General features: G+C 42.3%; 7 protein-coding genes across 14 annotated transcripts in view; 1 reads left to right on the forward strand and 6 right to left on the reverse strand.

Annotated features, from left to right (window-relative positions):
* Positions 1–23,796: 23,796 nt before the first annotated feature.
* PPP4R4 (protein phosphatase 4 regulatory subunit 4) lies at positions 23,797–135,737 on the forward strand. Of its 6 annotated transcripts, none has more exons than XM_065595652.1 (26): positions 24,286–25,233; positions 25,728–25,801; positions 27,710–27,755; positions 60,296–60,398; positions 72,905–73,052; positions 73,778–73,851; positions 75,814–75,920; positions 79,843–79,950; positions 85,431–85,552; positions 97,248–97,370; positions 98,472–98,641; positions 100,422–100,541; positions 102,725–102,802; positions 104,781–104,864; positions 105,708–105,890; positions 108,524–108,629; positions 109,489–109,636; positions 117,686–117,830; positions 120,736–120,777; positions 120,883–120,957; positions 124,418–124,493; positions 124,915–124,995; positions 125,351–125,444; positions 127,193–127,263; positions 129,629–129,779; positions 134,512–135,737. In XM_065595652.1, the coding sequence occupies exons 4-26, from the start codon at positions 60,348–60,350 to the stop codon at positions 134,534–134,536; spliced, it is 2,382 nt and encodes a 793-aa protein (XP_065451724.1). In that variant the 5' UTR covers positions 24,286–25,233; positions 25,728–25,801; positions 27,710–27,755; positions 60,296–60,347; the 3' UTR covers positions 134,537–135,737. The 6 variants fall into 6 exon arrangements, with proteins under 6 accessions (XP_042714599.1, XP_005307548.1, XP_065451724.1 ...); XM_065595653.1 differs by lacking the exon at positions 27,710–27,755 and adding an exon at positions 70,010–70,110 and having other exon boundaries at positions 24,290–25,233; XM_042858665.2 differs by lacking the exons at positions 24,286–25,233; positions 27,710–27,755 and adding an exon at positions 23,797–23,895.
* A 2,637-nt stretch (positions 135,738–138,374) lies between these two features.
* SERPINA10 (serpin family A member 10) lies at positions 138,375–154,850 on the reverse strand. Its single transcript, XM_065595655.1, has 5 exons — positions 154,710–154,850; positions 148,332–149,066; positions 143,581–143,854; positions 142,073–142,220; positions 138,375–138,975 (listed from the first exon to the last, which is right to left on the reverse strand). Exons 2-5 carry the CDS (start codon positions 149,038–149,040, stop codon positions 138,784–138,786), a joined length of 1,323 nt encoding a protein of 440 aa, XP_065451727.1. The 5' UTR covers positions 149,041–149,066; positions 154,710–154,850; the 3' UTR covers positions 138,375–138,783.
* A 25,063-nt stretch (positions 154,851–179,913) lies between these two features.
* Positions 179,914–203,477, reverse strand: LOC103305921 (alpha-1-antitrypsin-like). Of its 2 annotated transcripts, none has more exons than XM_024103169.3 (5): positions 203,330–203,477; positions 186,656–187,328; positions 184,172–184,442; positions 181,628–181,775; positions 179,914–180,157 (listed from the first exon to the last, which is right to left on the reverse strand). In XM_024103169.3, exons 2-5 carry the CDS (start codon positions 187,311–187,313, stop codon positions 179,966–179,968), a joined length of 1,269 nt encoding a protein of 422 aa, XP_023958937.2. In that variant the 5' UTR covers positions 187,314–187,328; positions 203,330–203,477; the 3' UTR covers positions 179,914–179,965. The 2 variants fall into 2 exon arrangements, with proteins under 2 accessions (XP_023958937.2, XP_008163982.2); XM_008165760.4 differs by lacking the exon at positions 203,330–203,477 and adding an exon at positions 193,346–193,549.
* Positions 203,478–211,707: 8,230 nt separating this feature from the next.
* On the reverse strand, positions 211,708–220,919 carry LOC101938951 (alpha-1-antitrypsin-like). Its single transcript, XM_008165759.3, has 5 exons — positions 220,622–220,919; positions 218,322–219,012; positions 217,241–217,511; positions 215,107–215,254; positions 211,708–212,083 (listed from the first exon to the last, which is right to left on the reverse strand). The coding sequence occupies exons 2-5, from the start codon at positions 218,992–218,994 to the stop codon at positions 211,880–211,882; spliced, it is 1,296 nt and encodes a 431-aa protein (XP_008163981.2). The 5' UTR covers positions 218,995–219,012; positions 220,622–220,919; the 3' UTR covers positions 211,708–211,879.
* Positions 220,920–225,253: 4,334 nt separating this feature from the next.
* Positions 225,254–238,754, reverse strand: LOC101931445 (alpha-1-antichymotrypsin-like). Its single transcript, XM_005307496.2, has 5 exons — positions 238,544–238,754; positions 236,078–236,769; positions 230,090–230,360; positions 227,563–227,710; positions 225,254–225,623 (listed from the first exon to the last, which is right to left on the reverse strand). Exons 2-5 carry the CDS (start codon positions 236,748–236,750, stop codon positions 225,420–225,422), a joined length of 1,296 nt encoding a protein of 431 aa, XP_005307553.2. The 5' UTR covers positions 236,751–236,769; positions 238,544–238,754; the 3' UTR covers positions 225,254–225,419.
* A 14,155-nt stretch (positions 238,755–252,909) lies between these two features.
* Positions 252,910–262,599, reverse strand: LOC101933557 (alpha-1-antitrypsin-like). Its single transcript, XM_024103184.3, has 5 exons — positions 262,265–262,599; positions 259,597–260,268; positions 257,417–257,687; positions 254,986–255,133; positions 252,910–253,243 (listed from the first exon to the last, which is right to left on the reverse strand). Exons 2-5 carry the CDS (start codon positions 260,249–260,251, stop codon positions 253,052–253,054), a joined length of 1,266 nt encoding a protein of 421 aa, XP_023958952.2. The 5' UTR covers positions 260,252–260,268; positions 262,265–262,599; the 3' UTR covers positions 252,910–253,051.
* A 7,629-nt stretch (positions 262,600–270,228) lies between these two features.
* The window catches only part of LOC101933271 (alpha-1-antitrypsin-like), a 17,542-nt gene continuing 1,136 nt past the window's right edge, over positions 270,229–286,634 (reverse strand). Inside the window, exons 1-5 of one of the 2 annotated variants that reach the window (XM_024103183.3) lie at positions 281,996–282,153; positions 280,252–280,941; positions 279,458–279,728; positions 277,495–277,642; positions 270,229–274,348 (exon numbers count right to left, since the gene is read on the reverse strand). In XM_024103183.3, the coding sequence (XP_023958951.1) occupies positions 274,145–274,348; positions 277,495–277,642; positions 279,458–279,728; positions 280,252–280,924 (1,296 nt within the window). In that variant the 5' untranslated portion in view covers positions 280,925–280,941; positions 281,996–282,153 and the 3' untranslated portion in view covers positions 270,229–274,144. Of the gene's footprint in view, positions 274,349–277,494; positions 277,643–279,457; positions 279,729–280,251; positions 280,942–281,995; positions 282,154–286,634 lie in introns of those variants that run through there. The other variant, XM_065595656.1, reaches the window with a different exon arrangement.

Genomic DNA, 286,634 nt, shown 5'->3' on the forward strand with positions numbered 1-286,634 from the left:
ACTTAGTGCAGCTGGTTAAATATTTTTTCCACATCATCATAATTCAAACAGTTGATAGTATTTTGTAGAGAGGGATCAGTTGTAAAATTTGGACACATACTTAAAAAAAAAAACCCAGAGAGGAGAAGTGAGGGGAAGTTTGAGATCTGAAGTACTGATTCAGCCTATCGTCAGTTTAAATATAAATATCTTCAGTAAAGAAGTGTGACAAGAAAAAATTATGAAAGTAAAATGATTTTTTTTTAAACTTGCCTGTTATCTTTGAAAGTATTTCCCAGTATGATGGTCTGTGTAGTAGGAGGAGAGCCTGAGACATAAGCCCTTGTAGTAGAAGCCTGATATGAGGCAGGACCTGCTCACAGAATTTTGCAAGAACAGGGCTGATATTGCAGAAATACATATTCCTAAGAAGTGCTAGTCACAGAAACACCATGCAAAAACATCTGGTACCAGATCATCCCAATATCAAGTATGGTACAAAAACATTCCCCAAGGATAACAGAAACACACTGACCCCTCCTAAAAGATAAGGTCAGGATGACACTGCATAGTAGAGATGTTTTCATCGAACCAACATGTACAAAATGATGGGTGATAACTAGCAATGGCAGGGGGCAATAATTAACTATGTCAAAGAGGCAGTACTAACTTGTTTGTATCGGGATATAAAAATGTATTTCAGAGGGAGTATCTTTGTCTGGGCTTAGGGAGGAATGAAAAGTCCCACCATTCACTGAGCTGGTCCATTGTTATGGGAATACATGTATTAGTGGTCTGATAAAGTCTGCAGGATAATAGTACCATGCTTTGTCGACAATAAACCTGCCTGGGTGACTTCATCCCTTAACAGATCTTGTGGTCATTGGGTGGTTTGCTTGAGGTCTGCCATGCCAGCTGTCTGTGCAGGGCTGGGGTGGCACACAGAGGGAACACACATATGCAGCCAAACATCTATCAATATCTAACCACAGTCTAAGAGCGAGGCTATTGTGTAGTCTTGTAGTAACAGGACAAATGGGGAAGAGGGTAGAGAGAAACAAAGACAAACATTTTACCCAGGTTATCATTGAAGTATGGCATACCTGTAAGCCTCTGCACAACACCACATGTAAACTTAAGGCAGTTGTAAGAGGGGTGGTTTGTTTTTTTAGTTGACACCCAAAAGTTGCAATTTTTCCCCTCGGGATTTGAGTTAGTGCATTTGGTGGGAAATTAGAAGGAATGTGGTAGTGTAGGCAAACCATAGGCCCCAATTGAGGGAAGCATGTAGGCCTGTGCTTAACTTTAAGTATGTTCTTAAGCCTTTTCCTGAATCAAGGCCTTACATACTGTGGGGGCAGGTGCTATGTAACTATCTAAAATAACCTGCAGGACACAAGCCACTGTCTTCACTGAAAGTTATCAGTCCATTGGAGAGAATAGGCCAGTGCAACAACAATACAGGTTTTCCCACACCACTTAGCAAAAATGCCTTGATCTAGAGCTGAGAATACCTCTGAGTAGGAAAGGACACTTAGACTCCATGCCTATTCAGTCCTTTGGCTTTTCCACTGAGATTGCCAACATGAGTGCTGGTTAATTTTAGTTGTGATGATGGATTTTGTGATGGAGCACCTGCTTATTGAATTGAGGCCACCAAATTATTTCACATAGTTGGAGAGTAACAGCTGCTGTTCACTATCAATTTAGGCAAAAGTGAAAAAGAAATATACCATTTTAACAGCTTGCAATTCAGTCTGTCTTATTTTTAGTAAGAAAGCTAAACTGGGGGAAGAAAAAGACACCCCTTTTTCTGACCAGGTACAATCTGTATCTTTCACAAGCCTGTGAGCACCTAAGGTGCTGTCTGCATAAATAAGAAGAAACTCTGATGCAGTACTGCAATACAGCGGAGGGAGCAATACACAAATCTGTTTACCTTTGGTATTTTTATTTGTAAGAAGCTTTTCAAAACCCACAGTGTGTGTGTGTATGTATATGTGTATATATATAATTTAAAAAACCTTCCATCCACCATTAAGAAAGCATGCATAAAGGGCTCTTTGGATCTAGTATCTAACATCAGCAATACTATGAGTGTAAATGTCACCAGAACCGCTCCTGCACAACAGCCGTGTTATTTGCGCTTACTTTTCTATTACTCAGTTCTTTTCCTATTGTGCTCCATTTAAAAGAGTGTCATGGACAAAGTAACTTGATTTGAAGAAATAACTGTAGATGAAAAGCATACCACAGAGGTCACAGTGTGCTATTTTCTCCCCTATGTGATCAAGTGCTCTTTGCAGGTTGGCAAGGAAAAAGTACTGTATAAATTCTCTGCTATAATAATAGAAGATTTTTAGTTCTACTTAAAGATTGGCAGATGGTCGGAACAGCTTCTTTTGCTATGAGAAATACAGACAGATAGAAAACAGGAGGTTTCTGGGTGAGAGAGACCAGGGCTAGAAAGTGAAGCACAATTATTGCAACGATTGTGATTATTTCCTCTCAGCGGTGTCTGCAGATGCTTGTTGGCTATGGTGAGAGGACTAGAATACTAGAGGATTATTTTTGAATGCATAGTGGCAGAGGGCAGAAGTAAGAGAGGCAAACTTGGTATCTCAAGGACATTTCCAGTTCCAGAGAATCATTATTGTGTTAGTGGATTTGCAGTTGCACAAGGGGATTGATTTCAACTAGTTTCCTACAGAATAAAAGGATGAAGTGTCAAATTCTGCTTTGCTTGCTCACAGGAGTAGCCTAATTGGGGACAATGGGAATCCTCGTGTGTGCTAGGTGAACAGGATTTGACCTGATGGCTGTAGGGCTTAATCCTGCAAACCTTATACATATGCGACAGTCCTTACTGTGTAGATACACTGAACTGGGAACTTCTTGGTGGCTTACATATAATTGCAAAGGGGTAGCAGGTGTGGAAGCTGGGGCCCAAATGTGATAACCCTCCTCATGAGGAGCTTCATTGACTCCAATGGGACTACAAGCATTTGTAAGGAACACTTACTTTTTTTTTTCTGAAATTATTTTTAGTTTCTTTTCCAACCAAAACAATTCTACAAAACTGACACAAATTCATGAAATGTTAGTATCACCAAAACTTCCAGTTTTTGCTGAAAAAAGTTTGGTTTGAAACATTTTGCCCAGTTTTACCTGGAACCTTTTATTGACACTAAAACTTTGGGTTCAGTCCTTCGCTCACAGAAATGACTTAGTGTGCACAAAGGCTGATTGGTGCCAACTGGCAAAGAGTTCACTGCAACTCCTAACAGGCCTGGCATACTCTCTACACCAGATGTGGGCAAACTTTTTGGCCGGAGGGCCACATCTGGATATGGAAATTGTATAGTGGGCCATGAATGCGCAAGAAATTGGGGTTGGGGTGGAGAAGGGGGTATGTGCTCTGGGGTGAGACCAGAAATGAGCTCAGGATGTTGGTTGGGGTGGGAGGGGGTGAGGGCTCCGGCTGGGGGTGCAGTGGCTGGGGATGAAGGGTTTGGGTGCAAGAGGGTGCTCCGGGCTGGAATCGAGGGGTTCGGACGGTGGGAGGGGTGCAGGCTCCGGGCAGCGCTTACCTCAAGCAACTCCTGGAAGCAGTGGCATGTCCCCCCTCCAGCTTCTACATGGAGGCATGGCCAGGCAGTTCAGCCCATTGCCTCGTCCGCAGGCACTGCCCCTGCAGCTCCCATTGGCTACAGTTCCCAGCCAGTGGGAGCTGTAGGGGCAGCGCTTGGGGTGGGGGCAGCGTGCAAAGCCCCCTGGCTTCCCCTAAGCTTAGGAGCCAGAGCGGGGACATACCACTGCTTCCAGGAGCAGCACAGAGCCGTGGCACGCACATGCGGAGCGGCCCTCCATGCCCCAACCTCGTTCCCTGGCTGGAGCGCAGAAGCGGGACTAGCCCCAGACCCCAGTCCCCAGTGGGAGCTTGAGGGCCGGATTAAATTGGCTGGTGGGCCGGATGTGGCCCGGGGGCTGTAGTTTGCCCACCCCTGCTCTACACCTAGCACACTGCTTTCATTATATTTATCCACAAATGATGTCATGTGAGGTCTCTAATAAAAGTTTATGCCATACTTACTGATCCTTATGATTGTGCAAGTTATATGCATGGATGATATGTAAGGAGTTGTGTATATGTATTGAAAATATGTTTTAAAGTCTGTGTCCAAGGCAGAGCGGATAAGTGAGATTTAGGTAAGACAAAGGATGTTGATTCACATCTCTCTCTCTCAGCCATGTAGATAAGCATTGCAAGCCAACACAATGGAAACTCTATCTACATATATAGTCAACTGGAAAGGAGCACTCAGGAAAAAGCAAGCTTCGGGGGCTAGTGTGGCCATGTGCAAAGACAATGAACTTGGGGGATATAGTTAGAGGGCAAGGAGACACCCCTTTATTTTGCATTGAGGAAAGTAAACAGACAGCATGTTTACATTCATGAAAATGGGAACCCAACCAGCCATGGTTGGAAGCGCTGCAAAGGACATTTGGGGTGAGATAAGCTTCTTTAGACAGATGGTTAGCCTATTAATGTTTACATTTAGTCTCTAGGAATTATGTTATGATTTTGTTTTATTTGCAACCCTTCTGTTTCCATTATCCTTACTCATTGTCTCTCAAATCTTAATCTTTGATATTAAACTTACTGTTGGTTTCACTATAAACATATATCAGTGCTCTAATGTTATGTATGAGCTGACCCTGAGCTGAATCAAACAAGCTGGCTATTCCTTTGGGCACAGCATACTTGGTATTAGGGTGACCAGATGTCCCGATTTTATAGGGACAGTCCCGATTTTGGGGTATTTTTCTTATATAGGCTCCTATTACCCTCCACCCCCGTCCCGATTTTTCACACTTGCTGTCTGGTCACCCTACCTGGTATTACTGTCAGTGTTCAGTGGATAAGGGGCTGCACACTACAGGGGGATGCTTAAAAGAGGCTTGGGGAATGGGGTACACCTACTGCTAATCTGCAAGGCAAAGTAAGAGCTGGCATAGCCCTGAGGAGATTGTTAGGGAGCTGACACCCCATTAACCACCAGCACCCTCTCTTGTGCTGGAAGCTGAGAATAACAAGGTGATTCACAGTCCTGGGCAACTTGAGAGCCATCACACTTAGATAAAATGGAACTTTCATGTGAATCAACCAACCCTGGCTTTGTTTTGGCCTCCTTGGTACATCTCTTGTTTCTTCTCTTTTGTCAGGGAGTTGTATCTATGCTTCTTAGTTTAAACTGAACCACAAGGGGCTAATAAATCATGTCATACACAGTGAAATCCCTTTGTATTAATCTTAAAATTTTCTGGCTTGTTTCAGACAAAAAAGACGTAGGCATCCGCTGGTCGTTGAAGCCCTGCAAGCCTCCTGTGCTCTGCAGGCTGTAAAGGCTGTCCCCCTTGTGAGTTTCTGTGGAATGGCAGATTAGGCCTATGATGGATTCATAGATTCCAAAGCCAGAAGGGACCATTGTGATCATCTAGTCTGGACTCCTGTATAATATAGGCCATAGAACTTCCCCAGAATAATTTCTAGAGCACATCTTTTAGGTAAACACCCAATCTTGATTTAAAAATTGTCAGTAACAGAGAATCCACCATGTCCCTTGGTAAATTGTTCCAATGGCTAATTACCTTCACTGTTAAAAATTTATAGCATATTTCCAGTCTGAATTTGTCTAGCTTCAACTTCCAGCTATTGGATCATATTATATCTTCCTTAGCTAGATTAAAGAGCCTATTATCGACTATTTGTTCCCCTTGTAAGTACTTACATTGTGATCAAATCACCTATTAATCTCCTCTTTAACTTAAATAAATGGAGTTCATTGAATTAATCACTATAAGGCATGTTTTCCAGTCTTCTAATCATTCTCATGTCTCTTTTCTGAACGCTCTCCAATGTATCAACATCCTTCTTGAATTGTGGAAATCATAATTGGACACAGTATTCCAGCAGTGGTTGAACCAGTGCCAAATACAGAGGTAAAATAGCCTCACTACTCCTATGTGTTTATGCATTCAATGATTGTATTAGCTCTTTAGGCCACAGAATTGCACTAGGAGCTCATGTTCAACTGATTATCCATCACGACCCCCAAATCTTTTTCAGAGTCATTGCTTCCCATCCTGCAAGTATGGCTTATATTTGTTGTCCATATATGTACATGTTTACATTTAGCTGCATTAAACCTGTGTGGCACTTCTTGCTGTCTGCCATCTCTGACAGAAGCATGGAACCCACACAGCTCTGCAGTATTGTCATGAGTGTTGCAAACACAGGACGAATGATCTTGTGTTTGCAGAGCTGCAAGAAGAACCCTAGCAGTGGTGGACATGATGATTTTATGGAGGACAGATTGCTGTGGGACATAGCAAAACCCAAGGATGTTTGTGGTGTTCATGGGACAGCTGCAGACAGTGGAGTGCCACCTCAGGCTCCAAGAAACAAGTACTGACTCTTGCGATCGCATCATAACGCAGGTTTGGAATGATGTGAAAGGCCCCATTCCTAGGTCTGTGTACCAAACTCAACTCAGTCCTCCAATGCAAGGACTCTGGAGTGAGAGCTGCACTGACAGTGGAGAAGCAAGTGATGATTGCATTGTAGAAGCTTGCAATGCCAGATTACTACTAGTCAGCAGAAAATCGTCATGGAGTTGGAAAATCCACAGTTGGGGCCATTGTCATGCAAGTATGCAGGGCCATTTAGTCATCTGCTACGCAGGACTGTGACGCTCAGTAACGTGCAGGACTTGGGGATAGATTGGCAGCAATAGAGTTCCCTAACTGCAGTGGGGCAATAGATGGCATGCATTTCCCTGTTTTGGAATTGTGTGGCCCACAGCCTATAAATAGGAAAGGCTACTTTTCTATGGCTTTGCAAGTATTGATGGATCACCGGGGACGCTTCACTGACATCAGTGGTTGGCTGGTCAAGGAAAGTGCATATGACGCTTGCACTATTAAGAACACAGGACTGTTCAGAAAGCTGCAAGCAGGGACATTCTTTCCTGATAGCTGAATTAGCATTGGTGATGTTGAAATGCCACTAGTGATCCTGTGGGACCCAGCCTACTCCTTGCTCCCCTGGCTTGTGAAGCTGAATACCAGCCAGCTCAACAGCACCAAGGAAAGATTTAACTACCAGCTCACCAGGTGCAGAATGACAGCTGAATGTGCTTTTGGTAGATTGAAGAGATGCTGGCGTTGGTAATCACCAGATTGGATCTCTGTGAGAAAAATATGTCAATGGTTATAGCTGCCAGTTGTGTTCTGCATAGTATCTGTGAAGCAAATGTTTCAGCAATGTGGAAAGCTGAGGTTTGAACAGCCAGACCAGACAAAAGGATTATTAGTAGAGCTCAACGCAGAGCTGTGTGGCTGAACGAGACTTTGAAAGAGCATGTCACTGTCTGCATTTAGTCACAGTGATGTGGTGGGCTGTGCTGTACCTGGCCCTAAAGTTTTGGGTGGCTGTTAGGAATTGTGTGGTGCTTGCTGTCTGTTAATGCAGCTATTGATTGTGTGGTGCCTGCAGTATGTGTATAATAATTGCATATTTGTCAGTGATCCTATGAGCTCTGTCGCATGGGACAATAACAAGCAGTGGGCCCTTTCAGTAGCGCTTGGCATTCTGCTAGGATGACCAGACAGCAAGTGTGAAAAATCAGGATAGGTTGTGGGGGGGTAATAGGAGCCTATATAAGAAAAAGACCCAAAAATTGGGACTGTCCCTATAAAATCGGGACATCTGGTCCCCCTACATTCTGCAGCATATGATGTAATAAAGATTAATTATTTTCCCGTAAAAGAAAGATTTTTATTGCATACCAAAATCAGTACTCTTCCATTTGAAGTATCTTTCCACCTCATTTGCTCTCCATCTATTTTTAAGTCTGATCTAAAAACATCTTTTCTCCTTTGCCTGTACCTCTTACTTTCTCTCTCCCTACTTTCGTTCTTTGTTTTATTTTTGCAACTAAGTTATTTATTTAACTTGGCGAAGCATGTTGGGATACAGCTCTCCTTGTTAAAGATTCAACATGCTGCCTCCTTTAGCTAACGGCTGAGAAAGTTCCCAATCTACTTCTCTGTAGGCCTGATCCTGCTCCATCGAACTCATTGGATTTTTACCATTGACTTCAACAGGAGCAGAATCAAACCCCTAGGTTCTGCAAGGGAGAGCTCCAGCAAAAACAAGAAAGACAATATTTGACATTTATATTATACCTAAAGTAAAAATATTCCTAAAACAGGAAACAGCCTTCTTTATGTTGGTACATTTTAAATAGGTAAACAAGGATTTCCCTCCCCTCTTTTGCAGGTGATTTTTAAAGTAAGAGGGAAGAGTTATAATTTAACCCGGACTTTATTCAAGTAATCTGATAATAGATCCTTAGAGATAACATAATCAATCAAGCAAACAAAACCCCCAAATAAATATTTTATGTAAAAACTGAAAAGAAATTGTTTGGCATTTTCTATGCTAGTATAAACAATCTTTTCTTTAACATCTTTCCTTTTTCATGTTATATTAGAGAGTACTAGACTATAGAACAGCAAACAGCAAGCCAATAGTACAGGTGATGAAAATTTAAATTATATGTTCCGTTATTTTCCATTATGTTCATTCTAATTATGCTGTTATAATGAGCTGACACAAAGTGGCAAAGGAACAACCAGAATTCTGCAAATGACAATAAAACTTTGAAGCAGCAGTTTCTTAGCAACAAACTGGAAACTGTGTTAAGTAGTATTTTTATTTTTATCGAGACGTGTGTGTACTAGCTGCCAGGTATTTTTCTAATTTATATGCAGATATTTTTATATGTTGTTTTCTTCTAGTTTAACATCCCTAATATCTATTTTATTCTGTTGTATGGAATGTAATGTGAAAACCCTAAGGGGTCAAATCTGCTCCCATTCATGGTTTCCAAGGTCAGAAGAGACCATTCTGATCATCTAGTCTGGACTCATGTATAATATAGGCCATAGAACTTCCCCAAAATAATTCCTAAAGCATAGTTTTTAGAAAACCATCCAATCTTGATTTAAAAATTGGAGTCAAAGGATAGAGTGAATGGTGATGTGGTGACTGGGAGAGGTGGCTCAGGACAAAAGGTCAAGAAAGAAGACAAGGGGAAGGAGGTGAGGCTTAATGAGAACATTAAAGCAAAAGTCAGACAATGAGGAAGGTGGATTGTGAGAAGACAGAGAGACAGGTGTCAAAATCAGAGGAGAGAGGTGGGGAAAAAGGGAGAGGTAGGTGGCAGAAGACAGCTGTCACAGGCGTGGCTGTGGTTACAGTCACCCTGAGGTTACAATCACAAAGGATATGAACAAAACAAAGGGAATTCATAAATTGACAGACAAATTCCCCAAACTGTCACAGCAGTGTGGAATGGGGAGTCTCATGTAGTGTGTCTTGGAGGAAGAAAATGACTGGAAAGGGTGAGGAGCAGGAAAGAAGTGTGAAGCCTCCCTGCAGTCCTGTGGGGACAATTCAAGGTGAAGGAGTGAGAGGACAGACCATTAAGGGAGAAAGTGACTGAAGAGTGAATATCAGATGGGGAAATGCTGTTTTGTTTTGTTTTTGTTTTTAAATTAGAGTTTGGAACAAAACCTGCAAGCTTCACTGTTATATCTGGCAGGTGTACAGAGTTTTCATACAGAATAACAACATAAGAATGGCCCTACTGTGTCAGACCAAAGGTCCATCTAGCCCAGTATCCTGTCTTCTGACAGTGGCCAATGCCACGTGCCACAGAGGGAATGAACAGAACAGGTAATCATCAAGTGATCCATTCCCTGTCACCCATTCCCAGCTTCTTGCAAATAGAGGCTAGGGATATCATCCTTGCCCATGCTGGCTAATAGCCATTGATGGACCTATCCTCCATGAATTTATCTAGTTCTTTTTTGAACCCTGTTATAGTCTTTGCCTTCACAACATCCTCTGGCAAAGAGTTCCACAGGTTGACTGTGCGTTGTGTGAAGAAATACTTCCTTTTGTTTGTTTTAAACCTGCTGCCTATTAATTTCATTTGGTGATCCTTAGTTTGTGTGTTATGAGAAGGAGTAAATAACACTTCATTATTTACGTTCTCCACACCAGTCATGATTTTATATGACCATCATATCCCCCCTTAGTCGTCTCTTTTCCAAGCTGAAAAGTCCCAGTCTTCTTAATCTCTCCTCATATGGAAGCTGTTCCATACCCCTAATCATTTTTGTTGCTCTTTTCTGAACCTTTTCCAATTCCAATATTTATTTATTTATTTATTTGAGATGGGGCAACCACATTTGCACGCAGTATTCAAGATGTGGGCGTACCATGGATTTATATAGAGGCAATATGATATTTTCTATCTTATTATCTATCCCTTTCTTAATGATTCTCAACATTCTGTTTGCTTTTTTGACTGCCGCTGCACATTGAGTGGATGTTTTCAGAGTACTATCCACAGTGACTCCAAGATCTCTCTCTTGAGTAGTAACAGCTAATTTGGACCCCATCATTTTATATGTATAGTTGGGATTATATTTTCCAATGTGCATTACTTTGCATTTATCAGCATTGAATTTCATCTGCCATTTTGTTGCCCGGTCACCCAATTTTGGGAGATCCTTTTGTAGCTCTTTGCAGTCTGCTTGAGATGTAACTATCTTGAGAATGAGAGATGTGTATCGACTGTGGCCAAGCTAAAGCATTCTTAGATGAGCATTGTGGCTGGTATTTATTTTACTGTGTTATTTTATTATAATAAGTTATATTATACTCTTCTCACCTACTGGATATTCATACAGTCCTGTGAAAAAAAACTATTCATTCTAAAGTTAATGGGAATTATAGTTGCATAAAGTTTACAGGACTTGACCTGTAGGGCCAGATTTTAAGAGGTATTTAGGCACCTAAAGATGCAGATAAGCGCTTTTGCAAATCTCACTAGACTAGACTCTTTGAGACAAGCATCTTTCTGCTTCTTTATTGCCTTAATGCATTTAAACAGCTGTCCCTTAGTGTCTCATAACATTTTATAATAAAAGTAAATTGAAAAGTCAACCACATTATACATTTTAAAACTTTGGTCTTTAATTCAGTCTTGAAAACTGGGTTTTGAAATGCTGAATATTAAAAGGCTGCAAGTTCCAAAAAGGGAATGGTCTTAGTCTCAGAGGAATCTTTACAAGCTGAAATAACTGAAACTTGGCTGTGAAAGAGCATACAAAAGGATTTTCTTAATTAATTAGGACTGGACTCTGAAGATACTTTTCTAATACTTTATCATCAGCAGAAGCCTGGATGTCAGAATCCTGAAAATTTGGGAACAGAACATTTCATGTAATTTATTTTCTTTCAGTGGCTAATTAATGAGCTACACTGCAAAGGGCTTAAATTTGGTGCACCTGTATGATATTTGATGTTATTAATTTTCCTTACTTAAAAGGACACCATCAAGGAATTTTTCAAAACACCATCAACATTTTTTTCAAAATTTTTCAAAAGGAATAAATAATAAATAAATTAATGGAGAGATATCCCATCTCCTAGAACTGGAAGGGACCTTGAAAGGTCATTGAGTCTAACCCCCTGTCTTTGCTAGCAGGACCAATTACTGATTTTGCCCCAGATCCCTAAGTGGCCCCCTCAAGGATTGAACTCACAACCCTGGGTTTAGCAGCCAATGCTCAAACCACTGAGCTATCCCTCCCTGCTCTTTATTATACTGCCCTGTAACCATGACCTTGAAATCTGTATCCCTGTTGAATGTTTTGGTCTTCTGCTGCATCTACACAATAGTTTATTATTTTATTGTTGCTCGTAAGTGCTTGAGATGCGGGCATTGAGCCAGACTCTCATCTCAGTTACCCTGGTGTAACTTTGAAGTCAGTGAATTTATTCTAGATTTTTACTGGAGTAACTGAGAGAAGAATTTATTGGTCCATTTATTTTATACAGAGAGCCAAGAAGCACTATGGGTTTTTTTGTTTATTTGTTTTTAAATGAATACAGAATTACATACAGAAAAACACACAAGATAAAAAGTAGATCAGATTTTGAGCAACACACCTTCACACTTATTTGAACATAAAACGCCAATAGATTCTTGGGAATTATTGTCACATTTTTCTTATATTAAACATAATCTAGCAGATGATACCTTTGTTTTCAAAGTAATAGTAAGGTATTATCATCCATTCAATTGTTGGTAGGTAGAGCTTTGTGCAGTATTTTAAAAAATGTTTTTAATTACTATCGCCATTGGCTGTTTGGATCATATGAATTCTTTATAACTGTGAAGACAGTTACACTGAAGTCAATGGGACTAATCAGGTTAGCAAGTTTTGCACCCAGTAGTAAGTGTATGCAGAATCTTGCCCTCAATACATATCCTATCCCTATCAACTGTATATAAAACACATTTTATCATATGAAAATAATTTTTAAAAGACATTGTGATTGGTGTCGGTCCACCTACCTGCTAGGGGGCGGTGGGGAGCTACGACGTCACTGGCCGGCCTGGGTCACGCCTCTGCCACTGGGGAATTAGTGGCGGGAAGGACGCCAGCCAGTGTCTGTAGCGCGCCCCTCAGGCAGGGGAGCGCCGACAAAGTTCCCAGCGTGGGTCAGCCGGGTAGGGGAACGCAGGCCCACCCTACACCACTGCGTTCCAGCCCAGGGCCCTGACCGTGGCAGGACGAGGGTCCCGCCACTGGATCAGCGGGGTCCTTCCGCTATATAGACTCACCACGGTGCAGCTCTGTCCCTGGGCTACTTCCTACCCAATTGCTCGTCCGAATCCCTCTGGTCCCACCAGTGCGTCGGGGTAGTCCGCTGTTGGCAGCTCCAGCTCCCCCTCGGGCTCAGGCTCCTCCAGCTCCTCCCGGTCCTCAGCTGCTGGCAGCTTCAGCTCCCCCTCCGGCTCCTCCAGTCCCTCTGGGTACTCGGCAGTGGGCAGTCCTGGGAGCCCCAGTCCTTCCTCCAGGTGAGGTTTCCACTGGTCCAGGGCCTCCCCTCGCGTGGCAGCAGGGTCTGAAGGGAGCAACCCGCGGTCTGCGTCTGCCTCCCTCCCTGGTGCTGCCCTGACTGAGATAAGGGCCCCGCCCTTTATACTTCCTGTTCCACCCCTCCCCTTCCAGGGGGTGGAGTGAGCTTGGCCTGGCCCTGCCCACTCAGGCTGAGAGAGCGGCCTTTTACCCTCAGGTTTGGAGGGCAGCCACCCTGGCTCCCTACAGACATTTTTCTGTAACTCAGACAGATAAACTTTAAGGCCAAAAGGGACCATCATGATCATCTTGTCTGACCTGCATATTGCAGGCCACAGAACCTTACCCACCCACACCTGCAATAGGACCACAACCTCCAGCTGAGTTCCTGAAGTCTTCAAATCTTAATGTAAAGACTTTAAGTTACAGCGAATGCAGCATTTACTTTGGTTTAAACCAGCAAGTGACCCATGCCCCATGCAGTAGAGGAAGGCAAAACCCACCCAGGGTCTCTGCCAATTTGACCTGGGAGAAAATTCCTTTCCAATCCCAAACATGGAGATCAATTAGATCCTAAACATGTGGGCAAGACCCACCAGCCAGACATCTGGGAAAGAATTCTCTGTGGTAACTCAGAGCCCTCACCATCTAGTGTCCCATATCAGGTTGTTGGAGATATTTGCGAATAAGCAGGTGCGAAAGGGCCACATACCATTGTAGGCAACCTCTTTGTACCATCCCCTCCATAAACTTATCAAACTCTGTCTTGAAACAAGTTAGGTTTTTGACCTCACTACTCCCCTTGGAAGGCTGTTCCAGAACTTCATTCCTCTGATGGTTAGAAACCTTCATCCAATTTCAAACTTAAACTTGTTGATGGCCAGTTTATATTCATTTGTTCTTGTGCTAACCTTTGCTCTTAATGTAATTAACTCCTTTCTTTCCCTGGTTTTTATCCCTCTGATATATTTATAGAGAGCAATCATATCTCCCCTCAGCTTTCATTTTGTTAGGCTAAACAAGACAAGCTCCTTAAGTCTCCTCTCGTAAGACAGGTTCTCCATTACTCTGATCATCCTAGTAGTCCTTTTCTGCACCTGTTTCAGTTTGAATTAATCTTTCTTGAACATGGGAGACCAGAATTGCACACACTGTTCCAGCTGAGGTCTCAGCAGTGTCTTGTATAATGGTAATAACACTTCCCTATCTCTACTGGAAATAACTCACTTAGTGCTTCCTAGAATTGTATTAGCCTTTTTTCACAGCTGCATCACATTGGTGGCTCATAGTCATCCTGCAATGGACCAATACACCAACGTCTTTCTCCTCCTCTGTGGCTTCCAACTGGTAAATCCACAGCTTATAGCAAAATCTCTTGTTAAGACCCACAATGCATGACTGCACTGTTAAATTCATCCCATTTATATTACTCCAATTTTCAAGGTTGTCCAAATCTTCTTGTATGATATTCTGGTCCTCCTCAGTATTGGCAATATCACCTAACTTCTAGGAAGCACTTACAAATATAGATTTTTTTTTTGTTATGTAACTGCACTCAAAAACAAAACAACGTAAAACTTTAGAGCCTACAAATCCACTCAGTCCTACTTTATATTCTGCCAATCACTAAGACAGACAAGTTTGTTTACATTTATGGGAGATACTGCTGCCCGCTTCTTATTTACAGTGTCACCTGAAAGTGAGAACAGGTGTTTGCATGACACTTTTGTAGCTGGCATTGCAAGGTATTTACGTGCCAGATATGCTAAACATTCGTATGTCCCTTCATGCTTCGACCACCATTCTCACAACCCTGGGTTTAGCAGGCCAATGCTCAGACCACTGAGCTATCCGTCTCCCCTAAGTTCAACTTTCATGATAAAGAGATTGCACTACAGTATTGTATTAGATCAATTGAAAAATACTATTTCTTTTGGTTTTTACAGTGCAAATATTTGTAATAAAAATAAATATAAAGTGAGTGCTGTAAACTTTGTATTCTGTGTTGTAATTGAAATCAATATATTTGAAAATGTAGAAAACATCAAAAATATTCTGTTTTTTCTTCCCTAAGTGTAGCATCTTATAGTTGTCTTTGTTGAATTTAATTGTGTTCTTTATAGACCATGTGATGGATTCCCCCCAGGGTGCCACTTGGAACTGGGGTACCACTGAGCCTGCCTGCCCCACCAGCCTGGGTTCCCATTATACTGTATTGCTGCGGCAAGCCAGCCAAGCCCTCCCTCAGGCTTCAGACTGCACTTTACCAGCACACATACAGGTAGGGACACACCCAGCTGCAGCTATACATACCAATGCTGAGATCAGCTCTGCTGCATGGGAAGGCTCAGCTAAGGAATTTCCCAGCACTCAAGTGCACTCCCCCTGTGGAGTGTAAACCCAAAATTGTACTGTCTTGCACTTCCATAGAACTATACAGAATAAGCTCATGAACTTTGCCCCCTCCCTCAATGTGGAGGAAGATATGCACAGCTTTTGCCCCCCAGTTATGAATTCCACAAACTAGTTTTAGAGAAAACCAAAACAAGTTTATTAACTACAAAAGATAGATTTTAAGTGATTATAAGTGTTAGCAAACAGATCAAAGTAGATTACCTACCAAATGAAACAAACATGCAATCTAAGCTTAAAATACTAAAGAAACGGGTTACAAGTAGTAATTTTTCATCCTAAAAGTTGTTTTAGACAGATTGCAGAGATTTTTGAAGTCCAGCTGTACTTGCTTGCAGCTTAAAACTTCAGATATTTCTTTCACAGGCTAGACAACCTTCCAGCCTGGGCTCAGTCCTTTTCCCCTCGTTCAGTCTTTGTTTCTTAGCTGTTTCCAGCAGTCATCTTGGGCAAGGATTCAGTGACGAATGACCAAAATGATGTCACTCTCCTGCCTTAAATTGTTTTTGCATATGGCGGGAATCCTTTGTCTCTCATTGTGATTCCCACACCTGGTCAGTGGAAAAATACTAGTATTGCCATGGAGTCCAGTACCAGGTGACTCGATCACATGACCCTGCTGTGTCAGAGCAGCCATGAGTCAGAGGCTGGTTGTAAGGTCCACAGAAAGCCTCTCCCGTTGGAGATAAACATCTTCTAAGACCTATTGTTCTCTCTAATGGCCCTTCCCATCCAGTCTTTTGCCTAGTGGGTGTTCTTTTGCCTAGTGGGTGTTCACCAGGTGAAAACACTTTTGTAACACAGATGTATAGTCAATATTTCTAACATCAGATACAAAAATGATGCATGCATACAAATAGGATAATCATATTCAGTAAATCATAACCTTTCCAATGATATCTCATATGACCCATCTTGCATAAAACATATCCTAGTTATGCCATAATCATATCATAATATTTCTATGAAGAATATGGGGTGTAATGTCACAGACCAGTTCTCCAATTTATCAAGATTCCTCTTAATTTTAGCTTTATCCTCCAAGGTTTTGGCAACCCACCTAGCTTTGTGTCTTCTGCAAACTTGATCAGTATGCTTTCCATAACTACATCCAGGTCATTAATAAAGATGTTAAACAACACTGGACCCAGAACAGATCCCTGTGGAACCCCACTCCAATCTGACACCATTCCATTAATACTCTTTGTTTGTGGTTGTTTTACCAATTATGTATCCACTTAATGGTCATTCTGTCGAGCCCACATTTCTCCAGTTCACGTACCAGAATGTCATGTGGGACTGTGTCAAAAGCCTTGCTGAAGTCCAGGTATATTATGTCCACCACCTTCCCCCATCCACCAAATCAGTTACCCTGTCAAAGAAGAAAATCAAGCTGATTTGGCATGATTTCTTCTTGGTAAATCCATGCTGGCTGCTAGTGATTATCCCTTCATCCTCCAGGTATTTGCAAATTGAATGTTTTATACATTGCTCTAGTGGCTAACCAGGAGTCAAAGTCAGTCTGACTGGTCTATAGTTCCCTGACTACTCCTTTCCCCCCTTTTTAAAGATGGGCTCTATGTTAGCCCTTCTCCAGTCTTCCGGGACCTCTCCTGTCATCCATGAGTTGGTAAATATTATTTCCAGTGGCTCCAAGATTTCTTCAGCTAATTCCTTCAGTACTTTCAGGTGAATAGCATCTGGCCCCACTGATTTGAATTCATTCAAATTGGTCAGAAGATCTCTGACGTGTTCTTTACTTACCCTGATCTGCATCCTTTGACCTTTATTGTCTAAGGTAACCTTGCTAGTCGTCTGGTCACATGTTATTTTTTGTGAGAAGACTGAAGTAAAGTAGGCATTGAGCAGCTCTGCCTTTCTGTCATCTGTCATCAGCTCAACTTCTCTATTAAGCAGCGGACCCACGCCATCTTTAATATTTCTTTTTTGTCTGACGTATTTGAAGAATGCCTTCCTGTTGTCTCTAATATTTCTTGCCAGCTGTAACTCATTCTTTGCCTTGGCTTTCCTGATTTTCTCCGTACATGCACGTGCTATTCCCATGTTTACTTCCTTGGTGACATGCCCCTTCTTCCATTTCCTGTATGTATCCCTTTTGGTTTTTAGACAGCTAAAAAGCTCCTTGTGCAGCCACATTGGCCTCCTGTACCTCTTCTTATTTTTCTTCTGCTTCAGAATAGTTTGATGTTGAGCCTCTAGTACAGGGGTAGGCAACCTATGGCACGCATGCCGAAGGCGGCACATGAGCTGATTTTCAGTGGCACTCACACTGCCCGGCTCCTGGCCACTGGTTCAGGGGGCTCTGCATTTTAATTTAATTTTAAATGAAGCTTCTTAAACATTTTAAAAACCTTATTTATTTTACATGCAACAATAGTTTAGTTATATATTATAGACTTCTAGAAAGAGACCTTCTAAAAATGTTAAAATTCATTACTGGCATGCGAAACCTTAACTTAGAGTGAATAAATGAAGACTTGTCACACCACTTCTGAAAGATTGCCGACCCCTGCTCTAGTATTACATCTTTTAAGAACTGCCAGTCCGCTTCGATTCCTTTTCTTCCTAATTGGTCTTTCCATGGGACCTTGCCTACCATTTCTCTGAGTCGGTTGAAATCTGTTTTTCTGAAGTCCAATGTCCTTGTTTTGCTGTTCTCATGTCCTCCTTTCCATAGGATATTGAATTCTATCAGATCATGATCACTTGCTCCCATGTTCCTGACCAACTTCACGTTCGCAACTAATTCATCCCTGTTGGTTAAAACCAAATCCAAAATGGACGACCTCCTACTTGTTTCCTCAACTTTCTGAATCAGCAAGCTGTCCCCTACACACATTAAGAATTTGCAGGATGTATTATATTTTGCTGCACTAGTCTTTCAACAGATATCAGGGAAATTAAAATCCTTTATTAATATACTCTTGGGGGAATTCTGTGCCACTGTGCTTGTGCAGAATTCATGTCCCCCACAGATTTCTTTGTTTCCCTGCAGAAAAATGACTTTCTGATTGGAAAGCAAAAGGAACCCAAAAGAGCAGTTAGACACCCCTGCCCATTAACAGCTGCCAGAGAGGTAAATCAGTGGGGGGCGACAGGACTGGGATGCTCCGGCCAGTGGCTTCTACCCTTCGTCGGGCTCAGCTGCAGTCCTGGCTGGACTGGGGGAGGGGAAGGACAGGACTTCCTTTTTCCTTGCAAGGAGCGGCAGGAGCTGGGTCAGACCAACCCCAGAAACCTCCCCTGGCATCCAGAAATCCCCCACTGAGTCCCCCACACCCAACCCCCCACTGTACCAAGCCCCACCCCCTGCATTCAGAGCCCCCCTGCACCTGGAACCCTCCTGCTGAGCCCCAACCCTCTGCACCCAGGACCCCCCCCCCCCACTGAATGCCCCTCACTCAAACTCCAACCCCAACAAGACTCAACCAGCTGCACCCGGCCCCCCACCAAGCCCCAATGAAGATCCCTCCTGCCAAGCCCCAACCACCTTCACCTGCCCCCCCCTGGCAGAATTCCATTGCCCCTGAACCTGGAACTCTGCAATGAGCCCTCGTGCATCCAGATTCCTCCCATCAGGGCTGGCTCCAGGCACCAGCTGAGCAAGCTGGTGCTTGGGGCGGCAGATTGTTCGAGGCGGCATTCTGCCCAATCCTAGGACAGCACGGCCGCTTTTTTTTTGTTCCGCTCCGGCCGCCCTGTAGGGGGTGGCAGCATGGAGAACCAGAGTGCCCTGCAGGGCAGTCCTCTTCCTTCCCTCCCCGCCGACTGGAGCGGAGCCCTTGCGGCAGGAGGCAGTGCAGCGGGAGGGGCCACGTGGCAGCGCCCCTGCTGTAGCCCTGGCCGCCCCCTTCTCTCTTTCCACCTCCCCCGCCACCAGCCGGTCCCCCTGCACCCGTGCCCCGGCCGTGCCGCAGGTTTTTTGTTTTTTTTTTGCTTTGTCGTTCTGGCCGCCCCATTTTTTTTTTTTTTTTTGCTTGGGGCGGCCAAAAAGCCAGAGCCGGCCCTGCCTCCCATACCCAGACCCCCGTATCAAGCTGCCCACAACCCGATTGCCCCACACAGAACCCTCTCACCCCACATTTGGATCCCCCCACACTAAGCCCCTCTATTCTTGGATCCTGCCAGGCTGAACTTGCCTGTCCACACCTGGTGCACCTGTCGCAGAGGGGCAGGGCCCCAGGGTGTTTCTGGGGCAGGCCTGGCCTTTGTGCTGTGTTAGTGTTGGGTGCAACCTCACCTCTGAGTCTGTGTCCTGGTGGGAGGGCTGCAGGGTGATTTCTCACCTTTGTGCAGCCAGTGGCCTGTGCTCCCCACTGTCATGCTGGAGCCTCCACATTTATTTATTGACAAATAAAATTTGCAGAATTTTGCAGAATTTTAAAATATTGTGTGCAAAATTTTTATTTTTTTGGTGCAGAATTCCCTCGGGAGTAATTCATATTAGCTCATGTATGTTAGCTAATCTTGTTACTTGCTTGTAGAATGGCTATAATAGACCCCCACCATAACATTGTTACTATTCTTTTCCCTTGTTATCCTCACCTAGAGACTCTCAGTAGGTCTGTTGCTCACTACCCCTTGGACCGCGGAGCAAGTGTATACATTCTTGACGTCAGCACAACACCTCCTCCTTTTTTCCCCACACCAATCCTTTCGGAACAAGCTAGATACCTCAGTGCTATACTTCAATTGTGGGAGTTGTGCCACCAAGTCTCTATGATGCCATTTAAGTCATAATTTTCTTCATATATCATGACTTTCAGTTCATCCTGCTTGTTCCTCATACTCCTTGCATTTGTGTACAGGCATCAAAGATATTTTGCAGACTGACCTGACATACCTGTATTCTAGTCATGACTACTATTCCACCATATTTCCATTATCTCTATAATATCTGATTTCATTTCCTGCCCTACAAGTTCTAGTTCCTCCATTTTGTGGCCCAGGCTCCTTGTAGTGGTATACAAACATCTTTGTTGGTTCTGCTTGGCCTCACCCAGATTCCTGGCCTGATTAGGACAGTTATTTTACTGCCAGTATTGCCTACCTGACTGTTTCTGTCATTGGTACTTCTTTCCTCCTATAGTCCATTATGCTACCTTCTGTAGTTCTTTATCCACTTCTGTCTACTCTGATTTGCTTTTCCTTCTGCTCAATATTAGAGTCAGGCATGGCGATTACAAGAGCATCTCCCAGTCATCACCCCCGCCCTCAAATTCCTAGTTTAAAGCTCTTGTATTAAGTTATGCCAACCTGCATCCCGGACGTCTATTATCCTTCCTACTCAATTCAGGTGGAGTCCATCCCATGAGAACAGACTTCTATCATGAATGCCTCCCTATGATCGAACATCCCAAAACCCTCCTTATAGCACCATTGCCTGAGCCATCTGTTGATCATCATAATCTTGTCTTGCCTTTGCTCTCCTTCTCTAGTGATAGGTAGAATCCCACTGATGTTCACCTGGGCCTCTGTTACTTTAAGCATCTTCTCCAGCCTGGTGTAGTCTTCCTTGATGCATCCCAGTGAGAATGTAGCAGTTTCATTTGTTTCCATGTGAAGCACAAACAGTGTTTCTTTTCTGCTCCCATTAGGATCTTCTTCAGCATCAGGTCCCTATCCTGTATCTTAGATACTGGCAGACAACACACCCTTCTGTTCTTCAGCTCAGCTCTGGTGACAGGTCTATCTGCTCTTTTTAGTAGAGAGTCCACAATTAAATCAACTTGTGATTCTCAAGCCTTCCCACTTCTCTTTTTTTTCTTGCTGCAAGTCTTTTTGTCTTCTTTTCTCACTTGCAATCTTCTGTGAGTGTGATGGAGGAGAGAGCCCTGACAGTTTGGCAATTTGCCCATCAGCAATATCTAAAAACAGGATGCTATTATTTCAAAATAATATTGAATATTCTTTCTCTCCACCCAAATATGTATCTGTCAGGCAGAATGATAAATGTTACTGTAAGTTGAGAGTACTTATAAAAATCAAGCAGTACAATAATAAACTCTGCCTTATTATTGTATGATTAAGTATGAACAGTATCTAACCAGAGCCAAGGGAAAAAATTAAATAAGGAGCTGAATAGTACAAGGTATTATTACTGGAGATCCCTTCCATTCTCCATTGCAGACCTGGTGCCAAGTCCCATTTATCTGAAGATAAATTCCTTGAATGGAGATTAATTTTAAGGGAGCTTTTAAAAGCTTCTAGCATAAAAGGAATTTGCTGCATATTTCATGACACGCTTTCACAAACATTTCTGAAAATCTGATCTCACTCATAAAGATCTATTTTGAAATAGACCAGACATTGGGCTTTTTATTGGGACACTCCGGTGTGAGATAGAAGGACAGCCCTGACATAGGAGGAAGAGGGCTTATGAATAAGGCTATGACTTAGTCGGGTATTTTTAGTAAAAGTCATGGACAGATCATGGGCAATAAACAAAAGTTCACGGCCCGTGACCTGTCCATGTCTTACATTAAAAATACCGGTGATTAAATCTGCGGGGGGTGGGGGGATGGCACTGGGCCACTGCTGGGGGATGTCTGTGAGGGGTGCTGCAGGGTGGGGGGGAGCATCTGGGGCCAGTGGCACCAGCTGCCCAGGCCAGTAGACTGCGGCTACTCCAGTCAGCGGGCCAGCTGGCTGGGGATTGCTGCCCGGGCCAGCGGATAGCAGCTGCTCTGGCTGGCCAGCCAGAGACCACTGAAGGGGGTCACCAGAGCAGTAGCTGGTGTGGCTGTCCACTGGGCCACTCCAGCATGGCTGGTGTGACTGTCCCAGGGGCCACCTGAGCAGCTGGCCCCAGAGTCAGCCACACACCCTGCAGAAGTCACGGAGGTCGTGGAAGTGACATATTCTGTGATTTTCATGACCTCTGTGACAGAAAAAGAGCCCTACTTGTGAAGAACACTCTGACGTTGGACATAAGAATGGCCATACTGGATCAGACCAATGGCCTAGCTAGCTCACATCAGCCATACCATCAGGGGCTCGTTCACCTGCACATCTACCAATGTGATATATGCCATCATGTGCCAGCAATGCCCCTCTGCCATGTACATTGGCCAAACCGGTCAGTCTCTACGCAAAAGAATTAATGGACACAAATCTGACATCAGGAATCATAATACTCAAAAACCAGTGGGAGAACACTTTAACCTGTCTGGTCATTCAATGACAGACCTGCGGGTGGCTATATTACAACAGAAAAACTTCAAAAACAGACTCCAACGAGAGACTGCTGAGCTGGAATTGATATGCAAACTAGACACAATCAACTCAGGATTAAATAAGGACTGGGAATGGCTGAGCCATTACAAACATTGAATCTATCTCCCCTTGTAAGTATTCTCACACTTCTTATCAAACTGTCTGTACTGGGCTATCTTGATTATCACTTCAAAAGTTTTTTTTCTCTTACTTAATTGGCCTCTCAGAGTTGGTAAGACAACTCCCACCTGTTTATGCTCTCTGTATGTGTGTATATATATCTCCTCAATAAATGTTCCATTCTATATGCATCCGAAGAAGTGGGCTGTAGTCCACGAAAGCTTATGCTCTAATAAATTTGTTAGTCTCTAAGGTGCCAAAGTACTCCTGTTCTTTTTGCGGATACAGACTAACATGGCTGCTACTCTGAAACCTAGCTAGCTCAGTATCCTGCCTTCCAACAGTGACTGGTGCTAGATGTTTCAGAGGGAATGAACAGAACAGGGAAATTTATTGAGTGACCCAGTCCCTATGGTTCTGCCCCAGCTTCTGGCAGTCCAAGATTTAGGGACACCCAGAGCATGGGACACTAGGTGTGTGATGGAGGAGTACTGACATTGGGGGGAAGAGGGGTATGATGGGTCAGAGCTGTGCCATTGGGGACATGAGTCCTATTCCTGGTGGTGGAGTGATCTATAATATAGGTCAGCCCTGATGCTCTATGTGTGTGCATGTGTTGGAGAAGAGAGCCCTGGTGTGTTGTGTGTGTAAGTGTGTGTGTGGGAAGAGAGCCCTCATACTGGTGTGTGTGTGTGTGTGATGGAAGAGAGAGCTCTCACACTGTGTGTGTGTATATGAAAGAGAGATGGAGGAGAGAGCTTTGACACTGAATATGGGGGGGGGGAGTGACATAGAGGAGAGCCGTGAAATAGGGGTGTATGATGGTGGAGAGCTCTGACGTTATTTGTGTGTGGTTGTGAGGTGTGTGATGGAGGTGAGAGCCCTGACACTGTGTGTGTGTGTGTGTGTGTGTGTGTGTGAGAGAGAGAGAGAGAGAGAGAGAGAGAGAGAGAGGTGGGGGTGGGAGGAGGAAAGAGCCCTGACATTTTTCTTGGAGAGGAGGGGGACTTAGACAATGTGTGGGGGGAAGGAGGATGAGACCGAACGAGGAAAGAGCCCCGACACGGTGCGTGTGTGAATGTGAGATGGCGGAGAGAGCTCTGACACTGGGGTGCGTGAGGGAGAAGAACCCAGACACAGGTGTGTGTGGGTGTGCGATAGAGGAGAGCCCCGTCATCGGGTGTGGGTGATATGGAGGCGAGTCCTGACACAGGGCTGGGGGTGGGTGGGTGTGAGATAGACGAGAGCCCTGCCATCGGGTGTGAGGAGAGCCGTGACACGGGGCTGTGTAAGACAAGCGGGAGCCCCGCTCCTGGCCGGCGGAGGTCGCCTCTCTCCTGGCGATCGAGCCCTGGCATTCCGGGGTGACTTGCGGCGGGGTAGTGCCGCCGGCGCCCCTCCCCGTATCCCCCAGCGCGTTTGGATATTGCCGTGCTCGGGCAACTCTTTTGCCCCGCGAAGGCTGCTGTAGCGGCGCGTTGCCCCGGCGACCAGCTCCGCGGTGCTGGGGGCGGCTCCTGCCCTGCTCTCGGTTGTTGAGCGGCGGCTCTGCGCTTCGCGGGGGCCTCGCCGGAGAAGGGAGCGCAGCCCGGCGCCTGGAAAGCCCCTGTCCTGCCCGAGGGCCGTCCCGGGGCGATGGCACCGCATCCCCCTCACTGATGACCTACCCTGGCGGATAACGACCCGGGGCTCCGGGGATGCGCAAGGGGAGCGGGGCCTAACCGCGCCCGCCAACACCTCCTCTTGGAGGAACTGCTCCCCATCCACCGCTCTTGGGGGGCCTGCGGCAGAAGGACCAACTGCCCCCCAACCTACCCCCTTTCGGGGACTTGCCCCCATTCAACCCGATCCCTTGAGGAGGCGACACCCACGGGCTGCTGCCTACCGGAGGAGAGGGGCCGCCGCCCCCGGCACAGCTTGCCTCCTCCTCCGCCTCCCCCGAGCCTGAATACAAGAGCATCCCTTCTGCGTGGAGGAGAAAGTCGAAGCAACCGCCCCCCTTCAACCTACAGCAGGGCACGCGGAGCAAAGGGTGGGAATATGCTGGTGCCTGCCGCTCCCTGCAGACGCTGGAGGGACTAAGGGAAGTAAAGCTGCTGGAGAAAGTTTCCTTCCAGGAGGTTGTGTTGAGAGTGGAGTGATGCTCACAGAGAAGCAGCAGTAGGTTGTGCTGGTGCCGCATTGTGTTTGCTGAGGCCCCTCCTGGGTGGTGTGGGCTCAGCAGCTTCCTATGAGGAAGAGGCAGTCACTGCTCGACACTCAAGTGCATCGGTGGAAGGGGGTGTTGCGTGGACTCCTCTCCTACTGAATGCAGTGTGAGGCTTGGATGGATCATGGTTTGCCAAAGGCTGTAGTTATTACGTGCATCCTTTAATCATCTCCTCCAAAATGGATTTTAGTCAGAACAATTTATTTGGGTACATAGAAGACCTGCAGGAACTTACTATTATAGAAAGGCCGGTGCGCAGGAGTTTAAAGGTATATACTTTAAAACCAGAATGATGCTTTAAAATCCAGCTGGAATTATTTCAGGCTTGTATTTGTGCATAGCTGGCTGCTCAGGCAGCACCTTATTTTTAAAAATTGCTTTCAGTTGTGGTGAAATTAACATCCTTGAATTCTGTTTAGTAAAGCCTTAATGTTTCTAGGTATAAACAAAAACATAAGTAAGAAAAAATAGAAAAAAGGTAGTTGATGTTTACAGTAACTTTCATATGTCTATGTTAATTATAAATATGCATGAAATATATATTATAAGAATAACTGTTAGAATCTTATTAGAGTCACTAACATATTTCTGGCTAAAGATTTATCTGACTGTATTTTAAGCCTTATTTGAGATTTTAAGGGTTAAATTCCTATTAACCATGTAATTATCTCTGGAGGTTGGGAGAAAGGGTTGTTATAAGACAACTAAAACAGGGAAATAGTAAGGTATTTTAAAATCATATTTTGTATTTCATACTTGATAGACACCAGAAGAAATAGAGAGATTGACAGTTGATGAAGAACTCAACGATATTGAAAGGGCTGTATATCTACTCAGGTATGACCTAAAATATTGTTGTGAAATGTTGCTGTCCATATTGACAACATCCAGTTTTTATTTTAGTCCCCTATTTCTGTTACCTTGTGTTTTCTGTCTCTAATGTTTCTTGGTTTTATTCTTCTTACTGTTTGGATTACAAATAGAGGCAAGATAAAATAGGTGTGTTACCCTATCATTTTGTTAAACTTACACAAACTGGCATTGGATAGTATACCCCTATAGACCTACAAGAGTTTATTTGCTGAGTAAGTTCCTGAGATGGCCCTCTCCATTAATGAGTTATACTTCATATTTTTTTTTCTGAGTGTTGGTATTAAAGAGAGTCATCAGTGACTAACTTCATATTCACTCTATAGCAAGAGCAATGATTATGCAGACATGGAACAGAGCTGTTTGAGTTTATTGCATGCTTCTTGGCAGTATAAAGAAGGGTACTGTTTGAGAGATCAGTCTCACAGTCCTAAGAAAATACTGTGTAACAGATTATTTTAATATTTAACTATGCTCTTGTTTCTCATTTTACTCTCCTCTTCCAGTTCCCTAAAGTGACTAGTTACTGTTGCTTAATTGTTTTAAATTATAATTGTTTCAAACCCAGATCTCTTTTGACTCTACTGCAGATGTCAACTTTGAGGGGATAAGTGTTCTGAAGGATTTTGATTTGAATATATACTTTTATACAATACTCAGTAATTGGAGAGCCAGCTGCTAGCTTCCTCTCAATTTATCTATCAGCTATCTTTAGTGCTCTCTGAATCCATGCTTGTCTTCAAAATTTTCAGTATGTTTTTCAGTTCCCTAATTTTTTTTTTTTGGTCTGATCTGCTTGGCAGTATTGTTAGGCCTGCATTTTTGGCCATCTGCTGTACTTTTGGTAATAAATTTTAGCTATGGCTTATTTTTTTAATTTTGAATGTTCTAATTATTAAAGGTCTGATCTTGCAACGTTTACTAATGCAATTATATGAGTAGTCCTATTGATTCCAATGGAAGTACAAGAGAATAGGGATCAGAGCTCTAGTTTGTAGTTATACAGTGTTTTATGTCATTATCTCATAACAATCAGTAGTTTCTTTTCTGCATGATGGCAAAAATTTTTCTTCCTTTCATGATTAAAGATCATGTTTTCAACAATATGTCATTATTGGAACACTGTCTGGCTAAAGGGTAAGAAAAAGGCTCATTTTCATATCTTTCATTTTACTAGTTGCTTTTCAACCTGGCCTTGGACTCTTCTTGACTTTCTTTTCTCCTTTCTCTGTGACCTGCACAGCTGTTCCAGGGACATACTTTTTTGCCTTGAAAAGATCTTTGTATGTCTATCTAATTGTAGTCCTTATATTGTTGAAAGTAACTTTTATCTATACTTGATAAGCTTTTTTATGAAATGGTTTCTCATTGTAATAAAACTGTCTGGGGTATATATATTTATCCAGTGGAAGCTTTTGTCATTTGATACTATGGAGGAAATTTCCCCTCTCATGCTGGGTGGGCTATAAGTGGGGGGGAAAAGAGCTGGAATGGCACCCAGCCTGTAGCAGAAGTGGCATCCTCTCTATATCACACAATGATGTATTTTTGTCTCCAATATTCTTATCTATTATATCACATTGTCTCTCCCGTCCCCACCTATTCCTCTTTGCCAGTGATGTCAGCTTCTCACCCCGAGGTCTGTGTACCTTCTTCTGTGCTGGTCCTTGCGCATAGGCACTGATACCTATGAAAAATTAATCAATTAGTGAGGACTGGGTTGAGTTCTAGATGGAGATAGTTGATGCTTTGTCTGTTTATAATAATTTAAGAAATTCAATTTTTATGTGTGTGTATATATATGTAAAAGTATATTTTATATTATGATTGTATCCCTCTTGCTCTATCTTTCCTATTGTCAACTTATCTTCTTAGGGCCCTGATCCAGCAAACACATACATGGATGCTTAACTTTACTAAAGTGAGTAGTTCTTGTTTGTACAACACCTAGCACAATAGGGCTTCAATCCTGCCTGAGGCATTTAGATGGCTACAATAATATAAATATTTGATAATAATAAAAAGCACCTGAAAGCGAGAGTCCTGTCTGAATCCTCACATTACAACATACATTAATCTCTTAAAACAAAACAAACAATATTTTTTTATATTATTTCCTACATGCTAATGTAAGTTTTGTTGTGCTCAGAGTTATTTTTCTCAAGTCATTTGCTACTGAATCACTAGTCTGCAGTTAGATGTTGTCACCTTTCTTGTGGAGAACAGTAGTAACATTTTAGTTGTCTGAGATTTTTGATGCATGAATTACTTTATTTTCTGCTATTGAATTTCCCCGCATACTCTATGATGATGTCTTAATTCCTCAGCTTTCTTATCAGTCTCATCAGTCAGTGCCTATTTTTCAGGTCTTGTTATACTTGCTCTCTTCATATTTTAGGCAGAACTGATAGGAGTAACATTAATATGGGTTTGAAGTGCAGAACTGATGGTGGACTGTAAAGGGCAGGATTGATTTTTGGGGTGCAATTGCTAGGCAGGGAGCATGGGTAGATGTGTGGGTAATGAGACACTCCACACACTTTTTTTCAGGTTGCTTTAAGCACTGATTGTGTGTGTGTGTGTATAGTGCATAATATACTGGAGCCCCAATCCTTGATTGGAGCCTCTAGGTGCTACTGCAATTCAAATAACACTGATCTGCTTTTGGTGAGGTATTACTTTCATGAGGATGTTGTTTTATTTTAATTATAGTTTGATCACTGCCTGTGAACAGATTTTTGTTTTGTTGACTCAACAATACTGTTTTTTTTTTTTTTTTTTTTTTTTGGTAACTTTGATTGTCTTGTCTACATTGTTTCTACAAAGGTTGCAGGTAAATCCTCCCTTACCCCAGTGACTTTTGAGAACAGTCAAATTTTGAAGAATGAAATTCTGGTGTTAAGGGGATGTTTTATAATTTCAGATAATCACTGTTTTGGAGAACTAGGTTTGAATAACTGGTATTACTTGTATTTTTAGAGCAATAATTGAAAGGCAGCATGGTCTAGTGCAGCCATGGGCAAACTACTGCCCGCCGGCCACATCCGGCCCATGGGACCGTCTTGCACGGCTCTTGAGCTCCCAGCTAGACTGTCCCTGCCCTAAGGAGTTTACAATCTAAGTTTGATACAAGAGACAACAGATGGACATAGACAGACAAGAGAGCCCAGCTAAACAATGAGACCGTATTGGTCAGCATGATATGCAGTGATGGATTATGACTGTTAAAAGGTACATATTGTTTGTTGCAAAGATATATTGATTTGGTATTGGGATAGTATCTATCACTGGCATGCACACTGTTCTGTGATTATTTTCTGAAGCCTTCTGTGATAAATTTCCCTAGTGGTCTTACTTTACTGCATGTAGAGTATTGTATTCAGCTACTCTGGTTTGTTTCTTTATGCTTGCTTATTTTTGAAAGCTTCCAGGACTTGCCATTTCTGTTGTATTGAAAACAACAGAGGAATAATATATTATCAAGTTAGAAGGTTCAATTATTCACCCTTTTGGGAACATGCTTTGTAGTAGGAGGCATCTTGTCTCACGGTTTTAAAAAAATCACTATATTTTAGCAAAGCATTTAACACAGAAGATTATTGTAGACTAAGTAAAACCTGTTATAGATATGAAAGAATGCAACCCTTAGAATCTTAGCATGTTTATATAAGCACAATAACTGCTGCAGAAACACTACGTTATCACAGATATCTTAGATCAACTGGTGTATTTGCAAATTTTAGTGAACTTTTATAAATTTACATTCTTGCTAACATCAAGCAATTCAAAAATCATGAGATTTTACTAATAATAAATCTTGGGTTTTTTCTTTGCCTTCTGACTTTTCAGCTTTTAGGGCTCCTCTGCAACTGTGAGGGCTAGCACTTTACTTTTTGTTGTAGATGAGAGCTGAGATTTTCATTTAAGTGTACAGCTCCAGGAGCTGAAGATTTTAAGATAATTTCATTGCAAGTCTTGCAGTATTTGAGGTTATGAGAACTGGTAAAACTGCTTCAAAACATAGGACTTCACATTTTGTGGCCATGGTGCCTACACAGGATTTTGAAATATCCAATTGTTGGATTCAGCAGTGTAGCATAATATTCTTTTATCTGCATCATTAAGCTGCAAATATTAACATTACAAACAAGACTTTCTTTCTCTTCACTCTTCCTTTATGTTCTTAGGCTACAATCACAAGCATGCCTAACAGCTTTTTGTTCTTATTTTGTAAACTGCAATTTAAAGTATATTGAAGTTGAGCTATTGATCCATTTATTTGCATAAATTAGTTGTCTGACATTGTTTCTGTTATGCAAATAAATTCACTGATAGGAAGTTAGTGAAGCAAAAAATCCAAAAAGAGAACTTTTTTCTGAGTTAGTGCTAAGTAGCTTTTTATTAAATTCAGTTCTGTGAAAATATTATCTTTGCTTATATTGACTACTTTAAAATATTTTAAATGCAACAAACAAGTCTGTAAAAAGTCAAAGGTAATTAAATATTTGTCATATCTGAACTTTGAAAGGTAGTTGAGAGTGACTCAGCTATACAGAGTGGAGGGTAGCACCGTGCTCCTGAGAAGCCTCTTAACCCTGAGGATAGGGAAGAGGTAAAACTGTTGCAGACTCTCCCTGCTCTCACAGACATTGGATGGCCTTCTGTACAATCAGGAACTGGTGAGATGGAGTGGGGAAGATGGGGCAGCAGCTGTTCTGTACGCCACTATCCCCCTTGAGAGAGAGAAGCTTTCCAGGCTTGAGAGATAAAAGAGCTTCTAATAAAAAAATTAATGCTTTTAGCCAAAGATATGATTATTCCCTCAGAGGAAGACTTGTACAAATACCATATTGAATGGAAGGTAGAAAAAGAACTTGGCATCTAGATACCACTGTGATAAGAGCACTAGAAATGTGTAAAACTCTGCGATGTTATTTCCCAAAGTTAACATTTTAGTGGTATTCTAAATTTAGATTTCAGAGCTCTTTCAAAACATACTTGCTTTTCCATATCAGCCTTTGGATAGAACTTGCCAGTCTGAGACCTAGCCTATGTTCTTCAGTACTTAGTCTTACCAGTCTTTGGAAAGATACATAGAATATCAAGGTTGGAAGGGACCTCAGGAGGTCATCTAGTCCAACCCCCTGCTCAAAGCAGGGCCAATCCCCAGATAGACTTTTTAACCAAGATCCCTAAATGGCCCCCTCAAGGATTGAACTCACAACCCTGGGTTTAGTAGGCCAATGCTCAAACCACTGAGCTATTCCTCCCCCTGAGTCAAATGTCTCAATTTATTAAAACTTGCTTTCTCATGGCTGTCATGTCCACCAGAGTTTATTAAATCACTGCCCTCGCTGTAACTAACTCTGCTGTATCTTCCATAAGAAGATCATTTTAAGAACACTCCTTTATTTGCCATTGAATGCTAGCTGTGGGGTACAAAGAGTAATTTAAATTGTGTTGAATGTCAAGTAATTTTATCTCCTCCCCAAATACTAAAAATATTTAGTCTAGAGAAACAAGAAATGATAGGCCAGCTCTTAGTAAGGGCACGTCTTCACTACCCGCTGGATCGGCGGTTAGCGATCGATCTATCGGGGATCGATTTATTGCGTCTAGTGTAGACGCGATAAAATCGATCCCCGATCGCTCTGCCGTCGACTCCAGAACTCCACCGCAGCAAGAGGTGGAAGCGGAGTCAATGGGGGAGTGGCAGCGGTCGACTCGCCGCCGTCCTCACAGCCAGGTAAGTCGACCTAAAATACGCAACTTCAGCTACGCTATTCGCGTACCTGAAGTTGCATATCTTAGGTCGACCCCCCCCATAGTGTAGACCTAGCCTAATTGTCTCTCTTACTGACAATTTAGGGATGTTACTCCCATTCTTCTAATCACAGGGGGTCTTTTACATATCTTAGACTCATAGACTTTAAGGTCAGAAGGAACCATCATGATCATCTAGTCTGACCTCTTGCACATTGCTGGCCACAGAACCTCACTCACCCACTTCTGAAATAGACTCCTAACGTCTGGCTGAGTTACTGAAGTCCTCAAAATAGAGACTTCAAGTTACAGAGAATTCACCATTTACACTAGTTTAAACCTGCAAGTGACCTGTGCCCCATGCTGCAAAGGAAGGTGAAAACCCCCTAGGGTCTCTGCCAATCTGATCCGGGGGCAATTCTTTCCCGATCCCAAATATATGAATCAGTTAGACCCTGAGCATGTGGGCATGACCCACCAGGCAGATAACTGGCAAAGAATTTTCTGTAGTAACTCAGAGCCTCCCCATCTAGTGTCCCGTCTCCAGCCACTGGGGATTTTTGCTACTGGCAGATGCTGATGGGCCACGTGCCGTCGTAGGCAGTCCCTTCATACCATTCCCTCCATAAACTAATCAAGCTCAGTCTTGAAGCTAGTTAGGTTTTTTGCCCCCACTGATTCCTTTGGAAGGCTGTTCCAGAACTTCACTCCTCTGATAGTTAGAAACTTTCCCTTAGTTTCAAGCCTGAAGTTGTTGGTGGCCAGTTTATAGCCATCTATTTATACATTAGTGCTTAACTTAAATAACTCATCTCTGTGATGGGTTTCTCCCCCCCGCCCCCAGGATGCCACTTGGAACTGGGGTACCACTGAGCCCGCCTGACCCACCAGCCTGGGTTCCCTTTACACTGCACTGCTATGCAGCTTGTCAAGGCTTTTCCCAGGCTTCAGACTGCACTTTAGCAGCACACATACAGGTAGGGACACATCCAGCTACAGCTATACACACAGATGCCGAGATCAGCTCTGCATGGGACAACTCAGCTAAGGAATTGCCTAGTACTCAAGTGCACACATCCCTCTAGAGGGTAAACCCAAAGTTGTACTGTCTTGCATTACACAGAGACTGTACAGCATAAGCTCATGAAATTCGCCCCCTTCCCTCAATGTGAAGAGGGATATACACAGCTTTCTGCTCCAATTTATGATTTCCACACACATTGGTTTTAGAAAAAACAAAACAAGTTTATTAACTACAAGAGATAGTTTTTAAGTGATTGTAAGGGACAGCAAACAGATCAAAGCAGATTACCTAGCAAATAAAACAAACATGCAATCTAAGCTTAGTATACTAAAGAAACAGGTTATAAGTAGCAAATTCTCACCCTAACTGTTGTTTTAGGTAGATTGCAGAGATCCTTGAAGCCGAGCTACACTGGCTTGCAGCTTAAAACTCCAGATATTCCTTTCACAGGCGAGACAACTCTCTCACCTGGGCTCAGCAGTTTTCCCCTAGTCCAGTCTTTTTCTTCTCAGATGTTTCCCTCAGTCCTCTTTCTTGGGTGGTGAGTCAATGAAGAATGAACCACGATGATGTCAATCCCCTGCCTTAAATAGTTTTTACATATGGCAGGAATCCTTTGTCTCCCAGTGTGATTTCCATCCCCAGTCAGTGGAAAAATACTAATATTATCATGGAGTCCAGTACCAGGTGACTTGGTCACATGTCCCTGCAGCCATAACTCAGAGGCTGTTTGTAGCGTCCCCAGGAAGACTTCCTGGTGGGAGATTAGCATCTTCAATGACCTATTGTTTTACCTAATGGCCCTTCCCAACTGTTGTCAGTAGCTACTGGTGTGGTGCTCTGCTCTCGTTCAATGATAACAGTCGGCTGTGTGCGTGTTCCCTCTGTGTGCTGCCCCGGCTCTGCGCAGATAGCTGACATAGCAAACCCCGAGAGAACCCCCAAAGACCACAGACTCTAGTAAGGTATGAAGGAACCCGAGCCAGATTTATTGTCAAACGAAGCACAGTAATAGTTTCCCGTAGACTCTACAAGACATACTACAAATTTGTGCCCCCTGGCAATTGACTGGCTCAGTCAGTGGCGGGACTTTCCACTGCTCCCTAGGCCAGACAAAGATGCGCACTCTGGGACCTACTTTTATACAGTTACAGGACAGATTACTCAACCCTACTGACGTATTGAAGTACAGCCCCTTGACTCATTGGGGGCTGTCTCCTCCTCTGATCATGTTGTTTCAAACAGATCTATCCATCATGCTGTCCTTTTGACCCTGTCTTTAAGATGCACCTGCTTCTAGCAGCCCTCTTCTTGCCAACTTCTGTGAGCGGGGCCTGCCTCTGCCAGACTGGGCCTCTGACACAAGAGGTTATGTTTCAAGGTCTCATCTCACTACACCAACCGGCTATTCAGACTAATTTCATTCGGTCTAGTGCGCGTTCCCTAGGTGTAAACACATTTGTAATAGATGCATAGACAGTATTCCTAACTTGAGATACAAAAATAATACATGCATACAAATAGGTTAATCATATTCAGTAAATTATATCCTTTCCAATGATATCTCATATGACCCATCTTGCATAAAATACATCTTAGTTATGCCATAATCATATCATAACCATATCTCTATGAAGAATATGGGGTGTAGTGTCTCACACTCCTTCCCTGGTATTTATCCCTCTTATGTATTTATAGAGAGCAATCATATTTCACCTCATCCTTCTTTTGGTTAGGCTAAACAAGCCAAGTTCTTTGAGTGTCCTCTCATAAGTTAGTTTTTCCATTCCTTGGATCATCCTAGTAGCCCTTCTCCACACCTTTTCCATTTTGAATTAATCTTTCTTAAACATAGGAGACCAGAATTGTACACGGTATTCCAGATAAGGTCTCACTAGTGCCTTGCATAAGGTTACTAGCACTTCCCTATCTCTACTGAAATACCTTGCCTGATGCATCCTAGGACAGCATTAGGCTTTTTCATGGATCACATTGACGGATAATACACCCAGGTCTTTCTCCTCTCCTGTTGCTTCCAACTGATAAGTTCCTAAATGCATGATCTTGCACTTTGTACTATTAAATTTCATCCCATTTCTATTACTCCAGTTTACAAGGTCATCCAGTTCTTCTTGAATGATATTCTGGTTCTCCTCCTTATTGGCTATACCTCTCAACTTTGTGTCATCCACAAATTTCATTAGCACACTCACACTTTTTGTGCCAAGGTTATTAATGACAATGTTAAATAAGATTGGTCCCAAGAATGGTTCTTGAGGAATTCCAATAGTAACCTCTCTCCAACTTGACAGTTTACCTTTCAGTATGACCCATTGTAGTCTCCCCTTTAACTAATTCCTTATCTACCTTTCAATTCTTATATTAATCCCCATCTTTTCCAATTTAATAATTTCCCATGTGGAACTGTATCAAATACCTTACTGAAATCCAGGTAGATTAGATCTACTGCATTTCCTTTGTCTAAAAAATCAGTTATCTTCTCAAAGAAGGAAATCAGGTTGGTGTGGTGTGATCTATCTTTTGTAAAACCATGTTGTATTTTATCTCGATTACTGTTCACTACTTTCTCTTTCAAAATTTGTTCCAAGACCTTTCATACAACAGAAGTCAAACTAACAGGCCTGTAGTTTCCTAGATCACTTTTTTTCCCTTTCTTAAGCATAGGAACTATATTGGCAATTCTTCAGTCATAGGGTACAACCTCCGAGTTTATAGATTCCTTAAAAATCCTTGCTATTGGGCTTCCAATTTCATGTGCCAGTTCCTTTAATATTCTTGGATGGAGATTATCCAGGTCCCCTGATTTAGTCCCATTAAACTGTTTGAGTTTGACTTTCATCTCGGATGTGGTAATTTTTATCTCCATATCCTTGTTACCATTAGCCACCCTGCCACTACCCCAAGCTCTTCATTAGCCTCATTAAAAACTGAGGGAAAGTATTTGCTTAGGTGTTGGGCCATGCCTAGATAATCTTTAATCTCCACCCCATCCTCAGTATTTAGGGGATACTGTGATTGAAAGCAAATAAAAATCACCGTTTTGGCTATTTTATTAGTATTCTATTAAAGAAAGAAAAATAAACATTAAATAACATAAATAACAGAACACAAATGACTAGTTACTTCAGTTACAATCTCTTTTCTGTGCTTCTCTGAGGAGAGCTTTTCACGTGGATTACACCTTTGAGCGTGGGCCTGCTTTTGGTGAGGCACTCCTTTCTTGGTAAATCGAAACCAAGGTCTTATTTCCCAAAATTATTGAGAGTCCAGTCTTAATATTTCATAGATAATAAAGCTATTTATGGGTAAGCAAAATAATTGTTTAAGGACATGTAGATCATGTTGGTTAATAATAACCAGAGAGTTTATGGGTGGGCAACGTAAGCAATCTTAACTAAATTGTATGAAATTGAAAAAAAATTTCAATCATTTACTTTAGAAGAAGCTATTTAAAGAACTGTCTTAAGAAAGGCCAATTAATGAAGGAATCTTAAATAAATCTCACTATTCTCTGTTTACTAGTGTTTAGTCCCTGTCTCCTTTCATGTTTAGCCCCTCTGTGCTGTCCTCACATACAGGTCTAAACATTTGGTGATTAATAACGGTTAATATTGTTATACTGATTGGAGTGGCTCACAACTGTGAGTTCCTACCTCAGGGCAGACTTTCAGAAACCGAGCACATACCCCAAACTGGTGATGTGTTCTATCATTAGATTTCACCAAGCCAGTACCAAATATGAACTCCTGGATCACTATACCATTCTTACCATGGAGTCACAGACAGTCCCCTTAGACTGTCCATCCTATCTTGCCATCCAGAGAAACTGGACTTTGTGATAAAACAACTTAAGCCAAAAATTACACCACATCATGTTTTTCCCAGTCCCGAGAGACCAGTCACTTACCCCATATCAATTGGTATTCCAGATCTTACACCAGACAACACTAGTAAACTAACTAAAGATTTATCAGCTAAGAGAAGGAAATGAGAGCGATTGAGAGGTTAAAGCAGGTAAAATATATGTACAGGTGAATCACAGTTTGTAATTCCAAATGATGGCAGAGTTGTAATAAACTGCCAGCTTCCCCAAAGTCTTTACAGGGTACCCAGATTGTCTCTGGGGATCTCCGCTTTGCATCTGGTACACCTCCCTGTAAGAGTCTAAACAGTTCAGAGATAAAGGATCTTTCTTTGAATCCCTTCTTATAGCTTCTTCTCACAGAAAACAAGCTGACAATCTTTCTCTAGCCACATGGGCTTTTCCTTTGATAATGGTGAGCGAGGAGTGCACTTTGTGAGTGATAGCCATTTGCTTTGGAATTAGCACTTTATCAGAAAAAGTCCTTCATTAACATTCCACAAGGCTTCTTTGATGTCTGATGGTATTTAGTTACAGGGGTATTTATAATGTAAATATTTGTTATTACATTATGACAGGACACAGATAAGTAAAAACAATGCATATAACATCTGTGACACATCATGTGCCAGCAATGCCCCTCTGCCATGTACATTGGCCAAACCGGACAGTCTCTACATAAAAGAATAAATGGACACAAATCAGACATCAGGAATGGTAACATACAAAAGCCAGTAGGAGAACACTTTAATCTCACTGCACATTCAATGACAGATTTAAAAGTAGCCATCCTGCAACAAAAAAAGTCATAAACAGATTTTAAAGAGAAACTGCAAAGCTACAATTCATTTGCAAATTTAACACCATTAATTTGGGCTTGAATAGGAACTGGGAGTGGCTGGCTCACTACAAAAGCAATTTTCCCTCTCTTGGTATTGACACCTCCTCATCAATTTTGGGAGTAGACCACATCCACCCTGATTGAATTGGCCTTGTCATCACTGGTTCTCGACTTGTAAGGTAACTCCCTTCTCTTCATGCGCCAGTATATTTATGCTTGTATCTGTAATTATCACTCCATGTATCTGAAGAATTGGTTTTTTACCCGCAAAAGCTTATGTCCAAATAAATCTGTTAGTCTTTAAGGTGCTACCGGATTCCTTGTTGTTTTTGTGGATACAGACTAACATGGCTACCCCTCTGATACTTGACAATGAATACTGTTTCTTAGTCATTACATCACTGCAAAAGGATTGGAAAATATGCCTTATGGTGATAGACTCAAGGACTTCAATCTGTTTAGCTTAACAAAGAGAAGATTAAGGGGTAACTTGATCACAATCTATAAGTACCTACGTGGGAAACATATATTTGATAATGGGCTCTTCAGTCTAGCAAATAGAGGTATAACAATGCAATGGCTGGAAGTTGTAGCTAGATAAAATTCAGACTGGAAATAAGGCGTATGTTTTTAACAGTGAGAGTAATCAACCATTGGAACAATTTAACAAAGATCATGATGGGTTCTCCATTACTGACAATTTTTAAATCAAGATTGGATGTTTTTCTAAAAGGTATACTCTAGGAATTATTTTGGGGAAGTTATATGATCTGTGCTCTACAGGAGGTTGGACTAGATGATCACAATGGTCCCTTCTGACCTTAGAATCTGTGAAAGCCACACTGTGAGTGTTCATAGGAACATGGTACAGTGTGGATTTAATACTAAAATTAAAAAGTAATATTGTATAATGCTCTTTGTTCATCTCTAACTTTTACTCTTCTTTCTAGCTAGAGGGCATGGAACATCAAATTCAAGCCTGATGCAAACTAATTCACATGAATGGAGTTGTACCTACTTAGAGGAGGTCTGGGTCCAGAGGATAAAGACTCTTACTAGATATCTTGTAACGAAACTTCCAGTTTTGTTCTTAGTTTAGCTAGGAAAGTGTTTGCACTTGTGCAGACCTTTTCTTTCACTTTCTTTTCTTTGAGTTATGTATTCTTAGGTGCCCATCACTATGGAATCTAAATAACTTGCAAAAACTAGGGAGCATTGACTGCACCCTCAGAAGGCTGTAATCTCATTCTCTCCTTTCCCATCTGATTGTTTTTTTTGGGAGGGATGGGTTCGGGGAAGGAGAGGAGTTATTTATCCATCCTTCTGTCTTCTTCTCTGCCCCACTCTCAGGGATCTGCTAGTTTAGGTAGACCACTTGTTCTCGTTTTGGAAATTGGTCTCTGTAGCCAGTTTTCTTTCAGTGAAGCCTGTTTCTCTTTGACTTTTGGAGGCAAGCCACCCATCTCAGAATGGATATGCTTCCCAGACTATTTCCCACTTCCTCTTTACTCAGAAGCATGTCATAAAGGTTTTTGGGTATTTTTTTTTTTTTTTACTAGAGATGCACTAATTTATTTATTTTTTGTGGGGGAAACTATAGCAGCTGCAAATGTAGTGAGTACTCCTAGTGCAAGTTCAAATTATTGTTCTGTTCCTTTTATGTTGGAAAGAGAGACAGTTAGTGTTAGTTGACCACAGTTGTCTGGCCTGGGTGTGCTTGGACCAATGGTAATGTAATACTTGTTGTGTCTCCTTGGGACACTATAGGACAAGTTCAGAAAACAGGTAACTTATAACCACTCTGGCTAGTGGCTTTAGATCTAATCATTCTATATGTCACCTGAATATTTACTGAGAAACAGCCATGTTTTTTTCCAAAGGAAAATCTTCAAGTAACCATAGATGATACACTTTTACCAACAATAGCTCTGGGATATTGGAAAGTTTTCTTTTGTGGATTTAACTTGGTGAGAAATAACTCCAGCTCAGATTCTTTTTCAGGAAAAAAAAGAGAACTCTGTGGGTGCATCTTAAAAACCCACCTTGTCAAGATAGGAAAAACATATAAAAAATACTTCAAATATTTAAATCTTGAGGATTTACATAGAAAGAGTTCTAGGAATCTGGTTTATGAAAAAAGAACATATCTCCTGGTGTGTCTTCAGCTAACTAAAGCAAACATCCATCCCTTCAAGAGAGGCAGAAGTGCCATGATATGGGAAATATGTGAATGTTTCTATTAATAATCATAAATAATAATACCTTTTCTGTAACTTTATTAAATAGCTCATTTTGGATTAGGGAATGCACCTCCCTACCATATCAGGAGCTGGAAGAGTTATTTAGATTATAAAATCTTCAAGGCAGGGATGTCTGTTTTTTTGTGGTTTTGGTTGAGATTTTTTTTTTTTTTTGGACTAGATCAAGCACAGTCTGTGCTAAATAAATACATAACAGAGAAAAGGAAGATGACAATTTAAATAGGGGTTTTAATCTATTCTGTCTTTAGTATGCACTTTAATGAGTAACTATATGGTATGCATCTCACATTATCTTTATCTCCAGATTAAAAACCTAACTGTAACTGCTTTTTAAAGGTGCACTGCAAGTTTTTAGACCTCACATGTTTATAGTATTCTACAAGAAAACAACATTTATAAAATGATTTCATAATGTATTATCCGGTGGATTTAAGCACGGGACACATTGCTATGGGCAGACATAATATGGTCCTTGCACTTTTATCTCTTAATATTTCAGCCATTTGAAATGAGGTTTTCTAAGAGTAGTTAGTTGTTAGGGCAAGAGAGTGGTAATTAGGATTCCTGGATTTTATTCTTTGCTCTTTCACTGTATCTCTCTCTGATCTTGGGTAAATTACAAAAGTTCTTTGCCTCGATTTACCTGTCTGTAAAATGGGGATGATGATCTTCCTTTTAATGGTATTGGGAGGTTTTCTTCATATTATTAAAATTCTTTCAGATCTTTGATGAATGATATTTTGTAAGTGCAAAGAATCCATTGTTATCCTATTACTCAGGCTCTACAGAGAATATTAATGTTCTTTTCCTGAACTCTGTTCCTTCACTGACTACTGCTTAATTGTTGTTTTTCCTTTCTCTCTGTCACCTGAGCACTTCCCTCTGCTAGTGAGTTTGGTTAAGCTAATGCTGTTCAAAGCAAAATGCTGGTTATAGGACAGTGTGGAGAACCCTTTCTGTCAAGTCTCATGGCTGTAACAGCACAAATAAATATTCTATAAATAAGTGAAGGTCTCTTCAGTGCACACATGGAACTCTGGAGCTCTCTATGCATTGAAGTAAGACTAGACCACTAAGTACAGTATGTCACTTCTAAGTTAAATCTTGCCTCAGAAAGTCCACCGGCAAGCATGCCAAGTCAGATCCCAATACAAGTATTCTGCATTACAGCGTTTCTCAGTCCTGAATATGTATCATTGTGCTGTCTCAGTGGCTGTTTTACTGGATTCTTTCCTTTTTTCAGTGCTGATTTTCCCCCTATAGACAGATGTTGATATTAGCACACTGAATATGTGGGCCAGATCTTCAGGTGTTTTAAACTGGCATAATTCCATTGAAATCAATGGAGTTGCACCCAGCAGAGGATCTGGTCCACTGAACTTAATCATCATGCATCCAAAGGAAAGATGCATTCATTTTAAAGAAGATGTCCATCTAATTTTAGTATATGTGGGTGAGATTACTGTCTATGCTTTATTTATTCTTTCCACTGCAAAATGTCACACTCCTTTTGGGATAATCATACTGTTAGGAATAATTTAAAATAATGGTATGTGAGAGGAAAATAGTTTCACAAAAGACCATTTAAGATCAGTGTAGTTGACATGTGGATCACAATCAAGACCAGGGCCTGAGATCAGGATTGTTTAAACTTGGTTGGTGCTAGACAGATTCCGGCATTGTGTTCATTACCATTGTGGATGGGCTTAATGGCAGAAAAGTTAGATACATTTCTATTTCATATTCTTTTAGGTGAAGTTCCTCAAGGGAGAGATGGGAAGTTAAAGTATATTTGCTTGTTCCACTGAATTTCTATCTGTCATGTTCATTCTGTTACCTGCTTTGCGGCCTGATCCCAAGTCCAGTGAAGTCAATGGGAAGACTCTTGTTAACTTCAATGGGCTTCTGATCAGGCTGTTGCACCATCTGACTTCCAGACTGAATATGTATCAGACACCCCACTCTTTCTTTTTGAGCTGACCATGAATCAGCTGCAGCAGGAAATGGAAGTAATTGTAAGTGATTCACACTTTGCTGAGGAAAAGCTGTCCTTGATCTGTGTGTGTTTCTGACAGATGAGGGAACATAATTGCAATCAGCTGTTTGATACAGTGTATCTGCTATTTCTCACTGCTTGAACCTGACCTGGGTAGCTAAGACTATTGAAACTATTTGAATAACAATTCGAGGATGAGTATCAGAGGGGTAGTCATGTTAGTCTGAATCTGTAAAAAGCAACAGAGGGTCCTGTGGCACCTTTAAGACTAACAGAAGTGTTGGGAGCATAAGCTTTCGTGGGTAAGAACCTCACTTCTTCAGATGCAAGTAGAGGATGAGAGAGTCTTATTACTTACATTCTGCTTAGCAAGTAGTTTATGCAAGGTACAAGTTCACCATTTTTCAAAAATCTGAGCCCTTTTTTGGTTTTGGGATCACTATAGAGACAACACATTGCACCTGTAATCCGGAGGAACTGTTTCTGGGTTTAAAACCCTTGAAAGTCCTATCCAGCCCTCTTTTGGTTTGAATAAAGGTAGTTTCACTCCACCATCTCTAGGGCCAGAGTTTAAAAAACAGCCTTTAAAATGGCAAGGCTCTGTTTTCAATACCCAAGTTTTTGCACCCACAATTTTGGAATTTAGATTGAGATCAGTGTTCCCTCTAATATTTATTTTCTCCTGTGTGGAGGGGGAAAATGGCTGTCCGAGCTCAAGTTTTTAAACCTCTGAGTGCAGTCTCTACCTCTTCCATTCTCTTCCCCTCCTTACTTTAGCCCCCCTTTCATTTAACCTACCTCTTCATTCACTCATTGACCTGCTGTCTCTCTTCATTCATTCCATACACAATATCCATTATTGCTGCCTCTTTACCATTCACTCTCACTTTTTCTTCCCCTTTCTCCCTCTCTTCTGCAGCAGTGAAAACAGGATGTTCAAGTATGTGCAGGCGACATTTGGATAAAATACTCCTCATGTTGTTGTGCACTGCTTCAGCCACCACAACCTATTCTGGATTTAAAAAAATATGTTCTCTATCTTAAACTGTAAAATTTCAAAGCATCTTTCAAAACTCATTCATACTTTTTAAGTCCCAAAAAATAGTGTCAGTATCAAGCTCTGGCTGTTGCCCTTGAGGTTACTGTCATATGTTTTGGAGATATCTTCTATATGCATTGGGTTGTTCATCAGGCCAGTGAAATCTTTGGAAAGACAAGTAACAGTGGAAGCCAGTTGGTCCAATATGTATAATGGCTCACATTTGTGCAGTGCCTTGAATTGAAATGGACCCTAAAATATATTTAGCGAGCTATAGAGATTTTGTTTCATTCATGACCGAAATGGAGCCACCTCTGTGGATAAACTTATTGGTATAACTATTTGGACAACAAGTGAAAACAGATGCTTTATGTAACTCATTCTGCAAGAGGAAATTTAAGTGTGCAGAATATATTCACTGATGCTAGTATTTGTGTACGAGCAGGGATGCAACCAGAATTTTCCTAAGGAGCGGTCCAAGAGCTCTTCCTCCCTGGGCCTGAACCAAGCCTCAAGCTCTCTCCCCCTGCTCCCAGGCCTGCATTCCCTCCACTGTTGCCTCTGTGCCCAGCCCTGCACTCTGCACCCACCATGTTTTTCTGGTGTCCCACACCCAGCCTCACAGTCTTCTCCCCCCCCCCCCATAGTCTTGCACCCAGTTCTGAGCTCTCTTCCCCCTGCAACTAGCTCCATGGTCTCCCTGCCCCACACCCAACCCCAAGCTCTTACCCAGAGAAGTGTTCAGTCTGAAGAGCACTATCCTCACCAAGGGACAGATGGCTCTTGGAGTCCCAGACCTCGTCCTCTGGCATCTCCTCTTCCCCAGGAAGCACCCAAAGCCCAGATCCAATCCTCCTACCATCCTGGGGACTGAGGTTCCTGGTGCCCCCACGCCGCTTCTCTCCAGTGGCTGGGGGTGCTTGGTTCCCAGGGTTGCTGGAAGGACTGTACAGGTGAGGGGAGCAAGCAGGCTCGCAGGGTTGCAGAGCCAATCAGATTTGTTGACAGAGGGGCAGCCACGCCAAATTTGAGTGAGTGGCATTGCGACTTGTCATGTGTGTCATTTTAAACACATTCACATTTATGTTCCTGCAGGTTTTTCTAAAATACAAGTTTTTGAAATGTTACCCCATAGTAATTAATGTTTAAAGTTAGTTATAGAAATTGATGACTCTTAGAAGAATGAGGTTACTGTAGTACATTTGCTTTGGCAGAGTCACAAAATGGTCATTTGTCTGAATTATAATTCCTTTTGGCAATTTTTCAATAAGAAAACAAAATAAGAAAGTTCAATTGAGCAAACTGATCTTGGTAAACATGGTTACTATGAATACATAGCTACAATATTATCCAGTTAAGTATTGTTTTTCTAATCATATTTAAACTCCATTGGATTGTTCATACACCTCTACCCCGATATAACACGAATTCGGATATAACGCGGTAAAGCAGCGCTCTGGAGGGGGTGGGGGGCTGCGCACTCCGGCGGATCAAAGCAAGTTCGATATAACGCGGTTTCACCTATAACACATTAAGAATTTTTTTGGCTCCGGAGGACAGCGTTATATCGGGGTAGAGGTGAATTTAGTAACACAAGTTAAATTAAGCAAGGCACTGAAAGTTAGTTGACTCATTTATTTTTTCATAGTTTAAAGTCTATGTAGATTTTATTGAGATTCACTGTAAAACAACCCAGAGGCACATTTAGTGGAAGAAGTAGAAGAGCAGGAAGGGAAAGTGTTTTTGGAAAACCAGATATTCTATGGAAAACGGGTTGCAAATTCAAATGTAAAAAGGCAGACATGGCTATCATAATTGGGACATCTGTGTTTCTTATAATAGAGCTCAACTATATTTTATAGTTTCAGATTTTTTGTTGTCTCTTATTTACAACACCCTCTTAGAAGCTTAAAAATACAAGTCCAGATTCTTTTGTCCAGTTGAGCTTTTTATGGGAGGACAAGGTGGCTTTACACCATTTTAGTAACATAACAATCTTGGGGCTAGCCAGAGACATGTTTGGGCCCCAACCTTGGAAATATTTGTGTGTTCTTAACATTTGGTAGTTCCAAGTTAATGGGACTACTTGCATGCATAAAGATAAGTGTGTGTAAGTATATGCAGAAATGGGCCCTTGGCTCCTGGAGTAATTTAAAGCAGCTTTAAGGGTGCTTTAAATTATATTTGGCTGTTTATGGCCCCAAAGTTCTAGTTCTGGAAGCTAGGAATTGCTGCAGTGCCAAGGTGATCTGACTCTGCCCTCTGTCTTATGAGCACACTCCTAATGCCAGGGAAGCTGGATCTCAGGGGCCCATACATATAATACAGCAGTATAATATCTCTTAAATTTGATACCAATTTTATATGAAGACAGTCTCTTCTATTTCTTTACTATCATTTGCCATCAGAAAATTCTGCAATTTAATAGATATACTAACATCTTTCTTTTTAATAATTTGCTCCCAAATCTCATGTATAGCCTCAGTTTCAAAATCTATCAAAAATTCTTAGTAAATTCCCTTTTTGTTGGGGTTGTTTTTCTTCTATCCCCAGATGTCTATTTAGTATCACGATACAGCTTGTGACATGGTAGGGCATAACCCACTTACTAGTTTCCTTCAAGAGCTGTATTGTCTGTAGAGTCTCCCTGGTAATGGGTGTGTTTATTTTAGCAACTCAATTTGTAGTTCTGCTTCTTGTCATTCTTTGCGCAACTTGTGGTCTTAAGGTGAAGTGATTGTATCAGAATGATAGTTCCTTCTATGGGATTGGGTCAAGTTTTCATATAGTTATTACAATGTCAGCTAAGTAAATTATTAGATACTTTTATTTCTGTTGTTGTTACATAATAACTTCTATTTATAGCGCTATAATTAAAATGTGAGCATAGTTAACGTTTCCTGACATGAAAGCAAGAACTATTGCATAGCAGATATGGGTTGCAATGGTGGAAGGAACAGATGTCTCGTCTACAGAAAATATCATTTTCTTATGTTAAAGGAACACTAGAAATCTAGTCTTTTTTTAAAAATAGACTAAAGCACCACATCTGTCAATATATCTGCAGGCTGACGACAAGCATATTTTCCTACTTTTTAATAAGTTTTTCTTTCCTCTATTGCCATATTAAAATAAACAATGTCAAAAGTACAAAAAACCCTTCTACTAGTTAAGTAATGTTAGATGTTACTTGTAATAATAATAAGTTTAAAAATTAGACAGAAGTGTAATGATTTTTAAATCATTGTAAATGTTGTATCAAAATCTTAAAATTAAAAGTAAATGAAGACTACATAGAATCATAGATTAATTTTACATAATTAGTAACTAATCTTTGTACTGCATGAGGAAGCTTTGTTGACCATGCGGTTGCTATTATTGACAGTGATATTTATCTGCTTTTGTTGTTTGCCTTGGCAACCAGTGCACTTTACAGGAGGAGAATTGAAAACTTGGAAAGGGAGTTGATGTTCATTAATCCCTATAAAGGCTGAATCCTGCAAGGAACTGAGCCCTCTCAATTTCCCATTTATATAAAAACAGAAGTCAAAGGGGTTCAGCACCTTGCAGGATTAGGCCCTTAAATCCTAACACCTGGAACAGATTAGAAATTATGCCGAAAGGATCATGTATCAGGATACACAGTCATAACGAAAGCTGTATACAGCACCCCTTGAATGCATTGAGGCACTAACCCTGAGGCACGCTAGCTTTCAGTATCCAACAAGATATAAATTTCATAAAGACTAGGAGAGGGATTTTCAACAGCACACTATGTTGGCCTAATTTTGCTCCCATGGAAGTCAATGGTGTTTTACCATTGATTTCTATGGGAGCAGATTTAGGCCAACATGAAACACTTCGGAAAATCTCATTCTACTATTTTAGTGTTATTTGTTACTCTTACAATTCTTTAAAATAATTTTATATGTAAATGTTAGCACTTGAATGGTGGCAGATCAACAGCCGTAGAGACTTAATGTCCTACATGTCTACACAAAACAGACACAGTGTTCCACCCATGTCCTCACCCTTGAACTGGGTTGGCCACTTTTCAGTGTACAAGAATAGTTGAAGTTCATTCTCCATGCCCATTCTATTAAGGATTGCCAGTTGTGATGATGTATGTTTTTTTTTTTTGTTTACTTTCTCTCTTCTTTTTAGTGGACGCTTGTCTACCAGGAATTTGACTGAGACCACCAAACTCATTTCCCATATGCCACTGAGCAGCCATCAGAAAAAAATACAACTTTTGGTTACTACGTGCTGCTTAACAATGTCTTCCTTTACAGGCAAGGAGTCAAAGCGGAGCTCATGCCCTCCTTATATTGAGAACTACAGTCTTGGGCCCTAAACAAACAAGGCAGGCTTCTGGATCATGCCCCATACTCTTTCTACCACCTTCCTCAAGCCTACTTCTGTCATCTCTCTTTCCCGTATAGCCAACCCTGTCCCTAAGTTTACAGGAGTAAAGACACAGTTCCTTAGGGTTTCTTCCCTCTTGGTACAGAGTAAATAAAATACACAATAAAGCTCCCTTTCCTTAAAGTTCAGAGGGATACCAGGTCACAGTCATTCCAAAAGACATCCCTCCAAAGATGACTTTCCTCCCTCCTCATACTGGTCTGGCTGTCTAGCGACATCTATATCCAGGATCTTCCAAGTCTCTGGGCTTGATTTATACAAATAGCCCCCAGCTATCTTCCTATTTCTCTTTTAATATTGTTCAGGCTTGTTCCCTGGAGAGCTCATGAGCTGTAGGCATGTCTGATCTTTACATCTTCACCCTCTTCTTTACACAAAAAGACTGGACCAGGATCTCTGGTCTCCCTGGCAGGCTCTAGATGACACTATGTACCCCTGCTTGGATTTGAACTGGTGTTTTAGAGACAAAAGGTGTGAGTGTTTACAGTTTGACACAATTTTCACAAATTGAGTAGAACTGTCAGTCAGTAGGCATGCTTGCAAATTGCACTATGCTGTCATAATTGGTTGATTTGCCAGTATAAGATTCCTTCACATTCAACGCTTCTTTTGCAGAAGTGCAAATTAAATAACCAGGACACAAAATACACAACACGTGGCTTCAGAGTCTTCCAAACATGATATTCTCTCATCCAAGGCACTGAATCACTATTACAGGCTACACACGCATTCGTTAGAGCCTGTGGGTTTATAAGGGTTACTAAATTTAAGAAATAATAATAGACGTACAGCACAAAGTAATTCATCCGTAACCAGCTGACGAATCTTTTGAGCTAGGTTGCAGTATTTAGCCACAGTCCTAAGTAAGGGGCAGTATGCAGTTGCACTGGCTAAGTATGAGCTTGGAGAGACATTGTGCCTCATCATTCTCTGGTATGCAGCATAAAGCAGAATGCACCACACTCTTCAGGCCAGTGCAGAAGGGAGGTAGGGTCATGGACCTGCCCTCACTTTATCTATCTTTCTGCTTTAGGGTAATATGCACCTCTTGGGGAGCATATGGGTAGCAGTTCTTGGCCTTTGCATGATGCCCAAGAGAGAGAAGATTTTGTACCCTCTCCTCCTTCCAGAGACACATGTACCTGAATGAAGGTCAGGGACTATCAGACTCTTCATTTTTAAAAAAAAAAATTCTGAATGCACTTTAAGAATATTTTAAAAGATTAACAATACAGTTAATATACGACTGATTGCTGCAAACCTTCTCTCATGTGAGAGAGGACTACTCCCCATAGGAAAGATTTGTTGGATCTGGCCCAGATTTCCAAAGATTAATACAATATGCACACTAAATGTCTACAGGGGTTGATGTTTAGTAGTACTGTATTAGTAGATATAAATATTTAATAGTTCTGATGATCATTTTCTAGGTAACAGGTGCATTTAATTTCTCTAAGGACTTTATTTCCTTTAAGTTATGCCCAGGTTTGCTGTTTATTTTTTGTTAAACACCAACAGTGTAAGTGGGGGGAGGGATAGCTCAGTGGTTTGAGCGTTGGCCTGCTAAACCCAGGGTTGTGAGTTCAATCCTTGTGGGGGCCACTTAGGGATCTGGGGCAAAATCAGTACTTGGTCCTGCTAGTGAAGGCAGGGGGCTGGACTCAATGACCTTTCAAGGTCCCTTCCAGTTCTAGGAGATGGGATATCTCCATTAATTAAGACATTAAGACAATTAAAACACCATTCAAGACCACAAAGAAAACATATTTTGTGCCCTGAGGAGCTTCCATAGTAAAGGTCCAAACCTGGAAACACTTAGTTCTGAGTGCAGACTATGATTTCAATGGGACTACTCAAGTTAAAAGCAGTTATTTTTTATGTCCAGTAGAAAGTGTTTGTAGCATCTGGCCTCAAATAGATAATACAGAAAATACATGGAGACCCACAAGAGGTTGTCTTACTTTTTAAAAAGCAATGTATTTGGTGATGGGTGATTACCTTTTTTTTATTATTAACATTCACATTTGGGGGAATCACAGGAGAAGTGTGAGTTGAATCTTGATTTTGTTTTGATTTTTGTGAACTATAAGTATATGAACATTAGATATTCTGGATTCAATTTCTTAGCATTTAGTACAGGACATGGTGAAGGATGTACTGGTCATCTGCAGTATACAGTGGTAATCCACAATTATTAATGAGCTTCCTGTGTAATTTTGCTTTTCTTATTTTCTTTCTTATTTAGGGCCAGATTCTGAAACTGTTACTCATATCAATAGGATGTTCTTGTGTGTGATTAACTACTGTTCAGCATTAGTAAGGGTTATAGATCTGGCCTTCGATAATGTGATTCTTCTAGATGTTTATTTTCTTTAAGGTGCTTCTTTAAAAATTTCATATCACTTGCTGTTCAATGTCAGGAACTTTCTCAACCTTTTCAGTAAAAAAAGAGCCCTATCTCTTAAGTTCTCCCTGTTGACTTCAACTGGAGTTCCATGTAAGGTGGGCTTGCAGGATTGGATTCAAAGTTCTTCTGCACATGTCCGAAGTAGTAACAATACAATAGTTTCAAGTTCTAAACATTTTCTATAATTTTGTTTCTCTAAAATACATGGTGAAACAAAACAGATGATGTGATACAAAGATTTTTATCATTACTTGTGATGTCATTCCAAACTCAGACTAATAATAATAATAATAATAATAATAATATTCACACAGTCACATTATGTTATATACACATAAGGCTGTACAGTTGTGCCAAGTTTAAATTTGGCCATATTTTCTGTCTGCACAATCTGCATGCAGGATTTTTTTATTAATGTTCCCAACATTATATTTTGAAGATGCAATTTTAGAGAGTTTTTTTGAAAATTGGACCCACAATGTTGTGAATATGTCCATGGTTACAAACTGAAGAAAGATGGGAAAAATACCCAAAGATTTAGTTCTGAATTTTTGTACATAAATGATATTGTCTGCATGAAATTTGCTTACAAAAAAGGGTGATCTAAATTGCCTTAAAGTATAGGACTCTGACAGAGCTTTCCTGCAGTTAGTGCTAGTAATAAAGAAACAGTTTCTCTATAACATTGCATTTACTGTGACCTCTGAAGGAAATAACTATGTAGCATTTATATTGGTACATTTTACAGTATTAAAACTGTCATAATCTGAACATTTAGAGATAATTCACTTTAATTCTGGAGACCTGAATAGCTAAAGAAAAGAATCCACAATGCTACTGCTTCAGTAGTAATATAAGAAAAATCTTCCACAGTTGGAAAATTACAGGCTGTGTGGAGGTGTTGAAATGCCTCCAGCTCCAAATTCTGAATTGGCAGTGAGCCACTCACTGTGAGTAGTTCTCATTTAAAGGGGAAGGCACTCCTTTTCTTTGTTTCTTATTCACAAAGCTGATTGTATTTTGTCATAGTATCTGTTGATTAAGATGTACTGTTAAATTCCATTTTGCTGAATTTCAGAAAGCAAATCACTGTCCTTCAGCCAGGTAATGCTTTTGTTTCTCTAAGATTTCGTTGGAATTGTGCAAGTAATGTGATTAGCATGTGAGCCTTCGAAGAAGTATTAAACAAATCACTAACACGCACATAATGAACATTAGACACATTAGTGTTATTGCTTGAAATAAAATAATGAAATATTGATGTTTGATTTAAAAGAAAAACAAAGCAACAAACCACGTCCATCACAAAATAACTCATCATTTAATGTAAACTCATTCATGGTAACTGAGTTAATAACATCCTTTCATTCAGTTTTAAATAGAGGTTTAAAAACATGTTCTGGAAACTTTGTAAAATTGTACTTAAATTGTCTTTTTAAATTTTCTGTTCTCTAATCTAGTTCACCCTAATTTTGAATGGTTTTAAAAAAAAGATTTGGATATAGCTATGAGCTGTTGAAACTGGCTAACATAACTGTGTTTGTGGATAACATTTTTAAACCAGGGAACACTAGTGCAGATAAGACACTTAATGAGACCTCCTGCCTTCTACTGGAGCATTATGTATTTAAAAGTGATATGATAATTAGCTATACAAGTGGGTCATAATATTTTTAAGAATGCCATCCTAATTTCAGTTAGGGAAGTAGCCTAGTTATTTTAATAGATGTATTTAAAAAAAAACCAAAATGTTGATGCACTTCTCAAGTTGGATGTTATTGTAAACTATAGTTGCATTCTTGGTAAAATTACAGTCTACATTCTTGAGATAAGGTAGAAAGAAACAGGGAATGAGAAAAGGAGAAGAGTTGGATAGCCAACATGCAAAATCTTTATCATGAATGTTATTTTTCTATATCTTATTTGTGAAACTATTTCTATTAGCGTTTAGACTAATTTGGCTCCAAAACAGTTTCTAGATATCACTAAAACTGTTTGTTATTCTGAAGATTAATTGTCAACCTTTGATTGGATAACATTTTAGTTAATATTCTAGTATATACTCATGTTGTGGAATTTCAGTGTCCTTTGTATGTATTTCAATGTGGTATTCTGAAAGATCAGAAGATGAAAAAATATATACAACTGAATATTGTAAAATAAAGTTTTAAATTACAATTAACATTCTTAAACCTGCTGCTGTGAGAGGAAAGTGACATGATGGAGTCATAGAATCATAGAATATCAGGGATGGAAGGGACCTCAGGAGATCATCTAGTCCAACCCCCTGCTCAAAACAGGACCAATCCCCAACTAAATCATCCCAGCCAGGGCTTTGTCAAGCCTGACCTTAAAAACCTCTAAAGAAGAGATTCCACCACCTCCCTAGGTAAACCATTCCAGTACGTCACCATCCTCCTAGTGAAAATGTTTTTCCTAATATCCAACCTGAACCTCCCCCACTGCAACTTCAGACCATTACTCCTTGTTCTGTCATCTGCTACCGCTAAGAACAGTCTAGATCCATCCTCTTTGGAACCCCCTTTCAGGTAGTTGAAAGCAGCTATCAAATCCCCCCTCATTCTTCTCTTCTGCAGACTAAACAATCCCAGTTCCCTCAGCCTCTCCTCATAAGTCATGTGCTCCAGCCGCCTAATCATTTTTGTTGCCCTCCGCTGGACACTTTCCAATTTTTCCACATCCTTCCTGTAGTGAGGGGCCCAAAACTGGACACAGTACTCCAGATGAGGCCTCACCAATGTCGAATAGAGGGGAATGATCACATCCCTCGATTTGCTGGCAATGCCCCTACTTATACAGACCAAAATGCCGTTAGCCTTCTTGGCAACAAAGGTACACTGTTGACTCATATCCAGCTTCTTATCCATGGTAACCCCTAGGTCCGTTTCTGCAGAACTGCTTCCTAGCCATTCGGGTCCCTAGTCTGTAGCAGTGCATGGGATTCTTCCGTCCTAAGTGCAGGACTCTGCACTTGTCCTTGTTGAACCTCATCAGATTTCTTTTGGCCCAATCCTCTAATTTGTCTAGTCCCTCTGTATCCTATCCCTACCCTCCAGCATATCTACCACTCCTCTCAGTTGAGTGTCATCTGCAAACTTGCTGAGAGTGCAGTCCACGCCATCCTCCAGATCATTAATGAAGATATTGAACAAAACCGGCCCCAGGACCGACCCTTGGGGCACTCCGCTTGATACCGTCTGCCAATTAGACATGAAGCCATTGATCACTACCCGTTGAGCCAGACGATCTAGCCAGCTTTCTATCCACCTTATAGGCCATTCATCCAGGCCATACGTCTTTAACTTGCCAGCAAGAATACTGTGGGAGACGGTATCAAAAGCTTTGCTAAAGTCAAGGAATAACACATCCACTGCTTTCCCCTCATCCACAAAGTCAGTTATCTCCTCATAGAAGGCAATTAGGTTAGTCAGGCATGACTTGCCCTTGGTGAATCCATGCTGACTGTTCCTGATCACTTTCCTCTCCTCTAAGTGGTTCAGAATTGATTCCTTGAGGACCTGCTTCATGATTTTTCCAGGGACTGAGGTGAAGCTGACTGGCCTGTAGTTCCCCAGATCCTTCTTGTTCCCTTTTTTAAAGATGGGCACTACATTAGCCTTTTTCCAGTCATCCAGGACCTCCCCCGATTGCCATGAGTTTTCAAAGTTAATGGCCAATGGCTCTACAATCACATCCGCCAACTCCTTTAGCACCCTTGGATGCAGCACATCCGGCCCCATGGACTTGTGCTCGTCCAGGTTTTCTAAATAGTCCTGAACGACTTCTTTCTCCACAGAGGGCTGGTCACCTCCACCCCATGCTGTGCTGCCCAATGCAGTAGTCTGGGAGCTGACCTTGTTCATGAAGACAGAGGCAAAAAAAGCATTGAGTATATGAGCTTTATCCACATCCTCGGTCACTAGGTTGCCTCCCTCATTCAGTAAGGGGCCCACACTTTCCTTGACCTTCTTCTTGTTCCTAACATACCTGAAGAAACGCTTCTTGTTACTCTTAACATCTCTTGCTAGCTGCAGCTCCAAGTGTGATTTGGCCTTCCTGATTTCACTCCTGCATGCCTGAGCAATATTTTTATACTCCTCCCTGGTCATTTGTCCAATCTTCCACTTCTAGTAAGCTTCTTTTTTGTGTTTAAGATCAGCAAGGATTTCACTGTTAAGCCAAGCTGGTCGCCTGCCATATTTACTATTCTTTCTACACATTGGGATGGTTAGTTCCTGCAACCTCAATAAGGATTCTTTAAAACACAGCCAGCTCTCCAGGACTCCTTTCCCCCTCATGTTATTCTCCCAGGGGATCCTGCCCATCAGTTCCCCGAGGGAGTCAAAGTCTGCTTTTCTGAAGTCCAGGGTCCGTGTTCTGCTGCTCTTCTTTCTTCCTTGTGTCAGGATCCTGAACTTGACCATCTCATGGTCACTGCCTCCCAGGTTCCTATCCACTTTTGCTTCCCCTACTAATTCTTCCCTGTTTGTGAGCAGCAGGTCAAGAAGAGCTCTGCCCCTAGTTGGTTCCTCCAGCACTTGCACCAGGAAATTGTCCCCTACACTTTCCAAAAACTTCCTCGATTGTCTGTGCACCGCAGTATTGCTCTCCCAGCAGATTTCAGGGTGATTAAAGTCTCCCATGAGAACCAGGGCCTGTGATCTAGTAAGTTCTATCCCCCTGGTCTGGTGGTCTATAGCAGACTCCCACCACGACATCACCCTTATTGCTCACACTTCTAAACTTAATCCAGAGACTCTCAGGTTTTTCTGCAGTCAAGTCAAGTCAAGCTTTATGCTGCTCTGCAATAATAAAAGCAATTGTATAATGTTTTACAAATTCAAAGTGCAGTACATATTAATTCACACCACAGTCTTCTGAGGTAAATAGATAAGTATTATTTTTCCCATTTTACTGATGGGGAAAGTGAAGTGGAGAGGTTAAAGCAATGACTGTTAAGTTTATTGATCTGGATTTAAGACAGCACAGCAAGTATTTTTTAGGGATGGGATTAGAATTTAGGATGTGCTGGACCTCAACCCTGTGATCATTGCTTCAGGTCTTGCTGTCTCTGCCAATCAGAAGAAGAAATTTAAGCAATTTGTTAGAATACGAAATAATCATCTTTAACAGAAAAGGTCACCTATAGATTGTTACTGTTGCAGCCATAACTCAACTTTATTTAATAATTTTGGATCTATATGTATCTCCATCCCCAACCAATCATAAAGTCATAGAAAATGTAGGGCTGTAATCTCCCATAGACTTTTCTATTTCCTCGGTATTACCCTCCCAAGAGTCACAGATCAAATCTAAGCGTCCGCTGACATGCCCCACATACAAGAGATCAAAAGGAGCAAACCCTGTGGATTCTTGGGAGACACTATACGTGAACAATAAATATGGGAGCAACACATCCCAGTTGCCCTCATGCCTGGAAACATGCATTCCAAGCAAGGCTTTTAGAGTTCCATTGAACCATTCTACAAGTCCACTAGTTTCAGGGCGGTATAGTGCAGCTTTCAAATGCTTTACCCCACACAACTCCCATAACGTCTGAAAAACTACAGATATAAAATTATTACCATAGTCTGTTAACATTTCTTTGAGAAAACCCACTTTGCTAAAGATAGTGAACAAAGCTGTGGCCATGGTCTCAGCTTCAAAGTTAGACAATGCTACGCCTTAGGGTACCTAGTAGCAAAATCTACTACCACAAGAATATATTTCTTTGCATTCCTGGGAGATTTAGTGAGAGGTCCAACAATATCTGCAGACACTCTGGCAAATGCCTCCCCTTTAATGGGTAAAGGCTGCAAGGATACTTTTCTAGGTCCCTTAAATCCTTTGCACTTCTGACACAAGTCACAGCTCCTACAGTAGGCCCTCAATGAGTCATACATAAGTGGCCAATAGGAGTTTTGCTTCAACCTGTCACATGTTCTTTGTGTTCCCAAATGACCTCCAAAATGGCCCGTCATGGGCTAACTGGAGCAGATCTCTCCTATATCCTTAGGGTATAACTATTTGCTGACACACTTCATCAGGAAGCCTCTTTTTCCCTAAATAATAGGGCTGTTGATTAATCACAGTTAACTCAAAAAAATTAATTGCGAATAAAAAAATTAATCACAGTTTTAATTGCAACTGAAATGTATTAAATATTTTGACTTTTTTTCTACATTTTCATATATATATATATATATATATATATATAGTATTCTGTGTTGTAATTGAAATCAAAATATATATTATTTTTGATGGTAAATATTTGCACTGTAAAAATGATAAACAAAAGAAATAGTATTTTTCAGTTCACCTCATACAAGTGCTGTAGTGCAATCTCTTTTTCATAAAAGTGCAATTTACAAATGTAGATTTTTTTTGTTACATAACTGCACTCAAAAACAAAACAATCTGAAACCTACAAGTCCACTCAGTCCTACTTCTTGTTCAGCCAATAACTAAGACAAACAAATTTGTTTACATTTACAGGAGATAATGCTGCCCTCTTCTTATTTACAATGTCACCAGAAAGTGAGAACAGGCATTTGCATGGCATATTTGTAGCCACCAGTGCAAGGTGTTTACATGCCAGATATGCTAAACATTCATATATCCCTTCATGCTGTGGCCACCATTCCAGAGGACATGCTTCCATGCTGATAACGCTAGTTTAAAAAAATAATGCGTTGATTAAATTTGTGACTGGACTCCTTGAGGGAGAATTGTATGTTCCCTGCTCTGTTTTACCATCATTCTTCCATAAATTTCATGTTATAGCAGTCTTGGATGATGACCCAGCACATATTGTTCATTTTAAGAACACTTTCGCTACAGATTTGACAAACCGCAAAGAAGGTACCAATGTGAGATTTCTAAAGATAGCAGCAGCACTTGACCCAAGGTTTAAGAATCTGAAGTGCCTTCCAAAAATCTGAGAGGGACGAGGTGTGAAGCGTGCTTTCAGAAGTCTTAAAAGAGCAACACTCCAATGTGGAAACTACAGAACCCAAACCACCAAAGAAGAAAAACAACCTTCTGCTGGTGGCATCTGACTCAGATAATGAAAATGAACATGCGTCAATCTGCACTGCTTTGGATCGTTATCGAGCAGAACCCATCATCAGCATGGACACGTCCTCTGGAATGGTGGTTGAAGCATGAAGGGACATATGAATTTTTAACGCATCTGGCACGTAAATATCTTGTGAAGCCAGCTACAACAGTGTCATGAGAAAGCCTGTTCTCACTTTCAGCTGACGTTGTAAACAAGAAGCGGGCAGCATTATCTCCTGCAAATGTAAACGAACTTGTTTGTCTGAGCAATTGGTTGAACAAGAAGTAGGACTGAGTGGACTTTGCAGGCTCTAAAATTTTACATTGTTTTATTTTTGAAGGCAGTTATTTTTGTACATAATTCTACATTTGTAAGTTCATCTTTCATGATAAAGAGATTGCACTACAGTACTTGTATTAGGTGAATTGAAAAATACTATTTCTTTTTATCATTTTTACAGTGCAAATATTTAATCAAAAATACAGATGCTTCCCGACTTACGCAAGCATTCCATTCTGGAACTTGAATTTTGCGTAAGCCGGAAATATATACCCAACCATTACACAAAAAAACAAAAAAAGAAAACCAAAAAACCCTCCTATTTCTAGCTTATGGAACTTTTTCCGTAAGTGCGGATTCGTGTAAGTCGGGTTTGCGTAATCCGGGGGGCCTCTGTAAGAATATAAAGTGAGCACTGTACACTTTGTATTCTGTGTTGTAATATAATCAATATATTTCAAAATGTAGAAAACATCAAAAATATTTAAATAAATGGTATTCTATTGTTTAACAGTGTGATTAATTGCGTGATTAATCACGATTAATTTTTTTTATTGCTTGACAGCCCTACTAAATAATATTCCCTCTTTCACAAAAGATCTTCCCCGTCCTTCCTCAGTTGGGGGCATTATTCTGCGCATTAACCCTGGCCTGCTTTAATGAAATATCACTCTGTTGAGTGACAATAAATTTCTTCTGAGTTTTACTTAAATCCAGAATTGCCTCTGGTGCATCCATTTGCCTGCGATGAGCCTTTTCCTCAGTAGTGCATCCCGCTGTTACATGCACCTCCTATGCTCCTCCTTTTCCATCTCACCAATCTTTTGCTTCTCCCTTAATTGAAGTTCTATCATTTCTTTTTCATGCTCAAGATGCTGCTTGTCTTTCACTGTTTGCATTCTGACTGCTTCAGCTGTAGCTGCATCTGGGGCAGGTGAAGACTGAGGCCCTGCTTTCTGGTCACTGTCCCTGAGCAAATTTTTCAGTTCTTGATCTGGGGCTTTCTTCTTAAAGGATAACTCCCTTTGTGAGCACAAATCTTCAAGGGCTTTTCTATCAAGATCCTCATATGTTCATGGCTCACTCATTGTAAGTTATCTTTAACCAGGGGTAGGCAACCTATGGCATTTTTGCCGAAGGCGGCACACGAACTGATTTTCAGTGGCACTCACACTGCCCTGGTCCTGGCAAGCGGTCCGGGGGGGCTCTGCATTTTAATTTAATTTTAAATGAAGCTTCTTAAACATTTTAAAAACCTTATTTATTTTACATACAATAATAGTTTAGTTATATATTATAGACTTATAGAAAGAGACCTTCTAAAAATGTTAAAATGTATTACTGGCACATGAAACCTTAAATTAGAGGGAATAAATGAAGATTCGGCACACCACTTCTGAAAGGTTGCCGACCCCTGTCTTTAACCCTTAAAACTCTCAATATCAAAATTAAATTTTGATTAGTATGAGGGTTCTGATCCAAACCCAATTAATCTGTGGTAATATGTGTCCTAACCAGACTACACCAAATGTGTCTGGGTGACGGCATGAGCCACACTGAGAATGCCACACTCAGGGAAGACTACAAGGAATAGGGCAGGCAATCCCCCAAACAGGTGGTTTATTCTATAATTAGATACACCAAGCCAGTAACAAATCTGGAGTACCATACTGGTTAACAAGAAGCCAAACACAGTCCCCTTCAGGCATTCCAGCCTTTGGCTCCCATCTAAACAACCACGTCTAATATAGTGTGGGGTTTCTGAAAACTCTGTTCACCATACTTAAATTTATACCTATCCCAAAGTATTGGACACTTATCCTCAGGTCAATATGAATTTAAAATCTTACCCAAATATCACACTGTCAGCCAATCCTTAGTAAACTAACTAAAAATTATTAATAAAGGAAAAGAAGAGAGTTATTAATGGCCAAGAAATCATATACATACAAGTGATTATCAGTGTTCATATAGCAGTGATGTTATATATGTTGGCTTGCAAAAGTTTCTTTGAAATTATTCCAACGGGTCAAAATCGAAAAGCAGCTTATATGTAAAGTGTATTAAAGTCTTTCCATACTATTTTCCAGGGTATTCAAAATAAATATTTGGAAGATCTCAGATCAAAGCTTAAACTTTCCCTGTTCAAAGTTCAGCAGACTAGAGATTCAGGATGAGGCCCGAGGTTCCTTTTTTTTTTTATAGCTGAAGCTGAACCATGCTGGCAAGCTGACAGGCAACTTCACCATGTAGACTGGGAAGAAAAGCATATGCTGATAATCTGTGATCTTTATTCAATGGGCCATTCAAAGATAATGCCCTTTGCAAGAGCCATAAACTACTAAAATAGTTTACAGATGTTTCACAATCATAAGTTTCAAAGAGACATGAGGACAATGACATTATTACTTCCAAAGTTTCACTTAAATGTTAATATCCCTCTTGATCTAGAGACAATTGAGTATAGTAATAATAGTATTATAAGACTTGGAAAAAGAATTAGCATCTACAAGCTAATTTGGTTTCTTCTAACAGGACATAGGTAAACCACAGACAAATACAATTAGCAAGTATTTTTTGATCCTTATCAATACAAAGTGAACGAGTTGGGGATTGCTAGCCTAATTAAGATTTCTTTGATAACCATACATAAGTGGATTGTCTTGATTACAATTGCAATGCCTCTTGTTAAGCTGTTATAGATCAGACACTGGTTGACTAGTCTGCCAGTATCACAAATGTATTCGAGTTGCTGGGCACTAACAAAATAATTCTGATGATCAGCTAATACCTTCTTGAATGTTTCTACTGATGCACCATACTGTTTTCTATGCACAGAAAAAAGAAAATCTTTCCTGTAACATCAGTGTTCCAATGCAGACATTCTAGACTCCATTGAATGTAACCACAATAATTACATTTGTTTCCAGTTTATTGTAGAAACTTTTACCAGGTAGATATCTGTTTTTTAAAGGCATTGTGGTATTTATTTAACAAAATAGAGTTAAATTGGGTTAGTTGTCTGTAGCTGAATATAGCAACTAATGTATGTTTGTTCCTCAAAAAATGTTAAATGTTGATAGGTGAAATTAGAAATTCTAGTGGAACTCTTGAAGATCTTTTCAGCTCTAACTGCTGTAATAATAGTTTGACTCTTAACTTCAGTACTCTATGGAACTTTTGGTACCACTTAGAAACAAAACTGTAAATTCAAGCCAAAACAAAAAGTTTATTGAGATCATTATATTTGCTAAATGGTTGCTTATTTAATCCAGCTCATTTTTTGTGTGACTTATCTTCAACTATCTTCTTAAAACTAAAAAAAAACCTTCTTCAGGAGATATATATAGTTATAGTTATATATAATAGTTGTTGTATGAATAGTCATTGTCCTCACTACGAAATCTGTGACTTGAGGACAGCTTGTACTATAATACTTAAAATGTGTGTGTTTTTTGTAAGTTCTGGTCAAGACATCCAAGGAACAAGTGTGGTTGCAAATCTTCCAGTCCTGATGCAACAGAATCCTGCAGAGACACTTCGGAGGGTTTTGCCAAAAATCAGAGTAAGTTACTAAATGTGAAGTTATGAATATACCCTTTTTCCTAATAAAATATTGCAATAAAGGCAACAAGAGAAACAACTGCTTTTGTAAGTATGATTTGAAGATCATGTTGTATCAATATTAATTAGAAGGGGATGTTCCTTATTGATCTTCCACACTAATTCACTGTATACATGGAACATGTATTTTAATTGTTAATTATCACAATTAGTATATTTTTTCCAGAAAAATGTTCTGCATTCTTCTGTAAAAATCTCAGTACTATAAAGTTTACCATTCTCTGCCAGCCTATGGAGAAATTTTTGGCCAATCAATCTTAATGGTACAAATTGGCAGGCATCATTTCCTCAGCCTCATTCCATCTTCTGTGAGAGAAGCATTGAGGTTTTTATGCTACCATCCAGAATTATATATTTTGTGTTTAGTTTTCCATGGTGTATGTAATGCCCACAAAAGTTTTATCAGCTATTATTAGTTGTTTGGTGAATTCCCTATGTGCATGGTAGTCAACCAATATGGGTATATCTTAATGGGCAAAAAAGGTGTTTGTTAGTTCAATTGAATTAACTTAACATGATTGAGAAGCCCCATTAAGATGTGGGCTAACACATTTGTAGCCATGTATGGCTACAACACAGCCAGGTGCTATAGCTTCAAATGCATTGGCCTGCATTTTGCCGCTCTTTTCAATCGAGTTGAACTAACACTATTAAACAACACATCATTTTTGTCCATCAAGAGAGGGCCTAAGAATTTATTTTGAATGATGGGATATTTCTGGTGTTTCATTGGTTCAGTGTGTTGTCATTCAGCTGAATGTAGAGCAGGGGTCAGCAACTTTTGGCACGCGGCTCGCCAGGGTAAGCACCCTGGCGGGCCGGGCCAGTTTATTTACCTGCTGACGTGGCAGGTTTGGCCGATCGCGGCCCCCACTGGCTGCGGTTCGCCGTCCCGGGCCAATGGGGGCAGCGAGAAGCTGCGGCCAGCACATCGCTCGCCCGCGCCGCTTCCCGCCACCCCCATTGGCCCGGGACGGCGAACTGCGGCCAGTGGGGGCCACGATCGGCCGAACCTGCCGCATCAGCAGGTAAATAAAACTGGCCCGGCCCGCCAGGGTGCTTACCCTGGCGAGCCACGTGCCGAACGTTGCCGACCCCTGTTGTAGAGTAAGCCAGAACTTTAATTCAATTTCACAAAAAGCAAAGAACAAATCTGTTTTAATAGTCACAGCTTTCAGATTAGCCTCTGGTCTCTTAAATGCTGTTCCTTCAAACACATTTCCATCTATTTTTGTTGCTGCATTTTTCTGCATTATTTGCTTTATTTATTTATTTTTAAAGTCCAACAATAACTAGTGGCTGCTCATCGCTATTTAGACTTTGTGATAAGTAATACTTAAATTGGACTACTGCTGCCTAAGACTCAAAGGAAATACTCAGATCAAAGGGAACTGATTGCTAGCATTAAATAAGTTCTTGCAACAACCTAAGACCAGCAATGCTGATAGTTTTAGTCCTGTAAAGAATGCAATAGATAACAATATTACTGACTCAGCTCTTTCAAAGATCTCAGGCTCTCTCAAGCTCTTGCTGGTGTAACCCTTCTGTCCGACGGAGTTGGCAGCAATAAGGGCCAGGTTCAGTACCTAGGGATTCCGTTTCAATAACACAATGCAAAACCAGCTCGAGCCCCCACCCAGTGACCTGGGACAATTACATACCACCCCCCGGATGCCTCTAGGAACCAATACTTCCCCTCTTGCAAGCAAGGAGTCTGAGTGTAGCAAAATCCTTTTAATAAAGGAGGGAAACAATGCAGCATTATGTTGGGGAAACACCACAAACAAGATTCATAACACAAACCATGAGCAAAAGACCCACCCCCAAGTAAGTTTGGCAGTGTCCTTTTCCCCTCAGGGTCTTAAGTCCAGCACCCCAAAAATCACCCAAAAGTCCAACAGCCCAAAAGCCTCTGTCCCTGGTCAGGGCAGCGCCAGAGTTCAAAAGTTTATCTGCAGAGTTTTACCTCCCAGCCTGGGGAGTCCCGGGGGTGTTAAGGGGCACCTTATGTGGTCCGAGGCCAACTGCCCTGCCTCTCCGTGGGGTTTTGCAGCCTGTAACTAGACTCCTAATGGAATCAAAATTAGCTCTGATATTCCACAGTGGAGAGAGGAGGAGGTGCAATTGGTGTTTCAGGCCCTCAAAAGGGGCCCATACCATCAGGTACAAATGCCTGTCCCCATCCTCTCTCAATTCACTGGGTTTTGGAACCCATATCCCTTGTCTAGAGAGTGCTACTTAGTTAATGGCGAGTCCCTCTGTCATAAAACAGTTCCACTGTCCTTGATTCAGATAATCAGGGTAACAACACTTTATTCTTCCTGCCCCAATAACAGAGAAACTGGGGATCCCTCAGCAGCCAAAGTGACCATTTGGGCTGCTGTGGGCTCATGCTAGGCGGGGTGGGTGTGCCTATGCAAACAAGATCAGCCCCTGAAGTTCTTTTCCACAACTCACCACAATTCACCACCAGATGTGAGGGTAGAGCTCGTTCTGACTCTGCTTACATTGAAATAAAGGTTGGAGGAGTGTCAACTTGCTCAGTCTGAAACTGCATACGTTTTGAACCTGTTTTAACATGGCCTAAACAGTCTCTCCTCAGGTACAGTTTTTTTAATTTAAATAATCTGTTAGTATGCACAGTATTTAGTATCTGTTCTTTAACAGGGGAATTTCAGAGCTCCTTCTAAGAGTCTATTATGACTAAATCCCAGTATAAGTTGTACTCCTATGTCTGTTAAGATAAGGATCCCACTCTAAGAAAACTGAATGTATCAGAAGAGGAAAAAGCTGATCATTCAGCCAGAATTTTCACATCACAAAATGTGTTGTTTCAGTTCATGATGGTTCCAAAATGTTTAAGATCAGTTACGAACCTAGAGGTTGATCTATCCTTCCCTTACCTGTTTCCGGTGTTTACCTAATGGTTAAGCCAGTGAAGAACATTGACAGAATGTGAGAGAAACTAGACTACAGGTCACCTTTGTCTAGGTCCATTGTACAGCCTCTCACTAAAAAGCAATCTGAATTTGTCTATAATTAGTAGGGTGGGTATGTCTGTATTGGACATAAAGAAATGCAACGCTAACTTAAAGACTGCTGCTGGAAAATTTAGTTCTGAAGAGCTAATTTGTGGCATATCTAGTGATTTTGAGGACTGCTTCATTTTCAACATCATTGCAACAGCTCTTTTTCAATGTGTGTAATTTAATGCTTGAGTAAGGTGCCAGACTGAAAGTCGTGGAAACTGAAGTGCTATATCCATGGGGTGCCTTAGTGCCTGAGGATTAGAAATTAAGTTTCTGCCAGTTTCTTTGACAATATGACTCATCCATCCATAGTTTGAAGGGGACCATGTGTAGAAATGAAGTTTCTTCATATCCTTGAAATCTTTGTTTTTAGCTGAATCTGCCAACATATGTGTCATTTTGATGGTGATCTTCATGACATGGTCAACTGTCTTCTAAGAAATGGATTGATATCGCTTATTTCAGACTGTTGGAAACAAATTTGGCTCATTACTGACCTGAGCTGTATTTGAATCACTGTCCTCCAGTAAATATGAAAAGTTTCATGTTCCATTAAGAACATTCTGAGCAATCCAATCCCAGAAACCTTTAGAAATGAGGTGAAAAAAATTATTGTAACAGTTGCAAACTATTTTCTTTCTTGAATTTTTCCTTATATTCTCAGTGACAGGGGTAAGGTGGTGGGTAATATAGGAAGAGTTGCATGGCTGAGGCTCACAGGTTTTCTTATATTTTTATGATAGTTTTTTCTGTACAACAAGATGTATTAAAAAGGGTTGATGTCACAAGTTGACACTGACCCTGTAAGAGGGAGCAGGGCCAGTGCACCTGTGCTTCAACAGCTCACTCCAACTGGGTTTAAAAGAGGGCACCTGGACCCAGTGGGGGGAGATCCAGTGAGAGAGAGACTTGGTGAGTCAGGACTGCCTGAGAGCAGAAACTGGAGAAGCTAGAAAAGGGGTAGGTGAGAGCTTCTTGGGAGAGACAGTTTGTAGAGAGTGGAAATCTCTGTAGGCCTTTCTTGGGAGGATGGAGGAATTGGCTAGGTCGAGAGCAGGGAGGATAGTTTGGTGACTGTTCTGGGCTAGAAGAGCTAATGCTAGGAGGCTGAGAGCTAGGAGTCAGCAAAAGGGACTAGCCTGCTGACCGTCCTTAGTCAGAGAGACAGTGATGGGAGGCTGAAAAGGGCTGAGGGCTAGTAGACCAGCAGAGGGTTAGTTTTAGTACCTTCCTAAGCTGAATAGTCAGTACTGGGAGGTGGAAAAGGGCTGATTTGATAGACTGTGATTTAGGCAGAAGAATCATGGGGTTGGTAACTCTCAGGATGATGGCCTAGAGGTGTGGGACCCTGGAACAAGGGCAGAAGGAAACTGGAAACAGTACTGTGAACTCACTAGCAAGGAGCTTGGAAAATCACTGTACATTTCTATGTTTTACTATGGGAATTGGGAGAATGGTTTTTACTGTGAGGGTTCTATGTATTATTGTATGTGTATCTGAGTAAATTATGCCCAAAGATGGGATTTTGAGTGGAGACTGGGAAAGACTGTTCTTTTTATGGCCGGACGTAGGAGAAACTGAGGCAGGTGCACGTGTCATACCATGGACTACTGTAGAAGGATGCTCCAAACAGGGCTGCCTTCTTACAATTGGTTTCTATTCTAGAACATCTAACCAGTTCAAAATAGGATTTTTTCCCTCTAGAGAAAACTGGATATTAGCAAAATGGTCCTTCATTTCTTTTTTTCAACAATAATTTGTTTTTTGTATTTCACTCCTCTCATTATTTTATTTTTGCAGAGATTAGCTATTTATACCAACATACTATGTTTATAGCCTTCCCTTCAGCTTTATCTGGTTTTCAGTCCACCCATTTTATACTTACTGTGTTAACAAAAGTATTCCAGGAAAACATAGACCAGGGAGCAAGACAGTACTCATAACAAATTACTTATCTTATATTTTATCAAATTGCCTGAGGAAATAGCCTCATAGTGTGCCTTCTTTTTTCCAGTCTACTAAAATAAGAGGCTGTTTGAGAGATAATACAATATTTGTTAGAAATTAAAGCTATTTCATTTTGAATCTGTGATGCACATATTCCATCTAGTTCATTACGAGCTGTTAGATTAAAAGTGCAAGAACAAATATATCAGCAAGCCTCCTGCTCTGTAGTATATGCAATCCAGCAACGTGATTACTTGGCAGGTATTATCCTCTAGAATACTTAAATGCATGCTCCAGTACACCCTTGTCATGAGAAGTGCCTTTGGTTCCATATTGCAGAGATGCATTTATAATATTGAGCATCATAGTTCAGCTTGGTCTTGTCTTCCTGGGCTTTTATAAAAGAACTGTTTTTCTCTTATTCTCTGATCTGAACAAATGGCCACAGAACAAGAGGTGTTCAGAACTGAGGAATAAAATGGACTGACACATTGTTTAAAAAAACAGCTGAGTCAATTCCATTATCAGATTCGGTGGTGTTAAGGCCAGTTCAATAGACCCTTTTCATAAAAATATGCAAATAGGTTTGGGAAAAGAAACAAACAAAGTGACTTGAGGATGCAAAATTATTAAAAATTCATTAACTTTAACTCTAGTTTTTCCACTTAACTGCCACATAAACTTCCAGTCTCTCATTCCAGGCCCCTTTCTAAACTAACTTGCTGACTTGAAGAATTTCTGGAATTTGCTGCTTAAAATACTGAATCCAATTACATCTGAGATGTTCTTGATCTTATGATATGATTTGGTAGAGAGAGACTTCTCGAAATGAAGGTGCACTAAAAATCAGCAACTTAGATTTATTTTTTTTCTTAAATTGTGCGACACTTGAAAGTTGAGATTCTCACTTCCATAAAGGCCATTTTCTACAAAAGTTCATTAAATGTTGCCTGCCTGTTGGTTGCTGGTACTTCTTCTATTGCTTTTATATACTTACTTTCTGGCAATATATAGCAAAAAGGAGATTTTGTTCTTATAAATGTAGGGGTCATAGTGGATAAGCAATTATCGTGAGCTCCCAATGCAGTGCTGTGGCGAAAATGGCTAATGTGATCTTTGGATGTACAAAGGGGAGTAGTGATTGTACCTCTGTATATGGCATTTGGTAAGATTGATAATAGAACACTGCATACAGTTCTGGTGTCCGCATTTTTAGAAGTATGTTTAAAAATTTGGAGAGGGGTCAGAAAAGAGCCGCAACAATGATTCAAGGGCTGGAGAAAATGCCTTTACAGTGAGAGACTTAAAGGACTCAGTCTGTTCAATTTATCAAAAAGAAGTTTGAGAAGTGACTTGGTTACAGTGTATAAATACCTTCACAGGGAGAAAATACTGGGCTCTTTAATCTAGCAGAGAAAGGCATAACAAGAACCAATGACTGGAAGCCAAAACCAGACATATTCAAATTTGAAATTTAGGCTCAGATTATTAATAGTGAGGGTAATTAACCATTAGAAGAAACTGTTAAAGAAAGTGGTGAATTCTCAATCCCTTGACATCTTCAGATCAAGACTGGATGCCTTTCTGGATCATATCTTTTAGTCAAACACAAGTTATTGGGCTCAATGCAGAGGTAACTGGGTGAAATGTTATGGCCTTTGATAAACAGGAGGTAACACTAGATGATCTCATGGTCCCTTCTGGCCTTAAACCCTATTAAACTCTGTGAAATACATGTGAGTTTTGTTAATGTCAATAGCCATTAGTATAAGCAGTTCCTCCAACAGTTGCTTTAGTATCTGTTTACTTTCATTAAGAGCTTGTCTAGATGGAGAAAAAACAACGAGGCGTCATTGTGGCACATTAGAGACTAACAAATTTATTTGGGCATAAGCTTTCGTGGGTTAGAACCCACTTCATCGGATGCATGGAGCTGAAAATACAGTAGCAGGTATAAATACACAGTACACGAAAAAATGGGAGTAGCCTTACCAAGTGGGAGGTCAGAGTTAGTGCATGGCAAGCTGGGGTGTAAATCTACAGTGCATTAGCATGCCACACACTAAGTGGCTGTGTGGACCATGGGCTGCATGCTGGAAGTTCCCTAGTGCGCTTTGACCTACTACTGTTTGAAACAAGAGATGGTCAAAGCACACTAGGAAATTTTTATCGCACAGTAGCAAGGTCCACGCAGCCAGTTAGTGGGCCGCACATTAGTGCGCTGTAGATTTACACCCCAACTTGCCATGCACTAACTCTCCATCTAGACAAGCCCTAACACAAGGATAGTTGTATTTTCCTACTTTTGCTGGGTGGGTTGATAAATGCTCTTATTGGTTTTGATTGCAAATATTTTTTAGCATTGACATGCTTTTGTTATGTTTGATTTTTGTTTATGTCTGTTGAAGAAATATTAGTGCTGATGAACTGACCAGTAACTGGAAATTTTGTATAGCTGTCACTTGATCTAATTCCCATTGAAAACAGTGGGAGTTGTCTCACTTCAAAGGGAATTGAATTGTCTGTTAATCTCTCTGCACCTCTATTTCCCATATGTGAGATGGAATAATGATGTTCACCCACTTTTGTAAATTTGTATCTACAACTGTAAGTGAAAGACATAGTAATTGCTATGTGTTTCTGCAGCTTTTTATCACCCTGAGCTAATTGGGTAGTAAACTCAGCTTCCTCATTTGGTGTTTGAATGTATTCGCAGAACTCACAGGTAAGAACAAATGCTCCTTTTGTCAATGCTGTGGATAAAATAGACTGAGGAAAAGGTAATTGAAAGACATTATGACTGTCTGGATTAAGAATTTTATCTCTACTTGTTGGCAGAAATTGGTAAATCAAACCTGGTAATTTTGCCTCTGCAATTGCAGAAAATATACAGGTAGGAAAAATTTTCCATTGAAATTCTATATTTGTCATTTTAAATATTCAGAACAAAACAACAACTAAATAAACCATCAAACAAAAAACTTTTACCATACAGATTTTAATATTGGGATAAACAAGATTAAATTTATCAGACCCTTTTAATATAACTCAGAGAAAGTATGGTCAAGTTTGAGCATCAGTATTGTGTTCTATTGGTTAAATCAGCTATGATATACATAGTTCAGAAATTAAAATAAAATCATGTATATGAAATTTTTGTACATTCTCTACAGTTGAAAAACACTGATGTCTTGTTATGGTTCTCCTATGTAGATCCCCCACCCTCTGGATATCTGCATGCACCTCCTCATGAACCTTGGTAATCACTGAAATGCAGATTCATAGACAGCTTAGATATATTCCTCAGTGTATGTTCTGTGCACCTAATGACTCCTTTGTATTTGGCATTGACAGCTCCTTTCCTTTTCGATCTCTATGGTTTGGTGGATCTCGGTGCCACCAGAATGAGGTTTTTTGAAGGCCTTTATTTAACTGAATTTTCTTTGAGCTATTTTTCCAAATGTTGCGGTGTCAGAATAAAATTCAATTAATTTTGATCTAGAGCTGCAGTCGGTCACCTAACATAAGTGTCTACATCCTTCTAAGGAAAGAGAGCCCAAATCTTGTCAAGCTTACAATACTCTGGCTTCTCAAAATTGTGAACGTCTTTGTTTCTTACTTCAGTTATATATTATCTGGCTCCTATACACCAGGCCCTTTCCCTGTGCTATCTGATCCATTCTAAAGCCATTTTCAAAACAAATTATTTTATGATCTATGAAACTATTTTTTTAATTTGCTATCCACCAACTTGTCAACTTTGTAAGCTGCAGTTGCTATTGACAAATTCTTCTCTTATTGTTTCCACAAGGTTAGGAAATGATAGTGATGGTGCTCTTAACCCTTGCTTACACTGTAAAGTGACTTTGGGTTCAAATCTAATCAGTCCTTTTGTTCTACTATTCTTCTGTGAATATCTTTCTTTCTTTCTTTCTTTCTTTCTTTCTTTCTTTCTTTCTTTCTTTCTTTCTTTCTTTCTTTCTTTCTTTCTTTCTTTCTTTCTTTTCCTAATTAAAAGGTTATGCCATATTAACACAAATACAAAGTTGATAAACTGCAGCATTCTTTCAAGGAAAATCTATTCCAAAGGGACATAAATCACATTTCACTAGAGATGAAATTTCATCTGTTCCAATTGAAGAAATCTGCAGTGCTTTCTACATTTTGGAGCTATAGCTACCTGAATTTAACTGCTAGACCGTAGTCTTTTTCATTAGGCAGTTCACCAAAACCAGCTAGTTTTTTTGAGGTTGCACTGAATCCCTCTGAGTTTGCTGGTTAGTGCTTTTTTGCCACTGGAGAGTTGCAATCTGTGAAGGAGATCCCATGACTAAAAAAGAAGTTACTTACCCATAATCATAATTCTCCAAATGGGTATCCTCCTCAACAGATCTACACTCACAAACCTGATGTCTTTTGTCATACATTTTTATGTCCAACTTAAGGTCTCTGGAACTGAAGTGGGGATGGGAGCCAGACACATTTTAATAGGTGGAACTCTACAGTTCTCAGTGCAGACATCAATGCAGGCACATGTTTAAGCAATCTAGAAATTTACATTTCAATGTCTCCCGAGGTCCATGAGGAGGCACATCCAGAGAATGTGGCTCTCACACATGGTTATCCAGAGAGTGTGGATCTGTGGAGGAGCTACCCATTTAGAATCTTGAGTTGTTGGTAAGTAACCCTATTTATGTTGTGTATCCAGTGAACATATTTAAAATTGAAATCAGATGCTTTCTGTTCCAACAATATCTATGTTGATTTTTTAACTTCAGCTTAACATTGCAGAAACGTACGTCTCCAAAGTGCCAATTCAGCCCACAATTTAAAAACCTATTAAGTTTGGAAAGTGTGTCAGATAGATAAAATCAACAATCCCACATTCTGTATTGCACTGTTTGCAGATAGCCCTTTTGTAGTTAGAATGTACTAACAATCTTGTCTTTCACCTAAATCTTAGCATAAGGGGCGGGAGGTGAGATGGGAGCTTCTTCATAAATAACTCTAAAAGGGGCCAGAATTATCTGTGCTGTCTTTAAAACTTATCTGTATCTTGGAACTCATGTTTTGATTCATGCTCTTTAGGTCCTGTTTCTTCTGTCCTCTTTCTTAATTGTTTGGTAAAGCCCTCTCTCTCTCTTTTTTTTTTTTTGAATGACTGTAAGAGGTGTAGATCAAGAACCAGATGTTTATATGTTTGCTTATTCTGATCCCCCAATACCATTCTGTTATAAGGCCATATGCTGACCTTGTTCCTTGGCAATACTCCCAGTAGTGTTGATGGAAGTAGTACAAGGGCAGTATATGACCCTTAATGACAAAAAAATGCAACCTATCCTTATTAAGGAATATGAACATTTTATTATACTGGTAGTTGGTAAGCTGCCCAGCACAGCTTAATTTTCCTTGGATAATGGGCATCCTGATAGAAACATCCACAGCCATAAACGCCCACAGCCAGCTCTTGAGATGAATAACAGTTTTCCTTTAGCTCAGCTACTCTGAAAAAGGGTACTTGCACATACAATCTGACTGGTTGACATTTCTGTACTGAGACTTCTTTCTTGTTCACCTCTTATTACGTAAATGATAAATGTACTAATCATCGCATGACAGTTGTAAGCAAATCTTAAACCGGGATCATCTTTTGTCTGTCACATTTATGCCTGTAATTTTTTTTTTAAGGAAGTCTGTTGGAGGCTTGTTTTTGGTTTTTACTAAAGAGTTAGATAATATTCTTTGATCTTTCGTTAAATATAATTTGTCTCCCAATATGTATGTTAAAAAAAGAACCAAAGAAGCATCTGTGAAAAATATCAACTGGCAGGTTGAGCTTGATCAGTCTGGAGAGAAAGCTAAGTGTTACCAAGGTTGGATTCACAAGTAAAACATGCATAATATTGTAATAGCAAATTAGGCAGTAAAACCACTTAAAAATGTCATTCTAGTAATACCCAGCAAAATGTACATATTGGTAGTGAGTAGTGTGACTCATACAGGTTACACATAGCAGATGTTATGAAATGTCTAAATAACTTTGAAAGATGTAGGTAGATATGGCCTTTAATTTTCATTCTGACAGCTGTCTACAAATGAACACCTGTTCACATTTTTGCTACCATATCATCATCATTAGGGCCCTACCAAATTCACGGCCATGAAAAACGCGTCACAGACTGTGAAATCTGGTCTTTTGTGTGCTTTTACCCTCTACTATACAGATTTCACGGGGGAGAGCAGCGTTTCTCAAATTAGGGGTCCTGACCCAAAAGGGAATTGCAGGGGGGGATCACAATGTTATTTTAGGGGGTGTAATGATATTGCCACCCTCACTTCTGCGCTGCCTTCAGAGCTGGGCAGCCGGAGACTGGTGGCAGTTGGCTGGGCACCCAGCTCTGAAAGCAGCACCCTCCCCACCCCCCGAGCAAGAGTGCAGAAGTAAAGATGGCAATACCATACCGTGCCATCCTTACTTTTGCGCTGCTGCTGGCGGTGGCGCTGCTTTCAGAGCTGGGCTCCCAGTCAGCCACCGCTCTCCAGCTGCCCAGCTCTGAAGGTAGTGCCGCCTCCAGCAGCAGTGCAGAAGTAAGGGTAGCAATACTGCAATCCCCCTTACAATAACCTTGCGACTCCCCCCACAACTCCTTTTTGGGTCAGGACTCCTACAATTACAACACCATGAAATTTCAGATTTAAATAGCTGAAATCATGAAATGTGTGATTTTTAAAATCCTCTGACCGTGTAATTGACCAAAATGGACTGTGAATTTGGTAGGGCCCTAATCATCATTATTATTAATATTTGACTTTGGAATAGGCACTAATAAAGAGTTTCTAATAAATGGGATTGGTTCATGAGAAAGTTGAATATCTATAAATAGAAAAGTGTTTAAATAAATAACATAATACATCTTTGGCTGTTTTTATTTAGAGGCTAAACTATACAATTTTATTTATGTTCGGTATCAGTTGGTGATGGAAATTTAAATAACTTTGTGCAATTTGGTATCACTTCCCAGGGGGTACAAAATATTTATCTCTCTAAGCCATGAATAACTGAAATGAATGCTGGCTGGTTTGTTATGACATTTTCTTACTATACATAAAGAAAGCATCTGCGCCTAAACACAGAAATAATTGAACAAGACATACAATTAAAAAGCTTAGTAAAATTGTAATGTGTGCTACATTTTTTCCTTGCTAATCAATGTCAAACATTATGATCCACTTTAATTTCTTTGTCTTGAAAGCTTTATATTATTATGATTTGTAAAACACCTGAATTTGTGAAGATGTAATTTAAAAGAGATTCGAGTATCTAATCTGTTAAGAGGAAGTGGTTGTGTAAGGATAGTTTTGTATCTAACTTCTTATATACTGATTCCTAGGATCTGAATAAACATGGGAATTTTTTTTTAATGTATTTCTGGCTCATCCTTTTAAATAAATACCCTTTCTGATTATACAGGAAGTCCTGCATGTTGCAGGGGTGGAAATGCAGTTAACAGCTGCTGTTGCATTTTTAACTATTCAGCAAGAGGAGTCCGTGTCCATTCATACTTATTCCCACTCCTTTCTACACATCATTCTACAGAATCTGGAACACAGGGATGCAGGTCAGGATCATGATGCTATGCTGATAACTGATTGGTTCTTTGTGATTTATGTTTCCTTAGTGGCTGTACAGTACTATTTAAAACAATACATACAATCTATACCAATTTGTGAGTTTATTAATTGATGGTGGTTTTTTGGAATGGCTTGCTGTATGTAAGGTTTTCTATATATTGACCTTCCTGCAGACTTATTTAGCTGAAAGTTTCCTTCAATTTGACTAAAACAAATACATACATTTCTGTTTGGTGCACGAAATCCTGCGGTCCTTAGTCCAAATTTCCAGTGGATTAATTGGAATCTGTGCCTGAGTAAGCACAAGTACAGATACAGTATTTTCTTCATAATGTTGAGATTTTCTTTTAACTTCTTGAAAATTATTTTCTTAATACAGGAAAAATAAAAAATGACTCTTGCAGCAAAAATAGAAAGTTTTACATAAGTAAATTAAAGAAAATAGCATGTTATTTCTAAGCGGAGGAAACTGTCATCTTCAAACAGTTGTTCCAAAAACAAGTAATAGAATAATTCTCCCCTCCCCAAAATGCAGGCAAAACTTGCTTTTCTAATGAAATATATGCAAACAGATAGAAGTGTGTAACTATTTTTGAATGTTACTGTATGTCATTTAGAAGTATAGTTCATTGAAGAGCTGACTGCACCAAATCAGAAGTTGTTTCATACAACTGACCTATAATATAACATATAGTCTGTTTGTGTCTAACAGGTGTCAGTAATGCGTGGCTAGAAACTCTTCTTGCTGTAATAGAAGTCTTGCCAAAAGAAACCATCAGACATGAGGTAATGTTATTTTTTCCTGGAAACATTAATGGAGAATAGATTAAAGATTTTTATGAATAATGATCTGATTTTCAAAAGCTTGGAGTACCTGCAATTCCTATTTGCTTCAACAGGAGTAACGAGCGGTCAACACCTGTGAAAATCAGGCTATTATGTATTGTAGAACATAGTGTAGTAAAGGAATGTGTTGGGGGTGGATGGTAGGTCATCTTAAAAGGCTTTTGTATACATCAACAAACAATGACTACAGTATTTTTAAATGAGATATCAATAAAGTACTTTGGAGGGTCTGTGTTTTCATTTTCGAAGATGATAGTAAAAGTGGAAGAATGTTCTAACAAAAGAGTTTTTGTTTTAGTAACTTAAACTTCTGGATTGGCACTGAACTTAATTTTATGCTATAGGTTTAGTAGACTTGAGGGTTTAAGTTCCTCTCAGTGGGTTAAAGCCTGAGGTCTTTATTTGGAGGTCAGCCTGCAAACACTGTGTATTTTGTGTCTACATTATGGCTCTGGGGGTAGGAAAAAATTCTGTCACCTGCCCCTTAATGATCATTTGTACTTTATAAAAACATTTTTAAAATGTGCTTGTAAATGAAATCCATCATTGCTTTTAAAATAGCTTTTAAAGGGTAAAAGGCTAACAATAACAAAATAAATTAATTTTGCTAGAACCAATGTGTTTCTGTAATGTAATTTAAAAAATGATCACTTAGGGAAAATGTCAACTTGCTTCCTACTTTTTCCTTAAAACACAATAAAACGATAGGATGGCCTCATAACAACGTACCTTGTGTATAATACAATTGCTGAGGCACTTTTAGGACAGCGGTTAGATAAGACCACATGATATAAGGCTTTTCTTAATTATTTCAGTTTTGTATACTTAGATTCTTCTAATTTTATTTATTGTAATGGAAATTGGAGGACTGTCTTAAATTCAGAGCACTTTAGGGAAAAGACTGTGTCTTGCTAAATATTTGGAAAGTGTCTGACATGTTCTGGGTGCTCTCATTGTTCAGATATTAAATAATAATAATATATGGTACCTACAAAACCTGTATGACTTATTTCCTCACTAAGTGTTATGATGGGTAACACATTCTGTGTACTAATTCTAGCTTGTTCATCTGTTCACATTTTCACAGTAAGATGATGGGAAGGGCTGCTTCTGCAGCACTGCTACCCTTTCTGGCCTGTGTTCAATTCCACTGGGGTTGTGCATGAAAGGTTGGATGAAGAGCTGAGGCAGAGCAGGGGAGGTACCCTTCTTTGCAGCACCCTGTCCTACTCTGCACATGGGTTTCCATGGCGATTTCTAATCAGAAGATAATACAACTAGGCATATTATCTTCCTCTGGCTCCCTTTGACAGCTGATCCTCTGGGATCGTGGAGGAGATCCAGCAAATAGTCGCATAGCTCCAGCAGAAGCAGCAGTGGGTCATGGCTGCACATGGAATCCCTTCCCTATGGATCCCAGAGATATTCAAGGTTGGGAGGGTATATGGCCACCAGAGTTCACATCAAAGGGGGTGTCCCTGGAGAAAAATTGGCAAGAAGAAATTCATACTATTTCCTTTCCCTCCTCCTCTTCTGGATTTTTCCAAGAAGGGGGCCCTTTGTGTGAAAATTCCCCAAATAATATCTATAAATATGCTTATAGAATTTATTCTCTAAATAAAAACACAAGAAGATAGATGTAATGTTGCAAAGGTGTAATGGCTATAACTGTGATGTGAATCATAAACTAGAATTTGGGCCAAGATACATTTGTTATATACTATAGTTGGCACTGAATATTAAAATGCAAGGTTCTTAGTAGTCTTAATGTGTGCATTATTATGATCACAACCTAATTTTGTGGGAAAAGTAATTGACATTTGTATTATGTTCTTCTAGACTTTTTAACAACAGGAATACATTTTTTACTGTTAAATGTTTCCTCCCATTGTTTCCATATAGATCCTGAACCCACTTGTTTCCAAGGCACAGCTTTCCCAAACACTTCAGTCTCGCTTAGTTAGCTGTAAAATATTGGGAAAATTAGCTAACAAGTTTGAAACTCATATGTGAGTAGTTTGTGTGTATGTGTTTCAGATTTAATGTTTATCACAATGTCTTTGCCAGCGGATAATATTACAAGAAGTAGATTTACATAATTTTCTCTATTGTAAAAAAATTGAATGCTTTTGTTCTTACAGATCCATCCATCATAATACTAATTAGCTATAAGCGATGTTCATTAGGTAGGTCACAGTACTCAGCATGTTCACACATTGCTGTTGTCATCAGATTTCAACTTCCCTGTGTACATTCTTCGACCAGTCAAGAGGTTACCTTGGGAGCACCATTTTTCATGTCATTTCTCTAGATTATTGTTCTGTGTAGGAAGGTCCACAGATCTAAACAATGGTTTTTCAGCCTGCTTGCAGCTTTTGGAGGCATAACCATGCCTGCTTATCAAAAACAACAGGAGAGCATCCACACTCCTGATGAGCCTGCCGGATTAATTCTGTCTCCTCATGTGCAGTCAGACTCTTCCAAGCCTTCCGGATGCATTTCATTAAAATCTATTTTAATTAATGAATGGAGATATCCCATCTCCTAGAACTGGAAGGGACCTTGAAAGGTCATTGAGTCCAGCCCCCTGCCTTCACTAGCAGGACCAAGTACTGATTTTGCCCCAGATCCCTAAGTGGCCCCTACAAGGATTGAACTCACAACCCTGGGTTTAGCAGGCCAACGCTCAAACCACTGAGCTATCCCTCCCCTCCTTTAAAATCTCCAGTAAAGGAATTGGTAAACTTAAAACTCTCTTGTCTTAAAGGCAAAATCTTGTTTCTAAATTTTGAGTTGTGTGGCCAGATTTCAGAATTCTTTGCTTGGGATTTTCTTCTTGTCATAACTGCATGGGAGACACAGCAGTAGTCAACTGCTGTTGACCTGATCTCCTCCACCTCCAAGACTGAAAGTCAGTGATTTGGACAGCAGTGCAGAACCTAGAAATACCTATCTGCCCCACAACATCCGTACTGCCTTATTTACCTTCTACCATCAGTTTAATCAGCCCTGTATTAAACAAACCCTTTTCAGCTAGCCTTTCCTGTGCAGACAACATTAATAACCGTGCCTCAGGACTGTCTAGATGAGACATTAGTGTCCTCAGAGCCTTTTCAGGGTCTTATCAGACTCCCAGAGTCTCAAAGTTTAAAAAAAGGGTTTCCTTGAGATTACCTTTCTGGGCCAAGTTTCAGACCCCAGGTCCCTCTACAGCAGGGATCTCAAACTCAAATCACCACGAGGGCCACATGAGGACTAGTACATTGGCCCGAGGGCTGCATCACTAACACCTTTTCATATAAAGGTACAAATGCCTCCAGCCCCGCCCCCACTCCACCCCTTCCATGAGGCCCTGCCCCTGCTCCACCTCTTCCCACGTAAAACTTGCTTAAGTGGGCAGCTGAGTGTTCCCTGTTGTAGGGGAATCTTTAGATGACATAACGTTGGTATAGCTGACTCTATGCGATCCCTCCTGTCATTGGGATGTGGGTGGAATCTTTTCTTGGGGATAGTTGCAGAGTACAGCTCCTGCTTAGGGGTTCTACATTAAGCATAGTTTATGATGACCTGATGATTGTGCAGTTGTTGGGAGGGCTACTTATACTTTGATAATTGGCTGATTTCTGGTCAAAACTTTTATTTTACCAGAGCCAGTTAGGACTGGGTAAAAGAAATGGGAATGATTACCTTTACCAAGCTGTTGTTTTTTCCATGAAAAAGGAAGTCTAAATAGTGTGTGCATTGGCCTTGGCCTTTTTTTGTGAGGCTGCTTTTAATCTAGCCAAGATGCTACAATTTAGCATACCATGAAAGGTATACAAGTGGGCCATGTGGTGGTGTACTTGAAGTGAACTGCTGTAAATTGTTCCCAATTTCGTTCTGTTAAATGAAGTTATTTGGAAGACTAGATGCAACCATAAAGAAGACTTCCAACCTCAAAAGAACCTTCATTTGTACATAGAACAGAATGGGGCTTTCTGTCGTACTGTAAGCTTGCACAGACCATGGCTTACAGAGGTTCTAAATCTGGTTCCTGGAAATCTGAAATTTTAGAAAGATCAAGTAAAGCAGCTCATAACTCCAGCTGCAAGGAAAGAATTGCACATCAGAATCCTTAAGTGAAGGGGAGGGACGCTCCTATGGTTCCAGATTGACCACAATTTTTTATTACCATTTAATAACAGTTGACTTGGTATGGATGCTGGGTCAATCTGCAAATAATCAATTTGCAAGATTGGAGCCTTTTGTAATGTATGTGTTTGTATAGTGCTATGAATATCTATGTTGCTGTTTTAAATAATAATTACAATATTCATGAATAGAGTCTATCTAGAGTTAGACTTATTATTGTCTCCTGGAATCTGACTTTGATTGTAACTTTTCAGAAGACTAAACGGAATTGTTCTATTTCATTTTCTTCCATTTCAAACATCCCTTCTTGGAAATACTTTCTTGGCTAGAAGAGCTTGGATACTAGAAACCCTTGAGCAGGCCTCCTTTTTTATTTTATTTTATTTTATTTTATTTTATTATCTGTATTGTGAGCGTGTCCAAGGTCCCACTCAGGATTGCTGCTCTGTTATGTTAGATGCTGTGCAACCACAGGATGACTTGGACCTCACCTTGCATAAAGACAAGTTCATCTTCAAGATTTTCTTCCCAAAGTGGGCACAAGGTTTCCATATCAGCCTGGAGATTTCCTTTCCTTCTGTATTCTAAGAAGTTTTTCAAGATTCCTTAAATTCTATCTGGACTGAAATAAGGATTTTTTAATATATAAGTTCTGCTGTTTGAAACCTCCTCCAAAGAAGGGCCAAAGAGCATCCAGGACTATGTAGGCCAGGTCTTGCAACAGAGGTCCAGTGTGCACTTATTCCTACTTCATTGGGGCTTCTTTCACCTTAAGGAATGAAAGAGATGGAAGACATAGCAGCACAAACCAGTTGTTCTGATGTTTTGGAAATCCATTCCTTCGACTCTGCATTTGGTAGGGTCTTAGAATATCTTAAAGGCCATGTTTATTATGGACAAGTGGTTGGCAAATGGTTTCCCACTCTACAGTGGGGTGAACTGCTCAATAGTCCCTTCAGATTAGATTGATGGATCTGCAAAAACAAATTAAAAAAAAAAAGAAGCTGTTTATCTTACAAACTAAGCTTCTGTGTTTCGTGCCCACGGTTGGGATAATGCTATCCTGTTGAGTCCATTCACATTGTGTGGATTGTATTTTTTTTAGGACAGAGCTGTCTGTATGCTGTAGCAGAATCTGTTAGAATGTAATAGAGGACTGGCCAACAACAAAGTGTATAAATACTGATTTGGAGGGTCCTGTTTGATTTACTGGATACTGGAACAGATCAGTCTAATGTCCGGATTAGTGGACTTAAGTTATTTCACCCTACTATTTAATTTTAAAAACAGCCATTTACATTAAAATTCCTATTTTGTTATGTTTGCAAGCAGCTGATGATGACAAAAATAACTAGGACTTTCATTTCAATTTATACAATGTATATGTATTCATACAGCAGCTGTCCAAATATTGTACTGAAGTTGGTTATTAAGTATCTTTATTAAAAGTAACACTATACTTAAACAGTATTTTCAAAGGTTTGAAAATCGTTCAAATGAAATACTAACAAACTGCGGTGAATATGGATAATACTCTTCTGTGAAAATTCCATTTTGTATTTTAGTTTAGTTATAAAAATATGCTGTAAAGTTTTATACTATTTATAATTATAAGCTTCAAAATTGTCAGTTGTACTTTATCACCCTGCCCTACAACACCTGCTCATAAAGGTTATAAATGTTGCTGTATGAAGGGTGAAGTTAAGAGTACTGTGAACCATCTAGAATCAGATGTGTTCATTAAATAGAGTTTACAAATACTTAGTTCTTCATATTAATTTAAAATGTTCAAATTTTTAGCATTAAAAGGGAAATTCTTCCACTGGTAAAATCGCTCTGCCAAGATGTAGAATATGAAGTTCGATCCTGCATGTGTCGGCAACTGGAACATATAGCTCAAGGAATAGGGTGAGTATAACTTGCAAAATTTACTACAAAATGTAAAATATAACTCTAAAGTATTTAGTAGTAATCTAAAAACTCTTCAAAATTTAAAACGTGTATCCCTACATGTTAAATTATTTGATATTCAAGGCGTACTGCAGTCTCTCAATTAATTGTCCACAGCTTTCACCCACTTATGCTTTATGTGAACAAAAACCATTTTTCTGAAAAGGGTCTGATTCAAAGCCCCTTGAAATCAATGGGAAGATTCAGCTGATATCAGTTGTTTAATGTGTAGGTACACAAAGATGGAAGACAATCTGGAAGGAGTCCATAGTTCTTAAAACTAACTGCCACTCTTTGCAAAAGGATGATAAACATGTTTTGATTACTTATAGTAAATGTAAATTCTGTGGCAGCTGTTTATATAAGCTTGAAAGCCTCTTCATTTTTTTAAAGTTATAAATATAGCACTAGAGAAGGCTCTGTTAAACTTATAGACAAATTAAAACTTATAGTGTCTTGTCTTGATCATACAACGTATAAGGTGCCACAGAATCAGGGCCACAAAGATTAATTTTTTTACCCTCTGAAATTCCTATCTGAAACGCAGATGTAGCTGTCTACCTCTCTGTTCTTGTCTAGGAGATATGAACAGTACATAACATTATGGGCTTGATGCACAAGTTACTAGGTGAGTTTCGCTGGCTTGTGTTATGCAGAGAGGGGTCATATGAGATCAGGGGAGGGCAAACTACAGCCCACGGGCCGAATCCGGCCCATCAGCGCTTTCAATCCGCCCCACAGGATTGCCAGCCCCATGGTGCAGCAGGGCTAAGGCAGGCTCCCTGCCTGTCCTGGCCCCATGCTGCTCCCGGCCACAGCCAGCACCAAATCCCTTCGGCCTCTGGGGGAGGGCAGAGGGCTCTGTGCACTGCCCTTGCCTGCAGGCACCGCCCCCCGCAGCTCCTATTGGCCAGGAACGGGGAACTGTGGCCAATGGGAACTTCGGGGATGGTACCCACAGGGAAGGGCAGTGTGCAGTGGAGCCGCCTGCCCTACCCCACCCCCAGGAGCCACTGCTGGACATGCTGGCCACTTCCGGAAGCGGTGTGAGGCCATGGCAGGTATGGAGCCTGCCTTTTAGCCCCGCTGTGCACTGCTGCCGCCCCGGAGGTGCTTGAGATAAGTGGTGACAGGACGGAGCCCACACCCCGAACCCCTCCTGCACCTCACACCTCAACTCCCTGCCCTGAGCCCCCTAACCCCCTGCCTTGAGCCCCGTCCCGCACTCTGTACCCCCTCCTGCATCCCAACCCCTTGCCCTGAGCCCCTTCCTGCACACCGCACCCACTCCCACACCATAACCCCCTGTCCCAGCAATACATTGATGGACCTGCATACAATTTCCCCACCCAGATGTGGCCCTCGGGCCAAAAAGTTTGCTCACTCCAGGACTAGATGATCATAAATGGTCCCTTTTGGCATTAAAATCTATGAAGAGCTCTAAGGGAGGGGATGAAATTAAAGCCTATCTTTGAAAGGTACTGTACAAATGCAGTTTGGTTTTTTTTTTTTTTTTTTTTTTTTGGAGTACCAACATGTGTGGAAATGATTCTTCTTTGTGTCTTTAACCCTTTTGAAGTTGTGTGTGATGAACTGGGCTGTATAACTACTAAGCGGTTAGAGTAAAAGATAAGTATTAGTAGCATGGTTAAATTAACACTATTTCAGTAAAACCATGCAGTGCAGGGACTGCCAGATTAATTTGCCAGTTACATTTTATTTGAGATTAGGAAATAAAATTAACTAGAAGTGCTTTGAATAGTTGCTGTGTAAGGGCTTTGTCCTGCAAACATTTAAGCACATGAGTAACTTTAGAAGACATTGAGCTTATTCAAATTACTCACTTGCTTAAGTGATCAGGTCCTGTGTTATTCCCTTACCTCCCTCCACCCCAAAAGACAGTTTAGCATAAGTAAATAGTTACGATGTTTTATATTAAAATACATTTTGTTTTAATATATTTTATTGGACCAGCTTCTGCTGGTGGAAAAGATAAGCTTTTAAGCATTAATTGGTCACTTAATTTTTAAGTGGTTTCTTGCAACAAGCATTAATGCTTTATGCTTAACAATCTATCCCAACTTGTATTTTGCTATGACACTCTACTTACCTTTTCCAGACCTGAAGAAGAGCTCTATGAAGCTTGAACCTTGTCTCTTCCGCCAATAGAAGTTGGGCCAGTAAAAAATATTACCTTACCCACTTTGTCTATCTCAATACAGAATGTAAATTTTAAGATCATTTTATTATAGTCCACTCTGATTATGTTATATATCAATATATGTATATGTATTAAGAGTAAAAATTGCATGGAAAATGTACGGATTGGTACCGCACATTGGTAGCTGCATCATCTTTTGGAAATGACATGCTTTTATCACAAATTTATAAACAACTGATTCTTTTTTCTAGTTGTCATATTTGTTTTAAATCTTTGTCAAAAATTAAGTATATCTTTAATGGTTTCGAAATGGAAATCCACAGAAACACATTTTGGAAATGTCTGTTTCAGCTTTCTTCCTGTTCCCCATCAGCTTGTGATTTCATTTTCTCTCTTTGTCCCTGCCTTCCTGGGTCTCATTTGGATTGCATTTTTACCCCCCACTCCTGACCATATGTTCACTTATTTCCTTCTTAATGCACCCTTCCACCTGTTCGTTGATATTTCTTTCCTTTGGGATTCAATCTATTGTTACCAGTAATTTTCTCGCTGAATTTCTTTGGCTCCATGAGCAGGTACGATGCCATTATGATGCATCTGGTGTTGACAATAATGTATAAGTGACACACACTATTGTAAAATGTTATTTCCTTTGTGGGAGGGTGGATTATAAAATAATATAATCTAATATCAGTAAAACTAATTCTAATTTATGGTATGTGTGGAAAGGTTACACGGCAACATGTAACAAAGTCCATCAAATAATCTGTTTTATTTATTAAAATGTATGACACTACAGTGCTATATCACACTTTCAGAATCTCTCACTTGCTGTGACAACCTATAGAGAGGAGGCAAAAAATAAAGTTGCTAATGCCTTTTTTGTGGAGGCAAAAAGTGGCTCCTATAAAGTGACATAAAAGAAGTATGAGGATATATGGAAAAGTGTAGAAGATTTATTTTCATTCTTTTCTTTTAAATCCAAGTTAGCTATAATAGGTCCCGATGAAAAGGAGAGAAGGAAAATATGGACCTTTACCTTCTCTTCCCCCACAAAAAAAGTTCAAGGCCAGTACGTTAAGTGAGGCTGAAGAAGGAAAAATGCTGTTCTCTTTGGTATCAAAAATGGCTTGCTCTTGTATTACAAAATCATACTCTGAGAAAGGAAATGAAGAAAAGTTCATCATCTTGTGGTTTCATTTTTAGCCCAGGCAGGAACAAATACACTATAAATGGAAAAACTGAAGTTTGCCTAAAGTGATAGATTCTACACCAAAGCCAATTGGTGAGAGATAACAGCGTCACTAGTGGCTAACAATCTCCACAAAGGCGGTTTAATAAAGAAGGAATAACATTTCATAAATAATTATCAACTGGTGAACAGCGGTTTCTTTCTCTCTCCCCCCACCTCCTTTATTGCTTGTGTATGTGTATCTGTAAGCTGTGCTCTATTTCTAAGAGTATCTCTGCCTGGTGCCCTCTCCTGCTTTCTCCATGCCTAAGACTATACTGTAAGCTCTCTAATGTAGCGGCTGTAAGCCGATGGGAGAGAGCTCTCCTGTTCGCTTAACTGCTCCAGCCCCTGCGAACAAGGATAGCACAGTTGCCAACTTTCACACAGTAAATAAGCACCCCGACTTTCACAATAAGCCAAAAATCAAGCTAATCCCATTTCAAAACAAGGCCAAACTAAGCCAATCCCCAAGAACCCCAACACTTTATGTGACTAGATCTCCCCGGTGTGCAGTCTGGGACTGTGGTGGGCCCACTGTGCACCCCGACATGCTCTCTCCTTCTTGCCCCTGCTTGCTTACCCTTGCCACTGCTTGCTGGGAGCCGATCAAAAAAAAAAGAAGCAACAAGCTGCAACAAGCTACAAGCCAAAAACTAGCCAACACGCAACTCTCAAGCCAATTAAGCCAAAAAGAGGCCCAATTTCTGCGGTGTTTTTTTGTTTTGTTTTGTTTTTGTTTTTTGTGGGTTTGGCATATCTGGAGGATAGCTATGTTCGCAGGAGAAGCTCTTCTGCCGACACAGCGCTGACCACACTGATTATGTCAATGTAATTTATGTCGCTCTGGGTGGTTGTTTATTCACACCCCTGAGCAACATAAATGATGCCGACATAAGATGTAGTGTAGACATGCCCTCAGTTGTCCTCTTTAATCTCACAGGATCTAGTTAAGAGTGTGTGTATTTACGGAGAGTAAATTGTAGCAGTGATCTGTATTGAGGATGGCTTAAGAAGTAGTGGAATCAAGGCACTGCTAACAAGATATATCATTGCATTTATGTAAATATTGCAGCCACGCATGACATCATTCCTTTACCATTTATTGATGCTCATTATTTCATAATCATAAACAATTTCCCAGTCATGCCAAATGATGTTGACTACCCCCACTTTAGTGTCATTGCGCAAGGAAATGGATCTCTCTCCCATTTTGCTCACACCACCTCATCTTTCTGTACAGATGATCTCATTCCATGAAATTCCATGCCATGAAAATGTCTCTTCCCCTTCAATCTTCAAATTGATGAAAGATTGAAATCTCATTCCAGCCCTTCATATACCAATCCGTAGCAGATGTTGAGACTCAAGTTGCCGAGACTACCTTCAACAGATATTGTTAGCAATTGGGAAAGAAGGATCCCCTTCCCTCACTTCCCTAGAACTGGCTTTGAAGAATCCAACACTGATATTGGGTCAGCCAGTCAGGCAGCCTCACAACTCCTCCAGATAATGGCAGCAGGCCTTCCATGTAGAAGGGCTTACCTTTGGCCAGTGCCATCTTATGTAGTGAGGACAAGTGATTCCCATGCATCTTCAGTAGTCATGGCTTATATTTTGTCATTTACATTTAAGACCTTGCTCTTTTGTAGCAGTGAGAGTTTCTGAATACTCTTGCAGAGAACTCTTCTGTGTGACCCACATTAAATCATCATAACTCTTTGCTATTTGTACATACAGTGCAATCTGGAAAAATCTGTTATTTGAGATAAGCTAAGTAATTTTCTTTAGTCATGAGAGGGGATGATTTGTATTTTAAACTTTAGTCTGTTTTTTAGCTGGCTACAAAATCTCCGGAGGTTGTTTTGTTTTGTTTTTACTTTATTTTTTGTTTTCCTGCAGTTTTTTTCAGTTTTTCCTAATTAGGAAATTGAAGAGTAACTATACAGCCTTCAGGAGAAAGTTATGTTGGGTGAGATTGGGTTTGATGCTATGTAAACATTGTTCCATTATTTGTCTTCCCTAACCATTTTGCTTGCTTTGCAGGACAGAACTAACAAAAAATGTAGTGCTTCCTGAATTAGTAGAACTAGCGAGAGATGAAGGCAGCAGTGTGCGTCTTGCAGCATTTGAGACTTTAGTTAATCTGCTTGAAATGTTTGATGCAGGTAAGGTCAGTTTATTAGAACTACTGAGCCCAATTCTGCAGCAGTTTTTCTGGATTATAGAATCTGTCTGATTGTATTTCATTGTTATCATTGTGTAGATGATGATAAAATTATGCTTAAATTTCCATGTTCTGTCCATGTCATTAGGATCTGACTTTGTTTTATTTAAAACTTTGTTCCTTTATTTTTGCATGGTCCTTGCCCTGGTTGATTTTGGGCACCTTAACTTTCAAGTAGGAGTGAGCCTGCTGTCGCACCTTATTATCTAATGCTGTGTTGGGGGGATGGTATAAAATGGCTAAATAAAATCTTCAGAGCAGCTGATAGGAATGTTGGATAATTATCGTTATAAATTTAATTCCATAAGTGCGCTCAACACTGTGCAAAATCTGGAGAAATACATAGTCTTTGCCCCAGGAGCTTACGTTGTCAGGGTCAGATTCTGATATCCTTACTCATGTTGGCTAATACCTTATTCTTTGAGTGCTCCCACTAATTCCATTGGAAGCATTTGAGGAATGAGATACTACTCACCATGAGTATCTGGCCCTAAATCAGATAATACAGGTTGGGTATGTAATACAGATAATGGGTTCAAAATGGTGTAGGCATATTGTTTAATTTTTTCCTTAAACTCACTTCTGTTGTTGATGACCTCTCATTCACCAGAAACAGTATGTTTTAGGAGGAACTTCAATGAGGTCAGCGAAGTCATTTGGTACACAATGTAAAGCAGTGAATTCAAGGAATAAAGGCTAGTAAGGAAAGGCAAAAAGATGAAAATAGGGAGATTTAAAAGGGATATTAACTAGAGAGAAGATCAGGCAGAAGGAGTAAAAAAGGGAGGAGGTGAGATGTGTAGACAGTGGCAGAGTTGTGCAGAACTGGAATGTGAAGACAAGACATTTGGTTTTGCTGCATGGGGAAAGTGACACATCAAATGTTGATACAGATGGATTTTTGTACCAAATCACAGTCAAATGTTCCTCTTCAAATATGTGTCAGTGTGGATCCTACTGTAGAGGTGAATGCACCTCATGTGCAATGAGATCAGTCTTTTGACTAGCAGTGTCTGTTGGGGCTATGCCTGTGCCATCTTGTGCTGCTGTAGGAGGGCATAAAAATGGAGCAGGTGCAGCCTTTCCTTAGTTCCCTTTCATCCCCTGTGGCAGCGAGATGGAACCCAACAGTGACAATCTGTTACTCTCTTTTAGTGTTTGCTAACCTTAATGTTTAAAAGAAAACAGTTAATTGAACAATTATTTTTTCTGTCTTCAAAAATATACAATCAAATTATACTTTTCAAAAGAAAAAGGAAGGTTCAATAACCGTATGACTGGAGAATTGCTAACATAGTTCTTATTTTTAAGAAAGGGAAAAAAAAGTGATCCGGGTAACTACAGGCCTGTTAGTTTGACATCTGTAGTATGCAAGGTCTTGGAAAAAATTTTGAAGGAGAAAGTAGTTAAGAACATTGAGGTCAATGGTAATTGGGACAAAATACAACATGGATTTTACAAAAGGTAGATTGTGCCAAACCAACCTGATTTCCTTCTTTGAGAAGGTAACAGATTTCTTAGACAAAGGAAACAAAGTGGATCTAATTTACCTCGATTTCAGTAAGTCATTTGATACAATTCTACATGGGGAATTATTAGCTAAATTGGAAAACATGGGGCTCAATATGAAAATTGAAAGATGGATAAGGAACTGGTTATAGAGGAGACTACAAAGGGTCATAATGAAAGGTAAACTGTCAGGCTGGAAGGAGGTTACTAGTGGAGTTCCTCAGGGATCGGTTTTGGGACCAAGCTTATTTAATCTTTTTATTACTGACCTTGGCACAAAAAGTGGGAATGACACAAAGCTGGGAGGTATTGCCAATACAGAGAAGGACCAGGATATCATACAGGAAGATCTGGATGACCTTGTAAACTGGAATAATAGTAATAGGATGAAACTTAATAGTGAAAAGTGGAAGGTCATGCATTTAGGGATTAATAACAAGAATTTTTGTTATAAGCTGAGGGCGCATCAGTTGGAAGTAACAGAGGAGGAGAAGGACTTCGAAGTATTGGTTGATCACAGGATGACTATGAGCCACTAATGTGATATGACCGTGAAAAAAGCTAATGCGGTCTTAGGATGCATCAGGCGAGGTATTTCCAGTAGAGATAAGGAGGTGTTAGTACCATTATACAAGGCACTGGTGAGACCTCATCTGGAATACTGTGTGCAGTTCTGGTCTCCCATGTTTAAGAAAAATGAATTCAAACCGGAAGAGGTACAGAGAAGGGCTACTAGGATGATCTGAAGAATGGAAAACCTGCCTTATGAAAGGAGACTCAAGGAGCTTGGCTTGTTTAGCCTAACCAAAAGAAGGCTGAGGGGAGATATGATTGCTTTCTATAAATATATCAGAGGGATAAATACCAGGGAGGGAGAGGAATTATTTAAGCTCAGTACCAATGTGGGCATAAGAAAGGCCGTACCGGGTCAGACCAAAGGTCCATCTAGCCCAGTATCCTGTCTACCGACAGTGGCCAATGCCAGGGGCCCCAGAGGGAGTGAACCTAACAGGCAATGATCAAGTGATCTCTCTCCTGCCATCCATCTCCATCCTCTGACATACAGAGGCTAGGGACACCATTCCTTACCCGTCCTGGCTAATAGCCATTAAAGGATTTAACCACCATGAATTTATCCAGTTCTCTTTTAAACTCTGTTATAGTCCTAGCCTTCAGGACTACAGAACCTCCTCAGGTAAGGAGTTCCACAAGTTGACTGTGCACTGCGTGAAGAAGAACTTCCTTTTATTTGTTTTAAACCTGCTGCCTATTAATTTCATTTGATGACCCCTAGTTCTTGTATTATGGGAATAAGTAAATAACTTTTCCTTATCCACTTTCTCCACATCAATCATGATTTTATATACCTCTATCATATCCCCCCTTAGTCTCCTCTTTTCCAAGCTGAAGAGTCCTAGCCTCTTTAATCTCTCCTCATATGGGACCCGTTCCAAACCCTTAATCATTTTAGTTGCCCTTTTCTGAACCTTTTCTAGTGCCAGTATAATGGATATAAACTGGCCATCAGGAAGTTTAGACTTGAAATTAGATGAAGGTTTCTAACCATCAGCGGAGTGAAGTTCTGGAACAGCCTTCCAAGGGGAGCAGTGGGGGCAAAAGACATATCTGGCTTCAAGACTAAGCTTGATAAGTTTATGGAGGGATGGTGTGATGGGATAGCCTAATTTTGGCAATTAATTGATCTTTGACTATTAGTGGTAAATATGCCCAATGGCCTGTGATGGGATGTTAGATGGGGTGGGATCTGAGTTACTACAGTGAATTCTTTCCTGGGTGTCTGGCTGGTAAGTCTTGGCCACATGCTCAGGGTTTAGCTGATCGCCATATTTGGGGTCCTCCAGGGCAGATTGGCAGAGGCCCTGGGGGGTTTTCACCTTCCTCTGCAGCGTGGGACATGGGTCACTTGCTGGAGGATTCACTGCACCTTGAAGTCTTTAAACCACAATTTGATACAGGAGTGGGTGGGTGAGATTCTGTGGCCTGCATTGTGCAGAAGGTCAGACTAGACGATCATAATGGTTCCTTCTGACTTTATAGTCTATGATTCTATGAACTACTCCCTGCCCCCCATACACTGGGGTCAAGCGCTTTGCTCCAACCACCATCATCATGGTGGACTTCGAGGCACCCGGCTTCCCATGATGTGACATTCTTGTTCTGCTTACACGTGGCCACAATCACTGCCTGTGCTGCCTGGTGGGAAGTCACATCCTGGACAGATGTTTGGTTTGCCACTCCTTTTTCTTCAGAACCTGTAAATTCAGACACACTACTCTCAAACTGCATCTATTAGTGCAGTCTATGTGGATTGCTTCCAACTTGTAGGAAGTGGCAGCTACCAAACTGGAACTGAAAAAGTCATTTTGGTTAGTGCCTCCTCAAGCAGGCACCGCACATCAGAGTCTGGCAGCAGGAAAAAGGCAATGAAGAAGGAGGTGAGAATGTCAGGACTGGCATTCTTGGCATCAACCCCGTTACCAACAGACCCGGTGTCCAAACCACCAATGCCAAAGACACATCAAGAGGCACGGCCAGATGTAGCACAGGCAGAAATGGAGCTCTGAACATCCCTTGGGGTCATCTCACAAGGAAGCTCAGAAATACCAGTCTTCCAGAGACAAAACCTCTAAGCCCTCTATGGCTTCAAGAGCTGGACACACAAGCTCAACCACTGGCACAACTCAAAGAAGTAGTGGCTTGGAGCCAACCTCAGTGCTGACATCAAATCATCCACCTTACAAGCATCAGGACTGGCATTGAAGATTGAACCTGTTGCAATCCTGAGATACATACTGGTGGTATTTCCACCTGATGTATTCTCAGTTGCAAGATCATTTTCAGTGCAGTTTCCCCCTGGCACCAAGGTTTCGCTATACCACCAGTTGAGGAAATATTCTGCTTGTCATCTTCTCCAAGCCCATTTGTTCTCACCACCTTCGAGCAGAGACCTGTCTCCCTTGTGATCAGAAGAGGAACCTACAAGAAGTACTATCAGCTGCCTAGTCAGGGCAAATAAAACACGAATATCAGTGGGCTGGCAAACCTCAACCTGGCCATACAACATGCTGCCTTGGCTATTCTGAGGACCACATTTGCATGTTTCTTGCACCAGATCATCCTTTGACCTATCATGTCAAAGAAGGAGAAACATCATTAGCTATAGCTCCCATGCTGGAGCCAGATGTCCCTCTCTGTAAGCAGGTGGACATGGCAAGGGAGAGACCCCAACAATCTCCTTCCACACCAAAGGAATCAAATTGGCACCAGACAATCTCAGACATTGAGGAACTTTTGACCCTCATTGCAGAGACCCTAGACATAGATACATTGGTTATCCAGAAAAAAACAACACTCTTTGATATCCTGAGCTCACCAGTCCCAGCGAGGATTGCTCTCTCCATTAGTGAGGGTATACTCAAACTAGAGAAGAGACTTTGGCAGACCCTGGCCCCTTTCCCTCCTTCATCAAAGAGGGTAGAAAATAGGTACCAAGTATTACAGAAGGGCTACAAATATTTATAAGCCCATCCTAATCCAGGTCACTGATGATATCAGAAGTACAAGAAAAATCGAAAACCACTAAGGACGCACCAAAAGAAAGAGATCCTTAGAAGCTGGATCTCTTTGGGCATTAGGCATATTCCTCTGCCTCAGTACAGTTCAATATCATGAACTGTCAGGCTCTGTTCATGATATATAATTTTCTTTCCTAGGAGGGAGTGACTACCTTCTTAACCAAACTGTGACAGGACAGTAGGGAAGAATTGAAAAATGTTAAAAAGGAAGGCCAGATGGAAGCAAAAACAATTCTGCAAGTTCCTCATGGATGCACGGAGATGGCCACCAGGTCAATAACCACTGCTGTCACCAGGAGACAGGCCTCCTGGGTACAAGCATCCGGCATCCCTAAGGTTAGGAAAATGGTTTAACTTAGGAGTCCTGTACACACATTTCCTTACTTAGGCTTAACCTCTCTATCTCCATGACACAACTGATTTCCTGAGAAAACTACAATGCATTGGTGATCTCCTAGAAAACACCATCCTAGCCACCATGGATATGGAGGCTCTCTACACAAACATCCCACACACAGATGGAATACAAGCTGTCAGGAACAGTATCCGTGATGATGATACAGCACAACTTGTTGCTGAGCTCTGTGACTTTATCCTCACGCACAATTATTTCAAATTTGGTGACAATATATACCTCCAGACCAATGGCACCGCCATGGGCACCCGCATGGCCCCACAATATGCCAACATCTTTATGGCTGACCTGGAACAACGCTTCCTCAGCTCTCGTCTACTCACGCCCCTTCTCTACCTACGCTACATTGATGACATCTTCATCATCTGGACCCATGGGAAGGAGACTCTAGAAGAATTCCACCACGACTTCAACAGCTTCCATCCCACCATCAACCTCAGCCTGGACCAATCTACACGGGAAGTCCACTTCCTAGACACCACATTCACGTTAACACCACCCTATACCGAAAACCCACCGACTGCTATGCTTACCTTCATGCCTCCAGCTTCCACCCCGAACACACCACACGATCCATCGTCTACAGCCAAACGCTGAAGTACAACCGCATCTGCTCCAACACCTCAGACAGAGACCAACACCTACAAGATCTTCACCAAGCATTCTCAAAACTACAATATCCACACAAGGAAATAAGGAAACAAATCAACAGAGCCAGACGTGTACCCAGAAGCCTCCTGCTACAAGACAAGCCCAAGAAATAAACCAACAGAACTCCACTGGCCATCACCTACAGTCCTCAGCTTAAACCTCTCCAACGCATCATCAGTGATCTACAACCCATCCTGGACAATGATCCCTCACTTTCACAGACCTTGGGAGGCAGGCCAGTCCTCGCCCACAGACAACCCGCCAACCTTAAGCATATTCTCACCAGCAACCACACACCGCACCATAACAACTCTAACTCAGGAACCAATCCATGCAACAAACCTCGATGCCAACTCTGCCCACATATATCTACACCAGCAACACCATCACAGGACCTAACCAGATCAGCTGCAACATCACCGGTTCATTCACCTGCACGTCCACCAATGTTATATATGCCATCATGTGCCAGCAATGCCCCTCTGCTATGTACATTGGCCAAACTGGACAGTCACTACACAAAAGGATAAATGGACACAAGTCAGATATCAGGAATAGCAATATACAAAAATCTGTAGGAGAACACTTCAACCTCCCTGGCCACACAATAGCAGATGTAAAGGTAGCCATCTTGCAGCAAAAAAACTTCAGGACCAGACTCCAAAGAGAAACTGCTGAGCTTCAGTTCATTTGCAAATTTGACATCATCAGATCAGGATTAAACGAAGACTGTGAATGGCTTGCTAACTACAAAAGCAGTTTCTCCTCCCTTGGTGTTAACACCTCAGCTGCTAGCAGAGGACCTCACCCTCCCTGATTGAACTAACCTCATTATCTCCAGACTGATTCTTGCCTGCGTATTTATACCTGCCTCTGGAAATTTCCATTACATGCATCTGACGAAGTGGGTATTCACCCACAAAAGCTTCTGCTCCAATACATCTGTTAGTCTTAAAGGTGCCACAGGACTCTCTGTTGCTTCTCTCTATCTGTAGTTCAGGTATGTCCAGCATATTCCCATCTCTGGGTTAGGAGAGCCAATCCGCTTGCTGCAGTCACTGTGTCTCTCATTCAGTTCAGGTGTCTAACTCAGTCTGCCGATAACCCACTCACCCCTCTGCCTCCCTCTTGAGGCCCGCACCTTTAAGGTTTAGGATCCCCTTTTATACTAGGTTTTGGTTTGGGAAGAGTAAACCATTCTAGCCTGGATGGAGCCAGCTAGATACCTGCTTCCCAATTGATGGCCCAGCCATTGCTATCTTATCTCCTTTGAAGCTGTTTACCCCAGGTGTCCTGTCTCTACTACTGTTTCATTTCTTGTTCATTTCATTTCTCCCTTTAACTGCCCCCTTCTATTTAACTCCATAGCAAGTAACTCATAACAAACATACAGGGGCATGCACCATATTCATAAAAAAATACAGATATTTCCCAGTTTGTCACGTTCTTTCCCCTTTCCCATCCATCTTCAGGGACTCTTCTCATGAGGCCCTACAAACAAAAGTGGCCTTTGTTGCTTCATCTCGGAGTTATAAAAGAGGTACCATAGGAGTTCAAGGGAGAGGCTCCTATTCCTAGTATTTCTTTATTCCAGAGAAGAAAGGGGGTCTTCATCCTATCCAGAACCTAAGGAGACTGTAGAAATATATATGCTGTGTGGGAGGAGAGGGGCATTAGGAATATTTTGCCTTTCATCTCCCTCAGGAGTACCAGACACTTTTTTTTTCCAAATGCTTACAGCCTGTACTTGCCTGTAGAAAAGTGATTCCCATAAAATAAAACCGCAATGATAATTAACTACCACACTTCCATTGCAATAAGAGGATCAAAGTCTTTATTTTGTTTCTAGATTTTATTTTTTTTCTCTCTCCCCTGCTTCCTCTCCATTACTCAAAGTACATTCTAAAGCTTGCACTGATGTAACAGTGAGAAAAAATGAGACCATTGACTAGATTCAGTCCAGGGTCTGTGCTGACAGAAAGTCTGATTAAGACTGGGGGGATTGCAGTGGCACAAATACTTGCAATCTTCTGTCTGTCAGGGACCATGCAACAAATCAGTACACTCTAAAAGTAGGCAGTGCTTGCCCGGCAGGCAGGATGTGTCCAGAGTGGCTGATGGACATGCTGAGTCAGCACCATTGTCTCGGCAGCCTCTGCTAATGGCACTCCTACAGAGTGTCTGATGAAAATGAAATCTGACCTTGACTGGTGGACAGGGGTGCTGGAACAATTTTTATAGTGGGAGTGCTGAGAGCCATTGAATCAACTGTAAACCCTGTATTTAATGGAAATCACTTCAAGGTAGAGGGTGCTGCAGCACCCCCCGCACTGTTAGTTCCAGCACCTATGCTGGTGGAATTCTGTCTGGGATGAAGGAGCCAGGTTGGTCCAGGGATGCACCATTTATGTCTGTAGTAATAAAATGAGCATAGCAATTTTTGACATATGATCTTATTCTCATGTATGGCAGATACACTAAGTAAATTATTGAAGCAATACCCAGTCTTGTTCTGTGTTTTATAAAACATGATATAGATACACAGCACTGTATACACTGGCATCGATTTTAAGTGTTGAGGATCAGCAGCGCCTGTTGACATCACTTAGATCTGTAGGTGCTTGGTACCGTGAAAATCTTTTTCTTCTGATTACAGAATTAATGCAGGTGTTTTGTATGGCTCTTTAGCATGTGTTTGTGATAGGTTTCCCCCTGTGGTGCAACCTGTATCTGGGGTACTGAGCCCTCTGTCTCACCAGCCTGGTTTCCTCTAACTCCGCGATGCTGTGACAAGCTACAATCCCCTCCAGGACTTGTACTCACACAGACACTCACACAGGCAGGGAAACACCCAGCTACAGCTACATTGGCCATTCGCTGCATGAAACAACAATAGAGAGACTGCAGCCAATTCTTCACAGCTCCCCAGCCTAGGACCCCAGAGCTGTACTGTCTTGCCCTGGTCAAAAGCCTGACCAGTATAAATTTATTACCCAGTCTGCCCCTTCCTCGATGTGAAGAGGACAATGCTCCAGCCCCTGTTCCTGAGCAGATTCCCTACGCACTTCAAGCAAACCACACTGTTTTAGGTAAAATATAAAACAGATTTATTAACTACAGAAAGATAGATTTTAAGTGATTTATAAGTAATAGCAAACAGATCAAAGTAGATAACCATAAGAAATAAATCAAAAAACAATCTGAGTTCTCTAAATTGGACAGGATTTGAATCAAGCAGTGTCTCATCCTGTTAGACAGTACAAACAGTCCACCAACCTTCCGTACACAGGCAGGCTTCCTTCTTTCCTGCCTGGGACCCTGCTCCCTCAGTTCAGTCTCTGTTCCTTAGGTGTTTCCAGGTGTTGTGTTGTATGGGCAGTGAGGCCCAGCAGTCATGTCAGTTCTCCTTTTTATAGCTTCTTCCATCTTGCTGGAAAGATCTTTTGCTGTGATCTGAGTCAAACAGTTCCCATTGTGTAGTGCTATCTCTGAGAGATTTCCATTGTTCACAATTCCTGGGGTAATCCTTGTGAGTGTTTGTATTGTTTGTATTCTTCTCCATGGGCCATCAACGTTGATTGGCATTTTATGGTTGTACCTGAAAGGCTGCTTGTGGGTGTTCCCAACCTCACATGTTTCAGTGGCACATACATAGCGAAACTTCATATACAATGATAGCACATGCAACTTAACAGGATATTAATGTTCAACAAATTAAGACTTTTAAAATGATACCTCACAAGGCATACTTTGTACAGAACATATGATAATTATATCACCAATGAAGAATATGGGGTGCAGAGTGTCTCTTTGAGGCACAGAGTGTCAGAGTGTTCATGTTTCAGCTTTTCAGGAAAAGACTTGTTGAAAAGAATATTGAAATGATATTTTAAATGCAGTATTCTTTCTCACAAGATCACATACCCATACATTGTATCTTTAGGAAAGTAGAGCCAGATTCTCTGTTAAGTTCATTTGGCTCAGTGTGGGGGCCCAGTTATGCATCCATCATTCTCTTCCCAGCTTTGCCTCAGCAGAAGCTGGAGAGGCTTGAATTGCACGTATTCTAGCCAGCAACAATTGGCATTGTCTCCATGGGAGCATCTTGGTTAATTGAAGTGCACTGTTTTCAGCCATGTTCCCTATACTGAAGATTGCTGGGTTAAGGAAAGCAATAGGAGCCAGCTACACTGGCTCTACAGTTGCAGATAATCTCCACTGCTTTTTCACCATCAGAGAGGTACAAAAGATCAAAGTGGGCAGAAACCTGGCCCATAGAGAGTATGCAAAAGTATCCTAATATGTCTGTGTGATTCAGCAGTTGTTATAATCACTGTTCATTATTTACCAGTTAGTACTGTATATAGTAATATTCTTTCTTTTTCTTCAGAGCTGTTCAATTGTTTATCTTCATTAGCAGCCCCGTATTTTGCACAACAGCTCCCACTCCCGCTCCTGTTTTTCTGACTTTACTGCATCTTCCCGGTACATAAGAGAGGAGCAAATATTTACTTAACAAGGAGTTGATGACGAATTATCAAAATAATCAACATATAAACCATATGGAAAGCTACATAATGAAAAGCAGATAGTTTGGGGAGAATACCAATGAATGCAATTGGATTGTTTAACAGATAGCATTTGTTGGAATGGGTTACCTAAGGAGATGGTGGAATCTCCATCCTTAGAGGTTTTCAAGGCCCAGCTTGACAAAGCTCTGGCTGGGATGATTTAGTTGGTGTTCTGCTTTGAGCAGGGGATTGGACTAGATGACCTCCTGAGGTCTCTTCCAACCCTAATCTTCTATGATTCTATGATTTGTACCATTGGATACAGTGGTAGATTTATTTTCAAACTGTTGAGACTATCAATTTCACACTTCAAACAGAAGTTTTTTACTTACTATTGCTGCAACAGCTGTTTTGGCTGTTGGAAAGGGGTTAAAGAGTGGTCAGAGGTTATGCACAGCCTTGCAGATAAATAGGTGGGAGCTCAGTAGGTTGAAAAGCTTCATTTCTAGCTGACCTTGAGATCCAAGGTAGCAGAACTTGCCCTATCCCACCTTGACAAGCTCTCCCTTTATCCTCTTGCTCACCATATATCTTCTCCCTCTATCTCTTGGCTACTAGGTGTGTTGGTGGAGGAGAAGATGGGTGTGCTTCTTCACTTACCCACACACTGCAGGTCAGAGCCTGTGCTTGGAGGGCTTTTGTTGTCCCATCCTGTTCAAATGAGAGTCCTTCCCTAGAAAAGGGGAGGTGACCATAGAGGCCTCAAAAGCTTCTACATTAAAATAAATAGATTTCACTCATACTCTTACTTAATTAAAATATGAGTGTCAGCTAAACAAGAATCCCAGCTGCACTTTAAAGGACCTTGACATTTTTATCATGAAAGGGACATATGCTCTTCTTCAAGTGATTGAACATGAACAACTAACTTTACACATTTGTTTTGTTTTTCAGATGACAGAAGTCAAACTGTTCTCCCTTTAGTGAAATCATTCTGTGAAAAATCCTTCAAAGTGGATGAATCGATTCTTGTTTCTTTGTCTTTCCATTTAGGGAAACTATGTAATGGACTATATGGTATGATTTAATGATTCTTATAAATTCAGAGTGACTCAATGTATTGTGAGGTATACAGATTAGAAAATGTCCAGATAGCCAACATTTATCAAGTGGAATGATAATTCAGAGTACAAAAACCCTCTGAAACCATCCGTAACATAAAGATTGGATTATCTTTTTTCTTTTTAATATTTTCTCTACTTTCATTGTTTAGTTTTGATGCCTAGTTTTGTTGCAGATTTCATCTTGAAGTGAGTGTGTTAGTTGTGGTTAAACTATAAACCTTTGAAAATAGGGCATGATGTTAGTAATAAGGTGCTAGATGCTGTGCTATGTCTCCTCAAACCCAGTACAAAGGGTTAGCCCAGGAAGAAATGGGAGCAAAGGAGGCTTTATGCCACTTTTGCACCACTTGGATTCCTGGCTGCTCTCGGGGCTGAATCTGCAGCTCAGAATCCTCAAAGCAGTGAATCCTCAAAGCTGTACAGATGCTCCCCTTGCACCACCAGCATGTGTCCTGCACTGAGGCCTATGAGGCTACGGCAGTGTAGGGCCACTTAGGTTAGCTCTAAACTGGTCCTGTATCATGGGATTTCTTCTCTAACTTTATGGTCCCTATACACCAGCCCATTGATCCTTTAAGTGTAAGGTGAAATTCACTGTACTACAGGTGGCCCAGATAAACCCCTCCATGCTACTTAAACCTTTAAGGTCCTAAAGGCTTAATTTGTGCAGAGGGCTTTGTCTGAGCTCAGTGAGAATGGTGGTGGTGTTCAAGGATTTGGAGGCAAGAAGGGGAATAAATGTGACCCTACCACTTTTAAAATATATTCACAATCCTCCCAAATGAAACCCTTAATATTCTAAAAATTATATATTTCTAAAATACAGAAGTGAAGATTCCTTCTTCTATGGGTAGGTTTAATTTTTCTGTAATCACTATTTCTCCCTACCACTTGCAATAAGGAAATGGTTCCTATTGGAGTCATTATATGAGAATGAATAGGGGAAATGGTTTATTTGTTGCTCTGGAAATAAACTCAAGTTGTTGGATATTGTTAGCTTTTTCCCTGATATTCTGTAGCAAAAAACTTAAGTATTAGTGTTGTATTTTTAAAGGAATTTTTACTCCAGAGCAACACTTGAGATTTTTGGAATTTTACAAGAAACTTTGCACACTGGGCTTACAGCAGGAAAATGGACACAATGATAATCAGATACAACTTCAAACCTTAGAGCAAGAAAAGAAGTATATATCAGTAAGGAAGAACTGTGCTTACAACTTTCCAGTAAGTTAACTACTATTTTATAAAACTTACATTGTGCACATTAGCCACAAAACAGGAATAGATGTAAGATGTAAAATCTGTTACCATATAGTATATTGTGAGCCAAATCCGAACTCCTGTGCAAAGCAAAATTAAATTGACTTAGTGCAGGGATTCTCCAAGAAGGCTTTGAGTAAAGCTAAGTTCTTGTCACAGATATTTTTAGTAAAAGTCATGAACAGGTCATGGGCAATAAGCAAAATTTCATGGAAGTCCATGACCTGTGCCGGACTTTCATTAAAAATATCCCTGACAAAAGAGAGAGAGAGATGAGTTCAGCACCCATCGCTTCTAGGTGTTGGGGTCCCCTGCCACTGCAGTGAATGGGAGCTCTGGGGTCCCCCCACACGGCACCTAAGCAGCTCTGGGGGCCCCTGCTGCCTGCAGTGGCAGGAAGCTCTGGGGGGATCCCTGCCACCTGCGGTGAGTGGGAGCTCTGGGGTCCCCTGTTGCCCATGGGAGCTGAGCTGCTATGGGATCTCCTCACCCCCCCCGCTGCGGCTGGGAGTTCCGAGGGGTCCCCACTGCCCACTGTGGCTGGGAGCTGCAGGGTCCGCCCACTGCAGCCAGGAGCTGCAGGGTCCTGTCACCGGGGGGGACTGGGAGCTACAGGGGGAGGGGGGAGCAGGAGGCTGGCTGGGAGTTCCAGCCCTGGGGCTGAAAATATCACAGGGGTCAATGGAAGTCACAGATTCCGTGACTTATCTTCATCCCCAAATCACAGAAAACCAGTGGTGAGTTTTGACCAAGACATTCCTGTCATCGAAGATCTCTCACATATACTGTTCCCTCAAAGCCTCTTGTACAATGGCATTGAAAGAACAGCTGTTTTGTAAGCTCTCCATAGCTGGGACCTCCCCACCCATTCTGCACAACTGGCTTTCCAAGGGGCACAGGATTTAGCTCTGAGTGAGCTAGATATGTGTCTAACTCATGTATCCTCATGTATTTGCTAAATAAAAGGTCTTTTCACGTATATAGAAATGAGGCTTTTATGCCTAAAACTATTGTTTCTATTAATCTGCCTTCTATTTTGAATGTTTACAGGTATCCTTTATATTTAAAGGAACATTTCTTTGTAGTCAACCTTATCAGCCACATTTTTTTAAGTTGGCTTAAAATATGCACAAAGTACATAATTAGATATCTACTGGTTTACTTGAGCAAATACATGTTTTGTGCATACACAATGGTAGCCAAAATTTCAGAGATTGGCTTTGTTGCTGGCTAAACATGTAATTTATTTATGTGTTTTTAAAAGCTCCAATTGAAGGTTTTAGTTGTTTAGAGAATAATTTAAAATATGTAAAACTAAAGGATCCATATTCACAATACCAAGACTTTTTCCTGCCCTCCTGGAACTGACCCAATCTCTCAGAATATAGATTGCCCGTTAGTTAACTCATCATGAAATAATAGGTTCCTGTGCAAACTATCCTGTATTTCTCAATCTATCTCTTCAGAAGAAGCCTTGCAGCAGGTCCAGAAGTTAGCTGATCCAAATTGTATCAGACCATGGGGGTAGGAGAGAGTTCCAGAGTTGAGGACCAGTCACAGAAAATGTCCTATCAGCAGCTCCCCCATTTTTAAATCAGTGTGTATTAGCTCAAATGTCCTGCTGATTGCAGCAGCAGTGGTATCACACAGAGGAAGAGGTGGTCCGTCCAGTAGCTGGAATCCCAAACATTTTGGCCCTATATGTGTACATTTGGGTTAAAGACTCCATCTTATTTGTCCACAGGCCATGATTGTTTTTGTGGATCCGAAAAACTTCCATTTGGAACTATACTCTACATTTTTCTGTCTTTGTCATGACCCTGAAGTGCCAGTCAGATACACTATGGCTATTGGCTTATATGAAGTAAGTCCAGAAAGTTTTTTTGTTAGTACTTCAGATATTTTTTTTTTTGGCTTTTTAATATTGTATGTGGTTTTGATACTTGTCTGCTTAAATTGACATTTGTTGTATTTTAACTACGGAGTGCCTCAGTGAGAAAACTTTGGAAAATTTGCTAAAATTCTTCAATTTATTGAAAGTTTTCTGATATATAATTATAATCCACTACACACCTTTTAAATATGTTTTAAGGGACTGGAAATTTAACTAGAAGGAGGTTGTCATTGATTTTGGTGAGGGAAGTTTTGGTGTGGTGGATTAGGAGGACAGCAGACAGGAAAGACTCCAGGACAGGAAATTTAAAGTAGTGTAAATAAACAGTATGATCCAAAATTTTGGAGACAAAGGGCCAGAGGACAGGAATTGGGAGAAATAAGTGGGATTAGGGGAAAGAATTCTTCTCCTCCCCCTCTCCCCCCCACACACATCCCAAACCAGTGGGGAGAGAGTAGATTTTAAAAAAAGCGAGAAGGATGGTATGTGAGGGAGACATGAGTGAGAGAAAGTGAGAAAAGAATATGCTGCATTTGATCTGATTCTGCAATCCTCTAGGACTGTAGGATTTGGGGCTTAGTTGACAGTGTGTGGAAGACATTGTAAGCACTAGGTCTAAGCAAAACATTGACTGAATTTTAATATTAACAGTTAGAAAGTTATAGAAATGTAACAAGTATGTATATTATAATTAACTGCTTGGTTTTGTATAAGCTGCACTGTACTGTTTTATTAAATATATTAGATGGCGTGGTTTTGTAGGTATTAATGATTTTTAAATGGAATGAATTGCACAAATGAATGTAAAATCCCCTTCCTCAATTTAATAATAATCCATACTCTTCAAATGGTGACTTTCATCCAAGGATTGCAGAGCTTTACTGTAAGCCTCAGAACAACCCAGGGCTCACTCTTACTGTCCCCAATTTATAAACAGCGGAGAATGAGGCTGAGAGATTAAACAGGTTGTTGAAGGTGTTACGGTGAATTTCTAGTAGAGTTAGAAATAAGACCAGTGTGTCTTGACTCCCTGCTTTAACCTCTACACAACATTGCCGTAGAAGGAGATAATTGAAGCTAGTAGTCGAAATTGTATAACTAGCATATAATTCTGCAAAATCCTGTACTTCATGTGTCTACCCCCAGACACCTTTAAAATGATATTTGAATAAATAAAAGAAGATTATTTTAGCCCTGTAAAAAGGACTCGTGAGATTACACTTGAAATGCTGTGCACAGTTAGGGTATGTTTATGTGTTATTATCATGTCATCAGTGTAATTAGTCAGCCAAATGTCACACAGATATCAGTAATTTATGATGCTCATCTCTAGTTGGATATATTTCTGATTTAATATACTCTGTAGCCATTTCCTAAAATAAATTATATCCTTCCTCTTAGCTGGAGGTAAACAGATTGTTAGCATGAGCTAAGTGAAACAAAGAAAATGATTAAAGAGTATCAAGTGTTATCTCCAAAGGAAGCTATGATTTACCCCACATGGCTGAGAAGTCCAATTTCTTGGCACTTTTCTCTTATTTGTTGCCATATGTTGTTATTGATTGTTTTAACATTGACATTAGGCTTACTGCAGAACTTTAAATGTGACTTGTGAATGCTAATCAAAAGTGCCAGCAGCCTTGGAGTTTATGAAGTGAAAACCTCAAATAGCAAAGATTAGGGAGGCTTAAGGCCCATAGCTGATGACAAACCAACCTTTATTTCTTCAATTCAGCTGTCTGACTCTGTTACCTCTGTTACTGGAGCATGCAGCAGGCTGTTTTAAAAGCCCGGAATGTTTCTCTAAGTATTTGCAGGCACCTTTTTTAAAAAAAAAAAAACCTTTGGAATATAAACATTAGAAAAGGAAGCTCTTGTTAACCCAGTCTCAATGGCATGTTTAATAGTTATGCAACAGCCTGGTGTTCATTTTGCATGCTGTTATAAAAGCAATGTTATATGCTAATTGCAGGAAAGTACATAACCTCAACAATTTTAAAGTGCAATTTGTGGATGTTAGAGATTTGTTCAGCATCCCTACTTTCATATTTCTAGTCAAACGGTATTGAAAAGTAAATGCAGCTATTTTAACTGTTGTATTTCCATGAAACTAAAGTGTGTTGTTGTTTGTTTGTCTTACTGTCATTTTTTAGGTTGCTAAGCTTTTAGATTCGGGTGTGTATGTAATACATAAAGAACTGGTAACACTACTACAGGATGATTCATTGGAGGTAATATATTATTTGCTCTTTTTTATTTGTTGGTTACATTAATAATGCTTACCAACAATACAATAAACCAATATAATGAATGTTTGAAGTGAAAAGCTTTACTTCTGGTTCACATTTTCTATAAAGATTCAAGGAGTCATTTTAGACTCAGATTTATCTTGGTGCCTTTGAAGGTGATGACTGTTGGAAAATAAAAGGGGAAAAATAGGGGGATATTTCAAGTCAATAACCCTCCCCTGTTTTTAACATATTTAAAATTTGGTTGAACATGGTATAATTTATCAGAGGTGGCAGAAGCTCTCTTTGAATGGATACATACATACAGGTACATACAGAAATCTAAGCATACTAAGCATGGATAATGGGGAGAATCAAGGAGCAGGAGGAAGTCGGAGTGTCAGAGGAAGTCCAGGTGGGTACTCTGTATAGGGAGGGGGGCGAAGTTGGGGTTTCAGGATAGATGCTCTGGATGGAGAGTGGGGAATAGTTAGACCATCAAGGAAGGAGTGGGAATGGGAATGGGGTGAGTGTGCTCCCTGGGGAGTGAGAAGAGCAGCTGGCTCCGGGCTGGGAAGTGGGGGCCCAGTGGCTTGCACCAGAGGTGGCTTATCCCAGCCTAATCACCTGGTTTCCTACCTGCGCCCCAGACCAATCCTTGGCACTGCAGCAGCCGCTCGAGCCCCTCAGGGTCTCGCTCTTGCCTCTGCCCTCTGCACTCCTGGAGCCCTGCCTGGCTTGAGCTCACAAAACAACTTGCTTAAGAAGGATATGCAGGGTCAGAAACATAGATCACAATAATATTTCTGTTGCAGGGGCGCTAGCCCCCCCAACCCAGATTCCACTGCCCCTGTAACTTATCTAGATTGATTAATTAATAAAATTACATGTAAATCGATTAATTTTCAGGATACATAGATTATGGAGAGGTTTCAAGTTTTGGGGTTATTTTTCTTTCTCTGACTGAACAGGAGGTATGATAGTGTTGTGATTAAGGGACAGGACTTATAGAAAGGAGACCTAGATTTTTGTCCAGGGTCTGGCACAGACTTTCTGTGTAACCTTGGGCTACTTACCTAAATTTCATGTGCCTCAGTTTTGCCATGTGTAAAATACTTAATCATCTTGCAAAGATGTTGTGAGATTTTTGGTTCTCCATTGAAATGGCCAAATGATTAAATAAGAAAATAGCAATTCAGCCCCAATGCAGTAAAATACTGAAGGAATTTCAACTCTCATCTTTAGCATGTGACTACTCCTTTTGAATTCAGTGGAATTATTCCAATATCTGGACCACTTTGTTTTGAATAGGGCCATTGGTCAAGATATTGAAAAATGAATATGGATTTTGGGTGCTCAGCTTGAGACACCTTAAAAGGGCCTGATTTTCATAAAGCAGGTTCTCAGCACTTCTGAAAATTAGGCCCCTTTAAGATGTCTCAAGTTGGGCACTCAAAAATTGAGGATCTAAAACCATCAGTCATCAATTTAGGAGTTGTCCCTACAGTGTGTTTAACAGTGTTATTTCTAGTCTAGTTTTAAATGCCCCAAGCTTTCAATGGCATGTTATTCTGCATTTCCAGTGTATTATATTTTACTCTATCAAGTGCAGTTTTGCTAAAGCTGGATAAAAAAAGAGTTTTAAGTTTTGTCTGGCAAAAATTGTCCAAAATATATTTATTTGCTTTCATATCTGATAAAGTTCTTACGAAACTGCTGAGGTACATAGACAGATAGTTACATTTTAATATTTTATATTGTGAATACTTTGGTTTAAAAGATCTGACTGTATTATGGGTATGATCTTAGTAACATCATCAGAACAAATAATGGGACCTGATTCTCCTTTCATTTATATTGGTGTAAAAGAGTAGTAACACCACTGAAGTCAGGAGGGACTTACCAGTGTCAAACTTGTGCAAGAGAAGAAACAGGCCAAGTAAATTTACAAACATGATTAATGCAACATTTTTTTAAATAGGTATTAGATGCACTGATAAGTCACCTTCCTGAAATTCTTGAACTTATGACTACTGGAGGAGAAAACAGTGGATCAGAAAGCAAGGTAAGCAACCTGTGTTTTGTAGTTTAGTTTTAAACATGAAGGAGGTTAGTACTGAAGTTGTTTCACATATGTAATGCTCATTGAAATCACTGAGAGTCTGTTTTCAGAAGGACTATGGGACCGGATCCTGACTCTTATAAAACTGCAAACTGACATTTGTATTTGTTTGTTTATTTATATACATATCAAGAGGGAGAGATAATTATATAGATGTAAGGCCCTTTTGTACAATGCAAAAATTTTCAGTTTACACATACCTTCTTTCTGAATAAATAACCACAAAGCTTCCAAAAGGGATCAAATTTTCAAACATAGTTGCTAAGTTGCATCTAAGTTGTGTAATTGCATCTTTGTGGTTTCATAGTCAAAGTACTGTAGTTGTATATGTCTAATAGTGATTTGTATGCACATCTGGGTAACTTTATGTAGAACTGCCCTTTCAGACTGTTAATCCTTTTAGGAGGAATGATGGCCTTGTGATTAGGGTACTGAACAAGTACTTGGGAGACCTGGGTTCTACTCCCAGCTCTGCCACGTACTCCCTCTGTGATCATGAGCAAATGCCTCAGTTTTCCCATCTGTAAAATGGGGATGATACTACCCTACCTCACGGGCATGCTGTGAGTACAAATTTATTAATGTAGTTTGTCCATTGCTGGGGGGCCATATAAAAACATGACTGGATAAATGGATTTTGCATATGCAAAAACACAGGCTATCATCTTAAAATAGAAACAAATCAGTCTAGATTTCTAAATTAACATAATTTTTAGGCTTCAATTAATACTGTGTCTTAACAAATTGAGATTTTAAATTTTTAATGTTTTTATTTTATATTTTTAGTTATTGACTGTCCCTGACTTGATTCCAGCACTAACAACTGCGGAACAGAGAGCAGCAACTTCTTTAAAATGGAGAACTCATGAGAAGTTACTACAAAAATATGCATGCCTGCCTCATATCATATCAAGTGATCAGATTTATTATCGTTTTTTGCACAGAATGTTGACAATCATTATGACAAATGTGAGCCCCAAGCTCTCTCTATCTCTCTTCTATTGTTTTCATATTTGTTTCTGATGCTTTAGAATGACTAATGCAATATAAATAATACCTTTATGTAATATTTATTTTATTTAAACTTAGTATTTATTATATTATCGTCTATAGAACAAAGTTAGGTTGTTCACTGGTTTTATCACATAAGACTAAGAAAATGCTCAAAGAACAAAAACACACCTTTCATAGGAAAAGTTGGACTTAATTAACATTTCATGAAATTGTCATGTATTCTTTTCTGGATTTCCCTTCCAATGCCATTGCTGATTCTCAATAAGTTTTTGTGTAAATCAAAATTTTCTCGTCTGAAAAATGAATCTTTTGCTTGATCCCTTAGCTTACTTTATATTACACTCTTTCTTATGTGACATTTAATTCCATGGAGTAAATTGTGCTTTAGAAAGACTGGATTGGGGCTTTGTTAAATTAAATTCAAGGAAGAAGAGTACTATAAAAGAGCAGCAGTTGTTGTTTATTTTTGGTAGCACTAGTAGTGTGCTAAGTGATTTCCAAAAACAGTAGAAAGTGCAGTCCCTATACCAAGGAGCTTAAACACACACACACAAAAAAGGATGAAGAGAGTAGAGAAAGTGGGTAATATACAAAAAAAGGTCAAAGTTGATGGGCCCAATTCACCATTGCATTACTCCAGTTTTAGATCAGTGATATGCCAGTGATTTCTGTGGAGTAATGCAATGGTAAATCAGGCCTCATATTGCTTACTAGCAGTAATAGGAGACAAAATGTGCATGACATTTATACTAAAACTAATATATTTTAAAAAGCAAAGGATGTGGGAGCTCTTTATTATTTTCGCACACTGGGACATATGAATAAAATATGAATGGTAAACTCTTTGCAGTGCCATGACCTACTTCAATGTGAATATTTGGTAACTATATAAAAAGCTGACCAATAAACATTGGTTGTCGGAAAATGGAAAATGGATGCCAGAAAAGCAAAACATTTTTAGTTTTCACCCAACAACCAAAATATTTAAATTTGGTATGCTACTGTGCTGCTTCATGAGAGCTGTAGTTCAGTTGCTTCATGCTCCCAGTCTCCTCTCCTGTCCAGGCTCCTTGGTCGGACTACATATCCTATTATGCACCATTGTCTTCCCTCCGGGTGAGAGGAGGCAGTACATTATAGGAGTCCCACAGCCATGATGTATCATGGGATATGAAGTCCGGCTGGGGAACTCAGCCCCAAAAGGAGAATGAGGACATGAGGCAACTGAACTACACCTCCCATGAGGTATTGCAGTAGCAAATCCGAATCCAGATATTTTGGGGTTTGGCTGAAAATGTTTTGGTTTTAACAATTTTTTTTTAACAAAAAAAAAAAAAAAAAATTTCTGCAGAAAGCTATCGCTTTTCATGACTCTTTTTTGTGTGTCTTAAAGTTAAGCATGTGCCTAAGTGCTTTACTTGAATAAGGATAGAATTAAGCACATGCTTAAGTGCTTTGTTGGATCATGGATAAGTCTACGTTTATGGCACAGAGGTCATGGAAGTCACGGAATCCCTGACTTCCAGAGATCTCCATGACATTCTCTGCTTCAGTCCCAGGGGCTGCTGCCCGCTGGAGCTGGCAACCAGTGGGGTCTTGACAGGGTTCCAGTTACAGGCCGACAGTGGCACTAAGTGACTGGGGGTGGCCTGCAAGGTTCCAGTACAGGTGACAGACTCCTGAGGGGGCCCTCTTCAGGGTTCCAGTAACGGGTGACAGCCTCGTGTGGGGAGTGGGGGATGCCTCGGGCAAGTGGCTGAAGGTATCCCATTTTCTCTTTGGGAAATATGGTCACCCTGCAGCTCCTAGCTGCCCTGGGCAGAGGGCCCCCCACCCTGTAGCTTCCAGCTGCTGCAAGTGGAGGGGATCCCCACAGCTCCCAGCTATCACTGTGGCGGGGGAAACAATGGAGCTGTAGCAGCAAAAGTCACAGACAGGTCACGGCTTCCGTGAATTTTGATTTATTGCCCGTGACCAGTCCGTGACTTTTATTAAAAATAACCATGACAAAATCTTAGCCTTAATCATGGGCCAAAATTATAGGTCTGTAAATACTACACACATCAGGAGCCATGCAGAGCCACAAAAACTGAAATTAAAATGCAGTATACAGTAAGTTATGTTCTACATGCGCCTAGAACACAATACAGGTTCAATGTTAAACATTCAGACCTTTTTAAACATCTGCATTCGTTCCTAAATTTTATGGAACCAAATTTTTTCAACCAGTTGTGCCTATAAATTATTGTTTGGCTGTTATCAGCCTGGAAAGTGACAATTGTTTGAATTAAAGAAGAGGTCTAATTAGATATTAATGGAATGTATTTGTAAAAATACTTTACTTTATCTGAGTAGATATTAAAAAGCATTTTAACTTGAAGTGTAATATCTGTTAACCTTAGAATGAAAAAATAATGTAGAATATATTGCAAGGGGAAAAAAAGGAAAATAGAGCCACATGCCAAAATATCACACTTTCCGAAGGAACCTGATGAGTTGTTGTCTATTTTTCTGTTGTAGTTGATAGTGTCCAGAAGTACCTATACATGCCTTTAGATGTTTTAACTATGTTTCCTGTTTCTTTTAAGAATGTTCTCCCTGTCCAAAAAGCAGCTGCTCGAACTCTCTGTGTTTATTTACGCTATAATCGCAAACAAGAACAGAGGCATGAAGTCATTCAGAAATTGATTGAACGTAAGCAGTAATTTTTTCTTGATTACTTTATGAGAAGCAAATTAATTCTGGTAAACGAAAAGGAGGTGGTGCTTAGGGTTGTACTCTGTAACCATATAATCAATGAAGAAACAATAGTCAGAAGACATACGGGACCACCAGTTTGGCCCACAGTGTCATCAGATAACACGTGTGAATATGTACCACAGCTATGCAAAGTACTCAGCAGGAAGAGTCTATGCAGGAAATCTACAATTTGCTGAAAGATCCTATAAACCACACTGCTGGAATTCAATATTTTTAGCTGAAGGTGCTGTATTATACAAAGCACACTTTTTCTTAGAAAATAGAACAGTAGAGGCTGCATTTTAAAAAGTGCTGAATGATAAGTTTTCTGAAAAATAAATAACGTATAGAGGATTTAAATAATTTAAAAGCAGCTAACAAGTTTGACCTACTGATCTGTACTGTAGTTCCTCAAAAATTGCATAGAAGGATGAAAAGCCCTCATTAATGATCCTTAGTGTTTACACAGCTCTAGCTTCATGCACCTGATATGTGGTGTGAAATGCACGAGTTTCTGTTCCATGAACCAGCTGTGTCACTCGGTAGTTCTGATGTTTCAGTGGGCTAATCAAACACAGAGGATGAAATTCTGGCCCCCATTGAAATCAGTGGCAAAACTGCACTGTCTTCAGTGGGGACAGGATTTCAACCAGAGAGTGAATTTGAGATAGGCTGACATGCTGGGGTTTGTGACAAGTTTATTGGCCCCATCATAATCCTTAAAATCACTTTCAATCTCAGGATAATCTTTGAGACATGAGCTATTTCATTCTGAAAACTTTACAAATAACCTTTTTGGGATTTTATTTTCCAGAGCTGGGCCAAGGAAAAAGTTACTGGAACAGACTTCGTTTTTTAGACACCTGTGAATTCATTATGGAACTGTTTTCCAAATCATTCTTCTGTAAATACTTCTTTCTACCTGTGCTTGAGCTTACCCATGATCCAGTAGCAAATGTGAGGTATTGTACCAATTGTATGAAATCTTATATGGAAAAAAACAACCCTATTAGTTTCATGGTGTATATTAATATAATATTAAATGGCTTCTTTAAATAAGTTGAGTAACAGGGCTAAGATTTTCTATGATAGTTTAAAGAAGAACAGGAGGACTTGTGGCACCTTAGAGACTAACAAATTTATTAGAGCATAAGCTTTCGTGGACTATAGCCCACTTCTTCGGATGCATATAGAATGGAACATATATTGAGGAGATATATATACACATATACAGAGAGCATAAACAGGTGGGAGTTGTCTTACCACCTCTGAGAGGCCAATTAATTAAGAGAAAAAAACTTTTGAAGTGATAATCAAGCTAGCCCAGCACAGACAGACAGTTAGATAACAAGTGTGAGAATACTTACAAGGGGAGATAGATTTCAATGTTTGTAATGGCCCAACCATTCCCAGTCCTTATTCAAACCGGAGTTGATTGTGTCTAGTTTGCATATCAATTCTAGCTCAGCAGTTTCTCGTTGGAGTCTGTTTTTGAAGTTTTTCTGTTGTAATATAGCCACCCGCAGGTCTGTCACTGAATGACCAGACAGGTTAAAGTGTTCTCCCACTGGTTTTTGAGTATTTTGATTCCTGATGTCAGATTTGTGTCCATTAATTCTTTTGCGTAGAGACTGTCCGGTTTGGCCAATGTACATGGCAGAGGGGCATTGCTGGCACATGATGGCATATATCACATTGGTAGATGTGCACGTGAACGAGCCCCTGATGGTATGGCTGATGTGATTAGGTCCTATGATGATGTCACTGGAATAGATATGTGGACAGAGTTGACATCGGGGTTTGTTACAAGGATAGGTTCCTGGGTTAGTGGTTTTGTTCAGTGATGTGTGGTTGCTGGTGAGTATTTGCTTTAGGTTGGGGGGTTGTCTGTAAGCGAGGACAGGTCTGTCTCCCAAGATCTGTGAGAGTAAAGGATCATCTTTCAGGATAGGTTGTAGATCTCTGATGATGCGCTGGAGAGGTTTTAGTTGGGGGCTGAAGGTGACAGCTAGTGGTGTTCTGTTATTTTCTTTGTTGGGCCTGTCTTGTAGGAGGTGACTTCTGGGTACTCGTCTGGCTCTGTCAATCTGTTTTTTCACTTCAGCAGGTGGGTATTGTAGTTTTAAGAATGCTTGATAGAGATCTTGGAGGTGCTTGTCTCTATCCGAGGGATTGGAGCAAATGCGGTTATATCTTAGAGCTTGGCTGTAGACAATGGATCGTGTGGTGTGTCCTGGATGGAAGCTGGAGGCATGTAGGTAAGTGTAGCGGTCAGTAGGTTTCCGGTATAGGGTGGTATTTATGTGACCATCGCTTATTAGCACAGTAGTGTCCAGGAAATGGACCGCTTGTGTGGATTGATCTAGGTTGAGGTTGATGGTGGGATGGAAATTATTGAAATCATGGTGAAATTCCTCAAGGGCTTCTTTTCCATGGGTCCAGATGATGAAGATGTCATCAATGTAGCGCAAGTAGAGTAGGGGCGTTAGGGGACGAGAGCTAAGGAAGCGTTGTTCTAAGTCAGCCATAAAAATGTTGGCATATTGTGGGGCCATGCGGGTACCCATAGCAGTGCCGCTGACTTGAAGGTATATATTGTCCCCAAATGTGAAATAGTTGTGGGTGAGGACAAAATCACAAAGTTCAGCCACCAGGTTAGCTGTGATATTATCAGGGATACTGTTCCTGATAGCTTGTAGTCCATCTTTGTGTGGAATATTGGTGTAGAGGGCTTCTACGTCCATAGTGGCCAGGATGGTGTTTTCTGGAAGATCACCGATGGATTGTAGTTTCCTCAGGAAGTCAGTGGTGTCTCGAAGATAGCTGGGAGTGCTGGTAGCGTAGGGTCTGAGGAGAGAGTCTACATAACCAGACAAGCCTGATGTTAGGGTGCCAATGCCTGAGATGATGGGGCGTCCAGGATATCCAGGTTTATGGATCTTGGGTAGCAAATAGAATACCCCTGGTCGGGGTTCTAGGCATGTGTCTGTACAGATTTGTTCCTGTGCTTTGTCAGGGAGTTTTTTTAGCAGATGGTGTAGTTTCTTTAGGTAATCCTCAGTGGGATCAGAGGATAATGGCCTGTAGAATGTGGTGTTAGAGAGCTGTCTAGCAGCCTCCTGGTCATATTCCAATTTATTCATGATGACGACAGCACCTCCTTTGTCAGCCTTTTTGATTATGATGTCAGGGTTGTTTCTGAGGCTGTAGATGGCGTTGTGTTCTGCATGGCTGAGGTTATGTGGCAAGTGATGTTGCTTTTCCACAATTTCAGCCTTTGCACGTCGACGGAAGCACTCTATGTAGAAATCCAGTCTGTTGTTTCGACCGTCCGGAGGAGTCCACGCAGAATCCTTTTTTTTGTAGTGCTGGTAGGGAGGATTCTGTGGGTTAGTATGCTGTTCAGAGGTATGTTGGAAATATTCTTTGAGTCGGAGACGTCGAAAGTAGGATTCTAGGTCACCGCAGAACTGTATCATATTCATGGGTCTGGAGGGACAAAAGGAGAGGCCCCGAGATAGGACAGACTCTTCTGCTGGGCTAAGAGTATAGCTGGAAAGATTAACAATATTGCTGGGTGGGTTAAGGGAACTACTGTTGTGGCTGCTTGTGGCATGTAGCAGTTTAGATAGTTTAGTGTCCTTTTTCCTTTGTAGAGAGGCAAAGTTTGTCTTGTAAATGGCTTGTCTAGTTTTTGTAAAGTCTATCCATGAGGAAGTTTGTGTGGAAGGTTGGTTTCTTATGAGAGTATCCAGTTCTGAGAGCTCATTCTTAATCTTTCCCTGTTTGCTGTATAGGATGCTGATCAGGTGATTTCGCAGTTTCTTTGAGAGTGTGTGACACAGTCTCTCAGCATAGTCTGTGTGATATGTAGATTGTAATGGATTTTTTACCTTTAGTCCTTTTGGTATGATGTCCATCTGCTTGCATTTGGAAAGGAAGATGATGTCTGTCTGTATCTGTACGAGTTTTTTCATGAGGTTGATGGATTTCCACTCCATACGGCTAAATGCAGTGCCTTGCATAATGAAAGGTTTCAGAGTAGCAGCCGTGTTAGTCTGTATCCGCAAAAAGAAGAACAGGAGGACTTGTGGCACCTTAGAGACTAACAAATTTATTAGAGCATAAGCTTTCGTGGACTATAGCCCACTTCTTCGGATGCATATAGAATGGAACATATATTGAGGAGATATATATACACACATACAGAGAGCATAAACAGGTGGGAGTTGTCTTACCACCTCTGAGAGGCCAATTAATTAAGAGAAAAAAACTTTTGAAGTGATAATCAAGCTAGCCCAGCACAGACAGACAGTTAGATAACAAGTGTGAGAATACTTACAAGGGGAGATAGATTTCAATGTTTGTAATGGCCCAACCATTGTGACAAAGCACAGGAACAAATCTGTACAGACACATGCCTAGAACCCCGACCAGGGGTATTCTATTTGCTACCCAAGATCCATAAACCTGGATATCCTGGACGCCCCATCATCTCAGGCATTGGCACCCTAACATCAGGCTTGTCTGGTTATGTAGACTCTCTCCTCAGACCCTACGCTACCAGCACTCCCAGCTATCTTCGAGACACCACTGACTTCCTGAGGAAACTACAATCCATCGGTGATCTTCCAGAAAACACCATCCTGGCCACTATGGACGTAGAAGCCCTCTACACCAATATTCCACACAAAGATGGACTACAAGCTATCAGGAACAGTATCCCTGATAATATCACAGCTAACCTGGTGGCTGAACTTTGTGATTTTGTCCTCACCCACAACTATTTCACATTTGGGGACAATATATACCTTCAAGTCAGCGGCACTGCTATGGGTACCCGCATGGCCCCACAATATGCCAATATTTTTATGGCTGACTTAGAACAACGCTTCCTTAGCTCTCGTCCCCTAACGCCCCTACTCTACTTGCGCTACATTGATGACATCTTCATCATCTGGACCCATGGAAAAGAAGCCCTTGAGGAATTTCACCATGATTTCAATAATTTCCATCCCACCATCAACCTCAACCTAGATCAATCCACACAAGCGGTCCATTTCCTGGACACTACTGTGCTAATAAGCGATGGTCACATAAATACCACCCTATACCGGAAACCTACTGACCGCTACACTTACCTACATGCCTCCAGCTTCCATCCAGGACACACCACACGATCCATTGTCTACAGCCAAGCTCTAAGATATAACCGCATTTGCTCCAATCCCTCGGATAGAGACAAGCACCTCCAAGATCTCTATCAAGCATTCTTAAAACTACAATACCCACCTGCTGAAGTGAAAAAACAGATTGACAGAGCCAGACGAGTACCCAGAAGTCACCTCCTACAAGACAGGCCCAACAAAGAAAATAACAGAACACCACTAGCTGTCACCTTCAGCCCCCAACTAAAACCTCTCCAGCGCATCATCAGAGATCTACAACCTATCCTGAAAGATGATCCTTTACTCTCACAGATCTTGGGAGACAGACCTGTCCTCGCTTACAGACAACCCCCCAACCTAAAGCAAATACTCACCAGCAACCACACATCACTGAACAAAACCACTAACCCAGGAACCTATCCTTGTAACAAACCCCGATGTCAACTCTGTCCACATATCTATTCCAGTGACATCATCATAGGACCTAATCACATCAGCCATACCATCAGGGGCTCGTTCACGTGCACATCTACCAATGTGATATATGCCATCATGTGCCAGCAATGCCCCTCTGCCATGTACATTGGCCAAACCGGACAGTCTCTACGCAAAAGAATTAATGGACACAAATCTGACATCAGGAATCAAAATACTCAAAAACCAGTGGGAGAACACTTTAACCTGTCTGGTCATTCAGTGACAGACCTGCGGGTGGCTATATTACAACAGAAAAACTTCAAAAACAGACTCCAACGAGAAACTGCTGAGCTAGAATTGATATGCAAACTAGACACAATCAACTCCGGTTTGAATAAGGACTGGGAATGGTTGGGCCATTACAAACATTGAAATCTATCTCCCCTTGTAAGTATTCTCACACTTGTTATCTAACTGTCTGTCTGTGCTGGGCTAGCTTGATTATCACTTCAAAAGTTTTTTTCTCTTAATTAATTGGCCTCTCAGAGGTGGTAAGACAACTCCCACCTGTTTATGCTCTCTGTATATGTGTATATATATCTCCTCAATATATGTTCCATTCTATATGCATCCGAAGAAGTGGGCTATAGTCCACGAAAGCTTATGCTCTAATAAATTTGTTAGTCTCTAAGGTGCCACAAGTCCTCCTGTTCTTCTTTTTGCAGATACAGACTAACACGGCTGCTACTCTGAAACCTTTCATTATGATAGTTTAGAAGATTATAAAACATCCAGAAGAACATGGTATGATAGGGCACAAAAGCATGGTTTTTATAAAGTTAAATCGTGCCTATTAATCTACTACAGCATGTCAACATAATAGTGGTTAGAGGAGGACCATATGATATCACTTATTTGTACTTTTACAAAGACCTTTATAGGTCTATTAAAAAAATTAGATGCCTGATTCAAGACCCATTAAAATGAATGGGAGTCTCTCCCATTGAATTAATTGAACTTTGGATCAGCCCTCAGTTGGCACAATATGAAGGCTAAAGTACTGACTTAAATAGAAAATGTCTAGGACAGAAAAAAATAGGAATAAATTATCAATTTTCAACATAAAAGATTCACTGGGGTGCCTGCAGGTTCTGTGCATGGATCTTTATTGTTTAATACATTTGTTAATGATCTGGAAGCGAATTGAACAGTGCAGTAGTGAAATTTGTGTCAGTCACAAAGTTATGTAAGTTAATCAAGACGAGAAGACTGTGAGGAACCTCAGAAGGACTTAACAAAGTTAAGTCAGCAGAATGGCAGATAAAATTTATTGATGACAAATACAACTTTTTTTTTTTTAAAGAGACACATTCTGTAATCCATTGGAATATAAAAATAAAACCTAAATATTAAACGTGAAATAATTTCTCTTTGAATGTTGGGAATATTATTTTTTTTACATTGTGTATAAAGTTCTACACATGTGTACCTAGGGTTGTGTAAAAATTTTATTATTCTGATAGTATATTGTATATTTGAGAAATGGTGATCATGTAACAACACTAACTCATTTGAAAAAATACTAACTCCAAATGTATGTGCAAAAGAGGGCACAGTTAAGGTTGCACAAACCGCCTTATCTTTGTCATGTCCAAACTTTAGAGTATTTCACTTTGCAACCTTAATATCCTTTTAATATAGTTTTTGCATGAGAATGGTATAGTGAAGGTAGTGGATCTTCTGTTTACTCTTACCACTAATACAAGAACAAAGGGATATTCAGTGGAATTAAAATGCAACAAATTTACCACTGATAAAAAGGAAATGCATTTTACAGAATGCATCAGTAGCCATTGTCACAAGTTATCAGCATGGCCAAAAGCTTAGCAGGATTCATAAAAGTGAATATGGATATTGAGAGCATCCACAATTGTATCAGTATGCTAACAATAAACAGTGATTTAAAACCTCATATATCCTGGCATAAATCAGCTACTAACTGGTGGGGTTAAGTAAAAACTTCCTCTGTGGACATCTTATTCCATAATTTTCTTCTTGGGGTTTATTTTAACTTTCTCTCAAACATCTGGCACTGGCCATTCCAATCGCCCATTGACCAGATCCGATACAGCATTTTTTATATTTCTACTCTTATATTTCAGTACGTACACAGTGTTTCAGATTCCACATTTTGTAATAATATAGTATACTATTTTTGTACTGATGGCATTATAGAAAATGCTTTCAGGGTTGTAAATATATTAGTTTTCTATATCTGAAGATCTGTTTGAAAATAAGGACATTTTGCTTCCTGTATTTATATTTATTTCTTTAATCAAACTGAATTTATATTATGAAATCAGAGAATCCTTGAAGAAAACTGAAAAATGTTAAATTTGCTGTTTTGAGAAAATGGCCTCAAAAATTTAGTTTCATAGCTGACAAGGTACAGCTTTGTGTATATGATTCCATTATAATAAAACTCTTTAAAAAAAGAGTCTCTACAGGCATTTTCTACTGTGTAAAATTGAGCGTAATTATTTTAGAAAGTTATTAACAGTTTCATGCAGTATAGTAAGCCATTATGGAGAACAGTACTGGAAAGCCTATTAAATACTTTATAGAATTTTGAATGTTCAGTGATATTGTATCAGGCAGTGACAACTTTATCATTTCAGTGTGAGCACCTGCAAAACTGCTAGGAGTCAGAAGTGCAGCCACATTTCATTATCCCATCCAGATTTACCCTGAATTCTTTAGAGGGTCTCCTCCCCTTCAGCCTTACCTCCATCCTGTAGCCCTTTCATGTGTTCATTCATCTTCAGGTCAGGGAGAGTTTGTTTAGACTAAATCATCTAGCAGTGTCACAATATAGAGCACTTCCTCTCCTGCAGTAGCCTGGAAGACCAGAGACCAAGAGTAACATTTCGAAAAGTGTCTAAAGTCCTATTTTCAAAAGGGACTTAGGCACTTAAGAATCTAAATCTCATGGACTTTCAGTGAGACTCAGGCTCCAAGATGCCAAAGAACCAGACACTTAAGGGAGTACAGCACCTGCATGCTTTTGAGAATCCCACCAGGCACCTATCTAGACCTTTAGGTGCCTAAATACTTTTAAAAATCTGTCCCTAAGTCCCTTTTTTGAAAATAAGACTCCGGCTCTGAAGTCACTTAGGTGCCTTTGAAAATTTTACCCTGGGACTGGAAATAACTTACATTTTAAGTGTTGCTTTTCACATTCTTCAGCTTTGCCTTTCATTCTTACCTAGTCAAAGGACTTCATAAAAATCAAGTTTAGAGTTAGGCTGGAAAATAAAAGCAGATATGAAGTGGAGTCAAATTGGCTACTGCTTTTATTAAACAATGGAACCAAATATTTGCTCACTGTCTGCATTAGAAGTTAAATATGAATTCCTTTTCTTATAGAATGAAGCTTTGCTATTTGTTGCCAAAAGTGAAATCTACCCTGAAGGTTCCTACGGACAAACATTTACTTCAGCAGTTAGAGTTGTGTATAAGAAAACTTCTGTGTCAGGAAAAAGATAAAGATGTCTTGACTATTGTAAAACGAGTAAGTATTTTTCTAATCAAGGAACATTTTATGTTGCAGCTGTCACTGTAAATTAAGACTATTGATGTCCTGGCTTCAGTCTTTGCTCTTGAGGTTGGGATAGGAGGTCAAGGACTCTGTTATCCTTTTTGTCAGTTTGAACAATTGGAATCAGAGAAAATGTCAGATTGAAAGATATTATATTCTGCTGAATTTAAGACAAGGAGATATTTTCTTGGTTTCTTAAAATACAGTTAACTGCTTGACACTGTAAGTCAGGCTTTCTTGTTTAGTGATTGTCTCAGCCTGCTCCAAGGGTAGCAGTATGAATACAGGTATGGGAAGAAAGGTTCACATTGGTAAAAATGAGCAAGAATCCTTGAAGTATAAATGTTTTGCTATTGTTTCTATTCTTTAGTGACAAGATGCATTTTCTTAGTGCTAGATTGTACTTATTCCCAACACAGCCACTCAGGAAAGAGGTGGGAAGTAAAAATGGCCTCTTCTCCCAGTGCAGCCAGTTTAGGACTACCTGGATTGCAGTCTTTATGGATGCATGCCAGCTGTTTCCCCCTAAGAGCGTGTGGGCGGGGTATAGATTAAATATAGCTTTGCCTCCTCATATACGTCAGCCAGCAGAATGAGTATGCTACATCCCATAAAAGGCTGGGGGTCGTCACAAATTACTCTACCTCTCCCCCACTCCTAGTTTCACAGGGGAGCCCCAAGAGATATTGACAGTGTCTGTATTACTCTCGTGCCCTCACTTTAGCACAGTGTAGCTAACTTTAGATCATATATAAATGGCACAATTTAGCCCTTCCTTTGTGAATCAGAATGGGATTTGGTGAGAAAACAGACCTCTATGAGTATTTTCTGATTGCAGCATTAACTTCTCAGCAGATGGGTTGTTATATAAGCTCATGGAGGATGCTTACATCAACTATGGGTCCATCAACTTGGCTATTAGTCAAGATGGTTAGGATCACAAATCCATGCTCTGGGTTTCCCTAAACATGTAACTTCCAGAAGCTGGGACTGAATGACAGGGGATGGATCACTCAATATTTGCCTCATTCTGTTCATTCCCTCTGAAGTGTCTGGCACAGGACACTGTCAAAAGACAGGATATAGGATACAGATCATTGGTCTGACTCAGTATGGTCATTCTTATGTTCTCAACAATACAATAATGTTTCTTCAGTTTTAAAAAAAATCCTTACAAATGGGACCCTTATTAAGGTATGTTAGCAACAAGAAGGAGGTCAGGGAAAATGTGGGACCCTTACTGAATGGGAGAGGCAACCTAGTGACAGATGATGTGGAAAAAGCTGAAGTAGTCAATGCTTTTTTTGCCTCGGTCTTCACAGACAAGGTCAGCTCCCAGACTGTTGCACTGGGCAGCACAGTATGGGGAGGAGGTGAGCAGCCCTCAGTGGTGAAAGAACAGGTTAAGGACTATTTAGAAAAGCTAGACATGCACAAGTCAGTGGGCCCAGATCTAATGCATCTGAGGGTGCTGAGGGAGTTGGCTGATGTGATCGCAGAGCCATTGGCCATTATCTTTGAAAACTCGTGGCAATTTGGGGAGGTCGTGGATGTTTGGAAAAAGGCAAATATAGTGCCCGTCTTTAAAAAAGGGAAGAAGGAGAATCCAGGGAACTACAGACCAGTCAGCCTCACCTCAGTCCCTGGAAAAATCATGGATCAGGTCTTCAAGGAATCCATTTTAAAGCACTTGGAGGAGAGGAAGGTGATCAGGAACAGTCATCATGGATTCACCAAGGGCAAGTCATGCCTGACCCACCTGATTGCCTTCTATGATGAGATAACTGGCTCTGTGGATATGGGGAAAGCAGTAGACGTGATATACTTTGACTTTAGCAAAGCTTTTGATACAGTCTCCCACAGTATTCTTGCCAGCAAGTTAAAAAAGTATTCACTGGATGAAATGACTATAAGGTGGATAGACAGCTGGCTAGATTGTTGGGTAGTGATCAACAGCTCGATGTCTAGTTGGCAGCAAGTATCAAGCGGCGTGCCCCAGGGGTCGGTCCTGGGGCCGGTTTTGTTCAACATCTTCATTAATGATCTGGATGGTGGGATGGATTGCACCTTCAGCAAGTTCGCAGATGACACTAAGCTGTGGGGAGAGGTAGATATGCTGGAGGGTAGGGATATAGTTGCCAAGAAGGCTAACGACATATTGTGCTGCATTAGTAGGAGCATTGCCAGCAGATCGAGGGAAGTGATTATTCCCCTCTATTTGGCACTGGTGAGGCCACATCTGGAGTATTGCATTCAGTTTTGGCCCCCTCACTACAGAAAGGATGTAGACAAATTGAAGAGAGTCCAGCGGAGGGCAACGAAAATTATTAGGGGGCTGGTGCACATGACTTGTGAGGAGAGGCTGAGGGAACTGGTCTTATTTAATCTGCAGAAGAGAAGAGTGAGTGGGGATTTGTTAGCAGCCTTCAACTACCTGAAGGGGGGTTCCAAAGAGGATGGAGCTAGGTTGTTCTCAGTGGTGGCAGATGACAGAACAAGGAGAAATGATTTCAAGTTGCAGTAGGGGAGGTCTAGGTAGGATATTAAGAAAAAATATTTCACTAGGAGGGTGGTGAAGCACTGGAATGGGTTACCTAGGGGAATTTCCATCCTTAGAGGTTTTTAAGGCCAGGCATGACAAAGCCCTGGCTGGGATGATTGAACTGGGGTTGGTCCTGCTTTGAGCAGAGGGTTGGACTAGATGACTTCCTGAGGTCTCTTCCAACCCTAATCTTCTATGATTCTATGAAGGTATTGAATGTCAGTATTTTAAGCTTTTCTACCATGACAAGTTTCCCTTTAAGCTAAAACTTAGCATGTTCTTGGAGTTATTGGACAGCTTAGGGTAAAAATATTATTTTAACTTATTTTTTTATAGACGGTGTTAGAATTGGACAGAATGGAAATCTCTGTGGATGCTGTAAGTGCCTTCCAACTTTTACACTTGCAAGTGAGAGTTAAAAATGTATGGCATAATATATCGTTATTTCTATTACTGTTTTGTTTTATTTTAAACTTTAATCAGTTTCAGAAAAGGTTTTATGAAAATGATTTGTTGGATCAAGAGAAAGAAAGAGAAGAACAGCTCCTGTTGGAAATGGTATGTTTTTTAATATAATATGCCAGCCATAGTTTCATAGCTTAAAGCTAAATATTAATGTATGCTGTTGGGAAGGTGATTCCAGGGTATGGGTGTAGTGAAGTGTGTATTATGGAGGTGCACTGGGGTCTACATAGTTTTCTTTTCAATTGTAAAGTAGGGTTAAATCCTTAAAAACAACATAAACCTCCCTCTAATTATTACCTATATTACACAATGTCAGTTAGGAGACTGAATTTTTGGAGAAATTTCACACTTGAAAGCCCTGTAGCTTAAAAAATTTTAAGCACTTTAACAACACTCCTTTATGAAATTTTCCAAGAGAGCCTCATGTTTTGGCAGACTTTTGTAATATAATGATCTAAATACTTCAAAATTCGCACTCAGCTTCAGTATGCGAAAAAGCTAATGTCATAACTTTTCTTGTGTGCCAAGAAAGCCAAAGGAGGCTGTGTATCTGCTGTAGGCTTTCTTAATAAGAAAGAAGGGGTTGGAGCCAGTGACAGCTGTAGCCCGGCAGGGGGGAGGCTCAGTGTGGGTTGCATGGAGCACAAGGGGCTAGGAGCCACTCAGGAGCCACTCAGTGTTGGAAAAGAAGGCAGATAAATGCTATTGCTTCCCTGCCGCTCTGGCTTCTGAATCTACTGTGGTTCACTGGAGCTGTAAACCTGGCAGAACTCTGCAGCTGGCACTCCCCTGGGTAGTCTACCATATCCCTGGATGCTCACACTCCAGCCAGTCAGCTCTCCATATGCCTATGCTGCAATGAGGGTATGTCTATGCTGCAAATAAAAACTCACAGCTGACCCGTGGGGCTCAGGCTGCAGGCCTGTGTCACTTCAGTGTAGATGTTGGACTCAAGCTGCAGCCCAAGCTTTTGGATCCTTCCACCTCACAGGGTCATAGTGCCCTGGCTCCAGCCCAAGCACGGAAGCCTACACTGCAATTTCAACAGGCCGTTAACCTGAGCCCCGCAAGCCTGAGTTAGCTGGCCTGGGTAAGCCATGGGTTTTTAATTGCAGTGTAGGCAGGTGCCAGTTGCTCCCTGACCTGTCTGGTGTGTGAGAGCTGAGGGCCTGATAGGTTTTGGAGGAGGATTGCCTGCTTTAGCACACCACTTCTTGTTCACAGTGGCAGGACTCCTCTCAAACGAGCCATCACAGGTTCAACACTGACCTGGAAATACTCCCTTGTCCTTCCAACACTGCTACAGAGCCCTCATACCTGACCTTCTTTGTTCTCTGCAGACACCACTGAGCCTCTTGTGCTGGGCACTGGCATCCCCAGCTCAAGCTCCATTCACCAACACCTTAGGCAGCCTCTCTGCCCTGCTCAACTTCCTCTGCTGATCTCAAGCTCCAGCCAGATCTAGGTAGCAAGGCTGTCTTGTGAGCTCAGTCAAGGGGTGAGATTGGATCAATGCCTGGGCAGGAATGCCTAAGGGACTTATCCGACTAATTTCTGAGCTGACTTCCCATCCCTGCTTTGCAGTTCTATACTCAGTTCAGTCCCAGTGCCCACCTCTACTCAGATTTCTTGCATTTGGAACAGGGAAGTAGGAGCTGATTTGGGCACAGGTGCTTGTGGATTGGGACTAATTCAGACTCCCCGAGCTTCCCTATCATGCTTCCCCTTTATAGCATGCTCATGTTAGCTTGGCCTGGGCCTGGTGGGGCTATGCTGCATGCTCCTGACCGCACCTACCTCTGTCGGAGCCCCATACCCTCTACTGCCACAACCCCACACTTGTATGTCCTCACCCTGATGCACCTCTCCCCACTGAGACTCCCACGCCTGCTGGTTGTCCCTTGCCAGAGTCCTGTAGTGTCTTACCTGAAACACACCTCGGCAGTCCCATATTCCTACCGCAGGCATATCCTGGCACCTCCAACTGGCCCCAAGCCAGAGCCTCACACTCCCCTCAAAGGCATTGCATGTATCCAATTGCTCAGGCTTAACTCCAGCCTCAGAACATGTTAGTTAGAAGTAACACATTCTACATTAGTATAGTAAAAATATGAGATGATGGTCAAATGTCTCAGTCTCACTGAGGCTGGAATTAAGTTGTGTGTACGAGCATGGTTTTGAGGAACTTGATGTGTTCGGTGCGTGGTTGCATGAGGAGTGTGAGTACATCTGGTCAGTATGAACTAATCTGGTTGTTAATGGTGCATAAATTGGTGATTTTCTTGATTTCAATTATTTAGTTAATTGGAACTACACTTGAACAATCTTGACCATGATTTAATGAAGTTTTTTTGTGTGGATAGTAACTAGAACTCTAAATCAAAGAAAAAAATAGACCTTTCTAGGTTCAGTTGGTGTGTGTGTTATGAGATGTGGTACAGGAAAGCAAAGATAAAGTTACGTAGCTTGGAGGGGAAGCGATCATGCTTACTCTGTTTGGAAAGCACCAAGCACACTGAAGAAGTTACTAGAATAATTTGACTGAAATGATATTTCATGCATAGATCTATAATTATGTGTACTATCTGTTATAAAACTAGCTAATAGTACAGACGTGAAAATGAGTTTAGTAAAATATGAGAAATTATTATATTTGGGTCAAATACCTTGTTTTCAATAGAGGCTTATTAACTCCAGTAACTACTGTAGATGCTAATTTTAGAGAAAGCATAAAGCTTGAAAAAATACATTGGTTATATCAGTTTGGATTTAAATATTGTCCATCTATGTTGATTTTGTATCTTCATGCTGTTCATTAGCCAGATATTTAAATTCCATATGTAGTCTAGAATCATAGTAGCCACATTGCACAATAGATATAGCATTTCCTTTTTAAAAACCCAATTTCTGTGTTACAGCTTCTCATCTTTCTGGTTAACATTTCTCTTGCTTGATCTCAGCCTACCAGCATCTTTTTGAGATAGTTTAATAAAAATCAAGAAGCTTTTGAGTTGTAAGAATCTGAATAAATAGTAATTTTCATCTGTTAAGAAATTTTTCAGAGCCCTTCCTCTGCTTGGTTAATTCAAAAGCAGGTATACTTTAAAGCATTGCACTTAGCTTGTGCAAAGTCATGTATGAGGAATTATTTTGTTTTGTTTGTTTTTGTTTTGTTTCAAGAAATGTGTTTTTAAAAGAAAACAATACATTGTCAAAACCAACATACTGAGCATAAATTAATTACCATTTTTCATGGAGGGGAACATTAGGACCAAATTTCCTGAGTCAACTTTACGTTGTGTTACCCTACTCTTTTGTTATGATCTCTACTACAGTAAAAGCACACTAGATCATTCAGAGTTTTTACTGGGTTCCAGCTGATATTCATTAGTGAACATATGACAGTGTTATTAATAGAGGGGGACTATGTTCAAATAATAGAGAGAAGAAATTAATTTGTAGGTTGGTGGGTTGGGAGCATGCTCATTTACAGGAGGTCTTCAACCTGTGTGGAGTGCAAATTCTCATTCTTATGAAATTGTTTCCATAATAGGAACAACTAGAAAAAGAGAAGCAGCAGAATGAGGGAAGGTCTACCAGTATCAGTGATAAAATATTCGAAAAGAAGCGTAAGTTTTTTGTTTTTGTGGGTTCTTGTTTTTATTTTAGGGGGGTGATTCTTGGTAAATGAAGTTAATATAGTATTGTTTTAGGAAACATGATGGTGGGTGTTTAACTTAGTAACGAACTCTTGTTGTTTTGTCATGCTTTTCTTAAAAAAGGGTGATTTATAAAAAATGGTTTTGGTGTGTTACATAGCATAGTATTGATTTCATTAATAAAATACATGTCCAATACGATGTTTTCTGCTAAGAAGGTGGTAGTATAATTGTCTGACGCCTCTTATTTCTAAGGAGCCACTATCATACTATTATAGTATTATTACTATTTCACCCAGCATCATACCAGAGTTGTATACAATATTTTACATCTTTATGTAAAGTAAGGCTATTTATCAGAGTGCAGTATTTATGATAAACTTTGTTTTAGGTAGAGACAGTAAAACATCATCAACTTTGTCAAAAAGTATATCTCTTTCTGTTTCTGGAAGCTCTTCAAGTGCATCAACAAGTAAGAAACAACTCTTTAAAAATTTTCTAGGATATTTGTATCTCTCCTGTGTAAGTTTGAAAACAGACAAAGATACCATTGATTCCTCTGGGGCCAGCCTTTCACCTGTTGTGCACATAAGAAAGCATTGCAGTTAGAGAACACGTGGTCTTTTTACACTTCAATATTTTCTTGATTGTTGTTTAGTAGTTTATGATGGGTGATATAAATGAGATTTATTGCTATATTATCTTCCAGCTCCTTTAATTAGCTTAGACTGAGAAAAAGTAATGTAAATAGACATTCTTACTACTGATAAAAGACAAATTGCAATAATTTCTGCACTTTAAATGTATTTGCTGCTTATTTGTTTCAGGCAAAGAAGGGAAGAAATCTAAGTTGGTTCGAAGCCAGTCTTTCAGTACTCAAGCACTGCATCCAAAATATGGCAACATAGACAAGTGTTCTAAGTATGTTTTCTTCGAATGGATTCCACTCTTAAAGTCAAATTCTGGCTACCCCTTATAGAAATATATATGTATTCTCCAAAACATGGAGAATATACACCCCAAAATGTACTCCTGAATTCTAAGGTGTAACACCCCAAACCATCTTGTAGTTGTGCAAAGCAGGACATAACCTGTCCCATCTCAGAACTCTGAATAACCTATGGGGTATATTATCCATTATCACCTAATACTGGTTTGTACCTATAGCATACCTGCTTTTGGCCAAATCACACCACTTTTCCTATGTTGTGCTCTCATTTGCAAAACACTTCAGGATATATTTTCCATCTGGGTATTTCCATCCAGGACAATGGCACAATGAATACTCTTTTTGCAGCAATTGTTATCCACCTTATGCAGACACCCTTATTCCTTTTATTGTGCCATACCCCTACATGGACAACATGCCAGACTTCTGAACAGATGTAGTAAATGCTTAAGGCACTAGGTCAGCAGTATTCTTTAGTGCATGCCTAACTTTAAGCACGAGTCAGTAGGACTGCTCATGTGCTTAATGTTAGGTGCGTGCCTAACAGTGGTGCAAGTACAGTAGTACAGTCCGGTACACCGTACCAGTAAGATACTTATAGCTGGTGTGGCATACCGGAAACACACAGGAGTGTGTGGAAGCCCACTCCCAGCCCTTCTATGCAGCTGCGTCTCCTGAGTCCTCCTGCCTGGGATCAATACAGCAGCTCCACCGGAGGACAGGACTGGGGGAGGAGGCGGGGCTGGGGCAGTACAGTAGCCACATCAGAGAAGCTGCTGGTGTGGGGCCGCTGGTGCGGTTCCCGGGAGAGCACTGAGCTTCAGGGCTATCCCGGGAACCGCAGTGGTGAAAGGAGCAGAACATGGGGCCACTGCGCAGCCCCACACTGACAGCTCCTCTGGCACAGCCGTACCATCCCCAGCCTTGCCCGCGCCCCCCAGCCCTGTCCTCTGGCGGGGCTGCTGCACAGACCCCAGGCAGGAGGACTCCGGAGACATGGCTGCGTAAAACTGCTGGGGGCGGTGTTCAGGGTGGTACAGCAGCAGCACTGGAGGAGCTGTCAGCATGGGGCCCCAGGCGGCCCCATTTTCTTCTGCCTTTCACCGCTGCGGTTCTGGAGAGCCCTGATTTCCTGAGAACCACAGCGGCAAAAGGAGCAGAATGTGGGGCTGCCGAGCAGCCCCATGCTGGCAGCTCCTCCAGCGCAGCTGTACTGCCCCCAGCCCAGCCCCCAGCCCTTCCATGCAGCTGCATCTCCTGAGTCCTCCTGCCTGGGGTCTGTTCAGAAAGAGTCTCCAGTGCAGCGGGAGGAGGACAGAGTCCCCCCCCCAGATAATGTGGGATGAATGTGGATCATGAGGAGGGGACGGGGAGAGCAAGGGGGCCCTGGGATGGGGGTGGGGAGGAGTCACATGGGGGGGCACAAGAGGTGGTCACATGCCCCCCCCCCCTTGGTGTCCCTCCCAAGAGTGCAGCATACTGGCAAGAAATGATTTCTACTTGCACCACTGATGCCTAAGTAACTTGTTAAATAATGGCCTAAATCAGCAGTTTCTTATAATTGGGAAGGGTGTGAATTTTTTGTATTTGGGTGAAAAAATACCATTTTAATACAAATCTGGACTTATAAATGGCAAACATTTGAAGACCCAGAAACAGTGCTTGTGACTTACTTAGTTTAATGTGCAATAGGTAATTTATCACCTAATTATTTTTCTAGTAAAAGTTCTGCAACAGGATATACTTCTTCTGTACCAGGAGTGGGAAAGGGTTCTATGCTATCATTTAGTGGTAAGTGTTGTTGTTGTTGTTGTTATATGTATCAAAATAGCTCCTAGAGGCCCTGGAGAAGATCAGGGCTCCATTGTACTGGGTACTGTAACAACACCTACTAAAAGAGGGACTTTCTGCTTTAAAACAATAGGACTGTAATTGACAAAAGGAAAAGAGCAGGAGAGGAACATTGATAGCAACACCTGGTTATGTAAACTAGCCATCTGATAACTATCAGGTTGCAAGTCAAAAAAAAAATTGATAATCCCTACTGGCCACCTCCCTAGCCATTATCAGTTTGGTGTTCTGTTGTAGTCCCAAATGAGACTTCGGAAGAATTTGAAGTAAAATTGTATAGGGTCTTTACAAATTAATTCTGGAAGAGTGTTCCAGGCATAAAGGGCAGCATAAGATAAAGCACAAAGTGACTGGTTAGAGAAGTAGACAAGCCAGTGATGGAGAGCTGCATAGTTGGTGGACTAGGGAAAACAAGAAATGATGGTTAACAAGGTTAATCCCAGGAAAGATTAGTTTTCTATTATCTGAGATATCTCTTTTTTATTTTAGATTGCATAGTTTAATTTGTTTAGTTTCCAGATATGGAATGATCTTTAAAGATCATTACTACATTAAGTCTAAATTTCACTCTGACTATGGACAAGTGGACAAGCATTAATTTGAGTCATATTGTGGTGAAACCAAAGATCTTTTAAAATAGTAGTTACAGATATTTCCAGTGGCAAATGCTTATACAGTACAAAAGCTATACAATCAAAAATGGTTCACCTAAGTGTAGTTAACATTAGACTGTTTAAAAATGTCGATGGCACATAAGATTTGAGACATCTGTATACTAAACCTGCTTCATTTTACTCTCTGAATATAGGTTTGCAGAACTCTTGCAGAAGGCATTCCAGAATTGCCAACCCCAAGCATTCAAAAATCATGAGTCAGACCATAAAAAAAAATCATAAGAATTAAAAATGATAAATGTAGAGTTCTTTTTATTTGTCTTCTGGAGTTGGAAACTTTAGGTTAATGTTGTCAAGCTTTTCTCTGCAGCCACATTGGCTCTAAACTTCAATTTTTAATTCAAATATGAGATTATCAAGTAATAACATGATTCCAGCTGTTGGGTGCTTTTTAAAAAATCCAAATGGTGACACTTGAGATAAAATCCTCAGAGTTGGCAGCACTGGAATTCTGTCTAGGTAGAATTGCCTGTTGCAAATGTTATGTCAGATATAGCTAAGCCTGTTCCAATACCCCTTACTAGTCAAACAGGCATAAATCTGACTGATTTCCCTCTGATAGTCATTTTAATTGGACAATTTAAAAATACCAAATAAAGATGGTTCATATTGACCCAAATGCTCTTCCTTGATTTGATCACCTTGTTCCTCAGAAGGCACCTGTGTTGCCCATTTTCACTGAGATCCTTTGAAATTTAATTAGAAGTAATAAGTTCTGACTTTTCCTCCAATGCCCCTAGAGGAGCTTGACTCCATCCTGTCCAAGATGCTAATAAAATCATTTTTTTAAGCACCAATTCATTTAATAACCATTTTCAAATATGCTCTTCTGCGGTGTTCCCAGGTTCTGATTCCACTTTAGGATTTTTGCATGCAAAGGCAATGAGAGGATGTGTTGCTTTTTCGAGGTTGGACTAAACAAAGACAGTGATCTTGCACTGCTACTCTATATCCTGAACATGGTCTAAACAAGAGGATTTCATTCTCCAAACCCGTTAATGTACTTATAGAATTTTTAATTTTTTTTTATATATGTTTGTTGATTAGCGATTTGCAAGCATTTAGAGATGGGATCCTATGGAAAAGACAGCCTAGCACTCAGTAAATAAAGAAATATGTTCATATTTATGCATTGACCAATTCTTAATATACTTTTTTCATTTTTAGTTGCTTTTCCGTGTTGCACATTTTTCCAAAAACAATTTTTTTTAAGTAGTAGACACTTAGACATGAATTTGGACATCCCTGACTGGAGTTTTTAAAAATAGAAATTAGACCTCTAGATGGCATAAATTGCGCTTGCAATTATTTGCATTCACAAATTTTGTATGTAGAAAGGGAGAACCAGTTTTAAAAAGCTGCCTATAAGACATATATAATATCTGAGACATTTCATATATTAAAATTGATTCATTTTCTGTAGACCTTCTCAAAAAGTCTATAAATTATCAGCTATTTTTCAGTACTTCGCCACACAATTAACTTTTCAGTAAAAATCTTTAAATTAGCAAAGTTTTTTGTAAACAGGACAATTTTATGCTGTTCACCTGTTCAACCTACTGATAGATGTGTTGTCACTGTGTTTCATTCAGTCTTAATTCCTTGTATAATTGTCTACTGCTTTCTTTCAGATGATTCATTCCGGACTCGTTCCACCAATATTAGTGGGAATGCTGTCTTTTCTTCCACTGCCCCCGTAGCAACTTCCTCCCGTAATACAGCTAACTCAGTTGACCAAAAGAACAATGGGACTAAAGACAGTCATTCACGAAAGATGAGCTTGTAAGTGATTGATTATAGTTATGAGCACCTTAAGGGAGCTATTTACAAATGGAACTCAGAACAGCCTGTAAAATTGCAGGGTTTATTTTTGTGTGTGTCCATATCTGTTGCATGCAATTTTCCATTCCCAGATTTGGGGTTCTCAAAAGCATTTTTAGGACTATATTTTGCCCCTTTAAACAAGTCTTTTCATACTGTTCCTTTAATGTGTCTTTCCAATGTGTCTATCTGTTTTTGGGAGTAGTGTGTTGATCAGTATTCCCTTGTATATTGGCTATGTGTAAACATGCGTTGCTAGTTCAGAGGTCTTCATTCGAGTTTACAAATACAAAATGACTTATCTAGTCATTTCGTTACCTGAAATTATAATGATCTTCTTAATTGGAAGTGGTATTATATGGTTCATACTTTTTTGTATGCATACAAAAAAACCCTTCATTGCGAAGCAGTTTTTGGATTGCTATATTTGACATATTTCTAAAAATTCACAGAAATGAAAGAAAAGGAAGGCCAGTTAATATACCCTCTACTCCTCCATCCACAAGAACACACACTATCATTACCACAATTAGCACACACCAAAAACTGACATTTATTCTGCCTCCTCTTCCAACACAACCAATTGCTACACCAAACGTTTACAATTACTAGCTGTTAAGTTAAGCTTCTTAAATATGCTCTGTGTGTGTAGCAACTCACCCTATCAGTTTCACAGTGAAGTGTTTTGTTTATTATAGGTGGAGCTAGCAGAAACACCTATTATTAAAAAAAGAACAGGAGTACTTGTGGCACCTTAGAGACTAACAAATTTATTAGAGCATAAGCTTTCGTAAGCTTATGCTCTAATAAATTTGTTAGTCTCTAAGGTGCCACAAGTACTCCTGTTCTTTTTGCGGATACAGACTAACACGGCTGCTACTCTGAAACCTATTATTAAGGTTTTCTGACACTTTGCATTATAAAACCCTGATTTCAGTTTCTTACAACTTTGCTAGACTAATTGTTTGGCTTGAAATTTTCCATGCTAGCTGTGTGCCTCAGGCTGATTTTAATTTCAGCCAAAATAGTTCAGCTGTTTCAGAGAAAGAGATTAGAGGAAGCTATATTGTTTTGTCCATGTTAAAAAATTCTGGCCACCTTTTTCTTTGACACTCTAGTGCTCCTATGCGTTGGAGCAGGGGCTTGACATTGGACAAGGGGCATGGTCTTTGTGTCAGAGATGTGCCTTTTTCCTTGCCTGTGAAAACCTGCTCAAATTTGGCCAAGTTACAAGCCTTTGAAAAATTATAGTTTGTACAAGCAACTAAATGTCCCAAAGATTCCATCCACATTTGGCATGCTCTAGCCCAAGACTAAGCAGAACATTTCCTTGCAGTTGCAGTTCTGGGGTGCTATGGGCCATGATAGGTCTGGGTATGGTCACCTGAACTAAGAGCAAGTCTGCTGATGACCCCTATGGGTATCAGCATGATGCCACATGATGGTTTTTTCAGGATTTTTTTTTTAAACCTAGGAAATTACAAAAACAAAACTATGTTCAAAACATTATTCAGGTTGCACGTGAAGGACTGGAAAGATTAGGAAGTGACAGAATCAAGGTTGCTTGTCCCTGGGAGTAAATCAGGTTTGTGCAGTGAAGGAGGCTGTTTATAGGACCCTAACGTCATTTGTTGCACAAGTTGGAAGGTTTTATAAATAAGGCACGGGGACTGCAGGAAGAGAAGGGAGTGGGTCTCACAGTTAAGGCACTGGAAAACTGTATTCTATCCCCGCCTCTGCCACAGAGTTCCTGTGTGATGCGAGGCAAGTCTCTTCAACCACACTTTTCACAGATAGACACTAATTACATGTTCCTCATTTTCTGGGTGCCTGACTTGAGACTATTGGTATGTCTACACTGTAATTAATAACCCACGGCTCGCCTGTGCCAGCTGACTTAGGCTCGCGGGGCTCTAGCTGCGGGGCTGTTTAATTGCAGTGTAGACATCTGGGCTCAGGCTGATGCCTGGGGTCTAGGACCCTGCGAGATGGGAAGGTCCTAGAGCTCAGGCCTGAGCCAGAATGTTTATGCTGCAATTAAACAGCCCCTCCCACAAGCCCGAGTCAGCTAGCACAGGCCAGCTGTGGGTGTCTTATTGCAGTGTAGACATACCCTTTGGGGTCTGATTTGAAGAAGTGCTGTGTACTCACTGCTGCAACTGAAATCAATGTTTTGAACATAGAAAGTGCTATGTAATGGTAAGTGCTCTGAAAAAATCAGGTCCTAGATGTCTCAACTTGGGCATCCAAAATTAGTGGATACTTTTTACCTTAATCTCTCTGCGCCCTATCTGTAAAATGAGGAAAACAATACTCTCTGCTCTCAAAGAGGGGTTGTGAAGATAAATTAATTAATGCTTGTGAGCATTCAGATATTATAATGAAGAGTGCCATGAGGAAATTAATCTCATGAGGAAATTAATAGTTCAGTCTTCAGAGCAGGGTTTGAATAGTGTGCAGTAATGAAGGCATGAGGTCACACATTGGAAAAAATAGTATATGATCAAGTAATCAGATTTTCTCTCAATACATATACACAAGCATGCCCAACTTTTGAGTGGTTGACTTTGCAACATTAATAATGTTCTGGTCGCATAGTTTTTGTGTGTAATTACAGCTCTGTTTTTATGTTTGTGTATATATGTAACTGAAGGATCAAGGTCTCTATAGATTAAAGATAAAAATCACAACTGGGTATGCTTCTGTTTAATTTATTTTTCATTTTAAATTAACATGTTGTTTCGATCAATTATTATATAATTACCTATATTTAATTGTTTCACAAACCTCTCTGAGGCAAATGAATAGCAGTTCACTGGTAGCATGACGAAAAATATGAGTGAATCATTTTTATGATTTGTAAATGGAGCCACAATCTTCAAGGGACTTTCTAATATCCACAAGAGGTACTTGGGTGCAGAATTTTGCATTGGAATCTTTACATTAGCAAAGTTTATAAACTTATGTTGGAGATCAGTTCCCTCTTGGGCCCACATCAGAGATGAACATAGAGAAAAATGATCCATCTCATTCTTGGAATAATTTATACATCTTAAATTAATCTAATTTAAATCCTTATCCAGTTCTCACAGTAGTTAGTAGAAAGACACCCATTGACTATAGTGTGATTTGATTGGGCCCCTATGTAGTTTTCAGGCAGTAGAAATTACATGAGTTGAGAATTGTGCTGAAGATGCCTCCTTTTGTATCTATGATGTCTTAATCACTGAAGATATGAGGCTCTGAATTTAAGTATATTTTGGAGTGTGGAAGAATCCCAAAGAACATCAATTAAATGCTTCAGCCCACAAGAGACCTCTCTTAAGTCAATTTTCAGAGAAAAGCATGTGTAGATCTGATTGTTACTAGTGAATAGACAATATTAGATTATGAGTCATCCTAGAATAGATATTGACTTGAATCATAAATGTTAGGAATGGTATAAGAATCCAATCGTATACTATTATGATGATTAGTTTTATTGTTTTCATATGTGTATTCCCTCATTTTTGAGGATTTTATAAATTTTCTTTTAGCCTAAGCATTTTCCTTACTTTACTATAACACGGTAACTGCTTCAAATACAGGACAGAAAGTAAATATCTGTCTGTGCTCTATAGATGATTCAATAAAAATGTTGGCCTGACAGAGAGACAATTTAAGAAATCTGTTTTACTGTAGTACATGCGCATACAGATAATGAGAATTTTGCACTCACTGGTTTAGAATCAGGCTCCTAAAGAGCAGGGGTGAAATCCTTGCCCATTGAAGTCAATAGCAAAGCTCTCATTGATGTCAAGGGGGCCTGGATTTCACCAAAATCTCAGTAACCAGTTTTCAGGCCATAGATATTGGTGTATGAACCCACAATAATATTGGTTTGCATACATAACTTGATATAGCATCTATCATCCTGTTTAGTGGGTTGAGCACAAGGCTGGGAGTCAGGAGCTCCTGACTTCTGCCCTCTTTCTACCACTGACTTTCTGTATGGCCTTGAGCAGGTAACATAACTTTCTAATCAATGTTATCCTACTCCCATTTATAGTTAACGGCAGTATTAAAATCAATGGCAATCGGAGTTGGTTTGGGCCCTGTTTCCCCTCTTATAAAATGGGGTAAATGAATATTTTGATGTCTATATATTAGAATGTCCTAAATATATCTTTGATAGAGAGAAATGCCTTTTGATATGATGGGGTACCAAGAACCAGTGTTTGCACAGAGCTCTGAAATTAAGTGTTGCTCTTCCAAAGGTCTCTGTGATTTACATATATTGATGAATTGAGCCTCACAACACTTTTATGAAGTTGGCAAGTAGTATTTTATAGATGGGTAAGCAAAGGAAATGATAAATTGTGACTTGCCCAATTCACATGTTGAAATCAGTGGCAGAATCAGAAATAAAACCCAGGAGACCTTTAACCACTAGCTATATCATTCCCTAGGTGTGTTACAAATTTTACCAACCTAACTTAAGCCTTCTGGAGCAGACTTACTTAAAAAGTACCCCCTCACTATGAAATATATCCTAAATTATGAGTGAATTGATTTTTTGGGGGTAAGGTGTGTTTCCAAGTAGCTCTTGCTTATCAGATATGCTTCATATAATGGCACTTTAGTATGAAGATATTACTGAATGCTTGAATATATCAACAATAATTTTTACATATGTTTCTTCTTTTGTATAAAGAAAAAACAGAAAATCAAATTCTTAGATCATCTGACAGAAAAGGAAGCACACCAAAGACTGCTGGAGGCAAAGTGATTTTATGATAACAAAGGTTGGAGCTACAGCTGGGGAATCTGATGACTGGACAGGAGAGACTTAGTGCATCTTGCAATGTTAAAACCTATCTTTTAAGCAAATTCCTAAGTTGTAAAATAACTCCATATAAATAGTGTAATGGTTGCAGAATTCCAATGTTGTAGTGAAGTGTTAATGAAATGTAACTTTAGCTATGTGCTTTAACTGCTGCAGCTAAAGAGATAAGGTTTTTGTTCTTCAATTATGCCTTTGTAGTTCAGATTCTTGGATTTAGGATGCAAGTGTCCTACTTAAATGTACTTATTTAGGGGTTTAGCAGTTCCTAACATCCATTTGTTATGGAAGAAAAAAATAGCTGAAATTGTTCTGTATATGGGATTAACTGAGAAATTAATTTCACCTTTTAAAGACTCTTCAAACTCAATTTAAACGAAAATCCAGAAGTACCACTAAGAAGCTGTCTTGAAGCATAAACTGAAATAAGATTGTGCTGTGAATTGGGATGTGGTATCACTACAAGTACTAACTCAAGTTTATACAAATCCTTTACAAGTTTTCCAAAAATGTTAAGAGCAAATACCTCCAAACAATATCAGAATTATTTCTTTTGTTTCATAGGACAATTTTGTTGTATAAATACATTGTTTAATTTTTAGTATTTCAGATTGTATTTTCTCTTTACCTAATAATTTTAAAATGATGAATCTAGTTTTTAATTAACTGTTATTCCAAGCTATCATGCTTTAGCTTTGTCAACATTTGTTTGTATTAATGTTTCTATCAAAATTTGCCTGTGAAAAACATGCAGTTCTATCTAAAAAGTTCTATTTATGCCAATACTTGAGAGATATTGTATGAAGCTATTGTCAGCTTCTCTATTTCAAAATGCAATCAGCATAACTATATTGATATAAAAAAATATCTGTTTTTTAAATCTATTGGTGTATGATAAAGATGATCTAATTTGTGAATGCATGTGTGTGTGGTTAGTTTTTACCATGTGAAATAATGAATGATTAATTTACTCAAAATAAAACTTAGGATAATGCAGTACTTGCATGTTTCTGGAAAAAAGAGTTATTTTTTGCAATGTTTATTTTATAATTGAAGAGAAATAAAAGCATTTAACGATAGAAGTTATTTATTTTAAATGACACTGAAGTCAGTTTTATTGCTCTACTGTGAAGATGTGCATTAGCAGCTTGCAATGTGTTGTCATGTAATGTCTAGATTTATTAGCTCCTCATAGTATATTTGAATTTTGGTGAGCCTAGTCACGTGGTTTTTTTTTTTTTTTTTTTTTTTTTTTTTTTTAATTCACTGGCATTGTTTGGACTCTGTGGACATAAAGTATGGTGAGGCATCAGCTGGAGTCCTGTGTCCAGTTGTGGGCACCAAACTTTAGGAAAGATATGGACAAACTGGAGAGAGTCCAGAGGAGAGCAACAAAAACAATAAAAGGTTTAGAAAACCTGATCTGTGAGGAAAGGTTAAAAAAAGTGGACATATTTAGTCCTGAGAAAAGAAGACTGAGGGGGCACCTGATGTGAACTCAAATATGTTAAGGGCTGTTATAAAGAGGACTGTGATAATTGTTCTCCATGTCCATTGAAGTAGGACAGGAAGCATAGGGTTTAATCTGCAGCAAGGGAGATTTGGTTAGAGATTAGGAAAACTTTCTAATTATAAGGGTAGTTAGGCACCAGAATCGGTTTCCAAGTGAGGTTGTGGAATCCCCATCACTGGAGGTTTTAAGAACATGTTGGACAAACACATGTTAGGGATGGTCCAGGTTTACTTGGTTCTGTCCCAGTGCAGAGGGCTGGACTTGATGACTTGTTGAGGTTCATTCCAGCCCTACATTTCTTTGACTTTATGATTGGTTCAAGTCTGCAGTATTTGTTCTAATGCCTGAGTTAGACTCTTGTAAATTACATATTCTTTTTGAAAAGTCTGTTCTGAGTTTTCCACTCTGATCAACATTGTAGTAGTGGTAACAGCAACACAAACATCACAAAGCAATATCAGGAGATCAGGCTGGCTTTAGGCTGATTCCCCCGAATTGGGCCCCGCGCCTGCGCCTAAGAGGGCCCTGCGCCCTAAAGAAGAGTGCCTAACTTAGGCGCCTTTTTAATTTTTACTCACCTGGCGGCGGTCTGGGTCTTTGGCGGCGGGTCCTTCACTCACTCCGGGTCTTCGGCGGCATTTCGGCAGCGGGTCCTTCAGTGCTGCAGAAGACTCGGACCGCCGCCGGGTATTCGAATCAGGCCCAGCACTTCCTAAAGCTGGCCCTGCAGGAGATGGTTGAGCCATGATTATTATGTGGCTTTCCATGACTGATGGCTATGTTCTTCCCTCTCTCCTTTCGTCGACATTGCTGGCTCTTTGGCAGGAAGATAGTGTTTTCCCTCTATGTCTCTCCCCTTCACCATCCCCTCTTCCTGGCCTTGTGTATCGACCTGTCTGTGTCTGCCTGCCTGTCTGTGGATGAATCTGTCTGTTTACATCTGTGTAGGTACTTTTATGGCTCCCATCATCATAGTAGCTGAGTAATCTTGGAAACGCCTCAGTTGTATTTCGGGCAGCTTTCTGGAAGACCACATGAAGAAGAAGAAGAAGAGTTCCACTTGGATCTGTTAACTTCATGAGAGCTGTATGAAGCAATTTAAAGAGCCACATGTGGCTCTACACACACAGGTAGAGTGTAATAATATAATTAAAATGTACTAGTTGAAGGCGAGATACTGCTGTCCTTTCTTCCTTGACTAGTCCCATTGAAATCACTGGGCTTCTTGTTTTGCATTGAGCCCTCAGAAATACACATTTTAAAATGTTTTTTCCTTTCACTATTTCAGTGCCTCTAGTCTGTGAATGGAGTTATTTTCCCTTACTGAAGCTTGCTGTCTCTTACAAAAGGCAGCAATCTACCTTGTTTAGTAGTTATGTAGAAAACTTTTAGTTAATCAATTTATAATGTGCACATTACCATGGTATCTAGGTGATACAATATGGCAATGTACTTCAGCAGGGACTCAGTTTTGGTGGTGCAAAATAAAACTCAGAGTCAGCTTTCCGAGCTGTTGTTGAAGTTATCTTTTGGAAATATTTTATCATTTGTAAAAAGGCCAGTTTAAATGTGCTTTTATTAGACTACGTACGTGTGCCCTGAGAAGCTAAGATGCATTTGATAAAACTGAATAAGCTCACTGAACTGAAAACCCTGATGTGGCCTTAATTATAGGCTTGCTATTTCTCCACAATCAGAAGTAAATAAAATTCTCAAGAACAGTGCCTATAGAGCCCATGCTTAAAATTTGACCCTGCTCCCAGTGATGTAAATGGCAAAATTTCCATTGATGACAGTGGGCGCAGGCCCTTAATTCTTCTCATTGCAGTAGAGAATATTGTTAGAAAGTAGGCCAAACTGCAGTGTTTGGATGTGAACTTCCTAAATGTTTTGGGATGTTTGGATCCAAGGTTTCCGTTCAGGCTTATCTCTAAATAAAATATATCTGAATTCTATCATTAAAATGTTGAATTTGGGACTTTCAAGTTTGTGCTTTTGAGACTTTTAATGATGGTAGCTCTACAAGACGTTATTTTGGAGTTGATAGTATAGCCTATTGGACCATAAGTAAATATTGTCAGCATTTTTAAAATACACTTTACATTTTTTGTTTACATTTTGATGATTTTTCTGTAAGAAACTATTTTTTCTGTGAATGTGAAATGTGCAAAATGGTGGCTCTGTTATACAATGGGGAATTAAACACAAAATTAAACAGAAATTAGCATCTTTTAACTCAAACATTTTATTGAACTTGCACATATACAGAAATATCTAGTTTAGCTCACAGAGTGAAATATTTGAACTGATTCTTATAGTATACAATCGGTAATCTTAAGCCTACTGTTAGATGGCTGTCGGAAGGAGCAGTTTAGGAAATATATAAAATAACATGCAGCTTTTGAACAAATCTCTATTTTGTCACAATTATTGCCTCAACTAGATAATCTTGCCGCTTGGGCATTAACAAAAATAATTTAGTAGGACATGCTGATGATTTGAGATGTGAAATGAATCTGTTTTCGTACCTAGCAAGTTTTCAGTTCTAACTAATGCAATGTAATAGTTTCAAGAAAATAAAAATAAAACTTGGAATATACTGGAGATAGACTAGAAACTATTGTTTTCATTTACAGTTCTGTAGGATTAACCACTCTGCCCATGAACAGCAATGTTTTGAAAGTTTCTTCGTAAATCATAAAGAGGAACGGCTGATTCACTTTAATGGTAGGAGGCATTGAGTATGCAGTAATTTCTGACCCACTAACAGCTGCTGCTTCAGTTCCTTTCTCATCCACTTCAATTACTGCTCTTTGGATAATCTAATAACGCAAAGAGAACAATATTATAAACACCAAAAATGAGACTCCTTATGTGGAGAACAGTCATCGAAGTTCCAAACACCTAATGTGTGGCAGGCCTCTGCCATACAGTAGGGTTACCATATGTCCGGTTTTTCCCAGACATGTCCGGCTTTTTGGTAATCAAACCCCCGTCCGGCGGGAATTTCCAAAAAGCCGAACATGTCCGGGAAAAATACTCCCTGGCTTACCTTAGAGCTCCCTGAACTCCTGGGCTCTGTAAGCACCGAGCTCCCGAGCGCTACCGGCTTCGGGCAGCCCCCATGCCTCTGGACCCTGCGCCCCTGGAGCCCGGGAGGGGAAGTGCCCAGCCGGGGGCGCAGGGTTCGGAGGCATGGGGGTTGCCCGAAGCCTGAGCGCTACCGGCTTCATGGTTTGCTGGGCAGCCTCCAGACCCTGCGCCCCCAGCTGGGCGCTTCCCCTCCCGGGCTCCAGCTGTGCTGGGGAAGCGCCGGCCGGGGGCGAAGGGTCTGGGGGCTCCCCGGCAAACCGTGAAGCCGGTAGTGCTCGGGCAGCCCTTTTCGCGTGGCTGGGAGGGAGGAGGGGGAATGCGGGCACTTAGGGGAGGGGGCGGAGTTAGAGCGGGGACTTTGGGGAAGGGGTGGGGCCGGGGCTCCTTGGAGTGTCCTCATTTTTATTTTTTAAATATGGCAACCCTACCATACAGGCCCAGGGATTGAGGGTCACAGTGAGGTTCTGATCTTGCAGTTGATGGCTGCACTCACACAGAGCCCCATTGGCTCCAGTGTGACTGCACAGCTGCCGTAGTCCATCTGAACGCTATCAGTTGCAGGATCAGAGCCTAAGAAGCTTCCTGGATACATTTCTAGAAACAATTATACAATTTCTGTATGCATAATTTGGCAGGGTAACTTTCTTATAAAAAAAAATGAAGGCTGAACATTTGATCTTCAAGCCACTTTTCCTAGTCACTTTTTCCCGTAACCCAAATCCATGCATAGCCCAGGTTGGCCAGACCACAGAATCTGTTTTACAATCTTCAGATTTAACTAACAGAATGTATAGAATGAGCCTTCAGTTCCTACTCCTGCTGACCCTACATTCTACGTTTCATGATTAAATACGGAGACAAATGTCTATTAGTGGTTCTGGTTGTTTGTTTCTGTAATTAGCTTGTTTCTGATTAAGTTTAGTTAGTCACAAACATTGAAAGGCTTTACTTGGTTAAATATTGTGCATTCTGAAAGTGTTTATAAAATCATATAAACATAGGACCCGAAGGGAGATCAAAAGTCATCAAGAAGTCATTTAGTGCATTTCTCTATGCTGAAGCACTATTAAGTATACCTAACCCATCCCTGACAGGTATTTGCCTAACCTGTTCTCAAAAACCGCCAATGACAGAGATTCCACAACTTCCCTTTTTAAGCTGTTTCAGTCCTTAACAATCCTTCTAGTTAGCAAGTTTTTCCTAATATTGAATCTAAATCTCCCTTTATGTAATTGCAACTGTCTTGTTTTATTGCTATATGTTTATAATCTTGAGAAGATTTCCTTGAAGCAAGCAGTAGCACAGAACTAATGAGTACAGACATACAAAACAATCCTGTGAGGTGTTTGCAAGCCCTCAACTCTCACCAAACTCACTGGGAATTAAGGTCACTCAATACGTTGCAGGATCTGACCCTTTCCCCTTTATTTCTGTAATGTATGCATCTAGCTATTTCCTCAGTTCTTAAGCCTATGTCTGAAAGCTTCATGGTTAGTTTATGGTCTAGGACATAAAGACAATTGAAGGTGTTAACATCATCAATACCAAACTCTGATGACTGTTCAAGTCCTAAATCTGTTTCTGAACTAATGTAACTCACATGGTAACATTTAGTAATGCTGCAATGGTCCTATGCCAGCTGGTGCATTAATTGCTTTTAAAATCAGTTAACAGATGCTATTAAAATTAGATTGTTTTATAATAAAATTAATAGCCAATTAATTCTGGATTATACAATTTTTCCTGGTATCTGCGCAAGGGGAAGAGTATGCTGCAGATTCTCAACCTGATTTACACACATTAAATGGTGTAATAGCCCATAAACTAAACATCTGCTATTGTATCTTCTGTATTTTTACTCTTGGGATATGAAATAACCATTTTGATTAAGGTCAGTTTACAAAGCTATCATAGTTTAAATACTTTTACATTTATATATTTGGTGAGGCAACTTCTATGCTCTTTAAAAGGGTGCAATCTATGAAAACGACAGTGGTCCATTTGGTATGGAATGGGGTAGGGCCATGTTCATGTTTTGTCCTCTTTGGCATGTCTCTTCCTGCTGGATGGTGCTGGATTGTGGTGGTTCTCTGCACAGGTGTACAGAAGAGGTGGGGGAAGTCTCTGAACTAGAGCTGGGCAAATAATGGACTTGTCAGTTTGCTAGCAATTCCAAAAAATAAAAATGAAAAAAACCTGTTTTGGATCAACTTGAGAATGAAAATTTAGTGAAGCACAAAGCCAAAAATAATTTTGTTTTGGGTCTAAACAGCCCTTTTTTCAATTTTCACCATTTTTTAAAGTTTCTGATTCTTAAGTACCATTACAGGAAATTTTGAAACTAAAAATTGTTTTGAACTGAAAAACATAAACACTTTTTTTTAAAAATGATGTAGCAAACTGTTTTGATATTTTTCTGATTTTTTTTTAACTAGAACAATTTGGTGGAATTGACACAAATTTGTGAAAAGTTTTAGTGTCACCAAATCTGTACATTTTGCTGAAAACATGTTTCATGTAAAAGATGATGCCCAGCAGTACTCCAAACTTCCCTCTCCCACTGCTTCCCTCTGCAGATTTGTGCAAGAGAAGCCAAAATGTGGCTCTTAATGGACTGAGAGTAAGGAGTGCTGGGTTCTATTCCTGGCTCTGTTCTGAGACCTTCAGCAAGTCACCTGATCTTTTTTAAGCTCTTTGAGGCAGGAACTGTTTCTCACAATGTATTTGTACAATACCGAACACAACCAGGTCCTGATCTTGACTGGGCCCTTTAGGCACTAATATAATACAAAAAATAAATAACAAGAAGCAGCTTATAAGTCTTACCTTTGATACTTTTACAAATCTTTGATCTGTAAGTTTACTCAGGTCTGCGTTCATTGTGAACAGGTTTTGAATTCCCAGAGTAGGAAGCAGTTCATGCATCTGGTATTTCTGGTCTAATTTGAACTTTGGAAAGAAAATGTCCATTTTTCTGTAACAAACATAAATACTGGTAATATAGTGAAAAAGCTGACAAAGTCCTAATTTTGGAACAAGAAAAATGTCCTTATCACAGGCTTGATTTTTCTCCATGAATTTTGCTTGTCTCATTATCCTAGAATATACTTAGTAATTATTATTAGAAGGGTCATTCAGTAATATTTTGCACTTCATTAACCTTTCATCAGAGGATCTAAAAGTGCCCTATAAAAAGTAGTGAAAATTCCTCACTTGTACGATGCAGAGCTGATGTAGCCATATTGCTCCCAGGATACGAGAGACACAGGGTGGTTAAGGTAATATCTTTTATCGGACCGACTTCTGTTGGTGGGAGAGACAAGCTTTTGAGATACACGGAGCTCTTCTTTCAGCCTCAAGCACTTGGAGGTAAACATGGGACTCAAACTGACCTTTTCAGGGGGAGAGAAGTTCAGTTTGAGTCCCATGTTTGCCTCCAAGTGCTTGATACCCGAAGAAGAGCTCTGTGAAGCTTTCAAAAGTTTGTCTCTCTCACTAACAGGAGTTGGTCCAGTAAAAGATATTACCTCACCCACCTTGTCTCTCACTTGTATGAGGCAGACAAGCGATTTGTAATGGTCACTTCAACCAATACTGAAATGCAACGAGCTCTGGGATCGAATTCAGCAGTGCACAACATGCTACACAACAGTTTAGGGCAGGAAGTGAAGAATACTTGAAATGTAGGGCAATCTAGGTAGGCAGAATGTAAATTGCTGCGTAACAACTTGGAAAAGACAGCAGGGCTAATGCTTTCTCTCTTATGAAAAATGTCAGGGCCACAAGGGGTCAGAAGCTCTAGTTTCCTGCAGCACAGTATCCCCACTTCTATGATGAGGCATTGATTAACTCAATCCTGAACCAGGAGAAAGAGTGTCACCTACTGAATCATATTTCATGTGAAGAGATTAATTTATTTTACATTCTTATAGCTCAACCTATTTAATATATTTGTATTTATGCTTCATTGCCCAAATATGAAATCCCTTCATGAGTAAGCTGCACACACTGGTTAGCCATGCTATTTTGGCTGGAAGTGCCAAACTGAAGACCGCAGTTAGGGCCTGATGTTTGGGCTTGGAAAGGCTGGACTGTGCTCTGTGAGACGTACATTTCTTAGTGGGATAGAGGAGATAAATCAGTCTTAAGTGAAGGCTTCAAGTGAGAGCCCTACACCACTCTTATGTACAAAGGTTCTGTTTTGGGGGATTTAGAAAGACCTCGCCTCTGTGAGGATGCCACTCCACAGAGAAACCAGCACATAAGTGGGTTTCTTTTACCTCAGTAAATATGAAATATGTTAGTATCGTCAGGATGTCAGTGTGAAGCTATACCTGGTCTTCATGTTTCTAAGCCACGATTCCACAAGCTCTGCTGTTATGTGGTCTTCAAGTGAAGCGTAATCTCCCTCCTTTTCCGGCATGGCAATAAGCATGTGTGCACTCCCTCTGTAGGGAAGTTTTAGCACAATGCATCCTAAGTTCTTATCCGAAGTTGAGGCAACCTTGTCTGATTTAAACATCATGGGCACCTGTACCTTCCTATACTTGTCTATATGGAAAATCTCCAGTTCTGTGAACCTTGTATTAAATGGGTACAGCCATTTGCCTTAGAAAAGAAAGAAAGAAAATAATTATTCATACTCATACTTCCTCATGGTAACAGTTCTGAAGTTCTTAAAATATTATCCAATTGTATCCATTGCTATACGGTCATGTAGGATTTTGGTCCCCTTGTGCATAGGATGGCTGGATAACAACTATGATATCTTTAACCTACATACTTCAAAACATTTTACAGCAAAGGAGGGCAAAACCGCACAAAATAAACAGACCTAGGCTCAGGAGGGATGGAGGGGAAGAAACATGATCAATAAATATTTTCCCCATTGTCCCTTTGTCCAGATGGTCAATTACCCCCAGGCTCCAAACTAATGAATATTCCTTTATTTTACTGAATACCATATAATCCATTTTTTGCAGAAATGCTACTTGACTCTGACACTCCACTAGAAGTTTGTTCCTCCTATTCAATACTCTCTTTTTAAAGTGATACCTCTGTACATTCTCATTCATGGAGCATCAACAATGGGCTGCCTCCCTTGTGAGTGCTATGGCTGGACACCATATATGTTGATGATACTAAGGCCTGCATTTCCTTTCTACCATTTCTTTCCTATCTCAGGCCAGGTCTACACTACCCCCCTAATTCGAACTAAGGTACGCAACTTCAGCTACGTGAATAACGTAGCTGAAGTTCGAAGTACCTTAGTTCGAACTTACCTTGGTCCACACTTGGCAGGCAGGCTCCCCCGTCGACTCCGCAGTACTCCTCTCGCCGAGCTGGAGTACCGCAGTCGACGGCGAGCACTTCCGGGTTCGACTTATCGCGTCCAGACTAGACGCGATAAGTCGAACCCAGAAGTTCGATTGCCAGCCGCCGAACTAGCGGGTAAGTGTAGCCAAGGCCTCAATTTCTGGCAGAGAAAGGGATTTGGATGAAATCCAGCTGGGTTGGATTCAGTCAAAATAAGACACAAGTGATGCCTGTTGATAAAAGATGGTTGATTGTTGATGGGGAATTGGCAGAAGCGATGAAGGCATCTGCAGGCTTATTTTTTAGAGGCTGTCAATCTAAGTCTTATTTGGGATTCATCTCTACTCACAGCTTCTGAATGAGAAGTGGTGGCCAAAAACACCTTCTTTCACCTTTATACTTGACAAAATCTTTTCTTTTCAAAATGCAGAGCTTGTCATGATTATGGGCAACGGGATGGATCACTTGATGATTACCTGTTCTGTTCATTCCTTCTGGGGCACCTGGCATTGGCCACTTTGGAAGACAGGATACTGGGCTAGATGGACCTTTAGTCTGACCCAGTATGGCCATTCTTTTATTCTTATGTTCATACTCTTGTCACCTCAAGGCTAGACTACTACACCGTTCTCTACCTGGGATTAGCCTTGTTGTCCATGTGGAAGCGGTGGCTGCCGTAAACAGTACTTGTCTTATAGGTATATTATACCTATGTGCCATGCTCTGCACTGGTTAATTCATTTAAAGAATTTAATTCATGGTGCTGGTTGCTATCTGCTGAAGCCTAAATTTCCAGCATGCTGTTCTTAGACATGGTCTCTGCCAACAAATCCAAACGAACTCACAGGAGCTTCTGACAAACTGTTCTCCCTCATGGGCATTCATCCCTGAATTTGCTACTGCTAGAAAGCAGTCAAAGCCGGACCTTGCCATTTTTGGAGACTGCTGTAAATCATAGCACTTTTTCAGGCTTTCTCGCCACTGCATTTCTTTTAGTAACAGGTTGTCTTTTAACCGTCTTTTCCCAAAACTCAATGTTCCAGTGTGGTTACTCTGTTTAGGTTTTTTAATATCTCACTCATTAGTAAATTATCAGGGTATCTCTACTCACTTGTAAGTCTAGCCAATCCATTTATTATCTCTGTATCTTGGGTGGGCTTCATTACATCTTAACTAACATTCTTCTTCAAATAAAGGAAACAGAATTACACACCAGACACAGACTATGTCCCAATGAGTGCTACTAAGCTGTCAGTACAATAACATTGAACTCTTGGGGAATATCCTTTTAGCCTATTTTACTGCTTCTGCTCAGCTGTTCCCCCATCTCAAGGAAAATATGCCTTGCTCTGAGCTATTGTGAGATGAGCCCCCGTACCAGACTGCAGAAATTTCTTAACTTCCACCATGGAGCATTCTGCTTGGTCCTCTTTGTTTGTTTTGTTTTACTTTTAAGTTTGCATCTGTTTTCTTTCTTCAGAAGGAGAGAACTCTCTGTATGATGCTGTCCTCGAGAGAGAGAGTGTACACTGAGCCAGAGGCTTTTCATTCACTCTCATGATCCTGGGACCAAGTACAGCACTTGTCCCCAGGTACAAGTCAGAGTTAAATAGTTTCTCAGAACCCAAAGTGGCTGAAACTACTGCTGCGGATTGGGACAGCATAGAGACATTATCCTGGCCACACCTCCTTTTCTCTGTCTATGTCACTGAAAACTGCACCCGATCCAAGGCCCAACTAAATCCAGAAACCTCCCCTTGACATTGTCCCAACTGGCTATTTATATGTCAAGGAGGAAGGAAACCACACTGTGGGGCCATTTTCCTTCCCTCACTTGAGCATGTACCTAGGTAGTGGTTTCCCTTGATCTCTTCTTGGAGCAGTGGGCATAGTCTGGGGTTCTCTGCTCCCCCTTTGCCCTACTCCTGTCCCTGTACTCTTGTCTTTTGTCCTGATCAACTGACCCAACTTTTTGTGCCACCCTTCCCCTCTGATTGAGAGGAGTGGACTATCACTATTTGTGCTGTGTGGGGCCTCCTTTGAAAAATCTGGTCCTTCTCAACTAGAATTCAGAGACTACTGACTGCAGGGTGAGGGACACAGGAGCTTCTACACCAGCTATCCATCAGCAGAGAATTCCGCTGTGTGGTGGAGATGCATTAGATAATTGCTATGTGCTCCTTGACCTAGCCAAGGATCTAAGCCCTTGTTTCTTCTGGTTCTGTTATTTAACTGGAAACTTGTCCTTCCTCTTCTCTCATGCATATTCTGGGCACCAGGGACAATCTTGGATTATTTTAGTTTTTGCAAGTAGTACAATGTCTTGAATTGGAAACTTTTAATGTATACCCTGCCCTTCTCTGCTCATTCAAAGGACCTGGGGGAGCATTATTGGGGAAAACACCACAATAAAATGCACCCTTATAAATGGGATTCCTGGGCCAGGTTGAGGCATTTTAATGTGAGAGGTGATATTTCAGTGTGCCTTGGAATTCTGGAGAGGTTGAGGTTACTGCTCCAGATCTGACCCAGGTTTACAGTGTCCAAAGTTTATCGTGTGCTAGCTCTGCATACCCGTGACCTGCTGGGTCCTCACCATCATAATGCTTCCCATAGGAGTTTCATCCCTAAGAGGACTGGATGGCTTCAGGGACCTGAAGGTGGTCTGAAAAATCACTGGTTTCTCCAGGGGAAACTCCAGCCGGGGCCTCTGGGCCCAGGCTGGCCTCCTTTGGCTCAATGAAACTGAAAGAAAAGAGCTGAACTCCTGTCCTGGGACAGCTAATTTGCTGTGTAATCAGGGAGCCTTGTTGTGTGACAGGCAGTTCGCTCCCTTCTCATTAGGGGGGATAGGAAGTCTCTGCAGAGTCTGCTTCTTCACAGCCTACTTGGGCCCTAGCCAATAAACTTTGGCATGCTGTGCTTATTTTTCCTAATTTGATTGCACCTCTCTTGCCAAGCTAAGGGCCTTCCAGATTCTGATAACTTCTTTCTGTTGCACCAGATCAATATGTGGAAGGTCCTCTCGTGGGTAAGGTGTGGTTCTTTTCCCTGATCAAAGAGACTCTTGTATGAAATGGGGAAACTGTGTTGCCTTGACCAATGCATTCTATGAGAAATGAATTGGTGCCCTCAGCCCAGAGTCTAGAGTACATATGCCCATATTACAGCTATCATTACAGTGGGCGCCACAATAATGGCTCTGATTGGCAGGGAGCCCAGGGAGATTGAACAACCTTCTCGGCCCTCAAGATGGACCCTTCAGAGAAGGATTAAGACAAATTAATATGGTACTGAGAGGAAGTTTTCACTGCCTCTGTCTGTGTTCTAGCTGTTCTGAGAATGGAGGTCTGCAGCATTCAAGGCCCTTTTCAGTACCACTAAAATCATTTATGGTTTAAAAAAATTAATTAAAAAAAGGAAATCTAATAGGGGACAATGGGGAAATACTGTATCTTTGAAAATGCTTTTCCCTAAAGGAGAAGCCCCCAGCCACAATCATTGTATTTGAATCACTAACTCAGTTATAATGAGTATATGACATATGTACAGATCCAGTTTGCAGTGAACTCAGTAGCATTGACAGGTTTACTTGACTTACCTGATGCACAAACGTTCTGAACCATATTTTGAGCTCAGTTGCAAATCTAGAGTAGCAACATTGATCCCAGTGGAGTTTTTCTGGAGCTACACTAAAGTAACTGAGAACAGAGTCTTGCCTGTTGTCTTTTTATAAATGATGATCTTAGAGTATAAAATCAATAGTTACCTTTAAAGAGAACGTAATCCACGAGAACCAGTTTAGCATGCTGGTCAAGTTCTTCAAAAAGCTTTGGGATTTTTCCTTTGGTCTTCTTGTTAATATTCTGATTTATGACATTTTTTGCTCGGGTGGAGTTGTGAAAATCCACACTTAAGAATTCCATATCAAAGTACTGCTTGGATAGATTAAGGAAAGGCTCCTTGAGTCTGAAATTTTTTTGAATAAAAGAAAAACTACCTCTCTGCAGAACAAGCTCTTCATTCTCTGTGATGTTATCTTTCAATTGTTTAAACAAAGCTGGCAACTGATGAAAATTCTCTTTGCCCTGAAAAAGATGGAGGTTTGTACCCTGAACGATTTGCTTGTAGGTTTCCCCGTCAGCTGCGAGCATGAGGACAGCCATCACAAATGACACAGAGAGCGGAGAGAAGAACACATTATTGTCATGCTTCAGTGCTATTTTCCTGTAGAGATTGAATCCAAAATCCATGTTCTTTTCAGTGAGGTTGTAAAGAGTGAACTCTAGAGGGACTTGCTCTGTAAATGGCTCTGCGGTGCTTCTATGCAAAAGTTGGTCCATAGTGCTACCTTCATTCTCATGATTCGGCAAGCAACTCTTCCCTTTATCTTTCTTTCGATTTCCAGGCTTGCCAAGAGATGTGCTTAATTCAATGCACATTTCACATAAGAGAAGAAGGCAAATCCCTGCTTTCATTTTGGAATCCAGCACTGAGCTTCTTTCTAGTCAAGAAAATGAAAAGAAACAATAAAGTCAATGACAATTTTTCTTTTTTTTAATTGAAAATACTTTGCTTCTGGGTTCCAGATAAAGAGGTCATGGATATAGCCAAATGGTTTCAAGTTCCTTCCACCACATAATTCTCACCAACCCCCCCACCCTCCTCCCAAGTTACCCACCAACAATGTAAAGTTTGAATGGCCAATGCCCAAATCAAAAGTCAAAGTGAAAGTAATGGAAAAAAAAGTCTCCATTCTTTCAAAATGGATGCAAAAGAGATGTCATGACCTTTAGCAAGGGGCTCACTTCATATGCTAAACAGTTCATCATGAAAGTCCCTGACTAATCTTCCTATGTTAAATTGAAGCCTGTCTTAAAAGAGTAGGTCCAAATTTTCAGATGAGGCACATTCATCTCCACCTGAAGTCAATGAGAGCTACCTATTTTTAATGTGATGAATACAAATGTAGAGAGAGAAATACCTTGTTGACAATTAAAGGGCTAGTATGTGTAATATGCAGTATGTATAAAAATACCAGCGTTGAATTTCTGCACAATGTATACTAAAAGAGTCAAACTGTAACCACTAGTTCTGAGTCCCATAAATGAGAAACTCTGAGAGTTGGCCATACTTAAAAAAAAATGTGATTGGGAGAATTCAAAAGTTATACATTTCAAATTGCTTTAGAATCCTTTGAAAAATTACTAGAGGTTTTGCTGAATAACATAGACCTTCTTTTCTAGGGAAAATTAGCCTGAATGACATATCAGTGTTTTTTCCAATTACATAGAAATGTTCAGTTAGGAGAAAAGCAAAGCATTAATAATAATTTTGGAAAAGGCCAGTGGTCTTGGGCCTGATTTTCCTCTGATTGTTTACCCCCGTGTAAACCAGGAGTAACTCTACTGAAGCCAAAGGAATGATGATTGTGCACGACTGGTATAAGGCAGAGGAGGATCACACCCCATCGCCTCTTTTACTTTTTAATTCAGCCTTGCAAGCTTGTGAAAATGAAATCTTTTGTTTTAGACACAGGATAGCAATAGCACAAGAAGGAATTAAATATTAATGACCCTTCCAGACACACACCCCTACATCCATCTGGAGGATAATAGAAGACTTATTGTTACAATGGAACCAACGCCTGCTATTTTTATAAGTAAGGGTACTCTTTCCAGCTGTGAGTACTGACTGTGTTGTGGGATGGCTCTGCCCTAAGAAAACCCCCCAGTGAGGAGGGGAAATGACAGGTACTCCAGATTTTCATGATGTCTGTAATAATGTCTCCTCCCTTGTTGAATAGTCACTCTGAATATTGAGCACCTGTTCTGGTGGACAGCAGGGATTCAAATGCTTTCTTGGCAAGAGTAAGGTAGCTTGATGTCTTTGTTGTCTAATATTTGAATAGGCTGCTTGTGAACTTCAGATGTGGTTCACCTTTAACAGCAGCTCCCTCTTTGCAGAAGGAGATTGCTCTTATGTTCATGGATTTGTGAAGAAGCAATAGATGAACTAGTCCTACAAACATGAAGGAGTGTACAATTATGAACCTTGGAGTAACAGGACTGCTCAGAAGAATGACTTAGACATAGTACCTTTTGTTGAAGATCCTATTGAATAGGGAAGGGGGGACATAGTACTTCCTTCCAGCCTTGTAAAGAAGACTGCACCCTCTTAATTTCCATGTTACTGTTTGTGTCTGCTGAGCTATGATGAGGTTGTGAGGCCCTGGACTGAGAATCCAATACCATTGTAAACAGGTAAGGAAATTTGTCATTCCCTTTCACTTTTCATTCATCTGATATGGATTATTTATTCTTGCGGACAGAGTGGTGCCCAGATCATATGTAGTGTTACCTCTGGTTCTTTTACACTTCACTTATCAAATATTGTTTTGTAAGATCCGATGAATGCTGAAGTGGGCTTCTGAATGGACTGAGGGTGAGACACTTACTCTATGTTTGGAATATTATTATTCTCTGTCACAAGCAATGATTTCTAAGCAACATTCATGCAGAGGAATGTTCTGTAAAACCTTGCAATAAGAAAGTTAAATTTTCAAAAAGGCCCCAATTTAACATCCAAATTTGCTCATGCAAAATCCAAAATTTGCATGTGAAAATGGAAGTTGCTTATATAAATCACATAGACGCATAACTTTTCTAACTACATGTGTAATTGCCATTTGTGTATTGAAATCAAAGACACTGAACATACAAAATAACCAGAGCAAATTTAAAAGCAAAGTGTGAATTGTTTCCCATACAATATAGGATAGAATATCACTTTTTTATACAATATTTTGAATTTGCTTATTTTCAGACAGGAAATCCCACCCCCTTCCATCCAAATTAGAAGGGTGTTCCAAACTCTGTTAGGATGGCTAGAAAGAAAAATGATCTGGTGCCATTTGAAATTTCATTCTGCACCAGTTCTCTTTGTATAAGAGCGATCATAAGAATGAAGAAGAGGTATGAAAAGATTGATTCTGTTAAATGGGTCCATCATTAAAATAGTAGGCTTTTAGTTAACTAGATGGAAAGAACAGTCTCAATAGATGTTTTGTTGTTAAGGGATATCTGATCTCTAACACCAGAGTATGGTAATTGTATAACTTGACATTTGTCGTATGGCCAGAGAATTATGTGATAGACTAGGTGACCTCTCGAGGTTCCTTCTAGCTCTACATTTTTATGATTTTATACAAAAATCTGGCATTATCTGAATGCCATAAATTCAGAGTTCCGCAAACCCTCATGATTGCCTACATCAAGATGTGTAATTGTCTGTGGGCGTAAGCCCTGAAAAGGCACTTTCATGTGAGCAGTAAGACATCTGGGCACAAAGTAACAGCCCACATTTGGCAGTCAGGCAGTCAATTTTCTATTGAAATAGTGAGTTACATTCTGTACAAGATGGCAGCCCAGATGGGCTATAACGAATGAATCAGGAGACAATGAAATAGTTGAATGTGATGCATCTTCCTAATCACATGTAAAATGTGGAAAATATTAAAAATATACAACTTAAAACCATTTCCATGAATTTTATATTTATTTTAACTATATCTACACTCCCAGTGAAATTCCCTATGCCCATCACACACTGACTAAAGATGTACTAGGTGTGGGTCATGAAAGCTCCTGCCATTTTATCCTTTTTAAACATTACTAGAATCCCAAATATATGAAATATGAAATCTCTCTCATAGGTTAGATTGGACTGTCCTGGAGACTGCTTCTTTCCCTCTGCACCATCCCAACAGTTGAGATCAGCTCTTGCTAATAGTTCTAAGACTGAACTCTGTGGGAGTGGAGCAGGGAGGGGTATGACTCCTCCCTTTCTTCTCACACAGGCACTGCACTGCACCGCACCATCTTCCTTATTCCCCAGGGAGAACTCACCATGGTCCCTCAAAAACCCACCAACGCAATTCCTGGATTGCCCAACAGGGGGCTGCATTGTGACTCTCACATCCCATCTGGGTTGAATATGCTACCTCCACAGCACTTACCTTCCCTACTTGTCCAAGGAGCAGGAACCCTAATCCTAGAACAGAATCTGTTTCCATAAATGACTGTGCACAGTGCTATCACTGGACCAGGCTATAGAGCATACCTTTTAACTTCACCTTTAAACTAAACATTTATTATATCTGTGACCCATACATAGTACTTGGGCTCAGATTTTGCTTTTCATGTGTTCTCTGGAGCTCTAATATACCTTAATTGTTGGCAGATTGTCATTTATGGTTAATATAATTAGCTGATGTGATCACATTACTTCTATCATTTGAGTTAAGTGGTTAAGGTGAAATTCACTTTGGTCTAACAAGCCTTCTCAAGACCCTCTGCACAATTTAAATCTCATGTAATCCTAGTGCAGGCCCTCTGCACTGGGAAAATTGCATGAGGAGATTAAATGAATGTGTTCTGATCAGTCATCTTCAGGCCAAAAGTAAGTCTCCATCTAGGGTACAAATAGTTGGGTGGAAGTTTAATGTTGAAACTGAAAATTGGGCAAAACTTGGTTTTGATACAAGCCTAAAACTTGAGCTAAATTTCCTGAGTCTCCAGCTCTGTGGTGGGATTTGTAGTTTGGAGACTCTGAAGCCAAAGGTCAAGTAAAAAGTGTGTGTGGGGGGGATCCATCACACTAAAAGGTTACTTGAATTCCTGGTAAACCAAACCTCCTGAGTATGGCATGGCCTTAGTTTCTCTTGAAAAACTTTCTCATCACTCTCCCTGCAGTTGTCCGATCCTACATTACTCTTTACATTAGCAAGGGGCAAACTATGCATCTGTGCAAAGCCCAAGAAACCAAACTGTGCACTGACAAATTTTGCAAGGCTTGGGGAAAGCAATTCTCTTCCAGCTCCCTATACAGCACTGGTGCTCCTTGGCCACTACTGCAGTTATAGGGCTGCCGCAGCCTCTGCCCCTGCAATGCACCTCTTACATGGGAAGGAACATAGTGACTGATCTTCCTAGACTCCTCCCACCTCCGCCCCCTCCTTGGCAACAAAGATAGGGGCCCCTATGGAATTAGACTTTATGATAGGTTTGGGGTATGCTCTCCCTTCATCCACTCCTGGTATCCTGTTCCTCCAACACCAGATGAATCCTGGCATCTTACATCATTTCTGTGGTAGGCAGAGCCCTCTGCCACTGAGCGGTTGGCAAGATCTGCTTTTTATAAAATTCACAATTAGAGGGACTGATCCTGTTTTCACACAAGTCAATGGCAACAATCCCACTGATGTTAATAGCAACAGGATCAGGCCCAAATGTTTAATAAACATAGTGGAGAAGCAGCTTCTCCTTTGCTGCTGAGGCTAGTGTCTAGACTTTTTAATTGCCCTGAGATAAAGTAGCTGATAACAATGCACCCAGCACTCCCTGCATTATTTGAAGAGTCTGTGATGTTATTCCAGATTCAGTGCTTGGCAGGGAACCGAAGAGTGAAGTTTTTACTTAGGGCCTGATCCAAAACCAACTGAGGTGAAGGGAAAAGACTCTCTAGACCTCAAAAAAGCAAAACTCCCGCTAACTTGGGAACATTGCTAAAGAACGCACAGTTGGACAATAGTCTATTGCAAGTTTGGGATTTTAGACATATCATTATAAAGTTTTGCTGTTCAACATCAATAACTGTCTGATAAACAAAGCTTTTGAACGGTGTAGAAAATATATGAAAGTAGAGGAAGAAGCTTTGAAAACAATCATGTATTTGTTGTCTAAATTGTAAAAGCAAAAGCTTGCATTTGTACAGCATGTGAAGTTCAAACATTGTTTTGGATTCCCAAAGATCTCAGTTTTTAACACTGCAGAACAGAAGACACATTTCATTAAAATTTTTAACCGTGAAAGCAGGAAAAAGTTGGTATAAACTTTGGTTTAGGATGATTTGTAGTACCAACATATCTACAGTAGGAGGTTTCTTGCTTTTTGCTCATACTAAAAGGTTTCCCCTTGAAAACATTATAGCATTTTAAATTAAAATAAAATTTCAATATACAGATAAAATCAACTCCTGCTTGAAACACTGCATAATGTTAAGAACATGCAGATCTAATTGCCCTCCTCTTCCCCCCCCCCCCCCGCATAGGTATTTAAAATTCTTAGTTTAAACAGTTCCATCTTACCAACAAGGCAGCTCGTCTGTTACTTTTCTCAATCAACTATATGTAAAAAAAACAAAGTTAAATGATGACTGTCCAGTGATGAAGGTCAACAGCAAATATTTGGTATTCCAAAGTGTAATGCTCTGATTTTGTAGGTTATACATTAACTGCTGGTACACAGTGAAAGATGAGTGTCCTATAAGTGGAGGGCCATGTTCCAGTAAATGTCTTATTGATCAATAAAATAATGACAATACTATTGCACTCTCAAATTAACAGATTTGATAGTCTATCTTGGGACCTGATCTTTGTCTTATTCAGACAATGGGAGTTTGGCCTGATTTAAGACTAGAGTGGAATTTCAAAAGTGCTGTAGGGCAGTTAGGTACCCAGCTCCCAGTGGGAGTCAATAGATGCTGGGTGCTTTACTCCTATCTGTGTCTTTTGGAAATCTGCCCCTAAAGAAGCAGGCCTCAGATACAGACAGTAGATTTGGAATTCCAATTCCCTGGCACTGCATGGAAGAAATCTTACTCCAATATAGGACAGATGGAGGGAGAGGAAAGCAAAGTCACTGTGATATCCTTCTGTACATGTATGTGTGTGCGTAATGATGGATGGTGGTGGGGGAGATGGGATGATGAGGGAGTTGGGTGTGTACAGTAGCATGCCCAGCTTTCATGCAGCACTCTTTCCCTCAGCAAAGCTAACACCGATTTTAGTATTAGTATTATTTCAGTGGCACTCACAATGCCCGGGTCCTGGCCACCGGTCCAGGGGGCTCTGCATTTTAAATTTTAAATTAAGTTTCATAAACATTTTAAAAACCTTATTTACTTTACATACAACAATAGTTTAGTTATATATTATAGACTTATAGAAAGAGACCTTCTAAAAATGTTAAAATGTATTACCAGCACGTGAAACCTTAAATTAGAGTGAGTAAATGAAGACTCGGCACCCCACTTCTGAAAGGTTGCCGACCCCTGGACTAAGCTATGTACACTTCAATACAAAATTCAGATGCTGGAGCCGAAGGCAGCTTCCTATTCTTCAAGTTCATATGGAGCCAGCATGGAATCCTTATTTCCTAGCTGGGAAGCCCGTACAGTTTGGTGTTCTTTGGACTTTTGCCTTTCTCTGCTGTCTTGCACAGTATATATAATGAGGCAGAGCTCACACAGGCAGCTCTCTACATGCAGATCTCTCACTAAAGTCAGAGTTCGACTTGTACAGTAGCTGCCAATTCAGGCCCCTGGTTTCAACAACAGATCTTGGTCAAGATTATTATTATTATTAATTATCTGTAGCTCAAAGAGAAGTTATGGGCTTGATGCAGGAATCACTTGGTGAAATTCTCTGGCCTAAATTATGCAAGAGGTCAGACTACATGATTGTATGGGTCCCTTCTGGCCTTTAAATCTATTAAGTATGACCACCGTGGCTGTTCCTGTTCCATGGATAACTGGAGCAATTTGGTTTCCAAGGCTATTAATCTGGTAATTTTTTTTGCACACTAAACAGTAGTTATAGTTAATAGGCTTGATTCATCCTGGCTTGAAACCAGCTTCTGCAAGCTTAGCTCAGAATGGAAGTTGGAAGGTGGGTGGTAGTAGAAAGTCTAACCAGAGGGGCCGGGGTGGTGCATGGCACTCACAATCACTGCTCCACCAGTGCTTTGCAGGTAACCAATGAAAACCAAAACATGGATGGGGGGACAGCCTGAGAGTGTCCCCAGGGAACATGGGGTCTATGCCCTAATTTAGCACCTTGCCTGAGCAGCCTCAACCAGCAAGGCTCCTATGAAGACCCAGCTCTAAATTAAACCTGCCTCCCATGGCGGAAACCACCAAGAGAGGACAGTGTTGAACACACTGCCTGCCCTTCTTTGGGGGAAGCTACGTGCTTCCCTTGCTGTAATAGCCCCAGCCGGTGTGAAACTTCTACTTCCTCCTGCAGCTGTGTGGGTGAATCAGGTCTGTTATGCCAATGGAAGCAAAAGCTTTAAAAGTACCTGTGTTTATTGGATTTCACTAAAACAGAGAGTATGGAACTAATCTTACCTTAGACCCCTGCAGTTTGGCGGATCCCAGGCAGATCAGCATCATCACTAAATATCCATTCCCAGCAGCATCTCTTAATTCCGAGGAGAAGGATATGGAGATTTTGGGGAGCTACACATCTAAATGGCTGTGAGAAATGGAAAGCACAAATCTCTTTTCAATGCATCTGACTCAATATCTCACCCTGGAAGTTACCTAACCAGTACTGGAAATACATGCATTTAATGAACGCTACAGAACAACAGCCCCATTTATTGTAGAAAACCTATTTACCAAGTTTTACATACCTATTCCCTTCCCACAATGCCTATTTTTTGGGCAAATCGTGGACTCGGCAACACAAGTGCATTTCCCATTGACTCAGCAGTTATTGTTACTGAGAGTTTTGCCCATGTAGCAAAAGTTGGCTCTTTGAGCAACATTTATACTGGGTATCATAAAAACAAGGTTAACTTCTGTTTGAATCGCTGTTTTTACAGCATTTCTAATCCTATAAGAGATAAAACAACCTTAGGATTTATTAGGTTAAGTGAAGCAGTACACACACAAGACACTAGCTTGCAAGGAATCGAGTTCCTTCTATGGGCTATCCAGCAAAGGAACTGCAATGCCCTTTTGGTATGCTGTACCTTGAAATGTTTAAAATCTTGATCTGTCAGCAGAGCAGCCATTTTGTTCTCAGAGCTGAACATAAGAATGGCCATACTGGGTCAGACCAAAGGTCCATCTAACCCAGTACACTGTCTTCTGACAGTGGCCAATGCCAGGTGCCCCAGAGGGAAAGAATAGAACAGTTAATCATCAAGTGATTCATCCCCTGTTACCCATTCCCAGCTTCTGGCAAACAGAGGCTAGGGACACCATCCTCGTTCTTTTTTGAACTCTGTTATAGTCTTGGCCCTCACAACATCCTCTGGCACAGGGAAGCATCAGCCTGCTCTTTCTCTCGTGCATGTATCGCACCTGCAGAGCAACATTCTACAGACACAGTTCAAGGCCGCCTTCAAGGTCGCCTTTGTGACACTGTGAATATCATCCAATTCACCTTGGAATCCATATTTGGGGCACTGAATTATGATGTGTTCGATGCTTTGGATGTTCTCACAGCAGTTGCAGGAAGGGGAGTCTTTGATTTTCCACTTGTGCATCAAGTAGCTGCATTTTCCGTGATTTGTTCGGATGCGGTCCGAACACTCAAGGAGCTGAGTGAGGAGATATCTGAGCCATTAGCAATTATCTTTGAAAAGTCATGGAAGACAGGAGAGATTCCAGGAGACTGGAAAAGGGCAAATGTAGTGCCAATCTATGAAAAGGGAAATAAGGACAACCCGGGGAATGACAGACCAGTCAGCTTAACTTCTGTACCTGGAAAGATAGTGGAGCAAATAATTAAGCAATCAATTTGCAAACATCTAGAAGATAATAAGGTGATAAGTATCAGTGAGTATGGATTTGTCAAGAAGAAATCATGTCAAACAACCTTGTAGCTTTATTTGACAGGGTAACAAGCCTTGTGGATAGGGAGGAAACAGTAGACGTGGTATATCTTGAATTTAGTAAAGCTTTTGATACTGTCTCGTATGACCTTCTCATAAACAAACTAGGGAAACGCAACCTAGATGGAGCTCCTATAAGGTGGGTGTATAACCGTTTGGAAAACCATTCCCAGAGAGTAGTTATCAGTGATTCACAGTCATGCTGGAAGGACATAACAAGTGGGGTCCCGCAGGGATCAGTTCTGGGTCTGGTTCTATTCAATATCTTCATCAGTGATTTAGATAATGGCATAGAGAGTACACTTGCAAAGTTTGTGGACGATACCAAGCTGGGAGGGGTTGCAAGTGCTTTGGAGGATAGGATTAAAATTCAAAATTATCTGGACAAACTGGAGAAATGGTCTGAAGTAAACAGGATGAAATTCAATAAGGACAAATGCAAAGTACTCCATTTAGGAAGGAACAATCAGTTGCACACATACAAAATGGGAAATGACTGCCTAGGAAGGAGTATTGCGGAAAGGGATCTGGGGCTCATAGTGGACCACAAACTAAACATGAGTCAACAGTGTAATGCTGTTGCGAAAAAAGCGAACATCATTCTGGGATGTATTAGCAAGAGTGTTGTAAGCAAGACACGAGAAGTAGTTCTGTCACTCTACTCTGTGCTGATTAGGTCTCAACTGGAGTATTGTGTCCAATTCTGAGCACCACACTTCAGGAAGGACGTGGACAAATTGGAGAGAGTCCAGAGAAAAGCAACAAAAATGATTAAAGGTCTAGAAAATGTGACCTATGAGGGAAGACTGAAAAAAATGGGTTTGTTTAGTCTGGAAAAGAGAAGACTGAAAGGGGACATGATAACAGTTTTCAAGTACGTAAAAGATTGTTACAAGGAGGGGGGAGAAAAATTGTTTTTCTTAACCTCTGAGGATAGGGCAAGAAGCAATGGGCTTAAATTGCAGCAAGGAAGGTTTAGGTTGGACATTAGGAAAAACTTCCTAACTGTCAGGTTGGTTAAGCACTGGAATAAATCGCCTAGAGAGGTTGTGGAATCTCCACCACTGGAGATTTTTAAGAACAGGTTAGACAAACACCTGTCCGGGATGCTAAAGATAATATTTAGTCCTGCCATGAGTGCAGGGGACTGGACTAGATGACCTCTCAGGGTCCCTTCCAGGCCTATGATTCTAAGTCTGCGTGGCAGGTCAAAACCAGGAGGGCAGACTGTTTGATTAGTAATAATGTGCTTGTATAGAATGGTAGATGAAGTCCAGATGGTTTGCCATTCCCTGGCTGGAGCCAGAGACATGAGGTGGTCACGTGTAGTCCATAGTGGTTTTCATGATTCCAGGCATTGTTGGGGTATGTCATCCATAACCTGCTGGATGGGAAGTTCTGGGTAGTCTTTTGTGCATTAAAGTTCTCTTGCTGTGCCTATATCTCGATGAATAGCTGGAGATTTAATGTTTGCTAATACAGAAAGCTACAATAGAGGTGTTGATTGTAAAGTTCCTGTGATGATTCTCATGCTCTGATTCAGCTGCCTCTCTACAAGTTGGGTATGACAGCTTCTTGTCCACCCCTGTGCATAGTACTCTGCAGCTGAGTACACCAGGGCCAAGGCCAATGTTCATAGCACAGGGGCAGTTGCTCCCCAGCTTGTTCCCACTAACTTTTAAATAATGTCGATGCAAGTCTTCACTTTAGAAGCTGTTTCCTTGAGGTGGTCATGAAATGTCAGTTTGTGGTCAAGAATGACACCAAAATATGTTGACTTTGGTCATAACATAGAGTTTCACCATAAAACTCAACAGTTAGAGAGTTTTGTGCAATTCTTTTGTCAAGGAGGAAAATAGAGACTAACAGTTTGCTTGGATTTGGTCTCAGCCACCACTTTTGGCAATACCCTTCCATGATCTTAAGGTGAGATGTAAGGGTCACTTCAGGTTCTTTAAAGCTACAGGTCTGAGTTGTGAGTGCAAAATCAACAGCATACGCAAACTTCTGCATTATCATTTCAGGCATTTGGCTCTTGTATATGTCGGAGAATAACAGAGTTCTCACTTTTTGTTTGGGTACAGCAAATCAGATACTTTATTTTCTCTCTATCAATTGCATAGAGGGAGAGACCTGTGGAAATTGAATTGTGGATAGGATGTGCATTTTCCCCATATACTTCGAAGAGTGTTGGAGCAAGTACAGATCTTTGTGGTAGCCCATTATTCAACATGCACAGCTTGCTGGTTCGTCCTCCTAGGTATATGTGCATCCTTCAAACACTACACATGTGTTCACCAGCTGGAGAATCCATATGCAGGGGATCACTTTGGCCATTTTCAGTATCAGACCATCCTTCTACACTGTTTTATATGCTGCTGACAGATTATGAAAGCTGTGCTGGTCTTGAGTTTTCTTTGGAATCCAGCCTCAGTGTTTACAGTGAGGGCCAGGACCTAGTTGCAGCAACTTCTGTGTGGTCAAAAATCAGCTTGCTCCTTAGGTAGGCTGTTATCCGCAGCGTGACTGATTCAGTTCAGAAATCACCTTGTGGGTGGTGCTCAAGTAGGAGATTGGCCTAGAATTAGAAGGATGATATGCTGGTTTTCCAGACTTTAAGATTGCAGTGACCTTGGCTTCTCTACACATGCAGGGGTGGAAGATGATGACTTTCATGTGGTCAACCTCGTTAAGTGGGAAACCATGACTAACATAATCAAACTGGTGACAAAATGTCTACTGCTGACCTTCCAGTCAGAAGAGCAACAAAATCAGCCTGCTATAAAGGAGTTACACACTGTGCTCTCACTGAAAGAGTTCATTTTTGTTCTCTGTCATTTTTGAATGATAATTCATGATTTCCTCTTTGTTTACAGATTTAATGCCCTTACCTGCTTCTTGCAGGATCCGCTTGATAGTAAGGAGCTAAATGATTGCTGATGGAAGATGGAATTTCTGTATCTCATTATTCTTTCTTGGGTTAAAGCATCTTCCACTTCCTTCATTTTAACTAGTTCTGGCATAATAAAGTCCATGGAAGCATTGCCCTTACATGAGACTTGCCACACAATGCACCATAGCTCACAGTCAAACAACATATGGTATCTTCCAACTCAAGACATCATAGGAACTTTTACAATAGTTTTCCACTTCACAAATAAATAATACTGTTCGGTCAGACCTTTATCAAACTGATTTTCCCATTCTCCTAAAGACAGAGGGAGAGTTAAGTTGTATGTCATATGACAATAGCTAACTCTTATTGCCTAAGGCGTGGTTGTTGTATTTTATTAGACCTTGCTCTCACATTAGACGAACTTAAAGCACAAAACAGTTAGTCAATCCTCACAACACATACCAAGAAAGTCTCTGTTAGGCCTATCTCAGGCCTGCTATTCTGTACAATTCTGTCTCCAGACAAATTAAACAAAGACGCAGGCTAGAGTTGCAATGTTATCTCCTCTTTTACTGGTTCACATTCTTTTACTCAGTAGGAAAACAGCTGCTCATGTGGATTCCAGGTTAGTCCATGTGCATGAAGTTCAGACCTCACTAGCCTTTTAGTTGCTTGCTCACATTATTCTATCCTGCAAAGCATACATCTAATGTGGTGGGATGGGAAAATAGAGGGTCTTCTTCTAGGGTAGTGGTTCTCAACCAGGGGTCCGGGGCCCACTGAGGGGCTGCGAGCAGGTTTCAGGAGGTCCTTTAAGCATGGTCAGCACAGACTTGCTGGGGCTCAGGGCAGAAAGCTGAAGCCCCCCTACATGGGGCTGAAGTTCAGGGCCATAAACCCTGTCACCGGGGGCTGAAGGCGAAGCCTAAGCTAGGGTTACCATAATCCAGCAAGCAAAAAAGAGGATGGGAGGAGCCCCGCCCCTGTCCTGCCCTAGCCCCGCCTCTCCCACTTCCCCCCCTCAGAACCCCCAACCCTCCCCCCGCTCCTTGTCCCCTGACTGCCCCCTCCTGGGACCCCTGCCCCTAACTGCCCCCCAGGACTCCACCCCCTACCTAAGCCTCCCTGCCTCTTGTCCCCTAACTGCCCCCTCCTGAGACCCTCCCCCCGATCCTAACTGGCCCCCTAGGACTTTACCCCTACCTGTACCCTGACTGCCCCAACCCTTATCCACACCCCCACCCCCAGACAGACCCCTGGGACTCCCACGCCCCATCCAACCACTCTCCACCCCCTGACAGCCCCCCCCAAAACTCCCAACCCATCTAAACCCCTCTGCTCCCTGTCCCCTGACTGCTCCAATCCCTCTCCCCACTCCTGCCCCCTGACAGCCCCCCCCGAACTCCCAAACACCCCCCCACACTCCTTGTCCCCTGACTGCCCCCTCCTGGGACCCCTGTTCCTAACTGCCCTCCAGAACCCCACCCCCTACCTAAGCCTCCCTGTTCCTTGTCCCCTAACTGCCCCCTCCTAAGACCCCCCCCCCCAAATGCCCCCCAGGACCCTACCCCCTACCTGTACCCTGACTGCCCAAAACCTTATCCACGCCCCCAGAAAGCCCCCCTGAACTCCCGACCCCCCCCCCCGGTCTCTTGACTGCCCCCTCCAAAACCTCCCTGCCCATTCTCCAGCCCCCTGGCCCCCTTGTTGTTGGCCTTTGCCTAACGTCTCGGTGAACTTGCTCAGGAACTGCCTAAGCCGCTTGTCGGCACACTGGGCAGCAGTGGGGGAGGAGCTCCAGACTGCCGGAGCCGATCTGCAAATGCAGGGAGGGAGGGAGGGAGTGATCTCTGCTGCAGGGGGGAGGAGGAGGACGTGCTCTCTCTGGCTGAGTGTCAGAGCCCCATGTAAGTGGCACCATCCGGCCGGCTGCACTGTTAGCCGCGCGTGCTCTGCATGGGGGGGAAGTCCGGACATTTACAAATTCCCCCCGGACGCTATTTTTAGCTTAAAAAGCCGGACATGTCCGGGGGAATCCGGACGAATGGTAACCCTACCTAAGCAACGTAGCTTCACAGGGGCCCCTGTGGCATGGAGCCCCAAGCAATTGCAATGCTTGCTACCCCAACACTGGCCCTGACTTTTGTATGCAAAAAACCTAGTTGTTGTGGCACAGGTGGGCCATGAAGTTTTTATAGCATGTTGGGGGAGGCCTCAGAAAGAAAAAGGTTGAGAACCCCTGTTCTTGGGTATGCACCAGATGGACTGATAAAAAAGCAGATAAAATAGAGAGCCAAATTTTCCTCTGGAGAAAGAAACCTATAAAATACAGACCAGTACAATTAAAAAGGGGTTAAAAATAAGAAAGTCTGCTAAGGACTGTGAAAGTTTCCCCAATTATTCCAGTATAATTACACCAGTATAATTATATAACTCCCCAAGTTGTAGCACCAGTAAAACTCCCTGTGTAGACACCCTTAAATATAATTATACTGTTGTAGTTATGTCAGTAAGTTTTCCTCAGGTAGACAAGCCATAATTACACTAGGACACTAATTCTGGAATGAGTGGGGGTTTTTTTCAGGTTAGATTGAACTACACCCGAATTATACCTGTCCAACTATATCAATTAAAATTCACACTTTAGCTTTCACTTGTGCAACTTCCTCATATAGCCAAGCCCCTGATGTGGATGTGGCTTCATTGCTTTGGCAAAAATAGCATTTTCTGTAACTTAGCATTCACGATTGTGCATTTTTGGCCAAATGGTCACATGCTGGTGCAACAGATGAGACATGCAAAATGCACATGCTGCACTGCAAACCTTGCCTTAGCACTGCATAAACTGCATTGCACAGTGCAGCAGTATGGACAGTTACCTGATTTACAGAATCAACTGTTGGGTTTTACTGGTGCAGATGCATTTTACACAGCACACCTTTTGCTCACCACCCAGCTGTTGCATAGGGTTACCATATTTCAACACTGAAAAAAGAGGACACTCCACGGGGGCCCTGGCCCTGCCCCAACTCCACCCCTTCCCCACCCCCGCCCCGCCCCAACCCCGCCCCCATTCCAACCCCTTTCCCAAAGTCCCTGCCCCAACTCTGCCCCCTCCTCTGAGCACCCTGCATTCCCCCTCCTCCCTCCTGCTCTGATCTTGGTTGGGGGTTGCTAAGTGCTTCCCTGCTCCCCACTCGCCCTGCAGCCTCTGCACCCCCATTGCCCTGCAGCCTCTGTGACCCCTGCTCCCCACTCGCCCTGCAGCCCCTGCACCCCCCACCCCTGCAGCCTCTGTGCCCCCCGCCTGCCCTGCTCCCCTGCTCCTCCGGCAGCCTTTGCCTGGCGGGGGCTTCGGTCTCTCAGCGGTGACCGGGGCGGCGTGGGTCCCTGCAGCTCTGGCACACGCTGCACTCCCCACCCCGCGCCGCAGCCTCCTTCCTGTCGCCGTCGAGCACATTCCCCGCTGGAAACAGCTCCCGTGGTGCCGGGGCCGCAAGAAGGCTCCCCCAGTGGCCGGGGGGTCCCCGCCCGTGAGGGAAGCCCGAGCCGCTGGCTGGGCCCGGCCTCCCCGTGGTCCTGCGGGCTCAGCTGGGGCGCACGGTCTGCCCGGCCTGCGGGGGCAGCAGCGGCCCCTCCGCCGCCTTCTGCAGCTGCGCCTCCCCTCTCCCCCAACCCAAGCTCGCTACAATGTAGCTGGGGCGGCTGGGCTGCGCTGCGGACCCGGCGGGTTGTGCTGGGGCCGGGTGGACCGTGGCTTATGCCTCCCTATTTCCCAGGACATGTCCGGCTTTTTGAAAATTCCCCCCAGACGGGGATTTGAGGACCAAAAAGCCGGACATGTCCGGGGAAATCCGGACGTATGGTAACCCTACTGTTGCATGAGCCTTTGCTAATGTAGCCCATAGGATTGTAAAGCATTTGTGACAATAAATCTGAGAAAACCAAATTTCTATGTGACAGATTCACATTTGGATCCAAACTGAGGGAAGAGAGAGAGAGCTGAAAATTAAGGGGCTTCATTGCTTCTCTTAAATGGCTCCAAGTTAAGGGTGAAATTCACCCGATGCAAAAGGTTAGGTGTATGCACCATTTGAAGCACACACCTGTCTAGAATTCAAGATTTCTACATGCCCTTTTTACAGGAGTTTAAATCTGGATTAGGACTTGGACTACAATTAAGTTGTTGTTTTTTACCAGCATAGCTTGTATTGGTTATGGGCATCATTTATTAATTTATTTTTATTGGCATAGCTATACTAGTAAAACCATTAGTGTACACATGGTTGGGGAAACCAGCATAAGCTATACCGGTATAAGCACTTTTATACTGATCTAACCGCGTCCAGATGAGCATTTTTTGCTGGTTAGGCTATAGCTATACCAGTATAACTGCACTGGCAAACCCTCCTAGTAGAGACAATGTCTGAGTCAGAAATTGGAGATTTAATAATGTATTTCCTTAAGGCTTTGTCTTCATTGGGTTGCTTAATACATTTTGGAAGTGGATTAAAGCTGAAGAGCACAAATACACTCTTAGTGCAGAATAAGAATGTCCACACAGGGTACTAGTGCAGAAAAGCTATTGCACAACAGCTGTATTGGGGCATTTCCCCACTTAAAAATGAAGAATATTTTTCATCCAGTCTCTATTAAATAGCTGCACTAACAGCAGATTGTATTTGCAACATTATGCCTTATGCAGGTAAATGCTAGTTTGCATTGTGATGCTGATTTACTCGGGCAAACCTATGAGCTTGCAATATGTTGGGGGCTGGCTGAAAACTTGGCCCTAAGTGCACATTAAGGAGCAGATTGCTCTTCTTGAATACAACCGTTCTGTTGAAATGAAAAACAATCTGTACCGTGGAGTCTTTGCTCAGAGAAGTTTTATCTCCTGGATTCACATTAAACAAATAGAAAACAAGAGGAATGCAAGGTCAATGTGAGGGCTGCAAAGTAAACAACAGGGTTATCTTAAACTCACTCCGAGAGAATGGAAAACAAAGATACTCGCTACCGAAGCATTTTCTTATACAGCTAATATCTGTAGAGGGTATCATGGCGCCAATTATTAATAGACTTGTTTTCTATTCTGTGTATTTATTTACAATAATATTATTTAATATTTTTTCATCCTAAACCATGCAACAAAAGGCTGATTTTTTGGTGTGGGCAGGGAAAGGAGCTGCGGAACTGAAAGGAAATGCACCGGGTAGGCCCGCTTTGAACTCAGCATTCATAGGAGAGATTAGAATCTGATCCGGGAAGCAAGAGGAGTTTTATGAAAGAGGAAAAAGGTCCCAGAAATAATTGACCTAATTAATATGAAAAGGAGTTTTGGCAAAAAGGAAAAGAGGAGGAGGTGTGGCCTTGGGTGTAGAGCAAAGGACTGGGAGTTAAGTGATCTGGGTTATATTCCCATCAGTTAACCTCTCTGTGCCTCAGCTGTTACAGCTGTAAAATGGGGATAATGGTGTTTATCTGCCGTTTGAGGCTATGAATGATAAACCAATATACGTTTAAAAATATTAGGAATACCATTGACCCTGATCTAATTGATATTCCTCTTCTATAAACAGAGATTGCCAAAACAGATCCTGCCCGGCCTACAGAGTGCATAAAGGTAAGCAAGATTCCCCTCTCCCCCACAGTATAGCCTCTCCAAGCCTTGGGTCAGAACAGGCATCCATGCCCACAATTTCCTTTCCTGAGCAAGCAAAGGAGGGTGTGGGGGGAGAGCAGAGCCTTGGGTCTGTCCGCAGATGTGTCAGCTGGAGCTGGGCAGGACCAACAGCAAATAGCAGCAAGGATGGGAAGTCGCTAAGGGATGGAATCATGCCTCAATGAGGAGTGATTGATTTCAATGAAACTTTATTTGCATAAGTTACACAAGCATTGCCAAAGCATAAGAAAAAGACAGACCACTGCAAACCCCTCCACAGGAGCGAGTCTCAGAACCTGGGGCAAATGACTTGGGCTCTGGGGGACCTGACATCTGGCAAGGGGGATGGATTTTAGAGTCTGGGCTCCAGCCCAAGCATAGGATGACCGTACGTCCCTTCTGGCCAGGACAGTCCCTTTTTTAAACCCTGTCCCGAATTTTTCCAAAAAGAGGCATTTGTCCCATTTGCTCTTCCTGACTTGATCAGTTGGCAAGAGCAAACGGGACAAATGCCTACTTTTGTCAAATAGTGCAGTGCGGTGTGGGTGAGTGAAGATGCCAGCCCCAGGGTTGCCAACTTTCTAACTGCACAAAACTGAACAGCCTTGCCCTGCCCCTACCCTGAGGCCCCACTCCTGCCCCGCCCCTTCTCCAAGGGCCCCTCCTCCGCTCACTCCATCCCCTCTCCCTCCGTCGCTCGCTCTTCCCCATCCTCACTCACTTTCACCGGGCTGGGGCAGGGGGTGGGGTGCTGGAGGGAGTGAAGGCTCCAGCTGGGAGTGTGGGATCTGGAGCAGGGCTGGGGATAAGGGGCTTGGGGTGCAGGAGTGAGCAACAGCCTCACGTGGGGGTGGGAGAGGGTACCAGCGACCGGCAACAGCAATGGCGGTGGGGGCACCTAGGGTGAGTGGCTGAGGGTGTCCCATTTTCTCTTTGGGAAATATGGTCACCCTAACCAAGGAAGAACATCTATGCTGCTATTTTTAGCCATATAGTGTGAGCCTTGCAAGCCTGAGTCACTTGACCCAAGCTCTGAGACTTGCTGTTGCGGGTTGGGGTTTTTCTTTTAGTGTAGACGTACCCTTAGGCATCAAGGATTCCTTCAGTGCAGCCTGTCATATAGGCACAATCTAGCCCATAGTGCTTTGGTGCTGAGGATAAATGTCCATTTGAAACTACTATTAGGGTACATCTACACTACAGCAGGGAGTCGATTTAAGATACGCAAATTCAGCTACGTGAATAGCGTAGCTGAATTCGACGTATTACAGCCGACTTACCCCGTTGTGAGGACGGCGGCAAAATCGACTTCTGCCGCTTTTTGTCGGCGGCGCTTACTACCACCTCCGCTGTTGGAGTTAGAGCGCCGATTCGGGGATCGATTGTCGCGTCCCGACGGGACGCGATAAATCAATCCCCGAGAGGTCGATTTCTACCCGCCGATTCAGGCGGGTAGTATAGACCAGGCCTTAGAATGTGACCACCAAACTCCTTCCTATTGGTGACTTTAGTTAAGATTTCAGCCCAGGACCCAATCAGTTAAAAATCCGTCCACAATCCCTGGTGCCACCTAGCTTCCTGAACTTATTGTTCAGTAAGGCCTAACCACCATTAGGAAGTTTTTCTTTTTGACCAGAGAGGATTATATTTAATGGAAAAATATGTACATGTTATGCACAACGGATATTGAGACACTTCTGAGTCAGCCAGGTTTTTCTGGATGTGGCCCATATGATGATAACGTGTACTAGGATCACATTTGCTGTTTACTACAATTCTGGTTGAGTTGGTTTCTACTGTAAAAATATTCTTCTAGAGGGATATTATTTTCCTAGTACTAGTTTATGACCACTACATTTTTTGACCAAGAAAATACAAAAATTAATTCTTACATTTGTATGGGCACTTCTATTTGCCCAGCTTTGGGAAGTGCTTTGAGATCTAAATATTTAAATTGTGAGTGCTAAGTATTGTTAGTCTTTTATTTGTGACAGTGTAATTATCAAGCATGGCACTTTAATTCAGTGGGCACCTCACTCATGTTGAAAGCTCGGTGCTTCAATCCTTTTTCCAACTATTTGAATACCCTGGCACTCTGATTATCTCACAGTTTCATCATGTAACAGATGATGGCTTCTTTATTCGTAGCCTGTGTAGAAGAATAAATAGCCAAACGAGTAAGGACCATCAAATATAAAATAATGAATAGAACTAGATCAGAGTCCAGGTATTATGTAAAAGTATCTTTTGGCTTGCTTCATTAACAGCCTTCACCCACAACCTTGCTGACATGGTATTACCAGTAACACACACACAGTTGTATACGGTCCAGCAAACAGCACTTTGAAAAATATGACCTATCTTCAATACATGAGAAGGATTCAATTAAATTCAAAATGTTGGGGGGATTGTATTTCTAGATTATGAAAAAAAAAATTAACATTTCTAGATTTTAACAAAAGTTGTCATGGACAAACCTTAAGAAGCAAAGCTATAAATGACCAGACAAAGGGGTTTTGTCTGATCTGATTCCAAGTAGTTACACTAATTTAAGGTTTTTAAAAGTGTTTTTGTTTAAATATACCTTTAAATAGTCATTGCACACTGTGAAGAGGACAACCTACTTGACGTGTTAGTTTTTTCTTAATATATTCTCAATGAAATAATCCCATGTCATATTATATAGTGGTACGCTGAGCCCTGCTGAGTTCAAGCAAAGGGCTCATTTACCAAAGATAAAGCTGAATAAATAATGATGAAATCCTGTTTCTAATGGACGTGGGGTTTTTAATGTTCTTTTTGATCAAGTTGCAAAACATCTAGTGACTGAGTTTGAGAGTATTGGCATGTCAGAGGTGACCTGACAAGGTAAAGAAACAACTCCCTGTCACTTCATAGTTCTGTATTTCTGAAATCTCCCAGAAGTCCGACTCAGCAGAAATGGAGGCCTGGTTTAGGCAAATTACTAGAAAGTGCTGGAGTGCAGAGAGCAATCCTGTACTGGACTCCAGGAGACTAAATAACTATTCAATCCCTCTCATGCCTCCAATTCTGGGAGAACACTCCTTCCCAGACTGAGCAGAGGAGGAAGAGGTGCTACAAAGCCACATGTCTCCAAGAAGGCCTCCACTGCAAATGCATAATATCCACTTAGAAGGAACTCTATTGTCACTAGGGCCAGAAAGATTTGTCCTTGGAGGCCTTGTCTGGATCTTGTGTTCAGCATATTTTCACCTTAATAGTTGCTTTCTGTCCACCTTAACAAAATGGAGAGAGAACCCTCAGAATACTCACGCAGAAGGTTCTCTGCATTTTTCCCTGCTTTCCTCTTCTTCCTTACTCCCAGCAGGAACTTTACCTCTAACCTTGGTTCTGCTTTCTTGTGCTTTGCTATTACTCTTATTTTTTTGTATTACCGTAGTGCCTAGGAGCTCCAGTCATGGACCAGGACTGCATTGTGCTAGGTGCTGTACAAACACGGAACGGCAAGACCTGACCCAAGGAGCTTACAGCTTAAGCATAGGACAAGAGACAGACGCATGGGGGAGTATAAGGAAGCAATGAGACAATATCGGTCAGCACAGTAGGCAGTGGTCTCAGTGCGCCTGCAGCCCAATCATTGTCAAGTATTTTTTGTAGCTATCGCGGTAAAGGAGAGTTTTGAGGAGGGATTTGATGTTGGACAATGAGGCAACTTTGTGGATGTTTACAGAGAGTTCCTCCCAAGCATGTGGGGCAGTGTAGAGAAAGCATAACGGTGTCTGATTGAAAATTTAACCAATGGGCAGTTCAGGTTGCCACATCTGAGGTACAAAAAAACGGGACATCTGAGATGATCTTAAATTGATAAAACTTAACAGCTGGCAGTGTGTCCTGAACTCCCTTACAGATTTCCCAGGGTAGCCACCTCAAAAAGGGGTGATCCCGGGCAAAGCTGAACAGGTGGCCGCCTCGTGGGTAGTGGAGGCTGGCGCCAGTGCCCGATTGGAGGCAAGTGTTGGTAGCTTGCTAGCGAATGAAGGAGGATAGCTAGGGTGGGGATCGACTGTGAAGGGCCTTGAAAATGAATACCAGCAGCCTTTCTGTCAAATAAGATCTCCCTCTAAATTCCCCATCCTTCTGCCACGTAGAGAGACTCATGTTTGCCAGCCACCTCCTCTTCCGCTGCTGGATCTGCTGGGCCAGGTGTCTCTACTCTATGAACCAGTGCTGGTTCCTTCCTGCCCCCAGTCTCTGAGGCCTCTCCCCTCCTGACTCCTGGTTGCAAGGACTAGCTGGGATCCAGCAGCAGGCAGCAAGGAAATGGGGCTCATCAAGAGGGCAGGCCTGGGAAGGGTTCTGAATGGGGGAAGAGGAGCTTGTCCACCAGTATCAGCCTAGCTCTGCCTTCCCCGAGCTCCCCTACGTCAGCCTGAAACCTTCCTGCCATAGCAGCATCCTGCCCTCTGCCCCTTCACCCTTAGGGGAATGACCAGTCCCCAAGGCCCTAAACACCCAGGGATCAGCCAGTGTCTTACAGGTCAACAAAAGTGACACGTGGGAGGTTTGTGGGGGGAATGGAGGGATGCAATGAAGCATGTGACCCCCTAGTTCTAAAAGGGGGAGTATATATTCTCTGTGAAAAGCTGCCCAGAATACCAGCACATCCTTTATTCTTCCCTCTGCAATTCATGGCAGGGGCTCTGTATGCTTCCCATTCCCCCCTCATCCACAGGCCAGGATCTTTTTGTGTCCTCAGTGTCCCCATCCCCCATTGTCCCCTATTCTCACTTGCATAGCAGGAGCTCTGTGTACCTCCCATTTCCCCTATTCCTCCAATACAGGGGTCCCCCATTTCCCCCTGCTAGGAGGTCTGTGTGTCCCTATTCCACCCACTTTTCCTCCACGCCAGGATCTCTGTGTGTTCCCTATGCCCCGCCCTCCATATCAGGTTCCTCCATTCTCCTCCCCACATGACAGGGGCTCTGTGTGCACCCAGATATCCTCTTTCCCGTGCACCATTTGTATGTCCTTTCTTTTTGTCTGACAGATAAATCATATAGCATGTGGACGTTGTGACACTGGCAGTCCAGGTGCCAGCTCTTGCCAAGTCTATAGACATCAGCTGAGCACTGACAAACTCATAGCTGGAAACTAGACCAGCTCACCTGTTCAAGATAGGTGTTAGATTTTTAAGAATGTGTTTAGTGTTTAGATGCTATAAAATGCCTGTAAATTGCTGCATGCATTAATCTCATTTGCAATGTCCCATGCTATAAGGTGACATGTAAGTTTTGCTTTAGGCTATGTCTACACTGCAATTTCGTTGGTAAAACTTTTGTTGGTCTGGATGTGAAAAAAACAACAACCCAGCCAACAAAAGTTTTACCGATGAAACTTGCTGGTGTAGCCAGTGATTTGCCAGTGAGGGACACTCTCCCACCGACAAAGTTGCTACCCCTTGTTGGGGGTGGTTTTATTTTGTCGGCAGGCAAGCTTGCTCCTGCCGACAAAGAGCAGCTACGCTGCTTACCTCACAACGGCACGGCTATAGCAGCACAGCCGTGCCACTGTACGATGCACAGTGTAGACATAGCCTCATAACTGTAAAATTGCCTGCTCTGAACCTGTGAACCCAGACAGGAGGAGTGGTGTCCTTGCCCATCAAGGACTGTCAAAATTAAATGGGCCATTGTGGATGATCATGATAGAAAGACTTGGTTAATGGCCCTCTCACACCCAAGAAGGTTCTAAGTGTAAGAAAGCTCATCCCATCATCTTGCTTTCTGGAAGGAGGAAATAAAAATAGCTCTCTCTTTGCTGTTTGGACGCTCACAGGGCTGGAGCTCAGAAACAGAAGAAGAGATCCCCAGGGTCAACCTAGTTTAGCACTAAAAGACATTTGTGGTGACAGATTTCTACAACTCTGTCACCTTTTGGAACCACAGACTGTAACTCATTTGTATATATGTGTGTGTGTGTATATATATCTATATCTATAGTGCTTGCTTTAACTTGTAAATAACTCTCTCATTTCTTTTTCCTAGTTAATAAATCCTTGGTTAGTTTACTATAGGATTGGTTACAAGCATTGTCAGTGGTGTGAGATCCGAGGTACAAACTGATCTAAGGTAAGTGACTGGTCTCTTGGGGCTGTCTGTAACCTGAATCTTTTGTGATCTTTAGTGTATGGCCACCAACTAGCACTAAGCCCAGCTTGCCTGGGTAGCAGGGTATAGTGGAGTTCCCCAGGGGACTGTTTGTGACTCCGTGGTCAGACTGTTATAGTGCTTCAGGAGTTCACATTGTTACTAGGCTGATGAAATCTAATCATAGAACATTCACCAGTTTGGGGTCTTCCCTACTTTTTGACAATCTGGCCTGAGGTTGACACTCACTGTCAGGAACCATTCCAGACAGCGTGACAGACATTTTAAACTACATTGGGACCATGGGCAGAGATGAGGGATGTTGTTATACTGGAAGGCATTAATGGCTGCCATTCACTGATTCTTTGATCTATGGACTATTACATAGGTGGTTGATAGACAAACAGAGAAATGTCCTCAAGTTGAGTGTGGGACCTCACTTCACTCAGGCTGGTCTACACTAAGAAGTTAGGTTGACCCGGCTATGTCACTCAGCGGTGTGAAAAATCCACACCCCTGAGCAACATAGCCAATCTGGTGTAGACAGTGCTAGTTGATGGAAGATTTCTTTTGCTGACCTAGCTACTGCCTCTCAGAGAGGTGGATTGCCAACATTGACAGGAGAACCACTCCCGTTGGCATAGGTAGTGTCTACACTGACACACTACAGCATTGTAGCTGCAGCACTGCCGCTGTAGCATTTCAAGCGTAGACAACCCTCAGGCTATGTCTACAGTATAGCTGCAGGCTGTGCCACTGTAGTGTACAGTTGCTACAACAACAGAAGTGGTTTTTCATCACTGTAGTTCATCCATCCTCTCGAGAGGCAGTAGGTCGGTCAACAGAGGAATTCTTCTGTCGACCTAGCAGTGTCTATACTGGGGATTAGGTTGGCTTAACTATTACTACTACTTTGGTCTCTCAGGGGTGTGGATTTTTACACTACTGAGCAACATAGTTAGGTTGACCTAAGTTTTAGATGTAGAGGAGGCCTCAGTCAGATGCTGAATCGGATGCAGCCTTCTTAATCCTCTCCATCTAGAGAATCAAGCCAATAAAGAGTTTGTTGCTTACTTGCCGCTTAACTTCTCTCTCGTTGCTATTCTTCTTTGGCATTACAGCACTTCTGCTGTTGGCTGGAGCCAGGAACAGCAGAGAGACAAGAAGCTGAAAGTTGAAAGCATTAACTAAACTGTCTTGAACCTCATAAACAATTCACTTTGGGTTCTGCTGAGGTTTGGAATGAAAAATCCGGGTAGGTTTTTATTTTCTCCAAACCAGCTCGCTTAAGGGAGCCAGGTTAAACATCCCTGAACATTTATGACTGCGGCAATTATTAGAGATGTTTGACAGCAAGAAAGAGTGTTCCTAGCCATATTTGTGCATCAGTTAAATAGTACCAGGCACTCCCTTTAATCACCAGAAGAGGCACATTCTGTTTGCTGTAACAATAATAAAGAGCACCTCTCAAAGAGCTTTACAAAGCAGATCAGTATCATCCCCATTTTACATTAAACTGAGGCACAGAGAGGGGCTGTGACTTGCACAAGGTTACCCAGCAAGCCAATGGCAGAGCCAGGAACAGAACCCATAACTCCTGAGTCCCAGTCCGGTGTTCTAGCCACAAGGTCTCACTGCCTGAAGCACTCAGGGCTATGGCAAAGCTGCCCTCCTCCCTACTACAAACACATTCTCTTTGTAGAACACCACTTACTGTAATGTGCAAAAAGTTTTGACCTCACTAATACAGAGCAGGAAAGCACAAAGTCCCTGGGTCTTCCCGGGGCATGGAGGAGAGTAAATTGCTGCCCGTCCCCACCTTCCTGCTGGGCTGAGCAAGGGCTCCTCAGATTGTGTTTGGCTCTGGAGGTGAGAGCTGGGATCGGTCACTTTAAATTCTTCCCTGTAAATGGGGATGGGGAGTGGAAGGAGGCTTGGCTCTGCCCCGACTCACTGCCTAGCTTAGCTGGCTGGGTTCTTGTGGAGACTAAACTGCACCCCAGAAAGGGGCAAGTAACTTACTCCTGTCCCTGAAACAAAGGGTGAGCAGGGCAGGAATTGTGCCTGTCTGAGACAAAATTCCACCCTGGATCTACTCCTTAGCTGGTGCAGCTATTCACTGCTCCCTTCTCTCAGCTACCCCTATAATACTACAGGTGTAGGAAATGTCCCTTTTGTTATTGCAAATCAGTTGGCCATTGCTACTGAACTGAAACAATTGGAAGGAGATGTAGGACTTCAGGCCTAGTTGGCATTTCCGTTTCCCAGCTGTGGGTAATCATGCTGTGATTTAAAGCGAGGCAGGGAAGAAAAGAGCCTGTGTCTGATTCTTTGTAGCCTGGGACCAAGCACACTGTGTGTGTGTACGTGTACATGTATGTATGATGTGTGTGTACAAGTGTGATGACTGCTGTAGGCTGTGCAGCAGCAAAGGCGAGAGCGTCCACCTTCTGCACAAATGGCTTCTTATGGGTGGGAGGAAAGAAGTGTTATAATGCGGGAGTGAGAGTGGGAGGCTGTGAAAAGAACTGGCGCAGAGAGGAAATGCAAAGAACAGATGTAATGAAGAAGTCTGATCTGTGATGTCGCAGCGAGAGATGATGGGAGAGAAGGAGTAAAGGGTGGGGAACAAAGAAAAGAGAGAGAGATTGTGCAGCACAGTATGGACATAGGCAGCGAGAGAGAGGTCTATTGCTCTTTTCTGCTAACTGTGGTGCCTGTGTGCACTTCAGTCTTGGCTCTCATGAAGAATGCGGTGGAAAATAACAGTGAGCTGTCAATAAAGCAGGAGCTATAGTTGCCGACTCTGTGGGTGCTCTGGAGCTGGAGCACCCACAGAAAAAAAATAGCGGGTGCTCAGTACCCACTGGCAGCCCTGTAGATCAACTCCTGCCCTGCAGCCCTCCCACCCGCCAGCGGGCCCCGCCAATCAGCTCCTCCCCATCCCTCCAAGTGCCTTCCCCCGCTGCAATCAGCTGTTCAGCTGCGTTCAGGAAGCACTGGGGGTAAGGGGAAGGAGTGGGGGCAGGAAGAGGTGGGGAAGGGGGCAGAATGGGGTGGAAGAGGTGCGGCGGGAGTGGAGCAAGGGCGGGAAGAGGCAGGACAGGGGTGGAGGTTTGGGGGAGGGGATGGAGTGGGGACAGGGTCTGGGGCAGAGTGGGGGTCGAACACCTCCGGGAATAAGTCTGGCAACCTCATTCTCAGGACTCCGCGATCTTGACATTGGCAGGAAATTGGCTGATGTGGTGGCATTCCCCCTTTATCATTTTGTTCTCTGGTGTAAAAGTTTGGAAGCCACAAATTAGCCTCTCCTTCCAATGCCTCTGAAAACTTTGTGAGGCACAAAGGGGTTAATTTAGAAAGAGGGCCAAGTGGAGGTCTTCTGAGCAAATCAGGGCATCATGTGTCTTGGATCCCAACAACATGGTCCAGTCCTGGTTGAGGTTGGGCAAGCTTTACCCTAGGTCAGTTTGGAAAGTCCTCCTTGAACTGAAGGTTTTTACGATAGCCATCACTGCAAGCAATGTGTGCTCCAAAAATATAAAAAGAGTGGGATAAACAGAAGATAACCCCATGGAAGTGGTCTCAGCCCTTTCTCTGAAATAACAGTTGGATGGTGCAGATAGCACCAAGTCTGTTAGGCCTCGACACGTTCATGGCTATACTTAATAGCCCAATGAAAAGTCATTATCCCTCATCCACACTTGCACATCTCACACATTTCCATTCCCATACATCCTCTCAGCATTTCTAAAATAAGAAATCACATCTTCCCTGCAACCATCACTTCATCCCTCTCCCAACCAGGAGCTGGGAACTAACTCCTTGTGGTTTAACTAGGTGAAGGGTATCATTTTACTCTAAGTAGCTTTTAACCTAGAGGCAGAAAGCTGCTTTTGGCCTTGTTCATGTAAATCCCATCTAACATAAAGAAAATTGAAAGTTTATACATCCCAAGCCCTACTCACAAGGGCCTATTCCCTTCATGGACTGTTCCTCACACACCTCAGCCTCCTGACCCCACTTTTACATGCATACAGATAGGGTTTGCTAGAATGTTTATATATATATATACATTTTTTTTCCTTGCTGTATCTTTTACAATCATCTGTTCCCATCCATATAGAAATCTAGATTCATTCTCCTGGAGTATGCAAGAAAGCCCATGAAATGCTCAAGCAGTTCTGGATCCCACACTTGAATTGGGCTTAAAATTATTAGAGAGCTGGGATATTGTGAATGGAAGAGAAAAGGCCACCCCAAAACATATGGATTAAAAAATTCTGCAGCAAATAATATGTAAAGTCAAGATCCTCTCGTCCTTCAAATCCCTCCTGGAAATTGTGTGGGGAAATCCTTTCTCCTCTTATATTTTACTATATTCATTGCTTCCTCTGCTCCAGCAAAATGGCTTACAAGGGAGATAACAGTCTTATGCACAGCCACAAGTGGCTGGAAGCTTTGGGCCTGATTTTCTTCTCACATCTCCTGGAGTAAACAAAAAGTCGCTCCACTGAAATCCACTGAGCCAGATTCTCAGCTGGTGCAAATTGATGTAGCTCCATTGAAGGCAATGGGGCTCTGCTGAACTACCTGGCTGAAGATCTGGCCCAACTGAGGTGCACCTGTGTAAGTGAGCAAATAAGTCCTGTGTCTCTGTCTGTTGTCTTTTCTAGTGGTCAGGTTTTTAGCAATAGGTGTGATGAAACAGGAAGAATGTCAGTGCTACACAGTAGAGGTTCCTTTCAAAAAGATACAGCGCTTGCAGCATCACGTGGGCTGCTTTACAAATGGTTGCTATGTATGCCCTAATGCAAATGAGCCTAGCCAGGGTGCCATTCAAACAGATGGGTGTGAGTGCGAGAAGGGCCAACAAGACTGCATAGCATATGTGCATTCATTGTAGGTGTTGCTGGCAGGAATCCTAGTTAGGGATGTTCATATTTTTTGTCTATCCGTAGGTTACACACCTATAGTTAGAGAAACAGTGTCAACCTGGAAAAGTGACATTTAACAGCTGTTTCTCAGTTAGCTTTCCTGTTGGGAACTTAAAGCTGAAATGTTTCTTGAAGTCCAATTTGCTTACGTTTACAAACACATTTTCCTGTTCCTTTGAACTGGGAAAGTGGAGGCTGTGCTTTTACTCTGTTTCACATCCATAAACAGAGGAATCTCAGCTAGGAGTAGAAAGGTTAGTTTACATCTAAATTTGGCACTGGTGCAACTGCTGCTGGAATACTGTGTCTGGATCTGGTGCCCACAATTCAAGAAGGATGTTGATAAATTGGAGAGGGTTCTGAGAAGAGCCACGATAATGTTTAAAAGATTAGAAAACAGGCCTCATACTGATAAATTCAATGTGCTCAATCTATTTAGCTTAATAAAGAGAACTTAGGCAGTGAGTTGATTACAGTCCATAAGTATCTCCATGGGGAACACTCTTTGGTTTAACAGAGAAAGATATAACATGGTCTAATGGCTTGAAAAGTTGACGCTAGACAAATTCAGATGGAAAATAAGTCAAATTTTTAACAATGAGAGTAATTAACCATCAGAACAATTTACCAAGGGTGGTGGTGGATTCTCCATCACTGGCTATTTTAAAATCAAGATTGGATGTTTTTCTAAAAGATCTGCTCTAGGAATCATTCTGGGGAAGTTCTGTGGCCTGAGGTAAACATGAGGTCAGACTAGATGATCAAAATGGTTTCTTCTGGCCTTGGAATCTATGCTCCAGATTGATGTCATCTTCATGTTTCCCTCCTCTACAAACTCACGCTTTATATCCTTGCCCTTATTGAGACTGCCTTGCAAAGTGGGTGTTCCTCCAGTGTGGGGTGATCCCTCAGGGTGTGGAATTGCCAGCATGATTCCTACTCTACACCCTCGGAGACAACCCTGTTGTCGGGGTTATGGTGGGAGAAAGGAAGTGAGTGTGGCTGCTACACCTGTCTGATATTTGGTTTCCAGAGCAGCCCTTTAGAGGTTATTAAACAGCCACTACAACTTAGAGCAGCCCTAAATCTGCATTAAGTTGTGCCTTGGAAGTAGGGTGGAATCCGGCAGTGCATATCTGGTTATGAGGATCTGGCCCATTGTGCATATTCATTCCTTTAAAAGGAGTGATTGAAACAGCTGAACTGTGCTGTATCTCCAGATATAGATTTTCTACAGGTCTGCCAGTGGACGGTGAGGACTCCCCAGTGCCTGCATAATTACCAGCCAAAATACAGCCCGTGCTCAAGCAGCTATACCCCTGCACTGACTCATGAGATGGGCGCACCCTTAACAGAGTCGAAGTTCAAATACACACCCAAACTATCCAGGCTTGCTGAATTTACAATATCTTGTGGCAACAACCTTTTTTATGGTTTATTATTAGCACTTCCAGTTCCATGTGGAGCTGCGCGCTCATTTCAGACCCTAAAGGAAGATTTGGTACCCGTTCAATTCTGTTAATGGGAAAAAGCTTAAGGTGGGAAGGAAAAGTTTCTTATGTACTTTTAAAAATAGGTTTGCCCATCCCCAATGGTGACCCTAGTAAAAGGCTAGCCTCCTATCTCCCCTTATCGTCTCTCCTTCCTTTCCCAACCTCCGGCTCCCTTTACTTCCCAGAACAGTGCTACATCTCCAGCTATGACAGAATGATACCAGTTCTGCTCTGTTAGCAAAATTGTTCATCATTTCATCCAAAGCACATTAGCTGACAGCCAAAAATTAAACAAGAAGCTTCTATTGAGATGCAAATCATCATGGCTGTGTGCTGGAGAATCTGGAAATCTTACTTAAGTCTCTTAATTCTCAGCTGTCAGAAATGTTTTTTGTTTGTGGGCCTAATTAAAAAATACTTTTCCTGCCCACATCAGATAACTATGCTGCATAAACCCAATTTATCTCTTTCAGTACCAGTTGCTATTGGTTCTGATGTTGAGCGAACGTATTCACTAAGAAAGCAAGGAATACTTCTAACCAGTCAATTCAGGTGGCAAAGCTTCTTTATTTAGTAATAGCCATCTGAAGTGATAGCACTTAAGGTTCAGCAGGGTTATTTATCTTTCCAACGAAGAGTGTGCTGTTGGTAGTTCTATCAAAAATCATCACCAGGAAGGGAGAGTTGAATTCAATGTTTAGAGGAATAGACGCCGGCATTACTTCAATGGTAGTGGCTGCTGCTGCCTCTGTGCCTCTCTCATCAATGTTCAGCACGGCCTTATGGACAACCTGTGGGAGATAAAGCACACATTGCGGTTTTGGGCAGAGAACAGTAGCTTGTAAGTAAAGATTAATCTGATGGCTTCTAGAGCTGTTTAGAAAGTCTCCTGGGGAAGAGTGGGCAGATGGACAGGACTGAACAGACACTACAGAAAGAGAGGACGTTTTCTTATTCTAGCAATTGCCACATCTCTGAGAAACAAGTTAATCGAATCATAGAAATTCAGGGCTGGAAGAGACCCCAAGAGGTCGTCTAGTCCACCCCTCTGTGCTGAGGCAGGATTAAGTATACCTAGACCATGCCTGACATATGTTCATTAACCTGTTCTTAAAAGCCACCAATGATGGGTTTTCCTCCACCTTCTTAGGTAACCTGTTCCAGTCCTTAACTGTCTTTATAGTTAGAAAGTTTTCCCTAATATCTAACCTAAATCTCCCTTCCTGCAAACTATGCTGATTATTTCTTGGTCTACCCTTGGTAGACATGAAAAACAATTGATCAACGAAAATTTTTAGTTATAGGGCTATACCTCCTTATAGTTATAACACTTTTTTCATATTTGAAGACTATCATCATGTCCCCCCCTCTGTCTTCTCTAGACTAAACACATCCAATACTTTCAACCTTTCCTCATAGGTCAGGTTTTCTATACTTCTTTTCATTGTCGTTGCTCTCCTCTGGGCTCCAGTTTGTCCACGTTTCTTAGAGTGTGGTGCCCAAAACTGGACATGATGGATCTGTTTGATCCGCCCCTCTATGAAGAAGATTTTTGTTTTCCATCTACAAAGAATAGTCTCAATCACAGATCTCCAAGATCTCTGGAAGGGATGGAGAACTGGTTTCTGAGGGATTATGGCTGAAATTCACCTGTGTGCAGAGGACCCGCACAAGGCATAAGTACTTCTTGTGCCCTCTAAGACCAATAAATATGGGAGAAGCATCTAAATTGCTTTTATTAGTCTCTTTACACATGGGGGAAAGGAAACAACTGAAGGTATTTGGGCAAACACAGCTAAACAACTACTATAAATGACATCCAGTTAAATTCCAGAAATTAGTCCAAAAACATCTATGCTTATCTGAAGTGTATCCCTTAACCCTGAGATCTTCTCTTCTTTCTCTACGACCCACCCCTTCATGATATCCCCACCTTGAATTGCCATCTTGTGGGGAATGGGATGCCATTTAGTTTCCTACCCCCTGCCTGCACCTCCTCCAGACTCATTGGGGTGGCCAGCCTGCACTTCAGTCCTACTTTCCTGGGGCAGGAGGCTGGGCAGCATCTTCCAAGTACCTTTGGCAGCTTCTGTTTAGAATTCATCCCTGCTATAAACCCCCTGATCTGAGCAGAGGTAAGCCAGGGATGGATCCATCCCATTATGACTGACAATCAGACATGGTGACACTCTGCTAAGCAAGGTACATTTTAACATGGCATTTTGAAAAGGAAAAGAGAATCCCAGCTTTTGCAAACTTACTTTTGAAACCTGCAGCTCAGGGTCCCCAGTGATTCCAGACAGATCAGCTTGTTTGGTGAACACATCAGTAATGCCCATTTTGATGAGATGGTCCTTTAAATCATAGGTAGCAGAGATCGAAAATTTTGGAATGTACAGGTTTGCTGAGCTGTTAGAAGAAGAAACACAACAAGACGCTAAAATATTTCACTTAGGTCAGAATACAGTGTACAAGCTATTTAGTTTCTGTGACTGTTACAGGAAAACCCCAGGGAGTAGGCACGCTCCTTTGTATACAGTACTAGCTGTCCCTCCGATTTCCAAGGCTTTCAAATGGGTCGAACTCATCTCTGATGTAACACCTCTGCCTTTGGTGATCATAGAATCATAGAATATCAGGGTTGGAAGGGACCTCAGGAGATCATATTACACCAGGTCTAAAATTGGCCATTTAGTTCATGTGGTCTCTCATATTTTTTGTTGCTCTTCAGTGGACTTACACCAATGATGAATTTAGCCCAAGATGCTCCAGAGTATGGAGCTGAGAATTGCAGTAACTTTTTTTTGTCAGTATCACATTGCCAGCTGCTATCAAATTTACTGCCCGATATGTCTAACTCCTCCGTGACGCTTTATATTTCAGTATCCTCAGTAACTTCTGCAACACCTCCCCCTTTAGTATCATCTAGCTCAGGGGTGGGCAACCTTTCAGAAGTGCTGCGCCGAGTCTTCATTTATTCACCCTAATTTAAGGTTTTGCGTGCCAGTCATACCTTTTAACATTTTTAGAAGGTCTCTTTCTATAAGTCTATAATATATAACTAAACTATTGTTGTATGTAAAGTAAATAAGTTTTTTAAAATGTTTAAGAAGCTTCATTTAAAATTAAATTAAAATGCAAAGCCCCCCGGACCGGTGGCCAGGACCGGGCAGTGTGAGTGCCACTGAAAATCAGCTCGCGTGCTATAGGTTGCCTACCCCTGATCTAGCTAATTAGCACCAGCAAACCAAATTAGCATGTTTCTTCCACCCTCTTCCCAATCGTGAACCGACTTGTTAAATATGACCAGGACTAACACTGATCTCTGCCTCAATGGACTCCTGGCCCAGCTTGACTTTGGACATGATCCAAAGCCCACTGACCTATTGAGAGATTCCAATTAACTTCACTAGGCTTTGGATGAGGCCCATATTGCTCTTTATCAGCACGTTTTGATTACACTCCTTCAACCCATGCCCATATTCGAACCAATGTGAACTCATTTATCTAGTACGATTTTATTAGATGCCGCACCAAATGCTTTACAGAACTGCAAACACAAGACTTTGTTAAAAGAGAGTTCAGGCAGATGTCGTGAGAGCCATGGGTGCAAATAGGCTTCTCCTGATTATTAACAGTGAATCAGTGCGGAACTCAGAAAGTAGGCTGACTTGACTGATGCAGTTTCTCTAACGGTTCTAGCATCTCTTCTCGCGCCAGCAAGTTTCAGCAGTGGAAAGTTGTAGCTGGTGTTGATTCCAGCAGTGGGAGCTAGCAGAACTTCATCAGAACATTATACACCTCTACCTCAATATAACGCTGTCCTCGGGAGCCAAGCAATCTTACTGCGTTATAGGTGAAACCGCGTTATATCGAACTTGCTTTGATCCGCCGGAGTGCGCAGCCCCCCCCCCTCCGGAGCACAGCTTTACCGCATTATATCTGAATTTGTGTGATATTGGGTAGCATTATATCGGGGTGGAGGTGTAGCTTGAAAAATAAAACCCTAGAAAATCAGGAAATCCACAAATAACCATAACTCTTGTTGATCATGGAATTCAATGATCCTTGTAATGTGTATACAAGTCTATAACAAGTATTTCTAGTATTGTAGATACTAGATTTAGAAAATGAATAAGTAATACATTTTGTGCCTGTCATTTCCCTTTTCTCTTCTAGGTGAAAGAGTTTGTCACAATTTTCTTAACTTGTTTCAGAGAATGAGGTTCTTGCGGTCTACACAACCATGTGATTGAATTCTCTGTTAGTTGTGATTCTGGTTTATGAAAGGTGTTAATACCACTAGCAATTTGTCAAGATACTTCAAAATGCAATTCTGTCTTGAAAAGTGACTGTGGAAATTGCATCTTCTTGATCAACCAAACTGATTACATTAGTGACTCAAACACACTTTTACTACTTTTTATTCCCAACAGCCCTGCAGAACCGATGCAGCTCTGGGAGAGAAAGCTGGATTCTATTCCAGCCCATGAATCACTGGAAGAATGATTAAATATATTCCAATTCCAGGATCTTTATTGATGGAATGCCTGAGCGAAAAAAGAACCCAGCTTGACTCTGAAAGCTCAGGGTGAGTTTGCAGGGTTGGCAATTAGGAGAAAAAATTGTTAAACTGAGCAGGTCTGATTTGGAGTCACTGAGAGATATAAACATGGAACCCCACAGTGTCATTTTCACAGTTTTACTTTTCAAAGTACATCAGCACTTCAGATGTGCCGTGCCCCCATACTTGAACTGGCGACTCCATAATACTTTGAAATGATACTTGACTGCCAAAAGATTACCTTGGATGGAGAGAATTTGACCATCTGGACACAGTTTCTTTCCACAGAGCATCTTCTACCTGCTTCATTTTTCCTTTATTAGGCAGAATAAAAAATGCTGTAGCACTTCCATTGTAATAAAGTTGGACCACTGTGCAAGACAGCTCCCTATCGAAATGGAGGTTAAACCTGCCCATTTTGTGCATCATAGGAACTTTAACGATTGTTTCCTCATCCACAAAGAAGTCTCTTTCTTTAGTGTCCTTTGGCATAAAAGGCTTTTCCCACTTGCCTAACAGAAAGAAAGAGAATGCAGTTGAATATTCTGGAAAAGAGGAATTACACATACAGTCCAGGTGAACCATGTAAGGATATGTGTGTATGTAATTCAAAAGCTAATTTTTATTTATAACGGATTATTTGTTTTGCAACATGTATTTATTCGTAGGCCATAGAAATACCTAATCGTAGTGGAACACCCCAGAAACATTAAGGAATTACAATAAGCCTTACAATGCCTAGGGCCCTACCAAATTCACAGTCCATTTTGGTCAATTTCATGGTTATAGGGTTTTTAAAATTGTAAATTTCATGATTTCAGCGATTTAAATCTGAAATTTCACAGTGTTGTAATTATAGGGGTCTCAACCCAAAAAGGAGCTGGGGGGGCGGGGTTGCAGGGTTATTGTAGGGAGGGTTGCGGTACTCTGCTACCCTTGCTTCTGCGCAGCTGCTGGTGGTGCTCCAGCTGCCCAACTCTGAAGGCAGAGTCACCGCCAGCAGCAGCACAGAAGTAAGGATGGCCTGGTATGGTATTGCCACCCTTACTTCTGCGCTGCTGCCTGCAGAGCTGGGCCCTCAGTCAGCAGCCGCCACTCTCCGGCCGCCCAGCTCTGAAGGTAGCAGCGCAGAAGTAAGGGTGGCATGGTATGGTATTGTCACCTTTACTTTTGCAGTGCTGCTGGTGGGGCACTGCCTTTAGAGTTTGGTGCCCAGCCAACAGCCACCACTCTCCAGCTGCCCAGTTCTGGCAGCAGTGCAGAAGTAAGGATGGCAATACCATTACCCCACTAAAATAACCTAGCAACCCCCCTGCAACTCCCTTTTGGGTCAGGACCCCCAGTTTGAGAAATGCTGGTCTCTCCCGTGAAATCTGTATAGTAGAGGGTAAAAGCACACAAAAGACCATATTTCACAGGGGGACACCAGATTTAACGGTCCGTGACGCATTTTTCTTGGTTGTGAATTTGTTAGGGCCCTAACAATGCCCCACTGAGATAGGGAAGTATTATCCCTATTTCATAGTCAGGGAGGCACAGAGAGGTTAAAAAACATGGGAACTGGACTCAGACTTCTAATCCTGTGCTCTAATCACAAGACTATTTTTCTTCCTTTATTAGAATAATATAGGGGCATCTCTGTATTGCCCAGACATATAACTTTGAATGAATGGTTAAATGTTTTTAAAACTGTAGTTTTGAAGAAAGAAAAATTACTCTATTTGTGTGGGTTTATGATTAATTGGGGCCAAATTATGTGCTGTCGGGAAGACCAATTGTGTTTTAACTGGCCCATTTCTTCCCTAGACTTGGGACCTCGTTTACTTTCTTTTGAACCCACTTGAATAATATGGATTTGAATTCAGATGTCACAGGCTCACATTCTGTTGTGGAGACAGCCGTAGTTTCACTGTAAGGTAAGTGCAACACTTTATATATGAAGCTCATTTTAGCTGTGTTGTGGTCAGAGGGCCTGATCCAAAACTCATTGAGTTCAATGGAAAGACTCCTATTGACTTCAGTGGGCTTTGGATCAGGCCCATAACGGGCATTAAAACTCACTTTACTCTGCTTACACTGACTAGTTTCATTGTACAATGGCATATTGTAGCAGCATCAATGGTAGTGCTAACAAGGCACAAAACATGTCTGAAAAATATTTGTCTGCAGTAGATTGGCCGCCCTTGAATCATGCAACCTTTGAAAGAGACCGATAAGAAGGATCAGGTAGTTCACTCATCCCTTAATGCTTACAAGCAAAAATGGAGTAGGTGAGGGGTGCAACATTGTACTTATTACTAACTCTCTCTAAAGAAAACTCTAGTTCCAGATGAATGCTGTACCCATGGGAGAATGATATGGGCCTCCCTTTGCCCCAAAATTCAGTGATGATGCAAGTTTGCTGTGTGCCTTGTGCTACAGGGTGTGGTTCATGTTTCCTCTCATAGCAGAATGAGCCTGCAGCTGCTTTTCACAGCTAAGTGAACAGGGATGTGGGCATTTGGTTTCCACCCATTTCTTTCTACAGCAACAACACTTATTTAAAATCATAATGGAATGACTTGATAACTGTCAAGATAGGTCAATTTACAAGATTAACAATCTGTACAGTTCCCCATAGATTATAAAAAAGAACGGTAGTTTTCTTGTCTTAGATTCTAAGACCGATCATACTCACCCATTTAAAACATATTAAACAGACATCTGTCTGTATATGTCTACTTACCTTTAAAGAAGATATAGCTAACCAAAATCATTGCAGTCTCCGGATCAAGGTCCTTGACTAATTCAACTATTTTCCCATGTGTTTTCTTCTCTGCATAATCATTGATCTGTTTCTGAGCCTCTGCAGTATTCTTGAAGTTGATACTAAAAGCTTCTGCTTCATACAGGTTTTTGATGTCCTCTAAAAACTTCTCTAGTGTTTTCAGTTTTTCTTTTAGAAACAAGGCGTTTCCCATATCAAGTTGGAGCTCACTGTCAGGACGGTTTAGAATGTGGATGAGATTATGGAAACCATCATGTATCTCCTTCTCCTGAAGTTCTGTCAGATTAAAGGCGAGTCCTTCCAGAATCTGAGTCAGAGTGGCTGATTTAGCACCAAGGGCCAGCATTGCAAAGGCAGTGGAGATGCTAACAGGAGAGAAGAAAATGTTCTTCTTAGGGGCTTCTGAGGTAATCTGCTTGTAGAGTCTAAATGCAAAATCAGCATTGCTGGGAGCTAGTTTGAGGCAGTCACCTACATGATGGTGTTCCTCATGGTGTTCCTCATGAACTGTATCTTTATGATGGTCATGTCCATTGTGGTGGCCAGGCAGGTGATCGCAATGGGCAACAGCATGAAGCCCAGCAAGTAACAAACACAGATAGAGGACGGGCTTCATCTTCCAGTGGAACTACTGTGTGTGGCAAAAACAAATTGGTTAGTAAGTGTAAAATAAATAAATAAACCTAGTAGTGAAAATTACTCTCTCATCCCCATATAATAGGTGATCCTGTGATTAACTCTTCGGTGATAAAATTTTTGTGTGGCCCAACTCTGTTCTTAATGGTGTCCTTAGCCTCCCTGCAATTCTCCTACATGCTCCTCCTCTGCTCCACCTCCCTCATCCCCATGACCATCCAGTGTTATTGCCGAAAAAGCAAGGGTAGGTCATTGAAGGTGCTGTGTATTTAATTTAGGTCAAAGGACACAGAGGGGAGACTATGCAGTGGATGTTACTTTACTCGTATGGACACATGTGACTGTTTAAAGTATGGCACCTCTTGTGAGCCAAAATACTACAGTGCTGGAGATTGCTTTTGACACTAAGGCTCTAAGATTGTTCACAACAGGAGGGCCACTGGGTTAGGAGAGCCAGAAATCTTGTGAGTCAAGAAAAGGGGAAGAGTTAGGCAGGCAGGAATCACTGTCTAAAGCTGAATACAAGTTGAGGGGACACATCTGGACTGGTTCTTATTGCCTCTGAGCTGGTTCCTCCATCACTGCTTTTAAATACCCTAATTATTGTCAGGTTTACAAGATGCTGCATTTCAACAAAAGATGCCTGGCTTTTTATAGCAAACCCAAAAACTCTTACACTCTGTGTAACAGTGAGATACATCAGTGAAAAAACCCATCTAGAAAGAATGTGAAACAATGTTCTTCCCTTCAGAAACCAGTAAACCCACTGGAATGGTTCATTTTTTCAAAACTACAAAAAAAAAATTTCACGCTCAGGGACATTTTAGAAAGTTATTTTCCTTTTACAGGCCTCTTTAAGTTCAGCAGGTACTCTCTTGATCAAGAATAATATTCCAGTTCCAACATACTCTAGAGCTGAGAACTAGGGTTGCCAACTGTCCTGGTTTTCCTGGGGGCATCCCTTTTTTTTAGGTAGCTGTCCCAGGAAATCCGTAAGTTTTCTCAGGACATTAAAAGTCCCATTGTTGTCAGTCACACCCCTGCGGGCTCCATCAGGCCCTAGGGGCTATGGTGGGGGAGTCAGGGGGCATGGGTGCCTGCACAGAGGTAGCTCTGGCTCCAGAGTGTCTGGGAGCTGCAGGGATGGGTTGGCTTGGGAGCTGCAAGCAGGACAGGAAGAGCTTGGGTCCGGGAGTGGCCAGTTACCACCATGTAGGTACTGTCTGTGGGATTGACCATAAGGTGGCAGCAGGGTGGATTCAGCGGATGCTGTGCCCTGCTTGGTGAGGTCAGTAGCCGTGGCAACCCCAGGAGCAGAAGTTCATGGGGGTTGTGCCATCTCCCATTGGTGGGATGGGCAGGTAGTACCCAGGGTGTTTGTGGTAGGAAGGGCAGGAAGATGCCCTGGTATTTTGTACCTAAGAGGGCAGATGTCCCAGAATAATACGGGTGAACATAATCCAAAACTCGTTGAAGACAATGACATTATTTTCTGTTGACTTCAGTGGGTTTAAGATCAGACCCATAGAAGTCAACCCATTTCTGTTTGCCTTCTTTCCTTCTGGTTGCAGGAAGTACATTATTTTGTCTGCTAACGACTGTATAAACCCATCATCAAGTGAGTTTGGAATCTTAAACTGGATGTGAGTATCAGAGCTGAACTCCTTTCTAAACATGAATTTACCTGCAGCTGGGCCAAACAAATGGCACGAGGGTTGTGAATTGGTTTGAGAAATATGGGGCAAATACGGGGAAATTCACTAAATTTCACTCAGGAAGGTGTAAATTGAAGGTCCCTGCACCAACAGTGGCCTTGCATCCCAGCAGGGACAAAACTCCAAAGAGTATTATCAAGGGTATTTGCTCACTGCTGTCTCTTGGCTATCTCTCTGGAGGGAGCAGATTTATTTTATCCCATTAATATCCACTTGCCATGATGTTACATTGCACAAAGATTGCAATTAGGACTGGGCAAATATTACAAAATATTTTCAGTGAATAATCACTCTAATTTTTAAAGGAATATGCTTCACTTTGTGTCTGTATCTTTTTATTGTCTTTCTGCAAATATTTGATCCCTTGGGTTTTAGAAGCATGAATATTTGTAAAAAGCAGACTTCTGTTTGCAAATATTGCAGAAAAGCAGAACATCTGCAAGTGTTCATAGCAATCAAATTTAAAATTCACATACATATTATTTAAAATGGCTATTCTTGTGTTCTCATCCAGTCAGGACACAGAAACAATACCTCATGACTTATCTGACTAGTTTTACAAAGCTCCTAATTTGAATATTTGGCGCTAACGCTCTCCAGACAATGTGAATAAAACCATTTGAAAAGAAATCAACTCTCATAACACATGAACAAGAGCTAAGCCTAATCTGCTCACAGATTCTCTGCAAGCCTAAACTTTGGATACATTTGGATAAATTATTCATTGTGAACTATTTACTCAGCTCTAGTCACAATGTATCTAGTTATCATCAATAGCGATGAATATTTCATTTCACATCAAAGCCACCACTATTCTTCGCTCTCATCTCTTTTAGTGCCTAACACTAAACATACAATATTGTTGGAATTTTATATGGACAGATTTATTAGCCAATTCATATTTACTTGGAATGTGAGATACATATTGAGTTTGAATGTCCCTGTTCAAGAAGTAATTTTAGTGGCTCAGACAAGATGTTTCAATTACAGCTGTATTTCAATATGAATTCCAATTTTCTGTATTGTTTTAGTGTATATTGTTTTAAATTTTTGATTAGTTTGTCTTGCGCTACATAACTATAATAGTTTTTTTTTCCCTTGGCTTGGTTGTTTTTGTGGCTGACTGATTAACTTTCATAGAGTTAATCACATTGCATTTCAATTTTCAATTCACTGTCAGAATCTAATAGAATATGGGCCTGATTCTGGGCTAGAGATTTACTTTTTTTTTTTAATTGAAATCTGAGATTCTCACATATTCATAGAAATGTAGGGCCAGAAGGGACCTTGAGAGGTCATCAAGTCCAGCCCTCTGCACTGAGGAAGGACTAAGTAAATCTAGACCATCCCTGACAGGTGTTTGTCCAACCTGTTTTTAAAAACCTCCAGTGATGGGGATTCCACAACCTTCCTTGGAAGCCTGTTCCAGAGGTTAGCTATCCCAATAGTTAAAAAGTGTTTCCTAATATCTAACCTAACCTCCCATGCACAGATTAATCTCATACCTTCACTTGACTCCAGGAGCTTGGACTTTAAGAAACATACCAAATATTGCAAGACTCACAATAAAATCATGAGAGATGCCAACACTGGTTACTCTAGCTTCAGGCTAGTGTGGCTTCATTCTAGTCAGTGAAATTCTACCTGAATGAAACTGGTGTAACACAGTAGAGACCCAGGCTGTCTATATCAGAATTGTAGAGGACAAGGCAAGTGGGGGCCTCACCTCTGCAATGAACTCTCTTGAGGCGTGAGCCCTGTGTCTGAATGGAGTGCATGACAAAACTGAGGCCCAAAGAATTACAAATTAGGGTATTTTTCAAGCATTCATAATATATTTTAAGGACCTGATGGTGCAAAGTGCTCAATTCCATTAATTTCAGTGGATGAAATGGGGCATTTAGTACCTTACAGGATCAGGGTCTTGTGCTAAAGCATTGGATAAGTATAACAGCAGAATATGTGTTCTTAACTATGCTAGAAATACCCTTGGGCACTTAAACAGAAGACCCAGGTCACCCTGCCATTTCTGTTTTAGGGCTCGTCAAAAATGTTTATGCTCATTTAATTTTACAATTATTTTAAAATGTAGGGTTTGGCATTCCTTCCAAAGTCCTTCAGTTTGGAAACCTGGACTGATCTTTAGGAGTAGAAAGAGAAATGTAAATATAATTAAGTTTTTGGACTATAATTTAGTTTTTCAATATTATGGGCCTAATTCTGCACTAAGATACACTGTCTCTATTAGTCTGTCATTGAGCTGAACCAAGAACAGAGGTGGGGGCAAAGGTGGCTATTGATTTCAATTTTTTAAAAAATCATTTAAAATCTGAGAGACATAAGGTGGGTGAGGTAATATCTTTTACTGGACCAACTTTTGTTGACAAAATGGACAAGCTTTTGAGCTACATAGAACTTGTCTTCAGGTTTGCAAAAGGTGATCAGAATGTCACAACTAAATCCAAGGTATAATAGATTATTAAGCATAAAGAGTTAACACATGTTGCAAGAGATCATTCAAGATAAAGTGTGCAATTAGCACCTCTGCAGTCATTTAAAATCTGACTTTTTGTCCCATAAAAGAAGGATAGTTCCAAGAATATATACTGATTGAAAAGGGATTTTATTTAAGGCAAATATAGTATGAGAAGCAAGCCACTTAATGCATTCAGGAATACGATTTTAAAGCTCCATGGATTAAGGGACTATCTAATGAAATAGTCTTTTTAATAGAATCTTTGCCCTGCAAGCTTTCAGAGTATTTTCCCCCTCAGTAAGACTGGGAGCCATTGCTTTGGACTTCAAATTTGCTGTGGTTGCTGTATTTGCCTTTCACAGTTTGCCAGGAGATCAGATAATTATAATTATCAAGAGACGCTATTTAAATCAGAATGTGTTATAAAGCACAGACTACAATATCCTACACTTACTTTATGATTCAGGGTTTCTGTTACCAAAGACAATTCCTTACAATTTCTTAAAATGCAAATACAATGCAACCTGCACAAAATTAGAATAATATTTCACTATTTTATAGTGCTTTTCATCAGCAGATCTCAGTCTAATCTAGACTGGATATAAACACAGGATTCGAAGTCAGGTGTGCCTGAGTTCTAGTCCCAGGTCTGCACTGACTTGCTGTGTAGCCTTAGAGAAATCACTTCACCCCTCTGCCTCAGTTTCCCTCTTGTTCTGTGTTAAGCATTGACAAAGTGCTGAGGGTTGTAGGAGATGTGATTCCTGCCATGCAGAACTTTCTGTTGAAATAGGCAAATGACACAAGAACATGCTGAGACTCAGAGGTGCTTAGGGCAGTTTGCTTTTAATGGACTTGGTAATCATGTTTGACTGACGTAAGTCAGCATTTGTCCTGTCATGCTGATTTTACAGCTGAGAATGGCAGCTCTTGCTTCCCCAGTGGCGTGATGGAGAAAACCCTGGGACTAGCTGGAGCCACCTTATTAAAATCCCACCAGCAAACTGAGAGGAGGGCTGGGGTAAATGCCCTGCCTCTGGTGGAACTTGTTCCCTGTCTGGATACCACTAACTTACCTGTGCTAGAGACACTATTTCTGTGATTCGGAAAAAGACATCCCTGAATACAATCTTCTGTAGGATAGTTTAAGTACTGGCTACTTAAAAAGTCCTACATTATAGAGGACATGTCCTGCATCCTTTACAAGCTTTCCAGAACTCCCAGTTCAAACTACACAAGGTGAAAACTGCTATACTAGTAATATGCTAAGTCACAAAGGAGAAACACCTCCATCAAATACATAATCTTATTCACCAGATGGTGCTGCTTCCCATCCTTCATTCTGGTTATAAGATAGCAATTTCTAAGCAAGGAAAAATAAAATAAGCAGATTCCCTAGTTCCTGAATGCTCCATTCGTTGAGCACTCCCCCTCCCCAAGACACGAGATTAATTTCTGCCCTCATAAAAATCAATAGCAGCTTTTCCCTGACTTCAGTGTGCTCACTCATAGAGATCAGCACTGCCTGCAAGGGACATTTTTGTGCTAAATCCCTGTTAAATTACTGTCACCATATAACTGCTTACCCACCTGCTGTGAAGATTAGTCGATTAGTGCTTTTACAGTGCTCTGATCAGGTAACGTGCTACGTGCATTTTAAATATCATCATGGCTTTGCACTCTAGAATGGTTGCTTACGACACATTTCCTTATACCAAACAGAACAAAAGGCACCACCATGTGAATCAAACGGCATAACATAAATTGCATGCAACATTGGTAATACACATTTGAAGTCCCCAGGGTAAAATGATTACTTACCGCAGGTTCCAAGAATCCTGTGGTGTTCACCAGGCTGTGCTGCACTTTGCTTTGCTATTTAGGCTGCTAAAAAGCATTATGAAAGCAAAGTGTCCTCTAGTAAAGATTAACCAGGTCTGCTAAAGGTTAGTACTTTACTGATTGCACAGAGCAAACAGTGATGATGTTAGTTTTACGGTGCACCCAATTTTGCTGTGTGTGCATACCCTAAATGTGGGTTTGTGCACATTGGACATAGGTTTCCACCTCACTTCTGTTTATGCTACAGTGAGGAACACTAAAGCCCCAGGCTTGCAACTACTTACATGCATGAGAAACTTTACTCATTTCAATAATCCCATTGGTTTCAAGTGAGTAAAATTACATGTGTATAGTACTGGCTTGGGGCCTAATGGCAAACCTCAGGTAACTAAGTACTGCCAGCAGATCTCTTCTTAATAGTTCAGATTCCTTGTTTCCATGCCTGAAAACTTTTATTAGCTCTTACACTGTGTATGTAATGCATATAAAACTAAACACCTATTACTTATCTACATTCCCATTGACAAAGCAAGTAACCGGGACCCTCCCCCCACCCCCCCCCCAAAAAATAAATAAAAAGGCATCATTTATGTTTGTAGTGACTATAGGTTGCTATAGTGACTGGCAAATTCCACTGTGTTTGCTATGTTGAATAAAAATTATTAGAACACAGTCTGGTAAATGCAATGTTCAAGTATGTTCTAGTTCTTCTATAATCTCACGTAGGAATCAAGGATAGAATCAGGCCAGACAGTGGATACCAGCAGTCTGTTTAACTTACAAAATGACAATAGTTTAAATAAAACAATAGGTTTGCCACTGTATTTTTGTGATCTCCTTTTTATTACAAATACCGTGATTTTCATTCAGAACTGGCAGAGCACTGTCTGCTAATGATGGATTCCAGCTCTCAAGTTATTTACAGGCTGGTTACTGATGAGGATAGGAAAACCAAGTTAATCACACATGTGTGTTGTTTGCCATTCTGTAGTCAGTGTTTACCTGTCATTACTGCACAATGGACCTGATTTACCCCTCCCTGTCACCCAGTGTAGTCATTGGCACCTGGGCACAGTGCTACCGTTCTGATCCGATAATGTCTGACGCTCACCTTATACAGATGTCGGTGACTGCACAAGGTGCAAATGGGAGAATCAAGCCCAGTTTAGCTCATGTCCCCAGATTCACACATGTGTAGATCTCTTCCCTCCAACATGGGGAGGGATAGCTCAGTGGTTTGAGCATTGGCCTGCTAAACCCAGAGTTGTGAGTTCAGCCCTTGAGGGGGCCACTTAGGGAACTGGGGTAAAAAAACTATCTGGGGATTGGTCCTGCTTTGAGCAGGGGGTTGGACTAGATGGCCTCCTGAGGTCCCCTCCAACCCTGATATTCTATGCATTTCTATGGGGGGGGGGTTGTTTCTTCAGACTTGTTCCTTCTTTGCCCCCTCCCCCTTACTCTGGACTCCACATTGTCTCTCTGTTGGTCTGGGGACCTACCTGTGGGGAAAGTAGCAGAGGCTAAATGGGCTGAGGAGTGGAGTAAATGAGCTTGGTGGCCCTCTCTGGTACAAATGGGCTAACCTAGCAAAGATGAAGGAGCCTGGTATCCCAGAGAACATTTATGGTTGAAGTGAGGCTCTGGGTCAACTGGGTGACTGAGAGCCACTAGGAGAGTGGATGATGGGAGAAGCAGGAGTCACCAGCCGGCCCTCTGTGCTGTTGTGGAAGAGAGGGCTGTAGGTTTAAGGCTTCAGTCCAACAAAGCACTTAAGCATGTGTCTAGCTTTAAGCACATGCACAGTCCCATTGGAGTCCAGATTAGAGATATGGTTCCCTGTTTCTGTGCCCCACCCCGTCTATTGACTCTGATTCTGACCCTTGGCTTGATTCCTGACTCTGATTCTGGCAATGCCAATGATTCAGAGGGAATTAACAGAACAGGACAATTATCGAGTGATCCATCCCCTGTCATCCAGTCCTAGAATCTGGCAGTTAGAGGCTTAGAGCCACTCAGAGCATGGGGTTGCAACCCGAAAGATTTTGGCTGCTAGCCATTGAAAGACCCATCCTCCATGAACTTATCTAATTCTTTTTTGAATCCAGTTATACTTTTGACATTTACAACATCCCTTGGCAACAAGTTCCACAGGTTGACTTGTGTGGTTTTAAGAAGTACTTCTTTATGTTTGTTTTAAACCTGATGCCTATTAATTTCATCAAGTGACCCCGGGTTCTTATGCTATGTGAAGGGGTAAATAATACTTCCTTATTCACTTTCTCCACACTATTCATGACTTTATAGAGTTCTTTCATATCCCCCCTTAGTCGTCTCTTTTCCAAACTGAACACTCTGTCTTTTTTTCATCTCTCCTCATATGAAAGCTGTTCCATACCCCAAATCTTTTATGTTGCCCTTCTCTGTACCTTTTCCAATTTTAATATATCTTTTTTTTTAGATGGGGCTCCCAAAATTGTACACAGTATTGAAGGTGTGTGCATACCATGGATTTATATAGTGATGTTATGATACTTACTGTCTTATTATCCATCCCTTTCCTAATGGTTTCTAACATTCTGTTAGCTTTTTTGACTGCCACTTCACACTGACCAGATGTTTTCGGAGAACTGACATCTGCTGGGAGAACAATTCAGCAGTGCACGGACTATCCAGGAAGTTTTTGGAGAGTGTTGGGGACAACTTCCTCGTGCAAGTGCTGGAGGAACCAACTAGGGGCCGTGTTTCTCTTGACCTGCTGCTCATAAACAGGGAAGAATTGGTAGGGGAAGTAGAAGTGGTCGAGATGGTCGAGTTTAGGATCCTGACAAAAGGAAGAAAGGAGAGCAGCAGACTATGGTCCTTGGACTTCAGAAAAGCAGACTTTGACTCCCTCAGGGAACTGATGGGCAGGATCTCCTGGGAGGCTAATATGAGGGGGGAAAGTAGTCCAGGAGAGCTGGCTGTATTTTAAAGAAGCCTTATTGAGGGTGCAGGAACAAACCATCCCAATATGCAGAAAGAATAGCAAATATGGCAGGCGACCAGGTTGGGTTAACAGAGAAATCTTCAATTAACTTAAATACAAAAAGGAAGCTTACAAGAAGTGGAAACTTGGACAGATGTCTAGGAAGGAGTATAAAAATATTGCTTGAGCATGCAGGTATGTAATCCAGAAAGCCAAAGCACAATTGGAGTTGCAGCTAGCAAGGGATGTGAAGGGTAACAAGAAGGCTTTCTACAGGTATGTTAGAAACAAGAAGAAGGTCAGGGAAAGTGTGGGACCTTTGCTGAATGGGGGAGGCAACCTAGTGACAGATGATGTGGAAAAAGCTGAAGTACTCAATGCTTTTTTTGCCTCGGTCTTCACAGACAAGATCAGTTCCCAGACTGCTGTACTGGGCAACATAGTATGGGGAGGAGGTGAGCAGCCCTCAGTGGTGAAAGAACAGGTTAAGGACTATTTAGAAAAGCTGGACATGCACAAATCCATGGGCCCGGATCTAATGCATCGGAGGGTGCTGAGGGAGTTGGCGGATGTGATTGCAGAGCCATTGGCCACTATCTTTGAAAACTCGTGGCAATCGGGGGGGGGGGGGGCCTGGACGACTGGAAAAAAGGCAAATATAGTGCCCATCTTTAAAAAAGGGAAGAAGGAGAATCCAGGGAACCACAGACTGGTCAGCCTCACTTCAGTCCCCGGAAAAATCATGGAGCAGGTCCTCAAGGAATCTATTTTGAAGCACTTGGAGGAGAGGAAGGTGATCAGGAATAGTCAGCATGAATTCACCAAGGGCAAGGCATGCCTGACCAACCTGATTGCCTTCTATGATGAGATAACTGGCTCTGTGGATATGGGGAAAGCGGTGGACATGATATACTTTGACTTTAGCAAAGCTTTTGATACAGTCTCCCATAGTATTCTTGCCAGCAAGTTAAAAAAGTATGGATTGGATGTATGTACTATAAGGTGGATAGAAAGCTGGCTAGATCATTGGGCTCAATTAGTAGTGATCCATGGCTCGATGTCTAGTTGGCAGCGGATATCAAGTGGAATACCCCAGGGGTCTGTCCTGGGGCTGGTTTTGTTCAACATCTTCATTAAAGATCTGGATGATGGGATGGATTACACCCTCAGCAAGTTCACAGATGACACTAAATTGGGGGGAGAAGTAGATATGTTGAAGGATAGGCATAGGGCCTAGAGTGACCTAGACAAATTGGAGGACTGGGCCAAAAGAAATCTGATGAGGTTTAACAAGGACAAGTGCAGCATCCTGCACTTAGGATGGAAGAATCCCATGCACTGCTACACACTGAGGACCGACAGACAAAGTGGCAGTTCTCCAGAAAAGGATCTGGGGATTACAGTGGATGAGAAGCTGGATATGAGTCAAAAATGTGCCCTTGTTGCCAAGAAGGCTAACAGCATATTGGGCTGCACTAGTAGGAGCATTGCCAGCAGATCGAGGGAAGTGATTATTCCTCTCTATTCTGCACTGGTGAGGCCACATCCGGCGTATTGCTTCTAGTTTTGGGCCCCCACACTACAGAAAGGATGTTGACAAATTGGAGAGAGTGCAGCAGAGGGCAATGAAAATGATTAGGGGGTTGGGGCACATGAGGAGAGGCTGAGGGAACTGGGCTTATTTAGTCTGCAGAAAAAAAGAGTGAGGGGGGATTTGATAGAAGACTTCAACTACCTGAAGGGGGGTTCCAAAGAGAATGGAGCTAGGTTGTTCTCAGTGGTGGCAGATGACAGAACAAGGAGCAATGGTCTCAAGTTGTAGTGGGGGAGGTCTAGGCTGGATATTAGGAAAAACTATTTCACTAGGAGGGTGGTGAAGCACTGGAATGGGTTACCTAGGGAGGTGGTGGAACCTCCATCCTTAGAGGTTTTTAAGGCCCGACTTGACAAAGCCCTGGCTGGGATGATTTAGTTGGGGTTGGTCCTGCTTTGAGGAGGGGATTGGACTAGATGACCTCCTGAGGTCCCTTCCAACCCTGATATTCTATGATTCTATGAACTGTCCACAATGACTCCAAGATTTAATTCTTGAGTGGTAGGATGGGTTGCTCTACTCACTTCTGCATGGCACCACCTTCTGGTGGTTCTGGGGATTAGCTTGGTCAAGCTGACACCCCTTCCAGCAGGTACACCCCATCAGTTTCTCCTCTGCAGCCCCACTTTCACTCCAGAAACTGCTGCATTCTTTTCATAACTCAGACAGGTTACTACTGTGGTTTCCACTTCCGGGAGAAATATGTTTCAGCGTTCCTACTCTCCCACAGTCCCAGGCCATCTTCTGCTTTACTACCTCACAGTGCCACTCCCAGAGTGGCTGACGGGGAACCCAGGCCCACCCTCTACTCCAGGTTCTGGTTCAAGGATCCTCTACACAGTAGTTACGGTCAGGTCCCTGCACCTTGCTGCCTTTCTCTGAGCTGCTTCCATATCTCCTGAACCTGCCCCACTCTTCTGGGTTTGCCAGTCTCTTCACTTCCTCCTCCCAGGGAGTAACTTTAGGCAACTCATCTCTGTGGCTCCTCAAACACCCCTCCCGTCTCCCAGGGCCACCCAGAGGATTCAGGCCTGGGGCAAATTGCCCCACTTGCCCCCCTCCTCTGGGCGGCCCTGCTGTCTCCCAGGGAGTGACTGCAGCCTTTCTTCCCTGCAGTCCCCTCTGCTTTCAATTTCCTGTCTTTTGAAGACCCCGTCCAGTCCCTCCCAGATGGTGACCTCTCTGAATCGCTGCCTCCAGCCTAAAACTCCTCTGTTTGTAGTCTAATTAGCTGATTGAGCTCACCTGGCTCATTTTTCAGCTCTTACAGGGCCAGTGTAGAGCGTACACCCCATCAGAAGTGGTAACACCTAATTTAGATCCCATCATTTTGTAAGTATAATTGGGATTATGTTTTCTAATGTGCGTTACTTTGCACTTATCAACGCTGAACTTCATCTGCTGTTTTGTTGCCCAGTCGACCAATTTTGTGAGATCCCTTTGTAACTCTTTGCAGTCTGCTTTGGACTTAACTATCTTGAGTAATTTTGTATCATCTGTAAACTTTGCCATCTCACTGTTTACCCCTTTGTCTAGTTAATTTATGACTATGTTGAAGAGCACAGGTCCCAGTACAGATCTTTTGGGGGACCCTGCTATTTCCCTCACACTATTCTGAAAACGGACCATTTATTCCTACCCTTTGTTTCCTGCCTTTTAACCAGTTACCAATCCATGAGAGGATCTTCCCTCTTATTCCATGATTGCTTACTTTGCTTAGAGCCTTTGGTGTGGGACCTTGTCAGAGGCTTTCTGAAAGTTCAAGTACACTATATCCACTGGATCACCCTTGTCCACATGTTCATTGACCCCTCAAAGAATTCTGGTGAGGCATGAGTTCCCTTTAGAAAAGCTGTGTTGACTCTTCCCCAACAAATTGTGTTTATCTATGTCCATATTGATCTGTTCAAAGTTTAACGAAAATTATCACTGAGGATGTTTTATTCTTGTTTGCTGTACAAACTTTCTTATCAGCAGACTCTACAGTTCATTAATAGTAGTATTAATTTATTGCTTTAGAATAATGAGAACCTCAAAGAAGCTGTGACACTGAAAATTTTAATGTTGCTAATATCTTAAAATGGCAATAGTTGATTGAAAGTTACTGAAAAACAATACAACACAAAAGCAAAAAAATTAGACTCAGGCAGGTTCCAGACTCAAAATTTCAGGTCCCAATGTTTCTTTATTCAGTAACAGTAGCAATAATGCTACATACCACAGTTAATAGTGCTACAATTTCATATTTGAGTGTCTTCAGAACTCTTGTGTGAACACCATCTGGTCCTGGTGACTTACTAATTGTATGTCTTTTCCATCTGAGAAGTAATACATTGTTATGTCTGTGAATTTCTGAAGGATGGCTAGCTATCTATGGTATTCATGGGGATATTTTCATTGACATCTGTGGGCTTTGGATCAAGCCCATAACATCAAAGACTATGCATCTGTCACTCATTGCTGGAACCCCCTGAGTTTTTATTGCAAAACCATAATATATGATTATCTCACCTTTAGGAAATCAACAATGCGAGCAAAGGCATTTCCTTTGAATTTGTGCATGAATTTCCTGTAAAACAGTGTGACTGGAGGCCAAAAAAAACACCATTTTTTTAAAATCAAGAGATAATTCTAAATTAGAGAAATTGAAGGCTTGATTCTCTAGGAGAGCACTGAGAAACTGACAGCCTTTCTTCCCTACTTCCCCCCCTTCACATTTCATTATCCTTTTCAATATATAACTAATTACTTCCAAGGCCATTTAACAATAATCTAGGACATTATTGTGCTGACAATGTCCTATGGGGTGCAAGAAGTACCTCCTACAGTATCTCTGAGATGAAATGTCAAACAGGTGTTTGGGAGGGCTTTGTTATTGTCTCTGCTGTTGGGCTTTGTCTAATCTGCAGAGAGCTTTATTTAGCCTTGTGTCACAAGGAGAAATATATTCATGGTTGCATAAGTGGTTTGGAAATTACCCAGTGAATCAAGTTATCAGTAGAGCCAATTTAACTATATCAAATATCTATTATAACTGGTCAGTTATTCTACAAACCTAAAGTATCAAACATTTTTCTGGGCTTCACTCTCTCCCTAACATTGGGTAGAGTCTCCCTGGTGTACCTGGTAAGTCACAGCTGTGAGGCTGATGCTGCCTCTTGCTTAGTCAGCAAGGTTGTCACTATGGTTGAGTCTGCCAAAAGTTTTTCCCATTGAGCTTTGCCAGGCACAGGAATGGAACTTTTAGTTCAGTTCAAATGAGAGGAAAAATGTAATGGGAGCTCTGCAACTGACCTCAGCAGACATAGGATCTGACCCCATCTGAATTTCTATCCCCTGCTATGTTGATTTGGGAATGGAATGTTTTAGTTAATTTTCTGTGTTAAAATATGTGAAAAACGGACAAAAATAGAAGAAAATGTATCTTCTTTCCTGGCTGCTGAGAGTTCTGCTGTCTTTCAAGCTTTCTTTCCCACTAAGTTGTTAAAATGGCATCAGACTGACGGAAAGTAATTGAGAAACATGGGGACTTTAGCCCCTGCTGTACTGTAATTTGAAGGGGACAGAGGAAAATTGAAACCTCTGATGTGTCGTTTTGGATAAATTGTCTCTGCCTTTTGTTTGCTCCTGGCTGCACTTTTAGGGTTTTCAGCCAACACCTGATCAGCCTTATTTAATCTTTCATGGAGGTGTAGCTGGAATAGGCCTGACCCTCAGCTGGGGTGAATCAGTACAGCCCAACTGACTTCTATAGCGGGACAACAGATTTATGCCAACCGAAAACCTGTCCCAGTGCTTTTTGAATGCCTAAGCATAATTTAAAAAAACCCAACCCAACCCAAACCAACCCCCTCCACCTTGCCCATTCACAGAATCTCCTCTACTAAACAAACAGTAATGGAAATACCTGTCATCTCTAAGCAGTTGTTGGATAAAAGCCCCAATCTTTTGTTCAATTAATTCTGAAAATGTTTCTTTAGATTCACTTTGAAAACCTTATTACAGATGGCTCTGCAGTTGGATTTGATTCACTCCCCTGTATCTGGCTTAGGGACAAAAAGCTCTTCAAAGGATTACTTTGTGTTATTACTGGAAGAGAGTGAAGCAGCAGGTAAATTCACCTCCCTCTCCAGATTCAAATAGCCTCTTTGATTCTTGACAATACTACTTTGCATAGAAGAAGAGAGCGCTTGGAAAATACCCAAAATATATGCTAATTTATGCTTGGTACATTTCCCTTTTTTTCTTATCTGGTAGGTTAATAAGTCTTCTTGTGTCACAAAGGTGCACATTGTCTTATTTGTTCCTGTGTGTGACTGGTCTCACTTATTCCCTTCTGCGAACTGTAAGATGGCAGGGAGTGTTCAGTGATTTTTTGCTGCTACAGTCTTGAATGAGGTGCTTTAAACATATTCCTGGGGTAATATTTTTATTTTGATCTCCATTGGTTCTTTCACTAGTCTGGTTGAAGGAAAGCCATGTTGTTCTGGGGGTTTTCAATTTCTCTGTTCCCCCTTTGCTTCCCCTCTCCAAACAAAGGAGCTGTATTATCAACAAGAGACATGCCAGGGGAGTGCAAGCTCTGACACTCTTACCGTTCCCAAATAAAACATTGTCCTTTTTCAAATTCCTCCCGCAAGCTCACCTCTGCCATGATACCTACAAATCTCTGGCCAGTGGCTCAGCAGTTCGCACTAGCACCCTTCCACCTAGTGGAATTCACAACCCTGAATTAGGCACCCAGGCTCCCTCTGCAATGCGTGGGGAGACTTAGGTACCTCAAAGAAAGGGTTCAGAAAAATCAGCAAGCCAGTCAGAAATGCTGAGGAGACAGTGTGGCCTAAGACCCCCCTCATGGGGAGTTAGGAGCCTAAATCCAAGCTGGAGGGAGGCACCTGTCTCCATTTCAGATTCTCAGCCATGACACTCTCCTGGAGTTCAGCACCCATGCTGTTTTTTACCAGAAGTGCCAGAGAAGGAGGTGCTGTTTCCTTCCTTATAGTCTTTATCCCAGGGGCTAGGGCACTCACCAAGGTTAGGGGAGACCTGAGTTCAATTCCCACGCTGTCTGATGGGGCTATAGAATTGAAACTTGGGTTTCCTATCTCCTAGGTAAATGCCCTAGCTACTAGGCTACGTGGTATGCTGGTATGAAGCTTTCTCAGTCTCTCTTGTTGAAGCTGTGCCACTGTGTATAAATAAATAGTCATTAAAACAGGAAGAGAGAGCACAAGAGAACGACTCTGCGGGTCAGTGACTAGGATACTCTCTTGGGATGGGAGAGATTCAGCTTCCACACCCTGTGCTAATGGCTGTTTAATTTCTTTGCTGCCTTTTTTTTTTTTTTTTGGAGTAAGATGGTGTGGCCTTTTAAGGGAGCAAACTGGTGTTCTGGGGGCCTTACCTGAGCTTCAGTGTTCCTTACTTTCCTGTCCTCACTCCTTGTTGCAGCCTGGACTCACTGTAGCAGTTCTGTCGCCCTTCTGTGGTTTTAGGTCTCTTCTCTGCCTATTTTGCTGCTAGCTCTGTGAAGGCTTTGTGCAGTTCTGGCTAGGCCAAAGGGCTTGTTTGTGTTTTTCTGTCTGGCCTTTTCAAAGGGGTGCTTTGTGACCCGTTGAAGCTTTAGTCAATCCTGTTTCTGACACCTTGTGGAGAATACAGAGACCCAGGACACAGTTTTCAAGATGAATGCAAGAGTCTCCTTATTTCCTGTTTATACCAGGATTATGTGATAAAGTGTCCATCATAATTATCACCTGAGTTCTCTGTTATGTAACAAATACCGAGTGGGTTCTCTATTGTGTGATACACTGCCTGTCACATTTATTGACTGGGTCCCTTATTACATAGTACGGTGCTTATCACAAATACTGACTGGGCCCTTTTATTATTTATACAGTGCTTGCCACAGATATCCACTGGGTCCTTTATTATTTTACAGTGCCTATTTTACAGTGCCTATACACAGATACTGACTGGTCCTCTAGTCCAGGGGGCCTAAATTTTTTTCCCTGAGGCCCACCTGTGCAGCTGCAATTAACACTATTGACACTTCTTGAGGAAAATTATTCATTTTAATTATTACATACATATAAACTATATGTACCAGCAGGGGGCCAGTACTCACTCTGTGTGTGTGTGTGTGTGTGTGTGTGTGTGTGTGTGTGTGCGCCCGCGCACATTGTTCCACTCTCCTGACCCTGGCCCTTCAGTGTTGTGGCCTGAGGGCAGGTGCCACCCCTCCTACCCAAAGGCAATGCACCCCCATTGATGCCCAACACCCCTTCCCTTGAAGAGCCAGGGGCAAAAGCCCTGACCTCACCCTCCAAATCAAACAAAAGCTCCATGTCTCCCCCCTTACTATAAGCAAGTCTCCCTGGTTTCTGAGCCCCCCAGGGGTGCCGGTAGGCAGAGATCCCTTGGTATTGCCTGTCACCAGTGGCAGGCATGGTACAAAAAAGGGAAGGAGGAGGATCCGGGGAACTACAGGCCAGTCAGCCTCACCTCAGTCCCTGGAAAAATCATGGAGCAGGTCCTCAAGGAATCAATTCTGATGCACTTAGAGGAGAGGAAAGTGATCAGGAACAGTCAGCATGGATTCACCAAGGGCAAGTCATGCCTGACTAACCTAATTGCCTTCTATGATGAGATAACTGGCTCTGTGGATGAGGGGAAAGCAGTGGATGTGTTATTTCTTGACTTTAGCAAAGCATTTAATACGGTCTCCCACAGTATTCTTGCCAAGTTAAAGTATGGCCTGGATGAATGGACTATAAGGTGGATAGAAAGCTGGCTAGATCGTCGGGCTCAACGGGTAGTGATCAATGGCTCCATGTCTAGTTGGCAGTCGGTATCAAGCGGAGTGCCCCAAGGGTCGGTCCTGGGGCCGGTTCTGTTCAATATCTTCATTAATGATCTGGAGGATGGCATGGACTGTACCCTCAGCAAGTTTTCAGATGACACTAAACTGGGAGGAGTGGTAGATAGGATACAGAGGGACCTAGACAAATTAGAGGATTGGACCAAAAGAAATCTGATGAGGTTCAACAAGGACAAGTGCAGAGTCCTGGGCTTAGGACAGAAGAATCCCATGCACTGCTACAGACTAGGGACTGAGTGGCTAAGCAGCAGTTCTTCAGAAAAGGACATGGGGATTACAGTGGACGAGAAGCTGGAGATGAGTCAACAGTGTGCCAAGAAGGCTAACAGCATTTTGGGCTGCATAAGTAGGGGCATTGCCAGCAGATCGAGGGACATGATCATTCCCCTCTATTCGACATTGGTGATGTCTCATCTGGAGTACTGTGTCCAGTTTTGGGCCCCACACTACAAGAAGGATGTGGAAAAATTGGAAAGAGTCCAGCAGAGGGCAACAAAAATGATTAGGGGGCTGGAGCACATGACTTATGAGGAGAGGCTGAGGGAACTGGGATTGTTTAGTCTGCAGAAGAGAAGAATGAGGGGGGATTTGATAGCTGCTTTCAACTACCTGAAAGAGGGTTCCAAAGAGGATGGATCTAGACTGTTCTCAGTGGTACCAGATGACAGAACAAGGAGTAACGGTCTCAAGTTGCAGTGGGGGAGGTTTAGGTTGGATATTAGGGTGGTGAAGCACTGGAATGGGTTACCGAGGGAAGTGGTGGAATCTCCTTCCTTAGAGGTTTTTAAGGTCAGGCTTAACAAAGCCCTGGCTGGGATGATTTAGTTGGGGATTGGTCCTGCTTTGAGCAGGGGCTTGGACTAGATGACCTCCTGAGGTCCCTTCCAACCCTGATATTCTATGATTCCACTCAGCCTTGGGACTGCCACAGTGCCAGCTCAGCCCACAGGGCCCAGTTCTCCAGCAGGCGGGTGAATGCCACTCTAGTGAGGGATGGCTGGCTGGGGAGGGCACAGTGCGCAGCCTGCAATGGGGGATGTATGTATGGCTTCTAGAATGGACAGAGGAGATGAGGGGGGGAAGGGACAAGTCAGTGCCATGGGGAGAGGGGTCCCCCAACCTCCCACTGCAAAACAGCACACCCACCCCCCACTGCTAGCAACCAAGATGGAGGGGACAGCACAGTGCAGAGGGGGATCCCTGATACTCCCCTCTGAAAAATAGCAGCCCCCCTGCCACCTGCAAGCCAGATGCTGAGGAAGAGAGGAGGAAACCTTCCAGATGCCCCTCTGCTACTCCCCCAACCCTAGCTTCCCCCTTCCCAAAAGCCCTCTGTCTCCAGACCCTCCCCCTAAACTACCCCTTACACACACGCTCTTCATGGAGGCTCTATAAGGCAGGGCAAGTGGATAGGGCTATGTGCCTTGGAGCTGCGCTGAAGGGCAAGGATCGGGATGGGAGTGGAAAGATGCAGTTTGGCGGGGCAATGCCCCTACACGCCCCCCATCTCCACCATTGCCAGCGGACCTCCTGGGACTGTGTTGCAGCCTGCCTTTGGCCCACAGCCCACAGTTTGGGAACCCCTGCTCTAGTCATTACCATAATTGAAATACTTAAGAGTATTTGATGCTTGCCATCCTTTCAATGCTTTATGAAGTACCTAACACTATGTAAAGACTCTTCCTCAGAGTCATCACTATTCAGTGAAGTGCAGGAGGATCTTGGTGCTGAAACTCCTTTCCTTTGTATATGGAGATATACCTATCTCATAGAATTGGAAGGGACCCCAAAAGGTCATTGAGTCCAGCCCCCTGCCTTCACTAGCAGGACCAAGTACTGATTTTGCCCCACATCCCTAAGTGGCCCCCTCAAGGATTGAACTCACAATCCTGGGTTTAGCAAGCTAATGCTCAAACCACTGAGCTATCCCTCCCCCCATGTGTATATGTGTACCCCAGACAAATAATTACAAATTGATATGTGCATGGGTTCATATAATACCCCACTGAGAATTACACACACACAAATACAACAAGGAGTCTGGTGGCACCTTAAAGACTAACAGATTTATTTGGGCATAAGCTTTCGTGGGTAAAAACGTCACTTCTTCAGATGCATCTGTTAGTCTTTAAGGTGCCACCAGACTCCTTGTTGTTTTTGTAGAAACAGACTAACACGGCTACCCCCTGATACTTGACACACATACAAATGTGTCTCAGGCTTAGTAGACTCACTTATCAGTATGATGCTGTGTTTCGAATTCAGATATCACTGAGGATAGTGAGATAAATGTCATTCCCTCTCCCTCCTTATCATTATTTTCCAGGCTGTATTTGTCCCTGTGCTTGCAGACATTTGTTTAAATTAATAAAATAAAACATAGAACCCTAATGAGAAGAGTATACAGAAATTCTCTAAAAGCCAACCCCTGACTAAATTTCAGAGATCAATATTTATTTTATTTCCAGTGAACATTATAACAGGGCAGTTTTCCAATTGGTGTGCAAGCCCCTGGGTGAATCTCATGACAGTCCCTGTGCTGGGGGAAGAGCAATTCTTAATGTTTAGGAACTGTAGTTAATTGCCTTCTTTCCTCTATTTTATGGGACAGCCCCATAGCTGAGCTAGGTCATGTGAGAAGCAGTGGACAGTTGATTGGAAAAACACCTGCTCTGTCAGAGAGAACCGCATGGGAAGAAAAGACCATGAAAGGACTGGCTTGGTGTTGCTGAATTTCCAGTTCTATGCCAGAAGCAGAAGAAAGGGAAAGTACTGGTAATTTGTGGAGAATCAAGAGGAACAATGGCAATTCCGAGGTGGGATAGTCAACATTGTTATTTGGATTCTAAGTTGATAAAACAGGCAAGGAATAACTCAAAATTTAAGGGCTGAAATCCTGGCCTCATTGAAGTTAATAGCAAAACTCTATAATGGGGGCAAGCTTTCTCCCAAGCATAGACAAACCCTTAAGAAGTCCAGACTTTGCATCTCATGCAAGGACACTGCTGAAGCCTTTTAAAGGGTTGTTACCAAGGTCTCTAGGTGACCTACTATTTATTTGTGAATTACAAAACTGGGAAAAGGCGGGGTTGTGTCTGTATACTTTGGATTTGTTATAGTTCTTCTTCTTCAAGTGATTGCACAAGTGCATTCCACTCTAGGTATGCGCGCGCCCTGAGTATTGTCACTGGAAATTTTCCCCGCAGTGGTACCCGCCAAGGCAGCTCAAGTGCCCTCTGCTGCTGCACGCTGATAGTGCCAGTATAAAGCACCCAGCCAACCTCATACCCCTCAGTTCCTCCTTACTGTCTGTGATGGTCTCTGGAACTACTATCCTTGCTTTTGCAAGCTCTCTCAATGGTCTTCTTCCTCTTTCTGTCCATAGTTAGTTGTAGTTAACTGTAGTCAGTTTTACTCAACTTTAGCTAATTTTAGTGAAGTTCTGTAACTTCTGTAACTTCATGTTTTAGCAGCACCTGTTAAGTCTTTGTGGCAGACCCTGCATCTCTTCTTCCCAGGTCAAAATTACTTTGTTTCTGCCCAGGGTTATGAGTTCCAGTACCACCCCCCCACCCACCCCCGGATCCCTGATGGTATCCACTGCCAATGAGAGAGAAAGGCAGAGTCATTAGGGTGCAACCTCAAGATCAAAAGACTCAAAGAAATTAGACTTGTGTGGTAGGAAAGTTTATTCTACCGGGGGAGGGAGGGGTTACAACTCAGAATTGCAAACCAGTGGGCGCTGCTGGGCAGGTATGATTTTAACATGTGGGACATGAAAGAGTTATCCTCGCTCATGGACAAGGGAAAATCAGTGGCAACAGCCTCATTACAAGCTGCTTTGGATGCATCTGACTCAGCAGCCAGGTCCATGGCTTCGGCAGTGGCCATGCACAGGAGTTCGTGGCTACAGTTCTTGGGGCTCCCACGGGAGGTCTGGCAAATCCTTCCGGACCTATCTTTCGAAGGAACTTCGCTCTTTTCAGAACAGACCGATGCAAAGCTTTGTGGTCTAAAAGACTCCAGGGTGACCCTTAAGTCCCTTGGATTGTACACACTTGCTCCTTCAAGGAAGCACTACAGGCCCCAACAGCCAACTGGTACTCTGCCCTGGCTGCCTGTCAGGATCTGCAGAGAAAGAGAAGCAGGGGTTTTAGTGTAGGCTACCACCCCCTTCTACCTGGACGTCAATCCCTACCCCACCCAGACATCCAGGGGGTTCTAAGTAGGCGTTTTGATGGGATGCTTGAAGATGCCATATCAGTTCCCATGATGCCAGACCCTGTTTCTACTTTATTTGCAAATCATCTTTCCCAGTTCCTTAGTGCATGGTCCAGTATCACCACAGACCACTGGGTGTTGAGTATGGTCGAAGTGGGATATACCCTATAGTTTATTTTTACTCCTCCTTCTCACCCTCCCTCCCTATCCCTCTTCAGGGATCTCTTTCACAAAGAACTTCTGGTCTGGGAGGTTCAATCTCTCCGTCTGTGAGAGCCATGGAAGAGGTTCCACAGAATTTAAGAGGGAACACAGAGCACCAATAGAAATGAGTAGTGTCTGTGCCTAGGAACAGCTACACTACCCAATGCATCTCTTACAGAGACTAACATTTGCAAAAAACCCTCAGGTTCACGGCTGTTTGGACTAGCACTAAGTCCGACCAGAGTGTGTGGCCATGGTGGGAGAGTGAATGGCAGCACAGCACTGGAGTTGTCCACAGTGCCAGAGGTGAAAAATGGGCCACGGACTCTACCAAGAGAGACTCTTTATGTCTGATTGGAGACCCATGTGGCTGAGAGTAGATTTCAGGCTTTGATTTTTGGTTTCTGTTCATGTTAGACACAAGAGTCAATCTTTTGTTAGCATGATTGGAAGGTGGATTACCGGTTTCCTTTACACTCAACCTCTAACACTGGACCTCTTGATTTTATATCAAAACAACCACATGCTGCCCAATTATCAAAGCCTCTATACTGTTCAGAAGGGATAAATCACGTGGCACTAATAGGAATATAAGCTAAATAAATAAATTACAAGGCTGATTTCCCTCTTCCCTCCTCCCCCTTAAGTAAGAATTTGCAGGCTTTGAAATCAGGACTATAGACTAAGGGGCAACTGCACTGGAAATATTCTGACTGTATCTCATCACCTACCTGTGATACTGGGATCGCTTGGCTTTTGCATTACCAGATAACAGGTTATCCTGTTAGATGGCATCTTCACTGTGTGTCGGACTTGGTCCACTTGATTGTGGAGTCCCAGTAGATGGAGGAGGAGCAGCTGGCCCACTACCAGGAGGAGTGGGCTGAGACAGCGAGTGTGTGTGGCTGGCTGGAACATCGGATCCAGAAGATACAATACATATGCCTCCCTCCCTCCCCTCTAATCACAGCCTAACCTTAGTGGCCATATACCAATGTAAAGAGTCTAGTCCAGAACAACTCAAGTGAGACACTTTGCATCTTAAAGATCTCACAGAAGCCTTTTGGAATCCTCTGTTGCAGGGGAGTTTGGGTGACTTATGAGTTGCCTGAATTACAACACTGAGAAAAAGTGAAAGTCAGTCTGTCAGACGGGGTGGCTGGACATGAATGGCTAAAGGAGCTAAACTCCACCAATAACGCCAGAGCTGTGAGCTATATTGTGCTGTATGGCTGAAGTACTGCAGGAAGCAGTATCACTTGTTGTCATAGGGATTTCTGTGAGGCTGGATTTCACCTAGCAGCCTTAGAATCTAGGCTGCAGTTCATCTAGCTGCTCTCTGTAATGCTTCTTGCAGTTTAGAGCTCCTAGAGATCCTGCATGTAGCACCTGGGCTACAAGCAATAGAGGGAGGAGGACAGAAGAGGATTTCCAGGCTTCTGTGAAGTTTATTCAGAGTAAAGGGCTCCCTGCTGCCTCTGTTCCTGTTTTTCTGTATCCAGCAACAAGTGTGAGTTGAGGGCGGAGGTTCTGGGCATGGGGGTGGGAGTTAGAGTTCTGGAGAAAAGGGGATTGTGAACCTGGTGGTGGCTGTCAGGTTGGCGGGAGCAGGACTATGACCTCTGGGAAAGGTCTCCATGGGTTTTGTATATTTTTGTGTTCTGACCCAGGTGGTGTTAGTTGGGAGAGGGTTTCAGAGCAGAAAGGGGTTGCTGTGAGCTTGTGAGGGTTTGGTAGGAAGAAGAGGTGTTTTCAGTCTGAAAGGTATAGGTGGAAACGGTGGGAGTTCCTGAGCTGGGGCTGGTTAGAGAGAGCTGAGCAGATCCCAGGCATGGGATGGCCCAGGCTGGCAAGGTTGAGTGTAAGGGGCAATGGAATCAATTGGTGAATTGGTGAGGGAGGTGGGCACGATGTAGTGGGGGAAGACTAAATTGGAGGTAGTGTGTTTGGGACTAGGAGAGAACCATGACAGGATCAAAGAGAGAGAAATTCAGTCTTCTTCCATCCTGCCGTTTAGCTGTGAAATGCCCCAGCTTTTCATTCTGAAAAGGGGAAGGGGTGGGACAGCAGAGAGGATCAAGCAGCTTGTTTTACTTCTGACAGCTCCACCAACCGCCCTTACGCTTACAAACCAGCTCCGTGTGATCTCCTCCACCTCAGTGTCCCTTTTGTCAGTTAGAAAATATGATTAACGCACAGAGGGGGATGGAATGTAGGAGACTAGAGGGGAGGGTATCCTGTGCTCTGCAGCCCCCACTAGTTATTATCCGCATCAGCTACAAGTAGGGTGACCAGATGTTCCGATTTTATAAGGACTGTACCAATTTTGGGGGCTTTTTCTTATATAGGCACCTATTACCAGCACCCCATTCCGATTTTTCACCCTTGCTATCTGGTCACCTAGTTACAAGGACTTTCTTTCACATTTACCTGAGACGTTTATTAATACATGCCCAATTCACAGAAATACCAGGCTGTTTGTTTGTAGGCAAGGAGTTACCACACTCATGTTTTATTTGTTTGGAATTTATGTCAATTGCAATTTAGTTACAGTCACTGGCACCAAGTGGTCTGCGGTAAGTGCACATACTCCTGGGCATTTAAAAACAACTCCTTCGAAGCACTGGGACATGTACAGTGACCGGACAATTATTTTTCTGTAGGATTTATGATTTTCCCCATGAAGAGGATGCTGTGGGTGGTTTTATCAATAATCAGCATCAGGAAAGGCCGGTTGAACTTAATGGTAGGAGGACGAGGGATGGGAAGAGACATTAATGTAATTTCCACGACAGTGACTGCTGCAGCCTCGGTACCATTCTCATTAACATCGACCACGGCCTTGTGAAGAGCCTATAAGGAAATGAAGTAAAGATCACAGTGTGAGCATAAAACAGGGAGCAACAGCTGGAGACGAACTTGCTCATATTTAAACCACAGCTGTTAAGAAAGAAGAACAGGATGAGTACAGGATGCCAACACAAAACATAACCCAACCCTACATTCCCAACCCAGGCAAAACTATCTTTGATTTCAATAGGCGTTTTGCCTATGAATCTTTGGAAGGGTCAGGCACAAAAATATGAATAGATTAAACTGCATGTATCAAATCCCTTGTTCGCTCATCCACAAAGAGGGGGACTCCCTTAATTAATTGTTTAACATTATAGAAGAATTGTCTCATCATCACAAACAAACTCTAGTACCTTTATGCATCAGAGAGTTACTTTGCAGCAGAAAACAGAAGACAATTCAAGATGAATGGTGACAAGCAGCATAGGAGGGAAAGGAGCTAGATAAGTGACCTCCCTGGTGTACCTTTGCCTAATACATTTTTCTCTTGGGTACAGTGAATTGGTATTTCACAGTGCAAATGTGAACCAATTTCTTTTACTCTTTGGAGCTCCACTAAGAACTAACACTCACTTTGTTCTCCTTAATGCAACTCAAATTACATTTCCTTATATTGTTTGCAGTTGTAGCTTTGTTCATCCCAGGATATGAGAGAGACAAGGCAGGTGAGAGGTTTCAGAGTGGTAGCTGTGTTAGTCTATATCAGCAAAACAACGAGGAGTCTTTGTGGCACCTTAGAGACTAACAGATTTATTTGGGCATAAGCTTTCGTGGGCTAAAACCCATTTCATCAGATGCATGGAGTGAAGAATACTGTAAGCAGTATCAAGTATCAGAGGGGTAGCCGTGTTAGTCTGAATCTGTAAAAAGCAACAGAGGGTCCTGTGGCACCTTTGAGACTAACAGAAGTACTGGGAGCATAAGCTTTCGTGGGTAAGAACCTCACTTCTTCAGATGCAAGTCTCTTGCATCTGAAGAAGTGAGGTTCTTACCCACGAAAGCTTATGCTCCCAGTACTTCTGTTAGTCTCAAAGGTGCCACAGGACCCTCTGTTGCTTTGTAAGCAGTATATATATTACAGCACATGAAAAGATGGGAGTCTTTACGGACAGTCTCTATGCAAAAGAATAAATGGACACAAATCAGACATCAAGTATTGTAACATTCAAAAACCAGTAGGAGAGCACTTCAATCTCCCTGGACACTCAATAACAGACTTAAAAGTGGCAATTCTTCAACAAAAATCTTCAAAAACAGACTTCAACGAGAAACTGCAGAGCTGGAATTAATTTGCAAAGTGGACACCATCAAATTAGGCCTGAATAAAGACTGGGAATGGCTGGGTCACTACAAAAAGTAATTTTCCCTCTGTTGATATTCACCCCTTCCTGTCAGCTGTTGAGAATAGGCCACTTCCACCTTGACTGAACTGGCCTCGTTAGCACTGAGCCCCCACTTAGTAAGGCAACTCCCATCTTTTCAGTTGCTGTAATATATATACTGCTTACCGTATTTTTCACTCCATGCATCTGATGAAATGGGTTTTAGCCCATGAAAGCTTATGCCCAAATAAATCTGTTAGTCTCTAAGGTACCACTAGACTCCTTGTTGTTAAGGTAGGTGAGGTAAATAGCATTTATTGGACCAACTTCTGCTGGTAGAAGGGACAAGCTTTTGAACTCCACAGAGCTCTTTGTCAGGTCTGGAGAAGGTAACCAGAGTGTCACAGCTAAATACAAGGTGGGAGAGATTGTTAAGCATAAATACATACATATGCTGTAGCAGACCACTTAAAATGAAGTGGGCAATTAAGGGGAAGCAAGCAGCAGGGTGTGTTCAAAGTGTTACATTGATTTTATTGCTCAATTCATCTGTAAGTCCATAGTTCTTATATCCAGCAAACTTATGAATTTAATTTCCCAGGCTTGTCTTTTGAAGGTGTTGGGCAGGTTTCCTTTGAGCATGAGGGCTGAGAGGTCAGATATGGAGTGATCCCTTTGTGTTTGCCCACGGGGGAAAAGGTGTTCTTGTCTTTTTTTTTTTTTTTTAATAATTTCAAGATCCATGGGTCCTATGCATGTCTATTACAATATATAGTATACCTGCCTCCTTACAACAGTTTCTAACACACACTGCTGCTTCCTAGCCCTTAATTACTCACTTCATTTTAAGTGGTCTCCTGCAGCATGTGTGTACCCTTATGCTTAATTTGTCCCACCTTGAATTTGTCCAACCTTGACTGGACCTTATCCAGACCTGAGGCAGAACTACCTCAAACTTGAAAGCTTTCCTCCTCCACCAGCAGAAGTTGGTTTGATAAAAGATATTACCTCATCAACCTTGTTTTTCTTATTTCCTTCTACTGATTCATGGTGAAATTCTGATACTTACTCTGTGACACCATAATCCATGCTCAATCTGCCGACTCACTGTATAAGGCACTATTCAGTAAGTGTAAGAGTATTGGGAAGGATGGTGCCACAGAACTCCTGTGTGCCCTGGAGCAAGTCACTCAGCCTCTTTGTGCTTCATTTCTCATCTGTGAAATAGGTGTAAATCCCTACTTCACAGGGGTATTGTACATTAAAAATTATGAGACACTTAGCTACTACGGTAATGAGGGGTCATATAAATACCTATCATAGAATAAGCCTCCCTATTTGCAAACTCTTGCCATACCATTTTACATATTAATTATTTTATGTTAACAATAGTTACAATTGCATTTTTCCCTGTCCCTTTGTCCTTTTCCCTCCCTGATAGTACTGACTTCTACAGGACATTCCAAAAGGTCAAGTAAGCTCGGAGAGCCTTTGTATTAATTATAGTAAGCAAATTAATGCTTAATTTGAGGAAAGACTAAGTGCTAATCTGTGGGTCTGTCCTCCTTATGCTGCAGCTCTGTCTCACCTGTCCGTGCTGGCTGAGCATCTTACCAGTGACCTGACTGGAAGCAGGAATGAGTCATTTCAAAAGAAAAGCAGACAAATCCACTTAGCACCATCTGTATTCTACAAACTTACTTTAGACACCTTCAGGTTAGAGTGCCCAGTGATTCCAGAGAGATCAGCTTTGTCAGTGAACACATCGATCACACCCATTTTCTCAAACAGATCTTTGACATCATAGGTACCAGATACAGAGAATATTGGAATGTACAGGTAGATTTTTCTGTTCAAAAAGAAACACAAAACTCTGCTAAACTATTGTCAAAGGGGTGGATACTTAAACCTTTGCAGCTGGGTAATGTATACCACTCAAGGATCTCAGCTACCAATGAATTTGCCTCACAATGCCCCAGTTTGGGAAGTAAATATTATTGTCCCATTTTACAGGTGGGGGATGAAATGGACAGCAAAATTATAATTCCATGAGTTTTATTTTTATTTAGCTACATGTGGCCACTGTGCTGGTTTTAGAAAACTATTGTTTGGATTAGTTGATCCAATATAGAGACTAGTAAAGTGCATTATCTTATATAGGGCTGGATTGTCCCTACCTCTAACACAGCAGCTCAGGTGAATGCAGGAGAAGTAGGGATTTCCCCACCTTGTGTGGCATAGCAGGGGTACTCCCATCAGAGTTTCCAGGGGATTGCATGGGCTACATTGGAGATTCTTCCCCCTGGCTCCCTGAAGCAATTGGACTGGGAGAGCATCACATTCCGGGGTGCAATTCAGACCAGTGAGGGGTTCTGTTACCCCTGCCCTGCCACCTTGGGTGCCTCACAATGCTTTGCTGTTGTAGCTTCCAACTGGGGTCTCTCACAGTCAGCTTGCCAGCATGCAGGTCACATTTGGAGTGTCTCTGTAGAGCCACAGCCCTGATCCAGCAACTCTGACTCTGTCAGCCTGTCAGCAGCACACCAGATACACTCTGGCTTTCAGCAGCCTAGGTTACTACTTGCAGAGTGCCGCACACTTGTAGTCCTCCATTTACCACCAAAAATGTGTGTTCTGCACTGTCCACCCCCGTCCTGGACAGTTCAGATATATTAGGTCTATTGCTGCTGTAAGGGAACAATCTCCAACAGTTTACTCTCTAAATGGAGTTACCCAAATAATTCAGTTTGAATGCAACACTGGGTTAGTTTTGATTAAAGGATGAAACCACTTTATTTAACTACAAAGAGATTTGAAGTGAGTACAAGAATAAGGCACGAAAGTTAGAAATGGTTACAAGAGAAATAAAGAGAAAATGCTTTCTAGTAACTAAACTTAACAAACTGGACTTGATTCAAGGTAAAATCCTTGCCACATTTTCCCAGCAACATCACTGACCAAACACTTAAGTCAGGATCTGCCCCCAAAGTCCAAAGGGCTGGTTTGTTTTGTCTCCTTAGGTGAAAGAGAGAGAGATGAAAAGGGAGAGAGAAAGAATCCCTGATTTTTGCCCCTCACTTTTATAGTCCAGTCTCTCTTTGAAGTGGATTCTTCTGAGGCTTACCCCTCACAGCCAAGTTTATTTAAGCAGTAAAGAAAGCCATGGGAGTCTGGGGCGCTGAAGGTGGCCCTGTGCTCTTCCTTCTCCCATGCGTATGCTGAAATGCAGGTTTGCCTTGTCTCTCTCTTACTGTCTCAAGGACTTTATGTACAAGTTATATGTAAATTGAGGTAAACCCACATTCCTTTATTCAAGATAGACCTGCTTAACCACTCCCGCCTAATAGGGGCTATGTGGGTTTGAACATGTCCTACCAACATCATTCAGGGGGAATTCATAACTTTTCATAGAATCTTGCTACCTAGATTTAACAGTGATATAACTTACAGAAAGTCATTAGTTTTCAAATGATACTTCACAAGGCATGTTTTGTACAAAGATTATTACAATAGTGTGTAGGGTGTGAACACGGCTGCATTCCATCACAGAGGGGTGCTGAAAGGGCAGAGGAATGGCTTTGTTCCAGCCAGCTCTCTAGCCAAAAGAGCTGAAGCAAGACGGGCATTCTGGGAGGCATTATGCTTCAGAGGTGTGTGTCTGAGGCACTAATTCTTCCAGAGCTCTCCCTTAGGGCAACATGCAATGTGCGGCCCAGCACCCAGGGCTGTACCTACAGGCCCAGCCTAGCCCTGAATGTAATGTTTTGTCTTCATTTCCAGTTCTAGCCTATTTTACAGCAAACATACATAGGCGTAGTAGCAGTTAAATGGTTACCTTTCTTGAAGTGATTTTGTCCATTTAGACACAGTTTCTTTCAACAGGGCATTCTCCACCTGCTCCATTTTCCCTTCATCAGGTAGAATAAATAGCGCAGCAGCATTTCCTTTGTATGGGATTTCAACCACCCAGCAAGACAGCTCCTCATCATGGTGTGTGTTATACGTTTTGTCACTGTTCATCATATTAACTTTGACAGATGTTTTTGCATCCACAAAAAAGTCGTCTTCCTTGGTGAATAAATTGCTGAAAGGATTTTCCCAATGAGCTGATGACAAAAAGAAAGAATGCCATTGAATATACTGGGAAAGAGAAATTTCTAACGTGTTTCAGACTAATTTAAATGTAACAACTCTATATTTGAAGTTAAGTCAACTGCAAGCTCGTTTGAAAAATGGGACATTTGCCCTGTGGCTGGTTAGCCAGAAAATTTCAATAGCATGCAGCATCTCTGGTGGATGAGATTTTATACTGATTAACAGTAGTCCTGATGAAAGTCAAACAAGTGAAATGAACTGATACTGTGGTTTTCTTTAAATCTGTAGCTTTGAGAAAAGAATAGTAACCAAGTATTATAACTTTCTGTGCTGTTAAACTGAGGCCCCTCAATCTGATGAGCTCCAGATTAGTTAATAAATCCATCTTCTTTTTCATGTAACCTAAATTTCTTCTACTTACTCCTCGCAGTCTAAGTCTCGAGACATGGGTCTGTCAGAGGGAGCTGAATTGAAAGTGTCAGAGGCCCAGGGGGTGCTATGTGAGGAGGGGATTAGGGCCATGAGGGAGTGTGGGATTAGGGGAGAAGGGCCACAGGAATCCACTTTGGCCTTCCCGCCCCCCTTCTACAAAGGTTCTAGTGCCCTGGATTTAGGTGCCTAATTATAACCAAAATTTCCAATTAGGATGACTATAACTTTCGGGGAAATGCTTAAAAAAGTTAACAAGGCATCAGTCTGAAATTGGGTAATCTCATAGATCTAATAAGCAGTTGACAAAAAAGCATTTTATTTGTCTTAGACCACTATCAGAATTCCATAGCTTGTATGTGCTATATGTACCCGTCTGTAGAACATCTTACCTTTAAAGAAAATATAGTTGACAAGAACCATTACAGTGAGCGAATCAAGATCCTTCACCAAGTTGGCAATTTTCCCATGGGTTTTATTCTCTATGTAATCATTGATCTGTTTCTCAGCCACTGCAGAATTCTGGAAGTTACTTAGAAAAGCTTCAGACTCATACAGAGTTTTGACATCTTCCAAAAACTTCTCTAGTAGTTTCAGTTGATCATCTATAAAAAGGGCATTTCCCATATTCAGCTGGATCTCACTGTCAGGACGGTTTAACATCTGGATGAGATGATGAAAACCTTCATGTATCTCCCTCTCCTCAATCTCTGTCAGGTTAAAGGAGAGTCCTTTGTGAATTTGACTCAGAGTGGTTGACTTGGCACCTAATGTCAGCATTGCAAAGGCAGTGGAGATGCTCAGAGGAGAGAAGAAAATGTTCTTGTCAGCTGCTTCTGATTTAATATGCTTGTAGAATCTAAATGCAAAGTCAGCATTGCTAGGAACTACTTGGAGAAAGGACCTGTTTTCAGTTACGACATTGCCTTCAACTGGGGTAAGCTGCTGTGGGGGATTAATATCTGTCTGACCATCCTGGTCACTGTGGTGGTCAGGTACGTGATGAGGCTCGACAACAGCATGAAGCTCAGCAAGTAACACACACAGACAGAGGATGGACTTCATTTTCCTTTGGAACTATTCCTTTAAAAAAAGAGAATGGAATAGTCATTAGTCATGGAAATGTTCCCATCTTCCCTGTGCTATTTGTGATCCAATGGTTATTTTTCTCTCTCTCCTCATGGGAAGTCCTCCTCCTTCCAGCCAATTGGGAGATTATGGGGGGAAAGAGAGTGGGGTTGATGGTAGAGTTTCTGGGGTTGGGAGTGCAGGCTGTGTTGGGAATCAGAGAAAGGAAAAAGGAAGAGGTGGTAGGAGGAGACTCTGGGCTGGATTCTTCTTAGCACCCTCCACTTTGTGCCACTCGGACATCCTAGAATAGTGGTGTTTTGTAGCATGGGAGCGTATGAAAGGGAGTCGGGTGAGAGTAGGCTGGGAGAGATTTTAGCAGAATGGAGCTCCACTGTGATGATCGTCCACTGCATCCCTAGGGTAAATTAGGGACCTTATGCCAGTGCACAAATTGGAGCTGCACTTTTGCAGCTCTAACTTCTGCTAAGGCTTGACAGCATCAAATCAGGGAACTGCAACTGGCTCCTTGGTGCTCCATCCCCCCTCCCCTCCTGCCTTGCTCTCACATTTCCCTGTGTTGCAGTAGAATCTGGATTCAAATGAGAATCGGGTCCACTGTTTAAAGCTGAACAAACATTATAGGCCCTGTCTGGAACATCAAAACTAAGTCACCCATCCCTGACTTTCAGTACTGTAATTTTGATGATCTTTAGCAAAAGGTTATAACAAATGGTGCTGAGCTTTTTGTAGAATCATATCTACAGGAATAAATCCAATAAAGGAATCTAACGGTTCTCTACTTGTCAGTAACTTATAAATTTGCCCTTTTTGCTTTTTATGCTTCTCTCTCTCTCTCTCTCTCAGGCTACAACTCTACATGCTAAAGAATTACCTGTTTTGTTAATGGAACATTTTTCTGCCACTAAATGCAGATTCAGCAGAATAGAAACATGCCAAGGGATTATGTCAACTCTGATGAAGTTTCATTTAGAAAATAAATCAAGGGATTTTATATTTCCTTTCTCTTATGCTCTTAAAGTTATTTTGTATTATTATATGTTCATATTTTATAAAATAAAATAATATAATATAAAAACAATATAAAAGAAACTAATACCAAAAAAGGCAAAACTGAAACATGTTATCCAAATTAAACATTTCAGTTTACTGAAAATAATTTTGGGGGGAGGAGAATTTTGTTTCAAAGAAAAATTCAAATTTAATTTTTTGTTCTGTTTCAGAATGATTTTTTTCAATGTCAGAATATTCTGCAGATGGAACTCCTACTTTCAACCAACTCAAACATTGGCTAACACGTTCTAGAAAATCCTACACATTTTGGTGTAGCCAACCATATCTTAAAGCACTAGATTACTCTAGCCCCTAGGTTTCCCAATATTTTTTTTTAAAATGCCTTCATTCAAAGAACATTTTCACTAGAGTATCTAGTGTCTCTGCTGGATCACTGGGGTCTTCAGAGAGGCTCCACTGACAGAATAAATTGTAACAGATATAGTGAACACAGTCACCTATACTTGATTGAAATCCCATAAAAGAAATTGCATATCAGACAGCTAATGTGAGTTCAAAGCCTCTTTGGATAAAATATGGCAGTACTTACAGTACAATCAGAAGGATCCTGCTGGGTGCATCTAATCTGCACAGCTTCTCACCTGTTATTTATATTGCATTAACATTGTTAAGCAGAGTTTCCACTATTAAATATTAAGCAGATCAAATAGAAGTTATTCGCAAGGATGCAGAGCAAACAGTGATGAAACTGCTTTTCTGGACAGTGGAAGGTCAAATGCCCACATGGTGGAGAATAGAGCCAAAACCTATGGAAGAAGATAGCAGGGGGCCATATGGAGGGTTCTGATAGCTGTGCTGTTTGCTTGCCCCCTCCCACCTCCAAACTTGTGGAAACCTCTGTATGGAAAGACTTCATGATTAGTGCACCAATAGAAAAGAGGGACATCTGTGCCAAGGAAGGGAGAGATGCTCTACACAATACTGTAGCATTTCATTATATTTAAAAAGAACAGGAGTACTTGTGGCACCTTAGAGACTAACAAATTTATTTGAGCATAAGCTTTCATGGTTTACAGCCCACTTCATCAGATGCATAGATTGGAACATATAGTAAGAAGATATATATATACATACAGAGAATATATTTAAAGAGAATTAAGAGATGTTGTATTACACCACCATGTGTCTGGCTCTGGTTGCTACAGTTTCAAATTCAACAGAGTGAAATTGCCTCTGGTGCTTCTCTCATATTTGGAGGCTCTAGGACAGTGGTTCTCAAACTTTTCTACTGTGACCCCTTTCACATAGCAAGACTCTGAGTGTGACCTCCCCCCCCTATAAATTAAAAACACTTTTTCATATATTTAATACTATTATAAATGCTGGAGGCGAAGCGGGGTTTGGGATGGAGGCTGACAGCTTGCGACCACCCCATGTAATAACCTCATGACTCCCGGTGGGGTCCCGACCCCCAGTTTGAGAACCCCTGTTCTAGGAACACACAAAGGTCAGGGATAATGACAACAGACACAATCACAAGTACAAAGTCTTATCTGTACAACAAATTTAATTAAAGCAATAAGTAAAGTTACAATTATCCATGATATGGAAATCCTACAAAACCCTATGCAATAATTATAATTGTAGTCAGACTCACATCCTGAAAGATATTCTAGGGTCCGATGGATCTGTCACCAAATAATCATTAGTAGAGGGATAGTTCCTGCTAGGGTTTTTCCTGAGAGTATTCCCACTTTTACCCAACCCGGAAACCTTTTATATACTGTAGTTCTAACTACATCTAACACATTATGCATATGCATAAAGTCAGCCCAATTTCCCTTATCTGTATTTCTACCCCCATGAATGTTAGGGTGCCCCATTTTTCATAGTATCAGGGGGTAGCCGTGTTAGTCTGTATCTACAAAAACAACAAGGAGTCTGGTGGCACCTTAAAGACTAACAGATTTATTTGGGCATAAGCTTTCGTGGGTAATCCGAAGAAGTGAGGTTGCTGTTTATCTAGGTGCTCTCTGCAATGCTTCTAGCAGTCTCCAGCTCCTAGAGATCCTGCAGCACCTGGACTACAAGCAATGAGGGAGGAAAACAGAGGAGGATTTCCAGGCTTCTATGACATTTTATCAGAGTAAAGAGCTCCCTACAGCCACAGAGGGGAGGGATAGCTCAGTGGTTTGAGCATTGGCCTGCTAAATCCAGGGTTGTGAGTTCAATCCTTGAGGGGGCCACTTAGGGATCTGAGGCAAAATCAAAAAAAAAAAAAAATTGGTCCTGCTAGTGAAGGCAGGGGGCTGGACTCAATGACCTTTCAAGGTCCCTTCCAGTTCTAGGAGATGGGATATCCCCATTAATTTACAGTCCCTCCATGCTGCCTCTGCTCCTGCTTTTCTGTATCCAGAAACAAGTGTGAGTTGAGGATGGAGGTTCTGGGAATGGGGGTAGGAGTTAGAGTTGTGGAGAAAAGGGGATTGTGAGCCTGGTAGTCAGGGCCAGATTAATGCAGGGGCTTTAGGGGTTGGATTATAAACTGGCTAACTAACAGGTCTCAAAATGTAATTTGTAAATGGGGAATCATCACAGAGCAAGCATGTTCCTAGGGGGGGGTCCAGTAGGGAATTCGTTCTTGGCCCTGAGCTAGATAGCATTTTTATCAATGACCTGGAAAAAAAACATAAAATCATCACTAATAAAGTTTGGAGATGACACAAAAATTGGGGGAATGGTGAATAATGAAGAGGAGAGTTCAGAGATAGAGAGTAATCTTGATCACTAGGTAAGCTGGGTTGAAGCAAAGAATATTCATTTTAATACAGCTAAATGTAAAGGTAAATGTGTAGGAAAAGGAGAGTAGGCCATACCGAGAGGATGGAGGACTCTGTTCTGGGAGACAGTGACTCTGAAAAAGATCTGGGGGTCATGGTGAACAATCAGCTGAACCTGAGCTCCCACTGGGATGCTGTGAACAAAAGGGCTACATACATATGTAAAAAGATGGATTCATAAAAAGAATCTCAAGTAGAACTAGAGTGGTCATTTAATTTTTGTATTAGGTACTGGTGTAACTGCAACTGGAATGCTGTATCCAGTTCTGGTGTCCATAATTCAAGAAGGATATTAGCATTAGACAGGATTAGAACACGTGCCTTATAGTGATGGACTCAAAGAGCTCAATCTATTTTGCTTAACAAAGAGAAGGTTAAGAAGTGATTTGATTGCAATTTATAAATAGCTACAAGGGGAACAATATTTGATAATCAGCTCTTTAGTCTAGCAAAGAAAAGTGTGACACAATCCAATGGCTGGAAGTTGAGGCTAGACAAGTTCAGACTGGAAATAAGGCATAATTTTGTAATGATGAGAGTAATTATCTGTTGGAACAATTTACCAAGGATCATTGTTGATTCTCCATCATTGGCGATATTAAAATCAAGATTGGAGGCTTTTCTAAAATATCTGTGCTAGGAATTATTTTGGAGAGGGTCTCTGCCATGTGTTATACAGGAGGTCAGATTGGCTGATCACAGTGGTCCTTTCTGGCCTAGGAATCTATGGATCTTATTATAGGCAAGGACATAAGGAATAAGGAGAAAACACACATCTCTCGCACATAAAAGACAATGAAAAAACTTTGGTGATCAATGAATGAAAAGCACTATATAAAAGCAAAGCATTATTAGTATGTAGTGCACCTGGAAATCTTCCAGTACTTCCATTTTTTCTGCAAGGGCACAGTTTCTGAATTTACAAGCCTGGCTTAGGAGACCAATTTGAATGGCAAGATGGGATATTCCGTTAGCCAGTATTGGAGGAAGAGAACAGTCACCTTTCCCATCAATCAGTGGTGTCAGTGGAGTGGAGACTTGTAGATCCAGTGTTCGCTGCACATTTGGAGGCTGGTAATTTGGAGATGCAGTAAGACAGTGATCTCCTAGTATGGTTTGCTGGGAATGAGACTGTGTTTATAAACTAAGCCTGTGTTTATGTAGCCTTTAGGGGAATCTGCAGGAAGCAGACAGTGGCTTTGGATGGGACCAAGGAAGTCAGTTCCCGGGAAAGCAGACAATAAAGAAGTATCAGGAAGATGCCAACACTGGGTTTCAAAAGAGAAGCTGCAGTGCAAATAATACACAGCATTCAAATATCTACTTGAGTTAATTATCATGTTTTCATAACTGTTTTAGGTCTATTTTACATTAGTGTCTATGGGACTCTGCTGTGCTCCCAACAATCTCCAGCCTGTGGATTTCCTGCAGCACATGAGCTGCTTGTAGTGAGGAAGGAGAACAGATCAGGGATTCCAGGCTTCTGGGAGGCTTATTCAAAGTACAGGACACCTTGAAGTCTCTGCTCCCGCTTCCGTAGGTCCACCAAGAAGGGGAATTTGATGTGGGGATGTATGAGCTGTGGGGGAAAGGACATTCTAAGCCTGGTGGTGGCTGTCAGGTTGGAAAGGGAAGAGTTACAACCCCCGGGAAAAGTTATCCCAGGATTTGCATATATTTGTGTTCTGAGCCTTGGAGCGTGTGGTGGGAAAGGGTTTCATAGCTGAGAGGCATTGCTGTGATCTTGGGAGGGGTTTGGTAGGGAGAAGAGGTGTTCTCAGCCTGAAAGGGACAGGTGTGTACGGTGGGTGTTCCTGAGCTGGGGGCTGGGCTAGAGGGAGCTGCGGAGATCCCAGGAGTGGGATGGCCTAGGCTGGCAAGGTGGTGTCTAAGGGAGGATGGAATGAATTGTTGAATTGTTTTGGTGGGAGGATGGCATGATGTAGTGGGAGCTGATGGGAGGAAATCTGGATTGGAGGTGGAGAGTTTGGGACTAGGAGAGAACCATGTAGGGACCACAGAAGGATAAATTCAATCTTCTCTGATCCCGTGAAGTGCCCCAGTTCTGCTTTATTCTGTAAAGGGGGATGGGGTGGAAGAAGGGACCAAGCAGCACTCTGACGTCTCCACCAACCTTTCTTACCCCTTTCAAACAACTTTCCTGTGATCTCCCCTGCTCTTACCACACTGTCCCATTTCCCCCCACTTAGAGAATTTTTTCACTTCAAGGTCCCAGAAACAAAGACAAGGTTTTCATCTTGAGGCCAAAAGACCAAAAACATCAAGACACTTGATCACAGCCTTGGATAGACCAAGAGACTACCTACACTTGACCAGAGCTCGGAGAGTAATACAAGTCCAGTACACAATACCAGGCTGTCTGTAGACATGAAGACACCACAGTCCTGTTTTATTTGTGTGGAATTTATGTCAATTACAATTCAGTTACGGTCACTAGCACCAAGTTGTCTGTTGTATATGCACATGCTCATGAGAATTTGCACATCACTCATTCAAATCACTGGGGCATGCAGAGTGGCGGGACAGTTATTTTTCAGTAGGGTTTATGATTTTCCCCATAAAGAGGATGCTTTGGGTGGGTTTATCAAGAATCATCATCAGGAAGGGCCTGTTGAATTTAATAGTAGGAGGAGGAGGAAATACAGCAGACAGTAGTGTAATCTCCATCACAGTGACTGCTGCAGCCTCAGTACCATTCTCATGAACATCCACCAGGGCCTTGTGAACAACCTACAAGAAAATGAAGCAAAGATCACAATGAGTATAGAACATGGAGCAACATCTGGGAATGAACTTTTAAACCAAATCTCAAGAAAATAAACTATTGAAACAAAATCAGAATAACTACAAGACTGATTTCAATGGGTGTTTTGTCTATGTATATTTGGAAGGGTTAGGTCCAATTATTTTTTACAGATAGAGCTGAATGAATCTCATCTCTTGTTTTCTGACCTCACAAAGGGAGGGTCCCCTTAGTCTCTGGAACACAACAGAAAAGTTATCTCATCATCACAAACAGAGCTGGGTGAAGAATAAACAAGTTCATGGAGAATAGGTCCATCACTGATTGCTAGACAAAATGGTCAGGGATGCAATCCTATGCTCTGGGCATCCCTAGCCTCTGACTGCCAGAAGCTGGGTGTGGATGACGGGGGATGGATTACTTGATGACTGCCTTTCTGTTCATTCCCTCTGAAGTACCAGGCACTGGCCACTGTTGGAAGACAGGATACTGGCCTAAATGGACCATTGGTCTGATCTAGTATGGCTGTGATTATGTTCTTACATTTTGTTTTTTTGGCAAATTCAAACTGTTGAAAGAGTTTAATTTTGGATTGGACTAAAAAGAAATATTCAAATTTTTCAGCAAAATCAAAATGTTGAAAATAATAATTTTTTGTTGAACAAAACATTTTGTTTAGGAAAATCAAAATATTTCTTTTCTGATTTTGGCCACTTTAAAAATGATTCCGAATATTTTGTAAGCTAAAAATAAAGGAAATTTTGAAACAAAAACTTGTTACAAACAAAAACCCAAACCAAAGGGTTTGGTTTAGAAAAAAAGTCAACAAAATGTTTTGATTTTTATGAGAGTTCCCTTCCCAAAAATGAATAGTTTGGCAAAATTAACACAAATTTGCAAAATGTTTCAGTGTTTCCAAATCTATATTTTTGCTAAAAGTTTCTGTTGAAAATGTTTATCTAGCCCTACTCACAAATAATCAATAGTATTATGCAGCAGAGAATTAGTTTTCAGAAGAAACCTGAAGACAGTTCAAGATGAATGGTGACAAATGATATAGGAGGGAAAGGAGCCAGGTAATTGTGTGGTTTTGCCTAATATATTTTTTGTATTGGGTGGTATGAATGGGTATTTCATGGTCCAAATGTTAATTTGTTCCTTTTACTTGAGACTTTTGAAATACACTAAGAATTCTTTCTTCCTTGTCCTTAATGAAACACAAAGGAATTTTTCCTTATACTGACTCAGCGTGAGATTTTGCTTCTCTTACTTACTCTGAGTGGCACCACAATCCAGGGTCCATGTGGCTACTCATGGAACAAAGTATTACTCAATGGGAGGAAAGGTATCAGGAAGGGTGCTGAGGCAGGATGGTGCCACAAACCTCCTCTGTGACCTTGGGCAACTCACTTGGGGCTTCTCTACACTGTCCCACAGGTCAAACTACTGTGGTGTGAATAGCAGTGTGCACCAAAGTACTGTGCTGTAACTCCCCCATGTGGAGGCTACAGATAGGAGCTAAAAGATTCCTAGTTCACCTTAATGCAGTCCTGTTTGTAGTCCCTGTTTGAAAACCACTGTCATAGGTCTTTACTCATGAATTATTTGATGTTAGCAATAGTTGACATTGTACTTGTGTGTGTGGCATGCTTTTCTCTGTACACCTCCTGGATGGTATTTACTTCTACATCAATGTCCTAGAAGATGAAGTGTGCTCAGAGTACCTCTGTATTAACTGTAATAGGCAAATTAATGCTTAATTCTAGAAAATACACTAATTTGTGGCCCTGTCCTCTCTGTGTTGCTGGCAGTGAGTCTCTTTGCAATTACGTCTTTGGAAGCAGGATTTGGTCATTTACAAAGATAAAATATAAGTCATAGGAGTAGACAAACCAGTTTAGCACCATCTCTATTTTACAAACTTACTTTCGACACCTTCAGTTTAGCTTTCTCCGTGATTCCAGACAGATCAGCTTCGTCAGTGAACACATCGATCACACCCATCTTCTGAAACAGCTCTTTCACATCATAGGTACCAGATACAGAGAATGCTGGAATATACAGGTCGATTTCTCTGTTCAAAAAGAAACACAAAACTCTGGTAAAATGTTGTCAAAAAGTTTTATTTTTGTTTAGCTACATATGGACTCTCTGCGAGTTTTAGAAAACAATAGGGTGGCTATATATAGAGAAAACTAAACCGTGTTATTTTATTTAGGTTGGATCGTCCCTACCTCTAACATGGCTGCTCGGAGGAATCCAGGAGAAGCAAGGGTTCCCGTATCTTGTACGGCATATTAGGGGTACTCTAAAGGGACCAGACATCCTGTTTTTAACGGGACAGTTCCGTATTTAAGCCCTCCTGCAGGTGTCCCGACTTTTTCTTAAAAACAAGCAAATTGTCCCATATTTTCTGTCTCCCTCCCATCAGTACTGGTGGGTCTTGCTGCTGACTGGTTCGCTGCTCGCCAGCCGCCCACCAACCAGCAGTGAGTGGGGAAGAGGGGGTCCAGTGGCCGACGATGGGCTGGGGGTGCAAGGCTGGGGGTGGGTGTGCAAGACTAGTGGTGGGGCAAAGCTGAAGCATGCGGGGCCAGCTGCTCCCCCTGCTGGTCCGTCGGCGCAGCCCCCGGCCAGCAGGGCCTCGCTCCCATCCTGTTTCCAGACAGCACTGGCTGCATGCTGCGAGCTGCAGTAGCTGGTACATGCGGGCAAGTGCCAGGCAGTAGCTGGTACATGCGGGCAAGTGCCAGGCGGTGGCTGGTTATGTGTTGCCTCTGCTGCCCACCCATTGCCCCTTTACATGCTCCCTGTCTTGCTGTCCTCTCCCTGCTTTGCCTCACTGCTCCTCCATATCCACCCCGGAGGAGTACGTCTTCTCCCAGCGCTGTGTGGAGAACCAGTCCCTGGTCGGAGAACTCAGCTCACTAACAGCCTGGCCAGCAGGCTCCTTTCTTCCCCCACTGCCTCTGTGCTGGTGCCCCGGGAAAGCCCAAGATCCTCCAGCCTGAGGCACTGGCCAGGAGGAGCCAAGCCCTGCATGTGCCAAAGCCCCACACAGCGCTGGCATGGGGCAGCCTCTCCACCTTCAGCTAAGCTCTGGAGTGGCAGGGGGAAGCGATATCCAGCCTGTTCATGCCCCGAATCTGCAGGCTTCACAGCACCCTCTTCACCTGCCCCCCTGTCCCAGGTCCTGTCCCCAGGGAGCGTGGGGCTGCTCCATCCCCTAGGCATCCTCCCCTGTTGAGCCACCTCTCTGGCCAGGTTCGCTGAAGCCCCTGCAGTCAGGTTCCTGGGGCCCTGGTGCACAATGCATCCTTAGAGCTTAACCCCTTCCTGTCTGCACGGTAGCCGGAGGCGGCTGGGTTATGTTGGTGGCCAGCAGCAGCCTGTAGGTGTTAGCTGCCTTTCAACACTATGCAGGCAGGAAGGGATGGAACTGCTTCCAGCTACAGGAGAGGAGGGGCAGAAGAGATGAAGTCTGCAAAGACACACGCCAGGTCATCCCTTCCCCATCTCCTCCTGCCCTGGGGCTGGAAGCAGCTCCCAGTCCTTTCCTTCCTGCAGTGCCAGAAGGTTGCTGCTGCCACATTTGGTGAGAACCCTGGCAGAAATTTGGAGACGGGGGACATGCAACTCTGGGTGCCCCCTCCCCCTCCACATGTTGCCCTGGGAAGATAAGGTGCCAGGTACCAGGAGAGGCGGGTCTATCCCAGCGGCCCAGCCAGGCATGGAGGGCGGAGAACTCCAGGCAGGGAGGGTTGATTCAGTCGATCAACTCCCCCCCCCCATGTGAAAGAGTTGTACCAGAGTGTGTGTGTCACCTCTCCCCGTGTGTGTGTGGGTAGGGGTGTGTGTATTACCCCTCCCTGTGTGAACCCTAAAACCTTAAAGATAAGAAGGTAAATAGAAAACGACGGCAACTATGGAGTATTTCTTTTTGACAGGGGCTCAGACAACTTGTTAATTTGAATGTTTGTACTGCATAGTTCTGACTGATTGCCGTTGAACTTACTTGAATACAAGTAATTTTACCAGGTGTCCCATATTCAGCATAGGGAAATATGGTCAACCTAGGGTACCCCCATCAGAGCTCCCAGGGGCTGCAGTGGCTACATTGGAGATGCTTTCCCTGGTTCCCTGAAGCAGTTGGACTGGAAGTGGTGGTGAAAGGACAGTGCTCTGCCACTGCCACAATAGGTTCCAGACAAAATAGGTGGTGTAGCAAGTTACTTCCATGTGCAAGATAGGTTCTCTGGGAGGAATTGTGCTGCAGGGGGGCGTGTCTGAGGCAACAAGCATTTAGATTTCCCTCTTAAGATAGTGGGCTATGCACTGCCCCTTTCTCAGGGCTGGACAATCCAACCTTTAATGTGATCCTTTGTCTCGATGAGGGATCCTACCCTATTCTACAGTAAGACGTATATGCATATAGCAGCAGTTACAAGGTTACCTTTGTTGAAGTGATTTTGTCCATTTAGACACAGTCTCTTTCAACAGAGCCTCCTCCACCTGCTTCATTTTTCCTTCATCAGGCAAAATAAATAATGCAGCAGCATTTCCTTCGTATGGGATTTCAACCACCCAGCAAGACAGCTCCTCATCACGGTGAGTGGGATAATATTTTTCACTGTTCATCATATTAACTTTAACAGATGTTTTGGCATCCACAAAAAAGTCATCTTCCTGGGTATTCAAATTACTGAAAGGATTTTCCCAATGAGCTTATGACAAATACAAAGAGAATGTTGTTGAATATACTGGGAAAGAGAAATTACTAATGTGTGTCAGACTAATTTAAATGTGGCAAGTTCATTTTTGAGGATTAGGGCATCTACAAACTCATTTGAGCAATGATATGTTTGAACTGTGACACGCTCGCCAGACCATTTGAATAGCACACAGCCTCTCCGATGCACTGAAATGTCGTTTAACTCTTAATAGCCCTTCGCATTTCCTGACCCTGGACCTGGTCTGACCTTTGCAGAGTATCTACAGGTGAAGTGTCTGCTGCCCCTACAATATTGACACAGGCCAGAAGTTTGGCCTCTGTGCTTCTCAGCCTCTGAGAGACATGGGCGGGCCTGGTCCACATGCATGGGTTCTGTGTTGAAGGTGCACAGATGAGGGTCAGAAGCCAGGGCATCATCAGGGCTCAAGGGTCTGCGTCACTCGTGGTGCCATTTGGTAAGGCAGTTGTCAATTCTGATACATAGGTCAGTCAGATTGTTGAGACAAGACAGTAGCTTGACCCGTGCCAGTTCATCTTTTATATCATCACTCAACCCACTCCAAAACTGAGGACACTTCATGGCCTCATTCCACTCGGTGTCAGCAGAGAGACAATGGAATTCAGCACCGTACCAGCTCACTGATGTCCTGGCTGTAATGTTTGCAGTGTAGTCAAAAGAGAGATGCTAGGAATTTTTCACCTTCCTCTGCAGCATGGGGCCTGGGTCACTTGCAGGTTTAAACTAGTGTAAATGGTGGATTCTCTGTAACTTGAGGTCTTTAAACCATGAGTCGAGCACTTCAGTAACTCAGCCAGAGGTTAGGGGTCTATTACAGGAGTGGGTGGGTGAGGTTCTGTGGCCTGAAATGTGCAGAAGCTCAGGCTAGATTATCGTGATGGCCCCTTCTGATGTTAAAGCCTGTTAAGTTTATGTGTGTAGCTTCAGCAAGTTGGGTGCGGTGAGGGTCATTGAAAATAACTGACTTGGCCTGAATGCACTGCTCCATCTGGCCCAGGAGGGGGCTGGACTGTTGCAAAATGGGGGAGGCCCAGGCTAAAGCCTCTCCAGTGAGCAGACTAATGATGAACCCTATCTGGGCCCGATCTGTGGGGAACAATTGGGGGGTATAGCAAGAAGAAGAGCCTGCACTGGTTTAAGAGTAGCAGCCATGTTAGTCTATATCCGCAAAAAGAACAGGAATACTCATGGCACCTTAGAGACTAACAAATTTATTAGAGCATAAGCTTTCGTGGACTACAGCCCACTTCTTTGGATATAACCGCATTTGCTCCAATCCCTCAGATAGAGACAAGCACCTAAAAGATCTCTGTCAAGCATTCTTAAAACTACAATACCCACCTGCTGAAGTGAAAAAACAGATTGACAGAGCCAGCCGAGTACCCAGAAGTCACCTCCTACAAGACAGGCCCAACAAAGAAAATAACAGAACACCACTAGCTGTCACCTTCAGCCCCCAACTAAAACCTCTCCAGCGCATCATCAGAGATCTACAACCTATCCTGAAAGATGATCCTTTACTCTCACAGATCTTGGGAGACAGACCTGTCCTCGCTTACAGACAACCCCCCCAACCTAAAGCAAATACTCACCAGCAACCACACATCACTGAACAAAAACACTGACCCAGGAACCTATCCTTGTAACAAAGCCCGATGCCAACTCTGTCCACATATCTATTCAAGTGACATCATCATAGGACCTAATCACATCAGCAATACCATCAGGGGCTTGTTCACCTGCACATCTACCAATGTGATATATGCCATCATGTGCCAGCAATGCCCCTCTGCCATGTACATTGGCCAAACCGGACAGTCTCTATGCAAAAGAATTAATGGACACAAATCTGACATCAGGAATCATAATACTCAAAAACCAGTGGGAGAACACTTTAACCTGTCTGGTCATTCAATGACAGACCTGCGGGTGGCTATATTACAACATAAAAACTTCAAAAACAGACTCCAACGAGAGACTGCTGAGCTGGAATTGATATGCAAACTAGATACAATCAACTCAGGATTGAATAAGGACTGGGAATGGCTGAGCCATTACAAACATTGAATCTATCTCCTCTTGTAAGTATTCTCACACTTCTTATCAAACTGTCTGTACTGGGCTATCTTGATTATCACTTCAAAAGTTTTTTTTCTCTTACTTAATTGGCCTCTCAGAGTTGGTAAGACAACTCCCACCTGTTTATGCTCTCTGTATGTGTGTATATATATCTCCTCAATATTTATTCCACTCTATATGCATCCGAAGAAGTGGGCTGTAGTCCACGAAAGCTTATGCTCTAATAAATTTGTTAGTCTCTAAGGTGCCACGAGTACTCCTGTTCTTTTTGCACTGGTTTAGGAAACCCTGGAACGGACCACGATCACCACTAACCTTGCTGTGGGAGCCTTTGGCTTCTGGGAGGCCAGAGCCAGGATTTCCAGTGAGGGTTTGTAGGGACTCATTCTATGCCTGTTGTGTGGACACCTGTGCCTGCAAGTTCTGTATGGCCCCCACCAGCTCCACGAAGGAAAAAATGGCCTGAGTGGAATCCATGTGATGGAGGTGGTTGTGACATTAAGAATAGTCTGAGGGCAAGAGCAAACCAGAGAACTGGTAATGAACTGCAGCTGGCTAAACCAATTCAAGTGTGGCCCAATTCTTTAATGGCATCAAATGTATCTTATAAGTGTGATGCAAGGTGTCAGTGAAAAGCTCTTGACTCACAGGTAATTAATATAATTGTGTAATGTGGGAGCAAACAACTGATGCGAAGTTATGGACATAAACTGAAGTTATCATTCTTAAAATGTGTTTTCCAGCCAAGCAGGAGTTACCCAACCAAGATAATAAGAGGTGGAAGCATACTTCACACTATCAGCATGGGGAAGGAGATTGACAATCCCATGTTTAAGATGCATACAATTACACCAGAGGGGCCAGGAACGATATAATTTGCATCTTAGCAGACAACCCCAGCAGGAAACTTCTTTACCAGGCTTTAAAAGAACAAGAAATGTTAACGATCCTCCGATTGTTCCAAGACAGGCTCGACATTTCAGAACACCTATGTTGGAGGAAATTCAGGGTTGGGGAGAGTGTGGAGTCATTGTACCAGTTGTTATCCAAGACTGGTGGAGACCAGTGGAAGTCTGTGCTATTGCAGGTAGGCTCCTGGATCCAAAGCATTGGACCAAGGCTGCCCATACATAGACACAAAGAGCATGCTTGTTGGTGATTCTGGGTGTCACAGGAAGAGGCTACAGAAGCAAAGCTTTAAGGCCCTTAAAGGCAGTAGGGTAAAAGGTGACAACTCTTCATCAGTCTGGGTTGCACTCCAGAATGTAACAGTGGGGCCCCTCATCTTTGTGTAGGGCTTCTCAATCTGTAGCTGACCTGGACATGGGTGATCAGCCCTAGTGTTTGAAATAAGAGTTGGGCCTACTGGTTAGAGCTGAGTCCAGGATGGGCAGAGTCCAGGAACAAGCCCAGGGTCAGTATCGGAGGGACAGAAGCCAAATGCCAGAGCAAGAACCAGAGTCATAAGCCAGAGGCAAAGCTAGGGATTGAAGCCAGATATCTGAAGCTGGAGAGGAGCAGGAGCTAGAACACAGCAAGAGCAGGGGCTGGAAGCAGACTGGAGCAAGGCTGCAAGAGGCATGATACATATTAAGAAGCTCCTGCTTGACTCTGGGGACCAAGCTTATAAGCAGGTCTGCTAAACCAGCAGCCAGTCAGGGGCTGTTGTTACTCCATCTGTTCTAAGGCAGTGCAGCTGGGCTCATTAGGTGCCTAACATTGAAGCTGGTCTGGGAGCAGGCCACCAGCTGTTCCTAGAAGGTCTTGACCCTGGCAGCAAATAAATAAATGGATACTGACGTTTTCTTTAAATCTGTATCTTTAAAGAAAGTAAAGTAACCAAGTTTTTGCAGTTGTTTTGCTGTTTAACTAAAACCCCTGTATCTGTTAAAGTTCCAGAGCAGATTGTTGCTTCTTAGAATCATAGAATATCAGGGTTGGAAGGGACCTCAGGAGGTCATCTAGTCCAACCCCCTGCTCAAAGGAGGCTCAATCCCCAACTAAATCATCCCAGCCAGGGCTTTGTCAAGCCTGACCTTAAAAACCTCGAAGGAAGGACATTCCACCACCTCCCTAGGTAACCCTTCAGCATCCTCCTAGTGAAAAAGTTTTTCCTAATATCCAACCTAAACCTCCCCCACGGCAACTTGAGACCATTACTCCTTGTTCTGTCATCTGGTACCACTGAGAACAGTCTAGATCCATCCTCTTTGGAATCCCCTTTCAGGTAGTTGAAAGCAGCTATCAAATCCCCCCTCATTCTTCTCTTCTGCAGACTAAATAATCCCAGTTCCCTCAGCCTCTCCTCATATGTCATGTGCCTCCAGCCCCCTAATCATTTTTGTTGCCCTCCGCTGGACTCTTTCCAATTTTTCCACATCTTTCTTGTAGTGTGGGGCCCAAAACTGGACACAGTACTCACCAATGCCGAATAGAGGGTAATTAACCTGTCCCTCAATCTGCTGGCAATGCTCCTACTTATACAGCCTGAAATGCCGTTACCTTTCTTGGCAACAAGGGCACACTGTTGACTCATGTCCAGCTTCTCGTTCACTGTAACCCCTAGGTCCTTTTCTGCAGAATTGCTGTCTAGCCTCTCAGTCCCTAGTCTGTAGCAGTGCATGGGATTCTTCCGTCCTAAGTGCAGGACTCTGCACTTATCCTTGTTGAACCTCATCAGATTTCTTTTGCCCCAATCCTCTAATTTGTCTCGGTCCCTCTGTATCCTATCCCTACCCTCCAGCGTATCTACCACTCCTTGACAATTTATGCTTAATTAATAAATCCAGTATTTTCCTCACACAACTTAAGTTTCTCCTGCTCAATATCTGCAGTGTAAGGCTCACCATATGTGTCCATCAGCCTCTGCATTATAGGCTTGATCCAGGTCCCATTGAAGGAAATTCTAAATCTCCCGTTAACTTCTATGGTGCTGGAATAAGGCCTATTTCCTTTTGTGTAAACTACCTCATCAGTATCCCACATGACAACTTCCTGCTTAGTTCATCAGCTTTCCATTTATCAAGATAATTTCCAGGTCTGAAACAGACCCTTTCAGAGTTCCCAGACACCATTTATAGAGCATTCAGTTGGAAAACTTGAATGAGTATCAAGCAACTAAATGTACAAAGCAGATCAGCTGTTATCCATTAACTGAGTGTCTCGGGTACTGTAAAATGTCAAAGAAAAAAAGTTTGTACTCCTAAGACTATGCACAGAATTGTGGAATATGCTGTCCTTCTTTAACTCCATATTTAGATGGTAAAATTAAAGTGACCTATGTTAAAGGTGGTGAACATTTATAGCTCCTATTGACTATGTAGAAATAAGCAAGTGCTCAGAAAATGGCCTGCTAATGAGGCCACTTTTATTCAAGTGACTAAATATGGCGCCTAACTTTAACTACACCAATTGGACATTTTGGCCATAACTTTCATGGAAAGGTTTAACATTGTTAACAAGGGACCACTATCAACCTGGGTGATCTCATAGACCTAACAACCTTGACAGTGTCCCTTAATTTAAAAAAAGCAGGGTTTTTTGGTCTTAGATCCCAATCAGCATTCCATAGCCTGTATGTGCGTCATGTACTCATCTGTAGAACATCTTACCTTTAAAGAAAATATAGTTGACAAGAACCATTACAGTGAGCGAATCAAGACCCTTCACCAAGTTGGCAATTTTCCCATGGGTTTTCTTCTCTATGTAATCATTGATCTGTTTCTCAGCCGCTGCAGAATTCTGGAAGTTACTAGGAAAAGTTTCAGACTCATACAGACTTTTGACGTCAGCCAAAAACTTCTCTAGTAGTTTCAGTCGATCATCTACAAAAAGGGCATTTCCCATATTCAGCTGGATCTCACTGTCAGGACGGTTTAACATCTGGATGAGATGATGAAAACCTTCATGTATCTCCCTCTCCTCAATCTCTGACAGGTTAAAGGAGAGTCCTTTGTGAATTTGACTCAGAGTGGTTGACTTGGCACCTAACGTCAGCATTGCAAAGGCAGTGGAGATGCTCAGAGGAGAGAAGAAAATGTTCTTGTCAGCTGCTTCTGATTTAATCTGTTTGTAGAATCTAAATGCAAAGTCAGCATTGCTAGGAGCTACTTGGAGAAAGGACCTGTTTTCAGTTACGACATTGCCTCCAACCAGACTAAGCTGCTGTGGGGGATTAATATCTGTCTGACCATCCTGGTCACTGTGGTGGTCAGGTACGTGATGAGACAAGACAACAGCATGAAGCCCAACAAGTAACACACACAGGCAGAGGATGGACTTCATTTTCCTTTGGAACTATTCCCTTGAAAAACAAAAGAATGGAATAGTCATTAGTCATGGAAATGTTTCCTCCTTCCCTGTGCTATTTGTGATCCAATGGTTATTTTTCTCTCTCTCCTCATGGCAAGTCCACCTCCCTCCAGCCAACTGGAAGATTATGGGGGGAAAGGGAGTGGGGCTGACCAGAGAGTCACAGGGGTTGGGAGCGCAGGCCATGTTGGGAATCAGAGAAAGGAAAAAGGAGGGGTGGTAGAAGAAGACTCTGGGCTGGATTCTTCACTTAGCACCATCCTCTTTGTGCCACTCAGAGATCCCCCACCTTAGAGTAGAAGTGTTTTGTTGAGGGAGGAAGTTATGAAAGAGGGTGGAATGAGAGCAGGCTGGGAGAGATTTTAGCAGGATTGAGATCCACTATGATGTTTCTCTGCTGCTGTAAGATGAATTAGGGACCTTATGCCCATGGCACAAATTGGAGCTGTACTTTTGCAGCTATAACTTCTGCTGGGGCTTGACAGCAACGATCAGGAACTGGAACTAGTTCCTTGATAGTCCCCCCCCCCCACACACTCCATGACACATGCACACACTTCAATGTGTTGCAGTATAATCTGGATCCAAATGACAATATGGCCCGCTATCTAAAGCTGGAAAAAGTTTATAGGGAAGGGCCCCCTCTGGCACATCAAAACTAAGTCACCTATCCCTGACTTTCAGTACTGTAATTTGGTGACCTTTAGCCAAAGGGGATATCAAATGGTCCTGAGCTTTCTGTAGCATCATAATAACAGGAATAAATCAGCTCTAAATGTTCTTCATGTGTCAAAAACTTAGAGATTTGCCCTTTTTTATTTTTTATGCTGTCCCTTCTTTTTTCTGACTCTATCTGTCCCTAGGTAACAGGTTTCCCGTTAGGCTTCAACTCAAGCAGCTAGCATGTGCTAAAGACCAACTTGCTTCATTAATGCTAGCGTTTTAAACCATGTTAAAATGTGTTTGCTAGAGCTGGTTGAAAATTTTTGGATGGAACATTTTTCCACTAGAAAATGCTGATTCATCAAAATAGAAACGTTCCAAAGGGTTATGTCAACTCTAATGAAGTTTCATTTAGAGAAGAAATCAAAAGTATTTTTAAAATTTCTATTCTATTCTATATTTATATTTTGCATTGTTTTCTTTCTTTTATGCTTTTAAAATTGTTTTGTATTTTATTTTATGTTCATATTATTTTATAAAACAATATAAGGTAAAATAAAAACAATATAAAAGATAGTAATACCAAAAAGTCAAAACGGAAACAAAATCTTTTAATTTTATCAAAATTAAACATTTCAGATGACGAAAAATAATTTTTTTGTGGGGAGGAAAACTTTGTTTCATGGGAAAATTCAAACTTTTGACTTTTTGTTCTGATTCAGAACGATTTTTTTTGAATGTCAGAATTTTCTGCAGAAGGGAAAATCCCAGTTTCCACAGCTCTAGTGTCGGCTAACACATTCTAGGAAATCCCACACATTTTTGATGTACTAGGCCATATCTTAACACACTAGATTAATCTAGTCCCAAATTTTCCCAATAATTTTTTTTAAAAATGCCTTCATTCAAAGACCGTTTCCACTAGCGCACCAATTTCTGCTGGCTCATGGGGGTCTTAAGAAAGGCTCCATTCACAGGATAAATTGTAACAGGTATAGTGAACAAAGTCACCCATATTTGAATGAAATCCCATACAATCAAGTGCATTTCACACAGCTAATATGAGTTCAAAGCCTCTTTTGAAAAAATATGGCAGTACTTACAGTACAATCAGAAGGATCCTGCTGGATGCATCTAATCTGCACAGCTCCTCGCCTTTTATTTATATTGCCTTAACATTATTAAGCTGAGTGTCCACTATTAAACATTAAACAGAGCAAATAGAAGTTATTCGCAAGGATGCAGAGCAAACAGTGATGAAAATGCTTTTCTGGCATGGAGGGTCAAATGCCCGCTGTTCACCCACATGGTGGAAAATAGAGCCGAAACCTATGGAAGAAGGTAGTAGGGGGCCACATGGAGGGTACTGGTGTCTGTGCTGTTTGCTTGCCTCACCCCTCCAAACCTGTGGAAACCTCTGTATGGAAAGACTTCATGATTAGAGCACCAATAGAAAGAGGGGCATGTGTGCCTAGGAAGAGCTGATCTACGCAATGCGTCTCTTGGAGAGAGACTAACACTTGCTAGCAAAACCCCACAGTTACACTGCTGTTTGGCTCAGCATTAACTCCCAGCAGAGAGGATCAGAAAGTGCAGTCGGAGTGGGAAGCCAATGACAGCACAGCATTGGAAATGTCTATGATTCTAGAGGCAAAAAATGGGCCATGGAATGAAGGAAGGAAAATCAAATCAACCATGGACCAGGAGAAGTTGATAGTAATGAATATAAATCAGAAGCTTGAAATTGTAAAAAAAAACATTTAGAAGGGAAGCCAAAGGACACAAGGAGAAATCTGTTGCCAGCATAGTTAAGGAGGATCAGAAAGAATTTGTTAAGTATCTTTGGAACAGAAAGAAACCTGAGAATGGTATTTGTCCATTTGTAGATGGAAACTGTAGAATTTACCAATAAAATGCAGAAAAGGCAGATGGCTTCAATAAATCTTTATGTTCTGTATTGTGGGTCATGGGGAAGCAGATGATGTAGTTATGTCATATGATGAGGATAACACTCTTTCCACTCCACTAGTTTCTCGGGAGGATGTTAGACAGCAGCTACTAAAATTATAAAAGTTTAAATCAGTAGGTCCAGTACTGTGCATCTAAGAATTTTAAAAGAGCTGCCTGAGGAGCTTCCTCGACCATTAATGTTGAATATCAATGAGTCTTAGAACAGTGGGGAAGTTCCAGAAGACCAGTAGAAAGCTAATGTGCCAGTATTTAAAACTCATACATGGGATGACCTGGTTAATAATAGCCTTTCAATCTGACATTGATCCCAGGCATGATAATGGACAGGCTAATACATGGCTTGACTAATGAAGAATTAAAGGAAAGTAATACAATTAATGCTAATTAGCATGGCTTTATGGACAATAGATCTTGTCAAACTAACTTTATATCTTTTGTTGATGAGATTATAAGTTTGGTTGATAAAGGTAATAGTGCTGATGTAATGTACTTAGACTCTTATAAGGTGTTCGACTTGGTACTGCATGACATTTAGATGAAAAAGCTAGAACAATATAAAATTAACATGATGCACATTATATGGATTATAATCTGCTAACAGGTCTCAAAATGTAATTTCTAAATGGGGAATAATCACAGAGCAAGCGTGTTCCTAGAGGGGTCCAGTAGGGAATTGGTTCCTGGCCCTAAACTAAGTAACATTTTTATCAATGACCTGGAAGAAAACATAAAATCATTACTAATAAAGTTTGGCGATGACACAAAAATTGGAGGAATGGTGAATAATGAAGAGGATAGTTCAGAGATAGAGAGTAAAGTTGATTACTAGGTAAGCTCGGTTGAAGCAAACATTATGCATTTTAATACAGCTAAATGTAAATGTAAAGGTAAATATGTAGGAACAAGGAGTGTAGGCCATACCTAGAGGATGGAGCATTCTGTCCTGGGAGACAGTTACTGAAAAAGATCTGGGGGTCATGGTGGACAATCAGCTGAATCTGAGCTCCCACTGTGACGCTGTGACCAAATGGGCTATATACATACGTAAAAAGATAGATTCAAGTAGATCTAGAGGGGTCATTATATTTTTGTATTGGATACTGGTGCGACTGCAGCTGGAATGCTGTATCCAGTTCCTCTGATTGTAACGTTTCTCTGATTGTTCCAGGACAGGGCTGGACATTTCAGAACACCTATGTTGGAGGAAATTCAAGGCTTGGGAGAGTGTGGAGTCACCGTACCAGTTGTTATCCAAGACTGGTGGAGACCAGTGGAAGTCTGTGCTATTGCAGGTAGGCTCCTGGATCCAAAGCATTGGACCAAGGCTGCCCATACATAGACATAAAGAGCATGCTTGTTGGTGACTGTGGGTGTCGCAGGAAGAGGCTACAGAAGCAAAGCTTTAAGGCACTTAAGGGCAGTAGGGTAAGAGGTGACAATTCTTCACCAGTCTGAGTTGCATCCCAGAATGTAATAGTGGGCCCCTCGCCTTTGTATTAGGCTGCTCAAGCTATAGCCAGCCAGGACACGGGCGATCAGCCCTAGTGTTGGAAATAAGAGTTCGGCCAACTGGTTAGATCTGGGTTCAGGATGGGCAGAGTCCAGGAACAAGCCCAGGGTCAGTACTGGAGGGACAGAAGCCAAATGCCAGAGCAAGAGCCAGAGGCGAAGCTGGGGATTGAAGCGAGCTATGTGAGGCTGGAGAGGAACAGGGGCTAGAACAGAGCAGGAGCAGGGGCTGGAAGCAAACTGGAGCAAGTTGTCAGATGCATGGTACATATTAAGCAGCTCCTGCTTGACTCTGGGGGCCAAGCATATAAGCAGGTCTGCTAAAGCAGCAGCCAGTCAGGAACTGTGGCTACTCCATCCATTCTATGATAGTGCAACTGGGCTCATTAGTTTCCTAACAGTGAGGCTGGTCTGGGTGCAGGCCAGCAGCTGTTCCTAGAAGGCCTGGACCTATAAGGATAAGGTCTTTGTCTGCAGCCATATTGTAAAGCCTAAAGCCTAAGGCCTTTGTCTGCAGCCAGAGTAAAAGAGCACCCAAGCAACAGCCATTAGCTAAGAAATAGGAAGTCACATCCTCATATTCCATCTAAATTACATTAAAACAATGTAATATCAGGCAGCTAAAAAGGAGAACCCGTCCTAATGGCACCCACTATCACCAGATAAAGAAACAGATCTTAAGATGGTTAAAGAAAACTTAGTTTGATAGTATTCTGGCTGTCAAGAAATCACTTATCAATAGTTGTGGTTGTGAACTCCTCATTGATTTATTGTTTTGTCATTATGCCTCCAATTCCCTATTGTTTGCCTGTATAGTCTGTCTGGTTCTTTAATTGTTTCTGTCTGCTGTATAATTAATTTTGCTAGGTGTAAGTTAATTAGGGTACTGGGATATGAGTGGTTAAAGATTTTTGTTACACTGTGTTAGGATTGGTTAGTGAAATTTTAGTACAATGATTGGTTAAGGTATAGCTAAGCAGGACTCAAATTTCACTATATAAACTGGGGTCCAAAAGGAAGTTCTTTGGGAACCAACTCCAAGACACAGCCCCAAAGATCAGAGCTGCCATACCTCAACACTCTGCCAATGACACCATGCAGAAACTGGAGTCCCCCAGATGGACCTGATCCTGACTGGCCATCAAGAAAAGTTCATCTGTCTTATTGGGAGTGGTGAGCACTGTATGTGTAGCGTGTGCAGTCCGTTTTTGGTAATTGTTAATAAATAAAGGTTATGTCGTATATTACTGTGTAAGGCTCTTTCACTGGTAAAAGACCCCATAAACCCGCAAAAGATTAAGCTCTGAGTCCACAGGGAAAGGGTGTTTGCCCGGAGCCTATGGGGGGCAGGGGGGAGGGGTAAAGTTAGGTGCTTTTCGCCTGGAGCCCTAGGAACTGGGAAAGGGTGGGTGCCCGTGAGTGTGTCAGTAACAGAGAATTTTGTGCAGGTAACAGACCCTGACAGCAAATAAATAAATGGATATTGAGGTTTTCTTTAACTCTGTATCTTTAAAGAAAGTAACATAACCAAGTTCTTCAACTTGTTTGTGCTTTTAACTAAAACCCGTGTATCTGTTAAAGTTCCAGAGCAGATGGTTGCTTCTTGTCAATTTACACTTAATTAATAAATCCAGTATTTTCGTTGCTCAACTTACGTGTCCCTATGCTGGTTGCAGTGTAGGGAGGTTGCTGTTGCTAGGGAAAACTGCAGGGAGAAAGGCTGCAGTCAGTCTCTGAGTGGAAGGAGAACCCAGAGAGGGAGGCAGCCATATATATAGGAAGAAACCCAGGGAAACAGCAGCAGAGAGGTAGGACTGTACAAAGACTGTGACTGCTTATTACAGGGTCTCTGGGCTGGAACTTGGTGTAAAGGGCAGGCCTGGATTCCCTGGGGAGTGGCACAGAGCATTGGAGAGGTCAGCCAGACAGCTGCTCTGGAAAGACGGTGAATTCCCTGGAAGAGGAGGACTTTAGTGACCTGGCCAGAGGGCCAAGCCATGAAGAGGAGACTGCAGATCCTGGAGAGAGCAGGGCTGCAGAGCAAGACAAGGCAGGAGAAGACACTGCTGAAGGGGATTACAAGCTGGTTGATTTAATCCAGGATGGCCAGCAGGAGGCGCCACCAGTGGTGAGTGAACCCTGTGACAGATCATAATATATTTTCTCTCAGAATACACTATGATACAATTATTACTACAGTTAGGTTTATGCAGTCTGTGAAATAACATGACTTTTTCACGCAGGCAGCGCAGATGAGGATGTGCATTCCACTTTTGGTGACTTCTGAATGCTTAACTATCTGTATCTCTCTCAATCATATCATTGTCAGATCTGGGAGCTTGATCATTGCCTTAATTTTGTTTTTGGCATGTAAAACAAGCTTCCAAAATCAGTATACAGAAAAGGCTGTTGTCTATAGCTGCTACAAGGTAACTCGGACATGACTGAAATAATCCCATATAATGAGCATAACACAGATAATATGAATTCAAAATCTCCTACGACAACTTACTATGGCACTTATTATACATTCAAGCAAGTCCTGCTGTGTCCATCTCATCAGCACTGCTGCTTGCCCTTAATGCCGAACAGTATCAAGTTCAATGTCCACTATTAAACATTAAACAAATCAAATAAGAATCACCTGAGAGATTGCAGTGCAAACACTGATGAAGCTATTTGTTGTGACGATCTAAGGTCACAATATCTATACCTGCTGCCCACCCGGGCAGTGCCCACTGGAGCCAAGATTGGGAAATAGTCCTGGGGGGGTCCATGTGGAGGGTTGTTTGCTGTTCCTGTGCCCACAGAATTCTGGCAAAACAAGAGCTTTGTCTTTTCCCCAGTAGGGAAGCTCGGCAAATTGGTTGAAACGATAAATAAAAATAGCATAATAAACCTTCTGGAAGATCAAGATATGATAAGCTATAAGTGGCTTGGTTTCTGCAAAGGAAATCACGTCTTGTCTCTTAGACGTCTTTGAACATGTCAATAAAATAGTGGAATAAAAGAGGCTGACAAAATGTGTTTAGATTCCCAAAAGGCCTTCAACAAGCTCCTGCATGTGAGGCTCTGAAAGAAGCTAAGTAGTCATGGGGTGAGAGCAGGGCCGGCTCCAGGCACCAGGCAACCAAGCACATGCTTGGGGCGGCACCTGGTAAGGGGCGGCGGGGGGAGCGCGGTGCAGCATTCCGCGGGGGGGGGCACTCCGGCGGCGTGGCGCTCGGTGGAGGGGCGGTGCGGGGCGCGGCGCTGGGGGGGGCGTGTTCCGGCGGCGATCGGCTGGGGGGTGGGCTCCGGCGGCGCGGCACTGGGGGGGTGGCGCAGCGCTCGGCGGGGGCTCGGGGGGGGGGGACTTTTTTTTGCTGCTTGGGGCAGCAAAAAAGTTAGAGCCGGCCCTGGGTGAGAGGCAAAACATTGTCATTGATCAAAAACTGGCTAGGTGACAGAAATCAAAGAGTAGGATGAAATGGTCAATTTCGATCATGGCTAAAGATTATCAGTGGGTGCCTCAAAGTTCTGCACTAGATCCCCGAGCCCCGGGGCCACGGTGATGATAAGGCCCTACTGGCTCCCAGCGGCCAAAAGGGAGGAAATCAAAGCCGAAGTGAAGAGAATGTTAGAATTAGGGGTCATTGAGGGATCACAGAGTCAGTGGTCCAGCCCGATCATGCTGGTGCCCAAACCTGATGGCACCACAACGTTCTGCAATGACTTTCGCCGACTGAATGGGGTATCCCAGTTTGATGCACACCCTATACCCTGCATTGACGAGTTAGTAGAACCTACAGGCAACGCCTGGTTCCTGACCACCCTGGATTTGACAAAGGGGTATTGGCAGATCCCTCTAGCCAAAGAATCAAAAGAAAAGACTGCTTTCTCCACACCAGAGGGGCTATTTCTGTACAAGTCTGAGTGTTCCTAGGTGTAGTGGGGTACTACCAGTGATTTATCCCCCACTTCGACACCAGGGCAAGTCCCCTGACAGACCTGGTAAAGGCCTGGGACCCTGACATGGTGAGATGGACCGATGTGGTGGAGGGGGTGTTCACAGACCTACGGACAGCCCTCTGCAGTAACCCTGTGCTCATAGCCCCGAACTTTAATAAAGAATTCATTTTACAGACGGATGCATCCTAAGTCGTGCTGGGGGCTGTCCTGTCACAGATGGTCGGAGAGAATAAACATCCAATCCTTTATCTTAGCAGAAAACTCCTTCCGAGGGAACAGAAGTATGCAGTAGTAGAGAAGGAGTGCCTTGCCATCAAATGGGCCATGGAAACTCTGTGATATTACCTGCTAGACTGGCGATTTGTCCTCGTGACCAGCCATGCCCCCCTCCAATGGATGCAATGGAACAAAGAGAAGAATGCAATGGTCACCAGGTGGTTCTTGTCCCTCCAACTGTTCCACTTCAGCATTCCACACGGGGCTGGAAGCCGCCACAGCAATGCAAATGGCTTGTCATGGGAACACTGTCTGATGACCCAAGCTGCCCAACCTGATGGTATTGAGTGGGGGGAGGGATATGTGACGGGGTCAGGCCAGATGGCTGCAGGAGAGTACTGAAGGCAGATATATTAGCCCCAGGATAAGCAGGTCCCTTTTCCCTTGGTAGCTGAACAGGGGTTACTCTAGGTTAATTAGGACACCTGGGGCGAATCAAGGGTCTGCCAGAACCTGTTAAAAGCCTCCCCTCCAGCCAGAGAAGCCCGAGCAATAGGAGCTGAGGGAGGAAGGTGAGCTACTGGAGAGCTACTGGAGAGCTGGGCAGTGGAGATGCTGACAAGCATTTGGAGAGAAGCCACGCAGGTACAGAGGCAAAGGGTGGGAAAATCCCTGCCCAACAGGATGGATGCCCCTTCCAGGCCCCAGAGGTGTGAGAGAAGAGACCCTGCCAGAGGGGAGAGACTGAACCGGGTGTCTGGTCTGTTGCCACCAGGCCCAGAAGGGCTACCAGAGACTGAGAGGCTTCTCTACCCCTCCCGCCTCCACCCAGGGGTGTGGGGAAAATCCTGAGGGAAAAGAGGAGTAGCCCAGCCCACCTCTAAAAGGGAACGTGGGACCCACCAAGGCGGAGAGGAAGCTCTGTCACACTTAGTTTTAGTCTGAAGTTGCCTAGCTTCAGTTTCAAGTCATTAGAACTAATTATACATTGTACACTAGATTAAAAAGCCCTCTACTATCAGAAATCATCTTTCCATGTAAGTACTTATGATCAAGTCATCACATAACCTTCTCTTTGCTAAGCGAAATAGATTGAGCTTCTTTAGTCTCTCGTGGTAAGGCGGGCTTTGCACACCTCAGCTTCTTATTGTTTGAAGAGCTAAACTTTTCTATTTTGTTTTCAGTATTTTTACTTCTTTCTTTTCCCACAATAAGATATTGACCCCCTTCTATAGGAGTGAGCTCTGTGTATATTTTCATAGCGATTTCAAAAGTGTGCTTATTAGGACACACCAAATGTACAGCCTAAGGGTAAGCTCCTAGTGTCTGCTCTGTAAGGCCTGGTCTACACTAGGCGTTTATGTCGAAGTTAGCGCCGTTACATCGAATTAACCCTGCACCCGTCCACACTGCGATGCTATTTAGTTCGACATAGAGGTCTCTTTAATTCGACTTCTGTACTCCTCCCCGACGAGGGGAGTAGCGCTAAATTCGACATGTCCATGTCGAATTAGGCTAGGTGTGGATGGAAATCGACGCTAATAGCTCCGGGAGCTATCCCACAGTGCACCACTCTGTTGACGCTCTGGACAGCAGTACGAGCTCGGATGCTCTGACCAGCCACACAGGAAAAGCCCTGGGAAAATTTGAATTTGAATTCCTTTTCCTGTCTGGCCAGTTTGAATCTCATTTCCTGTCTGGACATCGTGGCGAGCTCAGCAGCACTGGCAAGGATGCAGAGCTCTCCTGCAGTGATGGCCGTGCAATCTCAGAATAGAAAGAGGGCCCCAGCATGGACTGATCGGGAAGTCTTGGATCTCATCGCTGTGTGGGGCGATGAGTCCGTGCTTTCCGAGCTGCGCTCCAAGAAACGGAATGCAAAGATCTATGAGAAGATCTCTAAAGACATGTCAGAGAGAGGATACAGCCGGGATGCAACGCAGTGCCGCGTGAAAATCAAGGAGCTGAGACAAGGCTACCAGAAGACCAAAGAGGCAAACGGATGCTTCGGATCCCATCCCCAGACATCCCGTTTCTACGAGGCACTGCATTCCATCCTCGGTGCGGCCGCCACCACTACCCCACCACTGACCGTGGACTCTGAGGATGGGATATTGTCCACGGCCGGTTCCTCGGACATGTTAGGGGACGGGGAAGATGAGGAAGGAGATGAGGAGGACGAGGCAGTCGGCAGCACTCACAACGCTGATTTCCCCGACAACCAGGATCTCTTCATCACCCTTACAGAGATCCCCTACCAACCGTCCCCAGCCCTTACCCCGGACACAGAATCTGGTGAAGGATCAGCCAGTAAGTGTTGTAAACATATAAACATTTATTTTTAACAGAACTGGAATTTTAACAATTAAAAGAATGGGTTGTTCATGATTACTTTGCCCTAGGCGCTTAACGGTTCAGTCATGGGCAGTGCAAGTTTTGAAAAAAAATCTAGCAATGTCCGGTTTTGCATGATTGTCCTGCCCAAGCCGCTCTACTGTTTAGTCCCTGCTACTGCAGCTACAGTAAAATGCGGTCTATATGTCCGGGGATAGAGCAGAAATCCTCCTGGGACATCTCGATGAAGCTCTCCTGGAGGTAATTGGAAAGCCGTTGCATGAGGTTCCTGGGGAGAGCGGCCTTATTGGGTCCTCCATAGTACGACACGTTGCCGCGCCACGAGACAATCAAGTACTCGGGAATCATTGCTCTGCACAGCAGGGCAGCATACGGCCCTGGTCTTTGGAGGCTTTCCCGGAGCATTCTCTCTTTCTCGCTGTCAGAGATCCTCATCAGGGTGATGTCGCTCATGGTGACCTGCTTTGAATTAGGTAGGGGAATGTTAGTGTTGGGACTGCTTGCCGTTCCTTTACAGAACTGTAACCGCTGGTTTGCAGCCACGCGGTGGAGGCGGGAGAGGGGCAGGCTACAGGGATCGTTCCCGGGGACAGCCGCGAGGGGGTGGGACAGGGGCAGAGTTCCTGCTTGCCGGATTGCTGGCAGCAGGGACTGACATTGCTTTCAATGTGAAATGAGGCCAGTGCTAATATTAAAGTTTTAAGCTGCCACAAGTCTACGGCTTACCATGTCTGCCTGCAACAGAAATTCTGTTGTGCTGCCCCGCTTCTCAAATGTGCTGTGCAAGACCCCAGGCACTGAATGCGAAGGCCGAGAATTCGACCTTGTGCTGAGTGCGCATGTGATAGGTGCTGTGCATGGTCTTGTTCACAGAGAAAGACTATGTTCTTTGTTCACAACTACATTTATCTTTCTGAGGAATTCACTCCCTTTTTCCCATTCCCACAGCCACATCTGCGACTGTCTCACAACCTAGCCTGGCATCACACTCCCAGAGGCTAGCGCAGATTAGGCGTAGGAAGAAGAGGACACGGGAGGACATGTTCTCGGAGCTTATGGCCTGCTCCCGAGCCCAGGCAGCACAGCAGACCCAGTGGCGGGAGAACTTGTCCCAAATGCACCAATCAAACATGGATCGGGAGGAGAGGTGGCGGCAGGAAGACCAGCAGGCAACTCAAACGCTGCTTGGACTACTGAGGGAGCAAACGGACACGCTCCAGCGCCTTGTGGATCTTCTGCAGGAACGGAGGCAGGAGGACAGAGCCCCGCTGCAGTCTATCTCTAACCGCCCTCCCCCGCCACCAAGTCCCATACCCACCTCACCCAAAGTCCAAAGAAGGAGGGGCGGCAGAGTCCGTGGTAACTCTCACTCCACCCCTGCAGAGAGCACTAGTAGCAGAAGGCTCTCATTCCCCAAAATTTGAAAAGTTTTTTCCTTCCCGCCTGACACAAGCCCCCGTCCAAGTTTCACCTCCCAGTTCCATGTGTAGTTGATAATAAAAAATACGTTTCTGTTAACTACTGTTTCCATCATGTTCTTTTGGAGGAGGAGGGGAAAGGCGGTTGGTAATTGGACAGGACAGTCACCTTTGGCAGGGTACATAGGCGGGGGCAGGTACAGCAGCAGGGCACATACACAGTGCAGTTACTAGTTACCCTGGTCAGTCTGGGAGGTGGTTTTCGTGTTATGTGGTGATGGGTGGGTTGCTCTGTGACTTTGTGGCGGGGGAGGGCAGTTACAGATCGTAAACGGCGGACCTTATGCAGGATCACAGAGCCACGCAGCAGGAGATCTGTAACCGTCCTCCCCCTGCCACAAAGTCACATAGCCCCCCCATACACACAGTCCCGATCAGGAGGGGTGACAGGCTCCGTTGAAAGAAGCAGCCCACCACAGTGGAGCCTGTCAATCCTTGAGTTTAGAAGCTTCATTTGCGTCACTACACCACACCCCCTCCCTAACACAGTCTACGTCCCAGTTTTAAAACATTCCCGCGAAAACAGTAGTAAAGAAAATGGTGTTCATTAACAAAGTAGAAGTGATTTTATTTCGAAACGTGTGTTGGAAGGAGGTGAAGGGGGTATGTAACTGGAGAGGATAGTCAACATTAACTGGGTAAAGACACGGGGGCAGGTTCAGCTTCTCTGTACACAAACTTAAAAGTCACAGGTTACCCTGCTCACTCAGGAACCTAGCTTTCAAAGCCTCCCGGATGCAAAGCGCGTCCTGCTGGTCTCTTCTAATCGCCCGGCTGTCTGGCTGTGCGTAATCAGAAGTCAGGCTATTTGCCTCAACCTCCCACCCCGCCATAAAGGTCTCCCCCTTGCTCTCACAGAGATTGTGGAGCACACAGCAAGCTGCTATAACAATGGGGATATTGGTTTCGCTGAGATCACAGCGAGTCAGTAAGCTTCTCCATCTCCCCTTGAGGCGGCCAAAAGCACACTCCACCACCATTCTGCACTTGCTCAGCCGGTAGTTGAAGAGTTCTTTTTCACTGTCCAGGGCGCCAGTATAGGGCTTCATGAGCCAGGGCATTAGCGGGTAGGCTGGGTCCCCGAGGATGACTATAGGCATCTCCACATCCCCAACAGTTATTTTGTGGTCCGGGAAGTAAATACCTTGCTGCAGCCGTCTAAACAGACCAGAGTTCCTGAAAACACGAGCGTCATGAACCTTGCCCGGCCATCCGACGTAGATGTTGGTAAAACGTCCCCTGTGGTCCACCAGTGCTTGCAGCACCATGGAAAAGTAGCCCTTTCTGTTAATGTACTGGCTGGCCTGGTGGTCCGGTGCCAGGATAGGGATGTGAGTTCCATCTATGGCCCCACCGCAGTTTGGGAATCCCATCGCTGCGAAGCCATCTATGATCGCCTCCACGTTTCCCAGGGTCACTGTCTTTGGCAGCAGTACATCAACAATTGCCTTGGCTACTTGCATCACAACAACCCCCACGGTAGATTTGCCCACCCCAAACTGGTTTGCGACTGACCGGTAGCTGTCTGGCGTTGCAAGCTTCCAGAGGGCTATCGCCACTCGCTTCTGGACAGTCAGGGCTACTCGCATCCGGGTGTCATTGCGCTTCAGGGCAGGGGACAGCAACTCACAAAGTTCCAGGAAAGTTCCTTTCCGCATGCGAAAGTTTCGCAGCCACTGGGATTCATCCCAGACCTGCAGCACTATGCGGTCCCACCACTCAGTGCTTGTTTCCCGTGCTACTCTCAGACTTCAGGCCCTCACCGCGGTGCCGTAGCCTCCTCGCCTGACTTATCTGCATCTGCCTCAGGGAAAGGTGTATGATAAGCTGCGAGGCGTTGAGAGCGGCCACAAATGCAGCGATGGTCGCAGCGTGCTCCATGCTCGCAGTGCTGTGGCGTCCGCGCTGTCACTGACTAGAAAAGTGCGCGAACTGATTTCAGGGAGGGAGGGCGGGAGTGATGGACGGATGACGACAGTTACCCAAAAGCACCCTGGACACATTTTTTTTACCCAGAAGGCTTTTGGGGCTACACCCAGAATTCCAATGGGCAGCGGGGACTGCGGGAACTGTGGGATAGCTGACCACAGTGCACCGCTTCGAATGTCGACGCTTTCACCGTTAGTGTGGACTCACAAAGTCGAATTACTGTCCTTAGTGTGGACACACACGTTCGACTTTGCAATATCGATTCCAAAAATTCGATTTAAGTAAAATCGAACTACTCTCGTAGTGTAGACATGGCCTAAGTGTGTGAGTGCCTGCACTAGTCAAGTATGGCTGGGAAGATAGGTGGGATAATTTGCACTGCACACCAGTTTGGAAGTTGCTATTATTTTTAAACTGCAAAATCTTGCAATCAAGAAGATGGGATATAGCCACTGTATTCCAACTGCTGCGTCACCAAAAATACTCAAGAGTCTGTCTGGGACATGCAGTAAAGTACTTATGCTTTTTTTTTTAAGTTATGGTTAAACTTGGGTCTATGTTACTTTACATAAAGTACCTAGTGGACAACAGAAATCTTGCCAGCATGTTTTAGCAATGCAAGAAAAGGTTTTTATTCTGGTGCTAGAGTTCTGATATGCTAAAACTGTGTGATCCATATATCATATATAGTCACAGATCTATGTTGAGCTGTATATGAACACATATAATGATTAGCTGTGTCTTTGCCAAGCATTTGTGACCTCCATAGACATATTGTAACTGATAATTAAGTGCAACTGAGTCCCAACAACAGTTTACTTTTCAGGAATGGAAAGCCAGTGGAAATATAATTTACCGGAGGCTACTTCCATCCTCCAGAGCTATACGCTGTTTCACTATATCAGCACAGAGCTATCAGAGCCAGAGAGCTGTACTGTCCAACAGAGAAGGTGTAGGGAACCAGTGAGAGATGTAGCAGAGAAGTGGGTGTGTGGATGGAATAGAGGGTAGCCAGTTTGGGGCTCCTGTCTCAGCTCAGAGCAGGTGATAGTACTGTGGCACGCTAAGTATGAGTGCCTCCATGGGGCACTTCTAAGAAGGGAAGGAAGAAGTCATTGAGAGTAAGAAAGCCAGAGGGGAAGATATCTGGGGGATGAACACCTACGTGGGGAGCAAGTGCCATGGCCATCTCTGTCCCAAACATTCATGGCCTCATTACTACTACTCCCCAGAAATGTACCTCCAGCTTCTCATAACACACTATTGGCTCCAGCCCATATGCTGAGCTTCTGGCCATCAGCCTGCAAGTCCCAGTCTGAAGAACAAGCTATAGTTCATCGGCCTCAAAAGATTTAAAGGTTGAGGCAGCTGCTAGAGGAGCTGAGTTGGCGGCTGGACTTCTGCCACTGCTTCAAGCTACCAGTCTCCCCCTCCTTTTGCCCTCTCCAAATATAACAGGGATCATGGATGGACATTGGAGGCTGAAGTTTCTTATTGTAAAACATGTTTTCCAGACCTCAGAACATTCTTGAATCTCTTTTTCTGAGCCCTCTCCAGTTTTTCAGTATCTTTTCTAATGTGTGGACACCAAAACAGGACACAGTTCCAGAAGTGGTCTCACCGATGACATATTCAGAGGTCATATTACCTCCCTGCTCCTGCTTGATATTCCCCTCCTAACACACCCAAAGATCACATTAGCCATTTTAGTCACAATGGGAGCTCATATTCACTTGGTTATCCATGACCCCCAAAGTCCTTTTCAGAATCATTGCTTGTCGGAGTACAAGCTTGTCAAAATGAATTACATTTTTAGCTCTCCAGCTAAGAGGCAAACCACAGATGGTCTATGGAATTAATTTGTGTATAGTATTAAAATATGGTTCCCTCAATTGGACGGTTACCTTGTACCTTTTCCAGAATGCGGGTGGGCTTAGCACTTTAAAAAAAAATACTTAATTCTAAACCAACGAAGACTTTGGGATTGGCAACAGTGTAACTCTTTGCACAGATCACTTCCTAGTGGATGACGATTTACCAGGCTGTTTGTATGCAAGGAGTTATCCCATTCCTGCTTTATTTGTTTGGGAATATATGTTAATCACAATTTTTATAAAGTTACGAGTACCAGCAGGTGTACCTGAGCACATCAGAATTTACCAGCACTAAGTACAAGGGTATGACATGTACAGCAGTGACTGATTATTTTTCAGTAGGGTTTACAATTTTCCCCAGGAAGAGCAAGGCATCGGTGCTTCGATCAATAATCATAATCAGGAAGGGCCTGTTGAATTGAATGATCGGAGGAAGAGATGTAAGAACCATTTCTACGACAGTGACTGCTGCTGCTTCAGTGCCGTTCTCATGAACATTCAGCAGGGCCTTGTGAACAGCCTGCAAGGAAATGAAGCAAACGTTACAGTCTAAGTATAGAACAGTGGGCAGTGGCTGAAAGTGAACATGCTCACTTTTAAATCAGAGCTCTCTGGAAAATCAGCTGGCAAGACATGGGCCCAATAAGAGCAGGACTGATGGAGCACAATGGAAGAAATGCAGACAGCATTCCCAATGAGTTCATTAGGAGCTTTGTCTGTGTAAGTAAGTATTGCAGGGTTAGGTGCATTAATATTAAAAGACTGAGCTGGAAGAATCAAATCACCACAAAGGGACTCTCCTATTCACTACTCACCACAGAAGAATAGTCTCAGGGTCTGAAATAAATGTCTAGTGAAGAATTAGTTTACAGCAGAAAACTGAATCAGATTCAAGAGGAATTATGATGTCAGAGGGAAAGGAACCAGCTAGCTAAGCTCCAGGTATCAATTCACATTTAAGTACAAATATTGACTGATTTCTTTGTAAAAAGTTCTGTATTTGGAACTCTCTGTACTGTGCCTAATGTGACCTAAAGTATATTCTTTGCCAATGTTAGTTTAAATTGAAGACTATTATGGGTTATTATATTTTAGTTGTCAGCAGTGGTTAAACTCTTTTCCTGTGTGCACTCATGTGTCATCGTAGTGTCTGGAAATATTAAAAATTTACCCTAGTGTTAGATGTAACGAGCGAACATTATCTGTGATAAGCAAGTTATTGCTTCTTTCTAGGAAAGAGCACTTTTCTCGGGTCCACTCCTGCCTACATTGATGGCACTGGGAGTCTTGCCAGTGACCTCTACAGGAGCAGGATTAGGTCATTTATAGTTATAAAATATACACATTTAAAAACAAATCCTATGCAACTCTGGTGGTGCAAAACAGTCATAAACAGATGATGGATGATTCCACTTGCATAGAGAAATCTCAGGATGGTCTTCCCAGCCTGTGTCATAAGGTGCAAGTCTGGGGGATAAGAGGCATGGCTAAGGTTCCTCTATGCCCAGTGATCCCTTGACATTGGAAGGGCCCTTGGGGGCCTCTCAATAGACAGCCTTAATTTAAACAACCATCAGGCTGCTCTAGTTTATGACTAAGGACGTGATTATGTCACCACTGTCAAGGAACCTGTAAGTTTTGCCATTTATTTCAACTTTTCCAGGACAGTGATGACCTTTCATGGTCCCTTGAATTTTAACATTTATATGGACTCTGCTGCCAAGCATTACAGTTTTAGTTCAGTTTGATCTAGTCCTCTTTGACATGGGGATAGATAAAAGTGAATTAATGAACTGTTAATGTTACAGTCGCTGATCAAAGTAAATTTAGCCAGTTGTCAATGCCCAGCAGCAGGGTCCACACAAACAGTTGGTTAATTCACTTTGATCAACTGCTTTGGGTTAACAGTTTGTTAGTTTGCTTTGACCTAGTCCCATTTCAAGGAGGAGTAGATCAAAGTGAACTAACAAACTGTTATAGTGCATCATCAGGGTCCACACTGTTGCTGTGACCATAGGGCAAAATTATCTTTTTTTTTTTTTTTTTACTATGACTGTGCTGTGAATTATGCATAATTTTACTGTGACAAAATTGTATCCATATTTATGACCTATCTGCCAGCCCCATAGTTATGGGTGTTTAAAGATAGCATGATGATGACCATATGCCAAGCTGTACTGAACATAGCTTAGACACTGCCCAGGGTGAGGGTGATTAGGTGCAGACAAATCCATTTAGTACCACCTCTGTTTACAAACTTACTTTTGAAATCTTCAGCTTGGAATTCTCAGTGATTCCAGACAGATCGGCATTGTCCTCGAATACATCAGTCACACCCAATCTCTTGAATATCTCTTTGACATCATAGGAGCCCGAAATAGAAAATTTTGGAATGTACAGTTCTATTCTTCTGTTGAAGGCAATACAAGATGATGATAAAATATTGCATTCAGATAACACTGTGGAGTACCTGCTAGATAGTGATGCCTGAAATAGTTCTTGGGCATGCCAAGAAGTCCACTTGGATTTTTTGCATTCTTTTGGGAGCAAATCCAGTCCCCAGCTCTCTGGCTGTAGAGAAACCCTTGTCAAAACACAACTGGCACCGTTTTTCTGTGACGTGTGAGGCTGAATTGGGAGGGCCATGTAGGGATGTGATGCCTCTATATAGTAAGCAACCCCGTTCAGTGCAAATTCCCTTTGGGTTCCTCCTGAGGTGCAGCATCTGGGATGGAAGGATTTGCCACTGCATGGATTCTCCTATTTCTCACCCTGGGTGGGGGCACACAAGAGCTTACTGAGCTTGCATCTGAAAGGTGTTTTTATGGAGCAGCTCTGCAGCTATTCTACAACCCAATGGGGGAAAAGGGGAATGTTCTAACCACCTGACCCCTTCCTATCTGCTCAGCCACTAGACCTGTTACACAGACTGATACTAGTCTCTGGTTTCCCCTCTTTGGAATAGTACACGAGGATCGTGTAGCTCTTGAAGAGATGAGCCTTCTCATAATCCCTCTGTTCGTTTTTTTGGGCAGTGAGGAACACTTGAGAAACGTCTCCTTCCTTTCCAAAACATCCTTTTGGTTCCATAAGGCTGCGTCAATATCTTTATTCAACAGACTACTACCGTTCATGGCAATGAATCAAAGAAGTTGGAGATGGAAAACACCCATTTTGGCCATCTTGTCTATTCCCCCTGCCCTGCTCCCTTACAATGCAGGTTTCTGCCTAACAATATGCATTTGAGTTCTTTATCCTGTCCAGTTCTGTCCTTAGGGAGACCCTTCCACATTAAGTAATGTTTTATGATATTTGGATTACATTTTCCTTTTGCTTGATTTCACTCCTAATTATTTTCCTTTGCTTACCACTCCTAATTATGGCCTATTACTTGCTGCTGCAGGCACTGAATCAATGGCAGAAATCCCATTGATTTTAATAATGCAGGACCAGATCCTATATCACTAAGCAATTCCTGTCTCTGCTTGGTGTTTGCACCCTCCAAATAATTGCATGCCAGGTTTGCAAAATACTATTTCTCTGCTTGCCCAGAGCAATGAAATTTGGGGTGTGCAAGTAAAATGTCAACATCAGCATCATGATAAATGGTGAACAAGTATAATTTGTATCTGGTCCAATAAATTCCCATGGGTATTTACAATGCTGTTATCCACAAGTTCTATCAGTCTTAGTCATCATTTGGCTACATTGTGCACATTTATACATTTCCTCTTAAAATTCATCTCTCCAATCCCTGTTTATTTTTTCTGACTTCTCTGATTTCCCAAGACTCATTGACATATTTCTGGTATTAAGGTGCCGAGGACTGAATTATGCTTCACTGTACGTGCAATCTCAGCAGTGCTCTGTAGCACCTGGAATCTCTGCATATGCAGCCCAATATTACATTGGTTTACTTTTGCTGTCACCTCACATTGCAAATTCATTTCTCATTTCTTTCTGCTCTCACCTACATTGTCTTCAGCAATACTGATCTCCAGCTACCTCCCTTCCTTTGAATGTCTGTATCTTGGATTATTTTTTCCTACTGCATTAGCTTACATTTTTCCAGATCAAGTTTTTGTGTGGAATAGTCTGCTGAACTCTAGGCAGATGTTATATCAGCATTCCCTGGGCCTGATTCTGCTCTCAATTCAGTGAGAATCAGGAATAACTCACTGAAGTCAGTGGAGTGACACCAGTGTAAAATTGGTGTGAGATCAGAATTAGGCCTACCTTGTTTTTTATCTTGTCATTTGATACAAAAGCACGAGTCCCATCCAAGGTGTCAAAATGTTTTACAAATATCAGTGAGTTAAGTCTTACAATGGCAGGTAAATGTCATCATCCACCTTTTTAAGGATGGCATAATTGTGGCAGTGTAAAGGTAAGGGCTCAAGAATAAGTAGAAAGTCTCTGGCAGAAATGGGAATAGCCCCTAGATCTCCTGACTCTCAGACCTGTCCCTTAACCACAAGACCATCCTGATTCCTACTGCAATTCCTACTTGTTGAAAGTAAAAAGCATCACAGCTTTATTTTTGTTTAGTTCTTTATGGCCATTGCATCACTGAAACCTCCAATGAGTCAATATTGTGGTACCTAAAGAACTGTGGCACCTAGTTTAATTTTGTCTACAATAGGATTCTATTCTATATTTACAGTAAAACATCAAAGCAGAAAATAAGAGTTACCTTTGTTTAAGTGATTTTACCCATTTAGACACAGTTTCTCTCAACAGAGCATTCTCCACTTGCTTCATTTTTCCTTCATCAGGCAGGATAAATAATGCTGTAGCATGTCCATCGTAAGGTATTTCCACCACCTGACAAGACAACTCCTTATCAGAGTAACTGTTATAACCTCCATCTCGGGTCATCATATTTACTTTAACTGATGTTTTCCCATCCACAAAAAAGTCTGCTTCATGGGTGAGCGAATCACTGAAAGGATGTTCCCAGTAGGCTGTGAAAGAATGCAATTGACTATAGTGTGAAAGAGGACTTATTAGTATAAACCACACTAAATCAAGTATAATAAACCTATATTTATAGATTCAAGGGAACTCAAAGCCAATTTTCCTAAGGGGATTTTTTGTTTCCCATCATGTTAGTAAGACTCTTTCAATAGTATAATGGGCATCTCTAATGTGTTGAGACTTTGTATGGGCTGTTAAAAGTCCTGATGAAAACCATGAAATGAAATTAAGTAATCCCGTTTTTTTCTTTTAAACTGTATTTTTGAGGCAGTTCCACATGAGGCTGCTTTCTGACAATTTACAGGGAATTAATTAATTAAGTTTTTTTCCATGAGTTTTAAACTTTTAGAGCTAGATTCACAAGGGGAATTTAGGTGCTGCAATGCATCATTATTTAGGTTCTTGAAGAGAAAAAGGGAGAATATTTTTCCTTTGGTGGCATAAGTGTCTCCATAAAGAGAGCAGCTGTTAACATGATTTCTCTCTTGTGATTTCTAGAACAAGTAGTTTTGCACTAAATCTCACAAATTAAATACAAAATTCTTTGCATTTCTATAGCTCAAAGGCTCTGAAAGAGCTATAAAAATATTAAGGAACTAAGCTTCAGAATACCCCTGCTAAGGAGGCATTACTATCACCACAGTACAGATGGAGAAACCAAGATACAGTGAGCTTATGTGACATGCCCAAGGTTGCACACTGAGTCTGTGACAGAGGTGGAATCAGAACTCATGTTTTAGCCATAGCACCATCCTTTCCCTCCACTATACATTATTGGGTGGAGGATAGTTCAATGGTTTGAGCATTGGCCTGCTAAATTTAGGGTTGTGAGTTCAATCCTTGTATGGGCCAATTAGAGATCTGGGGCAAAAATCTATAGGGATTGATTCTGCTTTGAGAAGGGGGTTGGACTAGATGACTTTCTGAGGTCCCTTCCAACCCTGATATTCTATGATCAGGGCAATGCCTGAGACCCCCAGTCAAGTCTGGTCTTGCATAGATGATAATGGTTACACTGTTTTCTAATTTACTTGTAAATCATTATCATGACTCAATCATTGCTACATTGAGAACAGAATCACTCTATCCTTGATAGGATTAACTAAAATACCAGGTTTTTTTACACAACTTTAACAAGATTTAGGCGGTAGTTACTGTTCAGCTGAATACCATTCCATTTCAACAGGTTGATTTTCAGGCCTTAAAATCACCTTTTCATGTGTTCTGTATACCATTTGCTCAACATATCTGACAAATCACTGTGTAAAGTTGTTTACCAAATACACATTCAATTTGGATTCCAGATACTGCAAGATTCTAAAGAAAATGTCCCTACTCTTTGCAAAGAATGGACAGGTGCTGTTTTCTCTCCTTATATAATAGCACAGGAAGTCACCGTAATCCGATGGATGTACAGCCACCATCTCCTATCAGAATGAGAATATGTGCATGTGATAACAATTCACAAAGACTTAGCCATCAATTTTGCTGCATATTTCATATTGAATCATGAAATGAATGGCAGAACAATTTTTTCAAACATGAATACATAAAGCCAGTCACAACTGACCTGGTCTTTGATATCCTGAGCACTGTAGCCCCCATTGACTTCAAAGAGATTCTGATAGTTCTAATAATGTCACCACTTACATTTACGTGCCTAATTATGATGTAAGGGGCCTAATTTCAGACACCAAGTTTTGACATTTTTTCATATAATCCTCCTGGAAAAGTTTTCCAGACATAATTATTTTCAATGTAGTTGATCTCATAGGCCTAACTACCTGTTAAATAAATTTTAAAATGATTGGGGATTTTGTGTTTTGTTTCAGATTACAAATCAGACACTGAAAGTTTATATTGGCAATAAGTAGCCATTGGTATAACGTATCTCACCTTTAAAGTAAACATAGTTGACAAGGACCATTACAGTGAGTGGATCAAGACCCTGGACCAAGTTGGCAATTTTCCCATGGGTTTTCTTCTCTATATAATCATTGATCTGTTTCTCAGCCTCTGGAGGATTCTGGAAATTACTATGAAAAGCTTCTGCTTCATACAAGCTTTTGACGTCTTCCAAAAACTTCTGTAGCAATATCAGCTTCTCATCAACAAAAAGGGCATTTCCCAGATTCAGCTGGACTTCAATGTCAGGAAGGTTTAGCCAGTGAATGAGATCACGAAAACCTTCATGTATCTCCTTCTCCTCAATCTCTGTCAGGTTAAAGGCGAGTCCTTCCAGAATCTGAGTCAGAGTGGTTGATTTAGCACCTAGAGCCACCATGGCTAAAGCAGTGGAGATGCTGAAAGGAGAGAAGAAAATATTCTTCTCAACTGCATCTGATGTAACCTGCTTGTAGAATCTAAATGCAAAGTCAGCATTGCTGGGAGTTATTTTGGAACAAGCCCGTGGTTTGCTTTTAGGATTTCCTTCAGCACTGTGATGATGTTCCTGGGGCTTTTTATCATCATGGTGGTCAGGGTCATGAGTACAGTGGACAACAGCAAGAAGTCCAACAAGTAACACACACAGATAGAGGGTTGGCTTCATTTTCCTTTGGAACAACGCTATGAAGAAAGAATGAAAGTCATTATATCTATGGAACAGTGTAATGAAAATTGTTCTTCTTTTTCCATGTAAAAATAGACCTAGTGATTATTTTCCAGATATTAGTGTTTCCTGTTGTCCCACTACTGATGCATTTGGAGAGACTCCTTCCCCTTAGTTTCCTTGCAATTCTCAGATATTTCTCCCCACGTCCCTTCAAGTCAGTAAGCCTTCAAGAAACTGAAGACTTATGGAAAGGAAAGGGGATTGGATTTATTAGACAATCAGATGTGAGACAGCTATGTCCATCTTTGGAGTCAGAGAAAGAGAACAAGTGGGGATAGACAGGATTTTTTATCTGAATCTGAATAGAGTGGACAGAGAGGGACCACGTTTGGAACAGTTTATTTCCTCTGAAACAGTTCACCCACCCCTGTCTTTAAGAACCATCATGTTTATTAGTATTAATAGGTTTGTAAAAAGGTGCATATCAAACGATGCTTGTCTTTCTATAACAGCACAGCTATATCAAAACCTTTTCTAATGATTCTATAACAATCAAAAACATACTGGGCTCAATTCTCCCCTACTCCTGAGCCCCACTTGTGACATATGAAGCAAACAGTTACAGCTCCTTGGCCCAGATATGGGTTAGAGTAGCCCAGCTGCTCCTCTATCTCAAACCAGTGTCACATTGGAATAGTGGAGAGCCATAACCCCAGCAACTGGATCTGCATAAAAAACATAATTTTTTTTTTTTTTTTTTTTGCTTCACTGGCAATTCAAACCCAAAATGATTTTATTTTTTTATTTTTTTTTTATTTTCAGCAAGTCAAAATTGTAAAAAATAACTCCCGGTCAAAAGGTTCTGGTTTGATTTTGAGCATTTTAAATATTTTAATAATAAAATTAAAGTAAATTTTGAAACAAAGCTGTTGTAAACTGAAAAATCTAAATGTTTTGCTTAGAAAACATTGAAACAAAATGTTTTGATTTTTTTTTCTCATTTCCTTTTTTTTTCTGACTGAAACAGGGAAGCAAAACTGCCATGAATTCTCAATGTTTTTTCTCAAGCACCTGATCGGCAAACCAAAGCACCAAACCAAAGTAGCTGTGGGCACACGCAGCCGTCTCACAGACTCTTTGAAATGTTTTTGAAAACAGGCCCACAACTTCCTAGGTTTCTTTCAAGGGGGAAAAAAGGCCCCAGTTCTAAAATTCACCGGCACTAGCTGCAAAGGCCTATCCACCTGACTGAGTCTATAGGGCCACATCTATAGGGCCATATCTACCATGCAAGCACACAAACTGGTAACTAGTACTGGGGAGCTCTGTGGGAAGAATGGTGGAGGAATGCTCCCCCACAGGGACAGAATCACTCCACGGCCACTCTCACAGCTCAGAGGTTGAAGCAGTTACGCCTGAACCTCAGTACCCTGATCAGTTATCCAAGATGAACTCCAAGATGTACAAGGAGAGTAACTCATGGCTGTGCCCCTCTTTGGGCTTCAGAATGTGCTTTATCAGTGCAGCAAGATCCTTCCCAAACCTCCCTCCCCAGTCTGGAGTGGCTTGCCTGACAGAGAGCCCTAGCAGGGACCAGTTTCAGCCTGACTCTCAGCCTGTATGATTTTACAGGGCTAACAGTTTACAGGAAAAAAACATTCCTTGTAAACTGAGCACATTTGATCTGGAGCCAGTGCCCGCCTAAACATGCAGCCCTACAATGTCTTTTTACAGTCACTATTCAGAGTACAGCCACACTTTAGGAACTGCATTGAACTATTCTTCAACATTTGCCATTAAATAGTGTTTGACTCTTAGTCAAAGCACAATCTCACAAGGGTATCAATTTCTGCTGTTCCTCTGAGTGACTGCATAAGACAGGCCAAGCTACAGAGCAGATTGTTCTCTATGGCCATTACAGAATCACCCACAGGAAAATGAAATGATCCTATAAACTAAACTCCTTATAACATGAACTCGTCTTTAAGGAAAAATGAATACAATACTTACAGTATATTCAGAAGGACCCAGCTGTGTCTATCTGATCTGCACTGCTCCTTGCTCCATTATTTATACTGCTGACCAGCATTAAGCACCTTGCCCTCTTGTTAAATATTACATAGATCAAAGTAAAATGATCAATGAGGTCAGACAAAATGCTGATGAAGCTAGTTTTTCTGGACATCTAGGTTCATGGACCCACCATCTATGCACGTAGAGCAGATTAAAGCCAAGGGTCATGCAGTCCAGCTAGAGGGTAGTTGTGGTTATGATGTTTCTATGCGCCTGTAAGCCTCCCTGTGCAAACACACGTTGGAGCCAAGTACCCCAGAATGCACTTACAAAGTACAAAAGCCATAAAGCTCATTACTGTGTTTAAACCAGCAGAGGTCAGAGTGTACAGCTGTGGTGGGGGAGCCAATGACAGCCCAGGCATCAGCCACTCTTTCAGGGATCCTGGAATCTGGACCAAGGGACTTTTCTGTATGGCTGATTGGAGACCTACATGGCTGAAGCCAGACTTTCCTGTGAATCCCCAATCTTACACTGGGACCACATACGACTCCCTGCACTTCTCTCGTGTAAGTCTGCAGCTGAAAGGAGGATGCAGAGAAGAGACACCACCCTCAACCTGGTGAGCTTTCACATGGACTCTTCCTCTGCAGAATTTTTCCACTGTAGTGGATTGGTCAGTTTCTAATATCCTCAGCAAGCATGTCCTTCTTGAGTCCTTGCTCATGTTAGCTGTAAGAATTGATCTTTTATTAATATGAGTAGAACTGGAATTACTGATTTTGTTTACACCAGATCTCTAACACTGGACCTCTTGAATTTGTATAAAAACAACCATCTCCTTACTCATTAGTGAAATCCCCCATATTATTGATGTAAGCAGAGTCAGGATAAGCTCTACCCTGACATCTGATGGTGAATTATGGTGAGGGTTGAAAAGAACTTCAGGGTCTGATCTTGTTTGCATAGGCACACCCACCCGCCTAGCCTGGGACAACAACAACTGAAAGTGGTTACTTTGGCTGGTGTGGGATCCCCAGTTTCTCTGTTATTGGGGCAGGAAGAATAAAGTGTTTTTACTCTGATTTTGTGAATCAAGGCCAGTGGAACTGTTGTATGACAGAGGGACTCACCAGTAACTAAGTAGCACTTGCTAGACAATGGGCATGGGTTACAAAACCCAGTGAATTGAGAGAGGTCAGGGATGGGTATGTATATCTGATGGTATGGGCCCCTTTTGGGGGGGCCTGGAACACCAATTGTATTACCCGCCCTCTTCTCTCCCCCCGCCCCCCCCCCCCCCCCTGTTGAATAGCAGAGCTAAGTTTGCTTCCATGAGGAGTCTAGCTAGAAGGTGCTGAACTGAATTCACTTTGGGCCAATGGTGCACTACCAGTGGGGCTCCCCTACTACAAGCTGAAATCACCACGAGCTGCAATCACTCAAAGAGCTAAAATTGCTGAGCTGAGATCACTGAGTGCTGTGTTAACCAGTGGGGGAGCCTGAAGATATATTGCTAAGCAGCTGGCAGAGATGAGCAGTTTGTGGGACGGTTGGAGCGGCCCATAGAACAGCAAACGGAGTGGCGCGGAGCTGAGCCATTTGCAGGGGCAGCTGGAGCGGTTCATGGGACGGCTGGTGGAGCGGCTGGCAGAGCTGAGCAGTTTGTGGGACGGTTGGAGCGGCCCACAGAACGGAGAGCAGAGCGGAGCAGTTTGCGGGGACGGCTGGAGGAGCGGAGCGGAGCAGCGTGGCGCAGCTAGTAGAGCAGAGCCATTCGTGGTAAAGACTGCAGCAGAACTCCACGGAGAGGTGGGGCAGTCGGCCTTGGACCACGTAAGGTGCCCCTTAACATCCCATGTGCCCCCCCCATTTCCGCCCAGGCTGGGGTGAGGGGTAAAACTCTGCAGATAAACTTTTGAACTCTGGGGCGGCACTGACCAGGCACAGAGACTTTGGGGTTGTTGGACTTTGGGATGATTGGACTTAAGACTCTGAGGGGAAAAGGACACTGCCAAACTTACTTGGAGGTGGGTCTTTTGCTCATGGTTTGTGTTTGAATCCTGTTTGTGGTGTTTCCCCCAACATAATGCCACATTGTTTCCCTCCTTTATTAAAAGGCTTTTGCTACACTCAGACTCCGTGCTTGCGAGAGGGGAAGTATTGCCTCATAGAGGCGCCCAGGGGGGTGGTATGTAATTGTCCCAGGTCACTGGGTGGAGGCTCGAGCCGGTTTTGCATTGCGTTATTGAAATGGAACCCCTAGATACTGAACCCGGCCTCTGTTGCTGCCAACTCAGAGGGGCAGAAGGGTTACATTAACAAGAGAAAACACATTGGAACAATAACAACTATAATTCAATAAAACTACATTAGGTCAGCTCTTATCTGGCTTTAGTGAGAAGAGTTTGCAGGATCAGGCCTATGTTTCAAATGATGACTCTGGTTGTTGTAGATTATGAATGGGGTTTTCAGGCATTGTGCTTGAAATGTAAATCATTTAGGATTAGATTTACCATAAGTTAGTAGCTCAGTGCGTCCACATGGGACAGAGGAAACCTATACTCAACTCCCTGATCTGCTGGGTTTGAAGAGGGATTTGATCCCTAGCCTTTCACCTCCTAGGCCTTAACCACCAGACTACTGGCTATTTTGGAGTTTCACTTCTTTCTTTCCCTACAATGACATATAGGTATGTTTCTTTACCAGTCTCCCCTTTGTATCCTTTCATCAGGTGTCTTCCAATGGGTGTTAATCTTGACAAACATTTTTTTGTATTTATACCACTGCACAAGGGCAAAACCATACTCTCTGCTGTACGAGTGACAGAGCACAGGAAGTTTGACCAATTTACACTGCATACCTCTTTGGAGTGTGTGTGTGTTTGTTTAATTGCAGAGTGCTGCTGGCAAGGGGAAGAGATGAGACAGCTCTATTCGTGCCACTTCAAGGCATCAGCGAGATTAACATTTATTGGATGAGCTCCTCAGCATTTCTCCGACCCTCTTAAACTAGATAAAAGGGCCAGAATGGCCTAACAGAGCTCTAAACTCCTGTTTCTGGTGGGGATGAATTCTTCTGGTGCAGGCATACCAGAAAACAGCCTTAAAGTTGTCTTCTAAGAACTCCCTCTCAAGCCTCATCTCTAGAGGGCATTGCCAAGGCCTGGACTGAGGTTTGGAGGAGTTTGTTGGGGTGAGACCTCAGTAGTGTAGAGATTTCAAGCTGCCTGGGGATAGGGTGCTGTGAGATAGGCCATCAGGGCTGTACATTGGAGGCAGTTCCACCACCTGAATATCCTAGAATTGTGAGAGTACAAGGGTGAATTGAAGCCACCATAGACCCTCCACCCCTGGGCTGATTTCTTTGCATGTACTTCTCAGATGTGTTAGTTAAATATCCTCACAGGTTACCTTATGGACAATACAAAACTTGCCAGAGTGTTTTAGCTATACAAGAATGCATAAGGAAATGTACCCTGAGTAGGGCTGGCTAGAAAACAATAATTCTGTGTTGCGCAAAAAAAAAAAAAATTGAGGTTTTTACATTTGTTTTTGTTCATGCAGAACAAAAATTAGATATTTTAAAAAAATTCACAAAAAGCAAACACCCTAGAATAGCCACCCGCCCAGGGTACTTACCACAGATGAATTGGAACAGGAACTTCAACTTTCACCCATAAAAGCTTATTTTCCATTAGTCTATACAGTGCCACAGTACTCTTGGTTGCTTTTTACAGATCCAGACTAACACGGCTCCCCCTCTGATACTTGAACTTAAACTTGGCTCTCCCATATTCCAAGCAAGTACCCTAATCACTGGTCTAGGTTGCGATGTGCTGCTCTCATCATACTGTGACTAGAAATTCCATCCTGAAGCTGAGAAATCTCGATGAAAATGCCTAACTCCATATAGTTTTGCAAAACATTTTGGCTTTGAAAGAAATGGCATTTTTAACCAGCTCTAACTTTGAGTATGATAAAAGGGTATGAGTGACATGCTGCCCTTTATACTGAATACACAAGATTATTTGCTGAATGCTTGCCAAAAAAGTACATAAACCTAATAACCCCGCCTCCTTAATGCTAACTTCACCCTTTCCTCATTTACATAGATGATAAAAATACCTCCTGTGGAAAAACAATATTGTTAATAATCACATGGTAAAGCTGCATTAGAGTGTGAGTTATAGGACATTGGGTGCACTATGTTGCAAGTGGAAGGAATTTTCGTGTGCAGGCTAGGACTCTGGTAGTAGGACTGGTTATTGTGATAATATGCACAGTATGACAAATACTATTTCCTTACCAGGCCTTTCCCTTGGTTGTTAGGGATTGGGTAATTGAGTTTTCCATTACACAAGTCTAATTTCTAAGCCAACAAAGCTTTTTGGAGGCAGGAATAACAGATTTCTTGCTCCAATTTGTTTTTTGACAGGGGAAGAAATATCAAACTGTTTGTAGGGTAAAAATTGCTACGCTCTTATTTTATTTGTTTGGGATGACATGTTAATTACAGTTCATTTATAATTGCTAGTATCTAGTGCTCTGAACATGCACAAAATCATGGGAGTTCACACACCACTTAGTATAAGCACTGCAACATGTATAACAATGCATATATTCTTGTTTTTCAGCAGGGTTCATGATTTTCTCCTTGAGGAGAATGTTGTGGGTGGTCTGATCAACAATCATCAGGCAGGGTCTGTTGAATGTAATGGTAGGAGGAGAGCCTCTAATGTTATTTCCATGGCCGTGGCTGCTGCAGGCTCAGTGCCATTCTCATGAGCATTCAGCAGGGCCTTATGAAGGGCCTGCAAGGAAGTAAGCCAACTATTACCATCGGAGGATAGATCAGGGAGCAGCAGCTCAAGATGAACTTGCCCAGGCGCATCAATGAGAGATGGCAGGGGCACCCCCTCCCCAAATCCCTCCCTACAACCACTCCAACTCTGAGCCGAAGGGGTAGATGTAGCCTCCTGATCCAATGGGTGCACTGTACTAAACTGCAGATGGGGCATTGACCACCCATAGCAGTAACCTCTGCCCCAGCGCTGCAACCCTACTCCTGGCCCAGTGCGGAGGAAAGAAGGTGGGGGGTGAGCTGGAGAACAAACCTCCCATACCACACCACCCCCCGCAGCAGCAGTTGTTGTGCTGCAGGGCTGGGCCCACCTCCCTGCTCCAGATGTTATGACCATCCTGGGTCAGACCATCTAGCTCAGTATCCTGTCTTCTGACAGTGGCTAGTGCTAGATGCTTCAGAGGGAATACACAAAACTGTAAATCATTGAATGATCCATCCCCTGTCATCCATAAGGTTGCCAACGTTATACTCGCACAAAACTGAACACCCTTGCTCCGCCCCCTGTCCTGCCCCTCCTCTGAGGCCCCGCCCCTGCTCACTCCATCCCCCCTACCCTCTGTCACTCGCTCTCCCAATCCCTCACTCACTTGCTCATTTTCACCGGGCTGGCTCAGGGGGTTGGAGTGCGGGTGGGGGTGAGGACTCCAGCACGGGGTGCAGGCTCTGTACAGATGAGGCTGTACATTCCACTTTTGGTGATTTCTGAGTGCTTAACTATCTGTATATCTCTCAATCATATCATTGTCATAGCTGAGAGCTTGATCATTGCCTTAATTTTGTTTTTGGCATTTAAAACAAGCTTCCAAAATCAGTATACAGAAAAGTGCGGTTGTCTATAGATGTTACAAAGTAACTCAGACGTGACTGAAATAATCCCATAACACAAATAATATGAATTCAAAGTCTCCCATGACAACTTACTTCCTATACATTCTAGCAAGTCCACTCCCAGCTTCTGGCAGTCAGAGGCTAGGGACACCCAGAGCATGGAGCTGCATCACTGACCATCTTGGCTAATAGCCATTGATGGACCTATTCTCCATGAATTTATCAAGTTCCTTTATGAACCCTGTTATAGTCTTGGCCTTCACAACATCCGCTGGCAAAGAGTTACACAGGTTGACTGTGCATTGTGTGAAGAAATACTTGGTTTTGTTTGTTTTAAACTTGCTGCCATTAATTTCATTGGGTGACCCCTGGCTTTTGTGTTATGTGAAGGAGTTAAGAACACTTCCTTATTCACTTTCTCCATCCACCCATGATTTTATAGCCCTGTATCACATCTCCACCTTAGTCGTTTCTTTTCCAAGATGAAAAGTCCCAGGCTTTTTAATCTCTCCTCACATGAAAGATGTTCCATACCCTTAATCATTTTTGTTGTCCTTCCTTGTACCTTTTCATAGCTTTTTTGAGATGTGGGCAACCAAGGTGTGGATGTACCATAGATTTATGTAGTGGCATTATGATATTTACTGTCTTACTATCTATCCCTTTCCTAATGGTTCCTAACATTCTGTTAGCTTTTTTGACTACTGCTGCACATTGAGTGGGTGTTTTCACAGAACCATCCACAATGACTCCAAAATCTTTTTCTTGAGTAGTAACAGCTAATTTAGATCCCGTCATTTTATATGTATATTTGGGATTATGTTTTCCAGTGTGCATTACTTTGCATTTATCAACATTGAATTTCATCTGCCATTTTATTGCCCAGTCGCCCAGTTTCGTGAGATCCCTTTGTATTTCCTCACAGTCTGCTTTGGGCTTAACTAGCCTGAGTAATTTTGTATCATCTACAAATTTTGCCACCTCACTGTTTACCCCTTTTTCCAGATCATTTATGAATATGTTGAACAGCACAAGTTCCAGTACAGATGCCTGGGGGCAGGGCCATCCTTACCCATATGCAAAGTATACAGCTGCTTAGGGCACCAGGAAATTTGGGGCACCACATTTCCTGGTGCCCTACTTAGCTGTGAGCTGCTCCAGCCCCTGCTCCGCCTCTTCCCCATGACCCCCGCCCCTGCTTCCCCTGCTCTGCCCCAGCTGTGCCCCCACTCCACCCTTCCCCTGAGGACTGCAGCAGGGGTTGGGGTCAACCCTGCCCTGCACTCACCGGGTGGCGGGAAGTGGAGTTACCCGGCTCCAGCCCGGTCCACACTGCCGGCTCCCAGCCACACCGTCAGTGAGTGCTGGGGGGCAGTTCCCCATGCCCCCCAAGTCCCAAGGCTAGGAGCCAGGGGTGTAGATTGGAGCGGGCTGGGGCTGGGTCACTCCCCTCCCACTGCCCCTGAGTGCGGGGGCGGGCCTGCCCTGCACTCACCGGGCGTCAGGAACTGGAGCGACCCAGCCCCAACCCGCTCCATTCCGCTGGTGAGTGCTGAGGGGGCAGTTTCCTCTCTGCCCCCCCAACCCTGCTCCTGCCCCCCCCCCCCCGCGGAGGCCTGAGGCTATCCCCCCACAAGGGGGCTGCGTAGGGAACCAAAATAGCTAGGGACAGCCCTGCCTGGGGGGCACCATTATTTATCTCTCCCCAGTGTGAAAATTGTCCATTTATTCCTATCCTTTGTTTCCTGTCTTTTAACCAGTTATTTATCCATCAGAGGAGCTTCCCTCTTCTTCCATGAGTACTCCCTTTGGGGAGGGGCCTTGTCAAAGGCTTTCTGAAAGTCCAAGTACACTGTATCTACTGGATCACCCATGTCCACATGTTTGTTGACCCCCTCAAAGAATTTTTATAGATTGTTGAGGCATGGGTTCGTTTTATAAAAGCCAAGTTGACTCTTCCCCAACAAATTGTGTTCATCTATGTCCATATTGATCTGTTCAAAGTTTAAAGAAAATTATCAGTGAGGATGTTTAGTCCTTGTTTGCTGTACAAAATTTCTGGATTCACCTTATCAGCAGACTCTATAGTTCATTAATAGCAGTATTAATTTATTGCTTTAGAATAATGAGAACCTCAAAGAGGCTTTGACACTGAAAATTTTAATGTTGCTAATATCTTAAAATGGCATTAATTGATTGAAAGTTACTGAAAAATAATACAACACAAAAGAAAAAAAATTAGACTCAGGAATGTTCCAGATTCAAAATTTCAGGTCCCAATGTTTCTTTATTCAGTAACAGTAGCAATAATTCAGTTAACATTTAGAAAGGCAGTTCCTCAGACAGTATCTGCATTTTGTATGTGTGTCTGTGTTAATTTTGTGAGTTTAAAAGTACCGGTAGTTTAAAAGTCCCTAAGAAAGTTCTATGGCCCCAGTGTGCTGCACAAGAACAGGTGTTGTGGAGTTATAATTTGTCTCCACCCTCCTCTCCTTTAGAGGAAAGACTAACAAGATAGCTAGAATATGTGACGATAGAGGTGAACTGTTGGTAGGCAAAACGAGAACTGTTGGAGAGAATAAGGCAGGTCAACAGTAGAAATTTTGGCGGTATAATAATATCCTTTAAAGGTGTGAATTTTTATAAGATTTTATAACATACCAGCAAAAAGCCCTCGTGTGGACACAGCTTATTTCATTTGGGGAACTAGCATAAGCTAGTCTGGCAAAAAAAAACAAAAAATTCTTTTGTCTGTATACGCTGTCTCCACTGAGGGTGGAGGTTTGCATGTGTGGAAATGCCAGTAATAGCTACTATACCGACAAACCCTTTCTTGTACAGACCAGGGGCTTGGCTATATGAGGAAGTTAGCGTGTGAATTTAAAGTGCACTGTCTACTCCTCACTAACTCTCGGTGGAATGACACTCCTCCAGTGCACTGAGTGCCCTCAGGCAGTTTAGCTTAGAACACTTCCAAAGGGCTTTAAGCTAACGCCCACAAAGGAACGCTTAGGGCAGGTCTACACTTAAAATGCTGCATCAACACAGCTGTGCTGCTGTAGCGCTTAAGTGAAAAAGCTCCTACTCTGACATAGGACAGAGCTCTCCTGTTGGCATAGCTAATCCACATCTCCGAGAGGCGGTTGCTATGTCGACAGGAGAAGCTCTTTCACCAACATAGTGCTATCTACATAGGGAGTTAGGTCAGTATGACTACGTCGCTCAAGGGCGAGGATTTTTCACACCCCTGAGCCACGTAGTTACAAATGACATAGGTCTGTAGTAAGAAGAACAGGAGTACTTGTGGCACCTTAGAGACTAACAAATTTATTAGAGCATAAGCTTTCGTGGACTACAGCCCACTTCTTCAGATGCATATAGAATGGAACATATATTGAGGAGATATATATACACACATACGGAGAGCATAAACAGGTGGGAGTTGTCTTACCAACTCTGAGAGGCCAATTAAGTAAGAGAAAAAAACCTTTTGAAGTGATAATCAAGATAGCCCAGTACAGACAGTTTGATAAGAAGTGTGAGCATACTTACAAGGGGAGATAGATTCAATGTTTGTAATGGCTCAGCCATTCCCAGTCCTTATTCAAACCGGAGTTGATTGTGTCTAGTTTGCATATCAATTCCAGCTCAGCAGTCTCTCGTTGGAGTCTGTTTTTGAAGTTTTTCTGTTGTAATATAGCCACCCCCAGGTCTGTCACTGAATGACCAGACAGGTTAAAGTGTTCTCCCACTGGTTTATGAGTATTTTGATTCCTGATGTCAGATTTGTGTCCATTAATTCTTTTGCGTTGAGACTGTCCGGTTTGGCCAATGTACATGGCAGAGGGGCATTGCTGGCACATGATGGCATATATCACATTGGTAGATGTGCAGGTGAACGAGCCCCTGATGGTATGGCTGATGTGACTAGGTCCTATGATGATGTCACTTGAATAGATATGTGGACAGAGTTGGCATCGGGGTTTGTTACAAGGATAGGTTCCTGGGTTAGTGGTTTTGTTCAGTGATGTGTGGTTGCTGGTGAGTATTTGCTTTAGGTTGGGGGGTTGTCTGTAAGCGAGGACAGGTCTGTCTCCCAAGATCTGTGAGAGTAAAGGATCATCTTTCAGGATAGGTTGTAGATCTCTGATGATGCGCTGGAGAGGTTTTAGTTGGGGGCTGAAGGTGACAGCTAGTGGTGTTCTGTTATTTTCTTTGTTGGGCCTGTCTTGTAGGAGGTGACTTCTGGGTACTCGTCTGGCTCTGTCAATCTGTTTTTTCACTTCAGCAGGTGGGTATTGTAGTTTTAAGAATGCTTGATAGAGATCTTGGAGGTGCTTGTCTCTATCCGAGGGATTGGAGCAAATGCGGTTATATCTTAGAGCTTGGCTGTAGACAATGGATCGTGTGGTGTGTCCTGGATGGAAGCTGGAGGCATGTAGGTAAGTGTAGCAGTCAGTAGGTTTCCGGTATAGGGTGGTATTTATGTGACCATCGCTTATTAGCACAGTAGTGTCCAGGAAATGGACCGCTTGTGTGGATTGATCTAGGCTGAGGTTGATGGTGGGATGGAAATTATTGAAATCATGGTGAAATTCCTCAAGGGCTTCTTTTCACATCTACCAATGTGATATATGCCATCATGTGCCAGCAATGCCCCTCTGCCATGTACATTGGCCAAACCGGACAGTCTCAACGCAAAAGAATTAATGGACACAAATCTGACATCAGGAATCAAAATACTCATAAACCAGTGGGAGAACACTTTAACCTGTCTGGTCATTCAGTGACAGACCTGCGGGTGGCTATATTACAACAGAAAAACTTCAAAAACAGACTCCAACGAGAGACTGCTGAGCTGGAATTGATATGCAAACTAGACACAATCAACTCCGGTTTGAATAAGGACTGGGAATGGCTGAGCCATTACAAACATTGAATCTATCTCCCCTTGTAAGTATGCTCACACTTCTTAACTGTCTGTACTGGGCTAGCTTGATTATCACTTCAGAAGTTTTTTTTCTCTTAATGAATTGGCCTCTCAGAGTTGGTAAGACAACTCCCACCTGTTTATGCTCTCTGTATGTGTGTATATATATCTCCTCAATATATGTTCCATTCTATATGCATCCGAAGAAGTGGGCTGTAGTCCACGAAAGCTTATGCTCTAATAAATTTGTTAGTCTCTAAGGTGCCACAAGTACTCCTGTTCTTTTTGCGGATACAGACTAACACGGCTGCTACTCTGAAATAGGTCTGTAGTGTAGACCTGATCTTGGTCCACAGGAAGAGTCTATACACAGGGAATTAGTGCAGAGTGCCTAGTGTGCATTACCTGGTGTAAGCCAGCTACTGTGGCCTTTTTCCCTGTGTAGACAAGCCCCTAAAGAAAATTAACCCAGTAGCTGAATCTGCAACTTCAGACCAGCACCTGGACTCACAGTAAAAGAGAAAAGACCTGACCAGGAATTCCTTGCAAAGGACAGGAGGCTGGAAACAATCATCACCAGTCAGTTAATCACGTTGATAAAACAGACTACCCTCCCTACCCCCAAAATTAAGGAGTACAGGAAAGATCAACTCATTTGAGAGACTTTAGTCTTGTCTACACAAACCATTAGCCCATGGCAAAGTGGGGTGCTACTCTATCCTGCCCTACCTTGCTGTGGTCTAACTGTCCACATACACCCTGCTCATGTGTGTCAACACTTCATTAGAGCATTCTGATCCAGCTCCCTTTGGAATGAGCTCAAAGCACATTAACCAACTGTTAATGCATGTCAGCAGGGTGCACACTGACAGTAAGTCCACAGCAGGCTAGTGCAGGGTAGATTCACACCCCAGCTTGCCGTGGTCTAATTGTTTATGTAGCCAAGTCCTTTGTATCTTAAACAAAGACCCCCACAGGAGCCTTTCAGTAAGGACTACTTACAAAACAGGGGAAAGGTGAAATCAGACTTATTTAGATTATTGGCAATTTGTTATGATGTAAACTGTACACAGCAAGGAAGAAATATCAGCTGTTTATAGGCAAGGAAATGCTACATTAATATTTTATGGGTTTAGGAATGTATGTTAATGGTCTAAATATAGTCCCTAGTACCGTGCATGTCCTTCGCTGAATCACCTGAATTTTGCCAGCACTACATGGAAGCACTACAAACATGTCCAGCAGCTGAGCAATTATTTTGCACTAGGGTTTATGATTTTCCCCAAGAAGAGGATGCTGCGGGTATGCCTATCAAAAATCATAACCAAGAAGGGCCTGTTGAATTTAATTCGAGGAGGAGCAGAAATTTGACCAGACCTCCATGACATTTCCACAACAGACACTCCTGCAGCCTCAGTGCCATTCTCATGAATGTTCAATACAGCCTTGTGAATGACCTGCAAGGAAATGAAGCAAAGCTTTACATTGACTATTGAGCCCTGAATAATAGCAAGAGCTAAACTTCTTTATTTTTAAAACACCATTCTTTAGAAAATCAACTGTTAAGAAGCAAGTAGGGTAAGGCCAAGTCTACACTGCAAAGTGTTGTCAGAATAGCTAGGTTGGCCACACGTGTGAAAAACCCACATCTCCTAGTCGATATAGCAATGCCAGCAAAACCCCCCAGAGTAGAGGTAGCTAAGCTGATAAAAAAGTGCTTCTGTTGGCTTAGCTAACATTGAGGCGGTGTTAAACTCCTTCTGTTTACCCCTTTTTCCAGATCATTTATGAATATGTTGAACAGCACTGATTCCAGTACAGATTCTTGGGACCTCTCTCCATTCTGAAAACTGACAATTTATTCCTACTCTTTTTTCCCTATTAACCAGTTACTGATCCATGAGAGGATCTTCCCTTTTATCCCATGACTGCTTACTTTGCTAAAGAGCCTTTTGTGATGGACCTTGTTAAAGCCTTTCTGAAAGTCAAAGTACACTATACCCACTGGATCACCCTTGTGTACATGTGTGTTGAGCTCCCCACCAAAGAATTCTAATAGGTTGGTGAGGCACTATGTTGATAGTTGGCAGAATTCGAGATGTTTTAAAAATAATTTTGATGGATAATATTGATGTTTATTTTTAAGCATTTTTCTATATTTATTTATTGAAATGTTCATAGTTGTGCAAAATTATGGGTTTCTACACTTTTTTCTTTTTATCGATTTACATTTTCACAGTTGCAGGAAATTATGGGCTGGGGGCCAATAATAATTATTTAGTGACAGTAGATGTCGAGATTCAAAAAGTTATCCCTTTATAACCATTGAAACACAAATTGTCAACATCACATGTCCAAACATGCAAAGTAAATATCCTTAAATCATTCTCTAATACATTCTCAAGGAACATTTTTTTTACTTTGCCTATCTGTAAATTTAGATTATCATTGATGGAAATATTTTTTTCATTGGTTTGTGTGGCTATGGTTAAATCGACATTTATCGACATTTAGTGATAAAAATGTAGTCCTTCCAAGTAGAGCCATGCGCGGATAAAAATTTATATCCGTGGATGTGGATATCCATGGATATAAATCTAGGGTTACCATTCGTCCGGATTCCCCCGGACATGTCCGGCTTTTTTGAGTTAAAAATAGCGTCGGGGGGAATTTGTCAATGTCCGGACTTCCCCTCCTCCCCCCCCCATGCAGAGCGTGCGCGCGGCTTACAGAGCAGCCCGGGCTCCGGCAGCCAGAGCCAGAGCCCTTCCTTCACTTCCCCCTCCTCTCTCCTGAAACTTGACACCACTCCCCTCCTCTCCCTCCCCCTCCCTCCCTGCATTCACCGATCGCCGGCCGTTCGCTGTCTGGAGCTCCGACCCTGCTCCCCTTCCCCGCTGTCAAGCGCGCTGCTCTGCAGCACAGTAAGGGGGCCGGGGAGGGGGTCAGAGAAGCGGCAGGGAGGTTCTGGGGGGGGGGGGTAGTCAAGAGACAGGGAGCAGGGGGGAGGGTTGGATGGGTCAGGAGTTCGGGGGGGCTGTCTGGGGGTTGGGGGTGTAAGGTTTTGGGCAGTCAGGGTACAGGTGGGGGGGGTCTCAGGAGGGGGCAGTTAGGGGACAAGGAACAGGGAGGCTTAGGTAGGGGGTGGGGTTCTGGAGGGCAGTTAGGAGCAGGGATCCCAGGAGGGGGCAGTCAGGGGACAAGGAGCGGGGGGGGTCGGGAGTTCGGGGGGGGCTTTCTGGGGGGGGTGGATAAGGTTTTGGGCAGTCAGGGTACAGGTAGGAGGTAGGGTCCTGGGGGGAAGTTGGGGGGGGTCTTAGGAAGGGGCAGTTAGGGGATAAGGAACAGGGAGGCTTAGGTAGGGGGTGGGGTTCTGGAGGGCAGTTAGGAGCAGGAGTCCCAGGAGGGGGCAGTCAGGGGACAGGGAGCAGAGGGGTTTAGATGGGTCAGGAGTTCTGGGGGGGCTGTCAGGGTGTGGGGGTGTGGATAAGGGTTGGGGCAGTCAGGGGACAGGTAGGGGGTAGGGTCCTAGGGGGCCAGTTAGGATGTGGGGAAGGTCTCAGGAGGGGGCAGTCAGGGGACAAGAGGCAGGGAGGCTTAGGGAGGGGGTGGAGTCCTGGGGGGCAGTTAGGGGACAAGGAGTGGGGGGGAGGGTTGGGGGTTCTGAGGGGGCAGGAAGTGGGAGGGAGTGGAAGGGGCAGGGGCGGGGCTAGGACAGGACGGGGGCGGGGCTAGGGTGGGGCTCCTCCCATCCTCTTTTTTGATTGTTGAAATATGGTAACCCTATATAAATCGGTATCAGCAGAACTGCAGGGCTCTCCCGGGAACCGCAGCGGCGAAAGGAGCAGAACATGGGGCTGCCACTCCCAGGAGCCAGTGCCTTGCACCGACAGCTCCTCTGGTGTGGCTGTACTACCCCCAGTCCCGCCCACTGGGGTGGGCACCAGGCTCACCGGCAGCTGTCCCTGGCCATGCTCTTGTATTCAAGTGACGCGCATGCCCCCAGACAGGAGATGCAGACAGCTGTGTGGAAGAGATGGGGGCTGGGCTGCAGGCGGTTCAGCTGTGCCAGAGGAGCTGCTGGGGCGGGGCGCTGGGTCCTGAGAGCGGCGTCCCCACGTTCTGCTCCTTTCACTGCTGCAGTTCCCGGGAGCGCCCTGTGGTTCCGCGTATAGAGCTTTATGTCCGTGGATATCTGCATCCACAGATATAAATTTGTATCCACGTGGGACTCTACTTCCAAGCCTAACTATCTCTAATGAGAGTTAGAGAATATTTTGCCAAGTCCAATTTGTTCTTCTAATAATTATATATAATGGCCAAAATATTATTTTATTTTATACTTGTCTTTTCCTGATGTCCTCCAGCCTCTGTACATATAATGTGTAATCCCCTCTAAGCATGTTAATTCTCAATTTCAGCAAAGACAGACTCTCTTTGTCCCCTTTTCTTTGTACCCAAACTGTACCTACTGGTGTCAGAGGGAGTTTTGCCAATGAGTTCAATGAGAGCAGGATCAAACCCTTCAATGTTATAAAATATAAATGTAACATTTGTAAGAACAGACAAATCCATTTGTTACCATCTTTGTTTACAAACTTACTTTTGAAACCTTTAGTTCAGACTTTCCAGTGATTCCAGACAGATCAGCTTGGTCAGTGAACACATCGATCACACCCATTTTCTGGAATACCTCTTTTATGTCATAGGTACCAGAAATAGAAAATTTTGGAATGTGCAGATATATTGTTCTGTTAAAAAAGAAACACAGAAAAGTTTTGGCAAATCATGTGATTCAGAGACCACTACAGAATAGGGTCAAGTTGGTGACACTTGTATTTATCTCTCAAACTTAAAGAGTCTGTGTGCTGTATTTGACCAGCAGGTTTGAACAGTGTGTTTGAGTAAGAACTGAGCATCTATGGAAGAGAGTTCCTTGTCAAAAGCCTATATTCTCAACTATACCACTTTATGCAAGAGTCCGTTGTAGTTCACTGATTCTGGGGCTATTTTATGATGGCCCTGGGCCTAGTGTGGATTAGAGCAGCCTTTGTAGTATTCTAATTTAGGACAGTAGGCTAAGGTGCTCCAACAGGCCTTCTGCCACCTGGCAATTGCCAGAGTGGAGTAGTGTTCTGGCCATGTCAGATACCAGTCTCAACATATCCCCTGTGCCAGGGGCATAAGGAAATGTGGGGCAAAGGTGCCAGTGCCAGATGGGTACTCCCCACTACCAGGGAATTCATTGGTAAGTCTCTCAGTATCAATATCATTAGCCCCATTTACAAATGGAGAAACTGAGGCCATGTCTACACTATGGGCGCTACAGCAGAGTAGCTGTGGCACTGTAGCTATGGCTCTATAACCCAGTAGTTAGACTACAGAGCCAGAAGGACTTTGTCAATCACTGTAGAAACTCCACCGCACTGAGCGATGGTAGCTAGGTTGATGGATTTGTCCATTGACCTAGCTGTGTCTACATAGAGGGTTAGGTTGGCATAGCTACAGCACCTGGTGGATTTTTCATACCCTTCAACACCATAGCTATGGCGATCTAAGTTTTAAGTGTAGACCTGGTCTGAGGCACAGAGAGATGGTCACACAGCAGATGAGTAGCAAAGCCAAGAAAAGAACCCCGGTCACCTGACTCCCTGCTCAGTGCCTTTCCACTGGACCACACTGCCTCTGCAGTCAGTACAGAGAATGACAACTTGGTGTGTGTAACTTAGACCTGGGTCACCTTTCCCCCCAGTAAAACACATGGGAGGAACCTAAGAGTATGCCTACACTGCAATAAAAGACCCACAGCATGGCTGCAGCTGGCCCAGGTAGACACTCGGGCTGGTATGTCAGCTCTGAGACCCCGCAAGGTGTTGGGTCTCAGAGTCTGGACTCCAGCCACAGTCCACACTCCAGCTCTGCCTGAGCCCCACTAGCCTAAGTCACTGAGACTCCGTGCCACGGGTTTTTACTGCAGTGTAGACATACCCCTAGAGGGTAAGTATGGACTAGGGTTCCATACCCTGCCCATCACAGGACCCCCATGCTCTGGTTCATTTTCTATATAATCTTCACAGGATCATTGGGAGAGCACAGTATTCTGCTCCTCGCCTGGTGAGAACTCACCTACTCCCTGAGCAGACCCTGATTCTTCCACAGAAGCAACAGACTGTGTATGGCCCTCATCACTATGCTAACTGAGTGCCTCACAATTAATGAATAGATGTTATTTTCACTGTTCCCCTGTGAGGTAGGGAAGTATTATCTTCATTTTACAGATGGGGAACCTGGGCAAACATCAGACAAAGTGACTTGCCCAAGGAAATCTGTGGCTGAGCCAGGAACTGAACGCAGGTCTCCTGAGTCATAGTTCAAGGTCCTATCCACTAAATCACCCTTCCCATCTGCCCCTTCTCATGAAAGGAAAGGGAGGCCTGTTCTTTAAGGGGCCCTCTGTGTGCAGATTTCAGTTGAACTATCTGCCCTTAATAGTTTGTTTTTCATGTGAGATTCTGTCCTAATTTGCAGTAAAACATTTCTCAATGCAGCTGTAGCTAAAAGATTACCTTTCTTTGAAGGCCTTTCTCCATTTAGGCAACGTTTTTTTCAAGAGAGCTTTTTCCACCTCCTTCATTTTTTCTTCATCAGGCAGAATAAACAATGCTACAGCATTTCCACTATAAGGTATTTGCACCAGCCAGCAGGACAGCTCCTTATCATAGTGATGTTTGTAACTGCCCTTGCGGTACATCATATTAACTTTAACAGAGGTTTTCCCATCCACAAAAAAATCCTCTTCTTTTGTGTATAAATAATTAAAGGGCTCTTCCCAATGGGCTTATGAAAAAAAAGAAAGAGAATGCAATTGAATATACTGCAAAGTGGAAATATTAGTATGAATCAGACTAATTCAAGTGCACAAAGCCCACAGGATCTGATCCTGCAACTTTATTTATAGCAAATGTGTTTTATAAGTTGATACACCTCTCGATTTTATGAAGCTTGGTTTTAGTGCTATTCTCTTAGATGTTTAAAGGCCACTATTAACTGATAGAGTTATGAACATCATGTCTAAACTGAGCCTGTATATATCCATCAGATTAATACATATTGCATAGAAATATGGGTATTTGCTTCAAAGTCAGTTTCTTTCACTCTTAAGTGGGGAAAAAACACATTTGTAGTATTATAGAATGACTTTCCTGATTGGAGTATTTCCCAGATAGAGCATCTAACAGGCCCAGCAATGATGACAGGGTCCCTTCATTTAAAATATAAATTAAGTTTCATTGTCCCAGATTTTAGTCAACCTTCAAAAGCTCATGGTTGCAATAAACACCCACATTATAACAATTCTTACCTTTAAAGAAAACGTAGTTAATAAGAATCATTACAGTGAGTGGATCAAGATCCTGGACTAAATCAACAATTTTCCCATGGGTTTTCTTCTCAATGTAATTATTGATCTGTTTCACAGCATTGGTAGAATTGTTAAAGTCACTAGAAAAAACTTCTGATTTATAAAAGTTTTTAACATCTTCTAAAAACTTTTTGAGTGGTTTCAGTCTCTCTCCTAGGAAAAGGGCATTGCCCATATTCAGCTGGATCTCCCTGTCTGGACGGTTTAGCGCACAGATGAGATGGCAAAAGCCTTCATGTATCTCCTTTTCCTGAGTCTTGTTCAGGTCAAAGGTAAGTCCTTTGTGAATCTGATTCAGAGTAGCTGATTTAGCCCCAAGTGCCAGCATCGAAAAGGCAGTAGAGATGCTTATGGGAGAGAAGAAAATATTTTTGTCAGCTGTCTCTGATATAACTTGCTTGTAAAATCTAAATGCAAAGTCAATATTGCTGGGGGCCAGTTTGAAGTAGGTCTTGCTTTCGCATGTATAAACTCCTTCAACAGGGCAATTGGGTTCCCTGGTGGATGCATCTTTATGACCACCCCAGTCATTGTGGTGATCAGGCTGACGATGACAATGACTGATTGCTTGAAGTCCAGTCAGTAACAAACACACAGAGAGGGTAGGCTTCATTTTCCTTTGGCTTTATTCTGTAAAATATTTAGATTTACAGAAGTTAGTTAAGAAAATTATTCCTTTTTTCCTGTGTACTATGAGATCTGTTGCTTACTATTCAGTGATTAACACCTGTTGTGGAATCCATTGGAGCTACACTATGGATGAATTTGTCCCACTGATATCACATTCCAGGCTAATGTCATAGAACTCACCTTTCCAAGACACAAAAGTTTGCATGTGGCCTTTTTAACCTGTCACGAGCCAGAACTAATGACAGCAGGGCATGGAGCTTGAAACAAAGTGAAATTTTCCTCAAAAATGTAAAAAGCTCACTTTCAAGATTTCACATTTCAGAGGCCAATAACTCTCAAAAGAAATATATGCCTCCTGATAAATTCTTTATGTGATCACATGCTCTCTCAAATGAGATAGCTTAGATCGTATTAAGGTTCATATAAACTTGCAAAAGACTGAAAACTTTCAGAATACCTTTTCCCAGTAAAAATTGGATCACAAACAGCATTTACTTTTATAATCTACACTTCAGGATTGCTGTTGCTGCTATATTTGCCTTCCACAGTTTTCCAGGTCATTAAAATCTGCTAATTAAATAAAAATGTGCTATAAAACACACAGTACAGTGTTCCGCACAGAATTCATGCTTTGGTTTCTACTACCAATGATTATTTTTGGTACAAGTTTCCTAAAAGGCAAATACAATGAAAGGGTCATTAATGTATCTCTGGCAATAATCTCTCTGCAGAGACACATGAAAAAGATCTAGATGGCTTCCTAGTATGTTTTTCTGCCATTTTAGTCAAAATGTTGACAGTTTCCCATCATTTAAAATATAAATTGCAGTTACTTTGTCCTAGCTCCCTCCTCCACCAGAACACTAGTTTATAATGGCCCCTTGAATGTTTTGTGTATTTTTGTTTTTTTAAATCAGAATAGGGTGTTCTCTCTACCTGTTACAAAGTTGCCCACAGGTACTTCCATAAACTAAATAATTCCATAAACTAAAGTGCATATGATACAGATAATCAGAAATCAAAGGATCCAAGGAAAAATTAAGACAGTACTCACAGTACATTGCAAAGGATCCTCTATGTCCATCTGATCTGGACTGCTCCTTGCTCTATTGATTACTGCTGAACAGTAGTGTCCTCCATTAATCATTAATCAAATCAAATAAAAATGACGAGAGAGGATGCAGAGCAAACAATGATGAAGCTTGTTTTTCTGGGACATTTTGCCCACCTTTCACCCATGCAGTGCAGATTCGAGCTACCAGTCAGAGATGGCAGAGTGCAGAAGGGGCAGTGTTTCTTGCTGCCTCCCTTGCCTGCAGAAGCCTCCCTATGCAAACAGTATGTGATTGGAGCTCCACTGGAACTGAAGTGTTTTTGCCCAGGAGTGGCCACTCTTCACAATATGCTTTCCTGGGCCAGGGGCTAAAAGCTGCATGCGTTATTGGTGCTCAGATGACCATAAACTCCCAGCAGAGAGATTAGAATGTGCTACCTATATGAGGAATTCAGTGACAGCACATCATGGGAGCCACTTAGGGATTGGGGACAAACTTCCCAGGGGCACCACAAGCTGCATCCTTCACCTCTTTTAATGTATCCCCCATTCTCACACAGTAGAGGAGACAATAAATGTAAGATGGGTCATTTTGGCGAAGATCCTCAAAGATATTTAGGTGCCTAACTCCCAGTCTGAGCCTTTTTACTCCTTTTCACAAGTGATTTTTTTCTCCCCTCCACAGATTTTGCTGTTCATGCATTTCCTGCCTGGGACCCTGTTCACATTAGACATGAGAGCAAATCAATGGTTTTCTAGGGCCAGTTTGGTAGTTTGCATTGCCCACATGTTTATTTTAAAATAACTCTCTGGAGACTCATTTTCTAAAAGGATTGGGTGCTAGTGGGCAGGCATGTGAAAGGTCCTAACTGCTCAGTGGTGCCTCACACAGCCAAATTGCTGCAGGGCCGCAGAGGGACAACAATGTTCCCTCCCTCAAACGGAGGCTAGGGGCAACAAAGGTACAGAGGAAGTGGAAGACGGCAAGCAAAGGTGGAAGGCTGGAGAGTTGGGCTAAATGTATAATGAAAGAGTGCCAGTATGAATCACCAACCAGAGAAATGCAGACAATGTCCATTGCTCTATGACGGAGTTACGGAATCAGAAAATGCCTGTGAATGAAACTCTGCCCAGATGCAGGGCTGGCTTTAAGCCGATTTGGCCGATTCCTCAGAATGGGGCCCCGTGCCTAAGAGGGCCCCGCAACGTCCGGGGCTGCCGGCGGAGCGGGAAAAAAAAAAAAAAAGCTGCTTCTCCCCCCTCCCTCCAGCACTTGCGCCACCATACAGCTGATCAGCGCAAGCCTGGGAGGGAGAGGTGAGGAGGAAGTGCTTGGGGAAGATGTAGGGCAAGGGCAGGGATTTGGGGAGGGATCCAATGCGGCAGGGAGGGGGCAGAGTCGGGGTGGGGCCAGGGCGGAGTTGGGACGGGAGACAATTCGCGTCCCGGCATGGGGCCCCGCACCTGCTAAAGCCAGTCCTGCCCAGATGTGTGGACAAATGAGGACAAAGAATACGAAGTTTTGTCTAGCTCAGCAGTTCTCAAACTGTGGGTTGGGCCCCCAAAGTGGGTCGTGACTCTGTTTTAATGGGGGTGCCAGGGCTGGCGTTAGACTTGCTGGGACCTGGGACCAAAGCTTTAGCCCAAGCCCCACTGCCCAGGCCGAAGCCAAAGCCCGAGGGCTTTAGCCCTGGGTAGCGGGGGTCAGGTTACAGGCCCCCGCCTGGGGCTGAAGCCCTTGGGCCCTGTCCTGGGAAGCAGGGCTCAGGCAGGCTCAGGCTTTCAGTCCCGCCTACAGGGGTCTTATTGTAAAGGGGGTTGCAGTGCAATGAAGTTTGAGAACCCCTGTTATAGCTCATTAAATATAGGATGGACAAGGAGCCTGGAACTAGTAGCCTTAAGTCAAGACTAGGAATCTGTGAGGAAAATGGGGGAACTGGAAGCCAGTTGGCTAGGAGAGGGGCAATGAGATTGGATGAGGAACTGGTGGGAGGAGGAGATTGGGGCTAAGAACCACTGGCAGTGGGAAGAGGAGACCAGGATCTGGGGTTAGGGGAGAACTGGGACTGGCTGGACAAAAAGACTAGGGCAAGGGACCAGAGAAGGGACAGTAACTGAGACTGAATGAGGATGAGGAATGAGTGTAAAAACAGTAAGCAATCACATAATTAAAATCTGGCATAATGCATACTCACACTGGGGATGAATTAAGGTTAAATGGGCAACCTTAGTTCTAGCATCATCTGACGTGTGTGTGTGTGTGTGTGTGTGTGTGTGTGTGTGTGTGTGTGTGTGTGTGTGTGTGAATTCCAGGGGATTCTGCTTGTGTAAAGCAGTGGCAATTCAGTGGTTACTAAGGAGGTGGTGTGGAATCCAGATCAAAGCACAGAGCAGAAGGTCAATGACTTATAAAGTAATTGATCCTCCTTCTTATCTTAGCCCAGGCTTCAGGTGACAGATAAATACATTTATGATATATCGAAGCTTTGATAACATTTTCAGGATTTCAGGTAGGGCCAGCTATTCTCTGACCGCTGAAGCTATGGCTATATGTATTCCATACTTATGTTCTTTGGCACCATGTATTTAAAATGGGAACAGAACATATTAGCTGGTGAATGGTTGCAATGTTTCTTTATTCAATAACAGTAGCTGTCACTCACAGCTAACATCCTGGTGAAGCAATTCCCAGTTGGTACATTTTAGAAGTTTGTGACCTCAGTTGTTGTTTACCAGTCCCCCAGTCCACTTGCGCTGGGGGAGAGCTTTTCTGGAACTTCCTTTGTTTTATGGGAGGCACTAGCAGAAAGCTGGAGCATGCAGAAAATGGGGGTGAACTATTAGTAGAAAAAAATAGCGAATGTATGAAAGAACCTGCTGGAAAGATAGAACTTGAAAGGAACTGGCTTGGTAGCCTGGCTCAGTCTGCAGCTCCAGACCAGCAGCAGGTGCCTGGGCAGAAGCACAGGGAGTGGACAGTACTTGGGAATATCAAGAGACGGACTGGCAGTACCTACCTGGGAACAGTCATCGATATGTTGAATGGGCTGATAAAATACATACAAAATAACCCCAAATTTAGTAGTTGAGGACAGCACAAGTAAACTGAGAAGCTTTGCAATTTAAACCACAATCCTCCAGAAACCTTATCAGGAATCAGTTTCCAGTGAAGTTTGGGTAACACATTTGTTGACTCCAAATTACAAAACTGAGGAAAAATTAGGCCTCTTTATTAAGGACTTGTCTACACTGGCAAGTTTCTGTGCAACAAAGCAGCTTTTTGCGCTCACACTGCAGGCGTGTACACACTGCCAAGCCACTTTGTGCGCAGAAACTCCTCCGTTGCAGCACTGCAAAAAACCCCACCTCAACGAGAGTCGTAAGGCTATTTGCGCAGCGGCTCCAACGCTCTATTGCCAGTGTAGACACTTGATTGCTTTCTGCGCTATAATTGGCCTCCAGAGCTGTCCCATAATACCTCAAGTGACCACTCTGCTCATTGTTTTCAACTTGGCTGCCCTGAAGGCATGTGCCCCTCCCCTTTCAACACACCATTTCTAACAGCCATTGCATGCTGTGCTGATCTGCTCCGGGACACCAAGCAAACCATTAATGTGGAATGCTCATGCTGTTAAACATAGAGACAGGTGTGTGTGTGAGGGAGAGGGAGAGGGAGAGAGAGAGAGAGAGATTGCTGTGTAGAGAGCCCAGGGAAGGAGCCGGGGGCTGATGTCAGGGTTTCCCCCTCCCCCTGCCTCAGGACTGGTTGCTTCCTCCCGCTGTCTGAACTCACAAGACAGCATGCTGACACACTCTCTGTCCCCCAAAACAGTCTCTTTCCCCCACTCCCTGCCCCAGACACCACCCCCCACTTCAGTTGAAAAGCACTGGCAATGTAGTAGGATGCTCATGGAACAATGGGATTGGGAAACCTGCATCATGTGACGCTGTGCCTGCCCCATGAGGCATTGCAAATCCTTCTCAAAGACCCTGCTGCCAGTTGCACAGTGGTATAGCTACCACAATGCCCTGCTGTCTTTGCTGTTGCAAGAGCTGCTAATGTGGATGTGCTCCACCGTCACACACTGAGCACAGTGTGGACATGCAACAGCGGTTTAATTCCAGCAGTTTAATAAAAGTGGTATAACTTGTGGTGCAGAAACTTGCCAGTGTAGACATCCCCTTAGATTTACCTGTAGTTCTTATAATATATGCTTTGGATTTTAGTCAAGGAAGAAATCTCAGGTTTTTTATAGAGTATAGGTAGCTTCTTGACTGCACAGGTAACATAGGTGATTGGCACCCAGATCTGGGCACCTGGGTTAGCCTAGCCTGGGTGAGAGCATATCCACTGTAAACCCTGAGTTGTGGTTATTGTGTCCTTACTATTTCTGCACTATTTCTCCCCTGTGTGTATCTGGGAGCATATCCCTGGGCTCTTTGTGCTGAAATACTCTGGGGTTCTTTCCCAGTCAATTGTGGAAGAACTTGTCTGTCCTTCAGGGGAATTGTGGGAAGGGTGTTGGAGGACTATTAGCACTCCAATGATTTTGCTTATGTCCTCACTGCAAAATGAGTTGAGTTGAACCAGAGCCTGGGTTCTAATCCACTGTCCAACAGCATAAGCTATCCAGGGTTT

This window comes from Chrysemys picta, chromosome 4, assembly GCF_011386835.1.
Source record: "Chrysemys picta bellii isolate R12L10 chromosome 4, ASM1138683v2, whole genome shotgun sequence".
Classification (NCBI taxonomy): Eukaryota; Metazoa; Chordata; order Testudines; family Emydidae; genus Chrysemys; species Chrysemys picta.

What these genes read in the sequence shown, in the direction of transcription:
- PPP4R4 (XM_005307491.5), top strand. Translation starts at nt 25,144, where the DNA reads ATGGATTTTAGTCAGAACAATTTATTTGGGTACATAGAAGACCTGCAG. An exon ending in TACAGGATGATTCATTGGAG is followed by an intron (nt 102,803 to 104,780) that starts GTAATATATTAT and finishes TTTTTTAAATAG; the next exon opens with GTATTAGATGCACTGATAAG. An exon ending in CATTCACGAAAGATGAGCTT is followed by an intron (nt 129,780 to 134,511) that starts GTAAGTGATTGA and finishes TTTTGTATAAAG; the next exon opens with AAAAAACAGAAAATCAAATT.
- SERPINA10 (XM_065595655.1), bottom strand. Translation starts at nt 149,040, where the DNA reads ATGAAAGCAGGGATTTGCCTTCTTCTCTTATGTGAAATGTGCATTGAA. An exon ending in GGATTACGTTCTCTTTAAAG is followed by an intron (nt 143,855 to 148,331) that starts GTAACTATTGAT and finishes TTCTTTTCTAAG; the next exon opens with GCAAATGGCTGTACCCATTT. An exon ending in GATTTGTAAAAGTATCAAAG is followed by an intron (nt 138,976 to 142,072) that starts GTAAGACTTATA and finishes TTGCGTTATTAG; the next exon opens with ATTATCCAAAGAGCAGTAAT.
- LOC103305921 (XM_024103169.3), bottom strand. Translation starts at nt 187,313, where the DNA reads ATGAAGCCCGTCCTCTATCTGTGTTTGTTACTTGCTGGGCTTCATGCT. An exon ending in TAGCTATATCTTCTTTAAAG is followed by an intron (nt 184,443 to 186,655) that starts GTAAGTAGACAT and finishes TCTTTCTGTTAG; the next exon opens with GCAAGTGGGAAAAGCCTTTT. An exon ending in CTGAGCTGCAGGTTTCAAAA is followed by an intron (nt 180,158 to 181,627) that starts GTAAGTTTGCAA and finishes TATCTCCCACAG; the next exon opens with GTTGTCCATAAGGCCGTGCT.
- LOC101938951 (XM_008165759.3), bottom strand. Translation starts at nt 218,994, where the DNA reads ATGAAGTCCATCCTCTGTCTGTGTGTGTTACTTGCTGAGCTTCATGCT. An exon ending in CAACTATATTTTCTTTAAAG is followed by an intron (nt 217,512 to 218,321) that starts GTAAGATGTTCT and finishes TTTTGTCATCAG; the next exon opens with CTCATTGGGAAAATCCTTTC. An exon ending in ACAAAATCACTTCAAGAAAG is followed by an intron (nt 215,255 to 217,240) that starts GTAACCATTTAA and finishes CTTTTTGAACAG; the next exon opens with AAAAATCTACCTGTACATTC.
- LOC101931445 (XM_005307496.2), bottom strand. Translation starts at nt 236,750, where the DNA reads ATGAAGTCCATCCTCTGCCTGTGTGTGTTACTTGTTGGGCTTCATGCT. An exon ending in CAACTATATTTTCTTTAAAG is followed by an intron (nt 230,361 to 236,077) that starts GTAAGATGTTCT and finishes ATTTGTCATAAG; the next exon opens with CTCATTGGGAAAATCCTTTC. An exon ending in CTAAACTGAAGGTGTCGAAA is followed by an intron (nt 225,624 to 227,562) that starts GTAAGTTTGTAA and finishes ATTTTCTTGTAG; the next exon opens with GTTGTTCACAAGGCCCTGGT.
- LOC101933557 (XM_024103184.3), bottom strand. Translation starts at nt 260,251, where the DNA reads ATGAAGCCAACCCTCTATCTGTGTGTGTTACTTGTTGGACTTCTTGCT. An exon ending in CAACTATGTTTACTTTAAAG is followed by an intron (nt 257,688 to 259,596) that starts GTGAGATACGTT and finishes ATTCTTTCACAG; the next exon opens with CCTACTGGGAACATCCTTTC. An exon ending in GTAAAATCACTTAAACAAAG is followed by an intron (nt 255,134 to 257,416) that starts GTAACTCTTATT and finishes TGCCTTCAACAG; the next exon opens with AAGAATAGAACTGTACATTC.